The sequence below is a fragment of the Lissotriton vulgaris genome, chromosome 5 (assembly GCF_964263255.1).
Source record: "Lissotriton vulgaris chromosome 5, aLisVul1.2, whole genome shotgun sequence".
Taxonomy (NCBI): Eukaryota; Metazoa; Chordata; class Amphibia; order Caudata; family Salamandridae; genus Lissotriton; species Lissotriton vulgaris.
Window position 1 is genome coordinate 281571706 of NC_141693.1, and position 288358 is coordinate 281860063.

Below are 288358 nucleotides of genomic sequence, written 5' to 3' on the forward strand. Positions count from 1 at the left end.
ACACAGACACCCGTACCATGGGGCAAGGGTGCCTGTGTTGGCGCACTTGCACTGCTATTCTTTGTGCAGCGGCACAGGGGTGGCACATATTCTTGTAAATACAGCTCATCAATGCATTTTTGCAAAGATGCAGCCCTGCGCCATTTCACTGAAAGTATGCCCTCTAGTCCTCTTGTGTACACCACCTGCATGCACCCCCATGGTCATATTTAATAGATGAGAGTAGTTCAGATGGTCCCTACCATTGCAGCTGACCCCCATGTGGTTTGAGCCTGCATGCCAGGACAGCTGCATACTGTGTAGTTTAATCTGGGTCAGTATGGACTTGACTCTTCAAATGTTCCTACGTGTAGGCACTACCCATTGCCCAATATCCCCCCCACCCCTCCGGTGTGTTGTTGGTCCTTTGAGATACAATTCTATGCTAGGGATTTGGAGGTTAGGTTAATGTGCATGGGATCAGGTGAGACGGAGGGGCATCTTTCATGGTGAAGCGCAGCGCAAGAAACCATCTTGCTGCCTCAATCTTTGTGAATAGAAAGTGAAAGGTTGCGCTGTATTACAGCAATACAACACATCCCTGTGTTTTCCTTTACGCTGGTGCACATTCAACGCAGGAAACATTGAACCATGGTGTAATGGTGCCTGCTTTGGCGGACGTCTGTGTTTGTGCACCCGAGCTGGCATAAAGGATAGAAATGCACTGCTCTTTTCTTTTGATGTAGAATAGCACAGCTAGAGGGCTTTCCAAGCTGCCCTACGCCAACATATTGTCAAAATGCCCAAGAGCCTTCCATTGAGGTCATGTCTAACCATAGATGAGCCAGGTGCCCACCCTTTGGCCTGCAGTGCCTCAGAGAGCTACTACATAGCTGCCTGGACTGCACAACATTACATACTTATCCACATTGGCCCTACATGGAATGTACCTTGTTGCTGATGTAGTTTGTCAAAGGCAGCATTGTCCTGTCCCGTAACTCCAACCACTATCTCCTCAGAGATGACTGTGGACACCTGCTCCTACAAGTGATCCTGCTCCTCTTGTGGCGCTGGACTACCACCTCCGATCTGCAATGTTGCCTGAAGTTTGGTTGCCAGTTTGTACTTAGTTTTGAGCTTACAATTGTGCCAGCGCTTCTTACAGTCAGTGTGAGAAGCGGGCTTAGCATATGGTGCCCACTTATGTAAGTGGGCACCCTGCACTAAACCAGACAACCCTTATGGTGATTTGAGTGGTCTTAGACAACCTTAGAAAGCTCTCTAAGTGGGAGCTGTGGAGAGCAGCCTTTAGGCTTAGTCCAGAGAGAGTGTAAAGCAGCATGTTTTACCAGAACATAATCTTATTGGTAAAGATTAAGTGAAAAAGAACCACACAGTGTATTTATAAACATATGTATTTATTATAAGACACTCACTAACACATACAGATATCTCCTAGCTGGAGATACACACAATACTTTTATATAGAAACAGGTAGGTACCACAAATACACAGTGGTCTCCAAGGGGGATACCAAACCATATTCTAAAATAGTGGTATGTGAACCATGACTCGAGTCAAGACTATACAGAGAAGACGTAGAAGTGCCGGGGACCCAAGGAACCACCCGAGTTAAGTAACCAGGAACTCCACGGAGGCATTGTGCAGAGTGGGAACACGATCCCTGGCTCGATAAAAATCAATGGGTAAGTTGCGGTTGCGATTTTAAAGAAGAAGGACCCTTCCCAGTGGACCCTGAAGAAACCCTGTGGAGGACAGATGGTTGGAGAGCCACCCTACTGTGGATACCCTAGGAACCAGTTTATCTACACCAGGGGAGCATGGGAGTGGAGTGGCGTGGGAAACCACTGCCAAACACAATGGAGAACTTCAGGAAGATGCCAATGCTGGAGAAGGTAAAAGTGTCTGGTGGAGTCCAAAGGTGGATTCAGGATGAGAAATACCTGCAAGCAGAGGGGACAGAGTCTATGCCACTCAGGAGTGACCAGGAGTCACGGAAGACGAAAGCCCACCGATGTCGAGTGTTGCAAGAGAGCCAAAGCTGGCAGTGATGGAAAGGTTGGAAACCTGGAACACACACAGGTTTGACAGCTGCTGGCACTGCTGGCATAGGTAGGCAGTGGGTGATGCTGGCATTGTTGCCAGAGTGAGGAGCTGCCACCGATGGCCATATTGAGGACCTGGCACTGGTGGCAGTCGGAGGAGCTGCCGCTGGGGCAGTGCTTGATTCTGGCACTGGAGGAAAGTGCGAAGAGAGGGCACTATTGGGCACAAGTACTGTGGGTACAGCGAGGATCAGTCACAAATGGCTAGTATGAGGAACTGCTAGTTAGTGTGCAAAGCCAGTAATGACACTCGTCGTGCAAAGCTGGCACTAGTGGGCAGTGTAAAGTGCTGGCAGCAGTGGAAGTACGAGGAGAGGGGACAATGTGCAAAGCTGGCACTGGTGGGCATTGTGTGAAGGGGGCAGAGAGTAGGATTGGCTAGTATGAGTAGGCTGTATGTGAAGCTGACACTATTTGGCAGGGTTCAGATGACCCTGGTGGTCAGAGAGAGAAGTTGGCCCTGTTTTGGGGGATTTTTGCGCTCTGATTCTGACCCCCTTCATCACCACTAGAGCAAAAAAAGTATTCACAAGTAGGGCTTTAAATGGGCCGGGGCCCGTCAGGGTCTCAGACCCGGTAGTAATTAACAACTGCCATTAAAATGGGTCCGAATCCGGGCCCTAAAAACATGACCTTAACTTTACAGGTAAAAACACGAATTGATTTTGAACAATGAATGCAAAAACGTTAAAATAATTCATCTCAGCGATTTAGTTCCTGTTTATATTTCAAATGTTTAACCCGCTTAGGAAATGCAAGATTAAACTACTTCCAGGTTGTTGTGTTTCTATTTAACCCCTTCTTTGCTGCTGTCGGCCATTGGCCGACGGCAGCACTACCTCCCCAGTGCTGCCGTCGGCCGATGGCCGACGCGGCCCCGCCCGTTTTGCGGAAGTGCCGCACTGCGGGAAAATCGGGGCCGCGGTAAACGGGTTAATTCAAGCAGCATACTGGTCTTGTATAGTGCATACTTTGAACGGAGCCGCCTCCAGGCCACGATTGAGAGCGGAGACTGACGGTACAGCGAGTAGCTCACACGGCCAGTCAGCGGTCAATGGAGTATTTAGCATTTATGGTCAACCAATCCTTGGCCTCTCTGCAGAACACACAGAGTAATAACCACGTATTCCAGTTGCAAATGTGATTCTGTGCAAACGCGTGTGAAGGAGGAACAAACAGAGTTTTTAAAATAATGAAAAGACAAAAGAAAAAGATTAAAAAGTAAAAGAATGCAGAATTTTACAGGTATTTGGGTATGTTGTGTGTTTTTTTGGGGGGAGGGGTAGAAGTGAAGGAGATTCGAGGAAGTGCAATTTAGATGGGAGTGAAAAGAAGGGATGAAGGGGAAAGCAATAAGGAGTGAACTATGCTGAAAGACGTGAAGGCGAAAAGGGAGTATGAGTGAATATAACAAGGGTGATTGCAGTACTTAAACCACTACCACTACCCCCCCTCCTCCCCCACACACAGGACCCAGGTCTTAGTAATGTTGTATTTTCACATTCTTTTTTTACTTAAATTAAGGCCAACATTCTAAAGCAAGTGACACATACAATGACCCAGTATGCAGGGGAGTATCTTCCCAGAACAACTCCAGGTTTCATAGACTCACTCATTCGAAAAGCAAAAATAATTTTTTTTAATTCAGTCTGTATTTCAGAATTGAAATATTTTCAATACTTTTAAAAATTTTTTTTACAAAAAATCCTTGTTCTTCTTCATTTACCTTACACAGCTAACAACCATTGACAAAGCCAGCATTGCTGGCTGGTTTTAAGAGTATGTCAGTTGTTTTATATATCTGGATGCAATAACAGAAAGATCAGAGGAACGAAAATACCGATCGGGTGGCACACTGCGGAAATCACAAAAATGTAGTTTGTGTTCAAGCCACAACCATGATTACATATGCCACACCCCTGTTTTTTCAATGCCACTTAAAGCACTGCTCAGAAGTGTGTGGTTCGTCTTTCACTGTGCACCGTGTGTGAACAATGCCCCCTGGTGCAAGAGAGACTGCTCCCATGGCAACGCTTGCAAGGTAACACGCTCTTCCTGCACTCACCTAAAGTCTTATTGGCTATGAGAGTTGGATCATTTCTATGGTGCTCACTTCGAGCTGCAACACACGGCGGCGCATTTAAGCTTAGAACAGACCAACCATCCTTCACGGGAAGGAGGACCACGTCGCGCGCAGACTTCCAGGGCACCACAGACTAACTGACTGGGACCCAGTTAGACACAACCATGGCTGTGCAGCAAGGTAGCATTAATGGTATAAGTGGGCCGTGCCATATGCGCACTTAAAGGCCAAGCACATAGTCACGTGGTGCTTGAAATAGAAGGCTGCAGGTACATTTACTCACTACCCACCGTAACAGCCTTCCTACTGAGAAGGGCCGGTAATGTCTAATCAGTGGTAATGCATTGCTGGTGGCATGTGCTGTTACCGAGCAGAGTAAATTAATTCCATGAAGGAGTTCACACACATGCCCGTTTAGAGCACTGAACCTACATTTAACCCGCCTTCCACGGGGCAGCCAGCTGCATTCCAGGGATTTTTAGAGCCCATGGCAAACTCACCTTTTGTAATTTGGAAATTTAGTTCCCCGTAGAAACAAATCCTTTTTTATGTGATTTGTAATAATCTGGCGCCCTCTGCTGGCCCTTTGAGTTGGAGCTGTACCGATTTAAGTGAGCTCAGGGATAGTTATGGACACAGGGGAATGAATGTTTATTCCTAAAGGCAGTTCTTAAAATGGAACTACAGAAGTGCTGGTACTCTCTACCCAGAGAACCGGTTTGCTCATGAGAAGTGCTGGTACTCTCCCTTTCAAATTAAACAAGCATTTGCAATGCAATAGGTCTCGCATTATGAAAGTTTGAGCTATTGGTCTTGTAAATGACAATTTTTTAATTTATGTGTTGCTTTTGAAAATAGCTTCGTCATTTACAATGCCAATAGTTATAACTTTCGCAAATGTGACACCTATAGCATTTGTAATGCAACATGTTTTGTATTTACGTGACTTAGATGTATTGATATTACAAATAACAATGACTTAATTTTTTTAAATAATTAATACTTAAATAAAAGTGATTGTAATTTTTAATAGCAATAGCTTAAACTTTTGTGAAGATTATGTTCAGTGTATTTTATTGTGATGAAAATCCAAGAACAGAAGTGAAATATTAACATCTTTTTGTGACATTTGTAATACAGCTTGAAACATTGAGAGAACATATTTGAACCAGTTGTTGTTGAAAGGTTGCACAGATTGATGCTGTGATGGCGCAGAGTGATGCTGTGATGGCGCGGAGTGATGTTGTGGTGGCGCTGAGGAAGGCTGTGGTGGGGCTGAGTGAGGCTGTGGTGGGGCTGAGTGATGCTGGGATTGCGCTGAGTGATGCTGTGGTGGTGCTGAGTGATGCTGTGGTGGTGCTGAGTGATGCTGTGGTGGTGCTGAGTGATGCTGTGGTGTTGCTGAGTGATAATGTGGTTTTGCTGAGTGATAATGTGGTTTTGCTGAGTGATAATGTGGTTTTGCTGAGTGATAATGTGGTGTTGCTGAGTGATGCTGTGGTGTTGCTGAGTGATGCTGTTGTGGTGCTGAGTGATGCTGTGGTGGTGCTGAGTGATGCTGTGGTGGTGCTGAGGGATGCTGTGGTAGTGCTGAGTGGTGGTGAGTGATAATGTGGTGGTGCTGAGTGGTGCTGTGGTGGTGCTGAGTGGTGCTGTGGTGGTGCTGAGTGATGCTGTAGTGGTGCTGAGTGATGCTGTGGTGGTGCTGAGTGGTGCTGTGGTGGTTCTGTGTGGTGTTGTGGTGGTGCTGAGTGATGCTGTGGTGGTGCTGAGTGATGCTGTGGTGGTGCTGAGTGGTGCTGTGGTGGTGCTGAGTGATGCTGTGGTGGTGCTGAGTGATGCTGTGGTGGTGCTGAGTGATGCTGTGGTTGTGCTGAGTGATGCTGTGGTGGTGAGTGCTGCTGTGGTGGTGCTGAGTGATGCTGTGGTCGTGCTGAGTGATGCTGTGGTGGTGCTTTGGTGGTGCTGTGGTGGTGATGAGTGGTGCTGACTGATAATGCGGTGGTGCTGAGTGGTGCTGTGGTGGTGCTGAGTGGTGCTGTGCTGAGTGATGCTGTGGTGGTGCTGAGTGGTGCTAATGTGGTGGTGCTGAGTGATAATGTGGTGGTGCTGAGTGGTGCTGTGGTGGTGCTAAAGGGTGCTGTGGTGGTGCCGAGTGGTGCTGAGTGATAATGTGGTGGTACTGAGTGATAATGTGGTGGTGCTGTGGTGGTGCTGAGTGATGCTGTGGTGGTGCCGAGTGGTGCTGTGGTGGTGCTGAGTGGTGCTTTGGTGGTGCTGAGTGGTGCTGAGTGGTGCTGTGGTGGTGCTGAGTGGTGCAGAGTGGTGCTGTGGTGGTGCAGAGTGGTGCTGTGGTGGTGCAGAGTGGTGCTGCAGAGTGGTGCTGCAGAGTGGTGCTGTGGTGGTGCTGAATGGTGCTGTGGTGGTGCTGAATGGTGCTGTGGTGGTTCTGTGGTGGTGCTGTGGTGGTGTTGAGTGGTGCTGTGGTGGTGTTGAGTGGTGCTGTGGTGGTGTTGAGTGGTGCTGTGGTGGTGCTGAGTGGTGCTGTGGTGGTGCTAGGAATGTGTATATTTCATTTAGTGACCAGGCAATTGGTGTGAGCCTGTGTCCCAGCTAGTCCATACACTAAGATACTCACAAATAAATACTTGATAACCAGTGGGTTAAATGGGTCGGAACTGTCCAGTACGGAGTACCATCACTTTTTAATTTTTTAGAGGGAGCAGTACCGGCACTTCTAAAGAAAAACGTGTTACTTTTACTTGGACAGTACAAGGCACTTCTTAGAAACAATCGGGTATTTATTTATTTATTTCATGCAGTTTTATATTGTTCTATTTCAGAGAGGTGGGGTTTCTTATTTCCTCTCCCTCGCTCTTGCCTTTGTTTGCCCCCTCGTCCTCCCTTGGTTGACCTCCGTCTTCCAGTGTATTGGTTGTAATTTATTCACGTTAATAAACCTTGCCAATTACTAAGCCTCGCAGCCTTTACGGTCACACACGTTCTCAGCGTCCACTTATATTGCATTCGACGCTGTGTAGATCCACAGACGAATAATGCTTCCCTTCTAGGCACATCTGTTTGCTGAGTGGTCACAGATTGCGAACTGAAAGAGGTCCACTCAACCATTCATTCTTCTAAGGTTGATAACATGCGCACCATCAAGTTGGGTAACAATAGACCTCTTATCAGCGCCAAGCTGTTGCACTGGTAGTGAAGTGTTCTTTGCAGACCTATGTTTATGTAGTAATAATCAAAAAACAAAAAACACACGGCCTCTGTTGGGTCATTGGGTGGGCGCAGTGAACCGCATTATTCCTGCTGGTGGCAGCCACATGACCGGATATAACCTGCCTGTGGCCCGCCCACAAGATGGACACGGAGGAGAGTTTACTCCAATGACTTCCATCCACAAGTAAACAAACAAAAACAGCCGCTCTGGGAAGGCAAACAGCGACGGCCTCTCACTTATGTCTTTAAATTCACAATACAGGAAAGGGAACTCGCACTGGGCACCTCGGCGTGTAATGCCCAGTGGTCCGGCTCGCAGCAGGCTGTGCTTCTGCACCACAAAGGAGCGGATATATGATGTTACCACGCGTACTTTTAGCACGCATACCATTACCACAGATTTTTTACAACGCAGGCCATTTTACAACGGAAACCTTTACAACGCAATACACTACAATGCAGATACTATTACAACGCATACCATTACAACGTAAGTATAGGTAAGTATATATTATTAATATATAATGTAAATAATTATTTTTGTATTATTTAATTTAATTATTTATTATTTAATTATTAAATAATTTTATTAATAAAATTAATTTTAATATCTGTAAATATATATTAAAAATACCCCTGTCCCCCAAAACAAAAAACCCAGCCCTAAAACCTAAAAATACCCCTGTACCCCAAAACCCAAACCCAGCCCTAAAACCTAAAAATACCCCTGTACCCTAAAACCCAAACCCAGCCCTAAAACCTTAAAATACCCCTGCACCCCAAAACTCAAACCCAGCCCTAAAACCTAAAAATACCCCTGTACCCCAAAACCTAAACCCAGCTCTAAAACCTAAAAATACCCCTGTACCTCAAAACCCAAACCCAGCCATAAAACCTTAAAATACCACTGTACCCCAAAACCTAAACCCAGCTCTAAAACCTAAAAATACCCCTGTACCCCAAAACCCAAACCCAGCCATAAAACCTTAAAATACCACTGTACCTCAAAACCCAAACCCAGCCCTAAAGCCTAAAAATACCCCTGTACCCCAAAACCCAAACCCAGCCCTAAAACTTAAAAATACCCCTGTACCTCAAAACCCAAACCCAGCCCTAAAACCTAAAAATACCCCTGTACCCCAAAACCCAAACCCAGCCCTAAAACCTAAAAATACCCCTGTACCCCAAAACCCAAACTCAGCCCTAAAACCTAAAAATACCCCTGTACCCCAAAACCCAAACCCAGCCCTAAAACCTAAAAATACCCCTGTTCCCCCAAACCCAAACCCAGCCCTAAAACCTAAAAATACCCCTGTACCTCAAAACCCAAACCCAGCCCTAAAACCTAAAAATACCCCTGTACCCCAAAACCCAAACCCAGCCCTAAAACCTAAAAATACCCCTGTTCCCCAAAACCCAGACCCAGCCCTAAAACCTAAAAATACCCCTGTACCTCAAAACCCAAACCCAGCCCTAAAACCTAAAAATACCCCTGTACCCCAAAACCCAAACCCAGCCCTAAAACCTAAAAATACCCCTGTACCCCATAACAAAATACCACTAATAAATGTTTAAAAAAAAAGATAAACTTACCTATAATTATACTTACGTTGTAATGGTATGCGTTGTAATAGTATCTGCGTTGTAGTGTATTGCGTTGTAAAGGTTTCCGTTGTAAAATGACCTGCGTTGTAAAAAATCAGTGGTAATGGTATGCGTTGTAAAAAATCCATGGTAACAGTTACATACCCAAAGGAGCCGGCTAATGAGAGGTGCAATGCAGCCTGGAGTGGTGCAGTCATGGAGGTCAGCAAATGCGTTAAGCAAGACCTCTAGAACTGTTGCTGGATGTGGAGGCAGGGCAGGGATCTGCGAAAACCCAGGAGTACAAACAAGCACTGGCAGTCTTGCTTGCCAGTGGAGAGCGAGCGATGCAATTGCCTGAAAACCAAGACGTGCACTCCCATGAAGTGCTAAACAAGTTATTATTTTAACTTATAGTTGAAATAGTACGTCCATTATGTCAACAGTGAAAGGTTACGCCATAGCAAATCATGAGCGAGGGTATGGTTAAGGGGAGGGCAAACACAGAAAGGCGAGGAAGTCTATATAAAAAAAGCTCTTGGCATTGCTGTGGGGAGGGGGGTGGGGGGAGGAGAAATGCGAGACACGGCCTGGCGGCCATGAAGTGTGAAGCAGGGGGTGGGGGGGGGGAGTGGATCCCTTTGAAGTGAAGCTCTCGGAGGCAGGCGGCTGGGGGAGCAAATGGTAAGCGCGTTCACGAGCACATGCACTTGATGTAATCCGCCTGGTGGTTTCAGAGCTTGTTTTGCCCTCAATACTCTTGTCCTATTTTCGCTTGCGCGATTAATAGGACGAGACCTAAAAAGTACAGGTTCTCAGTACTGCACAGTATCTGCCGTTTAAAGCACGGCCTGAAGGCAGACGCGCTACATTTTTAAATCAGTTGACCTGGTGAGTAGGGAGACTGAAATTCGCAGTCTTCACATTATCCACTTTGGTGCTGATGAGGTCTTCAAACACCTCCATACTCCTACCTTGGTACAGAATTACTTATTTCAATTGACACTATTTTTTAGGACTAGCATAGAGACCGCTATAGTTGTTTGCTAACCTAACATTATAAAAATATATCTTACTAAAATACATATTTATATGTACATATAGGAGGGCTTCAAGTCAGCCCTCTCCATTTACTGGTCTTTTCAAGTGTCAGTCACAATCTGCTTAGGCCCACCCTAGCCCACAGCATAGGTCAATGCTACAGCCCAATTCAGCCATAGGCTGTCTTCACGGTGAGTGACAGAATTTTGCTTTTGCATGTGTGGACATTCGACTAAGGTAGTGTGGCCTTAGCAGGGACCCCCATGCCAGGCCTTTTTGGAGGTCCGGGCTGCTGTAACTCCCTTTAACGCTGCCCTAACATGGGTATAGCAGACTTAAAACATATGGGCTGAAAGTCAAAGCACTCATGAACCAAAGAAAGCAGTGTTAAAGACGTACACAGTGGGCTCGGAGGTGAATAGTCTGACCCAAACAAGAACACCTCTCTCCGTGCATGACCTGCATTAAAATGGCCACCTCGGGGTTACAGGGCTGAACTGGATGTGAGAGGACAGTCCTCAAAGAAATCCACAGTGGAGGTGGGGAATGTATAGAAGGTCTGGGTGTGAAATTCCACTCTGCTCGTGATGTTTTTCCCACTCCGAGCTCTGCGTAGTGCCCAGAGTTCTGAAAAACTCCACCCTGCATAGCGGAGCAGAGATTTTTCCTCGTTCGTGCTCACCAACTTTAAATTAGCAAGCACGAGCAGGAAAAATCTTAATCCAGACCACCTCCCGGCGAATTTCTCAATGTGGATGGTCGCAGAAGGTCGCTACCGCTCACGTTGAGAAAACATCCATTCGCGTTGAGGAAGCTGCCCTCTTACGCTGTGCATGGTGCCATTTCCAGCATGGGATAAACACCCGGCGCTAAAAATCAGCGCAAATGACGTGACCTAACGCACTCTGCTATTTGCGGAACTCCACGTAGCACAGCAGAGTTTTTTGGTCACTTCGTGGCGTTCCACATAGCGGAACTCTGGAAACTCCGCTCAGGCCTACTGTAAATGCTTCTTTGAGACTTTTTTTTCTGTTCAATAAGTTTATTAGTTTTTAAGAAGCATATAAATAGTTGAATGCAATAAAAGAGGGATACAATTGATGGAAAGTGAAGAAAAATAATAGCATACATGGTCTAGTCCCGAATAAGGCTTCTTAAATATTGCATAAGGATAATATGAAAGAAAAAAGTATTACGCAAAGGAATTTTAATAACCATCAAAAGCATCACCATAATATAAGACAAGAAAATAGGTAGAAAGAAAAAGGAAACAAGACAGTGAGAGAAAGAAAGAGAAAATAGAAAGGAAGACAAAGGAGAAGGGGAGCGAAGAGTGAAGAGGAAAAAAGAAAGGAAGGAAGGATCTCCTGCAGTGCTCCATATATATAACAATTACAACAATCAACTAGACGATGCAAAGGGATACTGATCGACCAACCCTTTCGAGACCAAATCCATATATGTATCCAAAGCTCTCCAAGCACTACTAGAGATAGTAGGGGAAAGATGAGCCTCATCCACCGAAGTATGCGCACTTCTTAAAAAAGAGACCCATGCCCACCAAGTATGGTATGATATGGAAGAAAAAGACTTCCACTCCATAAGAATCACTTTAACAGCAATAGTCAATAAAAGATCCAGTAATTGTAACTCTAAGGAACCCAAAGGGCAGAGGTATTTAGGAAGCCAATGGGCCCAACATAATCATGGGAAAGGAAAGCTGAAATTGAGTTCGAAAAATGAATATAAAATGTTTATGTATTAGATCCCAAAAGAGCTGCAAAAGTGAACATTCAAAAAACATATGTGGAAAATTCCCAGCAGTCAAACCACAACTCCAACAAAGATCATCGTCCTTCAGAGCCAGAGAGTGTAGGCGCACTGGAGTCCAATGAAGAAGATTGATAGAAAAGAATTTAGATTGGATTAAAGAAAGGGCAATTTTATTACGAAGAGAACGTTTTCCAATCAGCTGCCAGGATTCTGGAGATATATGATCAGTGAGATTCTGATCAAAATGATGTAGCCATTTCTGTTGGGTAATGGTAAACAAGGCAGAGGGAGTGGAAGACAGAAATTTATAAATTTTCGAAGCTACATGTCTAGATCTAAGCCACAACTGGAACAACGCAATAGTAGGAGAATGTGGATCCAGACGCAATTTAGCAAGAGCAACTTTTATTTTTAGAAGGGTGTAAAAATCTAAGTTAGTGAGAGAAAATTGTTGAGCTAAAGAGGAAAAGGGTAACGGATCATTGTTGGAATCATAGAGATGACGGACCAGCGTAATCCCCTTGGAAGCCCAATAAGTAATCAATGTAGGATCAATAGTAATTTTAATTCTAGGATTGCGCCACAATGAAGACCATCTCGATTAATGAATCGGGATAGCAATCTTCTTATTGATTGACCTAATTGAAATAATGGTATCTAGGATGATTGTACGGGAAAATGGAATAGATAAGGTGGATATGGTGAGAAAGGAAGCGGTTGGCAAGGGAAAAGAAAGGTCTTGTTCAATCAAGACCCAGGAAGGCGTGTGGCCCGGGATAGAGTAAAACCATAGAGCCCCTTGTGAAGCTAAGAAAGCCACCTGATAGTTTTCCCAATCGGGAAAATTACAGCCACCCATATCGTAAGGTTTTCTTAAAAATTTATATGCAGTTCTAGCTCTCTTATCATTCCATAAAACCTTAGAAGTGAGGGAATCAATCTCATGAAAAAAGGACGAAGTTAACTTCACAGGGAGCATAGAGGACACAAAGTTAATGATAGGTGTGATCATCATTTTTAAAGTTTGGAGATGGCCCCACCAAGAAATATGCTTAGGGGACCAAGTATCCAAAAAATGACGCACTTTAAGTAGAGTTTGAGCTTCGTTGTAGGCCACCGTATCATAAAGAGTACCACAGAACCTGATCCCCAAATATTTAAGCTGTTTAGATTGCCATTTAAAGCCTGCTGTGCCCATATGTGCTGGGAAACAATAAGCATTCAAGGGAAACATTTCCGTCTTATCTCCGTTGAGGGTACACCCAGAAACACTAGAAAAAAAGAGTGATAATATCTGTAATAGTGGGAACGGCCAGAACAATATCATCCGAAAACATGAGAACATCATCCGCATAAGCAGCTGTCTTTATACAATGTGAGCCAAAAGTAAACCCTTTAACATCTGGATGGAGATCAATTAATCTAAGGAGCGGATCAATAGATAATAAAAACAAAAGCGGGGACAAGGGACAACTTTGTCTAGTGCCCTGACAAAGACTAAAAACTCAGACGTAGCCCCATTGACTCTTATATTATAGCTCTAGGTTGGGCATATAAAGACATAACCATATTGACAAAAGAGTCTCCAAGATTTTGTGCGCGAAGGACAGCATGTAGAAAGGGCCAAGAAACCTTATCAAAAGCCTTCTCTGCGTCAAGGGCCAGAGCAGCTGCTGGAAGGTTAGACCGCTTAGCTGTACCCAGAATATGGCAACAGGTACGGATGTTGTCCCTAGCAAGTCTACTCTTAACAAAGCCCGTCTGAGATGGATTAACCAGATTAGGAATGTAGGATTCTTAGCGCTTAGCTAAAATCTTAGCAAAAATCTTTGCTTCCATGTTAAGAAGAGAAATAGGGCGATAATTTTTGGGATCAGAGTGATCTTTGCCATCTTTCGGGATCACAACAATAGTAGGATCTGTCGCTGAACCAGAGACCGAACCTCCTTGAATAAAAGTGTCAAAAACAGTCTTAAGGCGTGGAACAACAGAAGAAAGAAAGGTTTTATAAAACACAATAGGAAACCCATCAGGGCCGGGAGCTTTACCCGACCGTGTGGCTTTAATAGCCTGAATAATTTCCTCGGACGTAATTGGGCCACCCAATTTCACACCATCCTCCATCGACACAGACTGAATAGGGATTGTCTTTAAGAAGTCTTGGCACTGCTCAAAAGACGATTGATTATTGGGAGTATAGAGTTTACTATAAAATGCACGAAAAACTTCAAGAATCTCCTCGGTCTGAAATTTTTTAACACCAGAGCTATCATTAATAGAAGATATCTGAGAAGACTTAAAATTAGAATCCTGAAATTTCAATGTTGCTGCTAAGATTTTACCAGCACGATTCTTCAGGAGTAAACGCTTGGATTTCTGGGCCTGAACTCCAATGTGAGCTCTCTTGGTAACAATAGTATTGTAGGAATACTTCAAGTTCTTAATGGTTTGTAATAATTGTTTATCTTTAGAACTTCGAAAAAGAAGCTCTTGTTGTTTAATATTATCTGCTAAATCCTTTAGTTCTTTCTTAATAGTAGAATTTCTTTTTACCATGACCTGAATAATTTGATCTCTGAGCGTACATTTAAATGCATCCCACAAAACTATTGGAGAGCTGACTGAGCCTTCATTTTCAGAAAATGTTCAATTTCTTCATGCAGAGCCAAAACTTGGGAATCATCATGTAGAATTTCTGTATTTAATCTCCAAGATTGAGGTTCTTTTTTTAGAGCAAGGTCTAAGAGAGAAAAAGAAACCGCTGCGTGATCTGAGACAAGAATAGGATGAATATATGGAGAAGATGAGGATTGCACGAGAGACGAGTGGACCGAGAGATAATCAATACGAGAAAAGCTAGAATGAGGAGAAGAAAAAAAAGAAAAATCACTACCTTTAGGATTATGAAGACGCCAAATATCCTGAAGATTAACTGAGGAGCACATATTTAACATTTGTTTGTGAGCTCTGGGAGGACGGAATGAAAAAGCAGAGTTCCTATCCAACAAAGGGTCTATTGGTAAATTGAAATCACCACCAACTATTAAATTACCTTTGTGCGATGTGTCCGCAAGTTTTTTAGTAATCGCCCGCCAAAAAGCAGGATCATCACTATTTGGAGCATAAATATTCAAAACATAAAGATCACCAACTCCATCAGACAATCTAGACAACAGCCAACGGCCCTCAGAATCATGTTCAACAGAGACCACCAATAAACCAGAAGAATTGGAAATAAGAGTTATCACCCCATTTTTTTCCCCCAGAGCATCAGAACACACAACATCAAGGACCCACTCTTTCCTCAGCAACAAAGCTTCTTTATAAGATGCTTTCGTTTCCTGTAATAGAACCAGGTCTGAGGGTAGAGATTTACAGTAATCCAACATTTTGGATCTTTTCACCGGATGATTTAACCCTCTGACATTCAGGGAGACAACATTCAGCCCAGGCATAATCCTACAAATACATTAAATCCGAAAAGCATTGATAAAAAAGGGCACAAAACAAAAACCAAGACCATCACCCAAAGACTTACAATAAATCCCACGAAAGGGAAGCACCAACAGGAGATCCAGGGAAAGAGAGAGAAAGAGAAAAAAGAGAGAGTGTAGAGAAAAGAAAGGAAAGATAAAAGCAACAAGAGGAATAGAGAAGCAAGGAAACAAAGACCCACCAGGGGAGGTCTATAAAGGACCAAATTCATACCAGGGGGGACATGGAGGGGCAAGCAAGGGGGCCACCAGGAAGGACAAAGTAATAGATCCAAATAACCCCATATTAGAAGATAATATAGATAAATAAATAAATAAGAAAAGGCAAAAAGGGTGACAAGAGATGTGACAATATAAGCATAAGCTAATCAAACAAGGCTTATATCATAAACAAGAAGTTCTCTAAACATATTAACTGGCTATAAACAAGATAAAATCGCAAGATATAGTATAATAACAACATCATGAATAAATACGGACAAAAAATATCAATAAATACAATTTCATCACAAAGAATAAAATACACAGCAAAATATCTAAATATGTACTATCTAACATACATAATGAATAACAAAATTTAAACAGTCAGAAAAAATACGTACGTATAAAGCAAAAAACCTCAGTCACAACTATCTTAAACATATAATTCATTCACCTAACTAGAGAAATAGGTCAGACTAGTGAACAGTAACTAGAAAAAAGCGTTAATCCATAGCAAATAGGTTAGAGATAATTTAAAATGAAATAAGATAATCATAACGAAATGCAGAAAACAAAACTAAGAACAAGAACACATATAATGAAACATAAATATATCTAGAAGGAAAAATTGCCATCAGAAAAACCATCACAAGAACATAAATTGTACCAAAAAAGTAAACAGAGAGAACAAAAGGACCAACACCTCAGAAGAGAAAAGAAAAAAAGAGACGCTACCACCAGGGACGTTGAGGCTCAGCAACATAAATCTGTAATCCTAAGAAGAAAGAAAAGAAGAAAACACTATAGAAAAAGGAAAAATCTGAGGAAAAGGAACAAATATGAAACCTGAAGCAATTGTTACAATAGTTAACATAAGATGAAACCGCGTACAACCCATTAACTAGAAATCTAGTGAAAAACCTTCTCAATATCTAATGATAGAGAAATCTTTGCATGTAAATCTACAACATAGTATACATCTGGATATAAGGAAGTAAAAACTCCATAGACATAGCAAGCAATCATGAACCTTAAGGACCAGGCGCAGGAGAAGAGTCCATCTGAGATTCAGACGGATTATCCAGAAATAAGGAAAGATCTGAAGGTTCATCAAAAATTCGGGAACGACCCTTAACAGTGATACGGAATTTCGAAGGACCTGCAAAGGAAAAGGGAATGTTCAAGGGAATGTTCATGTCAATGAGACGTTTCCGCAGACTAAGAAAACCTTTCCTTCGAATGACAGTGTCTCTGGCAAAGTCTTGCGATATAGCAATCCGATGCCCTTCCCAATTCACCATCTTGATCTTCCTCATGTGAGCCAAAATTTGTTCTGTATGTTGATGACGCAACGGTTTAAAAATTACCGCCCTAGGATATGAGGAGGACTTGGGTCTAAAAGTTGGTACTCTATGAGCCCGTTCAATTTCAAAATCCTTCTGAAAGGAAATTTGTAAGGTAGATGGAAGCCATTGGTATAGGAAGTCTATCGTCGAGGAGGCTGACTTCTCTGCATCTTCAGGTAGGCCAAAAATACACAGATTGCTTCTACGATTGCGATCTTCCTGCTCCGTGAGATCTCTCCGCAAAGCCACTATTGAGCGTTCCATCTGTTGTAGAGATTTCGAGTACTGTTGCGCAGTGTCCTCCACACCACTAATACGTGACTCCGCATTCGTGACATGAATAGATAGCGCCTTGAAATCATTCCTGATGCTTCTTTGAGACTTGAAGCGCGTAGGAATGACCAACTCTTGCCGGTGCAGGCCGTGGGTGCCCAAACTGCCCTGTGATTCTGAGCAGGAGCTTAGAGGCAGGGGAACTCCACCACTGTCCGGCTGTGGAGTAGCAGCTGTGGTGTGCAGAGAACTCAGCATTTGGTACCAGAGAGCAACAGCCGGCGTCCAGAGCAGGAAACTAGTGAGAGGTTGCAACTGCTGGCCCTCTGTGCCTTTCATGCCTGGGCATTCTGATACTCTACCAAGCACTGCAGCAGAAAGCTCTGCCACAACCAATCGCAGAAGAGAGGCTACTGGACACAGCTGGGAGATAAACAAGGCAAATTGTTTAGCTTGCTGGAGGGAAACAACAAAACAGCGGGACCCCATGGAATGAATAAATGGAAACAGGCTGCCACTGAGGTCAGAGTGGTCTTAATCAAATAAGGGTGAAAATGACTGGAAATTAACTAATCATCACTGAAAGTTTTTAGCAGGGCTACAGCGAATTAATCTAAGCTTGTGCGCTCAGGTTTGGGGCTAGGAGCATAGAAACGTGGAATAACTCCAGTAACTGCAACAAGCGCATAAGTGCTAGTAACTAGCACAAATGAAGACTGACTGGGGAAAAAACTGGGAAACACAAATGCCACCACTCACTGGCACAACCATAGATCACCCCAGTGACCTTCCGTCACCTTCTAAGATCACCCCAGTGACCTTCAGTCACCTTCTAAAAAAATACAAGTAGCGGGAAAACATTACTAGATCAGTTCTTCATGCAACACAATCAAAAGAAAGGCATCTCTATACATTTTGGAGTAACATATTACTAGATCAGTTCTTCATGCAACAATCAATCAAAAGAAAGGCAGCAAACATAAAACATATCTATTTGTCAAGATGGAAAGACGACTTAAGTATAGACCTACCAGAAGAGTGTGGGCACTCATTTGGACAAGGGCAGCAAAATCCTCTTTCTGTACACTGTATAAAGCCTTCCTACACGGTACTCACTATATGGTATTTCATGAGTAAAGCAATGTTTTATAGTGGACTTCTTTGACAGAGTTATTGTGTGGAGAACGATTCTTACATATGTGGTGGGCGTGTATACATGTAAAGTTCTTCTGGAAAGAGGTATTATAACAACATATCAGTCTAGTAACCAATCTGCTTAATCCAGCAATTCTGCTTCTGGAGGATGGAGAAGAAAACAAGAATATGTACTCTCCGCTCCAATCTGAATGCTGCAGACGGATCCACTTTTGGCTGTAGGCATCACTATTGCACACGTTTGGAAGACCCCTACTCCCTCCCCAAATATCAATATGGTGGATGAAGGCCAGTTTATAGGCATCCACCAGTAGGCCAGCTGTAGGAATTTGACACCCCCGGATTCCCCACCTGGACTACTTTAACAATATCTGTGCCTTTGACTAAGTTGCTGATATTGTTAGATACGGTTGGATATGTCAAGTTCTGCGTTACACCGCACAGGTCAACTTAAGTACAGCGGTGAAGGCTTCCTAACATGCTGTCAGCGTTTTCATAAGCAAAAAAGGTGCAATATTGATTAGTTATCTGTCCTTGACAAGGAAGTCTGAAAGGTACTAAAACAGAATGATTGCACTGTGATTGAGGCATACTAGGTCGGTAATACTTTATTTGTTGATTAATAAGAATTATTACAATCAAGAATAAAACACAATGGGCTATGGGCATTATTTTTTACCCAGAGAGCACATATACTACATTGTACTGAAATATATTGTGGTACTTTTTTAAACAATATCATATTTCACACCAGTCATAGGCGATGTCCCTTCCAATTAAAGCTATAAAGGTCACAATGGGACGTCCACACTGCCCCCACTTTAAAAAAAATTCTCATTTCAATATACCTTAGTTAAAATACAATAGGTAAAGTGCACTTGTGCAGTGTCTCGCATTTAACAGTAATAACAAGAGTGCACTTAATTAGACCAAATCTATCTTATATGGCGGCTATAAAAAACAAAAGCACATATAATACTAGTATTATAGAGGTTAATTTTAAGATTCTTTTAAATTTCACACCTAACAGAAAGACCATTTCTCCAAAAAGGCCCAAATTTGAAATGCATACGTTGGTATTTCAAAAATTAAGATGTATTAAATGAAGAGTACCTGTGCAATAATTACAATTAGCAGCAATGGATAAAAGTGCCTGTGCCAAGTCTTTTAGTAACAATAATTAAAGTGCAATTGTGCAGAGTCTTGTATTTAGCAGCGATAATTAAAGTGCAATTGTGCAGAATCTAACAGCTAGAAGACATTTTTGAACTGTTAATTAAAATAAATAATTTCTCCTCTTCAGAACTGACCCACATAATACAGATAGTTAATCTTGTATTAGGATTTAACCAGTTGCTACGAACAATTAAAATATTTTTTTTTACAAAACCTTTTAAAAATCTCGAATTTGTTTTTCAAATTACTATGAATAATTAAAAACTTTTTAGAACTTCAGATTCAGGGTCATACACAAGACTTTAGGAACAAATGTTTTAAACTTTTTTTGGGGGGGGTTACAGATTTTCATTTAAAATTAATGGGATTAACAACATTATCCTGCAAAAACAATCATTAACAGTATAAGCAAGCGATTGGTGTTGGGAGTCGCACTTGGAGATTAACTTTTTTTCTGCAATAAAAGAAGTGAGAAGTGTGGCTCACTGGTTAGAGCAGGCAGACCCTGAAGCAGAGGTCAGACCCAGGACCAGGGTTCAATTCCTGACGCGGCAGGGTCTTGAGCTCAAATGTCCGTGGACTCGATAATTCTCGCTTCGGTGCCTGACCTAATCATGGGTTCACACTCTGCAACTCTGGGCATTAAGCTTGCTTAATCTCCACAACGGCCCCCCCGCGGCGGGATGCCTGGCTTTCACCTTGGGGATGCCCTGTAGGGGCTATATCACAGGGAAAAGCCAGGACGGGTTCCCAAGGCAAGCGCGGAGATACCCCTTCGGGGGTAGATTCTGGCGCTATATAAGAAATATAATAATAATAATAATAATATTACCAGTGAGACAGGTTATAATAGCTTGTCGCCATGTTCTCACCCCTAATTAGTTGAAGATGGATTTCAACCGAACTTTCCTCTCTTCTAACAGCTGAGGGCATGAAGTTACAATATGCATTGAAGATTGTTTATAAAAAACACATAACCTACAGCTGTTTGAGGACCATTTTTTTCCCATGTAGGAATTCCATCCTTTGTGGGATATCTCCCAAACCGTAGCAACATACATTAGTTCCTTAAAAATGGTTTTAAGTGGGTTGTGAGATATGATTGACGTTCTAATTTGGTCAATGAGTTAATAACTGACCAAGAGTGACCTTTTTTTGCTAGCTCATCCTTATCTAGAAGACTCGATAGAAGAGTAGCTGATCGATGTATTGTCTGTTTGTACACCGCTTTGCTCCTGACTTCCTCTTCAAAAGGTGGAGACTTAAAATAGTTTAAACTCTCTAATAGATAAGCTCTCCAACTCCTAGCATGCTCATACCTCATTATCTCCTGCAAAGATTGGTTTGCGAGGGTGCCCTGGTCTGAACGAAAAAAAGAATATAACAATTTTAAAAATGCAGATTGCCTTAACAGAGATTGCCTTTTCAGACCAAATTCCAATCTGACATTGGCATGCCCCATATACCTGGGAACCCCAAAGACAGATTTGAAAACTTTTATTTGTAGGTCATCAAGGATTTTCGCGTCTTTTCCACAAAAAATCATTGAACCGTAAGCCAAAGAAGGAATCCGCTTTGCCTTATAACCTTAAGTAGATGTTCATAGTTTGGACAAGACAACTTATCCCTCAACTTTCTAAAAGCAAAGGGCAAGATTATAGCTTTTGCTTTAAGGTTAATGAAGTGCTGTTTAAAAGACAGATTATCGTCAAATGTTATTCCTAGATACTTGTAATATTTCACAGTTTCAATAAGTAACCCATTAATCTTCCATTCTTTCTTGTCTGTTTTTGTACCACCTATCATCATTATTTTTATCTTATTGGTATTAATTTGTAAACAGTTAGCAGAGATATAGTGGTTAAATGAATTGACTGATCTTTTTAGGCCTATGGCAGTGTGACTTTACAAAATGGTGTTGTCAGCAAATTGCAAGTATTTGGTATCTTGGCCTAAGAAGGTAGGTGAGTGAGTATTAACTTCTTTAAATAAAACGGTAGGTCGGCCATAAAAAGATTAAAAAGATTAAAAAGATTAAAAAGGCATGGAGCCAGGATGCAACGCTGTCTAAGATCACTCTTAGTTTCAAAATCGGCAAGTTGTACAACTGCTGTCTCAGACTTTAATCTGGACCCATGTATTAGTGTATAACAATTTTATACTTTTTTTTTTTTTTAGTCCTCATTCTGCAATAGTTTGTGTAAGGAGTTGTCCGGGACCCCACCTTTCTGTTTCCGGCCCTTCACTACCCCGTGGTTCCGTGACCAGACAGGGGTATCTCCCATTGTTTTATGGTAGGGGTCCCTTTATTTCCATTACCAGTTCCAATAAATGTTTCCGAGGGAGCGGAGCTAGCCATCCTGGCTACTCAAACAGGCATTCTGCCTGCTTATTTATTGCCATTGCATAAAAATTGGACTTTGGACAATCATACAACATACTTTCAATTAGAATATTCTTTGTGGTTACTGACTGGGTCGGTTAAACTGTTACCAAATTTCCGAAAAGTTATATTTTTTACTCTGTTTCCCCCTCGGGTCCATCCCGTATATTTTATCAATTGATGTCAGCCATTCCCCGTGTGTAGGGGGTACGGGGCTTATCCATTTGATACATATTTCCCTTCTTGCCAATAAAATTAACAAAAAGGGTAGATTTTCTTGTTTCGAAGTTAACTTAACTAGGCATTCCTATTGATCCACCCCAAATACAACAAGATCAATACTTACATCTATTGGTCTTTCTAGTAGGGTGTCAAGACTCTGCCAGAATTTTTCAAGCTGGGGGCACTGCCGAAACATGTGCAAGTCGTCTGCTTTCTCCTAACCACATTTGGGGCAGTTCTTCGTTTTTGACCCGCTGAACTCTGATAACCTCTTCGGGGTCCAGTAAGCTCTATGAGTGGTAAACAAATGGTTTTTCCTTAAAGCAGCAGATTTTACAATAGACCAACATTTTTCCATAGATACTCGCGATATTTTTTGTACATCCAGCGTCGGCAGGTCGTTCCCCCAGGTCGCATCTGGAATTGAGAAGTCCTCCTCACCGGCTGATATAAGGGCCCAGTACCATTGTGAGATTTCTTTTTTTAAAGGTGCATTTTCGTGTATTCCCTTCTCCAATGTACTGTTTCCTTTTTTACTTTCTGTTAAAGTTTATGCCCAACTTGAAAGTTGATAAAATTTAAATTTTGATAGGGTGCCATTCGTTATTATTGCTAGTTGGTCCCAGTCGATAATGTTGTTCTCTATTACCAATTGGCCCCATTTAAGTATTCCTGATGCTCTTAACGGGATGGCAAGCCTATCTTTAAGACATTCCGGAGTCCCCAGTGAATCCCATATGGGGGCATATTCACTATAATAAGGTATCTTTAGTGTACATCCAATATGATACCATAGCTTTGCTGCTGAATTAAGGACCTTCAGTTTAACCTTTTTAAAATACTTTGGATGTCCAAATTTGTATAAAAAGTGCCCTTCAACACCAGTCCATTGCTTGTAGGTAGGCGGTGTAGTGCCCATACTCATTCAAAAGAACCTTCATATACGTAAACTGGAAAGCTCTATAATATTCAAGTATATCAGGACTTACTATTCCACCTTGTTCTTTTTTCCTCCTTAGTTTTTTCCATGCTATTCTTGTCCCTTTTGATGACCATATAAAGATGTTTAGTTCCCATTGTAGTTTCTTTATTGATTCCCTTTCAAACTCTAGTGGAATCGAGCTAAAAAGGTAAGTGAATCTGGGTAAAATTGAAAATTGTATTATATTTGATCTTCCCAGGAAAGTCAGTGGGAGGACCCCCCCCATACATTAAGTAGTTTCCTAGTCTCAACTAAAATTTTATTAAAGTTTATCTGGCTATTTTATCTAAGTCTCTAACCAGTTCCAGACCTAGATATCTTATCCTTTCCTTTACAAGTTGGTTATTAAAATGAGTATTCCATTCCATGACTTCAGTTTTTGCCTGATTGATGAAATATCCCGATACTCTCCCAAATTGTTCCAGAGTTTCTTCTATGATGTTAACCGACCCCACAAAGTCATTCTTTAAGATCATTAGGTCATCTGCGTAGAGGGTAACTTTTTTCTCCCACCCTTGATAACGAAAAGGAGATATTTCTGGATTATTTCTGAGGTTTTGCGCTAGAGGTTCGATGTATAGATTAAGAAGTAGGGGAGACCAGGGACAACCCTGCTCCGTACCTCTCTTGATCTTTATGTTATCTGTGAGGTTCCCGTTAAATAATATCTTGGCCCTTGGATCTCTATATAATCTCTTCACCATTCCTTGAAATTTTTCCCCCAGTTCGTATTTTTCCAAATCACTGTTCAAAAACGACCAGTTCACTCTGTCGAATGCTTTGGCTGCATCAAAGGTGATTATGGATAGGGGCAACTTTTCTTGCATGGCTAAGTCTATTGTTCCTAATAATTTGTGGGTCAAGTCCTGAATCTGTCTCCCTTTCACGAAACCCTTCTGATCGGTGTTAATTAGGGCTCCTGCTACTTTCCCCAGCTTCTTTGCCATGATCTGCGTAAATATCTTGTAGTCGCAGTTTAATAGAGATATGGGCCTATACGACTCACATTTACCTGGATTTTTTCCAGGTTGTAATAGGATGTTAATTACTGCATCATTCCACGAATCTGGAAATTCTCCTTTCTTGGAAAAAATATTGTTTACCAAATCCGTGAGGGGGGACCAGGACATCTCTTAGTTTGATGTAAATTTAATTTGGTAGAGCATCCAGGCCTACAGCCTTGCCTTTCTTTAAATCTCTAATGACGTCTTCTGCTTCTTTTTTTGTAATTTTGTCGTTTAGGTCTTCTCTTTCATCTTGTGATAGTATTGGGAGATCTAAGCTATCCAAGTAGCCGTAGAGTTGTTCATTTATTGGCATAATGTCTTGGGTGTATAACTCTTCAAAGAATTTAACAAATTCCTGCATAATCACAGCATCTTCAGAACTTATTTTTGCGGAGTTCCCGGGTTGGATACCTGCTATCTTGTTTCTAGTCTGGTCAGTTTTCGTCTTCCATGCCAGCATCTTGCCGCATCCTTCTCTGTATTCGTAGTGGGACAGTTTGCTGATCTCCCATTTCTCTCTCACTATATTCTCCCGGGTTTCTGCGAGGGCTTCTTTTTTTGTTGACCTACCAGACTCTATCTTTTCCCTTCCTGATATTAAGGTTTATGTTTCTAATATATATATGTATATGCAGGGTTTTTATAGTGCCTTCCAGTTGACTAATGTTATGTTTAATTTTTTTGGATTTGTATGCCGCAATACTGAACAGCTTTCCTCTGATTACTGACTTATAGGCATCCCAAGTTACTTGTATAGAAGTACTCTTTTTATTTGCTTGGAAATAATGTTCTGTTTCTCTTATATTTTGTGGGTTTGCTAAGATTGTGCGATCAACTGTCCATCTTGTTGGAGTAGTAGTACTCTTCATTTGAAGTATTAGTAGGACTGCTGAATGGTCAGATAAATGGGCGGGCAGATGTTCCACTTTCTGTATGCGGTCTAGCAAGCTTCTATCCAACAGAAAATAGTCTATTCTGGAAAGCAGTCCTAGTTTTTTATTCTAAAATGTAAAGCATTGTGCTTTATCTTCTTTCTCCTTCTAGATGTCAACTAAGCCCAGTTCCTTTATGCAGACCCCCAACCACTCCTTCATTTTTAAAAGATTTGCTTCTCTTCTAGGTGGAAAACAATCCAGGATTATGTTAAAATCTCCCCCATAATTATTGGGGAGGCAGCGGTTAATAATTGTTTGTACAGTTTTTGTAGTGGGTCTGGATTGTCTGTTTTTGGCCCATAATACCCAACAATAGTGTACTGTTTGTTGGTTATTCTTACTCTCGTTATCACCCATATCCCTTTCCTGTCCACCTCAACTCACTCTATTCTTGCCTTGAGGGATTTTTTTGAATAGTATGGCTACTCCTTTTATAGAACAGTCCTGATTTGTACAGGTGTAAGAGTCTACCCATCTCAGAGTCTTTATTATTTCTTCCCATTCGTTTTTCAGGAGATGCGTTTCCTGTAGTATTATAATTTCACTGTTTATTGTTTTCAAATTTTCGAATATTCTCCTTCTCCGGCTCTTGGTTCTAAGGCCATTAACATTCCATGAGAGAATGTTAACTACTGCTGGGTCTTTCTTCATTGTTTTTTCCTTTTTACTATGGGGTCTTCCTACTGATTTGCTGTTTCCTTTCTCCATCTTGTTTTACGAGGACTCGTTTTAGTTTATTTCCCTAGTTTGTTCCCCATCCATGTGTTTATATTTTTTTGCTTTTTTCTTTATTGATTCATTCCTCCCTGGAGAAGTCTCCCTTCTTTCTTCACTGGGCAGCATTAATGGCCCTCTTTGAGCTCCATGCTCACCACACGGTTGTTCATTTTAATTTTCTACTGTTGCTCTCGCATTTGATCTCGCATTTGTTCCAGGAAGTGCTCAACGTCTTTTGGCTCCCTAATGTAGTGCATTTTGTTCCTTCACATAATTCTTAGGACGGCCGGGAACTTCATCTGGACTGTTGCACCTAAGGATCTTAATTGCTGCATCTGCTGTACGAGCTCCCATTGTCTATCCTGGGTCGCCTTGGAAATATCTGATCGGATTCTGAAAGACCACTCATCCTTATTATAAGAGCCCTTTTTTAGGGCCTCACTCAGAATCTTTTCCTTGAGGGTGAAGGTTTTAAAGTTTATCAGAATTTTCCTCGGGGTTTTCCTCATCTCATTTTTTCCGAAGGGGTCTCGATGCACCCTTTGTATATCTTCCGCTAAAACAGCTGCCTTTGCCCAGGGGCAGTTCTCTTCTAGTAATAATGCTATGTATTTTTTAATGTCATCACCTTCTGGCCCTTCTGGCACATTCAAAATTCTTAAGTTATTCCTCCTTGCTTGGTTTTCCAAGGATTCTAACTTTTCTTTGAGGCTTCCTTCATTTGACTTCAGAGTCATGATTTCCTTCTGGTGCAACTCCACTTTTTTGCTCAGGACCTCTACTGCTGCCTCCACTGTTGTTACTCTCTCCCCAAGTGCATTCAACTTAGTGTCCAGCGTCTCACAAGCCTCTTGTATCTTAGTTTGATTTTCCTCAGAGATTGCAAATTTAGCCCTCGTTTCTTTTAACATTCTCTCCAGTATTTGATCTGTAGAGTTCTGAGGGAGCTCAGAGGTTTTGGGGTGCTGCTTACTACGTTCCATGCTACCTACGCTTGTATTCAAGGGCTCTTTTGCTAGGTTACCCTCCGTTTCAGGCATCTGTAGTGACTCTTTTACAATTTCTTCCTCCATACTCTCCCTCGTGTTGTCAGGAAGATTGTGGACCAAGTGTTTTTTACTGGGATGTAGGGTTTCGGTAAGCTGTTCTTGGGCTTGCGCTTGAGCTTTAAAAAATGATCTCAAAGATGGGATAGCTTTGACCTTAGATCCTAGGGCCCCCTACTCCTCCTGATCCTTTCCCTTTGTTTGTTTCCCTTAGGGTGTGTGTGGGGGGGGGGTGCAGTTGTCGTAGCCTGTTTCTTCCCCTTCTTTTTAGTGCTTAGGGGGGGGCTATATTATGCTTTGGTGCAACAATCGGGGTGCTCTCAAGAAACTGCCTGCTTCTCAAACAGTAGCTTGTGCCTCTATTTTGCTCCCTACCTGCCGTTGTGCCTAACTCGGGGGAGCAGGAGGTACTTGAAATCCCCCCCCCCCCCACTTCTCTCCTGATATCACAATGCTGTTTTCCCTTTCCCCCTGTGTCTGTGCCGTTCCCTTTGAAAACTCACCCCTGCTAGGTTGATTGACTTACCCCTTTCATGCGCCTCGCTTCGTAGTCTTTGCCAGCAGCTATGTGTGTCTCGAGCGGTCCGATGAGTGACAATTTGCTTTCTCCTAGCAACGTCCTGCTCGTTCTCGCTTGGGGAAGAGGAGGAGGAGGATTGTTTGGTGCCGCGATTAATCTTACCAAGTTGCTCCAATGAATACACGCTGTGCACTGCAAGCGACGGATTTCGCCCCCCTCGCTGCTCCCTCGCAACGCGGTAAGATCGTGCCTTACCTCTGGTTTAAAAATAATTATTCTCGGCGGCCACATAACTCCATGGTTCCATTTAAACACTTTTTCTTTTTAAGGGGTGGATCGGGCACTTCTCAGTCCGTTCAAGTCCGTTTCATTCCGTTTTTTCCGCCTGGCGAGCATGGAGCTCCCGACCGGTCAATCTAGCAGGCCCCCATCATCTCCCGGAAGTCAATCAAGAATTTAATCATGTCATGCAATTGGTTTGGAATCCCCATTCAGATAGTTTAGCCCAAAGTAGATTGATGGGACGGAATCAAAAGCGGCCTTAAAGTCGACAGAACAAATATATAGCTTTTGAGTTCGTAGTCGTTGATTCGCCCCTTCGAATGCCGGTTTGGAAATTTGGAATTAAATCTTCTTTTACGGCCCATTCTTCAAAGTCGATTGAGGTATACTATTTTTCTTACTACTGCACTTTTATATACATTTTAAAAATAATTTTATAACACTATACACATAAGCATTTCAGGACACTTCCTCTGTTTCCAAGTCTCGAGCTGCTTTCTCCATTCCCCTTTACACCTCATGCCTGTGCGCTGATTTTAAGTTTGGATCCTTGTTTAAGTTACTTACACGCACAACTAAATTATTCTACTGTTCTCCACTCTATGTCTCTCCTAACCACAGAAAGCCACTCTACTCTACTTCACACCACAGCAGTTCAATGTGTGCCACTCTACTCCAATTTATGCACCTACGCCACTCTATACCTTTCCACTCTACACCACTCAATTACACTTTACTCTATGCCACCCCACACCATTCTCCTCTACCCCACTTTCCTCTATTGCACTAAAACTTTTAGCCATGAAGAAAAGCAGTCTCACTGCTGTACAACACGGCTAAAAGAGAATTGGCAAAGTCAATAGCTCTTGCATGGAAAAGATCTATTGGCTTTGCCAATGCATGTTTATCCCACAACTGTAATCTATGGAGCTGAAACATTGAAAGCACTTTGGCAGGCAGGATGTGTTCAATGCTACCTTTTATTTTCTCGCAATACTATTTAACATTTTAAACATTGCAATGATGTTCATTTTCCTCCTTTAAAAGCAGAAGTTGCCAACGGTGATGGCGAAGTATCGTTGGCTTGAGAGACACTTGTGCAGTGATTCAGAAAGATTCAGTCCTCTCTGCTTCCCGCAGCCTTGGACCCTTGGATACTATTTTACACCCCTGGGGGAAAGAGGAACCCAGACCATATTTTGAAGACCAATGGGTTATAAAATAATTAAACATTGCCTTTAGTTCATATCATTTCAGTGAGTGTTGGACCACATACAAAAATCTCACAATTGTACAGCTTTATCTGCATCTTTCATGATGGCTTCAAATGAGCTAGAAAAGTCATTTCTAACCACAACAAACTCCTTACTGCCTAGTAGTCCATATTCTGATCAGAATTCAGTAGGGAGTAGGCTACTCAGAAGGTTCTTGACAAAATCTACCACAACATTGAAGTCAGCTTCTGGTTATGCTGGATCTCTCTACAACATTTGACACCAATCATCAGCCTAGGTTGCTAAAATCACCTAAACAGAGAATTGACTTTTAGGATCATGTTCTCTTTCTACCGACTCAACAGTAGCAGATGGTAAAAATTGGCAAAACTTCCTTGGCATTCAACAGGAGTAGAGGAGTTCTACAAGGCATACTGCAGACTCCACATATATTCAACCCCTATTTTGAACCTCTATTGGATATAGTAAACATCTGGTGATGGCATCACCGAAATGCAAATGACAGAGCTTTTTCTTAAAAACGTTTGTGCTTTAAGATCATCCTAACACTGAGGTCCTGCTAGGAAAGAAAAGAAACTGGACAAAGGGCTTCTGCACAAAGTCATGCTTAACATCTTTCCCCTAATCCTCATGCCATTTATGAATCTCTTAAGTTTCACTATTGACAATACTTTATTTTTAGTACGCCTACATTTCTAAAAGCTGAGAATTGCAGTCTATGTGCTGCCTGAACTACAGCAAGGAGGTTCTTTCAGGGGTCTCTTCTCGTTAGTGCTGGGCGAACCTAGGGACAGTATAAGAGAAAAGGTTTAAGCGCACCTCTCTTTTTGCAAAATACTACCTGTGTTTACAAACCCGGGCCTTGAAAAATCGAAAGAACATAAACTCATCTTGCCAGTCATACCGGGCGCGCAACCCAAGACAGATCTCAAGCGTTCCTCGCCAACCTATGTGTCAGTAGCAAATCTCCACTCATTAGGTCTTCCACCACCACCAAGGCAACACCCAGATGACAAAACTTTCCCATTTCAATATCCGAATCATAGGTCCCCTAAAGCTATGTCCACGCTTCAATCACGCACAGGAACAGTTCTCACCTAAACCCATGGAACATTAGACCCCTCTGATCATTCTGTCACAGATTCAACATACAACACTATAACTGAAGATGCTTCAGCTTTAATAACAATTAGGCACCCTGTTTATACCTCAAAAGGCAGCAGTGACACACTGAACCATGGTAACATTGCTACATTTCTAGCTTCACATTGAAAGTTTTGACATCTAAACGCCAGAAACATTATTTCCATACAATTCATTACCTTAAATATACTAGCCCATATGGAAGCAACTGCAGTGACATGGTCATGCCAATCCATGGTTACCACAATCTGTGATCACCAGAAAATCTTAGAAGACTGGGAAATAGTAATACTAATCACTTTTCTATCAAAGGTTTGCTACCCTAAAGGGGGAACACAGTCCCGATTTAAGTTAGGTGCCACAAAACTCTGACAACCCCCCTGGGCCTCAAAGCTTTGACAGAACCTACAGGTCTCAGTCTTTCTTAAAAAACAAAAATTTCCCTCATCAATCAACTGCTATGTCGATTTGTAAAGCGCAAAGCTACCCGAGTGAGTCATAGCATGCACTAGCAAACTATTCCTGAGAGGGACGGCTATTGGGGATACAGCCAAGTCTTAAGCATTTTCCTGAAACAAATTTAATTAATGTCATATCTCAGGTCAGCCGGCATTGAATTCCAGTGTTTCGGGGTCAGATACGAAAAGGATCTACTGCCCCATCTGGTCCTTTGTATCCAAGGCACCTTTAACATTTGCGCCTTGGAGGATCTTAGAGCCCTTGAGGAACTGTAGGGTACAAGGAGATCCATGATCCGTGAGGGTGTCGTGTAGCTCCTATAAAACATATACAGGATCTGTGTGTTTAGACAACATGCACTGTAGGACTGGTGTCAGACTGATTCTGGACACACCTACTGGGTATATTGGCTTCTTATATCAACTAGCTCACAGTGCCACTAGAATCTCCGTTTATCAAGGAGAGAATAGTTCTTGGCAACCATTGAACATGACAACCCTAATCCCTCAGGATCGTGGAAACAATATACTACTTTTTGCTCAGTCACTCGTGCTTATTTAGTCTGTCTCAGAGAGATACACAGAATAAACAGGCTGGGCGTTTTCAATAAGCATTTATTGAACAGTTGTTAATCTGGTGTATACTAGATGCGCTGCAACAACAATTAGACAGTATAAGATATAAATGATTAACATTACTGTAGAGGTAAATGGATGGTATAGTTCTACCATCTTACTATAATCATGAATACATTTGAGTATATAAAACACATGATAAAAAGATGTGTACTCCTACAATACCTCCCTAACTAGATGTACCTAGCCTTTGTATAGGTGTTAAGCCAAAAATCCCTCTAGGATTTTGTCAACCCCATTACCTGAAGTGAGAGACTGTGGGACCCTGTACTGATCTCGAGCTGGACACTCCTTGAGGGATGTTAGACCACTGCGAGCTGGAGTGTCTGCATGCAGGAACCTCAGCGTCTCTGGTCAGTGTGTCTAAACTTTCTGCCCATCCAATGTACACTTGGGAGTTTGGCTTGTTTCCTGGAATCATCACCTCTGTTTTGTCTCCATTTAAATTTCAGCAAACAGTTAGTCATCCATCATGCGACACGATTAATGACTGGGAACTCCTCGTTCAAAGGTTACTGCATCTTCTGGGCAGCTCAACCTCTTCAATAAAAACTCTTAGGTCTACTCCCATGCATCCTTGGTTTACAAAAGAACTTATGACTCTGAAAAGAAATCTCAACAAGAAAGTAAGATCACTCAAATCTTCGGCGGTAAATCAATCCCTGCTGATGGAAATACATTTTCTACACATCTCTTACAAAAAACAAATCTGACTAGCAAAATAAAAGTAGGAGCAATCGCTTCAGATCAAACTTTTCCTTGCACATCATAAAAAAAAACCCAAAATAATTCTGGATCATTATCCACTGCCTGAGCAGTGGGTCGGAAATTGCAAATGTAAATGGGATCAATGTTGCCTCTGAAGATGTGATTACACAAATTAGGTTGTGGCACATCAACAAAATGCCTTAATTCACAGCCTACTAACAGCAGGCAAAATTCGGAGTATTTAAGTCCAGAGGAGGTAAAAGTTAAAATCCGTCAATTTGCACTAACCTTCATGACTACAAGAATGATCAAATTGATCAATAAAAGCAGAGCTGGTGGGGCCCCGGGCCCAAATACTATTCTTGAGTCAGTTTACAAACAGGACGCAGAGTTCTGGTCCAGATCACCAGAAAAACTCTTTAGAACATGTATGTCACTAAATCCATCCCATCATCTTGGCAAGGCTTGGTTTTGCATCTCAACAATAAGATGGGCGTAGAGGCGGCTGCTGACAGCTACCATCTCATTGCCCTTTTGTATGTAGATGCCAAATATTTTGCCTTGTTCCTGTTAGAAGATCTCGATGCGTGGGAAAATTTGAGGAGCTTGGTACTCTTTAATCAAAACGGCTTTAGACCTTTCTCTGGCACTTCTGATAATCTAGTGGCCATCATGTTGCTTGTTGAAAAACAAATACGGAAAAGCGATCTCCTCTATTGCTGTTTTTTTAGATTAAAGCAAAGCCTTTGATCATGTAAACTGCCAGCACCACTCCTACGCTGCATTCAATTGCTGAAACATGGGCCAGAGTAAAATTAGGGAACAATTCAATCTCAAGTAAAATAAAAACTGCCCACGATGCCAGACATGGGTGTGCACTAGCCCGGCTCTTTTTAATTTGTATGTGTGATCTGGTACCTGCATTGGACTCTGTTGTCAGTCATGTGCTAAAATAGACAAATCAATCTAGAATTACACTCCTGTATGCAGATGATAGTCCTTTTATGTGAAACAACAATGGAGCTATAGGGAGGAGCTTCGCGCGCAACCAAGATGGCCGCGTGAGCACAGGGCTCCCGAGACCCTCGTAACCTCCCGCATATATCCTGCAGACTATCCTGACTCTCATATATGTCTCTGTGAAGACGAACCACTGGGGAGGCGAAAACTGCAACCAGAATCCAGATAGGACCCCGGGAGCCAGAGCTGTGATGACTGAAAGATTGCGGCCTGTGCCTCCGTGATGCCCGGCTGTGAAGTTGGCATGGTGCCGAGATGTAGTTGAACAACATCGGCCTGAGGTGGCGGGGACGACCGGTCTGGCCCACTTTCACTTTCGTTTTCGCCTGCTGGAGAGACCAGATACTGTGAGTGTCCCCCTCTCGCTGGAGGCGACGGTCTGGTCTGGTACTCAAGTGTGAATATTTCACGGATGGACCTGCCTTGAAGAGACGTTTGAGCCGTGTTTTTGGGCTGATTCCGCACTTCTGCTCGAGGACCATAGAGATCTCCATCTTTCTACTCTGTTGTCTGTCTCGGGTTGACCAACGTCGATTGCTGCCGGGCATGGCCTACCACTCAGCCTCTTGATTGCGCTTTTATCCCCCCACCCCAGTTTGGAATCATATTTACTGCCTTTCGCAATGGCGGGGAAGCCGGAGGGGGACAAGCAGAGGTCTAAGACCACTCGGCGGGGTGGCTATACCCAAACCAACATCATGGACCGCTGTGCCCTAGCTAAGGTGTCGCCCAGTGGACCGGGTAGGTCGCTGGAGGGAAAGAGAGATCCACTGACCTCAGTGGCGGAGCCTACCCTGCAAGATGTCATGGCGCCATCGATTGGATCAGATCGTCCCTCGGGAAACAAATGGAGAGACTCGCCCACAAACTTGACACTGTGGCGATTGATGTGAATTTGATTTGCACAGACCTAACGAAAAACCAACAAAAAGGTTAAATCGCTGGCTATTAAGACTTCTGGTCTGACGGACGACGTCGTCGAGATACAGACGGAGGTTCGCAATTTGAGGGCCTCCAATGACCTCCTTTCGCGTCGTCTGGAGGATTTTGAAGGAAGGTCTAGGCGGAACAACGTCCGTATCATAGGGGTTCCGGAGAAGGCAGAGGATCCAGCAGCTGATCTTTTTGTGGAGAACCTGATCATGCATCACCTTGCACCCAAGGGACTGAGTAATTTTTTCACTGTGGAATGAGCTCACAGAGTCCCGGGTGGAAAACCCAAGACGGGTGCCCCGCCGCGGCCTATGATTGAACGGATTTTTAACTTCCGTGACAGAGATGCTATCCTGCAGGCTTCGCGGGCAGGCGGTCCCATAAAGTTTGAGAACACTACCATCAGTTTTTATACAGACTTTACCCAAGCTGTTCAGAAATAGAGACTTGGTTTTCTTGGGGTGAAAAGGAGACTATGAGCTGGGCCTCAAGTACGCCATGCTTTTTCCGGCCAAGTTGCACATTGAACATGCAGAGCGGACTTATTTTTTCAACAGACCAGACGTGGTGGCCGACTGGCTTGATACTCTTCTGGCCCATCATCCACAGGACGGGCAGAGCGGTGGTGCAGAGGGCGGATCGATGGACCAGGAATAAGCCTGATCATTGACTCGTTCCTGGGGTATTCTGGAGGTTTCGAACTGTGGTGCATTAACTGTGTAATATGATTCTGTGAGACATTTCGGGGGGTTGCGGGGCTATCGGGGGGTCGTTTTCCTCCTCTGCTTGACTTTCTGTAGATTAGTTTAGATGTGGGGGCGACAGGCACACTGCAAGTTGGGGTGGCTTTCTAGTCTTATGCAATGGTGCAGGGTGGGGGGTTTTGTAACGGGCTGTTGGTGGGGGAGGAGGGGGGTTTTGTTGTTTTTTCAGTTTCGTTTTCCGCAAGGCAATGTATTGCAAGACTTTCTGATTGAAGCTCTGGTTTCTTCTTGGGGTTGGATTTTCTTCCTCGGATGGGGGGTAGGGGGTTGAGGCTTCTGAGCTGGAATGTGAATGGGTTGGGAGATAGGATAAAGCGTGGGGTAGTGCTGCAGCTGTTAAAACGTCATTCCCCAGATGTGGTCCTACTTAAGGAGACTCACTTGATAGGAAACGTATGCTATGCTATGAATAGGAAGGGGTATCGTTTAGTCGCCCATGCAGGGTTCTCCTCAGGTTCCAGAGGGGGGGTATTCTTATTAAGAAGTCTCTCCCGTTGGAAGTTGATGCAACGGTCCTCGATGATAGAGGGCGCTATGTCGTCCTTACTGGTCGTTGGGAGGGTAGGACCCTTTCCCTGGTCTCCGTCTATGTTCCTCCCGGCCTACAGCCCACTACCTTTGCAGATTTGGGGCGGGTTCTCCTCTCTCTTCCCGAGGGATCATTAATACTGGGTGGTGATTTTAATGCGGTTGTATCTGGTATTTTTGATAGACACCCACCTAGGGACCTCAAGGGGGCGCAGAACTGGCTTAATGATCTCATTGATACTTTAGGCCTTGTAGACTGTTGGAGACTGTTGCACCTCTCTCAGCGGCAGAACACATTCCACTCTGGTGCCCATGGTAGCCTTTCGAGGATTGATTACGTCTTGGTACCTGCTGCACAGGCGCCTTCTGTCGCGGAGGTTCAAAATATGGCTCGGGGAATTTCTGATCACTTTCCTTTGTGGCTATGAATTGAATTGTCTTCGGGGATCGAGGGCGGGTGGCCCCGATCAACCCTTGGTATCTCCGCAACCCTAAAACTCGTCACGATTTGATAAAGTCACTTGATCTATTTTTTTCAGAGAAGGAAGGCTCTATTTCGTCCGCAGTGTCGCTTTGGGAGGCCTTCAAAACAGTTCTTAGGGGTCAAGCCCTGTCTTTGATGGCGGACGTTAAGAAACAGAGAGATGAGGCGGTAGTGAAGGTTGAGACTGAAATAGCGGACCTGGAGTCCGACCTAGAACAGGAGGTTACCCACGCGAAAACACATACGTTGCGATTAAAACAGTTGGAATACAGGGCGTTGGTTACGGATGCAGCTAAGGCCATGAGTCGAGAGCAGCAGGGTCGTCTATATGACATGGGAGATAAAGCAGGTAAATTGATAGCCTGGTTGGACAAGAGGGATAGAGCTAGTCGTGTTGTGCTTGAGATTGAGATGGTGAGTGTTGTGCGGGTCTCGGACCCGGTAGAGATTGTTGAGTGCTTTGCTGATCATTTTCGGACGGTGTACTCCCCTGTGTCGGATAGACCAGAGGAAGAATCTCACTTGTTGCTGCGTGACATTACTTTGCCGAGTCTTTCGGACACGGATAGAGAGCAAATGGACACCGCAATAACTGCCAATGAGGTTGCCCTTGCGATCCGCTCCTTGCGGTCTGGTAAGGCCATGGGTCCTAACGGGCTGCCGATAGAGCTAAACAAGTTGCGGCCCGACAAGATAGCTCCCTATTTGAGAGATATGTTTTTGGAGTCTCGTGAATGTGGTTCTCTCCCCCGAGATCAGCGACTTGCGACGATTGTTGTTATACATAAGGAAGGGAAACCGAGGGACAAGTGTGGGTCGTACCGACCTATATCTCTTTTGAACGCCAAACCTAAGATTCTCGCAACGGTGCTGGCCAATCGATTGATTACTGTCATAAGCGAACTGGTCCATCCGGATCAGTCCGGATTTATTCCCCATCGGAACACTGCGTTGAATCTCAAGCGTCTGCACGGAGTTCTCGCGAGGGCTGCGACGCTGCGCGAACCGGCCATTTTGGCGTCCTTGGATGCCACGATGGCTTTTGATACTATTAAGTGGCCTTATTAGTGGGTTGCATTAGCTAAATTTGGTTTTGGTCCTGGTTTTATCGGTTGGGTCCGACTTCTTTACGAAGACCCCCTTGCGCAAATTGTAGTGAACAGTCGAGTCTCGGTTCCGTTTAGTCTCTGGCATGGTACCCATCAGGGGTGCCCCCTGTCACCGCTCCTGTTCGCCCTGGCCCCTGAGCCCCTTGCCGCCTGGATCCGCTGTGAGCCCTTGATAAGGGGTATCCGGTGGTCCTCCGACTATTTAGATCGCATTTCGCTCTATGCAGACGACATTCTGCTATATCCGACCTCGCCCAGGAAGTCGTTGATGGTTTTCTGTGATGTCCTGGCCTCCTTCGGTAGAAACTCTGGTTTAATTATCAATTGGGCAAAATCCTATTTGTACGTTCTTTCTGGTGACGTCCCCCTCTCCCGCGTAACTGCCCCATACAGGTGACGCAGACGGTGTTTAAATATCTGGGTCTCCACAGACCCTGTGGCTCGGTATGAGCTGAATCTTCTCCCACCTTTAACTAGATTGCGGCAGGATGTCGCGGGTTGGCGTAGACTTCCACTCTCGCCGTTGGGACACGCGGCCCTCTTTAAGATGATGTCTCTGCCTCGTTTCCTATATGCCCTCCAAAACACGCTTAACATAGTCCCCGCCAGTTATTTTCGTAAAGTCGAGGGTCTCCGGAGGAAACCGATATGGGATGGTCGTCCTCACATTGCGCTGGCCAAACTAATGCTCCCGTGGTACGATGGGGGTATCGCCCTCCCGGACATCAAGCGATATTACTGGGCGTCTCAGTTGGGGGCCATTAATCACGGTATGTATGGTCCCGAACTGAATCCTGCGTTCGCTATGGATAGATGGCTGCTGCCGGGGGGCAATTATTATAGGGCACTGTACTCTAAATCAGTGGTCAAGTCATTGTTGGGGCCTACTAGGACGGCAGTTCATGTATGGCAAGATGCAACTACTTCTATGGGATGGAAGGACCGCCTCACTTTAGCGACCTCACTTTTCAACTCTGATAGACTTGGTACTCTGTGGAAGACAAAAGGGTTCGATAAGTGGGACCTCATTGGCATTAGCAAGGTGGGAGACCTCTGGGTTACGGGACAAGTGAAATCGTTTGATACTTTAAAGAAGGAGTTTGAATTGGGGAACTCTGAGTATTTCCGCTATGTCCAGATCTGCCATGCATTGATGTCGGTCTTTTCGACGGGGGAGGCGGTCCCCGAGTCGTCCCCGCTTGAAGACAGATTGCTAGATGGTCACGTTCCGGACAGTACAATCTTCCTTGTCTATAAAAAGCTGATCAACGATAGGTCGGATCTCCTGTTGCCCTTGTGTGACCTCTGGGTCCGGGACGGCCTTGAATTGGATGATGAGGACTGGCAGTCGGCGATCACCTCTCCCAAGGAGGTTGCGATTCCAGCGAGACTTCGGCTGGTCCAGCTTAAGATCCTTCATAGGGTGTACATCACGGGCCCCAGTCTGGTTCACATGGGCTTTCCCGAGGAGGGTTTGTGTAAGCGGGGATGTGGTCTGGTGAGGACATTTCTTATTATTTGGGAATGACCTGAGGTGGCGGCTTATTGGAATGGGGTGCATGATGTAATGAAAGAAGTTACGGGTGTTCCTCTCTTACCGGAGGCCAGGCGCTGCTTGCTAAATGTCTGGGAACCCACAGATTACAATGTGGCCCAGACCCACTGGGCGACCCTGGGGGCCATGATCGCTAAAAGTGATATCGCACAACTGTGGGGGTCCCAAAGGCCGCCTACGGTTGAGGTATGGAAGGAAAACCTGGACTGGTGCATGTTTCGGGAAAAAAAACGGTGTATCTGGCACGGGGCCGCCCCTGGAAATGGCATAGAGTCTGGGGGCCGTGGAATAGGTATCGAGGAGACATATGTACACCACCTGCAGTAGATAACATCGCTATCCCACTTTCCCCCTGACTCCACATTCAATGTTTGCAATATTGTCTGCTTACTGGTTAGCCCCTGTACTCCTCCTTCCTTATAATGATTGCTTATTATTTGCTGCACTGTTTATCTGGCCTCATGTGAACAAAGTGCTATGTATATTGTTTTTTGCCTTGCTTGTTATACTTAATAAAAAATAAATATAAAAAACAAAACAATGGAGCTATAAAGATTTATTAATGCACTATATAAACACTGCAGTTTAAATGCAATGACAATAAACCTCAAAAAAACAAATATCGTTATATTTATCAGAAAAAGGAAAAACAAAGCGTCTGGTTTTTGAATAACCACCGTCTGACCAAATGAAACACATACAAATATCTTGGATGCGGACTGGATGACAAAGGAGGCCACCTAAAACATCTCAATTCACTGAAGGCAAAAAGTGCATCTTTGAAATTTGTTTTCCAAACAATGCTTAAAACCACAAAGTGGGTCAACTCTGGAACCCTTGTTGAGCATATGGCACAAAGGCATTTCCAGGGAGATTCGGTGCCTTTTTGAACAAAGCACAGAGCACTATCTTTAGGTCCTTGCTTAAGCTGCCAAACAACACACAACCAGCTCAGATCAGGATGGAATTCAAACTGAATTACCAAGACCTCGTCCAGAAAGCCTGCCTCCTGAAGTATATGCATTCAAACTAGTTGCCAACGCAGGATCCCGAAAGAATTTAAATTGGTTGGAAGTAATGTCCTCAAACAGCCCGCAGGCCCCTAACCCTTAGTCAAATGCCCTCACCAAAGCCCTGGAACTGAAAAGTGCTGTCACTCTGTGGAATCTACATCTCCCTCATCAACACTTTGAAAGCAGTTCTAAATACACAGGTTCATATAGCCTCCTTCATGACAGATTGGCAGAATTTCATGCGAAGAAAGCACGCTCATCTTGTTATTGACAGCTATGCTCAAATAGGGATTCAAAAGTACATCATTGAACCATTTTCTGCCTATTACAAAACAAGGTTTTATTAGCTACGCATAGGATGTTTTTCCTCAACAGATCTTTTCCCACTCGCTTCAACCACCTACCAACAAGTATTGTTTATGTGCCATGGTCCAGGAGACGCTGTCACACATCTTTTGCATCTGTCCTTACTTAGTAAATTAACAAAGGTTTCTTTGACGTCCCCTGATTAGTCAAGGGATACCGTAGATCGAGACAGCCGTTGAATTTCTCCTGAATGGAGCCCATCCGCAAGTAAAAGCTTGCCTCATTAAATATATGAGCAGAGTGGACACAGCATTAAGGAACTCGCCCACACCAAACACACTCCCAGGCACCTAGCCCTCCTCCATGCGGATGTTATTTGCAGAACAAAGGACCAAGCGTGAACACAGTGGTCTGGCTGCTAATGAAAGGTTGTCATCTTTATCCTGACTTCATCTGAAACCAATACCGGATGATTATATTAAATGTGATAACCTTACCTATCCTGCGCAATCAGGAACACATTGACCAGTAACAGTTTACTGTAATACGCTTAATTTCTGTTCCCGGAGTACACCAGGCTTAGCGTGATAGACCGCCCGTCCTGTGCTTGTCTACATCAGCTCCTTCAGCTTGAAGAATCTTTAAAGGGCAAAATATATAAGATGGCCTTGAATACAGCGGCTAGGCTGCTAGTGGAACATTTCCACTTCTAGTCCTAACTTATTCTATTGTAGGTTTGTTTTAACAAGATTGATTTACAATCCTGCTATCAAAAGGAACAAAACAATTCATATCTGTTCACCATAGTACACTTAACTTCTGTCTCTTGAATATGTTTGTTTTAGAGCGGTAGAGTTCTATGGTCCTAGTGCTAGTTTGACATTTAACTGCCCCCTAGCTTTGTTGTGATTGTACATTTTCAGCAAAATAATACAACAAATGGTGAAAGGCATATTTTTTATTATCAGACTTATCACTTTATTCTCTTAGAGCACAGCACTTTATACATTATCACTTTATTCTCTTAGAGCACAGCACTTTATACATTATCACATTAGTTTAAAATCTAGGGCCCACCTGCTCTGGGTTTCCTACTTATGCCCTTTATATTGGTATGTATATTTAGGCGATTTAGTTTTTATTATTAGCTCCGCATCAGATTCAACCCTTTATTCTCTCAGAGTATAGCACTTTAGATAATATTGTACCAGCTTAAAATCTTGGGCCCATTTGCATCGGTCTTTTAGGTCTCGCGTGGAATTGCAGCGCAAAGCGCTGCTCCGTGAGAGATTTTGTAAGAAAGGACTTTTAGAAGAGGGCTTTTAGCCCCGCCCCTCATTTCCATTGGCTGGCATCACCGTTTATGCTAAACGGTGGCCTGCCATTGGAAATTAGGCTTTTCTGTTCACGCCCTTTCTCTACGAGCCGGACTGGCTCACCTGCTATGCTGCGGTCACAAAGCAGTTTCTAATCTTTATGGGGCCAAACACATGGCCCCATAAAGGTAAGAGATCGATGCTTGTTAATCCTCTGACTTGGCCCGGCCACCATCGCAGAGATTCCATGTGCAGTTCCATTGTACTGACGCGAATCCACTATGAATCAACTAGAAATGTATAAAGAGTCACTGTGTGAACAGCCACTTGCTGTTTTTCCCGATTATTGCATCAAGGCTGATCAGTTATATGTTATTGTCTATTATCAGTATATCCTTTTACATTTTTTTGCTCGCACTTTAATGGACTTGATTGTCTAAATAAAGTATTTTCAAATCAAGAAGGAACAAAATGGTCTTAAAGCTTAATTAAAAAAATAAAATATCATGAAAGGATATGACATGAGTGCTTTTACAAGGAGTGGAGGTTGAGCAACATGACAGAGTATGTGTTGAGTAATAGCTATATAATTTGGGGGGAGGTGCATTAGATAAGAAGCATTTGCAATGCAATAGGTCTCGCATTTACAGGAATTTAAGCTATTGGCATTGTAAATGACAATGCCTTTTCTTTATCTTTTAAAAACGAATAAAAAATAAAAGGCATTGTTATTTGCAATGTCAATAGCTCAAACTCGCGTAAATGTGAGACCTATTGCATTGCAAATACTTGTTTTTAATGGTCCCCACCCTCAACGTGCCAGAAAGAGGGGGCGGGGTTGGCAGCATCGCGAGTTCTTGTTACCTGAACAGTTGGGAATAAGTATGTATGTATTAAATATTCAGCTGATTCCACTCTGGAACCTCACCATCTACAAGTGTGGCCCAGATGTCCGCCTTGTTCCAGCTAACACACCGACTGCAGGAGGTACTGGGGGCTGGGAGAAAGTGAACCACACCATGTTGCTGGACATGAACTCTAGGGCAGTCCTGGAGTGACTGCTTTGGCAAATGCTGATTGTTCTCTGATCCATCGCGAGAATCCGACTTCCGCTTAGGGCTCGTAATAGCAAATATCGGGCAATATTGCGTCATGATGTACCAGTGTTGGGGGATCACTGATTGCTCTACAAAGTCTACAACAAAACATGGCGGCAGCAACAAAAATATGTGATGGTGACTCGTGGGCCTGTCAAAGTTAAATATTAAAGACTGTAAAACAAAAAAAGAAAATAGTCTCAAACTCGTAAATAAACCTCCATTATTTGAAACTGTTTTATTACCGTATACAATTCTACTTATGCTACATGTTTTATTAAGAGCTCTTATAAGCAAGGCCTTCTTTTTTGTCATTAAGAAGGCTTTATTGCTTTTATTGACGATACAACGGCCATGACAGACGTCAAATGAAAGCAATCACAAACTAATGGCGAAACAGCTAATATTTGCGGAATCTAGATGAGGAGGCGCATGTCTCCCTAAATAAAGGCGTTATTACTTAATTGCACGGGGTGTTATTGATGGGCCTACGTGTGTTCTGGAAATTACTAGGTCGAAGGTGTGTTATTAATCGGAAGAGCTGCAAGAATTCCTGCCAACTCACACTGAAGCTATTTCTCTGTAGCGCCGGCCAAAATTAAACGGAGAATAGCAAGTTGCTTTTTCTTGCGCACAGCGTATCAGATTTCCATTAATACTCCAGTTTCCCTTCTCAGTCCTTGAAAATGAAGATGTTTCCCATGCTCGCAAAACGTTCGATAAGAAAGTTAATACATTTATTGTTCTTTCTGCATCCCTTACGTTTCCGTTTGTTTGGTGTCAGGGCACAAGTCATAAACTAGTAGATACGCTTGTCACGCTGTGTGGCCACCGAAGGACATCGGGTAGCCCTTAGCTGATGAAAGGCCCATAAACCAGGACACGGCCACACCGAGAGAGGCAGATGGCCCACGGGAGAAAAGAGAAAGCATGCACAAAAGTGAAAGCGCTTGCACTGGGTAAACATAAGAACTGTAACATGAGCCTGGAATGCAGCTGGCACACTGTGCGCCGCAGGTCACTCCGCTCGCTCCCGAGACACATAGGCTACGGGAGTGAACATTTACAGAAAAGGCGGGACATACCCACGCCTTTGGCCATTTGCGTGCTTTCATTATTGAAAGCTTCATGCAAAGGCCAATGGACTGAGTGGGAGGAGTCTGACCCACACGGAGAAGCCTCTTGGAAGTCTGGAGTGATGAAGATACAAACAGCATCTTCATTATAAAATCCATTACTGAAAATTAGCCAAAGATGGTAATAGTCAATAAAATAGTAAAACTCATCCCCCTCAGACACATCTATTAGTCAAATCTCGATCTCCTGGACGTCATAGAAGCTCATAAAAATGATAAAACAGTAAAACACAATCAGTGGGAAGCATCTTAGGAAACAACAAGGCTGGCCTAACTTGGTTAAAATGCAAGGATTTCAACTAAGGAATTCAAAAACGCTTCCTCGGCCAGCTAAAATAGGAGCAAAACATTACCAAATGCAAAGTGTCCTGCAGAGACTTACTGTCGCAGTCGCAGGGCAACCTTGCCTGAGATCGTGCCCACCTCATGAAAATGCCAAAAGATAATGCAGTTGGTTATAACTAAACCTGGCCAATAAAAACTTATCTTGCTGTAAGCGGATCTTGACTAGATACGGCTCAAACCCTTGCATGGTTTTCATATGACTCCGCACTGTTGGTTTCTGTAGCTCCAGATACTCTATCTCCAAACAGGAATGGTTATAGAACAGCTTTTTACACACCCCAGCTCACGCATGGAGAGGGAAGAGGATAGATATCGGACCTACGTATGAAAGCAAAAGCTGCCTTACCATATGCTCTCCGCGGTATTTTATGAGCCCGATCGAGGGCCAAACAGTCCACAAGGACCGACTAATCTGGCTTCAATTCTTCCCTACTCCAAATCTGAATCCAGCACAATAAGGGCTTAGGGATATCAGGCCCGTTACTTGTGCAAGACCAAGCTCTGCATGCACTAAGAAAGCTGGGGTAGGATGTGGAACCTGAACGTTCTGCCGCAAGAATTTATTCTTTGTCGATTGGATCCTACTCAATTTTGCATAACCCGTACTTCACTGCCATATTGAGTTGGGGTATGCATTTAACATGGTAAATTTTTAAGAGGGCCCTTGGCACCTGGGAGCCAAACCTATGTGCAAATGTTGAAACTGTTCCCATGGTTTTCACAAGCTCAGTTCTTTTGGCCTCAACTAATAGCTACCAACAATTTTTAGCATCGAATAAGACACCCAGATAAGGGAACGCCATGACTTTACCCAAAGTGGAGTTAGTCACTTTAAATGTGATGCTGCGTGTGAATTTTGGGCCCACTAGCGTCACATATGAGTTGGAAAAATTGACCGACAAATAAAGGTTCCCCATAAATGACACATACCTGGCCAAGAGTATATCCAAACCATGAGCGGTGTGGGGAAGAAGGAATGCATCATCCGCGTATAATAAAACAGGAAGGGATCTATCTCCAACCTTAGGGCAATCTGCAGAGACTGATAATAAAGAAGACTCAAGCCCATTTACATTCAGGGTAATCAAAAAAGGGGCAAGAACACATCCTTGATGAATGCCATTCCTGGTAGAGAATGGGGGAGTACACGCAGCACCCTCGAAAAAACAAACGAAGCAGAGGTATTTGCATGAAGATTGGCTAAAAGGGCCATAATACTTTTGTCATCCCGCATCTCACTAAGCAGAGCCCAGAGTTTTGCCCGGTTCACCCTGTCGAATGTGGACATCAAGTCCATAAATGCTAAACGTAACGATTCAGACCGGGCAACCGTGTACTTGTTTATGATTAAATGAAGGTTCAGACACAGAACTGAAGTAGACCTCTCCGCACCGAAACCATATTGAACGTCACTCAAAATGTTATTCTCCTCTTCCTACTCCCCCATCCTGATTAAAATCACCCTACCCAGGACCTTGATCGCCACATCGAATAAAGATATTAGGTGGTAGCATTGTGGATTGTCCTTGTAACCCTTCTTAAAAATAGGAACAATCACGCCTGTAGACAAGGAGGGCAGCATCCCCTCAAGGGCAGCGGCATTCAAGACATGGGTCAAAAGTAGAGACCAAACCTCTACATTGGCTTTAAACAAATATGGCTGGATACTATCAGTCCCTGAGACCTAATTGCTCGATAGGCCCAAAATATTCTGTGTAACTTTAGCTAAAGTAAAAACCACTGGGTTACACGCTGTGACCGCTCCATCTGAAGTTATGTCACCCCTGCGGTCCCCCTGGTTGTAGACCCCTTTAAAATAATCGACCCACTGCTGGTCCGAGTTGTGATGGCATATGAGCGGGCCAGAACCATCCGTAAAGCGAGGCCTGTTAACCACTTTCCAAAAAAGTGAACTATCCCCTACATCAGTGGTTCCCAAACTGTGCACCCTGGCTCCCTGGGGAGCTGTCAAGTCTAGCCTGGGGAGTTGCGCACCAATCACTTTAATGCATTTACCTTTGAAGGGGTTGTTGGCTTCAGTTAAACTAATTAGACTTAAACATATGATGTTGATGATTTGTAAGTGACATGCCTAAAGCTGTAAACGTAGTGGTTAATTGATGGCTTCTCAAGAGAGATGACTACCATATTTCACTGGATCCCCACATTCCAACACTCCCAGAGTAGGCAGAAGATGCCGGATTTATTTTGTTAGACTTGTTAATAGTTTCATTTTTTTCCAAATGCATTTTACACCAATGCAACTTATCAGGAAAGTACAGTTGCCCTGTCTATTAAATACACTAAGTATTATTAAATATTTACATTTGTACTTGAATCACAGGTACTTCCAGTACACATTTCTTCCAGTACACACACTTCCAGACAGACCGACCGACTCTCTCCTTGAACACGGGGGAAGTAAAATGCCATATATATGTCACAATGCCAACATTTGAAGCAAGAAAGAGGCACGTTTAAAAAATAAATCTGAGGAATTTATTTTACTTGCATTGATTTGGAGGCAATTTTAGGGAGGAGATGGCAAAATTAAAGCTGTATGTGGTTTAAAAAATTGTGAGTCACCATGCTGAGACAGGAGTGTTGGCACGTATGACATGGGTAAACATGGAAGTGCATGCAAATGTTCTTCAAGCGCAGAAACACTTTGGCAATTGGGCCTACATGCATAGGGGTGCTATCTAGCACTGTAAGTGGGATAAAATCGTTTAAGAAGATACTTTAAAAAAGGCATGGGGAAAGAAATGTAACTAGGAATATTTTATTAGCGACACCGCCTTAGTAATACAAAACACACTGTGTATATGATTATAATACATTCATCAGCTTCATCCCAATTATTTTAAGGGAGAAAAATGCAAGTATTCCTGAGGCTGGGCTTCCACTCCCCCCGCCCCCCCTCCAAAAAAGGAACATTGGGGAGCCACGGGCAATGGCCAATGGGTCAAGGAAGCCGCAGGTCGAAAAAGTTTGGGAATCACTGCCCTATATCGCAAGCTTGGGTAAAAAAGATTAATGGATGTAGAGAAGGCTTCCCATTTAGTTGATTGACCTGGTGTGCAGAAGGGTCCAATCAGATTGTACAGTCTGGTGAAAGAAGATACCAAGTGAGAAAATCATCAGAGTTTAGCATGCGCAAAAGTGGCATGGAATGAGAAAAGGTAAATGGGACGGGGATGGGGCTCTTGCAAAAAAATGCACATGCTTTGGACTTGTTTCTTCTGGATAGGTCAACGGCTTGGTAATCAATCCGCACATGATGTAAACATGTATTCCTGTGTTCTACAACAGGCCAAGCAATTGCATGGAGATGTGGTCTGGTAAAAATATGTTTTGTGATGAAAACGCATTGAAAGGTTATGGGAGTCAAAATGTCTAGTCAAAGCAAAGAATTTCCATAGACATAGGGTACAGATGACAGCTGTCCCTTTACTTACTGGACATGTTCACTTAGGGTTGTTAATGCATCTTTTGCAGACATCAATGCTTAACGTCCGGGTCTCATGGTTTTAAATTGGAGTGACTTAAGAGATAAATTTAGTAAGGGATGCATGGAGGGCACAGATATATCACTTAGTGTGAAGCCCACAGTGGGTTGAGTACCCCATGATTGGTGGCTTCCACCTTCTGGTTGTGCAAGGACACATGCTGTCTACTTGACTAAACCATGCTCTGATACTGTGCATGTTGTGAACCAACCATAAACTTTCTGTGCTTTGTTTTGGATTATTTTAAATGATGAACAATTGTTTAAAGAAGTCACCCATTAAACCCAAGCTCAGAGCACTCTGCCATTCACCCTTTCTACAGTGATGAAGAGAAACATGTGCTAGGTCTATAATGGCAATCATGTGAGGGCGAGGCCATTAAGCACTACAGAAGGAAACTATCTCAAACATATGAACATTTACATTTAAATTATGTCCTTTTGCAATAACAAAAACAAATTGAAACAGGCAGACGTTGTCAAATTTTAATGAATGTTCTATTGGTTTCACATTTTGTATCCAAACAAATGTTAATGAATGCAAAGAGCATTTAATTCTCCGAATACCCATCATTCCAGTGAAAGCGCAATCAAATATTTACAAAACTTCAATGAATGAGGCCGCCTAGAATTTGCAGATTTTTACTCTAAATAAATAAAAAAGTTGAAATCCATGCAGAATTGCAGAATCTTTTTTTCCTGTGTAAAAAATGTGTGTTTTAGATTAAAGAAAGGAAACAAGAGGCAATGACTGAAAAAGATCTGATGAATCCCTATTACATTTCCAGGCTTTTGGTTTTAAAAGCATCAGTGAAATGCTGCTACAACATTTGAATAATGTCTCTTTAAAAAAGAAATGTTGAAAATCAACTTTAAAATAAAAATAAGCCTTCCGGCATAATTCATTGCGGTACCAGCAAACATCTCTTTTTGGTGGAAAATTTTACTGGTACTTAACAGAATAAGTCGATCTCCATCAGAGAAAAATATCACAAGACAACCTTTATTCCACTACACACAGCAGTTTATGAATTGCACTTGACTGGGTTTGAACACTAGGTTGAAATTTCAACCTTATGAAACGATCCATATTTGGACTCATGTTGAATGTTGAACTATAAAGTTAATGTCACCACACCTTTTACCAAAACCAGAGCAAATAATCCAGAACTAATCTGAAACATAATATCAAGCTATGAGGGCCCGAAGTACATTAACTTGATGATGTTTCTCATGCACCATTTGGAGTCTCACTTATACTTTTTCAACCAGAGAATATTTTGAATCTCAGAATGATCTTGAAGTAGTGAACTACCTGGAATTTGAGAGCGCAACTCATTCAGGAGGATGGAGGGATCCAAAGGGGAAAAAGAGGAGCTCCTTGGACTTATGCTATGGGCTGCTCAGCCTTGTGTTTGTAATACAAATGTTTTAACACTGATTACTTCTTTCACAAAAACTACTGCATCAACAAGCAATAATCAATTCGGTTTCTGGAAGCAAAGTTTCAACTGCTCACTCAGTTTAAGATACCCGTTATAAGACGCTTTCCTTGATTAAAAAAAGACAGTCTATGGTGTATTAAAAAACCAATAAAGATTGAGTGCAGTATGAAAGTTGTACCTTAAAGGAAACACACTTGCAAAAATAATATTCCCTTTTACAGTAACTCCAGTTTCTAATTTTTTTAAACAAATCACATTTAATGTATATTAAAACAAAAAACACACCTATTGCACACATCACAATATTAAATGTGCACAGTTAGGCTCTCATTTACTTTTCCTTAAAAAGTTAAATGTATTCAGACAGAGGCAATTCCCACACAAAACGAGTCACTGAAAATGGAATGCAGACCGAAACAATGAGCCAGAAAAAAGGTTAGAGCGCTCCCCTTCGAGTGAAAATGCTTTCGCTCAGTTCCTACAGATTGTTCGTCAGTCCTGTTTTGGATCTTTTAAGGCTTGCAATCTCTCCAGGAGAGGAGGGTGGGAATAATTCCACATGGAATAGAGCCAGTCTGATACAGGAAATCCCAAATTATCTTTGTTCAGTTTTATCAAAGCAGAATACAGGTCTTTGGCTTTTCCTAGATTTTTTGCAAATGCATCGGCTTGGAACTCAAACCGTCGGCTCAAAACTGTCAGACAGAAGGACAGCACCTGCAGATGAAATAAGGAAAAAGAGCTTTTCAGAAACACCTTCATATTAATGGAAGTCAAGTAATACTGGCCGATAAAGGTAATCATTATCACATTAGGTTCAGAAATACTGCTAACTCTTTAGGTGTCTATTGGGATTGAGAGCCCTGGCATTCCTCTGGAGGGTGTGCTCCCCTGCCCTACACCACTTGTCCTTATACAGTCTCCATAATCTTTTGATCTTACCCCACTGAGCCTGAAACTCATGCAAGCTCACCAAGGGCCTCCTTGTTGAAGGTTTCAGACCCAAGAGCGGTGCTCTTGGGTCAGAGAGCACCAAAAATGCATCCCCATTTATACTTTGTGGGACCGGCAATGTGATTAATAGAACAGACAGGCCTTCTTACTGGTCTCCTAAGAGGAAGATGCCTACTGGCCTCCCTGGGTAAAAGGTTCTGCCAGTCTCCTTTTATGTTTGCGTTTCACTTCCGTATGATGTATGGAAGAACATATGCACTTTGTGCATATAAAGACGGAGTCTGGGATCTGTTGATCTGCTTGTCAAAGTATCTAGTGGAATTCATTTAAGCATATCAGTGAATATGGCAACCTGGAATGGTGGACAGCTTTTTGCGAGGCTACCCAAGTCTCTCTTGGCTAGGGGACCACCTCTTCCATACACTCTACTACAGTGTGGTACAGTTCAGGGTGATTATGGGAGAAGGCTATTAGTCCTATTCATGTACAGTTTGCTTCAGTGCCTCTGCAAGAATACTGCCAGACACCTCTTTCTCTAATGTGAATCTACAAAGAGTGTGGCCTGCCTCCAGGCTGAACCCACAGGGGTCTTTGGCCGGCTGTAACCAGAGCAGGAGACGTTCCTATTGTCCACTGCCCTGAGCTACTCATGAACTAGTCATGCAGTATCAACTTGGGAGAGTCCCTAAGAATCTGAACAGTAGAAGAGAGATAGCCAATTGTTCACCTCTAAAAATAAATACTAGTCACCTTGGCCAACACTTTGTTCCAGACTCCCTCAACATAACAGGACACAGCTGTGCAACAGTACAGATGAGGACTCCGCTCCATGGACAGAGCCTGGCTGACTGCTGCCCCTCTTCCGGACTAAGACTATGGGCCAAGAACATGCTGGAATCATCTCTGGATAGCTCTGCAAGCACAAAACCCCTGCCTGCTGTGAGAGGATGCTAGACTGGGACCTAAAAAAATAGGTCTGGCCACTCCAGGACACATGTTCGCCCAAATGCTTTGCAGGAGAAGAAGCTTACAACACATTTCTGCATCACTCGAGCACATGGGAAGAAGTATTGCCCCAGTTATATTTAAGCACTGTCTTGGTCAACTCCCCCCACCCCCACCTAGCACTGCATGGAAATGTATGTGAGCCCCAGGTTGTCTACATGAATCCTAAGGAAACACTTGGGTCATTCTCTAGACCATGGGTACTCACAAACATATTCCAAGGGCCCACAAAGTTTGGTCTGTAATGTGACCGAGGGCCGCATTGATGCCAGCAGGGTGTCAGTCAGGGGAGGGGTGGGAGTTTGGCGGGAAGGTTGGTGTTGGGGAAGCGAAGCATATACATCTAGTGTCTGAATTGCACAGTGAAACCAGACTCTTGGGAATAATCTCTGCTTCTGCACTTAATCAAATTATGTGATACTAGTCAATTGTTGAATTTAATTTTCTCCTGTTTCTCCGTTATCACATATGAGGAACTTGAATGCATGACTTGAGGATGTGTACTATACAAAACCTTCTCCTGTGTTTGAGTCAATAAACTATAATACTGTTCATGTATAATAAAAACCCATCCCATCCAAAGAGAGCACATAACCGACTTACCTCTTAGTTTACTATTAGCATTGTTGAAAGGGTAGGGGAAGAAGGATTAGTTACTTACCTGTAATCCTAGTTCTCTTCCAGGGGTATACTCATCAAAGTCATAAGCACTGAATAGTCCCGCCCTCGTGCGGGACCCCGGAGCAATAGCAAATAATATGCATATATCTACATATATATATATATATATATATATATATATATATATATATATATATATATATATATATATATATATATATATATATATATATATACACAATAATATATATATATATATATACACAAATACGCATAAAATAACTATATATATATATAGAGAGAGAGAGAGATAATATGCATATACATATACATATGCAGCCCAATATAACCATACTAGGCTCAAAAAACTGCCCCCAATTGCCTGTAAAATCTTTACATTTGTTAAATAAAGACATATAAATTACATTATATGAAAATGCAAAGAAGAAAGCACTGCCTTTGTTGTCTTTGAAACACACAACCTTTATTTTCAAAGGTAAAAACAGGCAGGATCATAGAGGCAGCTTTAGCCTAGATAGGCTGCATTGTAACAACAGAAAAATCTGGCGCCGTGCCTTTAAGACCTCTGTGAGCCTCCAGGCTCCCATCATGCACCACAGGTGACAGTTAGGTCAGTTCTTTTGGACGGCGTATAACAGTGTGATAACTGCATGGGTAACATGTAAATTAGCCAGTTCTGGTATTCGCCCGGGGAGGAGGATGGGTGTGCTTATGACTTTGATGAGTATACCCCTGGAAGAGAACTAGGATTACAGGTAAGTAACTAATCCTTCTCTTCCAGGGGATACTCATCAATAGTCATAAGCACTGAATAGAGTAGCAAGCCCATCCTATACCCTGGGGACGAATACCAGACCCTCTAAACAGTACACTACTATATGTATTACCCAAACAAATTCCTCAGGGATGCCTGACCAACTTGGGCATCCGCCTGAGTATCAGAATCAAGGCAGTAATGGCGAGCAAAGGTGTGAACCGACCGCCACGTAGCTGCCTTACAAATTTCATGTACAGGAACATTTTTAGGCATTGCTATAGTAGCAGCCTTTCCTCTAGTGGAGTGCGCTCTCGGTCTACCCGGGAGCTGTTTCCGTGCCAACTGATAACATAACAAAATGCATGACACAATCCATCTAGAAATGGACCTCTTAGAAGCAGGCAAGCCCGTATTCAGAGGACGGTAGTTCACAAACAGATGATCAATCTTTCTAACACTCTTAGTTTTATCAAGGTAAAACTTCAAAACTGTTTTCAAATCCAAAGAGTGCAGAGCTTTTTCAGCCGAAGAGCTCGGATTAGCAAAAAACGTAGGTAGTGTCACTGATTGGTTAATGTGAAAATCCGAGACTACCTTAGGAAGGAATCTTGGATGAGTCCGAAGCACCACTCTATTCGCATGGAAAACGAGATAGGGTTCTGTTGCACAAAAAACCTGAATCTCGCTCACCCTGCGCGCAGAGGTGATGGCTACAAGGAAGGACACCTTCCACGACAGATGTTGAAGGGAGGCTTTTTGTATGGGTTCGAAAGGGGGACCCATCAGTTTAGACAAAACCACATTAAGCTCCCAAGGAGGTGAGGGAGCCCTCACGGGAGGATACACCTTCCTGAGACCCTCTAGAAAATCCTTCACAACTGGCATTTGAAAGAAAGAAACCTGAGTAGGGGACTTTCGATATGCTGTTATTGCTGCCAGATGGACCTTAATAGATGAAAACTGTAAACCTGCTTTGGCCAAAGAAAGTAAGTATGGTAACAGTACCTGTTCCTGACCTCGAATCGGGTCATGACCCTCAGCAGCATACCACATGAAAAACCGCTTCCACTTGAAAGTATATGTCTTTCTTGTAGAAGCTCTCATTGCCTCTCTTAAAATGTGCATACAGTCCTGCGAGAGACCTAGATGACCATACTGGACGAACTCAGGTACCATACTGCTAGCTTCAGGGACGGCAGGTTGGGATGGAACACCCTGCCGTTCTCTCTCGTCAGCAGATCCGGACAGCAAGGAAGCCTCCTGTGCGGCACTTTGGATAGATGCAGGAGATCCGGGTACCACCATTGGCGAGGCCAATCCGGAGCCACCAGAATCATGTCTGTCTTGGACTTGTACAACTTCTTGATCACCAAGGGAATGAGTGGAATCGGTGGAAAAGCGTAGAGTAATGTCTCTGACCAGTCTATCCATAGAGCATTCCCCTTGGATCCTCGTTGTGGGTACCTGGACGCGAAGACGCCGCATTTTGCGTTTTCGGCGTCCGCAAAGAGATCGATTTCTGGTGACCCCCAGGTCTGGAAGACATCTCTTATTACTTCGTCTTTTAAGACCCAGTCGTGTGCTTCTGCGAAGTGTCTGCTTAGGTCGTCTGCTTGGACGTTGAGGAGACCGGGCAGATGGACAGCTGAAATTTTCATACCCCGAGCTAGAAGCCACTTCCAGATTGCTTGCGCTTCCAGAGACAGAGATCTGGATCTCGTTCCGCCCTGCTTGTTCAGATAGTACATCGTTGTTGTATTGTCCGTCTGAACAAGCAGGGATGATGTCTTGAGTACAGGAAAGAAAGCCTTGAGAGCTAGATGGACAGCTCTGAGTTCCAACATGTTGATGTGATACAGCCTTTCTTTCTCTGACCACACTCCTTGAACTTGAAGGGACTCCAGATGGGCGCCCCATCCCTGTAGGGACGCATATGTTACCAGCGATCGTCTGGGCATGTCCTCCTGAAAGGGAACTCCCACTACCAGATGATTCCGCTGCATCCACCATCTAATGGAAATCCGCACCGACAGAGGTAGTGACAGTTTGTCTTCCCAACGGTTTGAAAACTGGGACCACTGATCCTCCAGCGACTGCTGCAGAGGTCTCATGTGTAGCCTGGCGTTTGGAACGAGGAATATGCAAGACGCCATGGATCCTAGCAGAGACGAGATCTGTCTGGCCGTTGGTCGAGGAGTCTTTAACATCGTTTGACACTTGAGGAGAATGGAGGATAGTCTCTCCTCCGAAGGATACGCTTTTGCGTCCTTTGAATCCAGAAGTGCGCCCAGATAGTGTATCCTCTGCGTGGGATTGAGGATAAACTTTTTGAAGTTCACGTGTAGGCCTAGTCTCCGTAGCTGATGTATAGAGAACGTGAGATGTTGCTGAAGTAGAATCGGAGAGGCACTCTTTAGCAGCCAATCGTCTAGATAGGGATAGACGAAAATATGTCTCTTCCTTAGGAAAGCTGCTACGACTGCCATGCACTTTGAAAAGGTGCGAGGAGCTGCCTTTAGCCCGAAGGGCAAGACTGCGAACTGGTAATGATTGGTATGTATGCAGAACCTTAGAAATTTTCGATGCTTTGGGGCAATGGGGATGTGAAAATACGCATCTTGAAGATCTGTGGAGCACATCCAGTCCCTTTGATGCAGAAGTGGAATTATTTGATGTAACGCCAGCATTCTGAACTTTTCTCGCTGAATGAACTGATTGAGGCGCCTGAGATCTAGTATGGGCCTGAACTCCTTGTTTGGACCTTTCTTGTGAACTAGAAAGTATCGGGAATAAATGCCTTGCCGACGCTGTGCCCTCGGGACCTCCTCGATGGCTTTCTTTAGGAGTAACACAGACACCTCCTGCTTCAAAAGATGAAGTTGATGGAATACAGTCTTTTGAGGAAGAATGGAAGGTGGAGGAGATTTGAATCTGATTGCATATCCATTTTGCACAATATTCAGCACCCATTTGTCGTTTGTGATGTTTATCCACTCCTCCAGGTAAAAACGCACACTTCCCCCCACCGGAGTGGTCAACGGGCTCAGGGGAAGCAAACACTCACTGTTTTTGTTGTTGCTGCTTGTTTCCAGGAGCAGACTGTCTGGATATGCTGCCTCTTCCTCTACCAGGACGACGCTGGGAGAACTGGAATCTTCCCTGGTTTTGTTGTGACGACCATTGAGGGGTTTGAACCCTCTGCTGGCCCTGTCTCCGATCATAAGGGCGGTACTTTTTCTTAAAGTTGTCTTTTCTCTTTTCAAGACCAACAGCTCTCACGGTATCAAGCTCCGTCTTCATTCGTGACATCTCGTCGTCAGCATGAGACCCAAAGAGCGATTTACCATTAAACGGCAGATTTAGAATTCGGTGTTGGGCTTCAGGTTTAAGACCCGTAAGCCTTAGCCAAGCTGAGCGCCTTGCACAAAGACCATGAGCATAGCCATGCGTAGACAGATCGGAAGCATCCGCAGCTGCGCTAATCACCTGGTTAGCCACTAGCCCACCTTCATGAAGTATCTCCAGAAAATCATTCTTGTCTTCTTTGGGAAGTTTTTCTGCAAACCGAGAAAAGGAATCCCATAGTGCGCGGTAATAGCGACCCAATAAAGCGGAGGCGCTGGCGACCTTCATGTAGGAAGCAGAAGTAGCACACATTCTCTTCCCTACCGAATCCATAGTTTTGCTGTCTTTGTCCGGAGGTACAGAGGAGGAAGTCGCTCCTGTCTGATTTTTACGTGCCGCTCAGACGATGACCGAATCAGGTTGTGGTTCAGATCTCAGAAATAATGGGTCATGTAAGTAAAATCTTTATTTGGATAAAAAAATATACCCTTAAAAGCATTGCAAATTGAGTCCACAAATCGGTACATTATAATTAAAAAATTTCAAAACATGTTTCACCACAATTGAACAGTAAAAATTGATCAACACCTGTTACTCGCGTTGCACCTTAAAACTTTAAACAATTGTGGGATAGGCAGAGATAACACTTAGTGAAAGAACAGAAGAATTTGATGTACTGACATTCGGCAGCTAAAACTCATCATTTTATTTTTCCCTTTGTCTTAAAACTAGGTGCTAAGATGCAGGTTCGGTTGGGCCTCTGGGCGGGACAAGCTGGGGGATTACTGCTCCTTCCGCCTTTGCTGTAAAAATGCGGTGTGCGTCCCGAATATATGTTGTAAAGGCAATATTTAGAGCTATGTTTTCTGGGCACAGGGAGGTGATAATTGCCTGTCTACAAGTCCGAACGCCCAACCTGTTCCACTCTGCTCTGAGTTTGCGTCTACGTTGTGCCATAAGTGAGGGGCATAAGCAAACCACGTGCTCTAGCGTTTCACTTGTCTTACCGCACCCCCTACATGATTGATCTTCCGAGGTGCGGAGCCAAGTGGGCAGATCTTTTAAAAATCGCCAAACACCCAATCTAATGGCCAGAAAACTCCGCTTTAAGTGCAATGAATAAGTACAGGAGAGGTAGATGGCCGGAGATATGCGCCCGTAGGAGTTCATGACTGACCATGCATGGCTGCGTCTGCGGAGAAGCGCTTTATCCATGAGGAGTGAGCACATTCTGACGCTTTTTTTAATACATGTTTTAAAGGCTGTCGTGCTGGGGTTAAGGGCCCATAGATCGCCAGCAGCTATTTCATGGATGGAGTCTGTAAAAAGGCGGACGTACGAGCCCCCAGGGTTCTTCTGACTGATCTCCAACCAAACTAGAGACTCTAAGGTTCCTATAGCTGCTTTTCTAAGCTTGTGACAAAAATTTAAATAAATGCCGGTGTTAGAGGCCTCGTCATTTAGTAAGCCCAGTTCTAGCCTGATCTGGGCAGCAGAGGCAGATTTGGGCAGATGTAGAACTTTTTTATAAATCTTGGTTACAAGTTGGTTCAGAGTTGTATTTAGCTTACCCCTAAATATTTCGATGCCATACGTTAGGGTGGGTCCGATTTTTGCTCTCAGAATTTCCAGTATGGGTCATTGTCTGAAGCCTTATACTTCTTTGTGATCCGTGAAGGAACCGCTCCCAAAGATGCAGGAGTCAAGAACTTATGCTCAGCAGGCTCCAAAAGACCTGGGACCAGAGGAAGTAAAGGTCTCGATGATAATTTTTGATGCAATGTTTCGAACATAACCGTTGTCTTCGCAGTAGAGACAGGCATCTCGATGTTAAGTTTCGCTGCTCCACGACAAAGAACTTCATTAAAGGTGATTACGTCATCAATCGGTGATATCCTACTTGGAGGAGTTGATGACAGCGTCAGAGAGTAATACCTCTTCGAATCTGTAGACCACAGCTTTCCAAACTTTTCATGTTGGCGACACACCTTTTTGTGAAAAAGATTTCAGGGACACGGTAACGCGAGGAAGCGCAGCGAGCGAGCCCGAAACACCTATGGTGGGTTCAGGCCCCACACCCCACACAACCCACCCCACACACACCCCACACACACCACCCCACCCCACACACACCACCCCACCCCACCCCACACAACCCCCCCCACACACACAACCCCCCCCCACACACACACACACACCCACACCCAGCCCCCCCACACACACACCCCACACAACCCCCCACACACAACCCCACACATACAACCCCCACACACACCCAGCCCCCCCACACCCCACCCACACAACCCACCCACACACCCCACACACACCCCACACAACCCCCCACAACCCCCCCACACACAACCCCACACATACCACCCCCACACACACCTACACCCCCCACACCCCACCCACACAACCCCCCACACAACACCCCCCACAACCCCCCCACACACCCCCCCCCACACGTACAACCCCCCTCCCCCACACACAACCCCCCACACACAACCCCACACACACAATCCCCCCCACACACACAACCCCCCCACACACACACCCCACACAACCCCCCACCACACACAATCCCCCCACACAACCCCCCACACACAACCCCCCCACACACACCCCACACAACCCCCCCACACACAACCCCACACATACCAACCCCACACATACCACCCCCACACACCTACACCCCCCACACCCCACCCACACACATCCCACACAACCCCCCACACAACCCCCCCCACACACACAACCCCCCCCACACACACAACCCCCCCTCCCCCCCACACACACAACCCCCCCACACACACAACCCCCCCTCCCCCCCACACCCAACACCCCCACACACAACCCCCCCCATACCACCCCACACACACACCCCCCACACAACCCCCACACACACCCCACACACACCCCTACACCCCCACACCCCCCACACAACCCACCCCTACAACCCCCCACAACCCCACCCCACACCCCCCACACACCCACCCACAGGCACACACACCCCCACACAGCTGTGAGGCACTTCAACTCTTGACCATCTCAGCTAGGCAACGTAATACATGGAGCCACAACATCACCCAGCTCGAAAAAAGGAGAATACAAAATTCAAGCAGTGTGATCAAAGGGACGGGAATGGCAGCCTCGTTCTCGTCAGGCTCGTGTCCTCCATTTTGTATTTCATAAAGGCCCTGAGACCCAGCGCCAAAGGGAGAAGCTCTCTCTGATCTACAATAAAATCCATCCTTTTGCTTACCCCTCTATACAATGTCCACTCCTCCCCACGAATGTTCATGATCCTGAATATTTCTGTGAGGCCTTTTTATTGGGGTCAAGAGGCAAAGAGGCAGTCAATGGTTACTGGGCCCCTAAACTGCTGCCCTCCAGCTGGACAGCCACGTTAGTCCCGTTGGGCACTTGACTATCGGCGTAGCAGAAGCAAGCACATATCGCCTACTTAAGGAGGTGAAGAGGGCTGAAAACACAGATTACCACAGTGAATAACACTTATTAACTTCATTTACAAGCCAGGGCTTTGACTTCAAAGCCGTTTCTGGTGCAGAGGTACAACCCCAAATAATATTTCTAAGTCCTTAACGCCAAGCACTACATTGTCTTTAACGGTCAAATGAACTCAAAATGAAACGGCACTAGCTTTTTTTCTTTTTAAACAAAACGTACCTGAAATTTGTACATCGCCAAAGGAAATCACTGAACTCACATTTTTTGGTGAGAAAGAAACCCTTACAGTTATCAACACTCTTCCTGAGAACAAAACCCAGGACAAGCAGGATTGTCACACACAGAGGGTAGTTGGGGCTCTTTGTGTCAGGCCTCAAGCTTTTGGAGGCCGCCTGCTCTCCTGTTACAATTGTTTTTTAAATAATAAAATAGAAAGCCTGACTTCTTCCTTCTTATGGGCGTTAACCAGAGAATGCCGCAAGGTGGCACCAAATACTTTGTTTTCACTTTCCGTGCAGTACTTCCTAGCTGCAGCTGCTTCTTGGATCAGTAACCCAATAGGGGCCCCGCAAAAGTGTTCTACCCTGGCTGCACCAAAGGTTCAGACATGCCTGTAGCACTCTTAAGACTTCTGTACAAAGCTCAGATGCACTCTGGTCTCCAAAGTCCGGATTCTTAAAGAAGGAAAAGGATCCAATGGACCACGCAAGTCAATGCCAAACTCGCTTTTAAGATTGGAATACAAACATAGGTGAAACTTCCAGCAAACACACTAATACCCATTTGAGATAATGTAGCCTGCACAGACCAGCCTCATATCGACACCATTAACCCCTTCACTGCTGCTAGCTCACTGGATGCAGACAACGCTTCCGCTAAGCCTTAGCGCACTTGGCCCGGGTTCATGTGGACAAACTGCTGAAGGGTTTCAGCCCCCACTCATCCCCCCCCCCCCCCAACCCCCCCCCCCCCCGTCGTGTGTGGCAGCCCGGGACCGCTCACAGCCGCACCCGAGCACCTCACAGGTCTTTAAAGACCTTGTGCATGTTAATAGGCCCTATTAACATGCACAAGGTCTTTAAAGAGCTGTGAAATCAGATAATAGGGCTTTGTTGTTGTTTCACCCCTTCTAAGAGCCCCTGCAGCTCGACTCTGCCGATTCCCGGCAGAAATCATCTCCTCACACGACACACCTACGGTTGGGGCGCGACACAGTAATGTGTCGCTCCACACAGTTTGGAAAGCTATGCTGTAGACCTTGTCGAAGATCTCACATCACGTCTCTTGGATGAACAGTGATGTGAAGACCTCGGAGAGGGTGAAGTCCGCCTCCTCAGTGATGGAGACTTCCTCGGAGGAGTAAGCTCACGCCTTCTCGGAGAATGGACCACTCGTATAAGAGGTGACCTTGATCTCGAAACAGGTCTTTTCGACACAGGAGACCTGGACTTAGATCTTGGAAGGTTGATTCTTCTTATCTTCCAGTCTCTGAGTTCTCCCAGCCATCGTGGAGAGATATTAGCCCCTGTGGGCGAAGGCGCTCTTGAGGGCTCTAGAGAGATTGCTACAATCTTCAGCCCAGGGGAGGAAGAGGAACTCCCAGAAGACACCACAGACACCTTAGATCGGTCTTTGGACACCGTTCTAGGCCTCTTAGCTGCAGGAGACGTCGACGGCAGTCACCTCGCCGTCCATCTTCCCAACGGCGATCCTCTCGACGGCGTTCTTCTCGACGACTATCTTCTCGGCGGCGACCTCTTCGATGGCGATCTCGTCGGCGGCGACCTCCTTGGCGACGACCTCCTCGGCGTCGACTTCCTCGACGGCGACCTCCTCGGCGTCGAGCGTCTCTTCGGCGTTGACGCCATGCGACTGGACGGCGATGATTTTCTCGGCGTCGTGTGCCTCGACGCCACATGACTGGGGCTCTTAGACGTCGAAACCTCCACTGCCCGGTTCGAAGTCGACGTCATAGCGCCTCTCGACGGCGACCTTGACTGATCCTTCGAGCCTCTCGGCGGTGACCGTCGACGTCGATGAGACAACGTCGAGTCCCATCCTCTCATAGTCGTAGGGGAGCCAGACTTGGATCGCCTACGTTCATGACGCTTCTCACCTCTCATCGACGGCGAACTCTTCTTCGACGGTGACTTCGATGTCGACGGACGCCGTGACGCTGATTTCCGCGATTTTGAACATACAGGAACTTTAGAAGAAGATCTGTCCCTCGAAGTTGAAGGGGAACGATGTTTTCTCTTCTCCCCTCTTTCCTTACGCTCTTTTTCCTGAGAAGAAGGCTTCCTGGAGTGAAAGTCTTCTCTTCCACGGACGGTTTCTCCTCTGTCATGCAGGGCCTGAAGCCTGCTCTTCTCTCGCTCTCTCAAAGTTCTGTTTGACAACTTGCTGCAATGGTAGCAGAGTTCTGGATTGTGTGTAGATGGAAGACAAGCCACACAGACCGAATGTGGGTCTGTCTTGGACATTTTTTTACTACAGACCGGGCACTTAATAAATAAGGCCGGCATTGTGACGGGAAAAAAGGCCAAAAAACCACAAAAAATTGTTGATTTAGTCAGATAATAACTAAAGACGTCGAGTAAAGACGAAAAATTTGAAGAACTACCAGAAGAAAGTGAAAAAATATCACCAACTGGCGAGCTCAATGCTCCAGGATCCTCACAGAAGGAGCCAGAAAAAAGAACTGACCTAACTGTCACCTGTGGTGCATGATGGGAGCCTGGAGGCTCACAGAGGTCTTAAAGGTACAGCGCCAGATTTTTCTGTTACAATGCAGCCTATCTAGGCTAAAGCTGCCTCTATGATCCTGCCTGTTTTTACCTTTGAAAATAAAGGTTGTGTGTTTCAAAGACAACAAAGGCAGTGCTTGCTTCTCTGCATTTTCATATAATATAATTTATATGTCTTTATTTAACAAATGTGAAGATTTTACAGGCAATTGGGGGCAGTTTTTTTAGCCTAGTATGGTTATATTGGGCTGCATATGTATATGTATATGTATATTATCTATATATATATAGTTATTTTATGCGTATTTATGTATATGTAGATATATGCATATTATTTGCTATTGCTCCGGGGTCCCGCACGAGGGCGGGACTATTCAGTGCTTATGACTATTGATGACTATCCCCTGGAAGAGAATGAATGTTTCAAAATTCATGTTTGAAAACTTACTTTAAAAAAAATAAAAATACTACTCAATGCATTGATATGATCTGATGAACTAAGGAGAAACAGTTCTGCATGCAAATACACACACTTTTTGAACAGACTATCATACTTTTTCACTTTTGTTGCATGATGTCTTTAACAATGAAGGTATTTCTAAAGTAAGGTAGTGAAGGACACCCGAGTTACTTCCCTTTTTTTTTAACTTAAATTAAACTTTAAAGAAATGATTGCCTGTTTATCATCTCGTTTATGTTAGTGCAGAGTTGAGTAAAGAGCAGTCCAGTGTTTCTGTTGACCAGGGGACCACATGTAAAGGTCAGGAGGGCTGACTTCGGCCCTTGGGCGGTACTTTGATAATCACTGCTCTAGTCTGAGGAAACCAGAAATGATGTTGGGTGAGGATGCGTTTAGTCAGGATCAGTTGACCGTGTGAAAATTAATGACAGTTCCTGAGCGATTAGCCTCTGAACTCACTTTCTCTTGTTTCCAACTTGTTTGAGCCAACGGAGTACATGCATCTGGAACTGTGGGCACTCCTGTCACTGTGAAAACCCAACTGTGACTGGTTATTTAAAGGTTATAGGGCTTTTTAGGTCAAAGCCTATTAGACAGTGCAGCTGTCTGGTTACTAAAGACTTCTTGGAGACATTCTGAAAGCTGAATTAAGAATGCATTCCGCCTATTGCTTACCATTGACTGTCATCTGTAATTCACATTTGTTTGCTTTCAATTCGCTGGCTTTAGTAAATATTTAGAATATTTTACTCAAGGATGGGTAGAAATCGTTACTGGTTGTCTTTGTAAAGTTGCAAGTGAAAGACTGAGCTTATGCCTTGTTCTTTTGCGTATTATGAACTGTGTCCCGGGACTCCGAATCGCTCATTTGTGAACACCGCCCATTGATGGCCACACCGCTTAACACTAGAGTGAAATCTAGCATGCACTTAATATATTAACATTTGGACTCCAATCCCCAGCTGGGAATGCCCTGGAAAATTCATTTTTTCTTTGTTTATTTATGTTCTGTGCAGTATTTACTTTTTATGTATTACATATTAAATCACTGACTGAATATTTAGTTATTAACACCTTTGACACTCATGACGAGCTCAGCTCGTCATGCAGTGTACTGCTGGTACACTGATGACGGGCTGAGCTCGTCATGAAAGCATTATTTTGGTTCATCCCCAGCACAGCAGGGGAAAATGCCTAGCATCGATGTGGTTAAGGTGTATTGAGTTGTAGTCGAACTATCACCCTTTTCTTGAGTAAGTGTTACACTGCTCTACCTCATTATCCTGCGAGGTAGATACCATGTGCTTCTACCGGACTATCCTGCCAGTCCGGTACGATGTCTACTCCCTCATTGAAATCCAATTTGTAGTTCAATAATATAATGGATCCAGAGCAACAGTGACGCCCGAGTTCCCCTCTGCTGTTTGCTTTATATATTGACCCTTTTACACATAGGCTGGAAAACAACAGGGCTATTTTACCTATTCCATCACATGGGTGGGAAAAAAAGGTGTAGGCCTACGCTGAAGATATCGCCCTTGTGACCACCGACCATCTGACCACTCTTAAGGAAGTAAAAGTGGAAGCAAAGAGGTTTGGGAAAGTCTCTGGTTACGCTCTTAATTGCTATAAAACACAAGTGGTGGTTAATGGCAATATAACTATACACGACGATAGAGTGGTTAGATATGCAACCTACCTGGGAGTTAAAATTTCTCCAGATATAGATAATATAGTTAAGGAAAACGTAGAACCCCTTTTAATGAAGACTAAACAGGATTTGCTTAGAATGAATAATCTTCATCTATCCATTGTTGGTAGGTGTAATGTGGTTAAAATGCAGTTTTTCTTCAAGATTTTATATAGTTTTCGGGCAATTCCATTGGAGTTCTCAGTCCATTGGCTGAAGAGATTGGATGATTTTTTATCTAGGTTTGTTTGGGCTTATGCAAAACCGAGAAGAGCTTTTAAATTTCTTACACTGCCCAGGGACAGAGGGGGATGGGCTTTGCCTGATTTGCGATTGTATTACTGGGCCACCTCTCTATCGCCTAGTTAAGTTCTGATACAAGAACAACCTGCGAAAGGAGTACTGAAGAAGTTCCTTCCTCCATTAATCTCATTATGGGGAAAGATGCTTGGGGATGCTTGTGGCGATATTTAAATGACAGTTACTATAAGAAAGTTAGTTTCAAGACACTATATGGGGTCTTCAAAATATGGAAGATAGCCCGGAGGTTAATGGGAATAGGCAGGCTTCATTTTTATACGCCTTTAGCAAATAAATTAAATCTTCATGAGATCTTTGGGGTTCAACTAATTAAAAAATGAGTGGAGTATGGTCTGGCTAGAGAAGGGTCCTTCTTTTCCTCAGGGTGCTTTGCTTTCTTTGATGATCTTAAGATGAAGTTCGGGCTAGATCGGAGAGATTTCTTTAAATATCTTCAGTTTAGGGACTTTTCATCTAAGAAACAAGGTGGACCAATTGGATTCTCATTTTTTTTTATAGTTGACAAATTAGTAGCGAATAGGGATTTGTCAAAACAGGTAATTTATAATCTTAACTCATTGAGAAAAGATGATTTGGAGCAATGGTCACTGAAATGGAGATGTAAAACTAGTATTTCAGATACGGTGTTCCATCAGTCAGAGAATGGGACAGAATGTTTGAATTGTAAGCAAAATATTATAAGACCTGTTTTTCCTTTTGAGGAAATAGAAATTTTACGTGGCCAGTGTGCCCCCTACATGCACCCTATGTCTGTACATATACTCCATGTATGTCCATGTCATCACGCATTTCCCTTCTCATGCCTGTAATAATAATGCCTCTGCATTTCCGTTCAATGTTAGCATGTCAGTTATCAGGCCCTCCATGAATGAAACGTTAATTCTGCACTAAGGCCTATGTTGCCAATGCATTTTCATGGTACACGTTTTAATGTCGAGATGAAATTGTTTTCGTGGCTCAGCCGAGCCAGGACCCGAATTCAGGCTCCAAGCCTCTTGACACTCTGAAAGCTGCAGTTTAGCTATGTATCCCTGACCTCTCACATACTTCCTGCTCAGCCGAGAGGTGCCCAGCCTGGCCTGCCAAGACAGTATTTTGCCTATAGTTATCTGCTCTGCTCCACAGAAACACATTCCTGTCTAATGAAAAGGGTAAACATATTCCGCCAGCAGAAGATAGGGCCTAGCCTTTCTGTCTCCATTCAAATGATTTACAGAACCCGAATCCATAGAAGGCCCATGGCCCCACGCAATGCAAGAAGAAATATAGGCACACATTAGCATTTAGTGATGAGCAGCCTCTGTAGCCTTTGCTCCAGCGACCTTTAAGTCAGATAATACATCCTCCAAGCTCAAGATATCAGATAATACCAGAGGTGCAGGTCGTCCTGACATCCAAGATTCCTCTACTAGCATGAAAGTCAGCTCCCCCCAGCTTCCCCCCAGTAACACGTCAATTCCACGTCATGACCAGTTTGCGCGCACAAGTAGGGTAAAGGTTCCTGCTGACCATGCAGACCCCCTCCATGTATCCACCCACTTATGACACACCTATGACTCATCAAGTGAACACCCATGTGTACGCCTTCTTACACGCCCTTTCTCACGCCCATGTGCTCTTATCTCTCTCTTTTACTTGCTCCGCCTGGAGCGCTCCGCCTTCTCTATCCAAGTCAATGTATGTTTTAACTATATATAATGTGTTCTGTGAATAAAGATTCAGATGAAGATCCTTCCTGATCCCTAGTGGAGATGGAACCCGATTCTCCTTTAGCTCGAGCTACTGAATAAAGCCCTTCTGAATCGGACACCACGGACTCTGCCTCTCATTATATGCATGATTCTTATTTAATGTATAGAAATTATGACAGGGTAATTAATTATTTACCACATTAATCTGGCGCCCGAATAGGGACCAGTCCCCTTCCCCACGCGCCGGCGATGTAGGTCTAGCCCCCTGACCCCTTCTACAGCCGTGACGGACTTCAAGTGTACACGACAGCGGGACTTCCTGCCTACTCCCTCAGGCCCACGGAGGTGACGGAGACTGCGACCAGGCATCCACACGAGGCGGTGAGGATTGCGGACCATCCCAACCAGAGCCCAAGTCGAGAGAGCAAGGTCCGAGGTATCCCGAGGCCCACCTGTTCCGAGGCGCATGCGCAGCAGAAGCAGCCGCAGCCGCAGCAGTAGCAGTCCAGTATCGAGTGTCCGAGGCCTTCAGTTTTGCTTCCCGGTGAGTACCGTTATTGGGAATGCATAGAGACGGGTTCATTTATTTGAGCCCGGTAAAGACGTATCTGGGTACACAGGTACGGTAGAGACGTGTCCATTTCGGTGGACGCGGTAAAGACGTGTCTCTTTACGAGACCGGTATGGTTGTACTGTTTTGCAGTGCATAAAGTAATAAGTTTTTCAGGATCGTGTCTTTTTCTATGTACTAGTTAGGATGTATCTGTTTTTAATGTTTTAATGTTGTAGTGTGAATGGTTGTTTCCAGTCTATTCTTGTGTATATTGTGTGTTCGTTCAAGTTAGCTCCAACATGCCACTGTTTTCGAAATTACGTCAGATAGGGACCAGGAAAGGGATACTCGAAGAGGCAGTCCCCGTCCCGCCTAGAGACACTCCTGGCCATTTCATGTACCAAAAGCACGGGCTAGATGCCATACTGTTCCTAGACTTATGGGTAGATTACACGAAGGATCTGGACGAGAAATATAGATGGCCTCCTCAGGGACATGGGATGCTGATTGCATTATGAGAGTAGAGGAAGCGCTATGGAAAAAGAAAGCTAGACAGTCCCAGAAAGATGCCATTGAGTTATGGCGTAAAGAAGCGCATAGGAGAACAGAGAAAGAATTCCACAAAGCAGAAAGAAGTAAAGAAGCCGCAGAAAAAGCCAGAGAAAAAGAGCTAAAGGAAGAAGGTGAACGGGTTAAGGCAGAACAAGCAGATAGACAAAGAAATGCCCGTATTAAAGGCATGTATCCCGTCCTCGCTGAAGGACTAACTAAAGTGACCCCGGAAGTACCTAGTAATTTGCCGGTACCACTGATCCCGACCAAAGTACGTAATCATAAACAGACAGCCGCGGAGGTCTTCCTTTCCTCCTATTTAGAGGAGCCCGCTCCAGATTATGCTAATGCAGGGTTTCCTCCTCCTCCTGGCAACAATCCTTTTCTCCCTCTGACCGCATCACAGGACCAGCATGCACAACTGCTTCCGCCACCGACAGTGATAGATGATTTAGGACAAGGGGCAGTGGGAGGGGGGCCCACAACAAACTTACCGCAAACACCGCCACCATCACGAGCATTGCAAGAACTAGCATTACAACGAACGCCGCAAATGACAGCATCACCCCATAAGCATAATGTAACAATTGCACACTGTATATACGATTCAGTACCAGGTGTGGGCCCATTACTCATATTCTCACTACGGTTAAGACGCGTTACAGACTATCTGATCACTTTACCAGGCATGAAAGATAATTTAGACAGAATATACCATTTCATTAGAACGGGGGAGGGACCCGAGAGTATACATGAGGCTATGGCACAACAAAAGGTGGAGGTTCAACGCGCACTTTTACGTTTTTTGATTAATTGTCTGATCAGGGAACTAGACCAGCCAGATAAAGGAGTAACTAAGGGTATGATGGAGTGGAGCGATAATATAGCTGCTTGTAAACATGATACAATGTCAAAGATAGAGTGCATGTACAGGAAAATTTGTAAAGAAATTCTGAACTTACACAGGAATGAGCCAGACGTACACAGGAATGAGTTAGACGCACACGGGAGAGAGTCAGACGAGATAGAGAATTCAGCATCAGATGATGACGAGCACACAACAGAGGAAGTGAGTAAAATAAATTATGTAGGCAGAACACGACCGTTTGATAGGCCCATATGCCTCGACTACCGTAAAAAGGGACCTCCTATAAAAGAAAGATATTCCCTCGAGAATCTATTCCAAGCTACTGAGAACGCACTACAAAGACGAGTAGAGTGCGATAGACCCCACACCATACACGAACAGGAATTAGCCCGGTCAGCAGTTCAATGGGTGTCTAATTCTAACATATATAATGGTGACGTAGTGGCTCAGACCTTTTTGAGCCTTCCCCCGGAAGAACAGCGTTTGGCTGGTATTTACATGGTTCAACATCTGATCACGTTGTACGAGAGTCAACATTCTGATCCCGGTCCCTTGTATAAATTACTGGACGATATACTTCTAGAGAGATGGATAGGCCTAGGTACTGAATTAATTAATGTCATTCTAGACCAACGACATAAGTACGTGACTTTTCTGACTACGCACATGATTCCTGCCCCACACCACGACAGAAAGAGTTTACACATAGACAGACAGAACCCCCTACGAGAGGTACATCCCGTCAAAAATGCAAATAATGAGCTTCAACGAGTATATTTACACACCCTTGACGAAATTAGAAATACTGGAAATGAAAAAGTTGCTGCCCTGCCATGATAAAGACCCGGGGGGGTTCCACCGTGAATTAAAAGACATTCTCCGCATAGGGGATTACACGTACGCTGACATCATTAAATTATTAAAAGTACTGTTACCAGCAGGCATTTATGAAAAGCTTAAAGAAAAAGAATGGGAGGTGGGAGAGAAAAAGATAAATTGGACAGAATTGGAAGATGAGGATAGAACACGGCTCCCTGGTGTTGGTCTTGGGGACAAAGCTAAAGCACTACCTGAACTCTTGATACAGGTCCTGCCAAGATTATTGATTACTAAAAAGGAAGATTGGGATGCTATTTCAGCTTGTAAACAGAAACCAGATGAAGACACCAGTGATTTTTATTCCAGATTCGAAAAATGTTTTACTGTTAATAGTGGCCTTAAGCCAAGTAGTGAATCGTACCCACATCTTTTTGTGAGCAAATTAGTAGAGAATTCCTTACCCCCGATCAAGAATAGAGTACTGAAGGTTGAGAGTACCTGGCAAGCAAACAGCCCTTCCCAAATGTTGCAAATGTTGCAATACCACCAGAACAGAATTAGAGAGGAACAGGAACATGAAAGGAGACGCATGAAAGATACGAAAATGAAAGTGCTAGTCGCACAATCAGTACCAGCTGATGGCCATAAAAAGGGCACGGCACCAGTTAAAGGCAACTGTAATTATTGCAAGCAACCAGGTCACTATGTAAATGAATGTGCTGTCCTGAAACACAATATAGCTACAGGCAAGACAAAAGAAAGACCGCGTCCTCCTAGACAGGATAGCACACCACAGAACACGCAACAGACAGTAGCTGTACCACAACCAATAGCTGCCACACAACATGTCACGCAACAAATGTACCAGTACGCACAGTCAGACTATCCAGAATATCAACAGTACTCATGAAATAGCCTAGAGAGGGAGGTTGGCTTGCCCCTTATTGAGGTTCCTGTAGATCAAGAGGGTCCCTATGTACATAGTCGTGTATTGGGAAAAGACAGAAAATTTCTGATTGACACAGGGGCGAGCAGAACTACCATCAGTCATGACGAGGTTCCAGGGGCACCCCTCTCAGGCTCACAGAACATTTCCCTGGGATTTTCAGGAAAGCCTATTGTTAACGAAGTGTCAAAGCCAGTTTCCTTAGGAGTCGGTCCATTGTCCCGTACTACAGACTTGTTACTTACTAAGTCATGTCCAGAAAATGTGCTTGGTATAAAGACATTAAAAGAACTAGGAGCAGTTATTTGTTGTTCTCCGGAAGGAGTGAGATTGTTTTTACGTGATTTTAAAGGACATTATGTGATGAGAGATTTTGATCCCAGACTCCAGAATGTACCACAACATTTATGGGCGCAAGGTCCGACTGATGTAGGTTACATGCACATTACGCCATACCGTGTCACTCTCAGACAGGGAGTTGTACTGCCACGAATCCGACAATACAAGTTGCCACATGATGCCGTAGTAGCATTATTGAAAATTGTTGACGAACTCATTTCACAAGGAGTGGTTGTAGAAACTGACTCGAATGTATGTAATTCTCCTGTCATCCCTATTCTTAAACGAACTGACCCTAATGCACCACCAGTCTACAGACTAGTGATTGACCTCCGAGAACTGAACAAATGTATAATACCCCAGTACCCAGTGGTCCCAGACATTTCTTCATTACTGACTGCAATTGATTCTGAGGCGACGTTCTTTACTGTAATTGATTTGAAGAACGCCTTCTTCAGTGTCCCAAGACATCCTGAGAGCCAATACCTTTTCGGATTCTGTTTAAATGGACGCAGCTTTAAATTTACGAGAGCTCCTCAAGGTTTCACAGAAAGTCCTAGTATTTACAGCCAAGCTTTAAAAAGACAACTAGACAGTATTCACATGCCTGCCGACACCGCCCTGCTCCAATACGTGGACGATCTTTTGATTACAGCACGAACAGAACGAGACTGCGAACGTGCATCACTGACAGTCTTATACTTTCTGGCAGACAAGGGGCACAAGGTGTCCCCTTCGAAGTTGCAATTCTGTGCACAGCAAGTGGTGTACCTTGGACACTTGCTGTCCAAGAGGGGTAGACAGCTGACACCAGACCGTATTCAGTTAATTGCAAATCTTCCACAGCCCAAGACACAAAAGGAAGTACGGGCCTTCATTGGCCTCACTTCTTACTGCAGACAATGGATTCCCCAGTATGCATTTCTAGCCAAACCACTCATACAGTTAACGACACAGGAGGCAGCGTCTTCGACTGTCCTCCCTTGGACACAAGAACATACACTTGCATTTGAAGAATTGAAAAAAGCTCTATGTCAAGCACCAGTTTTAGCGACTCCTTGTTATAGCAAGCCTTTTACACTTTTTGTCACTGAACGAGATGGAACAGCATTATCTGTCCTTACACAAGATCAAGCAGGAAAACACAAGCCTTGTGCTTATTTTTCTAGTACGTTGGATCCAGTGGCCCAGGCTCTGCCTGCGTGCCTGAAATCAGTTGCAGCAACAGCCCTAGCAATCAGACAGAGTGATTCCATAGTGTTAGGACACCCCCTGACAGTACAGGTTCCACATTCAGTGGAAGTTCTCTTAAACAGGACTCAGACTCAACACCTGACTATAGCAAGACTGACAGGATATGAACTGACATTATTCCAGCCACACATAGAGATCAGACGATGCAACACCCTGAACCCTGCTACACTCTTGCCCTCAAGCACAGCAGACACTGCACCACATGACTGTGTGGAAGTAGTTAATACAGTAACAAAGCCAAGACAAGACTTGACAGACATTGCACTGACAGAACCCGACCTGACACTTTATGTGGATGGTTCATGCATGAGAACAAGCACAGGAGAGTTAGTGGCCGCATATGCAGTGACCACTGATACTGAAGTCATAGAGACACATCGAATTGACACACTGTCAGCCCAAGCAGCAGAGCTCATCGCTCTGACCCAAGCCTGCATACGAGCCAAGAACTTGAAAGTAAACATATACACAGATTCACAGTATGCCTTCGGAGTCGTTCACGACTTCGGAGTCCTGTGGCAGGAGAGAGGTTTTCTGACCTCTCATGGGGCCAAAATTCAGCATGGTCCCCTCATCCAGGCTCTGTTAGACGCAATACACTTGCCTACAGCCATAGCTATCATGAAGTGCAAAGCACATACTAAAGCCACAGACACCATTTCCCAGGGTAATGACCTGGCAGATCGAACAGCTAAACTTACAGCCCAGACTCCAACAGACATTCCCGCAGACATGACAAAGACAGAAGTGCCATCATTGACAAACTGCATGACAGTCAAGGATCCCTCACAAGATGTACTCGACATACAGACACATGCCACTCCAGACGAAATAAAGAAATGGACTGAACAAGGAGGGGTCCAGACTGACCAGGGTTGGATGACAAAAGGCAAAGCCATATGGTTTCTTCCTGACTCCATGGTTCAAGTCATTGTAAATACAGCACATAGTCCAGCACACTTAGGAGAAAAGGCAATGATAGACAGTTTACAGAATATCTGGTTCAACAAGCACCTGCGTGCAGCAGCAAAACAGAAAGTGCGTACCTGCATGATCTGTTGCCAGTTCAATCCAGGCAAAGGCATCCCAGTGGAACAAGGTGGATTCCATCCTCCTGACCACCCTTTTGAAGTCCTCCAGATGGATTATATTCAGATGGACAGATGTCGAGGATACAAGTATGTCCTAGTAGTTGTATGTGCACTATCCAGATGGACAGAAGCGTACCCAGTCCCAGATTACACTGCTGTGACCACTGCCAGGCAGTTGGTCCGAGAATTCTTCCCACGGTACGGCTTGCCCCGTGTCGTGTACTCAGATAACGGTCAGCCATTCTCCTCTGAATTAATGAAACAAGTATCTCTTCTGTTAGGGTACCAGTGGAAGTTCCATTGTGTACGACACCCAGAGGCAGCAGGCCTCGTTGAGAGACACAATCAGACACTCAAGACAAAATTAGCAAAAGTCTGTGCAGAAAAAGGCGTGGATTGGATGGTAGCCTTGCCGGTTGCCCTCTTTTACATGCGTATGGTAGCTCATTCCAGAACAGGATTGTCCCCGTACGAGGTGGTTTTTGGTAGACCGCCGAATATGTGGGGTACGCCTATGCCAAAGAGAATTACCGATGTTGACAGTAATATGCTGACAGATTACCTGGCTTCCTTGATGTCTGCACTCCTTTCTTGTCGTTCACAGGTTGCAGCTGCCTTCCCCGACAACACCCAAGTGAAAGAACATTCGATTGTCCCTGGTGATACAGTATTAGTTCGGAACTTTGATCGTTCAAGTCCTCTCGAGCCCCGCTGGAGTGCACCGAAGCTGGTACTACTAACAACGAGGACCGCCGTCAAGGTCGAGGGAAGAAAGGGCTGGATTCATGCCCACCACGTGAAACGCTTCCATGGACTTGGATTAGTAAACAAAATTAAGGACTGCCCAGATACCAGTGACTTAAAGCCCCCTTTGCTAGAAAAAACTCCGCAACAGGAGTACAAATTAAAGCTACGGTCTAGTAAGTCAGACAGCGTTTAATTGTTTAAGTCCCCCTCGGGTGAAGCGGTTAGACAGGTTCCTGACATGTATAAGATCGTAGACCCGAATAGACAGAGAGATAGACAGAGAGATAAGAAAGAGAAATACTGCAAGACCTTACGCAGCAGATGTATAGTAACTCTGACCATTATGTTTTTTCTAAGTATATTGATTGTATGTATAAGCTTGACGCTACATGTTTTCTTTCCTCCTCTTGGTTCACATATACATTCTTCCTTCAATAACATTGTAGAGCACACATTCAGTGATCTGCCACCTCATGAACTGTCATATCGACTAGCACTGCGCAACAATACTTTTATACGCATGTTGCACCATTCTCATCAAACCAGCAATGTAACAAATTGTTGGGTATGTGGCCGACTCCCACCTTATCAGAAAACGAAGGGAGTTTTGCCCCGCTTTCCTTTCCCGTTCTCGCACAATGGTTCGTGCGGAGCATGGTTTGCTTTAATGTCATCACCAAACAGAAAGTTCACAGATTCCCAGAGTGAAGAGATTTGGGGAGACTTAAATATAGTAATGAATGAGGCATGTTTTCCAGACAAAGATGGTCTTCCCCAGAGAAAAGGAACAGATCTAGAAAATGAAGTGTACGACCAAGGAAATGTTTCCCTTAACTTTATGATTCTGAATGTCCAGTCCGAGAAAAATACAGGTTCACCGTTCATAACAGTCTTACCAGTAAAAGGTGAATTATGCGTTAGAAAGAAAGGCTCAGTGCATTTAGGACACAGTGATTGTAATACTGTAGTCGAGTTCAATGATAAAGAAAAGTCTACTTTCAAAGCTTCCCGTCATTCCTATTTTATTTGCGGTCAGACAGCCTATGTGCGTCTGCCCTTAGATTGGGGTGAGACGTGTTATATTGCATTCCTACTGCCACCTGTTTTTCTAGCCCCATCCCATTATCATCGAGATTCCCGACTAGTACATGTTAGAAATAAAAGGGAGACCAATTCCCCAGTTGTCGATCAGACTGAGACAGCTTTAGAGCAATATACAGATTTCAATAGAGGATTCTTTTTCTTCATAGGTCCCATCCAAAACAGTAAATTAATACGTAGGTTAACAAGAACTCTTGAAGCAGTCGTGAATGAGACTACTTCTGCCCTAGCGAACTTGACAGAGGAGCAGTCCGCGATGAGACTTGTTGTTCTTCAGAATCGCCTTGTTCTTGACGTCATCCTGGCAGATAGGGGCGGGGCTTGTAGAGTGATCGGCTCCAGTTGTTGTGTGTTTATTCCAAATAACGCGCCATCCGTGTATGCAGCCATAACAAGACTCCATAAGATAGCTCACGAGATACATCAAAATCCAGGCACATGGACTTGGTCCGGTTGGCTCTGGAGTGTAATATAAGCATGGGGATGGAAAGTATTGTCGTTCCTAGGACTGATACTGCTAGTTCTATTTAGTTGCTGTCTCTGTCTACAATGTGGCCCAGCGATTTGCGGTTTGTGTGCCACTGCCTGTATTCCCCGTCCACGTGTACAAAAGAATAAAGATGAGCAAATGATGCTGTATGATCAGATATATGGTATCATGAATATAGATGTGTCCTGAAGGGCACAGTAGGGGACAAGGAGGGAATGAGGAAATAGAAATTTTACGTGGCCAGTGTGCCCCCTACATGCACCCTATGTCTGTACATATACTCCATGTATGTCCATGTCATCACGCATTTCCCTTCTCATGCCTGTAATAATAATGCCTCTGCATTTCCGTTCAATGTTAGCATGTCAGTTATCAGGCCCTCCATGAATGAAACGTTAATTCTGCACTAAGGCCTATGTTGCCAATGCATTTTCATGGTACACATTTTAATGTCGAGATGAAATTGTTTTCGTGGCTCAGCCGAGCCAGGACCCGAATTCAGGCTCCAAGCCCCTCGACACTCTGAAAGCTGCAGTTTAGCTATGTATCCCTGACCTCTCACATACTTCCTGCTCAGCCGAGAGGTGCCCAGCCTGGCCTGCCAAGACAGTATTTTGCCTATAGTTATCTGCTCTGCTCCACAGAAACACATTCCTGTCTAATGAAAAGGGTAAACATATTCCGCCAGCAGAAGATAGGGCCTAGCCTTTCTGTTTCCATTCAAATGATTTAAAGAACCCGAATCCATAGAAGGCCCATGGCCCCACGCAATGCACGAAGAAATATAGGCACACATTAGCATTTAGTGATGAGCAGCCTCTGTAGCCTTTGCTCCAGCGACCTTTAAGTCAGATAATACATCCTCCAAGCTCAAGATATCAGATAATACCAGAGGTGCAGGTCGTCCTGACATCCAAGATTTCTCTACTAGCATGAAAGTCAGCTCCCCCTAGCTTCCCCCAGTAACACGTCAATTCCACGTCATGACCAGTTTGCGCGCACAAGTAGGGTAAAGGTTCCTGCTGACCATGCAGACCCCCTCCATGTATCCACCCACTTATGACACACCTATGACTCATCAAGTGAACACCCATGTGTACGCCTTCTTACACGCCCTTTCTCACGCCCATGTGCTCTTATCTCTCTCTTTTACTTGCTCCGCCTGGAGCGCTCCGCCTTCTCTATCCAAGTCAATGTATGTTTTAACTATATATAATGTGTTCTGTGAATAAAGATTCAGATGACGATCCTTCCTGATCCCTAGTGGAGATGGAACCCGATTCTCCTTTAGCTCGAGCTACTGAATAAAGCCCTTCTGAATCGGACACCACGGACTCTGCCTCTCATTATATGCATGATTCTTATTTAATGTATAGAAATTATGACAGGGTAATTAATTATTTACCACACTTTCATTAAACCCCACATATGATTGCTAAATGGGGGAAGGGTATGGGGACATACTGTCCTAGCTGTGCATTGTATAGGACAGATCTTGTCCATATTTTTGCTTCATGTGACACGCTGATGAATTTAAAACAAGATATCACATTTTTTTCTAGTGAAGCATTAGGATTGGAATGCTCCCTTTCTCCAAGCCTGATTCTGTTAGGCATGGCAGATGAGGGGGAGGGAGGGCAGGGCAAGATCTGGTTTTTATTGGTATGGCGGTTATACGGCTGTGCATTGCTTCGGCTTGGCTGGACTCTAATCCTCCGGGATTCCAGCAGTGGCTTGCGTGGCACTTAGCAGTGTATAATCTTGAAAAGGCTGGTTATGCGGGAAGGGGGGTTTGAGCGCGAATGAAAGGCTTGAGAATCTGAGCGCCACTAACAGATTGGGTAGAGGGGAATAGTTAAATAGGGAAAGTCGATAGATTGCTGCTTTGGCACACTGCACTTTATAGAAATTGATATATATGGCTGCTGGATATTTAAAGATTTATATTTATTTGTGAGAAAGGTTTTTTTAATGAAAAATGTTTTTGAGTTTTTAGAATGAATTATATATATGTTGTGTGGATCTCATCAGCTGCTGGGGGGGTACTAGGGTGAGTAAAAATGATAAATCGTAAATCATAAATCATACGTTCTTATATAGAGCCTTTCACCATAAGGTCTCAAGGCGCTTGCTTTGGGAACCCGTCCTGGCCTTTCCTTGCGAGATTACCCCTACTGGGCATCTCCAAGGTGAAGACCAGGCATCCCATCGCGGTGGGGCCGTAGTGGAGATTAAGCAAGCTATTGCCCAGAGTTGCAGAGTGTGAACCCACGATTCGAGTAGGCACCGAGGCGAGAATTATCGAGTCCGTGGACATTTTGAGCTGAAGGCCCTGCCGCGTCGGGGATTGAACCCTGGTCCCGGGTCTGACCTCTGCATCAGGGACTGCCTCCTCTGACCGATGAGCCACACTTCTGCACAATGTTATTGGGAAGATGCTGGTTTTGTTTCTCTCTCATCATAATCTTTGCTTCTAACTGTTTAATTCTTTGGTTGGAGTATTTTTGGATATAAAATAATGTGCAATAAAAATATATTTAAAAAAACAGAGCAACAGTGGTAAATGAGATGCATACACGCAGTCAGAAATGGAGCTCAAGAAAAAAACTGTCCTGGAACTAACCAAATCATTATTCACAGTGCCAAATAGCCATATATGCACAAGTGATGTGCCTAAAACTCAAAAGCATTACTTTCCTGCAACAACATTCTTGTACTCTGAAGATATATTCACATGGTTCACATACTTGTACCATCCACCGGTTGATAAAAACAAAAGAGTGCATCTAATTTAAGGTCAATGTATTTTCACTCTTATGGATAACAATGGCTGTGTTTGTAATGTGAACTCCCCTAAAACCCTCAGATAAGTGTCAATGTGCTTACCATGAAGAATGTTCACATATTGTAAGTTATAGACAGTGTCAATGAAATTATGTGCTTTTGTGACTGCAACATTTTTTGTATAATTATGGATTTTCCCCATAATCCAACATCTGCTGTATAATCTGCAGATTTGATCAAAAACACAACTTTTTTCTAGCTCAAACTGATCAAAAATGACTAAAAACGCAGCAACACGTATTGCCGCGCAGTAAAAGGCCCTTTGAAAAGGTTGAATGGCCCCCTTTCTGTTGCTTATTGGATGTTAAACCGGTAATAAGGAGGTGAAACCTCTACCCAGACATTATTAAATTGTGCAAAAATTACACAAATTATGGAAATAATACTATTTCGAAATGTGCTGTATTATGCTGCAAAATTGGCTTTTTCTTGCCACATAATTTAGTCAATTGTGCCACATAATTCCAATGGCCGTGTTTAGAGGTTGTAACGTGAATTGTGCTCACTAAGCCTTTCACTCTTCTGAGACTGATTAAATGAGCGCCACTTGAGACATTACTCCCATGATATTTATAGTGCTTCAAAGTTGATGTGATGGCCTGTGTCAATAAGAGCCGTTCGCAGATTAAGGCTACAATTCTCATAACGGGAATGAATTACATCATATCAACTAAACCTACGCAAGATTACATTGTATAGCCCTTTTGCTAATTTAGGACATTTCTGAGCGCACACGTGTAATTGTTTTTAAACTAACAATAAACATCAAACTGCAATTGGTCAAAGTAGAAGCTAATAAAAAAAAATATAGGGAAATCATATGAAAAACATAGGAAGACAGGCTGACAAGCCTGCTGTTGTTACTAATCATTTATAAATCATTCTAAACATCAAATAATTAATATTTAATGATATCCATAATTTAAGAGTATGAAAAACAAGTCTCCTAATGAATACACAGTACACTTCCAGGACTACAGTGGCTCATTTATTTTACCTTAGGGAGTCAGTCCATTCAGAATAGTCAGTTCAACCCTTTATTTTGTCCGTCCAGATGACATTTATGAGATCCTCTTCTCCGCTAATCCTGCAGACTATCCTCTCTAAAAACGCCAGCCTTGTCAATTGGTCGACTCATTCATTAACCCACACTCCTTCAGTTTACAAAGCACTGTTTTATGGCACCAACTCTCCTTGTAACTGTCCTTAAATAAGCCCTGGACTCTGCGTCATCTTGCTGCTGCAACATGAACAGATGGAGGGCCGAGCTGACCATCAAGGAGATGGGCAGACCACTGACTGCCAGGAGAGACTGCACAAAGCCCAGTTAACTAGTAATCTGCATAGGGGATGCATTAACAAACCCAGTCACCCAGGAGCCACAAGATCCATGCAGCCGCTGCCGTCAGCTGGCCAGAACCAATACAGCCAACAGAAAACATCAGCAGAGGTCATGGTGCTACAGTCACTCCTAGACACCATCCGAGGAGTCTCTGGACCATCTCAAACCTGCCCAGTACGCATCTGTCTATGACCTAGGGGTTTAACACTTCCTTTTTGAGTGATGGGTTTCTGGGCAAAGGTTTTTTTTTGGCACAATTATGGCTGAAAACGTAGACTGAAAATCAAAAACCAACGGAGCTGTCTAACTTTGCACCAAGAGCCGGGTGTATTATGGCAGCCAAACCATATCCATTGAGACTCATTGTATTTTTCTGTGTGGCAATTCTGAATAACTGAGTGCAACTTATTTACAAATACCAGAGAAATATACCTCGAGCATGGTGCCCCAGACTTAAAATATAATGAACAGACTCCACTATGTGTCCGTAGATTAACACTGAACGCCGCCTCCCGTACTATTTGATTTCAAAGCACCCATCATGGAAAAGCAATCATTGCATTTGGGGTTGTATCCCAACTCCACAAGGTGCTAGACCTTCAGTTTATTTGCATTGCAAATGCCCAGTTTATCTTGCCCGTACACAAAGCCCTATTATTCTCTGATGTTTAGCACTTCTTGGACATTCAGTTTACTGCATGTTATTTTTGCGATCGAGCATCAGAAACTCAAAAAGGATGGCCGTGCCGTCGTTCACTGGAACACATTGCAGGCCCTAATGGAGTGTCCCCACAGCCCCATCCCAACCCAACCAGAGTGCGTGTCCAAGGCTTCCTTCTGTGCACCCTTTCCAGACCACAAATACCCTTGCAGTCTTCCGCGGGCCATTACCCTTACCTAGTGATCTGTGAGCTGTGACTATTGGTCGTCTAATCCTACCCTTGTGACAGCCGAGATGTCACAGGTTCATCACCACTGAAGCTACCTCCCAGACCTTACTGATTGGCACGCTGCCTACCACTCACCCATGGGCACCGGCAGCAATGTGACCCCAAGGTCTTTTCTGTCCTTGGAGCAATCAAGCTGGCTTTTTTGATCCCCCCTGGGGGAGACATTGCAGGGGACATCAAAAGATAGAAACCAGCGAGAGCACAGGGGGGCTAATTGGCAGGGGATGAACCAGATCGCAGGTCCTGAGAATGCCAGTCAGGGCACATGGCGATGGCAAGACATTTCATTCAAACCCTTCTACAAATATAGCCGAAAAACGAGTATCAGCCAATCAGGATCTCTAATCAAAAGAAGGTGGAGTAGTCGTAGAGCGAGAGTAGTAGAGCAGTCTACCCATACCTTGCTGTGGTGTTCTTAGCCTCTCGACCCTTTCAAGGTGAGGCGTCTGATGACCTGTTAGACCAGAGGACTTACCAATTGTACTCCTTTGTTTTCCAAGCCATAGGACTACTGATGTGAAAGACCTTACCCAACTAAAGGAAAGATTTGATTTCTCTGCATTTTGGTAAATAAATCCCATTCCTGATTTGACCTACTGATTGTATCCTGCCCCATACTTCCCACTGTTCCCCGCCAGTAACAGCCATTTACTATGCCATGCTGCACCTCATTTTCTAACCTCTGACATCGCCTAAAGTGACAGCTCGACTCTGCCGCACCTAGAGACTCAAGTACTCAAACTGCAGTGAAATATTATTTGTGGCACTGACCGCAGCCACTCAGAAAAAGATATACAGACTACCTTAGGACCTCATGAAAAGACTATATTAATCAGTTAGAAACATATGTACAAAAACATATGGAAACATTCTAAATAAAAGACTGGGAAACATATGCACGCAAGGGGGGATCAAAAGAGAGAAGCTCAGGCTAAGAGAACCCTAGAGAGTGGCTTTACAAAGCCATGTAGGTAGTACTAGTTGTCGGGGGAGAGGGACCCTTTAAGCAAACCCAGTATTTCTATGGAGAAAGTACCATTTACTTACCCGACTGTGCGGACCCTTGGACGTGAATCCCAACTGATGAGGCTGCTGTTCTTCCCACAAGAGCCCCACCCAGTAAAGTGATCTCTCTGAATACGGGCATGAGGTCTCCTTTCACATGCAGACTTCACATGTATTTATCAAAACAATCCCACAAGTACTTCCTCGTGCAAACATAGGACAAACCTACCTCGTTATAAGGTGAGAAAATGAACTGGAAGATTATCATCAGGCCAATCAAGATAGGTTGCTGGTCATAGAAACCAAAGGCAGCAAACAGCTCCTTCTGGCCAATTAACACCGCAAACAGGAAGAAACAGAGAAACGAGTTCATCTAAAAAATAAAACAGAAAGAAGATAAACGTGTTGCAGGACTTCACACACCTTCCAAATATAAAGTCCTTAGAAAGTCAAGTAAGATGCTTTAGCCTGACTAGAAACCTCTTAAAAGCCTTCACACCAGACCTGCATTAACCTTCGATGCTCACTTCCTGCTCAGCAAAAGGAAATGTTTCTAATAGTAAGCCAACTGATTCATGCCTCAAATAAAAAGACAAATTTAAATTGGGTCGGAGAAGTGACGGTTGTGAATGGGAGGTTTGTTGAGAATATAGGCTACATTACACCCAGTATTGGTGTTAACCAACTCTGAGAATAGTACCAAGCTAAATAAAACACATTTGGCATCAAGGGGTGGCAAAGTCAGGGTGGGCCTCCGGTAAAGCAGAGCCCACTATGATGTACACAAACCAGAATACCAGTGTGGAAGAGCTTGGAGAGCTTTGCATTCAGGAGAAGGCCTTATTGCAGCTCTCTGATAATAAATGGTATTAGATATCTATCTGCCTCGATGGAGATGCACCTGAGAAATGTATTGCCCACCCATAAAATTAGGAAACCAACCAATAAAATTTGGAAACCCATCTTGGGCAGGAAAAATGGCTTCCAGTTAACCGCATCGCTGCGGCGGTTATTTTTGCGCTACGCGGCTTTTTTGCAAAAGCCGCGTTAGATGACGAGCTCAGCTCGTCATCCGCACACGCCCCCTGTGGCTGATGACGAGCTGAGCTCGTCATCAGCATCGAAGGGGTTAAAATAGAATCACTAGACAAAGGAAAAATAGTCCCGCTAATTTTAAATAACTGTTCAGAGTCCGTAATGAGATGCTTGGACCCTGATAACATCCCAGAACAAATCACCCTCTAACCATTTTTGGGATGAGGCCCTTCAGTGTTTAGTGTTTCCCCAGAGTGACATAAAAGGTGATGGAAAGGAAGTAAGCCATTGCCCGACTAATATCCTGTATCAAATGTCATAGGTGGTGCTCATTATCAGTAATCTGTATAGTGAAGGTCGTAAATGCAAGCTCTCGGGACATGAAGGACAAGTATTTGGAAGACCTAGAGAATCTTGCGTAGTATTGATATATTATAAGCTGCTATTTAGCCCTAGAGTGACAACACCTTGTGCTTCCAGCTGTCAAGCTCAGACTTCACCCCTTTAGTAATCTTTGGAGATGTATTTCTTTCATTCTGGTCAGGGTAGAGGCCAGGGTCTAGCCCAGATACCGGACCGTAGAAACACCCATCTGTAGTGGGATGATCTGATGTTGTTTTTTTCTACTGTGGTGTTTGGGGCTTAGTGACATTAACTTAGTACCCTGAGAACTTCTGGTGTGCTTCTAGTTCCCCAGTTATATGGGGAGGGAGTGGAGCAAACTAACTGATGTTTAGTTTTATATTGTGTGTGCCAAATGTAATTACCTTGATTTGCGGGTTAGCTCAAAATTGGGCAAGAGGCTTTAGAGTTAGGGAGATAAAGAGGGGTGATAAAGAACACCCATATGCCTCATACTTCTACTTGTAGACACTTATTGCGAATGTAGCCCATTGGTCTTGATCTTGGCTCTGGGGTTGTGATAACCCGTCAGGCGCCAATTATAGAAGTTGTCCCCCACACCCCTACCCTGTAACCGGTAAGACCTGAAATCCCAGCCAACCCCGTCATACACTTTTTCAGCATCCAGGGTGACCAGAAGAACAGAGTGCTTGGTTCCTGTTAATACCATGTCCAAAAGGTGAAGGGCCTTATTACGTTATCTCCTGTCTGGCATTCATGGATGAAGCCAGACTGATCAAGATGTAGCCAACTCCCCCATAAAAGTCTGCAATCGCAAAGTTGCAACTTTGGTCAACATTTTTTCATCAAGGTTATGGAGAGAGATTGGAAGATATGAGCTGCAATCGTTAGGCTCCTCTGCTGGGTTTAAAGATGTGTGGTATTGGACTCTGGCACGGTGGAGGGTCGCTCGTCCTTATTGAATTATCTCTTGGTACATCTTGTGAAGCAAGGAAAGAGTGCAGGGGAGACAGACAGAGAGCAGATTCATATATATATACATATATATTTGAAGTGAGCAGATTCAGAGAGTCACTGGTTTTGTAGGGTGCTCCATGTGTCCGCAGCTTTCCACCTAAACTTGGGACCTACCCAGAGTTCTTTGCTTTGTTTTTTGCATAATTTATGTGGGTCCCAAACTTGAAGGGGTATTGTTTTGGCTTATACTGGGTGCTCATTGTGTCTGGACAAAGCTACAACTCTCTGAAGAGCTCATAACAAGAGTGAAACGTGTCAGGGGTTGATTCTATTCATTCCAGGTTGGCTAGGATGGTATTTTACGATTCCAAAACTGTAATACTGTGCCTTGAGTGGTAAAAGACTTTGTCATTTTTCATCTCGAAACATGAGTGCCCTAGCTAATCTTATGCCTAAACACTTTGCTGTAAAAATGGCAAGAGATTTTGCCTCTTTATAACTTGGCGTGGATTGCACTATGCTAACCCTATGCCTAAAAACTCTCCACCTATACTTGGGAACTAGGTTGGTTTTATTAATTCCAGGTGTGCTTAGATAGTATTTTACTAATCCAAAAATGTAATACTGTATCTGAAGTGGTAAAAGGCTTTTGACATTTTTCAGCTTGGCATTTATTTTTATTAACTTTACTCCCAAACAGATTTTGTCTCAAGCTTACCTGGCTGATGACTATGTTCTTAACAGTGTGACCCAGCTTCCAGTGGCCCAGTTCATGGCCGAGAACGGCCAGCACCTCCTGGTTATTGCATCCTTGCTTCTTGTGGGAATTCTGCAAGTGAGACAAAAATAAAGGAATTTGAACAAACCCGCTTTAAGAGTTAACATTATTATACCTCTTAGAGGATTTTATGCCCAACCTTTCTTCTTAAGTTACTCAACTGCACTGTCACTATTCATGACGCTTCAAGCATTTGGATAGGTTTCACACACTTTCTCAGTAGCATCACATTTGTATATACCTGGTATGCTGCATTTTTCTTACAATTACTGATTTTATCGACTGATGCACCTTCCTTTGCTCCACTTTCATCTCATAGGTTACTGGCTTTCCAATGTTTTGATTTTTTGACCCGATGAACAAATACCACCTATGACAACAAACGGCTTTGCAACTTGTGTGAAAGGAATGCAAATGTCATTATTCAGGAAATGTATTGAAAATGTGCACCATACTCTTCATATGGTAATAGCGGTTTTCATTAGTAAGTCCTAGGAAGACACCAAGTTTTGACTTCATGGCATATCAACACATGTGCACTATCATAGTACCAAGTCAGGCATTTCAAAGCTCTTCCATCTCTTGTTTACCACGGTGAGAAGGGAGAAGATGAAGCTTATTTTCATACAACTCGTTATAACAGTAACGGAGGGTCTTCGCACTTCTATTCATCATTGGAGTAGCTAACTAAACAATGTAGAGCAACAGTAGATTTTACATTTCAATTGGATTTCGGTATCACCACTCCCCCTCAATATGATGCTGCCTTTTTTTTATAGAATTTCACAATTTGGTGTGCAAAGCCTTACATCGGATGGTTTTATTGTAATGACGGATGTGAAGTAGATCCTTGCAAGAGATGTTTTTTAATTACTTGATACCTTTAGGTTTTATTAAGCAGTCACAGAGATAACCATCTTTTTGATTTAGTCCTAGATTTTAACCATTGTCCTGTTAGTTGACAATTATGCCTTTACCCTTCGCAGATCATGTTCAAATTGGGGTTTTCTGTACCTACAGTTGCAACTAATCAAACTAAATCGCATTGTCCAAAGAAAGTTAAGGAGGATGCTGCAACATTCAGTCAATAACTAACGAAGATTTGCATCATGTGAATGTAACTTTAAGGCATTGTTTTATATTTGCACAGTGGTCCATCCTTCGATTGGTTAAAACCATTTAATTACAGTTTATTTTCAAACTTCCCAGACAATCTGGCCACAGCAGAATCAATGTATTGATGTAGTCCAGAAAATATATTAAACAATGGTTTAATGGTTTACACATGGTTTAATGGTATTAAAACAAAGATCGTCAACCAGGTAGAAGAACCGTTATGTTATCAACTAAATTGAATGCATATTTAAGATGGACCGCCATAATTCTATGCAGTTACTCTGTCAAATAGAAAGAGTTTAAAAAAAAGAATTAACAATGGATTACATGACATTTTAAAAGATTGTAGTGTTTCTCTTGGTGACTTTTTTCATTAAAAGATGTCAAATTACATTTCTTAAATCAAGTCTAAATTATCATACATGGATGATTCTGTGGAACAAATAATTTGTGCCTCATATTTTGAGTATTTTGCAATTGTTTCTTCAACAAAATTTGAATGGATTGTGGCTAATTTAACACCTTCTGGATTGCAGGATACTTTTACAGCCTCGCTAGTTAAAAAAAAACATCACCACAGATTCACTCAGACACTAAGGCAGTCATTCATAGACCCACTCAGACACTGCTGCACCCACTCACAGACCCCCACATACCATGACCATGTCATAAGTGATGTAAAATGTGAGGTCATAAGCAGTGCATTGGGGGGTCTTAAGTTCTAGTTGGCTCACTCAGGTAACTAGAACTGCTGAATTTCACTGCTTTTGTATGAGTGAAATCTGAGCCCAACTATAACGTCCCTGTAACCTTGGGCTTTTTCAGATAGATCTATATATGAATATGTATGTATGTATGTATACATATCCAAAAAGAATCAGCAGCACTCGGGAGGTGCAGTTTTAATAATTTATTTCACATATGTAATCGTCAACAGTCTAGGCGGTACAACTCTCTGTAATTTGCTATTACACGATCCTGATCTAGGAGGCATATTAAAGCCCACTGTCTAAATAACATACAAAAAAAACACTTTCAATTACAGTTCTAATAATACAAATTTACTTTGAAGATATACAGAAGAAGACATGGTTAAATAGCTTAAAATTAGGTTTCAAAGAATTGCGCAAAATGTAAAGCTTGCAAAAAACGAAAAAACATGAAACAATTCAAGGATAAAACTTAAAGATTATTAAGATCCAACAAAGAATAACCTGCGAGACAACTCATCTTGCTCTCTTTTTGCATATGAATATGCAACAGAACTCTGAATTCTTAGAAACAAGCACTGGCGTTCGAGCGCGCTGCACTGCAGACTGCGCTAGTGAAGATATATCAATCTATCTATAGTTATAAGACATTGCCCATCTGAATATTGCCTTCCTTCAGCGAGGCTTTGAAAGAGTGATATTGTGACCTTAATGTTATAAAAAGACTATTTCAATAACACCTAATAATTAGACCCACATTTCAATGTTGACATTTTAATTAAGATCTAGTCAATGGGTTGCAGCTAAACTCAAGATTATAAGAATCTAAAGATTTTTTTATTTTGTAATGAGTTTTTAACTCATAAGAGGTACAGAGTTGGATATCGTAGAACTACTTTTCCAGCTGCTGCATAAAAAATGTCCTGTTGCTTTAATCTTATTGCATTTGCATGTTGCATTTTATACTGTGGATCATGGGCTGTTGCATAATCGGGAAGATCAAGAGGTGAGGGGCAGAACCCTGGATTGGATTCAGCTGGGCAAAGTTCATGTATTAAAATGGAGTGGTTTAGGTTTGCTCCTTGCAGTTTATCCAGCTGGGTCCCCCAGGGCTATTCACACTCGTCCCTGCTGGTAAACTCGTAGAAAATCCCTGTAGAAGTTTCTCTGCAGCCGGCATATTGATGTTTCAGATAATGGACAATATGCAGATTTTGGGGAACTTGCCCGTTCAAATACTGTTTATCTGCCAGAAATATATTGATGTCCATGATTCATTTATGTTTAAATGCTAGTAAGATATTTTGTTGTTTGGCATACATCAACAAACTCTAGGTTTCATTTGACCCACCAAGTTTGGCACACTACCTCATGTGCCACTCTGCCAGGATTCAGAGCTGGACATTATTTGATTTTAAGGTAGTAACTGTGACAAAGGCAGCCCGTTATCCTCCATTCCAGTGGTTCTCAACCTCGGTCTGGGACACCTGGGGATCCGTGAAGCCTCCTCACGGGTCCGTGACTACTTAGAAAATGAACTAATATAAACAATTAATAAAGTGTATCTAAATAAAGAAGCTACATGTAAAATTGAAATTTTTTAAATGTATTGTACATGTGTAGGAATTTGAAATTGTAGGCTAAAAAATAAATGAGTATTCTCAATTGATTCGAGGGAGCAGTGCAGGTGCTTCAAACAGAATATAGTATGGACTATGAGTGTACTCAATTGAATTTACAAAAGCTCCAACCTTTCTATTAAAATTGAAATTGATTTTTGTAATCGGTTTTCAAATGAAATAAAATATGTAACCATTTGTGTATTTGTTTGATCAATGCTTTTTTCAGCATTTTTTGGGTATTGTTTTGCGGTACAAATCAACAACAATGCTTAGGCCAGGGTCCCCAGCTTCCTGCAATGACTCAGTCCCAAGATTCCAATAGTTTTTCAGTGGGGGTCCCCAGGTTCCAGTAATGATTCAGTGGGGGCCCCCAGGTTCCAGTAATGATTCAGTGGGGGTCCCCAGAAGTCAAAAGTTTGAGAACCACTGCCCTATTTAGTCTACCAAGGACTGGACACTTCTTGTATTATTTTGTTGATTCAAGCTGTTGCTTAATCTAGGTTTTGTTAATGCTTTGTGGTTTACCTAAATGTGCCTAAATACTATAAGACCAAGCTGCAAATAATTCAAAAGCAAGCTACCTAAATTATACTCTGGCACAAAGTTTTACCATTTGTCTAAATACAATGCGTCACTCACAGTCTTTGATATGATCTAATAAAATATGTTGTGTAGCGTTTTAGGACCCAAGTGAAATTTACCGATTCATGCCCTTATATAGGTATAATTCACATTACCCTTATATAGGCATATAAATCATAACCATATTTAGACATAGCCCATGCAGTCCAAATACAGGCATGGATACTTCCACTAGTTCCAAAAAGCCACACTCTGCTTCAGCAGTCGGGGACATCCTCTTGTGTGAATATTGATTTGTCCGAGAAATCATGGAGTTTTCAAAGAACTACCATTCCCTCTGACGTTATTATATCCGACTTTACGTCAAACCAGGCACCTTCAAGGTATAAATATGCCTACACTTGCTCTAGTAAACACACGCTGGTTCGGAGCAGCTCGACTATCTACTTGCCCGACGCAGCTTGCTACAGCAAGTGCCGAAGGAAGCCGACCCTCCAGCTGACGCACTGACAGAGATGCTGCCTTTCTCTCGCTGAGAAGAACAAGTTACTTACCTTCGGTAACGCTTTTTCTGGTGGATACAGTATCTGCCTGTGGATTCCTCACCTTGTAAATATCCTCCTGCGTCAGCAACGTTCGAAAAATTCTTTTGTAGCACACCGGCGTGGACGACGTCACAGGAGCACGGCATTGCGCGCGACTCCGATTGATGTCACCGACTCCTTATAAGGCCTACGTCGGCGTGATGACATCAGTTCGGCCCTTTTTTCCGTGCCTTCGAGGCACCCGGGCGCCTATACAGTGTACACAGTACATACTATTCAAGATAACCCACATAGTGTGAAGACAATGTATGAAAAACACTATATATATATATATATATATATATATATATATATATATATATATATATATATATATATATATATATATATACACATATATATATATACACATACACATTTAAACATTGCCATAATCTCAGATATAGAAGAGTGGACAACGGGGAGGCGGTTGGGCATGTGAGGAATCCACAGGCAGATACTGTATCCACCAGAAAAAGCGTTACCGAAGGTAAGTAACTTGTTCTTCTGATGGATACATCTGCCAGTAGATTCATCACCTTGTGAATAGAGTCCCACAGCAGTCCCCACTCCTGGAGGAAGGTGTCCACTCTCTATACCAGAAAATCTTGTAGGACAGAGCGCGCAAAATGGCCATCCCTCCTCACCTCGCTATCCAAGCAGTAATGCTTTGCAAAAGTGTGGAGGGAGGCCCATGTCGCCGCTCTACAAATGTCCTCCACAGGAACACGCCTAGACAAAGCAGATGTTGAGGACTTTGCTCTAGTAGAATGAGCCCTTATACCCTCTGGGGGTTCCTTACCAACCAGGGCGTAGCAGATCTTGATGCAAAGTATGATCCATCTTGAGAGCGTGCGCTTGTGCACAGCTCGTCCTTTCTTGCAGCCAGAAAATCCCACAAAGAGCTGGTCATCCACTCGATAGTCTTTTGTTCTATCAAGGTAAAAGCTCACCGCCCTCTTAGGGTCCAGACGGTGAAGACGCTCCTCCTCCTTGGAAGGGTGAGGGGGAAGGGTAGAAGGTAGGGAGGGTAATGGACTGTCCAAAAAGAAATGGAGGAACCACCTTAGGCAGAAAAGCAGCCCTGGTCCTAAGAACCATTCGTTCAGCATGAAAGGTCAAAAATGGGGGCTTTGAGCTAAGAGCTTGAAGCTCACTTACCCTCCTTGCCGAGGTAATTGCGACAAGAAAAACAACAAAAGTCTTCAAGGACACCTGTGTAAAGGTTCAAAAGGAGAACCCATTAAATATGTAAGAACTAGGTTCAAGTCCCATTGGGGCACAATAAAGGGAGTAGGAGGAAACTTATTTGTTAAACCCTTTAAAAATCTCAGTACAACAGGAGATTTAAACAAAGATGGTTGATCCGGTAAACAGATAAAAGCTGATAAAGCTGATAAATAACCTTTTACCGTAGCTACAGCAAAACCCTGCTGCGCCTATGAAAGAGCAAATTGAAGTATTTCTGACAACCAAGCTCTCAAAGGATCAACAGAATTCTCTCCACACCAGGATACAAATTTAGACCACCTATATGAATAGATGGACTTGGTGGAGTCACGTCTAGCTGATAAAATGACAGTCACCACATCAGGTGGGAGAGAAAAGGAATTCAGGTTGCCCCGTTCAATCTCAAGGCATGAAGGTGTATGGAGGTGGGGGTGTAGAACCTGCCCCTCCATCTGAGAGAGGAGGTCTGCCCTTAGAGGGAGACGGAGCGGAGGGCACGAGGAGAGGTGGAGAAGATCTGTCTACCACACCCTTCTTGGCCAATACGGGCGATCAATATAACTTGGGCCCGGTCTTAACGTATCTTTCTCAGAACCCGAGGAATCAAGGGTATGGGAGGAAACGCGTAGAGGAGTTGCGAGTCCCACCTCAACTGAAATGCGTCCCCCAAGGCTCCCTGCATTGGATACTGGAGGCTGCAGAATGACGGGCAGTGAGCGTTCTCGTGAGTGGCAAACAGGTCCAACTGAGGCGTTCCCCATGTCCGAAAGACATGACAAACTACCTCTGGATGAAGCCTCCACTCGTGGTCTGCTGAGAACTGCCGACTGAGATGGTCTGCATGAACGTTCAGTACTCCTGCCAGATGATTTGCCACTAGACAAATCTGATGTTCCTGAAACCAGGACCAGAGGCGCAGAGCCTCTCTGCAGAGACACTGCGACCCCACTCTTCCCTGTTTGTTGACATACCACATCGCGGTGGTGTTGTCCGTCAGGACTTGAACCGACTGACCGCGAAGGGAAGGGAGGAAAGCCTTGAGTGCCAGACATATTGCCCGCAACTCCAAAAGGTTGATGTGAAGAAACCTTTCCTCTGGAGACCAAAGACCCTTGACCTCCAGATCCCCCAGATGAGCACCCCACCCTAGAGTGGATGCATCTGTTATCACTGTAGCCACCGATGGAGGAGATTGAAAAGGCTTTCCTTAAGACAGATTGCCTTCCACTCCCCACCAAGACAGATCCGCCGCAGCTTCTCTTGAGATCCTTACCGACTCCCTGAGATGCCCTTGGTGCTGATACCACTGCCTGCGGAGGCACCACTGGAGTGCCCTCATGTGCCAGCGTGCATGGTTGACCAACAGAATGCAAGAAGCCATCAGACCGAGCAGACGAAGGACCTTCAGGACTGGAACAACCGCTCTATTGTGAAATAAAATAATCATTTTCTGTATGTCGTGAATCCTTTGAGGTGGAGAGAATGCACGAGACACAGTTGTGTCCAGTACTGCACCTATGAACAGGTTGCGCAGGGAGGGCACCAGGTGAGATTTGGGTACATTTATCGAAAAACCCAACCTGTGCAACAACTGAGTTGTCTCTTGCAGATGATGGAGCACTACCTCCGACGATTGTGCTTTGATCAGCCAAACGTCCATATAAGAGAATACTGGAATCCCTGACCTTCTGAGATGTGCAGCCATCACAGCCATCACCTTGGTGAAGACTCGAGGCACAGTAGTAAGACCAAACGGTAGAACCGAAAACTGGTGGTGCTGCGATCCCACCGTGAAGCGGAGATACTTCCTGTGCGACCTCAGAATGGGTATATGGAAGTAAGCATCCTGCAAGTCGATCAACACCATTCAGTCTTCTTCCATCAGTGCTTGAAGACCCTGTGCAAGGGTGAGCTTTTCCTGCTTCAGATAAAGGTTCAAGATCCTGAGATCCAGGATTGGACGAAGTCTGCCATCCTATTTGGGAATCAAGAAATAGCGGGAGTAGCACCCCTGACCCCTTTCCTTCCCCCGGAACCACCACTATCGCACCCTTTTTGAACAGTGCCTTCACTTCTTCCTGAAGGAGCAACAGGTGGTCCTCCGAGCAAAAACCTTGGCAAGGAGGGTAATTTGGGGGAAACTCCCGAAAGGGAAGAGCATATCCATTCTCTACGAGATTGAGAACCCAAAGATCTGATGTAATTGATTCCCAATCTCGTAGAAAATAAGTAAGCCGACCCCCCACAGGAACCATATGATCCAGAATGGCGGATCTAGGGCTGCTTTGCTGTTGTAGGTGGGGGGTGGGTATTAGAGGAGGAATTGGAGGAGGAGGAGACTTGACGTCCACGAGAACGACCCCTTTGTCTGCCTCTGTAGGACCTGTACAAAGGATTCTGTTGCTGCTGGGTTTGCTTAAAGGAACGAAAAGTAGACCTTCCAAAACCCTTGTACCTTTTGAAGACAGAACCTCTAGTCTGCAAACCCAAAGATCTTGCCGTCGCTCTGCTATCCTTAAACCTTTCCAAAGCAGCATCAGCTTTCTTTCCGAAAAGGTCAGAGCCATCAAAAGGCAAATCCATCAGAGCAGCCTGAACATCCGCAGAAAACTCTGACGTCTTTAGCCAACCAGCTCTTCTAGTGGCGACCGAAGACCCCATGATCCTAGCCACTGAATCTGCTGTGTCCATACCACTTTGTATGACCTGCCGAGCTGCCGCCGCGTGTCAGATATTACTTCATTAAAGTTCTTTCTATCCTCCTCAGGAAGCTTAGGCGATAGCTGTTTCACTGTATCCATCAAAGCATGGACATATCTGCCTAGCAGACAAGTAGCATTAGTAGACTTCAGGGCCATACTGCCTGACGAAAAAAGCTTCTTAGCATTCTGATCCTGCTTCTTAGAGTCTTTATCTCCAGGAACCTGGGGAAAAGCACCTGCAGATGTTTTCGAGCAAGCAGCCTGAACCACCAAACTCTCTGGCAAAGGATGAGTGGACAAGAATTCTGGATCTCCAGGCGTCACTCTAGAACGCCTTGCTACTGTCTTTAACACTGCAGGAGCAGTAAGTGGTCTACTCCATACCTCCAATATGGGATCAGTAAGAGCCTCAGTAAATGGAAGAGTTGGCTTAACGACCGAGGATGGAGAACTTCAGTAAGGATGTTCGATTTGTACTCCACAGATGGTAAAGTCAAATTCAAGAGCCCCTCAGCCTTCTTAATTACCACATGGTAAGGCGCCACATCCTTAGAAGGAGCATCAGATACCGTGGGCAACTCCCATTCTGGTGAAAGTTCCAGTCCACTTGCATCATGCAACTCTTCAAAATAATACTCCTGATTCTGAAGCTCGCCCTCTTCAACCTCAGCCTCTCCAAAATTTCTTTCCTCTAAAAAGCGCTGCGCTCTACCCCTCGACCACTCCATTCGAACCGACGTCGTCGGATCCGGTAACGACTCCGATGGAGCTGGAGTCTAATGAGGAGATGGAGCCGCCTTCGAATGAGAAGCTGGAACCGGCGTCGAACTTCGAATTGGATCAAAAGGTCGCTCCGGAGCCGGTGAAGCCGTGTACGGAGTCGACTACCTCGGTGGTGCCGAGAGATGCCATGGTGGAGTCGGCGTCGGCATAAACGGCAGGAAAGGAGCCGGAGCATATGCCTGAGACACACCCAGATTATAAGCCAATGGAACCATGGGACCAGCAGGTGCACCAGAGGGGAACATTGCTCTCGCATAAACGCCATACATAGCGTTTAGAAAATGCAATGGGTCCTGATCAGGACCAGGAAACTGAGGGTAAGAGCCTACTGGCTGCTCCCGAGGAGGCTGCACCGGATTCGACCCCTCCTATTCCTCTTGTTCTTCGGGACATCGTACCCGAGTCGTCGAACCCGGAGGAACTTCTTCTCCTTCATCATGCACTGAAGACCGATACGGATCCGGAGACTGATTCAATACCGGAGCCGCAGTAGGCTCCCGAGACTGTAAAGGTGTGGCCTCACTTTCAGGAGTACGAACTGGAGAGGGAGAAATCGTGTCCTTATGATGTCTTCGAGAAGATGACTTCTTTTTCGAGTCTGACTCCCTGCCGGAATGGTGTCTCGAACTGTGCTTCTTTCTCTTGTGTTTCTTTTTAGAAGAACCAGAAGCATGACCCGAAGCCGACTTCGACACCGACCTCGATTTCGCACGTCTCGATCTTGATCTCGAAGTCCTCTTGGCGTCCTTACGCGTCATTTTGGCAACTAGAAGTTTCGCCTCTCGTTCCCGAAGAGCCTTTGGGTTCATTTTCGAACAGGATCGACAACCCTTGACGTCGTGACCCGAACCCAGTCACCATAGACATTCTTGATGAGGATCGGTGATGGACATCATCCTCCCACATGAATCACATGACTTAAATCGTGTCTTCTTTGTTGACATCTCGACAGAAGACAGCCAAACCAAGCAGATACAGAACAAAAGTTCACAATAGTAACAAAGTAACTATCCGTAACACAGAAGATCCCAAGAAACTGTTAAAGTCGATGACGCGGAAAAAAGGGAACTGATGTCATCACGCCGACGTAGGCCTTATAAGGAGTCGGTGACGTCAGTCGGAGTCGCGCGCGATGCCGTGCTCCTGTGACGTCGTCCACGCAGGCATGCTACAAAAGAATTTTCCGAACGTTGCTGACGCAGGGGGATATTCACAAGGTGAGGAATCCACTGGCAGTTGTATCCATCAGAATCCAGCTCCAGTGTTTCCAAGCTCCCCTTGCGGGGTGTAGGGAAATCGAGTCCGAGACAGAGATACCAGACCTCCTTCATTCTAAAACCAAGGTACGGAACTGATTAGACCCTAAAAGAAATCTTGGATAGATTCTTGGCAAAGAAACTAAAACCTATGTTACACCATACTTACTTCTTCCCTTGTACTAGACTTAGGTTAGGTACATTGGGGTAGGCGTATTTTAGAAGTGCCAGTTGAGTACTTTTAGTCTTTGTTATTTATGCATGTATGTATTTTATGGCTTAGAAACCATACCATGCTTTTACAGTATTATTTTATAATACACTTCTTACTGTACGCATTATACTTTGCAGCCAGTATTACGATTGTAGCAGTTCCTTTCTTTTGCATGAGAAAGAAGACTGTTCAAAAAATCCTTTTTATTGAAAACGCCTGTCTCTCTATTTTCTCTGCACCTCTGATGAAACGAAGCATGCACGATTGGACTGAGTAAAATATCTATCTATTGTTTCCACGACTCTGAAGATACGTTTATTCTTGGGGAAACAAAGTTGTCATGTTTATGCAGTTGTCGGAAACTAATCCCTTCTTCTTTGTTCGAGAAAGTTTCCAGTGACCTCTGAGCTAGCTGGCACTCTCAATTAAGTTTAATATATATTCGATAGAGACCTAGTCGACCTCAGTCCTACGTCAATTCTATAGGATATATTATTCCAATGCGCAGAGCCTATTGGGAATATAGGAACTACACTACAAATCCAGGAGTTTTTGTCGGACTTGGAAATCAATAAAAAGGAAACTCCAGGTTAACTCATAGAATGGTTTAAATTTCAGACACTTAGGCATACTATAATCCAAGAGGGATTGTAAGGTGATTAGACCCAGAGGGGATATACATTTAGAGGAGAGTGGCTGGGTGCTGAGTGGATTACTCTAGCCAACTCATTGCCTGCTTATCTCAGACATAAAATTAATATACCCATAAATTTTAATCATATCTATTGACTTCTGTTGCATGCTCATTTTTTGTCAGCATTTGTATTGTTTCTAATCTGTATAGTGCCTCTACTTTAGCATACATGTTTTGTCTTGTATGTGGTTCTTTAAAGCTAGACTTTCTCTGGAATTTTATTGATATCAATCAATCAGGATTTATAAAGCATGGCTAACCACACAATAGGGTATCCAGGCGCTTGCAGGCCCCAGGCTCTAATTCGAACAGCCAGGTCTTACGGGTCATTCGGATTTCTGAAAGTGAGGTGATGATACGGAGGAGCTTAAGGAGGCTGTTCTAAGTCTTTGTTACGATGTGGTAGAAGGTGCGTCCTCCATTTCTGCTTCGGTAGATGCAGGGAGTATGGGCAAGTCAAAGGGAGATGGAGAGTAGTCTTCTTGATGGTTGGTGGAATTTCAGGCGGTGGTTAATGTAGGCAGATCCTTGGTTGTGTAGAGCCTTGTGTGTGTGGGTCAGCAGCTTCATTTGGCATCTCTTCTGTACAGGGAGCCAGTGGAGTTTGCGGAGGTGGGTTGTGATGTGGGTTTGTCGGGGAAGGCCAAGGAGTCTGGCTGAGGTGTTCTGTATGGTCTGAAATCTCTGTAGAAGGTGTGCAGCGATTCCTGTGTAGAAGGCATTGCTGTAATCCAGTCGACTCGTGATGAGGTCTTGTGTCACAGTGCATCTAGTATGTAGGGGTAGACACTTGAAGATCTTATGTAGCATGTGCAGAGTGAGGAAGCAGGCGGCGGAGACGCCGTTTATCTGTGATTTCATGGTGAGCTTGTTGTCGATGACGATTCTGAGGTTTCTAAATTGGGCCGAGGGAGTGGGTGCGGGTCCTTGGTCTGACTGCCACCAGGAGCTGTTCCATGTGTTGCTGCTGTTGCCAAAGACCAGTACTTCCGTTTTGCCCCCGTTCAGCAGTTGTTCTTCATCCAGTCTGCGACATTTGTCATGCATATGTGGAATTTGGTTCTGGTAGTGTTGTCTGTGAGTGAGAGGATCTTGTCTGCATAGGAAATTATGCGGAGACCGTGGGATCGGACGATGTTGGCCAGCGGGGTCATATATGCATTGAAGAGCATGGGGCTAAGTATAAGCCCTGGGGGACACCACAGGTGATCTATTTGGGTTACAGAGGTGAACGGTGGGAGGTGGATCCTCTTGGTTCTTCCAGGGAGGAAGGAGGTGATTAATCTGTGCGCATACCCTTGGATACCGATGTGGTGGAGTCTTTGGATCAGTGGGTGGTGGGATACGGTGTTGAAGGCTGCTGGGAGGTAGAGGAGGATCAAAGCTGTTGTTTCTCCTTGGTTGCGGAGGGTTCTGATGCATTCAGTGGCTGCAATCAGGGCAATTTCGCTGCTGTGATTGCTGCGGAAGTCTGATTGGGAGGCGTTGAGTACCTGGTTCTGCTCCAGGTGTGTCATGAGTTGATTATCTTTTCCAATACCCTCGCTGGGAGTGGGATCAGGGATACTGGCCAATAGTTTTTGAGTTTGCTGCGGCCAGCGGAGGGTTTTGGGAGTATAGGTCTGACTTCGGCATCTTTCCAGGCGTCGGGAAATGTTGCGGTGCTGATAGAGGTATTGAGGAGGGTGGTGAGTTCCTGGCCGAACCTTTGGTTTCCGCGGTTAAAGATGTGGTGTGAGCACAGGTCTTGTTGGGAGCTCCCGAGTGGATGCATTTCATGGTGGAGGTGATGTCCTGGGTGGAGAGATGTTCCAGGTGGTCGGTGAGTGGTTCAAGTTGGCTATGGTGGAGGCATATCGGTCAAAAAAGTCTGTAGGTTAGGTTGGGGTTCGAAGTTTCTGTATATGGTTGCAATCTTGTCATGGAAGAAGTGGGTGAGGTTGTCACACAGCTCTTATGAGGGTGTAACGTTTTAGCTGGCTCCCTGTTTGAGGTTGGTGGCGGTAGCAGGGTTGGAGGTGTTGAGGGCGTTCGTCCAGCTGGTCTCTAAGAAATTTGTTCCACCTCCAGTGGGTGGCATTTTTCATTTTGGGGGAGGGGTGTGGGGGCTGGAGTTACTGAAGTGGACGATGGAGTGATCAGTCTATGCGAGTTATATGACATGGCTGTGTTTGACACGGTTGCTGGAGATGAAAATTGGGTCCAGTGTGTATCCTACGGTGTGTGTAGGGTCGTAACGATCTAGGTTAATCAGAGGTTTCTCATACATCCCAGAGGTGTGAGGTGCTTTTGTCATTGGGGTCGTCGACGAGGACATTTAGGTCGCCGAGCAAGATGTAGTCCTTGGTATCTAAGGCTAGGGGTGCAGTGAAGTCTGCGATGGTGTTGCAGGATTGGGGGTCGGTATGCGAGGGTGCCTCTGATGGTTGTCTTGTCTGTGTGGAGCTTGAAGTTGAGATGTTCCATGGGGGTGGTGGTATTGTCTTTGGTGGTGGTGGTATATTGTTACGGTACTCAAAAGGAAGGGGGAGAAAGAGGGAAAGATGACAAGGCTCACCCTCCAAAAGTTATGTAGACCTGCAAATCCCTGAATCTAGGGATCAAGAAGCTAGCCCTTGGATGACTGGTATTCACAACACTCGCTGGAGTTGGAATAGTTAAATGTCAGAAAGAAAAAGTTTTCTTTCTGGAGTCCCCTCACTCACCAGGGTTTCCCCAAGGTGACATGCTTCATCATTTGGGCCATCCCAGTCCTCTACGGACTGAGGCGTGCTACGACTTGCGGAATTACGTAGGAGCACTGAAGTGATGGACTATGTGTAGTGCAGTCAGGGTAGTGAAGTGGAGTGGGTTTACAAGTGAGTTAAAACTACCTATCTAGTGGGCGACAATGATTTATTATTGCTCTTAGAAGGTATGATTAAAAGTGGGGTAGAACACTAGGGGTCCTAATTACAATGAGTTAAGTCTACCTAGTAATTGAAGTCAACATGTTTCGAGAGTTTCCCAAGCTCTTCGTCAGGACTACACAGGGACCAGTCCTGTGTTCGCCACTCCTAGTTGTGCTCAAGTGAGGTAAATTCTTAATAATTAAATGCTGCAACAGCAAAGCATGCTTTTGTACATACGTATATTGATAGTTACTTAGTATCTGTAGGGTAGAAAACACACACAATATGGTTAAGGGGTTCCAAGGGCCCTTTCGCATTTACATTGTAATTTCTGTAATCTTAATCTCTGCACACGAAAGACACAGAATGTGAGGTTTTTAAAAACATTCCCTGTGCCTTAGTCCATAATAAAGGAAGCAGATTGGCGTGTTTTAGGAAAAAGTGTCTTTGGTAAGAACCGTGAAACTGGCACTCTGACACAACACACACACAATGCAAAAAACAGACAATTATATACATTAATGGGGACCTAGCTTTGCTCCATGGTCGCGGAGAGTTGTTGGTATCTCTTGAATCTAGTTGCGAGGGAGAAAATGCGGGGAAAAATATTGCTGTGTTAGTGGCTATTTAGGTAGAAACTCAAATCAGATTTTTGCCAGTTCTGCCTGCAGTCTCTCTGCACCTGTGGGAGTGAAAAAGGGCACTTACTTGCTCATAAGATACGCTGGCTTAGTCACCTACACTGCAACCTCCGGACCGCATAGTGGTGAGTGCGGGTCCGGTTCCTGCTTTTAAGCTATCATTTCCGCATTGTCATTGCGGAAGGCATTGTCTGCTTGGGGGAATCAAAAATGGCCGTCAGCCTATGGCAATGGCGGCGGCCATATTGGGAGTATGTCACACACTGTTCTGTGCGATAAGTATGCAAATACTGCTCGGTTTTTCATAACATTAATTTATGGGAGGTGTCGTGAACGAAACCCTCCTAAAAAGTTAATTTAGAAAATTAAATGGAAAATCCGAAAAAACTTTAGATTAATATATACATGGTGTAGTAAATCCATATCTGCCTCTATATTATATAAAAAGAGGAAATACATTCTATATGTGGCCCCTCTCATTGTAAATGCACTCCCCTTAAATTAGATAGCACAACCATATTCATGGCCTTAGTTAGCATCGTGGAATCATTTAAAAACTAAAAGACATTAAAAGACACACACTCACAGGGCCTTCCGTATTATTGCTGGATAGCCAGTTTGTAAACATGTGGCCCATCCTGCTAAAACTGAAGGTTTTTCTGACCAAAGATGAGTGTCGAGGGTAATTTGTGAGGAACAGCAAGACAGTGTAATTTGTGAGACAGTGTATCATGGTTGTTTTTATGAGAGTTGTCCCCATGGTATGTCATCATTTAAGCCATGGGTGGTTGCCAGTGGGGGCACTTATTCTTGGGGAACCCACACTTATTTTTCCACATCATTTATGTATCTATTACACAGATCAGAAAGACGGCGGAAGTCGGCAAAATCGTCACAAAAGGAAAATGCAGGAACCTGAAGGAGTGAGATAAAGGGGAGGGAGTGCCTGGTAGTGGATTAAAAGAGGTATAAGGTAGCTTTAATATGGCTGAGATACCCGCCACCCCCTCTCAACACAATCTCCAAAGGAGGGAAACCGGAAACAGTTCTTGAAGTTTTTGGAAGAGGGAGGGAGTGACCCTCCCGGCCGTATTTATTAAAACAAAATTAAAACATTAAACAGTTTCATATTAATGTACAATTTCATTACCACATTGCGATGTTTGGCTAACCTTAACAGATTCTCTAATACAGAGGTTCTCCTAGCCGAACTAACATCCTACAAACATTCATTTACTTGAAATTATGAAATTGTACATCCTAACGTTTAAGGGCCAACGGCAAGGTCGTAACCGGTGTCAAGATCCCTAACCAGAAATACCCCCCCCACTGGTGAGGGGCGACAGCACTGAGGCGTACCTCAAGTGCAACTACCAATTTCCCTTTGACTTGACGGGGGCACCAATAAAACTCGACGCCACTTAAAGGTCGTTCGAGGACTCGTGTGAGGTATCTAGAAGGTAGCGTAGACCCCCCCCCAAACCCCGCACAACTTACCACATCTGCCGTCGCAGACGTCACTGGCCCCGGGAAATTCCCCAGGAGGGGGCTGTAACCCCTCCTACACAGGAAGGGGCCTTGACCGCCTTTCCTTTTCTTTCGGCGACCCATCCTTAGAAGGGACCGCCTCCCCATTGAGGGGCCTATGGCCACCTCTCCCGAGCGCTCCCATCCGTGTTGGGTGACGCCCACTCATAGGGATCTTCCAATTAGTGCTCACCGATCATGACCTTACCGCCCGACCAAAATAAATACGACAATGCTAACTAATCCTCAAACTAAAATTACATTGGCATTACGACCATATTAAAAGAAAATAAATGAATTCCTTTAATCACAAGACATAAATGAAATAGACCATTCTTTATTACACACTCAGAATCAACACGATAATACCACAACCTGTAAACGACATTAGAATTATTCATTAACTTTTATTCAAAACAACTGGCTGTCATCAGGGGCTGGTGGGTGGGTCAAAATTGGCTCTTCGTTCCGTCTCGAGCTCACGTGCAGCGAGGAGGTGCAGCTTCAGAGCACAGGAACAAGAGGATGCCTTCTGGTCTTGCGTCCCCTTTTATCCGTCTTCAGGGCGGGCGTAAACCCGCCCCTGCCTGCCCCGAGGGCGTGGCCAGCCGCGTCAGTGTCTAGGCCAGCCCACTCTAGGGCGGGAAAAAGCGCGCCCCGGCTACGCCGCTTCGGGCATACCAGCCGAGACACGCTTCCCGCCCAAGATGGCTTCCCGGGGGGATCGAGGTACTCTGCCATACGTGCGGGGGGACCGAGTGGTCGCCCCTTTCCATATGGCTGAGATACCCGCCACCCCCTCTCAACACAATCCCCAAAGGAGGGAAACCGGAAACAGTTCTTGAAGTTTTTGGAAGAGGGAGGGAGTGACCCTCCCGGCCGTATTTATTAAAACAAAATTAAAACATTAAACAGTTTCATATTAATGTACAATTTCATTACCACATTGCGATGTTTGGCTAACCTTAACAGATTCTCTAATACAGAGGTTCTCCTAGCCGAACTAACATCCTACAAACATTCATTTACTTGAAATTATGAAATTGTACATCCTAACGTTTAAGGGCCAACGGCAAGGTCGTAACCGGTGTCAAGATCCCTAACCAGAAATACCCCCCCCCACTGGTGAGGGGCGACAGCACTGAGGCGTACCTCAAGTGCAACTACCAATTTCCCTTTGACTTGACGGGGGCACCAATAAAACTCGACGCCACTTAAAGGTCGTTCGAGGACTCGTGTGAGGTATCAAGAAGGTAGCGTAGACCCCCCCCAAACCCCGCACAACTTACCACATCTGCCGTCACAGACGTCACTGGCCCCGGGAAATTCCCCAGGAGGGGGCTGTAACCCCTCCTACACAGGAAGGGGCCTTGACCGCCTTTCCTTTTCTTTCGGCGACCCATCCTTAGAAGGGACCGCCTCCCCATTGAGGGGCCTATGGCCACCTCTCCCGAGCGCTCCCATCCGTGTTGGGTGACGCCCACTCATAGGGATCTTCCAATTAGTGCTCACCGATCATGACCTTACCGCCACAGGCCGGATAGTTGACCGGCTATCCGGACCCCCCACAAAGCTCCTACCTAAAGGTCATGTTCTAACGTTTTTAACCATGCTAAGAAGTCTCCTATGAGTAACTCATTCCCCACCCGAGACAAATGCACACCATCCCCCAAATACATACTGTCATCATTAATACAGCCATGCGAAATAGAATGCAATGTCCTGGAACGGAACAACCTACTCACTTTGTTATTAATCTTTCTCACAGAGTGATTCAAAGCAGGAACAGAAATAGCCCCTCGCCACACCTTTCGTGGGATCATATGGGACCATGCAATTGTGCACCCCGGAACTCTCCTCGCCAACCAACTTACAGTGGAAAGCATTGCCTCCAGGAGAAGTCGTCTACCGGTGGTGACCAAATCATTGCCCCCTAGATGTACTATGACTATAGTCGGCGGTGACCTCGTCCGCCCTAACAAACCCTCGAAAAATGCTTGAAACTGGTCAATACAGAGACCGCCTCTTCCGTAGAAGGACACACTGTACCCGTATTCCCCAGCTACGTGAATCATGTCACCTGCTTTGAATACGTCCGCGGCACGCCTCACGTATGAGTGGCCCACGACCCACACCTACTTTTTCACAGCCGGTGATGTCTGACCGCTGGCCCGGTGTTGGGTCGACTGCATAGTCCGCCCCGCCTCGTAGGCTTGCGCAACTGAAAACCAAACAAAGAGAAGAAGCGTGAGTACATCATTACAGCTTCACAACATGTGCAACCGCACATACCTCTTATAACACTTAGAGGACCAACGCCCCACTCGTTTCACTTGTTCAACATTAAGACCCCTAGCTGCAGCTTCCGTAGCAGCCCCTATCCGAAAGGAATGGGTCCCAAAGTCGCCCGGGTTCAAGCCCGCAGCGGCAATTGACATCGCAAGCACCCGCTGAAACTGAAATTTCGTCAGTGGGGTGGCGTCCGCGTGTCTCAACAAGGTCCCCCCCCATGATGCCACCCTTCGTGCTAGGTAGTCTTCTAAACACTTTACCGGACACATGGAGGACCCGGGAATCCTGCGTATGATTACGCAGTCACCCATCCCGTCTTGATCGGTCTTGGACCTGACAAAGGAGACAGTCATTATCTCTCCTCTGATCTGAACGTGTTCCTGGCACAAACCCCCTGTCACATCCCGTTTGTTCCTTGCCACCAGTTCGCTTACCCGCATCGCTCCATGAAATGCCAGCGTAAAAGCGGCTCGGAACAACACCATCTCAAACTGAGATGAACATGTGGCAGGGAGTGTGGCCAACAACTGGGCCAACCTATCCAAACCTATCGGGCGCCTCTCATCTACTCTGCGACCCTCAAGGCGTTGCCACCCACGCAGCGCTTTCTGCACAACGAAAGACGCTGTCGGGTCCTGGATACCATGAGCCCTGGCAACAAAGGAAATGGCAGCACGATGCCTCTGGGCCGTAGCCACCGATTTCCCAGCCCTACGTAAGGACATCAGAAAATTCACTACCCATTCCTCGTGGCCCCAAAGCCCCTCTCTATCAGTCCCCAAAAAGGCTAAATAGGACCGAAACGCCCCTTCATATGCCTTCCTTGTCCTTGGTGCTAGGCTCTCTCCCACGAGGTGACGAAGTTCGGGGCACCGAGAGACCAGAGAGCTTCGGGAAAGGGTGCCGGCTCTGGGTCCGCTGTGGGAAGGAAACCCGAGAAAGCCTGCATACGAAAACGAGACAGTGCATCAGCCGCCTGATTCATCACCCCCGGGACATGTTTTGCTCTGAATAGCACATTCAGTTGCATACACAGTAAAACAATTTCTTTGAGCAATCGTAAAATCAGTTTACATCGTGCTGCCTGGCTATTGATGCACTCGACCACGGTCATATTGTCAGACCAAAATACCACAGAGTGATCTTTGAACCCTTCGGGCCAGGTTCTCAGGGCCACCAAAATGGGGAAAAGTTCCAGGAAAGCAATATTACTTGTCAGTCCATTGTCATGCCACCATGCCGGCCATCTTTGTGCCGACCATTTTGTGCCGAAGATGGCACCAAAACCTATGCTACCTGCCGAATCTGTCCATAGCCCCAGCTCTTCAGAGGACACGGCCGGTTTGTTCCAGACAACTCGACCATTAAAATCCGCCAGAAATGCTAACCAAATGCGCATGTCCTGGCGGACCTCAGCCGATAGTCTCGTGTGATGATGACCCTCCTTTAGGCCAACCATAGCTTGGGCAATAGAACGGGAAAAGGGGCGGGCCATCGGTATAACCCTCAGGGCAAAATTCAACTGTCCCACCAACTGCTGTAATTGATGCAGCGTAACCTTAGATCCATTTATACACCTTTGCAGGGCTGCCCTGAACTTCCCCACTTTGTCAGCTGGTAAACGAAAACAACCCTCACTGGAGTCTAACTCGATCCCCAGAAACTCGAGGCAAGTCGCAGGACCCACCGTCTTACCTGGTGCCAATGGCACATGTTGGACAGGCCACATGAAGGGCCGCTCTCCCCCGGCTCAACCAGGCCCGAGCCCGGTCACGCAAGCACCACACACCACCATTGCACGTCCTCCGTCCCCTCAGGGACCCCTGCCCCCGAGCACGTTAACCTCGTGGATCCGATCCACTGCCGGCCCACGCGCCCAGCCCGGGCCGCCATCTTGGACACTTCACCACGAGGCCGCCTGGCCCCCGATCGACCTCAACCCGGGGCCTAGCCCGGCCTCAGACATTCCGGCACCACCCTCCACCCAGGAGGTGAGCGGGCTACTTGGCAAGTCAATGGGAGAAAGAGGTGCCGATGGCTCTCCCCCGCCAAGTGCCGCTCGCCCATCGCCTCCCCGGGCGCTGGCTCCACCCCCCTGCTGGGTGTCTGGACTCCCTCATCCCGGACCTCCCGACCTCCAAGTGCGAGGGTCCGGACATCAAAGCACACCAGCCCTATAACTGGGGCAGCTCCAGAGCAGGAAGGCAGTTGTATCTTGGAGTCGAGAGACGTAAAGAGGAACTCATCCTGGACGGACTACTGGCGCTGCCATAGCTCTGTCCTGTGCACCATCGTCCTGCCTGTTGGCGCTGCCACAGCCGTCGTAACCTTCATCCTTCATCGTCGTCGGGATCTGCTGGCGTGGCCGCGGACCGTTGTAACCGTCATCTTTCACCGGGACCTGCAGGCTCCGCCGCGGACCGTCGTCCTCCCTTCATCCATCTCGGGACCTGCTTGGCTCCTCCACGGCCCGATCATCTAGAACGCCGAGCTCGAGGATTGAGAGCTATTTTGTACTCATTGGTAACTAAGACTGTCCCGCTACCCCTTTCCTCAACCAAAGACTAGAATCGAGGGGACCCCTGAGTCCAGACCTCCTTGTATCATACCAACGTAACCTAAGAATTGCATATAAAGTCTCGTTAACCTTCAATCTTGTGTGGTGTCCGTCTGTGGGGGGGGAAGTTACTTGTCTGTACAGTCGTTGGAGACGGCTCTCCCTGGAGACCTCTCCCCGTAATCTCGGCCGACCCTCCCGGTCCGTCTAACATTGGTGGCCAGCGGCGCGATCCGAATCACCGCATAACGTACAGAGAGTAGCTCACCCCACAACGAACCACAATGACAACTAAAGAGAGCGGATCAACTGAGAAGTTCCAAATGGAAAAACTAGAGGAGTACAGCCATCGTGAACTAAAGCAGTTCTGCATCGAACTAGGTATCGCTACCACCGGACTAAGCACCAAGGACGATTTTAAGCATGCCCTAGAATCTTGGGCAGAGACCGGGGATGCCGAAGCCCCTGAGCAAAGCACCGCGAAAAAAACCAACACGGCCCCTGAAGGGCAAAGAACCGGTCTCTCGCAAGACGAGATCCAAGAAAGAGAAAAAACCCGACTACACGAGCTAGAAATGGCCCGACTCAAGATGGACGTAGAACTCAAGTTGGCCGAACAAAAAATAAACTTAGAGCACCTACGTCTCCGAGAAGAAAGAGAGGAGAAACAGAGACAAAGGGAGCTCGAGGAAAAGAAACTAGCGTACGAGCACGAACGGAACCTAGCCGAGATCAACCTGCGCAAGCAGAATAAAGAGTTAGGGGTGCCCGAGAGACCACACACCCCAGGGACCACGGAGAAAAAAGTACACATCCCCAAGGATGTTGTCCGAGAATATTTTCGAGAGGACGACATCCAGCAATGGTTTAAGGCCTATGAAATCGCTATGACTGCGCACCGGATCGATAGAAACGATTGGGGAGCCGGCCTATGGGGCAGATTCCTCAATGAGGGCCGCGATACCCTGTTACAGCTCCCAGACCACCAGATGACCTCCTACGACCATATGAAAGCGGCCCTCCTCACCCGCTATGGCCTCACGCCCGAGATGTACCGTCAGAGGTTCCGAGACTGCACACGCATCCCGGGTACAACTTGGGTGGACTATGTAACGTACTTTAGCCGAGCTTTCGAAGGCTGGATCAGAGGAAACAACGTCACGACCTACGACGGCTCTCCCTGGAGACCTCTCCCCGTAATCTCGGCCGACCCTCCCGGTCCGTCTAACAGCACACCAAACTGTTTCATTAACACACAAAATTCGGCCAAGGCCTGGCCACACTCGATATCCCCGGCTGCCCCAAGGAACAGAAAATCATCAAGGTAATGCATTACATGTTGGAAACCCGTCCTCTTTGTGAAGACCCATTGTAGAAAACTACTGAATTTCTCGAAATAGGCACAAGATATAGAGCACCCCATCGGCATACACCTATCCATGTAATAATGGCCCTGAAACATGAAACCTAGGAGACGCTGGTCGTCTGGGTGTACCGGGAGCAATCGGAACGCTGACTCGATATCTGACTTCGCCATCAGCGCCCCGGGCCCCAGGCGATTCAAAATGGCTACGGCCTCATCGAAGGATGCGTACCGCACCGAACACACTTCTGGGTCTATTGCATCGTTCACAGAAAGACCACGTGGAGCTGATAAATTATGAATCAGTCGGAACTCACCCGGGTCCTTCTTGGGGACCACCCCTAAAGGAGAACAAACAAAATTCTGGACCGGGGGTACACTAAACGGGCCGGCAACCCGACCTCGACTAACCTCTTTCCGGATCTTATCCTGTACCACGGTCGTATGCTGCAGGACCGAAAGTTGATTTTTACACTTCTCCACACCCTGAAAGACCCCTACTGGGATGCGGAAACCATATGAGAACCCGTTCCGCAGCACCCCAGCAGAAGTACGATCCGGGTATTCACTGAGCCAGGGAATCATCGCCAAGGTATCAATCGGGGTAGGTAAAGGCGCCCCTCGGACTATGTTAGACCTGTTTGGCGCCTCCTCTACCGCCGTTATCACCCGTTTTGGCTCTGCACGTGGACTCAGGATGGGACGACCCGCACCCACTACATTTGTGTTTAAATTTACACGATCCCTGGGGCCTAGTACATTTACCCCTGTTGAAATTCCAGCAGAACCCCCTTTTCCCTGTATTGCTAGCAGGTCTCGAGTAATCGTCGGTACCCGTACCCGATCGAAAGGGCGTCCCCGCATATTGGCGGGAGGATTCGCCAACATTACTCCCTACCAATGGCATTTTCAACATACCTGTCTCCTTCATTTTATCCCATGTCAAAGAATCGTAACAATCCCAGGTTAAGCTTTTATTATGCTCTTTAGCCTTTCTAAAAAGATTATCGTAGCAGAACCAATGGTTACCCTGGTGTGACGTCGAGTACCCCATAATTCGTGACTGATAGGTCGGCAACTCGGAAAGCAACTCGGGCCTACGTTCTCCCAAGATCGACGTAAAAATCCCCCATGCATTGCCCCAATTGCCAATATTCTCATTCACTTTAAAGGCGGCCATTTTTGCGCGCCAAACACTCGGATGCATGAGGTCTTTCTGGCCCTTAACATGCTCCACTTCATAATGATCAACAAGCAACGAGAAGATGTTCACATATTCCCCTGCCCAAATCTTCTCTTTAATTGCCAAAGGCACATGTTGACCCAACCTTTCTCTACGAGAGGGTGCTGACTCATCCCTCGCAATCGGCAATGGCCGCTTACCTGCACCGGACGCTGCCTCTGCGGTCGTAATCGTCCCTTGTGGCTTGTCACCTACTGCAGCCGGCGCGGACACCTTGGCTGCATCCCGTTTCTCGCGCAATTGCTTCATCAGCGCCTGCGCGTCGACAGCCGTGGCGCCCTCGCTACTTTCGCCCAACCACGCTGTAAGTTGTGCTGCCAGCTCGGGCGGCATATCTTCATTGGACACCGGGGTGACCACCACGGGAATCGGATTCCCCTCCACGGGTACTGGGGCTGGCGCTTCGAGCGGGGTACGGGGAACCGGGACGTCTCCCCCAGCCGGTCCCCTCCTTGGCCTCTTGGCTCTCCCTCCTGGGGCTGCTCCAGCCGAAGGACGTTCCGGCCCCCCTTCCCCATCTCTCTCCGCCACCCGCTTCTTCAGCTCGGTCATCTCCTTCATGAGGACCCGAAGCATCTGTTCGGTCGTCATTCTCTTTCCGCCTTTCTTGGGCATTTCTCCGACAGAGTATCTGTAAGACAAAAGAAAGATTAAAACGCTCAAAATTGGCTCTTCGTTCCGTCTCGAGCTCACGTGCAGCGAGGAGGTGCAGCTTCAGAGCACAGGAACAAGAGGATGCCTTCTGGTCTTGCGTCCCCTTTTATCCGTCTTCAGGGCGGGCGTAAACCCGCCCCTGCCTGCCCCGAGGGCGTGGCCAGCCGCGTCAGTGTCTAGGCCAGCCCACTCTAGGGCGGGAAAAAGCGCGCCCCGGCTACGCCGCTTCGGGCATACCAGCCGAGACACGCTTCCCGCCCAAGATGGCTTCCCGGGGGGATCGAGGTACTCTGCCATACGTGCGGGGGGACCGAGTGGTCGCCCCTTTCCAAACTACCAGCCTTGGTATTCCTCGCGCCCATGTTTCATTGCAGTGGCCCGCTTCTGAGCAGAGTTTCAGGCCCTGACACTCTCTCTCACAAATGAAGCACTGGCTTACGCACTCCTATATTGCTGGTTCTTATGCTTCTTAGAGGGTGCTGGTAACTCAGAGGTGTTATGTTTGCAAGTGCATGCCTTGCGTAGCGTGTTATCGTGAGTACTGTGAGACTGTTGCATCAGTAACTTGTGAGTAGTTTGAACTTTTGCAGTACCATCCTTAGATCTTTCTAATGTGTACTCTAACAGCGCCAGCAATATACCTGTATTTCAAACTCTTGAGTACATCCCTTGCTTAGCTTTTCCCCATGAATGGCTCATTACCAATTACACTACCATACAATATGCTTGCAAAAGCCCTGGTTTTCTCGCACCTTTGCTCATTTCATACAAATGCTCAACTTTCCTCTTTGCATATTTTGGTAATTTATGCAAAAAATACCACAAGTTAGTGACAAAGAACTTCGTAACTTATCACAGTTCTACTCAGAAGTAACCGCACAAATGTAATACCGTAACTCTGCAGTAGTAAACGCCTTTCCAGCTATTTCCAAGTTTTACCTTTACCTAGAGTAAATCAAGTCTTCAAGTGAGGTGGGTCCTGGCATGTCTCGGGCGCAGCAATAATAAACAAGCATTTGCAATGCAATAGGTCTTGCATTTGCGAGAGATTAGGCTATTGGCATTGTAAATGACAATGCCTTTTATTTAGGTTTTAAAAAAACACTAGATAAAAGGTATTACCATTTACAAAGCCAATAGCTCAAACTCTCACAACTGCGAGACCTATTGCATTGCAAATGCTTGTTCCTTTTTGGTCTCTCCTAGCACACAGTGCAAGCTGTCTGGTTGTGAAAGATCTAGTGTGAGCTTACCGAAAACTGTGGGCTTACATCCCGCCAACTGCTTCAATCTGATTATCTTTATTGTGCCTTTCTTTCAGCACTCAATGACACTGTTCGTGTTTTCTTGATCTCTCCCTTGCGTAGCACTTTTCCTCCCACAAACACCTGAAGCAGCTGTGTCCCCTCTGTGTTGCTCACTCCATTGCATGCTGTCCTCTCTGTGTGCTTCTCTCCCTCTGCGTGCTTCTACTGTGCTGTTTTCTCCCTCATGTACTGCTTTGTCCCCATTTGGCATTCTGTCCCCCCCTACACAGCGTTTTTAGGGCTCGGCCTACGTCACCACGAAGTGGGGCGGAGTTCCGAGCTCCTATTGTTAAAGTAAAAAAAAAGTTTCTTTAGGGCTCGGGCCAGAAACATTCCTTAGTGCGGGAGCATTTTTTATGGCATCTGCATAGTGATTCGTCTTCGCTGTGCTGTCTTTTTAGTAGCCTTGACGCGATAGGCTATATGTAATTTCCGTCCGCCATTTTTGGCATTTTCTGTGCGGTTTTGCGCACGGCAGTCCATTAATTTTAATTAGGAGCGGTCAGGGTGCCCTTGTAATGCAATCCAGATGGTGGGAGCGCGTTCACCATTCTGCATTGCATGTATAGGGCGCACGTTCGTCTGTGGCGTGTTTGGGGCTGAAAAAGAGGCAGTATTTAAATACAGATTACCGAATGAGTTACACAATGATTGTGCTCGGCTGTAACTGCACGGAATCACTTTGTATTAGCATGAGTAGTCTGCACGCGGTATCCAGAGAGGGGGATGTTTTCACTTAGGCGTGTCACAGACTTGACATGAGCATATTGACAGGAATCAGATGCCCTATTGATGGTCTATATTTTTAACCCGTCCTTTCCTTATTTAGTGTGCCTCACGTTACACGGTGGCTTGGTAGCATGATGTTGTCTAAATGCACTCCGATTTCACTGCAATATGTGGGGTGCACAGTTCATTTAAATATGTTGATTCTCGCACCTTTCTTGTAATTGGGCGGAGAATTTGTTTGTAGCCATGAGGAAGTCCGTGGAGAATATGATGACGAAACATGTTGGCTACTTGTGTGAAAGTGCAGAGTGCAGTGTGGTGGTGCAGAGTGGTAGTGCAGAGTGCAGATTGAAAGTGCAGAGTGCAGATTGGTAGTGCAGAGTGGTAGTGCAGAGTGCAGAGTGGTAGTGCAGAGTGCAGAGTGGTAGTGCAGAGTGGTAGTGCAGAGTGCAGAGTGGTAGTGCAGAGTGGTAGTGCAGAGTGCAGATTGAGAGTGCAGATTGAGAGTGCAGAGTGCAGAGTGGTAGTGCAGATTGAGAGTGCAAGTGCAGAGTGGTAGTGCAGTGTGCAGAGTGGTAGTGCAGAGTGGTAGTGCTGAGTGCAGAGTGGTAGTGCAGAGTGCAGATTGGTAGTGCAGAGTGCAGATTGAGAGTGCAGAGTGGTAGTGCAGAGTGGTAGTGCAGAGTGGTAGTGCAGAGTGCAGAGTGGTAGTGCAGAGTGCAGATTGAGAGTGCAGAGTGGTAGTGCAGAGTGGTAGTGCAGAGTGGTAGTGCAGAGTGCAGAGTGGTAGTGCAGAGTGCAGAGTGGTAGTGCAGAGTGCAGAGTGATAGTGCAGAGTGCAGAGTGGTAGTGCAGAGTGCAGAGTGGTAGTGCAGAGTGGTAGTGCAGAGTGTGAGTGGTAGTGCGAGTGGTAGTGCAGAGTGCGAGTGGGAGTGCAGAGTGGTAGTGCAGATTGGTAGAGCAGAGTGGTAGTGCAGAGTGGTAGTGCAGATTGGTAGTGCAGAGTGCAGAGTGGTAGTGCAGAGTGCAGATTGAGAGTGCAGATTGAGAGTGCAGAGTGGTAGTGCAGATTGAGAGTGCAGAGTACAGAGTGGTAGTGCAGAGTGGTAGTGCAGAGTGCAGAGTGGTAGTGCAGAGTGGTAGTGCAGATTGAGTGCGAGTGGTAGTGCAGAGTGCAGATTGGTAGTGCAGAGTGCAGATTGAGAGTGCAGAGTGGTAGTGCAGAGTGGTAGTGCAGAGTGCAGAGTGGTAGTGCAGAGTGCAGAGTGGTAGTGCAGAGTGCAGAGTGGTAGTGCAGAGTGGTAGTGCAGAGTGAGAGTGCAGAGTGGTAGTGCAGAGTGCGAGTGGTAGTGCAGAGTGCGAGTGGTAGTGCAGAGTGCGAGTGGTAGTGCAGAGTGCAGAGTGCGAGTGGTAGTGCAGAGTGCGAGTGGTAGTGCAGAGTGCGAGTGGTAGTGCAGAGTGCGAGTGGTAGTGCAGAGTGCGAGTGGTAGTGCAGAGTGCGAGTGCTAGTGCAGAGTGCTAGTGCTAGTGCAGAGTGCTAGTGCTGAGTGGTAGTGCAGAGTGCAGAGTGGTAGTGCAGAGTGCGAGTGGTAGTGCAGAGTGCGAGTGGTAGTGCAGAGTGCGAGTGAGAGTGCAGAGTGCGAGTGGTAGTGCAGAGTGCGAGTGGTAGTGCAGAGTGCGAGTGGTAGTGCAGAGTGCAAGTGGTAGTGCAGAGTGCGAGTGGTAGTGCAGAGTGCGAGTGGTAGTGCAGAGTGCGAGTGGTAGTGCAGAGTGCGAGTGGCAGTGCAGAGTGCGAGTGGCAGTGCAGAGTGCGAGTGGTAGTGCAGAGTGCGAGTGGTAGTGCGAGTGGTAGTGCAGAGTGCTAGTGCCGAGTGGTAGTGCAGAGTGGTAGTGCAGAGTGGTAGTGCAGAGTGGTAGCGCAGAGTGGTAGCGCAGAGTGGTAGCGCAGAGTGGTAGTGCAGAGTGGTAGTGCAGAGTGGTAGTGCAGAGTGGTAGCGCAGAGTGGTAGTGTGGAGTGCAGATTGAGAGTGCAGAGTGGTAGTGCAGAGTGAGAGTGCAGAGTGAGAGTGCAGAGTGAGAGTGCAGAGTGAGAGTGCAGAGTGAGAGTGCAGAGTGAGAGTGCAGAGTGAGAGTGCAGAGTGAGAGTGCAGAGTGAGAGTGCAGAGTGAGAGTGCAGGTGCAGATTGAGAGTGCGAGTGGTAGTGCAGAGTGGTAGTGCAGAGTGCAGCTTGGTAGTGCAGAGTGCAGCTTGGTAGTGCAGAGTGCAGATTGGTAGTGCAGAGTGCAGATTGGTAGTGCAGAGTGCAGATTGGTAGTGCAGAGTGAGAGTGGTAGTGCAGAGTGCGAGTGGTAGTGCAGAGCGCAGAGTGCGAGTGGTAGTGCAGAGTGCGAGTGGTAGTGCAGAGTGCGAGTGGTAGTGCAGAGTGGTAGTGAAGAGTGCAGAGTGGTAGTGCAGAGTGCAGATTGAGAGTGGTAGTGCAGAGTGCAGATTGAGAGTGGTAGTGCAGAGTGCAGATTGAGAGTGGTAGTGCAGAGTGCAGATTGGTAGTGCAGAGTGCAGAGTGGTAGTGCAGAGTGCAGAGTGGTAGTGCAGAGTGCAGAGTGGTAGTGCAGAGTGCAGAGTGGTAGTGCAGAGTGCAGAGTGGTAGTGCAGAGTGGTAGTGCAGAGTGAGAGTGCAGAGTGCGAGTGGTAGTGCAGATTGGTAGCGCAGAGTGGTAGTGCAGAGTGCAGATTGAGAGTGCAGATTGGTAGTGCAGAGTGGTAGTGCAGAGTGGTAGTGCAGAGTGGTAGCGCAGAGTGGTAGTGTGGAGTGCAGATTGAGAGTGCAGAGTGGTAGTGCAGAGTGGTAGTGCAGAGTGAGAGTGCAGAGTGAGAGTGCAGAGTGAGAGTGCAGAGTGAGAGTGCAGAGTGAGAGTGCAGAGTGAGAGTGCAGAGTGAGAGTGCAGAGTGAGAGTGCAGAGTGAGAGTGCAGAGTGAGAGTGCAGAGTGCAGAGTGCAGATTGAGAGTGCGAGTGGTAGTGCAGAGTGCAGCTTGGTAGTGCAGAGTGCAGCTTGGTAGTGCAGAGTGCAGATTGGTAGTGCAGAGTGCAGATTGGTAGTGCAGAGTGCAGATTGGTAGTGCAGAGTGAGAGTGCAGAGTGCGAGTGGTAGTGCAGAGTGCAGAGTGCGAGTGGTAGTGCAGAGTGCGAGTGGTAGTGCAGAGTGCGAGTGGTAGTGCAGAGTGGTAGTGAAGAGTGCAGAGTGGTAGTGCAGAGTGCAGATTGAGAGTGGTAGTGCAGAGTGCAGATTGGTAGTGCAGAGTGCAGAGTGGTAGTGCAGAGTGCAGATTGGTAGTGCAGAGTGCAGAGTGGTAGTGCAGAGTGCAGAGTGGTAGTGCAGAGTGCAGAGTGGTAGTGCAGAGTGCAGAGTGGTAGTGCAGAGTGGTAGTGCAGAGTGAGAGTGCAGAGTGCGAGTGGTAGTGCAGATTGGTAGCGCAGAGTGGTAGTGCAGAGTGCAGATTGAGAGTGCAGATTGGTAGTGCAGAGTGGTAGTGCAGAGTGGTAGTGCAGAGTGAGAGTGCAGAGTGAGAGTGCAGAGTGAGAGTGCAGAGTGAGAGTGCAGAGTGAGAGTGCAGAGTGAGAGTGCAGAGTGAGAGTGCAGAGTGAGAGTGCAGAGTGCAGAGTGAGAGTGCAGAGTGCAGATTGAGAGTGCAGAGTGCAGATTGAGAGTGCAGAGTGCAGATTGAGAGTGCGAGTGGTAGTGCAGAGTGTAGATTGGTAGTGCAGAGTGCAGCTTGGTAGTGCAGAGTGCAGCTTGGTAGTGCAGAGTGCAGATTGGTAGTGCAGAGTGCAGATTGGTAGTGCAGATTGGTAGTGCAGAGTGCAGATTGGTAGTGCAGAGTGAGAGTGCAGAGTGCAGATTGGTAGTGCAGAGTGCAGAGTGGTAGTGCAGAGTGCAGAGTGGTAGTGCAGAGTGCAGAGTGGTAGTGCAGAGTGGTAGTGCAGAGTGGTAGTGCAGAGTGGTAGTGCAGAGTGGTAGTGAAGAATGCAGAGTGGTAGTGCAGAGTGGTAGTGCAGAGTGGTAGTGCAGAGTGGTAGCGCAGAGTGGTAGTGCAGAGTGCAGATTGGTAGTGCAGAGTGCAGATTGGTAGTGCAGAGTGCAGAGTGGTAGTGCAGAGTGGTAGTGCAGAGTGGTAGTGCAGAGTGGTAGTGCAGAGTGGTAGTGCAGAGTGCAGTTTGAGAGTGCAGAGTGGTAGTGCAGAGTGGTAGTGCAGAGTGCAGATTGAGAGTGCCGAGTGCAGATTGAGAGTGCCGAGTGCAGATTGAGAGTGCCGAGTGCAGATTGGTAGTGCAGATTGGTAGTGCAGAGAGGTAGTGCAGAGTGCAGAGTGGTAGTGCAGAGTGGTAATGCAGAGTGGTAGTGCAGAGTGCAGAGTGGTAGTGCAGAGTGCAGAGTGGTAGTGCAGAGTGCAGAGTGGTAGTGCAGAGTGCAGAGTGGTAGTGCAGAGTGGTAGTGCAGAGTGGTAGTGCAGAGTGGTAGTGCAGAGTGGTAGTGCAGAGTGGTAGTGCAGAGTGGTAGTGCAGAGTGGTAGTGCAGAGTGGTAGTGCAGAGTGGTAGTGCAGAGTGGTAGTGCAGAGTTCAGGGGGGTGGAATTCATATCGCCCGACGCCCGAGACATGTTGGTTTCTGTCAAGGGCAAGAAGATTTAATGTGGATTTTGCCCGATGGACAACTAGATATTAACTAACCATAAGCAGGATAAAGCTGTTGCACTCTGGTGTACACAGACAGTCACAAAAGCATAATGAAATTCAATCAGCATGGGAAAAGTATCAAGACCTGTAATGGACTAGAAGCCCAAGATTTTAGCCGGGTATTTGCCAAGGAAATACTTTAAAACCACTCAGCAAGAAACTGCATTCTTGCTGCGAGGGTGTGTTTAGGGCCAGGCACTGTTTTGCTATTGGCCGCGAGGCGCCACACACTGTTCGTGAGGCAGTGAAGGAGGGAGAAGACAATGCAGTTTCGTATAATTCATCTTCAGAAGCAGCTGGTAAGAGGCTGGGAGGGGTTCTCGCCACACCAAATCTCGTTGCTCTCAGCTGACATGTTTATGACAGAGTTTCCTGCCTGCCTCCCCTTAAAGCTTGCGCCTCGTGGTTCTGACGTCTGTGCCCCCTTTCAGCTATTAGTTCCCCCAGGGCCTCTGATGCCTGCTCTCGTTGGTGTTTTCTTGCACTCGGGTTCCAATATCCGCCCCAGGCCTGATGGAGATGTTTCTCTCTTTCCCTCCCCATCAGGCTTCCTATGAACATGGCTCGTGTCGAACAAGTTACTTACCTTCGGTAACGATATATCTGTAAGAAACATTAGTTAGTGTTAGATTCCTTACCTTAGAATATCCCCAGGCGTCAGTCTGGATCCGGAAACTTTTGCGTAGCAGTACCCCTGCGCGTCGGTAGGCGTCGTCTGCAGGCGTCCCCTGCGGCTCCGCGTCCGTCGTTGGCGTCGTGCGCCGTGATGACGTCGCTGGAGTATATAGACGCCGCCTCCGCGCGCTGACGTCAGTTCTTTGCACACAGCATTTCCGCGCCAGGAGACGCAGAGCCATGAGAGAACCAACACTGGTGCCATGTAAAACTAGGGCCCTGAAAGGGATGACCTTAACCCTAGGTATCAGTTCGCAGAACGGGGAGGATGGGTGGGTTCGGTAAGGAATCTAACACTAACTAATGTTTCTTACAGATATATCGTTACCGAAGGTAAGTAACTTGTTCATCTGAAAGAAACACGTTAGTGTTAGATTCCTTACCTTAGAATAGATACCCCAGCAATACCAACCCCGGTGGTGGGTCTGCGAACCAATACAATACTACACCAGAAAGTCCTGGAGGACAGAACGGCCAAAGAAGCCATCCCTCCAGGCTTGACTGTCCAGGCAGTAGTGCCTCGCAAATGTGTGCAGCAAGGCCCACGTAGCCGCTTGGCAAATGTCCTGCAAGGGGACTCCCCGGCCCAGGGCAGTAGTAGCCGCCGTGGCCCGAGTGGAATGGGCCCTCAGCCCAACAGGAGGCTCCTTCCGAGCCAAAGAGTAGCACGCTTTGATGCAGAGGACGACCCATCGAGAGATGGTTCGTTTACAAACCGCCCGTCCCTTCTTCGCACCCACGTAGCCAACAAACAGTTGGTCATCCACCCGGAACTGGCGTGTGCGATCCATGTAGAATGAAAGCGCACGTTTTGGGTCCAGACGGTGGAGCCGCTCTTCATCCTTTGAAGGATGCGGAGGCGGGAAGAAGGAAGGGAGGGTGATGGACTGCCCGATGTGAAAGGCCGAAACAACCTTGGGCAGGAAAGAAGGTCTAGTCCTCAGAACCACCTTATCAGGATGAATGGACAGGAAAGGAGGTTGGACAGAAAGAGCCTGGAGCTCACTCACTCTCCTGGCAGAGGTGATGGCAACCAGGAAAGCCGTCTTTAAAGTCAGGAGACGGAGAGGACAAGAATGAAGGGGCTCAAAGGGAGCACACATCAGGAAGGTCAGAACCAGGTTCAAATCCCACTGAGGCATCACAAACGGAACAGGTGGAAACATGTGAGTGATGCCTTTTAAGAACCGAGTTACAATCGGGGATTTGAACAAAGAAGGCTGATCAGGAAGCCTCAAAAAGGCTGAAAGGGCAGAAAGGTAGCCCTTGATAGTGCCCAGAGCAGAGCCCTGCTGGGCAAGAGAAAGAAGAAACAGAAGAACCTCCGAAAGAGGGGCAGAGAGAGGATCCACAGCCTTTGCTGTGCACCATGCCACAAATCTGTTCCACCGACAGGCGTATACCGACTTAGTGGAGGGACGCCTGGCTGCCAGAACAACATCACAGACTTCAGGAGGCAAGTCAAATGGCCTCAACTGCCGCCGCTCAATCTCCAAGCATGGAGGTGGAGACTGGACAGGTTCGGGTGGAGGACCGTCCCCTGCTGCTGCGACAGAAGGTCCTCCTGAAGGGGCAGGCGGATCGGGGGACCGACTGACATGCTGAGCAGCTCGGGATACCAGTATCTTCGAGCCCAGTCCGGAGCCACAAGGATAACTTGGGCCCGGTCGCGCCTGATCTTCTTCAGCACTCTGGGCAGAAGTGGTATAGGCGGAAAGGCGTATAACAGACCGCAACTCCACTCGCACCGAAAGGCGTCGCCGTGCGAGTGCCGTCTTGGAAACCCCAACGCGCAGAACTGATGACATTGCGCGTTCTCTTCTGTGGCGAATAGATCTAACCAAGGCTCTCCCCATTGCAGAAAGATGCCTTGCGCCACGTCCGAGTTCAGACGCCATTCGTGATCCATCGAGCACCGACGGCTGAGTTCGTCCGCCCTGGCGTTCAGAGAACCTGCCAGGTGTTGAACCGTCAGAGTCACGCCCTGACGTTCCAGCCATTGCCAGAGGCGCAGAGCCTCCTGGCAAAGGGTCCACGACCCCACTCCGCCCTGTTTGTTGCAGTACCACATGGCGGTGGTGTTGTCGGTGAACACCTGCACTACACTCCCGTTGACAAAGGGGAGGAATGCCTTCAGTGCCAGACGAATCGCCCGCAGCTCCAACAGGTTGATATGGAGCCGGGACTCCGCCGGAGACCAGATGCCTCTGATCTATGCCTCTCCCAAGTGGCCACCCCAGCCCTGGAGGGACGCGTCCGTCACGACAACGTGCTCCGGTTGGGGAAGGGAGAGGGACTTGCCCCTGACCCAGTCGCGGTCCGTAAGCCACCACTGCAGTTGTCTCGCAGTGCCCTCCGAGATCAAGACGTGGTCGGACAAGTTGCCCTGATGCTGGGCCCACTGAAACTTCAGGTCCCACTGCAGAGCCCGCATCCGCCACCGGGCGTGATGCACCAGAAGGATGCAGGAAGCCATCAGTCCCAGCAGCCGCAGCGTCAACCTGACCGAAACTCGGGATAGCGGCTGAAAGATGGGAATCAAAGCCTGAATATCCTGAACCCGCCGTGCCGGAGGATAAACCCGAAACTGCGCCGAGTCCAGAACCGCTCCGATGAAAAGGAGCTTTTGAGAGGGACACAGGTGTGATTTCGGCACATTGATGGAGAACCCCAGGTCGTGCAAGAGGTCTGCCGTCATCTGAAGGTGGTGGACGACTGTCTGGGGCGAGCCCGCCTTCAACAACCAGTCGTCTAGGTAGGGGAAGACTGAAACCCCTAACCTGCGCAGATGGGCTGCGACCACCGCCATCACCTTTGTGAACACCCGTGGGGCGCTGGTAAGGCCGAAGGGGAGCACGATAAACTGAAAGTGCTCCAGGCCTACCGTGAACCGCAGGTAACGCCGGTGGGCCGGCAGGACGGGGATGTGAAAATAGGCGTCCTGCAAGTCCAACGCTACCATCCAGTCTTGCGGGTCTAGAGCAGCCAAGACCTGAGCTAACGTCAACATCTTGAACTTCTCCTTCCGGAGGAAGCCGTTGACGTTCCTTAGATCCAAGATAGGACGTAGGCCCCCCTTGTCCTTCTTGGGCACCAGAAAGTAGTGGGAATAACAACCACGCCCTACTTCTGGCCCAGGAACGCGCTCGATGGCCCCCTTGGCCAAGAGGGCCGTAACTTCCTCCTGCAGAAGTGTCAAGTGGTCCCCCGACACACGGTGGTTCTGCGGTGGCATGGCTGGAGGAGAGGTCTCGAAGGGGAGGGAGTAGCCCCTTCGGACAATTTGCAGCACCCACCTGTCCGAAGTGATCGTGCGCCAGTGAGCGTGGTGATGGCGAACCCTGCCACCCACTGGCGTCACATGGGGCCGAAAGCACGGACTAGGAGGATTTTGGGGTAGATGCTGCGGGGGAGGGTGTGGTCTGACCCCGCCGTTGTCCCCGACCGCCACCACGGCGGTTTCCACGGCCGCCACCGCGTTGAAAGGATTGTTGCGGCGCGTGGCTGGCAGCATGTGTGGGGTCGCCCCTTCCTTGGCCACGAAAGGGGCGAAACGAACCCGGTTGCTGACGCTGGGTCGAGAGACCCAAGGACTTGGCCGTGACCCTGGAGTCCTTGAAGCGTTCCAGCGCGTGGTCCGCCTTGTCACCGAACAGGTGACAGCCATCAAACGGCATGTCCATCAATGTACTCTGGACATCTGCCGAAAAATTGGCGGATCTCAGCCAGGCGTGGCGACGAATCGCCACCGTCGTTGACATAGCTCTGCCTAGCGAGTCGGTCGTATCAAGACCACACCGTATTGAATATTTCGCTGCATCTCGGCCCTCAGCCACAGCCTGACCGAGTTTTGCCCGCACCTCCATGGGGCATTCTGGCAGCAGTTCCGCGACCGTATCCCACACAGAGTGGGTGTAGCGGCCCAAGAGGCAGGCGGTGTTGCAAGACCGCAGGCCCAAACTAATGGACGAGAAGACCTTCTTGCCAAATTGGTCATACCTCTTGGATTCCCGGTCGGGTGGGGCCGACGGGAATGCGGACTGGGAGGTCGAGGCCTGGATCACCAGACTCTCAGGAGTGGGGTGGGTAGACAGGAACTTGGGGTCGTCCGGACAAGGACGGTGGCGCCTGGCCACGTTCCGATCGACAGGCGCACCTGAAGCGGGCCTGGACCACGTGCCCAACAGAACGTCCGACAAGGCTTCATTAAACGGCAGCAGTGGCTCCTGTGGGCATGACTGCGGTTTGAAGACCTCGGTGAGGATGTTAGGCCTCACGGCCGCGACGGGGAGCTCAAGGTGTAAGGCCTTGGCAGCCCTCATCAGCACCACAGAATATGCAGCTCCCTCCACCGATGCCACGGAAGGAGGAGAGATCAAACCAGGGTTAGGAGAGTCGTCCAGACCACTGGCATCCCCCAAGTCACCTGTCCAGTCCGGGTCATACTGGCACTCGCGTGACAGAGGGTCCTCGGACCCCTCCCAACCTTCACCGAACTCTTCATCTTCTCCGTATTCGGAGTCAACGATGTAGACCGGCTCCTCGGGGTTCATGGGCCCCATCGGCGCCGGGACCGGCGTCGAGCGACGCCCGTCCGGCCCCGCGTCCGGCGTCGGTGAAGGTAAGGGGACGGCGGCGCCGGAGCCCCAGTGCCGTCCGAAGCCGGCACCGAGGAACCGGCGTCGCGCGGAGGCGGAGCCGCGGGCAACCCCGATGGAATCGGCGCCGGGTTGGATGGGCGTCCATCCGGCGTCGACCCCGAAGGCCCTAGCGGCGCCGGGATCGGCGCCGCCGGCGGCGCCGGAATCGGAGCATCCGACGGCGTCGAGGTAGGGTCAGCAGAACCGCTAGGGCCCCCGGACGGGTTCACTGGGCCCGTAGGCGCCGTGGAACCCGCCGGAGGAGACAGGGCCCTCATGGCCATGAGGAACGCCTCTATCTCCTCAGGCGTCGCACCGTGCCCAGGGACCTGAGGGTATGGGGCAGGCCGCGCCGGCGACTCTCGCGGAGCCGCGGGGTTGGGGTCACCCGAACCCCCGGCCGCATCGCGCGAGCGTCGGGGGGAGTCGGGGGTACGATGACGACGCCCCGACATCTTGTGTTTCTTACCTGACGAGGATGACGAGTGGTGTCGACTTCCGGAACGCTCGGCGCGACCCCGCGACCGCTCCCTCGAACGCTCTCTCGACCTCCGGCCGGACCGGGACCGCTCCCGGTCCCGACGTGGGGCCGACACCCGGAGCTCCAGTAGCTTGCGGGACCGCTCCCGTCTAGCTTTGCTGGTGAGGGCCCGGCAGTCGACGCAGGAGTCCACGTCGTGGTCGGGGCCCAGACACCGGAGACAGAGGCGGTGATGGTCTGTGACCGACATCGTGCGCTCACAGTCATCACAGTGCTTGAACCCAGGCATCCTAATAGGCACAAGTGATAACAACTCGAAAAAACTTGGTCAAAGACCGGAGTACTGCTCTTCAGATCTGCGTCCACTGGCGCGGAAAAAAGAAGAACTGACGTCAGCGCGCGGAGGCGGCGTCTATATACTCCAGCGACGTCATCACGGCGCACGACGCCAACGACGGACGCGGAGCCGCAGGGGACGCCTGCAGACGACGCCTACCGACGCGCAGGGGTACTGCTACGCAAAAGTTTCCGGATCCAGACTGACGCCTGGGGATATTCTAAGGTAAGGAATCTAACACTAACGTGTTTCTTTCAGATACATAACGCACTTGCGCTCATTCTTTCCCCTCAAACCCATCTCTCACATATTTGCTCCTGCCAGGCTTCTAATGTCCAATATTCAGACTAAGGGAAACATGCAGTGTGTCAGATCGATTTATGTATTTACACTTATGTGCTTAGGGGCCTAGGTTTGTGTGCAAGGGTATATGGATATAGTCACTGCAGCACAGTCACTCACAATCTGTCTTTTGAAAGCTATTTATTTTCTCTACAAGTGCCAAAATAAGTGAATGCCACTACCTGCACTAAAACTCTTAAACCAGCAGGCCATCAGCCGTCAACCAGCTGTCAAGCGGGCCCACATCTCCAATATAGGCTACATTTCTCCATTCTTCCCTGAACAGAGAGCGTGTGAAACCAGCTGAGAAGCGGGCCCACATCTCCAATATAGGCTACATTTCTCCATTCTTCCCTGAACAGAGAGCGTATGGAACCTGTCTGTTTTTCCCCTGTGTTGATTCCAGAAGGCAAGTCCACCTTCCTAATAGCACTTAATGCAACTGCTTGATATCATGCACTGACCAGGCAACAGGATAAACCATTTGGGTAGTGTTTTGCTGCATGGTAGGCCTGCTGAATGTGTTTGCTGCAGTGTGCCTGTGTGTATTTGTTTACAGCGTTCGCATATCTGTAGTTACGTGCTATCAGCAGATTGTGTAGGGTAGAATTGTGCACATTTGGAAGGTGTCTGTTTGTCATTGCAAAGTTGAGTGTATGTGTGATACACGTGTCTCTGCATTGGGTTGTGTGTATCAAAGTGGGAAGGTGTGTGCATGTGTGTACCTCAAAGTCTGTCTCTGTGTCGGAGTATGTGTCTGCAGGGACTTTCTCTGCATACTCTGTGTCTGTGCAGGGGGGTTTGTGTTTTTCAATAATGTGTGCTCTGTTCCAGGGTGTGTGTATCAGTGCCAGGATGTGTGGGTGTCACTCCCAGAGTGTGTCTGTCTCTACAGGGAGGGTTTGTGTGTCTGCCAGGGAAACTTTGTCTCTAGTTGGGTACTGTGTCTTAAGGGGGGTGTGTGTGTCTCTCAAGAAGTGTGCATCTGCCGTGTCATGTGTGCAGGGTCTCATGTGTGTCTGCAGGGTTTCATGTGTGTCTTCACTATTGTGTATGTCTCGGAAGGGCTCATGCATCTGTGCAGTGGCAGTGTGTGTTTAGTGGCCTTCTGTGTCTGAGCAGTGGGTTTGTGTGTGCAGTCCGAGGGATACTGAGTCACAGTGCTACTACTGGGTTAAGGCAGGACTACAATTGGCCTTTGACTGTATTGCAGAGATGACTTTCCAATGTTCCTTAGGGCTAGTGAATAAAATTCACCCATAATCAAGCTGTTCACATTTTGGCCCGATATATTACTCTGAAGCAAATTGGCTTCAATGTACCCAAATATTTTGCTGTGAGAAAAGGGGACAATCTCATGAATTGGAAATAATTTGCTTCAAAATCATATTGCAGAGATCATAGTTTATAAAAAGCATTAAGTGCTGTGAGCTATCTTCAGGCTCTTCAATCACTGACCAACCGAGACAACACAATTTAAAATTAAATTCCAATTTTTTTTTCTTTTTTTTGCTTTGACTGGTTCTCACCTACATCATTTATTTCTCTCCATTTTTTCTACTAATTCAAACTGTTACTGAAAAATCCTATATTAATAGAATTTAATAGCTACTCCATAAGTGAGCTCCCTCAGTCGTATTAGTGACTACGAGAGGGATTATTTTTTCTCTTATAGAATCTCCATGTGCTTTTCTCACAGCTGTAAGTGTTTTGGTTAAGCCATCATTCAGAGCACCTTCAACTAGCGATGGGGAAAAAATGTTTCATCTCCGGGAGAGTGAATTCACCTAAGTAGTCAAGGTGTGAGAGGGCTTCAACTTTGCCCATAAGCTCCTCAGTTGTGAGGGAGCTTTTTGCAGCTCCCCTTACAGTATAGAGTGAATGAGAGGTTATTAATCCTCCCCTATTAGCCCTCTTTTCTCTAGGTGGCTTTAAAGGAGAACCTTCCATTTCTCTTAAAGTTATCCCAGCATAATGGAGGCATGTGTGGAAATTTTCCAGTCCCTCCTCAGTGAACTCCCCTATATGCCAAGAATGGCTGAGAGAGATAATCGTATAATTACTGGTTCAGCCTCCTCATCTTCCTCATGCACTTTCAAAGGGTCACATTAAGTCAAAGTAATTACGCAGGTTTATTTCTGTATCAACCTGTCCTTTTTGTGAAATCACTGATGACACTTTAGTGATGAGAGAGGTGGACAATGGCTTTGTATCTTGGGTTCTAGAGGGCATGTGCTTAAGTACCTCTCCCCAGCATGGAGGTCCTGCATGTCATGCTTTCTTGCTTTTAATGCATCACTGCATTTCCTTGTTCTACTTCTGTGGATGTCGCAGGCCCAATCAGAAAACAGCTGTGAGATCTGTTCATCTGACCGAGGAAGTTATAATCCTCTCTCTGTGCCTTGTTACAACTAACACCCCTACATACACCAATTTTCGAAAACAGACCCCCCTCATATCAGCAGTGCATATTAGACACAACTGCTAGCACCATCCTGTGCATAGCATGGTAACAGGCCATTCAGTTGTTTCAGTATTTTCTCTTCAACAGCACATCCAGAGTGAGCTACGCGAGCACATCAACTTGTAGTACACGTTTGACAACTCTTGGCCCAATCATGCCCACAACGCAGCCTTATAATGTACCACCTTAATGGTACATTCATTCAATCTATGCTGCATCAATATCCACTTCCCAATATACATATAAACCATCCTGAAAACAATAACTTAAAAACTTACCACACCCAAATACAGATAGTATATTAAAGCTATATAATAGGCAAATGTTTTCATGTTCGCCCTTGTGATTGATGTTATCGATAGGTGGGACAAGTTGATTTTTTTGAGGACAAGTAGATTTGAGTTGCATTTCGTCCATAGGACAAGCAGTTTATTTTATAAATTCCACACCCCTGAGAGTTGTAGTGCAGAGTGCAGAGTGGTAGTGCAGAGTGCAGAGTGGTAGTGCAGAGTGGTAGTGCAGAGTGCAGAGTGGTAGTGCAGAGTGCAGAGTGGTAGTGCAGATTGAGAGTGCAGAGTGGTAGTGCAGAGTGCAGAGTGGTAGTGCAGAGTGCAGAGTGGTAGTGCAGAGTGGTAGTGCAGAGTGCAGATTGAGAGTGCAGAGTGTAGATTGGTAGTGCAGAGTGCAGATTGGTAGTGCAGAGTGCAGATTGGTAGTGCAGAGTGCAGATTGGTAGTGCAGAGTGCAGAGAGGTAGTGCAGAGTGGTAGTGCAGAGTGGTAGTGCAGAGTGCAGAGTGGTAGTGCAGAGTGCAGAGTGGTAGTGCAGAGTGGTAGTGCAGAGTGGTAGTGCAGAGTGGTAGTGCAGAGTGCAGATTGAGGGTGCGAGTGGTAGTGCAGAGTGCAGATTGGTAGTGCAGAGTGGTAGTGCAGAGTGCAGATTGAGAGTGCTAAGTGCAGAGTGCAGATTGAGAGTGCAGAGTGCAGAGTGGTAGTGCAGAGTGCAGAGTGGTAGTGCAGAGTGCAGAGTGGTAGTGCAGAGTGGTAGTGCAGAGTGGTAGTGCAGAGTGGTAGTGCAGAGTGCAGAGTGCAGAGTGGTAGTGCAGAGTGCAGAGTGGTAGTGCAGAGTGCAGAGTGGTAGTGCAGAGTGGTAGTGCAGAGTGCAGAGTGGTAGTGCAGAGTGCAGAGTGGTAGTGCAGAGTGCAGAGTGGTAGTGCAGAGTGCAGAGTGGTAGTGCAGAGTGCAGATTGAGAGTGCAGAGTTCAGAGTGGTAGTGCAGAGTGGTAGTGCAGAGTGCAGAGTGGTAGTGCAGAGTGGTAGTGCAAAGAGCAGTTTGAGAGTGCAGATTGGTAGTGCAGCGTGCAGATTGGTAGTGCAGAGTGCAGATTGGTAGTGCAGAGTGCAGATTGGTAGTGCAGAGTGCAGATTGGTAGTGCAGAGTGCAGAGTGGTAGTGCAGAGTGGTAGTGCAGAGTGCAGAGTGGTAGTGCAGAGTGCAGAGTGGTAGTGCAGAGTGCAGAGTGGTAGTGCAGAGTGCAGAGTGGTAGTGCAGATTGAGAGTGCGAGTGGTAGTGCAGAGTGCAGATTGAGAGTGCGAGTGGTAGTGCAGAGTGCAGAGTGGGAGTGCAGAGTGCAGAGTGGTAGTGCAGAGTGCAGAGTGGTAGTGCAGAGTGAGAGTGCAGAGTGGTAGTGCAGAGTGGTAGTGCAGAGTGCAGAGTGGTAGTGCAGATTGAGAGTGCAGAGTGCAGAGTTCAGAGTGGTAGTGCAGAGTGGTAGTGCAGAGTGGTAGTGCAGAGTGGTAGTAGAGAGTGGTAGTGCAGAGTGGTAGTGCAGAGAGCAGTTTGAGAGTGCAGATTGGTAGTGCAGAGTGCAGATTGGTAGTGCAGAGTGCAGATTGGTAGTGCAGATTGGTAGTGCAGAGTGCAGATTGGTAGTGCAGAGTGGTAGTGCAGAGTGCAGAGTGGTAGTGCAGAGTGCAGAGTGGTAGTGCAGAGTGCAGAGTGGTAGTGCAGAGTGGTAGTGCAGAGTGCAGAGTGCAGATTGAGAGTGTGAGTGGTAGTGCAGAGTGCAGATTGAGAGTGCGAGTGGTAGTGCAGAGTGCAGATTGAGAGTGCAGAGTGGTAGTGCAGAGTGCAGAGTGGTAGTGCAGAGTGGTAGTGCAGAGTGGTAGTGCAGAGTGCAGAGTGGTAGTGCAGAGTGGTAGTGCAGAGTGGTAGTGCAGAGTGCAGAGTGGTAGTGCAGAGTGGTAGTGCAGAGTGCAGAGTGGTAGTGCAGAGTGGTAGTGCAGAGTGCAGAGTGGTAGTGCAGAGTGGTAGCGCAGAGTGGTAGTGCAGAGTGCAGAGTGGTAGCGCAGAGTGCAGAGTGGTAGCGCAGAGTGCACAGTGCAGAGTGCAGATTGAGAGTGCGAGTGGTAGTGCAGAGTGCAGATTGAGAGTGCAGAGTGCAGAGTAGTAGTGCAGAGTGCAGAGTGGTAGTGCAGAGTGCAGAGTGGTAGTGCAGAGTGCAGAGTGGTAGTGCAGAGTGCAGAGTGGTAGTGCAGAGTGGTAGTGCAGAGTGGTAGTGAAGAATGCAGAGTGGTAGTGCAGAGTGGTAGTGCAGAGTGGTAGTGCAGAGTGGTAGTGCAGAGTGGTAGTGCAGAGTGGTAGTGCAGAGTGGTAGCGCAGAGTGGTAGTGCAGAGTGCAGATTGGTAGTGCAGAGTGCAGATTGGTAGTGCAGAGTGCAGAGTGGTAGTGCAGAGTGGTAGTGCAGAGTGCAGAGTGGTAGTGCAGAGTGGTAGTGCAGAGTGCAGTTTGAGAGTGCAGAGTGCAGAGTGGTAGTGCAGAGTGGTAGTGCAGAGTGCAGATTGAGAGTGCCGAGTGCAGATTGAGAGTGCCGAGTGCAGATTGAGAGTGCCGAGTGCAGATTGAGAGTGCCGAGTGCAGATTGAGAGTGCCGAGTGCAGATTGAGAGTGCAGAGAGGTAGTGCAGAGTGCAGAGTGGTAGTGCAGAGTGGTAATGCAGAGTGGTAGTGCAGAGTGCAGAGTGGTAGTGCAGAGTGCAGAGTGGTAGTGCAGAGTGCAGAGTGGTAGTGCAGAGTGCAGTTTGAGAGTGCAGAGTGCAGATTGGTAGTGCAGAGTGCAGATTGGTAGTGCAGAGTGCAGAGTGGTAGTGCAGATTGAGAGGCAGAGTGCAGAGTGCAGATTGAGAGTGCAGAGTGCAGAGTGGTAGTGCAGAGTGCAGATTGAGAGTGCGAGTGGTAGTGCAGAGTGCAGATTGAGAGTGCGAGTGGTAGTGCAGAGTGCAGATTGAGAGTGTGAGTAGTAGTGCAGAGTGCAGATTGAGAGTGCAGAGTGCAGATTGAGAGTGCAGATTGGTTGTGCAGAGTGCAGATTGGTAGTGCAGAGTGGAAGTGCAGAGTGGTAGTGCAGAGTGCAGAGTGGTAGTGCAGAGTGGTAGTGCAGAGTGCAGAGTGGTAGTGCAGAGTGGTAGTGCAGAGTGGTAGTGCAGAGTGGTAGTGCAGAGTGCAGAGTGGTAGTGCAGAGTGGTAGTGCAGAGTGCAGAGTGGTAGTGCAGAGTGCAGAGTGGTAGTGCAGAGTGCAGATTGGTAGTGCAGAGTGGTAGTGCAGAGTGGTAGTGCAGAGCGCAGAGTGGTAGTGCAGAGCGCAGAGTGGTAGTACATAGCGCAGAGTGGTAGTGCAGAGCGCTGAGTGGTAGTGCAGAGTGGTAGTGCAGAGTGGTAGTGCAGAGTGGTAGTGCAGAGTGGTAGTGCAGAGTGGTAGTGCAGAGTGGTAGTGCAGAGTGGTAGTGCAGAGTGGTAGTGCAGAGTGGTAGTGCAGAGTGCAGATTGGTAGTGCAGAGTGGTAGTGCAGAGTGCGGAGTGGTAGTGCAGAGTGGTAGTGCAGAGTGGTAGTGCAGAGTGGTAGTGCAGAGTGGTAGTGCAGAGTGGTAGTGCAGAGTGGTAGTGCAGAGTGGTAGTGCAGAGTGGTAGTGCAGAGTGGTAGTGCAGAGTGGTAGTGCAGAGTGGTAGTGCAGAGTGCAGAGTGGTAGTGCAGAGTGCAGAGTGGTAGTGCAGAGTGCATAGTGGTAGTGCAGAGTGGTAGGGAAGAATGCAGAGTGGTAGTGCAGAGTGGTAGTGCAGAGTGCAGAGTGGTAGTGCAGAGTGGTAGCGCAGAGTGGTAGTGCAGAGTGCAGATTGGTAGTGCAGAGTGCAGATTGGTAGTGCAGAGTGCAGATTGGGAGTGCAGAGTGCAGAGTGGTAGTGCAGAGTGCAGATAGGTAGTGCAGAGTGCAGAGTGGTAGTGCAGAGTGGTAGTGCAGAGTGCAGAGTGGTAGTGCAGAGTGCAGAGTGGTAGTGCAGAGTGCAGAGTGGTAGTGCAGAGTGGTAGTGCAGAGTGCAGAGTGGTAGTGCAGAGCGCAGAGTGGTAGTGCAGAGCGCAGAGTGGTAGTGCAGAGTGCAGAGTGGTAGTGCAGAGTGCAGAGTGGTAGTGCAGAGTGCAGAGTGGTAGTGCAGAGTGCAGAGTGGTAGTGCAGAGCGCAGAGTGGTTGTGCAGAGTGCAGATTGAGAGTGGTAGTGCAGAGTGCAGATTGAGAGTGGTAGTGCAGAGTGCAGATTGAGAGTGGTAGTGCAGAGTGCAGATTGAGAGTGGTAGTGCAGAGTGCAGATTGAGAGTGGTAGTGCAGAGTGCAGATTGGTAGTGCAGAGTGCAGATAGGTAGTGCAGAGTGCAGAGTGGTAGTGCAGAGTGCAGAGTGGTAGTGCAGAGTGGTAGTGCAGAGTGCAGAGTGGTAGTGCAGAGTGCAGAGTGGTAGTGCAGAGTGGTAGTGCAGAGTGCAGAGTGGTAGTGCAGAGTGCAGAGTGGTAGTGCAGAGTGCATAGTGGTAGTGCAGAGTGGTAGTGCAGAGTGCAGATAGGTAGTGCAGAGTGGTAGTGCAGAGTGCAGAGTGGTAGTGCAGAGTGCAGAGTGGTAGTGCAGAGTGGTAGTGCAGAGTGCAGATTGGTAGTGCAGAGTGCAGATTGGTAGTGCAGAGTGCAGATTGAGAGTGCAGAGTGGTAGTGCAGAGTGCAGAGTGGTAGTGCAGAGTGCAGATTGAGAGTGGTAGTGCAGAGTGCAGATTGGTAGTGCAGAGTGCAGAGTGGTAGTGCAGAGTGCAGAGTGGTAGTGCAGAGTGGTAGTGCAGAGTGCAGAGTGGTAGTGCAGAGTGCAGAGTGGTAGTGCAGAGTGCAGAGTGGTAGTGCAGAGTGCAGAGTGGTAGTGCAGAGTGGTAGTGCAGAGTGCAGAGTGGTAGTGCAGAGTGCAGATTGGTAGTGCAGAGTGCAGATTGAGAGTGCAGATTGAGAGTGCAGATTGAGAGTGCAGATTGAGAGTGCAGAGTGCAGATTGGTAGTGCAGAGTGCAGATTGGTAGTGCAGAGTGCAGATTGGTAGTGCAGAGTGCAGAGTGGTAGTGCAGAGTGCAGAGTGGTAGTGCAGAGTGGTAGTGCAGAGTGCAGAGTGCAGAGTGGTAGTACAGAGTGGTAGTGCAGAGTGGTAGTGCAGAGTGGTAGTGCAGAGTGCAGAGTGGTAGTGCAGAGTGCAGATTGGTAGTGCAGAGTGCAGATTGGTAGTGCAGAGTGCAGATAGGTAGTGCAGAGTGCAGAGTGGTAGTGCAGAGTGCAGAGTGGTAGTGCAGAGTGGTAGTGCAGAGTGCAGAGTGGTAGTGCAGAGTGGTAGTGCAGAGTGCAGAGTGGTAGTGCAGATTGAGAGGCAGAGTGCAGAGTGCAGAGTGCAGATTGAGAGTGCAGATTGAGAGTGCAGAGTGGTAGTGCAGAGTGGTAGTGCAGAGTGGTAGTGCAGAGTGGTAGTGCAGAGTGGTAGTGCAGAGTGGTAGTGCAGAGTGCAGATTGAGAGTGCGAGTGGTAGTGCAGAGTGCAGATTGAGAGTGCGAGTGGTAGTGCAGAGTGCAGATTGAGAGTGCGAGTAGTAGTGCAGAGTGCAGATTGAGAGTGCAGAGTGCAGATTGAGAGTGCAGATTGGTTGTGCAGAGTGCAGATTGGTTGTGCAGAGTGCAGATTGAGAGTGCAGAGTGCAGATTGAGAGTGCAGATTGGTTGTGCAGAGTGCAGATTGGTAGTGCAGAGTGTAAGTGCAGAGTGGTAGTGCAGAGTGGTAGTGCAGAGTGCAGAGTGGTAGTGCAGAGTGGTAGTGCAGAGTGCAGAGTGGTAGTGCAGAGTGCAGAGTGGTAGTGCAGAGTGGTAGTGCAGAGTGGTAGTGCAGAGTGGTAGTGCAGAGTGGTAGTGCAGAGCGCAGAGTGGTAGTGCAGAGTGCAGAGTGGTAGTGCAGAGCGCAGAGTGGTAGTACATAGCGCAGAGTGGTAGTGCAGAGCGCAGAGTGGTAGTGCAGAGTGGTAGTGCAGAGTGCAGAGTGGTAGTGCAGAGTGGTAGTGCAGAGTGGTAGTGCAGAGTGCAGATTGGTAGTGCAGAGTGGTAGTGCAGAGTGCAGAGTAGTAGTGCAGAGTGCAGAGTGGTAGTGCAGAGTGCAGAGTGGTAGTGCAGAGTGCAGAGTGGTAGTGCAGAGTGCAGAGTGGTAGTGCAGAGTGCATAGTGGTAGTGCAGAGTGCAGAGTGGTAGGGAAGAATGCAGAGTGGTAGTGCAGAGTGGTAGTGCAGAGTGCAGAGTGGTAGTGCAGAGTGGTAGCGCAGAGTGGTAGTGCAGAGTGCAGATTGGTAGTGCAGAGTGCAGATTGGTAGTGCAGAGTGCAGATTGGTAGTGCAGAGTGCAGAGTGGTAGTGCAGAGTGCAGATTGAGAGTGGTAGTGCATAGTGCAGATTGAGAGTGGTAGTGCAGAGTGCAGATTGGTAGTGCAGAGTGGTAGTGCAGAGTGCAGAGTGGTAGTGCAGAGTGGTAGTGCAGAGTGCAGAGTGGTAGTGCAGAGTGCAGAGTGGTAGTGCAGAGTGCAGAGTGGTAGTGCAGAGTGGTAGTGCAGAGTGCAGAGTGGTAGTGCAGAGTGCAGAGTGGTAGTGCAGAGCGCAGAGTGGTAGTGCAGAGCGCAGAGTGGTAGTGCAGAGTGCAGATTGAGAGTGGTAGTGCAGAGTGCAGATTGAGAGTGGTAGTGCAGAGTGCAGATTGGTAGTGCAGAGTGCAGATAGGTAGTGCAGAGTGCAGAGTGGTAGTGCAGAGTGCAGAGTGGTAGTGCAGAGTGGTAGTGCAGAGTGCAGAGTGGTAGTGCAGAGTGGTAGTGCAGAGTGCAGAGTGGTAGTGCAGAGTGGTAGTGCAGAGTGCAGAGTGGTAGTGCAGAGTGCAGAGTGGTAGTGCAGAGTGGTAGTGCAGAGTGCAGAGTGGTAGTGCAGAGTGCAGAGTGGTAGTGCAGAGTGCAGAGTGGTAGTGCAGAGTGGTAGTGCAAAGCGCAGAGTGGTAGTGCAGAGCGCAGATTGAGAGTGGTAGTGCAGAGTGCAGATTGAGAGTGGTAGTGCAGAGTGCAGATTGGTAGTGCAGAGTGCAGAGTGGTAGTGCAGAGTGCAGAGTGGTAGTGCAGAGTGCAGAGTGGCAGTGCAGAGTGCAGAGTGGTAGTGCAGAGTGCAGAGTGGTAGTGCAGAGTGGTAGTGCAGAGTGCAGAGTGCAGAGTGGTAGTGCAGAGTGGTAGTGCATAGTGCAGAGTGGTAGTGCAGAGCGCAGAGTGGTAGTGCAGAGTGCAGAGTGGTAGTGCAGAGCGCAGAGTGGTAGTGCAGAGCGCAGAGTGGTAGTGCAGAGCGCAGAGTGGTAGTGCAGAGCGCAGAGTGGTAGTGCAGAGCGCAGAGTGGTAGTGCAGAGCGCAGAGTGGTAGTGCAGAGCGCAGAGTGCAAAGTGCAGATTGAGAGTGCGAGTGGTAGTGCAGAGTGCATATTGAGAGTGCAGAGTGCAGATTGGTAGTGCAGAGTGCAGATTGAGAGTGCAGAGTGCAGATTGAGAGTGCAGATTGGTTGTGCAGAGTGCAGATTGGTAGTGCAGAGTGGAAGTGCAGAGTGCAGATTGGTAGTGCAGAGTGGTAGTGCAGAGTGCAGATTGAGAGTGCAGAGTGCAGATTGGTAGTGCAGAGTGCAGATTGAGAGTGCAGATTGAGAGTGCAGAGTGCAGATTGGTAGTGCAGAGTGCAGATTGGTAGTGCAGAGTGCAGATTGGTAGTGCAGAGTGCAGAGTGGTAGTGCAGAGTGCAGAGTGGTAGTGCAGAGTGGTAGTGCAGAGTGCAGAGTGGTAGTGCAGAGTGCAGATTGAGAGTGGTAGTGCAGAGTGCAGATTGGTAGTGCAGAGTGCAGATTGGTAGTGCAGAGTGCAGATTGGTAGTGCAGAGTGGTAGTGCAGAGTGCAGAGTGGTAGTGCAGAGTGGTAGTGCAGAGTGGTAGTGCAGAGTGCAGAGTGGTAGTGCAGAGTGGTAGTGCAGAGTGCAGAGTGGTAGTGCAGAGTGGTAGTGCAGAGTGCAGAGTGGTAGTGCAGAGTGGTAGTGCAAAGCGCAGAGTGGTAGTGCAGAGCGCAGATTGAGAGTGGTAGTGCAGAGTGCAGATTGAGAGTGGTAGTGCAGAGTGCAGATTGGTAGTGCAGAGTGCAGATAGGTAGTGCAGAGTGCAGAGTGGTAGTGCAGAGTGGTAGTGCAGAGTGCAGAGTGGTAGTGCAGAGTGCAGAGTGGTAGTGCAGAGTGGTAGTGCAGAGTGCAGAGTGGTTGTGCAGAGTGCAGAGTGGTAGTGCAGAGTGCAGAGTGGTAGTGCAGAGTGCAGAGTGGTAGTGCAGAGCGCAGAGTGGTAGTGCAGAGCGCAGAGTGGTAGTGCAGAGCGCAGAGTGGTAGTGCAGAGCGCAGAGTGGTAGTGCAGAGCGCAGAGTGGTAGTGCAGAGCGCAGAGTGGTAGTGCAGAGCGCAGAGTGGTAGTGCAGAGCGCAGAGTGGTAGTGCAGAGCGCAGAGTGGTAGTGCAGAGTGCAGAGTGGTAGTGCAGAGCGCAGAGTGCAAAGTGCAGATTGAGAGTGCAAGTGGTAGTGCAGAGTGCATATTGAGAGTGCAGAGTGCAGATTGGTAGTGCAGAGTGCAGATTGAGAGTGCAGAGTGCAGATTGGTAGTGCAGATTGGTTGTGCAGAGTGCAGATTGGTAGTGCAGAGTGGAAGTGCAGAGTGCAGATTGGTAGTGCAGAGTGGTAGTGCAGAGTGCAGATTGAGAGTGCAGAGTGCAGATTGGTAGTGCAGAGTGCAGATTGAGAGTGCAGATTGAGAGTGCAGAGTGCAGATTGGTAGTGCAGAGTGCAGATTGGTAGTGCAGAGTGCAGATTGGTAGTGCAGAGTGCAGATTGGTAGTGCAGAGTGGTAGTGCAGAGTGCAGAGTGGTAGTGCAGAGTGGTAGTGCAGAGTGCAGAGTGGTAGTGCAGAGTGCAGATTGAGAGTGGTAGTGCAGAGTGCAGATTGGTAGTGCAGAGTGCAGATTGGTAGTGCAGAGTGCAGATTGGTAGTGCAGAGTGCAGAGTGGTAGTGCAGAGTGCAGAGTGGTAGTGCAGAGTGGTAGTGCAGAGTGCAGAGTGGTAGTGCAGAGTGCAGATTGAGAGTGGTAGTGCAGAGTGCAGATTGGTAGTGCAGAGTGCAGATTGGTAGTGCAGAGTGCAGATTGGTAGTGCAGAGTGCAGAGTGGTAGTGCAGAGTGCAGAGTGGTAGTGCAGAGTGGTAGTGCAGAGTGCAGAGTGGTAGTGCAGAGTGGTAGTGCAGAGTGCAGAGTGGTAGTGCAGAGTGGTAGTGCAGAGTGCAGATTGAGGGTGCGAGTGGTAGTGCAGAGTGCAGATTGGTAGTGCAGAGTGGTAGTGCAGAGTGGTAGTGCAGATTGAGAGTGCTAAGTGCAGAGTGCAGATTGGTAGTGCAGAGTGCAGATTGGTAGTGCAGAGTGGTAGTGCAGAGTGCAGAGTGGTAGTGCAGAGTGCAGAGTGGTAGTGCAGAGCGCAGAGTGGTAGTGCAGAGTGGTAGTGCAGAGTGGTAGTGCAGAGTGCAGAGTGGTAGTGCAGAGTGCAGAGTGGTAGTGCAGAGTGCAGATTGGTAGTGCAGAGTGGTAGCGCAGAGTGGTAGTGCAGTGCGCAGAGTGGTAGTGCAGAGCGCAGAGTGGTAGTGCAGAGCGCAGAGTGGTAGTGCGTAGTGCAGAGTGCAAAGTGCAGATTGAGAGTGCGAGTGGTAGTGCAGAGTGCAGATTGAGAGTGCAGAGTGCAGATTGGTAGTGCAGAGTGCAGATTGAGAGTGCAGAGTGCAGATTGGTAGTGCAGATTGGTAGTGCAGAGTGCAGATTGGTAGTGCAGAGTTCAGATTGGTAGTGCAGAGTTCAGATTGGTAGTGCAGAGTGCAGATTGGTAGTGCAGAGTGCAGAGTGGTAGTGCAGAGTGGTAGTGCAGAGTGGTAGTGCAGAGTGCAGAGTGGTAGTGCAGAGTGGTAGTGCAGAGTGCAGAGTGGTAGTGCAGAGTGCAGATTGAGAGTGCAGAGTGCACATTGAGAGTGCAGAGTGGTAGTGCAGAGTGCAGAGTGGTAGTGCAGAGTGCCTAAAACACATTGCCATTTACAATGCCATTATCTCTGACTTAAAACAAACCCGAGCCCTAATGCATTCCTAATGCTTGTTTTAAAATGTAATCACCCTACTATCGTTCATTCGCCCCCACCAGCTCCTTCACTGCTGCAGGGTATTTTTTTATGTGCACTTTTTGGGGGGAGGACCTGACAGCTGTCATTTACTTTTGCAAAACTAGCATTTCTTTTTTTAATTTAACAATCTAAGTGGAGTCCGCCAGTAAAATAATTTACCAAGGACTCTCAAGAGTGTGATATAACCCATAAAAATGTAGAATGTGACAGCAAGTAAAGACTTTCAACCCCCACTAGTCTGTCCATTTGATGCTGGTTTGTGACACAAGAGCCCTACACAGTCTCGAGCTTTGCCTTTTCTGCACTTTCATTTCCATTCTCTTTATGACAGCCTCTTATTTAAACATTTTAATTTAAAGGCTGCTATTCCCAACTGATCTGCTCATGTCCCACCTGTTAATAATCCTTAGTTCCTACCTGATCTTCAGCTATACCTTTGCTGTTGTGTCTTCTACTCAGTCCTTCAATAAGGCCATTATACATGTTCACTGCCCTTTATGTGGAATTTCTTTTTCCAGTGTTACACACATGCCTTCACATTGCACCATCAAATTCTAGAGGTACATGAGTAGTAACAAAAAAAAAAAAAACTGCCTCCCATATACTATCAAAAACTCTGTACACACAAATGTGACCTCCATCGATCAGAAATCCTTTCTAACTACTCAGATCTGCCTGGTAATTTGAAATGGCTTCTGAGATTTAGTGCCTCGGCCGTGCTCAGATTTGGCACCCATCACTTAGTAATACCTAGGCATGCTTAGGCCTCATCAGTTAGCTGTCTTTAAGGAATGTCAACATTTGCTATCTGTCACTTTGTAACGGACAGAAAGTCTCAAATGAACAAGAACTGACAAGGGCCAAACAAATACATACATTAACTGTCAGGCCGAGCCGCTCCCTACCAAGCTCTGCTGACTTTTGTGCTTAAAGTTCTCACGTATTTTATACTTCAATCACGGGATGGGACGACACTGATTTTGTGTGTTGTGTGGGGCTGTATGTGTTGAGTGTGTGTGCCTCTATGGGTTGGTATGGGAGCAAGGGTTCTAGTATCTGTTGAACATATGTTCAAGAGTGACTGTAAGCCTAGTATTATTTATGCAGAGTTGGCAGTAGGTCTGGGTGCAGGCGTAAATGTTTGTATAGTGGCTTGTGATGTGTGTCATCGTTTTATCTATGTGCACATGAATGTTTGTGTGTGTGCTGATATTTGTGTGCCTGGACCTCTGTGCATGTTTTAATCCGTGCTTGCTGGGGCGATTGCGGTCAGTGTATATATGTGCATGTACTACACAACAGCCAATCCTACAATTTTTGTCATTGGTGTCAAGTTGAGTCTCTTCAGTGGCCACCGTATTTCAACTTGCAATGAAGACAATGCAACTCGGCCTTCTATGAGCACTTTAAAGAGATCCACTGTTAACTGCAGCGTCCTTAACATTGTTGTATCTTGTGGCACTTAAACCTACATTACTTTCCCACAGGGACAAGTACACAGGGGGTGCCCATGATAAAGGTACATAGCTAAGGATGACTGTCATTAGTCCCAGTGGCCCTGCACTGAAATCAATAAACATCTGCGGTCCGATAACCCGATACCATGATCACTTTACATCTTTCTTTATGGGCTACTGAATTGTTATCATAGTTCACCTTTGAGGAAGATCAACATCAGTGGCAGCTGCCACCAAGAAGCACGGGTGAGAGAGGGGGATATAGAAAAATACATTTAAAAAGGTTACTTAGCTTGCTGCAGGACCGCTGCCTTGCGTCGTCATCTTCTGTTCCTGCTTGAAGCAGGAAGCACACCCAGGCCCCCCTAAGCCAATCACAATGCTGCAATGCAGCGTTGTGATTGGTTTGAGTGCAGTGGTTTGGTGCTCAGACAGGCAGTGGGAGCCTGTGCCTGTTCTCCACCAAGGCTGTGTGTGGGCTACATGCAAAGTGCGCATGACTGTTTGGTTGGCCCAAGATTGCTGGCCAAATCGTCATGAGCACTTTAGTGCCCACCACTCCTCACCCTGCAGGCTGTGACGACAGCCAAGCCCCTCCCCCAGTCAACCTGCCTGACAACGGAAAAATAAAATGACAACGTAATGTTGTTATCATTTAATTTTTTCTTTATCCACTGCTCAAAATGAAGTGGGGCGTCGCTCCTTCTCCACCTTAGCGGAGGAGCCACCGCTGACAACAATGATGCATTAAGATATTTGCGGCTCACATACACTGTAAATAGAGCATTCCTATGCACAGGAACAATGCACCCCATAAGTCTGGCCCTCCACTTCCTCTGCTAATAGACAAACCCAACACACCAAAGTATGACCTTCTGTTTGATGGGATCAAATGCTAAAAAGCTTCAAAATCATCCTTACTCACACACTGTTTTAAACCTACCTCCTTGACACCTATTGTTCAACTAACGGGATATTCAGTGCTACTACCACTTGCCGGTGGCCAGTACATTAATAACCAGCTGGCTCAGTTTCAGACTAGGCTGCTACACGCCAATGGTAAAGCTGTTGGTGTTATGTTTGGCTTTCAAAATCAAACCAGTTACTTCTGCATCTCATCGCCACATAAAATAATGTCAAGTGCATTATCGTGGCAGAATCCTAATTGTTTGAGTTAATAACAATAATGCAAGGAGGCATCTAGTTTAATGCGCCATACCCGCGTCTCACTCAAAAACAGATATTACTGTGTAACCTTGGACTTAGGGGACAGATAAGCTAGAAGAATGCCAATAAGAGAGTAACCTATACAAACAACAAGAGGTCTATGCCGGGTGCATGTGGAATAGTGGTCGTTGTGCACAGTGAAATGCACTTTATGCTCAGGATGAACACAGAGGTGGTAAAGAAGTGCCACATTTTTATTGTCTCCACATCATCTTAAAACATGTTATTCCTGCTTGTGGTGACAGTGAAATTATCAAACCAGTACAATAATTCTTTTGCTAAAGCAGCTCTTGCCTGAATAACTTATCCCTTTTGTTTAACAAATAAACATTTTTATCCACAGCTCCAAGCTACATTAAACAAGATTATATGTTTACTATACTGATATAGATACAGCACAAAAAAGTAAGTAAAAACACTAAGCGAGATTACTCAAGTGGCAGAGTTACATGCTTTATCCTACTTTAGTTCATTGGAGGATGGACACAAGATGCTTGCAAATGAAAAGGCGAGCCCGCCAAGGATACATAAATTCCTATTTTCACCAGCTCTCACAATGCCTCCAACTGATATGGAAACCCAAAACAATTTTTATGGATTGGCAACTGAGAGAATGGGATGCAACACGCAGTACTCGAGCTAGAACTTTGATTCTTCATGAAATAGGCCAGTGCCATCGAGGAGAAAGCATTAGGATAAACCGATTTAAAATGATCAGAAAACCAACAAAAGCTTACTTTTACTTTGGGTTTAATTTCTTCATTATCTGAACCATCTCCAGTTGCTAATGTTTGTGTGTCAGCGTTGGCCTCTTCTCCCTCTTCCTTGTTTAGCGGAGAATAGTCTTCCAAGAGGGTATCAAACAAAACAATTCTTTTGTTTTTGAAAAATCCATAGAAGTATGCATTGCTGTGGGAGGAACGCTTCGACCCTAAATGAAAATACAAAAACAGGCTCAAGTTATGCTTGAATATTATTCCATGACCATCAATTGCAGTCCATTTTGGAACAAACACTGACCTGGAAAGAATCCATCTTCAGGAAGTGCATAATTCTGACATATTCACTAAGGAACAGTGACATTCTTTCATAATGAAGGCTTTTGTATTATCTACATTGCCTGTGATACTGTTGTACGAACACCCAAAACTGTTTGTGGCCACAGCGAGAGTCGGCTTGGTAGCCCACAAGAGCAGAATGCCTTCTATAAAGAATGAATCCACAACAAGGAGTTGGCTGCATTCTCGACTACTGTGCTATAAAAAAATACACTTGCAGTGGCCACAAGCAACATAAGTAGCACAATAGGCAATGCATAACAAATTGAGGGCATCAAGGTTGGCACAAAGTAGCATACTCTTTCAATTCTAGTTTGTTACCTGGAATCCACAGCAACTTGTCACCAATCAAAAGTCAGAGCGAACTGCCTGTAGGTGTCCACATCAATGCTAACTCCATCAAACTGAAATTAAATGAGTCCTAGTAGAACATGAAAGGAGGTAGACCTCTTAAGCCTTAACTAAGCTTGAGCTTGGATGACAGACATACCGCACACATAAAAGTAGGGACAATTTTCAAGCCTCTCCTCAGAGCCTATACACCAACAAATCAGTATGAACAAAGTCTACATTGTCATAATAATTCAGCATCCAATGCACTAAGGATTAAATACTCTAAAGTACCAAGCATTGGCAGAGCCAATATCTCTCAACTACGATACAACAGATACCGGCTTTGTCTATGTTTAAATCCAAACCAAACGGTGCATAACTTTGCTCCAGAGTCTATGTTAAGCCATAGACTGCTGTGCAGTATGGCATGAAGATCCTAATGTGATACTATTTTGGAATATCAGGGTACGAAATGTCTTTGGTCTCACCAAAACCACCAATGGTCTGCAACCTACCAGTCAAGTAGGGAGGCTAGCTCGAGACAAGCAATGCAGTAAAGTATGAAAAATGTACAAAGTGAAGGGGTAAAGTGTGAAAAATAAAGAAAAAGAAAGAGTCACCGACACCATTTCCCTGCTCCACAGATAAGCGGAGCTAAGCTGATGGAGGGGACACTTTATGGGAGAGGATGAGTAAGCTAGAAGACCAACCAGAGTGGCCTTACCACTGACCAAGGCTTGATAGAAGGGCATCTTGAACAGTGGTATGAAAATCAGAGGGTGGAAATAACCGCATTATCTGTAGAAGTGATAAAAGGCGGAAGGTGCAGGTAGAGAGGAGTCTGCAACATAAAGTTCACTGAAGAACACGTTTGCAAGGCTACCTAACTTTATACACAACATTTTTCAAGGCCTGGCTTTCTTAATCTACTGGCCTATTATTCCATGCTGGTTCGGTCAATAGAAGCTGCATATATAATGTCATATAACATTATTTCTGTAATTCTCATAGAGACCAAATGTTTTGCTTGAATTGTTGTTTAACATTCTTCTTTTAATAGAAAAGTATTACGTAACTGATCTTTTGGCACATGGCATTTTCACATCCCTATCCATATTATGGTGTGGCTTAAGTGAAAGCTTGTTCAAAGGCTATCTAATTATTGCACGCTTCCAAAGCGAAAACATCCAAACTACCATGCCACATGAACCAATAACTTAAATGCATCCAGTGACATATCTAAAAATTAGGCAGGTTTGAAAAAACAGCCCCTCTAGTTACAACGGAGTAAAAGTTACAATGCATAATAATTTGTAGTTCTATAAATGAATAAAATCACTTTTCAATTTAAAGTTTTTACCTTCTACAACATATACTTTAGTCAAAGGAAAGTCAATGCTTCTTGCCATGGTTTCAATGTCTTCCTTGAGCTCTCCCTCTGGCAGCGGGATGAATTTATCAAACAAGGGTGCAATATAATCAGCGTAGATTGTTACAAGAACCTGTAAACACAAGTATTAAGATGTTAGTGTCATTTTATCACAATTACGATAGGATCAAAGAAACAAACTGTAAAGCAAACGCTCCAAAACATTTTTGATAAGTATGTGGTTGAGTACAGGGCTCGCTTTCTAATTACAGAGATTAAGGCTTGTTAGGTCGAGCCTAGCGCAGCGCGCATGCACTGCTCTTGGAGCTGACCTCTTGGAATCACTCGGGACTTGTTCGGAAACTTGTGCATGTACTGCACTGTTTCCAATGAGCACTCGTGTATGTACGGCCTCCACCTTGCGGGAGCGAGCAGCGGGCCATCTGTTTCCAATTATCACGCCTGCGCTGGTTTACTTTTGCCTGTCTCGCGGTTGCGTTAATTGGAAACAGATGGTGGTCGCGTTCACTTTTGAGGCTGCGCGGTTCATTCTATTAACTTTGATGCCTATTCCCCCCTCCCACCCGCTCCTCAGCAAACTGCTTGTTCCTCCTTCTAATCCAACTACATCTGCAGTCCCCTTCTCCACAAACATAACTTGCTCGGGCTCTTCATAATTTTAGCTGACTGGTCAAAAACGTGTCTCAAAAGCAGCATGGGCGCGTTGTAGGATTTACACACTCAAACGAGGTTTGTTCCTTTGTAATGTTATCTCTATATTTGGATCAGAATCGTTCCAAACTCAGCATTCCTGAGCAAGGGATACGGCTGCTTGCACACACGGCAACTTAAAAGACTGACTTCGGCAATTAACTTTGCTGTAAATCTGGGGTAAAAACTGCACAGAAGTCAAAACGTACACGCAACATTCAAGATATTAAGTAAATGATGCCTTCGACTCGAGTACCGATGGAGGAACCCCTGCAAATGACAATACAAATGAATATCTGATGTCGGATCGATACAATCACTGCCAGCTAGGCCCTTTCTTTCGGAACTTGAATGCGAAAAAAAGTGTACCTAAAACACCACTCTGTAATGCAGGGAACTTTTAAATAACTAATATCCGTTAATGTCCATTTTAAGTGCTTAATGAACACTCTTGGGCTCGCGCTCACCCTCTCAGCTGATGAGATACACGGACACCTTTTCCTCTTCACAAAGCAGGAGGGAGAATCTGTCGGAAAGTGAAGATATCCAATCCATCTATTTGAAGAAGAGCATCCATACTGTACTAATACGCCCTTCCCCAAGCAAAATAATGTGAATTTTCAAATGCCTGGTCAAGCCAATACACTGGTATGTACAACATCCAGGTACCTGTCGCATCTCCCAAACAGTTCCCGCTCAACTGCCAACATTTCCAGGTGCTCGTTTATTAAAATTCGAAGTCAATTAAAATGTTTTTTTAATAAAAATGGGAGTATGATACAAGTGGACAAAGCTCCATAATTGAGTTTTATATCTTTTATTATTTTTGCGCAAATCACGCAGTGATTATGACGAAGAAACGCAAATAGGATTAGCTTTTTTACTATTTCTACCCTACCGCCGTTGCGCTAAAATATTTCCCTTTGTACTTAAAATGGGTTAATGTGCGGTTAAATACCAGATCTTGTAAACACAGTTTCGCTGCACATTATCCTCTTCCTAGCTATTTATGGAAGCTTGAATGTCTTGTGTGTTAGCCAGACACCACACTGGCGGTTTATACTGGAAACTTTAAATGTGTATGTGCCATTCGCTTTTGATGTGACTCTGACATTTTTAACACTGATAGTGACATAAAAAAAAAAAGTGATGATCAGTGGTTCACGAGTTAGCGTCCTGGCCCGACGATTCAGCTGATGTGACTCTGTGGCAGAGACATTTTTAACACTGATAGTAAAAAAAAGTGATGATCAGTGGTTCATGAGTTAGCGATTCAGTCTTTCTTCAGCAGAAGTACATATATTTAATTAAGATTAATTTCTGGGTTCCAAAGGGGAAAAAAATATAGGCATTCCCGCGAGGCAGCACCTCGAAGTAAAGCATCAGTTATTCCTCATTCCACAAGCTCTTCAAAAGAACAAAAACAAGCATTGGCATAGCCAATAGGTCTTGCTTTTGGGACCTTATAAGTATATAGTTATGCAGCACAATATCCTTGGTGGACAACATCAACTGTTGCATTGCTAAACACTTAGAAGGTCCCAAAGGCGAGAACTGTTGGCTATGCCAATGCTTGTTCGCCATGCCACTATGTGTCTCAATACAAAATAACATGCACCTTAATGTTCCAGTTTTTGGGGATAACTGACTTCTCGAAGAGGGGATGTCAGGTTTGAAAGGAGGATATAGAGATGCCTTCCATGCCTTATAAACATCTACAAAAATCACATTAACATGAAGTCAGCCTAGAGATGTATTACTCGATGTTAAGTTATGTGTATTTGTATAGCACACAACTCACCCGAAAGGGTATCCTGGCACATATTTATCATTACCAACATGCATTAAGTGGGAGCAAGCCAAATAGCCTAGAACTTATGACTACGTTCAGGATATTTTAGAGCCCTTATATGGCCCTGAGCCAGTTCTTAGGACCAGTGTTTTAAGTGGGGCCAGACCCGGCAGCAATTAAAACCGGACCTTGGAATGGGTCCCTAACATCCTCTTTATTCACATCCCTAGCTTTACGGGAAGAAACACCAATCGATTCGTGAACAAAGTCTCTATAAACAGTTACGGTAATGTGAACATTACACATTTTACATTCCTTAAGAGTGTTTGCCTTTTCCAGTATTTTTTTTTGATACAGCATTTGGGGCCAGATGTATGAACAGAGTAATTTGCGACTTGCAATTTGCACTCGATTGCGCGTCCAATTTACAATGTAAAACAGTGTCAGAGACACTGATTGTGATTCCCAATGAGGTCGCAAAATGTGAGCCTCATGAATATTAATGAGGCACTCGCAATTTGCAACCCCATTGGGTATGGCTGGCCCTCCAAGTGATGTGGCCTGCTGGGCTCAGCAGACCTCCATGTCTGGGACTGCTTTTCAATAAGCAGTTTTTTTTAAATACATGCCGTTTTCCTTAAAGGAAAACGGGATGCATTAAAAAAAAACAAAAAAAACATTTTTGTTTCATTTTTAGGTCTCGCCTGTCGATGCGCATGCGCATCGAGCAAGCGAGACTATGGTGGCTTATCCACTCTTTGTCCAACTTGCAAGGAATCGTGGCGATTCCTTGCAGTGCCCGTGACTTTTAAGCTCAATGCGCATGCGCATTGAGCTTAAAAGCGCGTGCACATGCCCCCAGCCGCCTGCCTCACCTACTCTCCCGCCCCCTCACTTCTTGATTGCACGGCCGCTAGGCCGTGCCTCCCCTACTCTCCTCCTCCTACTCTCCTCCCCTCGCCGTCTGTTCCCGCACTCCTCCCACACCCCCGCTCCGCCCCCTCCCCTGGTTGCCATGTCGCGTCGCATTTCTCCTCCCCCCTCCCCCCAGCCGCCTGCCTTGCCTACTCTCCCGCCCCCTCACTTCTTAATTGCACGGCCGCTAGGCCGTGCCTCCCCTACTCTCCTCCTCCTACTCTCCTCCCCCTATCTGGCCTTCCCTCCGTCTGTTCCCTCTCCCTGCTCCGCCCCCTCCCCTGCCCTACCCCCCAGCAATTTGGCCTTCCACTGCGGCGTCAGGAATGGCAGGCGTGGTTTCGTCTTCCTGTGCCACTCGTGCTGCTATACCGGCCCATCGTCTGTCTCCCTCCTCGCCCCGTCGCTGTATCGCTCGTTACCCACGCTGCGTGGGGAGAAGGGGCAGGAGTTGCTTTTCGGAAACTCCCAGATCTCGCTACTTTTCTGTGGTCTTCGTTTCCGCTTGGGTTGGGAACGTACCTTGCTGGCATACACCTCTTGGGGCACGGATTTCTTTCACCCATACTCTGGGAACGGCCTGCCAGTAGTACTGCTCACCCCCTTCAGCAGGCATTTTCCTCCACGGCACACGCAGAGGTGCTGGCGCCGCTCCCGTCAGCCGCGGGCGGCATGCTTTGACTTTCTGCTCTGACCCCCACTGCAGCAAATTCTTTCAGTTCACTGCTGCGCGGGGTGAGGGTGTGCAGTAGGTGTCGCAGGGCACTGTGCGACGTAGCTTAAGGACACTATTCACTTGTTTTGCGGGTAGGCTCTGCTTCATTTTTCAGAGCCCGGCAACTCTCCTCACGCTGCGGGCTCATTCACTCCACCGCTGCAGCAGCTTTGGTCACACGCTGCGCACCGGGGGCAGGGGTCGCTACAGGCAGGCCGCGGGTGGGCTCCGCTGGTCCTGCTTCATTAAGGGGACAACCTCTGGCGCGCTCGCAGTGTTGGGGCAACGTATCTAGTTTATAGCGGGTGGGCTCCGCTTTGCACGAAGTCTCGGCGGCGCTAGCTGGCGGCCACCATTATACTGTTCTGACCTTTGCGGGTGGGTTCCGCTTTCGTTGCTGGTCACGGGCTCACCTTGGACCTTTTAGAGACTGTTTTCTTCCTGCCCTATTCTGGGCAAGTGGTGGCTTATTTTCGAGACCCAGAAACGAGGAGTCTTCATTCCAGGAACACTTCGTTCGTTGACGTCCTATAGCCAAGCCAGGTTTTCAGGTTTTGATGTTATCAGTGATTCATTTACTAGGGCCAGCTTGCTCGTTCCAAGGCGAGATCTTTTCATTGTGTGGCTTTCAGGTGTTCTGCGAGTTTCCCTACTCTTCCTCAAACGTTGCCTGCTTATTCTTCCTCGTAGTGCCTGCTTTGAGATTGTTTTGCATTTATACTTTTTAAAAGGGCGCGAAAAAATAGGGTGTTGTCCAGTGACTTTCATTGGAGTCTGGGGATAAGTAAACTAAGAGCACGTAATATCTCTGAACAATGTTCTGTCCACACATAGTGAGCTTTCCTCCCAAACAGGGATTTCTAGGAAATGTGCTTATTGACCATAAGTTAACTCCACTTTGAGGTATTTGTAGTGAAGCTTTCAATGCTAGAAATGTGAGTGTATTTTTGTAAGCACTGAAGCCCTAGCATTAAAGATGATTCAGGTCAGCGTGTGTATTGTATGAAAAGTGTATCGTACAATCTTTTTCTACATTATATTTCTGCTTTGTCCCCCAAAATTTAGAACGCCTACCCCTATGATGCCTCTACATACAAACCCAAAAGTGGTTTAGGAAACAATTAACGGCTACCTTAATTTGTAGGCAGTTGTGTTCCTTATAACTGAGCATGCCAGTGGACCAGATTTCTAATAATAGCACACTTTTTAGCAGCTTGCTAAACTGCTGGTGTCGCGCATAGTGCTTATGGCCTGTATGCCTACTCCTTCTTCATTTCCCTATGCGTGTTCATGTCTGATCTCTTTACCACACCAAGTATATGGATTTGGACATCAGAATCTTCTGCTTCTACTAATGTAGACCAAAGACCTCTTCGATCTTTCAGTCTTTCCATTTTTTTCTCCCGTCTCTTCTTTCTTCAGCTGGGTTATCTCATGCTACAGTGCTCTGCTTTTAAACAGTGTGCTTCGTGTCACAGGTTTTTTCAGCAGCTGAACAGCATGACATCTGAGAGCCAGGTGATGAGTACATGGTATCATTGAGCGCCCTATCTACCAGTGAGGTAACCAGGCACCCTTCCCAGAGACACATCTATGAGATCATCATCACACTCACCCTCACTCACCCTCAACCCCTCACCCTCACTCACCCTCACCCTCATCCTCACTCACCCTCAACGCCTCACCCTCAACCCCATCACCCTCACCCTCACTCACCCTCAACCCCTCACCCTCACTCTCACTCACCCTCACTCAGCCTCAACTACTCTCACTCACCCTCAACCCTTCACCCTAACTCACCCTCACCCTCACTCACCCTCAACACCTCACTCACCCTCACCCTCAACCCCTCACCCTCACTCACCCTCACCCTCACCCTCACTCACCCTCAACCCCTCACCCTCACTCACCCTCAACCCCTCACCCTCAACCCCTCACCCTCACTCACCCTCAACCCCTCACCCTCACACAGTGCAATAGGTCTCAGACCATTTCAGTTAGAGCTTTAAGAAATGTTTATGGCTTTTTTTATTTGTAATTCTTTAGCATTGGCTACAGGAAACAAAAATGATAAACATTTACAAAAAAAAACCATAAACAATTCTAAAAGCACTAACTCTAATGGTGCGAGACCTATTGCATTTCCAATGCTTGTTTATTGGCAGGTAGTGGTCCCTGGGACCACTGCCTGCCCCTAAAAAAATATTTTCCCCTGCTTTTGCAAAAGAGAAGTGGTCCCCTGGGGACCCCTTCCCATTTGCGACTGCATTACCACCCTCTTGAAGAGGGTGGTAAATTGCTAGTGTTTTGCCACCGCAATTGCGGTTGTAAAACATTCGTACATGGCTTGTGAGTCACTATTAGGAAGGGAACACCCCTTCCTAATAGGGAGTCGCAAAACACTATCTTGCAAATCGTAAATTATTTGCGACTAGCGAAATAGTGTTAGTACATGGCCCAGAGGAATCTTACATGCGCAAAGGGGTCGCAAACCCGTGTGCGCAGTTAATTTTCCGTCGTACATCTGGCCCATAGTCACATCTAGGTGTCAGAGCGACTTCAGGTTGTGGATAGGTGTTTATGATTGGCCAAAACTGAGACCTCTGAAGTTGAGATGACGGCAGTACAAGTTTTTAAAAGGGACTGTCAGGGGGTATAAAGGAGTCCAGAGCATATGTTTATCCAATCTTTGGCCTCTCTACAGAGCACAAAGTGCAATAATGAAGTGAAGCAATTGTAATTCGGTGTCTATGTGAAAGTACATGAAGGAGGTACACCGGTGTCGATATTTTGACAACGCTACAGTAAAAGAAAATGCACTGTTTACAGGTGAGTGGCGGTATGCGTGAGGGAAGAACTTAAGGAGCTACAAAGCAGTAAATGCATGAGGCATTGAAAGGAAGCACTGAAAATGAAAGAGATGAGGTGTTCGATATCTAAATGAACGATTTCAGAAATACATGGTGGAAAAAAAGGCTGTGTTTAATATGGTGAGAGACTGCAGAGGAAAGTGGTGCGAAAAGAAGAAGGTTGACTGACAGAGACACTCTGAAGACCATGAACCCTTCTACAGACCTTAGCAATGCTTAATGCAGTCTCACAATTCCAGAATTTAGACATTTTCAATTGTAATTCTGTGTGATATGTCTGGACACAATAACTGAAAACTGACAGTAAGGCACCAAAATACCGGGCGGTAGCATGCAATGGGAAGCGGAATATTTAGTTTAAATGTTTTAAGCCACAGCTTTTTATCATAGGCCACGCCTCTTGGAAAGGATTCCTAGGTACACTTTTTAATCCACACCCCTTTTTGGCATCATTAACACTTGTTTTCAAGTCACTTAAAGCCGTGGTTTGAGTGTGAACAACTACAGCTATATTGATAAAAGTGCTGGACTCCACAGCGATGAAGAGACTCATTCCCAAAAAGCTAATTTGTTACCCTTAATATTAAACTACTGAAACCGTAAATACTGGTTCCTGTTGCGTTTTTATACAATAAAAGTGTCAAAGTAATACTGAAACAACCAGAAATTATTGAAGTTTTTTTTCAAGGTGACTATTCGGATCCCACTATGGCCTGTGAAGGTGGCATAAAGAGGAGAGGGTAGAAAAGCAAGCAGGCTCATACATTTCGTCTTGGATTTTATTACTGCATGTTTTAGAACACCATATTTGTATCTTGCTGGCTTTAAGCTCGACACCCATGATGTAAATATTTTTGAGCCAACAGCAGATACCCAATATCAAGCTGGATAGGCAGAACACTAGGTCTGTTCGAAGGATGTGTTTTCATCATTTACAGTTGGCTTGACTCGCTTCTCCTTCAAGATCATAGCAATGATCTTTGTTGTACCCATTTTGCAAGTGGAAGGGATTTAAACACTGCCTATTTTGGTGTGGTGGACCGATGGATTTCTAGAACACCAAAGGCAGAAGCACTTCCAGCTGAAGACATATGATGAGTAGAGGCTTCACCGCCCTTAGTGACTCCGTACAGTCAGAGGCAAGCAACCAGGCTCAAAAGTAAAAGGCTGTGGTAGAGGATCTTGCCTTGGAGACTGGAGGGAAGACCTCTCTTTCATGTCAGTCTCGTGCAAGGGGTTTCTGAATTTTGGAGGAGATCCACCATTGCTAAGACCATTCTTTTGTTCAGGACAGGTGATCTTCACTTGAGAAGGACTGCTGTTATCACAACTGTCTGGAAAAAAATTAAAGAGAGTTCCCAAACCTCATGATCAAAACAAAGTTACCTTTTTGTACTTTATTTGTAGCGAAAAATTTATTTGAGTTGATTTCATTTGCACATAAGTCTGTTTGTGGTCTACCCTCTTCATAAATATTATGCAGAGCTTGGATATTCAGACCTCACTTGTGGCTTTCCTCAAAAGTTCGATCTCAATATCTTCTGCCATGGAAAGTGAACTATTGCAATTAAGAGTCTTTGAGGAAGAGTATGATCCACCTAGTTTGTGCTTGCACCCACTGGGCCAGCAAAGTTCTCCACTGTGGCTCCAGCTCATGTTCAGATTATATATTGTTGCAGTGTTAATAATCGGACAGGTATGGAACTGGCCAGGACTGATGAATAAAAGGACTTCAGGGCTAAATGTACTGTCCTGATCTTCGAGAGGCTGATACAATAGGTGTTTTTTTTTTAGATGCGCCACTGAAGCCCAGATTCACATCAATGATGTTCAATGCAAACTGCTTGACAAAAGGAATTCTATTTGTCAAACAATTTGAAAGACACAACATTGTAAACTATTATCATGCTCCTGGTGATAGTTTCAACTTGTCGCTCCAACCTTCAGAGATTGCCCAGAAATTATTGTGGAAGTTTCCTGCTATGCTGTTTGGGTAAAGGATGCCTTTCTCAGCCAGTTGTTCAAATAAAGACAAATGCACATTTACTACCATCACCATGCATTTGTAAAAGGCTTTGCTGTACCTCTTGCAAATCCATTATGAAAGGCATGTTGGTGGTTAGACTATAGTGGATTCCTCGGTCTCTTCAGACTGCATGAACTCTGTGATGTACATCTTGTATATGTCTCTTACAAGGTTCCTCCTGTGCTGAAGAAACGTTTTGGAGGTGGCATACCTGCACTCAGTAAATATCAGTGCAGTATACCTTGCAGGATTGGATCTTTTTGGAGTCAGAAGCTTTCCCCTGCTTTTATCCTTTTTGGACTAGAATAAGTTAGATACATTTATTACATGGATTCTGAAGAGGTGGTTTGTTTTGAGACCAAACCTGCTCTGGAGAATGACAGTTGCTATCTTCCAAGAGACCTTGTTGTAGAATATATTCAACGGACGTGTTGATAGCGAGCATATTGCAAGCAATCGTCTGTTTGACACTGATTTGATCAGGACTGAAAATGGAAGTTACAGAGAAAAACATGATTATGCTAATAAATTATATTTTGTATGTTTATTTTGTTAACATTGTGTAGTTCGCGCAACATATTTATGAATAAACTCGTGTAGACTGTATAGAACCTAGGGGAGTCCATGAGTTTTTAATCATTTCTGTTTCAGATACAAGTTCATGATCAGGTCCTAGTTCAGAATGCCATTTAGTGAGTGTATTAAAGTGTTTAGAGGGGAAGATTCACCCGTGAAATTTTTGGCTCATTGAATGACACACTATAAAACCCGAGAAACAGCCAGTCATTTTATTTTTTCAAATGTACCTTCTGTCACTCTTTTCCAACTTTTAATATCTACAAGCTACAACTACCCATCAGATGCCATGTTTTCAAATGGAAGACATACATTACTATGTATGGATGCATTGGAACGAGTGCGCCCTCCAAACATCTCTGTAAACATCAATGTAACCCAAACTTTACCTGCTTGCTCAATTTGTGAGATGCTGGTCACCAATTGCCAACTAAATGTACAGCTCAAAAGCAAACTTGGCTTGTTAAATAGAATTAAGCAGACTATAATACATTTTCATAATTAATTGCAAATTCCAATTAAAATATGCTTACACTGGCAAAGTAAAGACCACTGTGCCACTAAAAGTATCCCATGAGGAGAATGAAAAGCATAAAGGCAAATGTGAAACCAAAACACATACTCACCAAAGAGACAACCAAGGTGAAAAGCCAGGCATAAATGAAAAAGTAGTCGCCACCTATTTTGATGATATACAGCAGAAGTGATGTCACAGGCAGCAAGATGCATTGTGTCACAAGGAATTTCTTAATCGCATCTTTAAAGAAAAACGCCAGTGTCTGGTAAAATATAAAATGTTAATGGCTTTGTTACGAAAATCCAAAAGCACTGATTTGCAAGATGTTTCAGTCATAAGAGTGTATTTTGCTCATGAGAAAAAACACAGATACAAACATAAAAATACAACAGAAATCTATATAAACGTCTTTACTACCATGGCATAGTGGACCCCCCATTGTAGTGTGTTGCACTTATTTACCTCTACAATTGACATGTCATTGGATGGAGGACGCAAGCAAAGATTCATGTTGCATTCTCCAGGAAATACTGCGACTTAAAGTTGACTAATAGCTTAACAGTGACTTTGCCTTAAAAGAACAAATTAATTACCTTCGGTAATGCGTATTTTAGTGGATACTCTACTGAACTGGAAATTCCTCAGCTTTAGAATATCCCCAAGTGGCAGACTGGATCCTGAGGTTTCCACTGCTGTGCTCCCACGCACTGCTAGGTGGTGCAGTGTGGCTCCCTGTTGACTTTGTTCCAAGACATGGACCATAGCCACATACAACTTTCTTGACACCTTTTGCGTCATCGGACACAGAACACAAAATAATGGTAACTACCAGAGTGCAGAGCTCTAATTTGGGACATTTGTAGGTGTGGTAAAAAGACATCACTTCACAGAACGGTCAGGTGGGAGGACAGTGAGGAATCTGTGTATCAACCAGAAAGAGCGTTATCAAAGGTTAAGTAACTTGTTTTTCTGATGGATACATCTAACCGCAGATTCCTTATCCGTAGAACAGATGACAAAAAAGTATCTCCCAAAGGTGAGGATCTGTGGAGTGGATTCAGACCAAAGTATGCTGCATGAAGGACTGGGCGAAATGCCTTCCCTTCAGACTAGGCTGTCAAGCCAGTAGTGCTTTGGGAATGTGCGCACTGACGCCCACACCGCGGCCAAGCACTCTGCATGCTAACGCTGGCAGCCTTGACGGTGGTGGCATGAGTTATGAGTCGTTCGGGACGTTGGTTGTTAGCCAATGCATACCAGATATTAATGCATAGGAATATCCACTTGACAAAGTACTTTGCTGTACCGCCTTACCTTTCTTTGCCTCAGAGAACCCCACAAAACACGGATCATCCACCTAATGCCTTTAAGGCTAAAATATTTTTGGGGTTCAAATTAATGGAGACTCTCCTCATCTTTCAAGGGGTGAGGTCCGACAAAGAATGCTAGGAGGATGATGGATTGCCCAACGTGAAAAGGAGTCACAATGTTAGTCAGAATGCTGCCCTGATCCTCAATACTAGTTTGTCCACAAGAATGGTGGTGTAGAGCAGTTGCACCAAAAGAGCCTGGAGCTCACTCACACAACAAACTGAAGTGACTGCGACAAGAAAGACAGTCTTCAGTCAAAAGACGTAGCGAGCAGCTGTGCATCAGCTTGAAGGGAGTAAACCTGAGAAAGTTCAGGACAAAATAAAAATCCCACTTTGGCATCACAAAAGGTTTGGAAGGAAATATGCATGTCAAACCTATAATAAAATGCATCACAATAGGTGATTAAAACATGAATGCTTGGACCAGTGAAGGCAAAAAGCAGGAAGGGGCCGACAACCCTGGATGTGGTGCACTAGGAGTCCATGCTGAACCTAAGCTGAAACAAACAATAAAACAGTCTGACTCGCAATGGGCCCATGTTGCTGCTCCACACTAGGTCACAAATTTTCCCTACCACACAGCGTAAATTGACTTTGTAGATAGCGCCCGGCAATGAGGATGACATCCACAATCAATGGAAGTAGATCAAATGCAGTCAACTGCACAAACTCATCTCCATGAATCGAGGTGTAGATGGCACAGGTTCAGGAGCAGAACCCTGCCTTGATGCAGAATATTCTCCTGAAGCAGTAGCCGGAGGACAGACGCCCAAACCCAGAAGTCCCGGGTACCACACTCTTCTCTGTCCAACATGGAGCTCCTACGATGATTTGGGCCCGGTTTTTCCTGAACTTCTTAAGAACTCGGGGCAGGAGAGGCAGAAAGGTGTACAGTCCCCTACTCCACTAAAGCCTGAATGTGTCTTCTAGAGAAAGTGTTTTTGGAGAACCGCAACACACAGACGTTTTGAAACTCTGCTTCCTTGTTGTTTGCAAACAAATCCTAATAGGACACCTCCTGACGTTGGAAGATGCCATGCACATCCTCAGAATGCAATCGGCATTCGTGATCTGTCAGGCGTTGCCAACTAAGCTCTTTTACCCTGAAGTTTAAATACCCCACAAGGTGGTTCACAACCAGGGAGATGCCCTAATGCTCCAGCCAGCTACAGAGGTGCAGTTCCCCCTCGCACGGAACCCATCACTCGACTCTGCCCTACTTGTTGTAATATCACAAGGCAGTGGTGCTGTCCAAGAGAACTTGCAGCAGGCTTTCCTTGAACGGATGGATGAAGGGGCCACAGCATCAACAGATGTATGTAGAGCAGGGCTTTGACCAGAAGAGTCCTCTGATCTCTGCCTCTCCCATACGGCTCCCCAGCCCAGCATCGGTCACCATCGTCAGCTCTGGGTGGAGAAAGGAGAGGGGCCTGCCACTGGTCAGGTTGCAGTCAAGCAGCCACCACAACAAATCTTAAGCTGGCTCCTCTGAAACTTGGATGACATCTGACACTTGAGATTCCACTCCAAAGCCGCCCACATATGCCACCAAAGTTAACAAGAAGGACGCATAAGGCTAGCAGGCCATGAAAAATCAGAGCTGCTTTCACTGAGATCCAGGACTGAGGTCGAAATATTGGGATCATAGCCCAAAATGTCCTGGCCTTGTTGCAGCAGAGGAAAGTCTCTGAACTGCACTGTGTCTAGAACAGGACGGGCACATGAAAGTATGCGTCCTGCATGTCCAAGTCAACCATCCAGTCGCTGGATCCAGGGCTGACAGAACTTGGGCCAGAGTTAGCTTTTTTAATTTGTCCTTCTGTAGGAAGGCATTCAAAGGGGGAAAACATCTAAAATAGAATGAAGGTTTCCCTCCTTCTTTGGCACGAGGAAATAGCAGGAGTAACAACCAGTCCATATTTCTGAATCTGGTATCCTCTCTATGGCTCCTTTGAAAATTTTAGCCTGCATGTCTTGCAATAACATGGGCAGGTGCTACTCAGAAGGCAGATAGGATGTAGGCAGATTATGCGTCAGGTTAACAACAAATAGAACAATCTGGAGGATCCCCTGTCAGAAATGACAGTTTGTATCCATTGAAGAAAATCTTGATTCTGCCTCACACAGGGTAGACATAAGCTGCTAAAAGTAAACTAAACTGCTGGTTAGCTGATGTTGCTAGGATAGAGGGCTGGGAAGGCCTGTCCCTGGTGACCTGTATGTTGTGGGGGCAGGTGGTTCTGGCGTTGCGTGTACATCAAATCTCTGGAGTAGTTTTAGAAGGGCAGAAACTGAAGAGGGAACTGTGTGACAGGTGTCAAAATGGCCCACGGGTAAGGTCATGGAATGGCTTTCTTTGAAGCACTTTACAGAGGAATAAGCTTTCTTGCCAAAAAGACAGGACCCATCAAAAGGCATTTCCATAAACTATGCCTGCACATCACCAGAGAAGCCAGTGGATCTCATCTATGAATGGCAACAAAGCTAGAGCCGACTTCTTGCCCCAAACAATCTGTAGTATCCAGGCCTGTATGAATCACGTATTAGACTGCATCCAGACCATCATAAATAGTTTGAGCCAGGGAGGCCCTAAACTTGTTTAAGACTGCCAGTAAGATCTCACTCCAAGTGGATGTCAGCATGCACATATCATCCCACTGGCAATTTGTGTTGACAGACCTTAAAGCTAAGCTGGTCAAGGAAAATGTGTGTTTCCTAAATGCTTTGACTCCCAGGTTGGGGCTGAAGGGAGGATGGGAGGGGGGAACATTAGGGGGGGGCGGTTGTGGGAAATCAATTGGGATTTACCTTGTTGGTGGAAGAATCTCCGGAGTAGGGTGCTGAGGCAAAAACATTTATAGTCACCTGTTGCTGGTCTGTGGTGTCTATCAGCCTCTTCACCATTAGTGCTTTATTGAATGGCAGTTAAAGCTCAGAAGACACCTGAGCAAGCAATACACCTTCAGTAGATACACTTGTTTTGACCACCAAAGTCTTTTAGATCCAGAACCCCAGCAGCAAATCTAATCACCACTACAAAGACATCTCTTTCTTCAGCTAGTGGCCATGGTATGGGGCAACCAATCCAGTGTCAGGGGACCTACCAACCACACTGGGGCCTTCTAAGTCCAAAAACAAACTGCCCTCATCTTAATATGCAGGAGAATCATCCTCATCATCTTGGCTGTCATTTTCTAGTGATGGCAAACTCTGAACAGAGTGAGAACAGAAAGGTTGGTAGAGCTAATAACTGCGGCTCCATGGCAGAGACTGTGTTCTACCCTGTGCTCTGTCTGAATCTGACTGAACCCGGGTGTGCCAGAATGAAGTCAGAACATGACACAGGTGTGGGCCGAGATGAGTTCCGCTCAGACCCAGACATCACTAAAGGGTCTCCCTCTTGTGCTGGTGGCATTAGGACCGCAGAAGAAACCAGTGCACGCAGTGGAGCAAAAGTGGAAGTTGGCACAAGATTACTCGCAGAACTGAGACTGTTCGAGAGGTACAGATGGTGCAAAGGACAGATCTGCTGGTGGTAACTTGACTGGGAGCCCCAGCTGAACCTTGAGACACAAAGGTGTGAGGTTCAAAAGTGGACCAAAAATGGGGAAGGCCTCGATCTGCTACGGTGTCAACGATGACCCAGCGAACTCAGGTACATCAGGACCAATTGTGGAATTTACTCCTCAATCAGTATCTGGGAGCAAGACAGAGTGGCAACTTTATGATTCACATCTTCCTTGGTGATAGAGAGCAGCGGGATGAGGACAAGTCCCACTTGGCCTTCTTGTTTTTCTTCTTCAATTTAGACTTCGCCTGCTCAGATAACTTTAACCACAAAGAGGACCTAATGTGGGAACAGCCTCAGGTGACAAATAGATCTGTGCCCTCCATTACAAGCAGGACTTAGCTGTTATTGAGATTCTGAAAAAAAACATTTAACTTCACTTCAGTGTCTCAGATCATCTTTGGTTCATGAGGGTGCATTCTTCACACTACTTGGAGTTGTGTTCTGAGCCTAAACACAAAAGACCCACTTAGTGCAGGCCTGTCACTGAGATAGGTTCCCAACAATCATGGCAAGGTTTGAATCCTGCAGTTTTAGGTCAGGACATTGTTTGGAGAAAAAAAATCATTAGCAATCTGACAAAAAGAGCAAGTGGAGCTCCAGATCAGTGTTCAGAGGCACAGTAAGAAAGGACAGATGTCAGCGCACACGGGTGGCTCATATGTGGCTCCGGTCTGTCACTTCCAGGGTGGTATGAAGTCAAGGTGAGCCGCATTGCTCTGAAAGCTTCCGATCTAGTCTGATGCATTGGATATTCAAAAGGTTAGGAATCTGTGGTTAGAACTATCCAACATAAGTTAAGTTATGAAATTCAAAGTTAAGGCGCTAACTTAATTTGCTGACACTGCACAGCATTGGGAAAAATTGATTATGTAGGAGTATTGTGATGCGTTTCTTGATACTTTCAGGTCTGAATGGGAGTAGAATATCGGTGTCTGGTTGTTTAATGGTGGGTGTGTACGATAACACATTTATGCATGAGGTCATACGATGTTGTGCGAGTTGCTATATAGTGCTGGATGTATTGGTATATTTTGATGGGTGGGTGAAAGTATGAATGCAAATGTGTTGGCATATTATGGTGGGGTGGTGTACTATGATTTTGACTGTGTGGTTGTAAATGGTGGGCATGTTGATGCATGAAGGAAATAATGATGCTGTATATTATGCACTTGAAGACTGTGTATGAGAGGGTTTTTTCAAATGTTAAGAATGTATGCTGTGGGAGGAAGTTAAAATGTAGTTTAGCATAGCAGGTTTTTTTTTTGGAAGACCTTTATTGTACATTATTCATATACACAGCGGTGTGCCTACAACCCACTGTTAGGGCCGGCCGCAATCAGTGTACCATACGAGACATATGAGCCTGATATCACACGTCAGTAGCACAAGTGCATGAACCAGAAAAGTACAGCTCACGAAGGCACCACAGTTGATCTAAATGCAATGTTCATAGCACACCCGTAAATTGTGGCCGTATCGCCCCCATGTGATCTCGGTCTAATTTTCAAGTTTTGCAGAGATAAAGGTAAGCAACAACAAACCTCAACAACCCCCCCCCCCCCCCCCCCACCCCACCCTTCTGATCCTGGTCCCAGTGAACAGTCCGAGTCCGGTAGGCATAGTGTGAAAGAGGCAGCCGATTCAGCAGATGTCTAGAAGATCAGCACCAGGGTAGGCAACCTGTACTCATACTCCACAGCCGGTCATAAGCCACAGTGGGGCTCTGCTAGGCAGACATGCCACGCCAATCCCTTATAGCCCACGTTAAATCCCCTACTAGGTCCACAGTGCAGACACTCCACACAAGTCAGTCATGACTCCCGCTCTCAGGTACCACTCGGGCAGATCCACCCTCTCCTTCTGACAAAGCATCAGTCGCACTCCTTTCGCTGTCAGTGTCAGCTATGGATAGCATATAGAGCGTAAACGGAGCCCACACGTCCCCCGGGCGAGATGCCGCTGGCAGTCCCTCATAGTAACAATTCAGTTGGTCCCTGCAGTACGCCATATCATTCAGCCATAGCTGCACATCAGGCGCTCTCCTCCCGCCCCATCCCATAGCAACCCGTCTTTCAGCTAATTGAAGCACCAGTACCACCAACCGTCGCGACGGCGCTGCCACACCAGAAGCAATTCCCAAAAGACATAGGCGCACATCCAGCTTTACTTCAGTCGACGTCATGACAGTCAGCCTTTCAGTCACCTCCTTCCAGAAGTCCAGCATAGCAGGTTTGTAGACAAGGTGAACGTAAGTGTTTATGGCAACCACTACCATTAACACTGTCATTACCACCACCACCATTATTATTACAACCACCGCCTTCACAGCTGTCATTAACATCTGCTAATACCTCCACCTGCATCACCCCCACCAGTACCAGTACATCTTATGGACACATGGTATGACAGATCACATGACAGTTTGTAATCGCTTTACATAACAGATTGCATGGCAAACTACGCACAAACTAACTAGGTGATAAACAGAATGACAAACGTTAACTTAATTTGCATGCCAATGTCTCTAATGTTGTAAGTATTCCAAGTGCTACCTGTCCACAAACTGCTTCAGAATCTCATTTTGGGTAGAACGCCCAACGTAAATACAAATATAATACACAGTAAAAGTTCCTATTGGCACAAAGCATCCCATATAACTAAAAACAACCTTAAATTCCATATAAGGAAGTGTATAATAGAAGGGCATGACATTAACAATGCAAAATGCAGGACAGGGCATCACAATAGCATGACATACTGTAATCATTATACATGACTAAATAACCAAAAATTAGCACCCATGATGTAGCATGATCGTCCACAAATGCTTCAGCGCATCATCAGGGGTAGCAAATGCATAAACACTCAAACAATACCAAACCACTACCATTACCAATCCCACCATCACCATAGTATTACCATTCCCTTTACTGACACCGTTGCCATTATTGCAACCATCATTACTAACACAACCAGCTCCACTACCACCTTCATTATAAACATGACACCGACACCACAACCACACCCACCATCATGACGACATACCATTGTATATCGATTTACATCATAAAAGACAGCATATAAAGCATATCATCATTAAAATACCACCATAAAATACATAAATCCAATACATTCTAAGAACCTGTTAAAAAAGTATTAAATATAGGTACAAAAGACATACGACTGTTATAATTCATGTATAGACTAAAATGAAGAGTACATGGGGAGTAGTAAAAATACACAACCTTCAGATTAACATAGTAACACAGTGTAGACACAATGAGTTAAGACCTCAGATGCCGAAGCCGAAGAGACCAAGCCCAGCTGATAAATTTAGATACCCCTATAACAATACACTCCGCGGTATCAGATCTCAAAATTCTACAAGCAGTTAGTCCCCATAGAACGGCACACCGGTGCCAGCCAGACTCGTCTAGGCAGTGAATACAAGGGACAGCAAAAGAGGTGGCGATCTACAGTTCCCACCATATCTGTACCAACGGGACATTTGTCAGTAGTAGGCGGGGTCCAAGAGCTCGTTAGCCCTCGGAGCGGGAGCGGGCCCACCCTTACCTGATGGTATAATTTACGATCTAATGGCTTTGTAATAATGTCCCAATAATCCTCATAGACCGGAAGGTCCTTAATGTCCAGAAACAATGCTGTCTTAGTCCCACCCAAAGCAGATGAATATCTCTTTTCTTGGACCCTGCTCCAATACAGTTCCTTGAAGAGTTTCTTGGACGGGAATATAACGGAGGCAGGGTCATCCCAAAGGGACCCCAGCCCCATATCAAACAATGAAACCTTGATTTCACTCAGCCAAGAAATCCTAGATGAACCGGGTAGATTTTTTACTTCTGCAAGAGCCCTAGCAAACATGGACAGTTCCGGTGTCGACCACATACGTCGCCAAAACGCCAGTGGTCTAAACCGTACCATATCCGCAACAGGGTTGCAGCCTAGATAATATAAGAAGGGGATACGAGGTGAAGATTGCGGTAACCCAATTGCAGATCTTAGGAATTTGTTCTGTGCAACTCTAAGTTGGATCATATCACTAAAACCCCATAGTTCTGCTCCATACATAATGGCCGGTAAAATCTTGGATATGGGGCCGAAAGCCTGCCTGTAGTGGAGTTAATATCTCAGAGTCTGCCATCCAGCCCTGGATACGTCCCAGAAGTAATCGGGCCGCAATCTTTTGTATTGCATCGATAAGGCTGATTGGCCGATAATTGGCCGGGGCAGAGCGATCGCCCTTCTTATAGATAGGCAAAATCTCTGCCCCTAGTCAAGAATCGGGAACCGTTGCTCCACTTGCAAGGGCATTTGCCAGCATGGTCAAATAAGGAACCCAGACATCTTGTTCATGTTTAATAAGGTCAGCTGGAATACAGTCGGGCCCTGGAGCCTTGCTATTTGGGATGTTAATTAAAACAGCTTTCACTTCACTAGGAGTAAAAATCAGTGGTTCAGCCTGCAAAGACGGCGGAATTGCAACAATTGGCCTAAACTTAATTCTAAATTGATTTTCAAAATAAGAAACCCACTGCTGTGGTTCCACGAAGGATGAAGAAACATTATCCATGGAATGGTTACCCTATTTCAGAAGATGCCAAAACTGTGTCATATTGCGCCCGTTGCAAGCCTGGAGAAGCCCCCTCCAGCGATCCTCATCCCAGCTTCTCTTGGCAGACAGTTGGGCAATTTTGTATGAAGCCCTACATTTTTATGATGGTCTGGGATGGAGTAACATCGAAAATGTTTTGAGGCCTACCCCAGACTGGAAGCCGGGGTCTCGATTGCTGATCTACCTGGGTCCAAAGTGAACAACAACGGACTGCTGAGGGTGGTTGGGTCCGGTCCTTGGAACTTTTGAAAATTTCTCTGGACTACTTTGCAACCATCTGCTGCCTGGTGCTGTACCCGAGGTGAGGCGACGGGTGGTGCGCGGTACTGCGTCGCGGGGGGCCCCGGCCCTGAGGCCCGGCACTAGCACCGCTGGCGCCCCGGGGTAGGGGTCCCGCCGCGCGTTGCTGCGTGCTGCCGGCCAGTCCCTTGCGGCTTGTTTCTGCTTCGGCTTATCCTGCCCCGGAGAAGGGGCCTCTCCGTGGGGATCGGTATGCCTGCGGCCGAATGGAACCTGGCGGAACAGACTCAATGTGGTCCTTCCTTGCGGATGGTTATGGCGGAACTTGCGGCGCTTCGCGCGATGGTGAGGGCCCAGGCCAATCATTGGCTGTCGGCAGCAGATGGGATCATAGGGCCGGGAGCGGGCCCGGACTTGATTTTTGGGCCCCAGCAGCCGACTTGGCCCCTGTTGGAAGCCCCACTGGCGCGTTTGGACCCGGTGCTGGAAGCTGTGCCTGCCCCCGAAGTAATGGAACTCATCGTGTGTGCTGAGATTGGTGACTCTCTTACGTTCTCGGAAACACCGGTCCTACAGTTATCGGAGCATTTCACTGCTTCACCCATCCTGGTCACTGTTGGCCCACACTTTGATCTGTATCGGAGCGAGTCGCACCCCCTCCCCAATCGGTCTCCCAACATGGCGGATGGAACGATTTTTGCTTTTATTTTGTTTCTATGGCCTTTTTTCTCTTCTCTTATCTCTCTTTGTCTTTTTCTTTTTCTGGGTCAGTGCAGTGGGTTTCCTTTGGTATCAATTACTGCTTTTTCATCTGTGCCTCAATTCTCGTGGTGTTCTCTGGGTCTTAGGGCAGGTGACTGCAGGCGCGATTTGACCGTAATGTCCCTTCACATCCTGGCCCCTGTTTCAGCGCCATTGATTCGATTGATTACTATTTACTGTTGCCACGTTTACTATTCTGCCTGCCATTTTTTGCTGCTGGGAAATTGTTTGGCACCTGATCCTTCCATCTTATACTATAAAATGAAAACCTTTTATATCCGGTTTTCCTAATTGGGCTGTTCAGTGACCGAGAGTATGCTAGCATGGAGATTCAGCTCCCCGAGGCGCTGCATGTGATTAAAATTGCTCTCTGTTTATCTATCTGCTTAGCGGCCGGCCCCGGGGGTTGTAGGCCCATACATGTATTTGGTTGAAATGTCAATAAAGGTTTTCAAAAAAAAAAAAAAAAAAAGCCCTACATTTGCGGATGGCAGCTGGTAGTCTGTATATCAACATCATACATTCTTACAACCAACCTAATATATTAACACATATAATATGATGACCAGGTAAAGAACAGGTGCTCAACAAGATTAAGGCGATAAGTAAATATTCCCTGTACAGAAGTTATGCTACAAAGCAAAGAAAAGGAAGGTCACCTCTCTTCCTTACAACCCCAGAGTAAATCCTCTGGTTAAAGCATTCAAAAAGATTCTTTGCTGAGCAATCAATAATCAATATACCACAGTCTGTCACCAGTCCAAAATTATTAAAGCAATGGTCCACAGTATTTTGAATTTGTGAAATGTCCAACTTTGTATCCAAAGTAGTGTATCCGCCTTAGTGACAACACCAAGGTATGTTGTTATAGTATCATTTCCATTTATTTCAATTCTTCAATCAAAGAAAGCAGCCAACACGTGTTTCGTCTGGCATTCAAATCATGCCTTTCGACTTCTTCAGGGCTGCAGGCCAAAAGGACAATGATATTTACAATTCAAAGTATGACACACTATATATATTTTTTAAAGTGATACAGAAAGGGATACAGCCACGTGTAGGGTCAAATTCAAAGAAATCCATGTGATTTGTATTAGGCAAATGAAGAAGTCACCTAATTATGAGAGTGCGTACCCTGGTGTAAAAGAAACACAAGAAAAGGCCCACAAGTTCCAAACTTGTCAGAAGTTTTAGATCAAGGAATTTTAATTACCAAAGTAAGAATTCTGCAACTCAGATTTCCACTAGTACAGCCGTAAGTTACACCCTAAAACGACAGAGGACAATCCTCAGCTCCACCATTAATAAGAACGGCCAACTTCTAAAACATGTTGAAAGTGATCGCATACTTACTCTAGCAATCATAAAGTCCAATAGAAAAGAGTTCCTCAATTTTGGTAGTCCACATTCATAAATCAATCGTAAACAACCTTCATAGGCTACCTGCAACATCAAATAAAAGTTCTCACTAATGCACCCCGGTTACATTAAATTAAATCCATAGCAAACCATTGTTATGTCACTCACCTCTATTTAGAGGGATTCTCTCCAAAATATAAACAGAACCATCTAATTCACAAAATGTGCGTTTATCGTATTGTCCTCAATCTCGTGGCACAAGATACACCATATGTATTAATATTCTGTTGTAAAAGAGAAAATATAAAAAAATCTTGTTTGTCAAACTACAACCGCTATTATTACACCTTCGTTCTCATACACAGGCCACTGTCCAAACACTCACCTTTATTTCGACTGATTGTCTCCAAAGCGTAATCACAACCTTCTTATTTATATATAAAGTCACAAAAAACATGCTGTTTTTATCCTCAATCTCAGCAACACGGGTACGCGGCGAGTGGGTCTTCTGTTATGTAGAAGAAGAGAACATAAAGTTCTTAAGTATCCAACTACGACGATTACTGTTTCCAAAAAATCGTATTAAAAACCGGGCTGCTTACCACCAGTGAACGGCGAGTACGCCAATCCAGGATCACATTCAGCAGCGAGCGTTCTACACCGGCGCCATTTTATAGAACTTGTGTAAATAATATAGAATCGGTCGCCATCTTGTAATGGTAAAATTCTCTACATCTGTATCTGCATCTGCATGTGAAATTACTTTTATCCAAACATCCAATCATCAAATATATATATATGTCAAAATTGAATTTACAATTACTAGAATCTGACAATACTGGGAGTATTAGATAAAAACAAAAGCGTAAATATATACAACCTCGAGTAGCCTCGTATGTACTCAAAACCGCTAGTTATCTGTTCTCGTATTGGCGTGATAGTCTAATATACGGAACCCAATATATTGTATTAGTACTGGCAGTATACAAAGCCTAATTAGCAAAATTGTAATATCTCAGTAGTCCAAATATATCATACCAGTATAAGGAGTATTCGAACCCCTTATTAAAAGAGTGAAATCTCGGTACTCCAATCTATAGTGCCACCGCTGCCGTTTGTAATCATGATGTAAGATGTACCATATAAAAAGTTAACCACAAGTAATTGCTTGTCTCACAATATCACAAGAACTTCGGATTTTCCACTAACGCTCCTGAGTGACAACCCCAAGCATACCTGGAAATCTCAATGTAGCGAATGAATGTATATTTAAATTGTCAGGGGGAGAAGGAAAGTAAATGACACATCGGGGTGCAGATGTAAGGCAAAATAAATAGGTAGATCGTACAGCAATATTAATATACATGTAGTTCATCACTCCACAATAAAAACTGTACATGATGTTATTACACATTAGCTCCATTAATTCATTAGTGTTACTAATCTCTCTTTTCCAGAAACAGAGGACAGGACAAAGTATCCACTAATGTTAACAGTTGTACGTAGTGAACATTCTTCAAAGACATATTCTTTCACTTTGTTGTAACACTGGATTCGAACATATTGTTAAGATTTTAGTCTCCTAAAAAGAATTGTAATTCGGAATCCAAATTTAATCCTTCCACCACAGCTCGCAAAATCCTAATCCATCTAGCTTCTTTCCGTCTCAATTTTAGAGTTCTGTTCCCACCTCTTCTATCAACACTCACATGTTCTAGTCCATGATATGTAAATGTATGTTTATTGGGGTCATTCAGATTTTGGATAGCAAGGGAGGCAATGGGGTAACGTGTATCCCCATTCTTAAGAGCACGAAAGTGTTCCATCATTCGGTCTTTCAATCGTCTCATTGTACTTCCAACGTAGATTTTTCCACACGTACATGCTATTATATAAATAACAAATGTGGTCTCACAGTTAATAAATGTTTGGATTTTAAAAGTACCAGTATTATTATATTCAAAAGACACAATCTTCTTAGTGGCCCATCTACAATAACTACATAGGCCACAGTGATGGAAACCTGTAGGTTTAGGACGCAACCACTGTCCTGGTTGTATAGGTTTAGTAATTTTAGGATAGCTCGGACTCACCATGTTAGCAATTGTCGCACCCTTGCGAAAGGTTAAATTTGGCCTTTTGGATAAATATGGTGCTATATCGCCATCGGTCTTCAGTAAATGCCAATATTTGTTAAAGATGGCATACAATTTGTGACTCCCTGCTCCAAAATTGGTAATCATCCTCACCTTCTGAAGATGCTGAGCCAAGATGGCCGCCTGATAGGAGCTCCGGTCCGGAGCTCCTAGTGCTGGGGATCCCTTTCATGGAATTATCCCTGATAGCACGCACCACCGTCGGCGAGAAAAACAAGCAACCGGACCGTAACAAGTAACTAGATTGATCTAAAGTAACTGGTTTAAGAGTAACTGGAATATCGCCGTAAAACACGGACCTGCAGCAGTGACGACTGGGACCCCTGCAGCCTCGACGAAACGCAGGACGGCTGGAATTGAGCCGAGTTGAGTATCTGACTCGCCTGAAGTGCACCGCCTGTACCCGACCCGACTGAAGTTCACCTTCGCCTGTACCCGACCCGCCTGAAGATATCCACGCTTGCACCGGTACTGAAACCGGAACGATGATGAGGACGCCTAGGAGGCTCCGGACAGACGACTGCATCCCAGTGCCCCCTTGAGTGTGGAGGTGCCCTGCTTGCCTGCAATCACCGCCGGCAAGTGATCAGTGTCACTGAAGCCGCCGGGGCAGGTAACAAGCGGACGGGAGTGGGTGTTTACAGACCCGGAGAGGGTGGTTCAACGAGATCGGTGCACTCGGCACCCAGAACGGCTGTGTTTGTGTGCGTTGTGCAGCGTTTTCCGACGGGTTGCTGTGGAGACTGTGGAGCAACGAAAAGGGAGCAATGGGCAATTAAACGGCTCCGGGGTGCCCTGTCTGCGGCAGCGTTTTGACGAGAGGCTTCCCCCCCCCCCCCCCACCCCCCTCTCCCCTCCCAATGGATCAACGAGCGCGGGTTAACGGGCATCAAAGCTGCTCCGGTGTGCCCTGTCTGCAGCAGCGCTCCGGCGGGATGCTTCCTCCCCCCTCCCCCCTCCCAGTGGATCAACAAGATCTGGTTAATTGGGCAGCTGGAGCGGCCCCGGTTCACCCTGTTCTGTGTGTTCTGGGCAGAGTTCAGGCGGGAGGCTTCCCCCCCTCTCCCCCCGCCCAGTGGATCGGCGAGAACGGGGCAACTGGCATTGGGAGAAGCTCCGGTGTACCCTGCCTGTTTGTGTGTGCTGGGCAAACATTACTCAACTTTGGAGGTGCCTGATCTGGGCAGCAGCGTCAGTAAAGACTCGGAAGGTAACTGCACAATAGCTACCACTCTAAATAATCATGCCGATTTTTCACTCTGCATACTGCACGCAAAACTACTTGAGCAGCGGCAGGGACGACTCGGAAGGTAACTGCACGCAAATCTTTCACCTTAAATTACTCATGTCGGTTTCTCTCTTGCTGCCCGGAACTATGTACGGAAAAATGCTACTTTAAACAAACATGCCGGCTTTTACCCTATGCCCGGAATTTCAAACTGATATCTGTGTGCTTTGTATTTTCCGCGGGCTTTGCGATGGTTACACTCTCCGTTGGCTAATATGGCTGGGGCCATAAACTGGAGCCATAAATCGCCTCCCTGCCCACAAAATGACCATGAGGCTACATACCAACGAGGGCAGTATACAAAGCCTAATTAGCAAAATTGTAATATCTCAGTAGTCCAAATATATCATACCAGTATAAGGAGTATTCGAACCCCTTATTAAAAGAGTGAAATCTCGGTACTCCAATCTATAGTGCCACCGCTGCCGTTTGTAATCATGATGTAAGATGTACCATATAAAAAGTTAACCACAAGTAATTGCTTGTCTCACAATATCACAAGAACTTCGGATTTTCCACTAACGCTCCTGAGTGACAACCCCAAGCATACCTGGAAATCTCAATGTAGCGAATGAATGTATATTTAAATTGTCAGGGGGAGAAGGAAAGTAAATGACACATCGGGGTGCAGATGTAAGGCAAAATAAATAGGTAGATCGTACAGCAATATTAATATACATGTAGTTCATCACTCCACAATAAAAACTGTACATGATGTTATTACACATTAGCTCCATTAATTCTACTCTCTCCTCACCATCTAGCAGTATAGAAGCGGAACTCTATCCTCCCCTTTAAGCAACACGGAAGATGGACTAACTCGACCTACCCAGAGTAGAAAGGGAAACTAAACTCAACAATCACTACAATTTGGCTGCCATTTTAGACTGGTCTCTCTCTCTCTTTGTCGGCCATCATGAGCTAGTCTTTTTCACGATTTGACCACACTCTAAGAACTGGCCTCTCTAGACTATTTTTCAACTAGCGAATGTCTGCCTTTTATTGCAGTATTATACCTCTACTTGATTTTAATGCACCGATCATTAGCTCATCTATTTCTGGCTGCTCTTTAGTCACATTTCGACTCATTTAGCTCTTTGTTTGCACCTGTACTTGGTTCCAGCTTATCATTAGCATTATACCTCTACTTGTATACTGTACAATTGTTATAGGTTGCACCCATTTCACCTTCTATTGATGTATTGCACCGATCACTACCTCATATTTTATATATTTACATACTTATCTTTTCCTCTTCATTTCACTTTCTATTGTTGTATTGCACCGATTACTACCTCATATTTTATCTTATATAATTACATATATACCTTTTGTCTTTATTGTAGGCTGCACCCATTTCACTTTTATCCCTGGAATGCACCATTTGCTACTTCCTTTATTTTGATGTTGACCGCTCACTAGTGTCACCTCCATGTAACTTACTGTGTGCTTCTATTTGTGTATCGCACCGATTACCACCTCATATTTCCATATAGCTATATATATATCTTTTATTTGACCCCGTTTGCTTATCTGTATTAATTGTATTATTGATGTACATGACTGTACTGTTTACTCTTTTGAACTACCTGTTTGACTATGTTCCCTCATTTACCCCTTCTGTGTAAAGCGCTCTGATATCTGCAAAGATCTCGTCCGCGCTATATAAAACTTTAAAAATAAAATAAATAAAATAAACTCACTATTGTTTCTAGGTTTCAGTGTATCTTCTCTCTTAAGCTTTAATGCTCTATCATAAGCTTTCTGAATAACTTTATCCTTATAACCTCTGTTTCTGAATCTACTAGTCATGTCTCTAAGATTCTTCTTGAAGTCACCATCATCCGAACAGTTCCTCCTGGCTCTCAACATCTCATCAAAAGGAATCACTTCTATTTGGCTTTTGGGGTGGCAACTATCTGCACGTAAGAGTGCATTACAGCTAGTTTCCTTTCGTGTATTTGAGAGTTGAATGTCCGAGGGCCCCGTGCCTATATACTTTGCCAAAAATACACAAAAATTGACAGAAACCACCAGGTAGGCCCATCATATCTGGAATTGGTGGGCCGACTGAAAGACTCTCACAATTTGTAGATCTGTATTTGAGACCTTTTGTTCAGAATCTTCCCTCACACATTGAAGATACTAAGCACGTCCTTAATATCATGAATGATGTTAACTGGAAATCTGATATGATTTTAGCAACCTTTGATGTTGTTTCTTTATATTCTAACATAGATCACGCATTGGGCATACAGGCTCTTGAGTACTTTTTTAATCGAAGACTAGCGGAATACCTAGATCACACAATGATGATTTTAGAAATGACCAAAATGGTACTTGAAAATAACTTTTTCCTTTATGAGGAAACTTGGTATAGACAGAAACTCCGAACTGCTATGGGTTCCAGATTTGCACCGTCCTTCGCGAACCTTTTCATGGGTCGCTTAGAGGCAGAGTGGATCTTGGGCCCTAAGGGCCAGAACTGGATTAACCATATTTATTTCTGGGGAAGATTTATTGATGATTGTTTACTGATTTGGAGGGGTACCCCAGATGAATTGAACTCATTCTTTTCTTACCTTAACTCTAATGACCTAAACATGACATTTACTACACACTTTGACCATGAACATATCACCTTTTTGGACATTGAATTATTCGTGAAAGATGACAAATTGTGTAGAAAAATGTTCCGAAAGGAAACTAGCTGTAATGCACTCTTACGTGCAGATAGTTGCCACCCCAAAAGCCAAATAGAAGCGATTCCTTTTGGTGAGATGTTGAGAGCCAGGAGGAACTGTTCGGATGATGGTGACTTCAAGAAGAATCATGACTAGTAGATTCAGAAACAGAGGTTATAAGGATGAAGTTATTCAGAAAGCTTATGATAGAGCATTAAAGCTTAAGAGAGAAGATACACTGAAACCTAGAAACAATAGTGAGTTGACTCAGAATCTTCAGAAGGTGAGGATGATTACCAATTTTGGAGCAGGGAGTCACAAATTGTATGCCATCTTAAACAAATATTGGCATTTACTGAAGACAGATGGCGATATAGCACCATATTTATCCGAAAGGCCAAATTTAACCTTTCGCAAGGGTACGACAATTGCTAACATGGTGAGTCCGAGCTATCCTAAAATTACTAAACCTATACAACCAGGACAGTGGTTGCGTCCTAAACCTACAGGTTTCCATCACTGTGGCCTATGTAGTTGTTGTAGATGGGCCACTAAGAAGATTGTGTCTTTTGAATATAATAATACTGGTACTTTTAAAATCCAAACATTTATTAACTGCGAGACCACATTTGTTATTTATATAATGGCATGTACGTGTGGAAAAATCTACGTTGGAAGTACAATGAGACGATTGAAAGACTGAATGATGGAACACTTTCGTGCTCTTAAGAATGGAGATACACGTTACCCCATTGCCTCCCATGCGATCCAAAATCGGAATGACCCCAATAAACATACATTTACATATCATGGAATAGAACATGTGAGTGTTGATAGAAGAGGTGGGAACAGAACTCTAAAACTGAGACGGAAAGAAGCTAGATGGATTATGATTTTGCGAGCTGTGGAGGAAGGATTAAATTTGTATTCCGAATTACAATTCTTTTTAGGAGACTAAAATCTTAACAATATGTTAGAATCCAGTGTTACAGCAAAGTGAAAGAATACGTCTTTGAAGAATGTTCACTATGTACACCTGTTAACATTAGTGGATACTTTGTCCTGTCCTCTGTTTCTGGAAAAGAGAGATTAGTAACACTAATGAATTAATGGAGCTAATTTGTAATAACATGTACAGTTTTTATTGTGGAGTGATGAACTACATGTATATTAATATTGCTGTACGATTTACCTATTTATTTTGCCTTACATCTGCACCCCCGATGTGTCATTTACTTTCCTTCTCCCCCTGACAATTTAAATATACATTCATTCGCTACATTGAGATTTCCAGGTATGCTTGGGGTTGTCACTCAGGAGCGTTAGTGGACAATCCGAAGTTCTTGTGATATTGTGAGACAAGCAATTACTTGTGGTTAACTTTTTATATGGTACATCTTACATCATGATTACAAACGGCAGCGGTGGCACTATAGATTGGAGTACCGAGATTTCACTCTTTTAATAAGGGGTTCCAATACTCCTTATATTGGTATGATATATTTGGACTACTGAGATATTACAATTTTGCTAATTAGGATTTGTATACTGCCAGTCCTAATACAATATATTGGGTTCCGTATATTAGACTATCACGCCGATACGAGAACAGATAACTAGCGGTTTTGAGTACATACGAGGGTACTCGAGGTTGTATATATTTACGCTTTTGTTTTTATCTAATACTCCCAGTATTGTCAGATTCTAGTAATTGTAAATTCAATTTTGACATATATATTTGATGACTGGATGTTTGGATTAAAGTAATTTCACATGCAGATACAGATATGGAGAATTTTACCATTACAAGATGGCGACCGATTCTATATTATTTACACAAGTTCTATAAAATGGCGCCGGTGTAGAACGCTCGCTGCTGAATGTGATCCTGGATTGGCGTACTCGCCGTTCACTGGTGGTAAGCAGCCCGGTTTTTAATACGATTTTTTGGAAACAGTAATCGTCGTAGTTGGATACTTAAGAACTTTATGTTCTCTTCTTCTACATAACAGAAGACCCACTCGCCGCGTACCCGTGTTGCTGAGATTGAGGATAAAAACAGCATTTTTTTGTGACTTTATATATAATTAAGAAGGTTGTGATTACGCTTTGGAGACAATCAGTCGAAATAAAGGTGAGTGTTTGGACAGTTGCCTATGTATGAGAACGAAGGTGTAATAATAGCGGTTGTAGTTTGACAAACAAGATTTTTTTATATTTTCTCTTTTACAACAGAATATTAATACATATGGTGTATCTTGTGCCACGAGATTGAGGACAATACGATAAACGCATTTTGTGAATTAGATGGTTCTGTTTATATTTTGGAGAGAATCCCTCTAAATAGAGTTGAGTGACATGACAATGGTTCGCTATGGATTTAATTTAATGTAACCGGGGTGCATTAGTGAGAACTTTCAATTTGATGTTGCAGGTAGCCTATGAAGGTTGTTTACGATTGATTTATGAATGTGGACTACCAAAATTGAGGAACTCTTTTCTATTGAACTTTATGATTGCTAGAGTAAGTATGCGATCACTTTCAACATGTTTTAGAAGGTGGTCGTTCTTATTAATGGCGGAGCTGAGGATTGTCCTCTGTCGTTTTAGGGTGTAACTTACGGCTGTACTAGTGGAAATCTGAGTTTCAGAATTCTTACTTTGGTCATTAAAATTCCTTGATCTAAAACTTCTGACAAGTTTGGTACTTGTGGGCCTTTTCTTGTGTTTCTTTTATACCAGGGTACGCACTCTCATAATTAGGTGACTTCTCAATTTGCCTAATACAAATCACATGGATTTCTTTGAATTTGACCCTACACGTGGCTGTATCCCTTTCTGTATCACTTTAAAAAATATATATAGTGTGTCATACTTTGAATTGTAAATATCATTGTCCTCTTGGCTTGCAGCCCTGAAGAAGTCGAAAGGCAGGATTTGAATGCCAGACGAAACACGTGTTGGCTGCTTTCTTTGATTGAAGAATTGAAATAAATGGAAATGATACTATAACGACATACCTTGGTGTTGTCAATAAGGCGGATACACTACTTTGGATACAAAGTTGGACATTTCACAAATTCAAAATACTGTGGACCATTGCTATAATAATTTTGGACTGGTGACAGACTGTGGTATATTGATTATTGATTGCTCAGCAAAGAATCTTTTTGAATAATATATTAACACAACCAACGTCATATGCCAACACATCCACACAACCAACACCATATGTCAACAGTTAGTCATCATATCACCATGCAACCAACATCATGAGCCGACACATCTATCATGTTTAGACACAACCAACACAGCATTCATATGTCCCAAAAACTAAAAATCATGTGTCACACACTGACTGCTGTACACCAACACCACGCATCATCACCTATCAACAGACATCACACACCAAATTAGCTGCCCTGCAAAAACAATTAATACACCCATCCTCACCCTTGAGCAATGGAGTGGACCACAAATTACACAAATCATTGGGCAAGGTGAGTGTAGTAATAATGCTCTGCCTAGTAATAGCTCTTCACAAAGGCCTAGGTGTACGCCAACACACCTACCATCATAGATCTATGGGACTCATTCAAATAACCACACACTCACCATCAAATGCCAAAATATCCACCATCATACTACAACACCTCTACTATTATTATATGTTCAGACACCAAATATCATATGTCAATACAGAAAACATTTTAATAGTATCCAACTTCACTTTATAACACAACTAGCCTCATGCACCAATACATCCAACACCATATGCCAAACACCCACAATCATACAGCCATACAGTGCATATCATACACCACCACAATAAGCTGCACAACCACCATTAGCTAGCATACCTACCATGTTGTGCGAATATACACACCATCGTACGTCCACACCACCAGCATAGTTTGTGAACACACAAAAAGCAAATAAATATTTAAAAAGTAGATTTCTAAAAGTAAAACTGAATGAAATTTAAGGTACAAGTCAGCAGTGAAAATCCACATAAATATATTGCTGCACCAAATAATATTGATAGATAATGTCTGGACAGTTTTCTCAGGGAAGCCTGCACAGGGCTCCATTTCGATTTAGCTATTCTAACTTTTCTATTTGTTTCATCAACACAATGATATTCCAATTTATACCAATGTACGCATTATTTTACTCCTCCAACTACTTACTGCATTTATATAAAGTACACTGCCCCTGAAGGTCTCAATTTCCAACCTAGTTGGGAGGGCAAAAGATGGATGCTACAGACAACCTTTTGGTGGAGTTGAAGCACTTCAATGCACGTTTTGCTTTGAGTTTTGAGATTTATGGTGTTGGCTAGTCAGCATGCAATTGCATGGTTGCCCAGTTCGTTGCCCAAATGGATTCTTAAGTGCATTACAGACGAATGAGCACTGATTTAATTGTCTTCAATGATAAGAGGTACATTTTGTTCAGAATTTTGTACAGCTAATCCTTCTTGGCAGCAGTCCTTCTCATTACTGACAGGATGTTGCTAAGCTCTTCCCTCTTTCGCTTGGCACGCATGCGAGTGCCAAGCCTTTTCTTGATCAATTTTAGAGCACTCTTGACCTTGGATACTTTGAGCAACTTCATGGCACGCCTCTCATAGGGAGCGTAGTCACACACTTCACGAATCACATCTCTGAAAAATTTGGGGCGTTTTGGGCACTGCTTGGGTTTGGACACATTCTTGGTAATTTGGTGGCCTTTGTTAAAGACAACTGCCATAGGATAGCAGATCGCTTTAGCTGCACTCTGTTATGGCGGACACACTGAAAAGCAATGATAAGAGGTAGTTCCACCAGACGCATCGAAATTCTGCAGTGTTTTAGTGAAATGTGATCGTATCCTTGAATTTTAATTTTCCATTTACTGTACACAAAGTTTCATTCTACGTTTAATAAATACAAACCATGAAGCAGACTTATCTGATGTTTTTTGAGTTGGGAGAAAGTACAAGCTCTCCTCACATTCACAGTCCATGGAACCAAGAGCCCCAAATGAGGAGCATTGTAATTATGGTACAGCCTAGTGACGAAACCCTCATAAGACTCCGCCTCTCCCTCCCTTACCCTACCAACTGCATAATCAATTGTTTCCGTGTGAAGGTGTCACGGGCCAGAAGTCTTGTACACTGTTGCTGCTCTCTGGGCAGACGAGGGGTAAAAGATCCCTTGCCTGAGGTCAGTCTCTCTTCTTCGCTGCTCTCTTCTTCTGCCACAAGAGGTAATGCATGATATCACTGCTCAGAAGAAGTCGGTTTCACCTCCATCCAGCTACTATTATTTAGGCAGATAGTGAGCGGTCTTCTTTAGCCTAGCTACAAATAGGATGATATATTACACTTCGCCTGCTTAGTTTTTAGGTCTTGCCTACTGGACCGCACATTGCATGGTCTAGATCGTGTACACTCCCCTGCTCTCCGTATTGCTCTCGGTAATCTATGTGCTTCTCCACAACCCCTTCCATGTGGCATTCAACCTTGTGTACTTCTTCCCGGTTGCATTCTCGCCTGTGTGTTTCCCCTCCGCCTGCTCCACGTTGCTTCCTTTCCGAGTTGTTTTTTCCTCCCCAGCGCACCCCGCCTCTCATCTGTTGCGTGTCCTCCTCCTCACCCCTGTACTCCCCACTCCTGCCTGCTCATCTGTGTGCTTCTATTCTGCCCGCTCCATGTTGCTCATCTACTCGTTGCCTGTTCTCCCCTCATGCATGCCCTCTGTGTTGCTTTCACCACCCACATGTTCGCATATTTTAACAAATATTTTACTTAGCGATCCAACTCTGATCGGTAACTAAACAGAAAAAAAACACCTTGGCTATTTTGTTGTTACACGCATGCATGGTGCACTCCTCTATAAAATGACATGGTCGGCTGCGTCAAAGGTTCTTTTTATTCTTTAGTCAAAACCATTGACAAAGCCAAAGGCGAGATCTATTGGCTTACCAATGCTTGTTGTAATATGAGAAAGAGGCAGCAGAATGTCTTGGAGGAGCAGTAGTACCCAATTATCCCTTGCTAGTTTTGAACTATGTCATTTAAGGGTATTGAAGAAAAATTACTTTAATAATTTTCACAGGTGGGGGGGGAGGTAGGTGTTGGCTTCATCAGATGCATGCATGGTGCTTTCATCCATGACAGTAACAGCGATGCTCATGCTCCACGGTTTGGTGGTAGGGTTAAACTGGTCTGGACTAGTGCAACTGTGCAACTTGCAGATATGTCCTGAATTGTCAAGCAAATCTGTGCTTATGGACTAAACATACAAATAAGCACAACAACTGTCTAATGCAGTTGTTGGCTTCAACACTACTAGGCAGTTTTAACTGTGATTTTCTGTTTCAATGAAATATCATTGCTAACCTTGAATTGCCCGGTTTCGGTACACAATTGTTCATTTTATATCTAGGAAATGCAAGCCAAAGCAGGTTCTCAAGTTAGGTCATTCCTAATGGCAACTGTAGCCAACTGCATCTTAAACAGAGAATGTAAGCAGACTCAATAAGAGAATGGTTTCCATATAGTGCATGCAGTAAGCCGAATCCCTTTAATGCATTTTGTCATGTTTGAATATGAAAGGTGGAGAAAGAGGCTCCACAGACAATGGAGTCCTCCATGGCAATAAGAGTTATTCATACCTCTGTCCATATGCTCAAAAGAACTTGAACTGTCCATCTAAAATAGGTCCATGTGACCTAAGCACTTTCCATTTTCTGTCCATATCCTAAACACATTTGACTATCAGCTCATGTGTATGCAGCACCATGCAGTGTATACATGTGTTCCATGCACCTACACACTATTTATTAAAGGCGACTGCAGGTCTAAAACCACCCATACTCCCTCCAAATGATGCCCAAAGCTTCTCACATAATGCCTACTTGCCCAAATACCATCACAAACTGCCTATTTGACTAAAAAGCTTTGCATGCTCTGTCCCCCACTACAAACTTGATGCACTCAGGCACACTTTTGCTAGTGCCTTATACCTCAAACCTATCACAAGATCCTTACACTTAGTCCCTTTGTCACCAGCTCCTCTCACTTAGTCCCCCACCACAAGCTCCTTACACTGTCTCACTGCCACAAGCTCCTCCAGTCACTCAACCAATACCTCCTTACTCACAGTGCCCCTGATACTGACTCCTATCACTCTGTCCGCATCACAGTCTCCTAACAAGCTGTGCTTGCACAACAGGCACGTCCTAATTGGTTGACCCAATATAAGCTTTTACGCATTCTGTCCACCCATCATCCGGTCTCCTTACTCTGTCCACCTGTCACACGATTCCTAGCACTCTGTCCAGTGGCCTTTGCCTCATCCATGTGTCCAACTGCCCTAGCCTACCCAGACAGCTGCCTTAAGCTACTCAACCCTTTGTCCACTCGTCCAAAGATATTTAACCCGCTGTCCAGCTACCCCACATGACAAACCTCTGTCCAGTTGCCCAAAGCTACTTAGCCCTCTGTCAAACAGCCCAAAGCCATTTGCAGAGCTGCACAAAGCTCCTCAGCTCACTCCCCAGCTGCTCCAAATTCCTCAGCTTGCAACTAGCTGCCCCAATCTCCTCAAGTGGTCTCTTAATGTACTGCAAGCTTCTCAGAAAGTCAGTCCAAATGCTTTAAACACATCGTTGTAGGTTTCCGAGACGCACGCTCTTCACATCTTTCATGTAAACTAAATCTACTTGGGTGGGTAAAAAAGAAAATGTTGACAATCCTGGAGAGTAGTGGAAGTTCTCATACTTTAGCAATGATGCCGGAGTATTCAATATTAAGAGGTGGTTTTGCCAGGCATTTCGAAAAAGCGGCATTACATTCGTGAAAAGTTAATTCTAACCTTAAATTTTAATTCCCTGATTATTGTACACAATTTTCAGTTCTTCACTTAATAATACAAACCAAAGTATATCCATGGAGGAGAGACGTTTCTCCATGAATAGGAGCATCTCTAAAGTGATCCTATCTTCCTCTTTCTCCAGGTGACTGTAGTGCAGTTACACCTAAACTTACAAGCTCAAAAGAGATTGGAATACATCCTCTATACCCCATTAGTTCGGAATGAATGATGGTACTCATTCTACATGAGTTGCCATGGATGGATTATCAGAAGCCATTGTATGCTGATCTGAAAGGAGAGACTAGAGCGAGTTTATCTCTCTTCCAGCCACTAAAGCTTCCACATGTCCATATCTTTCAGAAGTGTAGGAATAAGGACAGTCTTAGAAGAGGAGGGGCCAGTGTGTGTGTGCCCTATGAGTGTTAACAACAAACTAGTGACCATGACAATTCTTGAGTTGCGTCTGAGCCCTTGTAGGAACTGCTGGTATGAAAGGTGTTCAACTATCTGCTTAAAAGATCCCTTTTGCCCAGCCGAGCTGCTCCTCTACTCACTTGCACATCCTTAGGTTCCCAAAAGAATCCCTCAGTAGGTATTCAATTGCGGTGTGCATTTTCTTCTTCCAAACCAGGTGTCTTTACATATATTTCCCAGAAACCCAATGCATCAATGTATTATTATGCATGCACTGAATCAAAAACTGGCACATTTAGAGCATAAGAGACAAATTGGAACAGGATAAGTGCATACCTGCTGGTTAAAGCCATGCCTCTCTTCTATGACAAACGTATTATAAAGACTCCAGGGCAGGCTCGTCACCGCACTGAACAATGTAGCCAGGAGAAGAAACATCAAAGACTGAATGATCTAAAAAAAAAAAAAAAAAAAAAAAGAAGAATTATTGATTTTATGTAGATGGCTTCAACACTGGCAATTTCTACGCACCATCACTCTTTCCTATATCAGCAAGCAGCTTATGAACTAAAAATCATCCTAATCACGAAAAACACAGGCCATAAGGGAATCACAAAAATATAAGATCTCTAGAACAGTTCTCCTGATCATTTTAGAAGTCATAGGTGTAGGACTGTTTCAGCAGCCCGGCATCTTGTGAAGAGAGGGACAAATTGAGGTAATTTGTGCATGGTTGTTTTATTAGGGTCATGGATTAAAGGCTACGTGCAGACATCCTTTCAAGTGGACAAAGTGTAAAGCGGGGCACATAGATAAACCACCACATAAGCACTTAAGCAGGCCATGAAGCAAGCTGCACCAGAGAGGGGCAAGAAGCCAAGGTTGCTCAACCTAACCAAATCATGCTGGTGAGGTTGTGGCATCAGAATTGTGTGAGGTCGGGTCACGTGCAAGCAAGTGCATTATCGATGGATAAAATATTACAAGCATTTGCAATGCAATAGGTCTTGTGTCGGCAGTAAACAACAAGCAGTGTTGTGAGGGTGCAGTACCATATGCTGTAACTAGGCGTCTCTTGGAACCTCTTTTGGCCACATATGGTACTGCTCCCTGCAACATGGCCAAGGAAAGGATATGGCGTATTGGTGAGAGCTGCAGAGTGGGGGATCCGGGTTAGAGTCTGGTGTCAGCCTGATTGTTTAATATCCCCTTGAGCGCATGGATGGGTATGCTATATAAATAAAAGATAAAAATGTACAATAACATAGGAATTCAATGCTCGGGGTGAACAGCAGTGGCCTCAGAGGGGTGGTGGGGCCTGGAGCAATGTTGGGGGGGGGGAGGGGAGATACGGGCAAGCAGTGACATGAGCAAAACAGCAGTGGCATCAGAGGGGTGCTTGGGTATGGACGTCAAGCAAATGAAGCGACGGGACAGCAAGCAAATGAAGCTACAGTAGTTTCATTGCATAAGTGTTGGAAAGTGGGTTATTAGTAGGGGTAAAAGTACATCTAACACTGGTAATAAGGCCACTAACATAACATAGGGCTCAGTACAGGTCTTAAAAAATTATTCCCATGCTCGACCCTTGGTAGCTTGGATCCGAGCAGGCAGGCTTAACTTCAAAGACAGGCATGTAAAGCATTTAAAAACACCAATTGAGTAAATAATTAATACTCAGCTCACAATAAAAATCCATCACCAATTTATAATAATAGGAAATATTTGTATCTTTAAAATTAAAACAAAACTAAAAGAATCCAATGTAGGGAATCGGAGAGATTAATTTTGAAAGATGTAGTACTATATAGCACATAGAAACCTACAATGCCTATTGGGACATCTGGTCGCACTAGACCGGGTCAAAGTTGAGGCCAACCGCATTTAGCCCTCGCTGTAGGGCTTGGTCAACGTTTTTACCTTCGGACATAGTAACTTTTCTGGAGCTTTTCTTCCCGGGGTCCCTCGCTTTCATCCAGTCCGGAATCGGCTCAGCTTGGCTTGCGACTTATGGAAGTCTGACCATCAGAACTTTTCAACAGGATGAACCAGGGATACAGGCCGGCTCGCGGTTGAAGATGGGTGGCTTGGATCCTGGTCCAGGTCACCTTTTCTACGTTCGGACCTAGAAACTTTTGCTGAGCTTTATCTTGCGGGGTACCTCGATGCGCTTCACCAGGCCGGATTCAGTGAGGGTTTGCCGCCTTGGGGTTCAGCTTACTCCTGGTCAAACTCTGGAAGTCGGAACTCCGCAGCTTTTCAGCGGGATGAACCTAGACGATAGGCTGGCTCAAGGTTGAGGGTCGTTGGCTTGGCTGGCTATGTCGAGTCAGCCCACTTAAGGAGCTTTTTTCCAAAGTTGCTCCAAACTTCTGGAACTTCTTTCTGAAATTCTCCAAAGGGTACCAATGTGTCCAAAACTGACTCCAAGGGTCTGACAGCTCAAAGATGGTCCTTGAAGGTTTGGGACTTCAGTTCCCACAATCCACTTGGATAAAACCTTACAAATCCACTTATAGGACTCCAGGCTGAGGATTTGTGGTGGGGAAGTTCCAGGTGAACTATGTTAACATGTAGCTTGCAGGAAGTCCACTCTTAAGTCCTTTTGAAGCAAGGTAGATCCACAGGGCTGTAGTTCAGCTTGTGCAGCATGCGCAATCTTCAGAGTTCAGGCCTGGTTGGCAATCAAACTCCTCAGCATAGACCCTTCTTCTCTCAAGTTTCAAGCAGCGGATCGGAGAGGCTTATTTCAAGTTCTCTGGGTCAAGCAGGAGGGCACTCCTGTCGAATGAGGTACAGGGCAACACCCCGGGGTATGACCACACTCTCCAAAGTGTAGCACTATTTTCACCCAGAGAGCACCATTTCTACAAAATTCATAATGGCTGATTTTCCAGCAGGGAGAGAAGAGCTGGCTAAACACCTCCCAAGGCTGGTTAATCTTCATAGTTTCTCCCCCTTGCATCTGCTCATTCCTTCCTTAACTCTACCATCTGGCTGGGTTCAAAGAGGAGAGGTATAAATTCAAAGTGACTTCTTCTGCCTGTCTCCCCCTTCCATTGACAAATATGGTTTACAACCCCTACCCCTGCTCTGGCCTTCCTTTGTAGCAGAACTCTGCCCTCCACGAAGAGCTGTCTAACGCCAGGGGCTATTTATCACCTCATCAAAGGAGCCTGGCAAATCCACTTAACTCTGACCAATCAGGACAGACAACTGGGAGGCTGAATTTTGGCTTACAGACCAGAAAATCTTATAATTTTTTGTCTGTACACTTTAGGAGAAATTCAACAATAACACATTGTTGGATTCATCAATACCAATCTAGGATGTCTTTGAATTGCATTTTTATGATTCTTCTAGAGGGAATTATTAGTTAATTCATTCTTGCCATGTTTACCAATGTGGCAGGGGATTTACAATGGGAAAAATGACTTGGGCCATTTTTCCAAAACCAGGGCTTATAAAACATATTTTATAAGGGCCCTGTCTATATCTACAGGACCCCACACATATGGGACACCTAGGGGAAATTTTAGGGGTTCTGAATATGTAAACATATTGCAGATCCTCACTCCACAGTGCTCTTAATATAAATGTCGACTTTAGGAAGCACTTTACAACAATGTGGGGACAATTTCACTAATCTCAGGGTATATAAAACTCATTTTATAAGGGTCTTCCTTCTCTTCCTTCTAAATACCAGACACCCACCCCTGGGATACCTAGGGGGGACCCTGGGGGTACCTAATATGCCCACACATTGTAGTCTATCAATTGTTACGTGGCCTAAACAACAAAGGTGAGTGTGGGGACAATTGACATTTTAAAAGCAGCCCTGCAAAACGGCTGCTTTTAAACTGACCTCAGGCTTCAGCAGTGCACACATGCATGTGCAGAATGGGATGCTGGCATCTAAACTACCATGCCCGAATACATATTAGGGACTTAAAGGTAGTTTTAATACCTCTGCCCTATTGTGTACTAGGGCCTTACAGGGGAGGTCATGCCAATCATAGGGGTACCCAAACCCATTGTGTACCCTAGTGTATGTAGGTGATTTCACTGTATTCCAAGTGTCTCTTTCAGCCTAACATTGGTCCTGGTTAGGCAGAGCCCAGGTTCAGTCAGAATCTGGTACCAGTCAGCCAAAAGGGTTGGGGGTGCCCAGGGCACAGGATTACTTTGCAACAAGAAAACAGAAAACTTAATGAGCAAAGATGCAGCCCACCAAAAAAATAAAAAAATAAAATTAAAAAAAAGGAGTTCGCTCAAAGTATAAATACCTGAACAGTAAGAACACATGTAAGAGGGCCAAAAGGAAGAACTACTAAGTGTATTCACCAATGAAAAGTCAGCATTTCGAAAGGACAGCAACAGGAACCAATGAAAAATATTTCAGTTTTTTTAAACCCATATCGTAAATAGAGAATGTCTCGAAGAGACAGGGCAAGTGATACCTAGGTGAGACATAAAAATATTTCTTTAATGTCATCAGTGGGAGGATGCATATTGTCAAATCCGAAACAAGAATAGGACAGCAAGACATAGAAACAGGAACATGGAACTAAGTCAGACAAGAAAGCCATCTAATGATGAGCAAAGGGCGGAGCCAAAGCTACATTTTTGGAGCTTTAAATTAACTCTAGGGATTGTGGTGGTGCTGTTCCTGCAGACTTGTTTAACAGTAAATATATTGACAATACTTTGCATCACTTTGAGTATTACAGTTACATATTAGGCCATTAATAAAACTGAGCTAGAAGTATCTGTATGGAAGACCTAAAAATAAGCAGATTCCAATGAAATTCACACTTTTACAAGTGGTTGAAAAAAGAAAGGTGCACTTGCAGACACTGTTACATGTATTGTTAGTATAAATAAGAGGCCGATTGAAATGAAAAAGCAAACACGTTTTCAATAAGTCACACACTATCATAGTGGTTAACGGTAAATAAATAAAAAAATTGCTTTCATGGCTACTGCTGGATGTATTCTTATGAAGGTACATAGATACATAGGCACATAGGTTAGGTATGTTACTTATGTTGTATTCACTTGGAATAAAAAAAAGTGTTCTTGCTTGTGCCATAGTACAATAATCTGGTTTCAAGTTAGTGGGGTGATATAAGATGGTACCACAAAATAATATAAATAGGCCGATCGTAAGTTACCTAGATAGAAAGGTAAATGGTTATATTGGCAGGCACATATTACTGACTGACAGGCAGGTTGACATACAAGCAGGCTGACTTACAGACAAAACAGGCAGACAAATTAGACAAGACAGATATGCAAGCAGGCTGACCGACAGAAAGAGGTAGGCAGACAGACACGCAGACTAACAGACAAAAAAGTTGGACTGACATGCAGGTAGGCTGACTGACTGACAAGACAGACCAGCATGAAGGCTAACAGACAGACAGAATAAAGAATTTAAAAAAACAGACTGACTTGCAGGCAGGCCAGCTGGCAGTCACACAGACAGACACACTGCCTGGCAGGCAGGCAGACTGAATGACTGGCAAACAGGAAGGCTGATTGGCTGCTTGGCAAACAGAGAGGCTGATTGGCTGCCTGGCAAACAGAGAGGCTGATTGGCTGCCTGGTAAACAGGGAGGCTGATTGGCTGTCTGTCAAACAGGGAGGCTGATTGGCTGCCTGGCAAACAGGCATTCTAACCGGCTTCCTGGCAGACAGGCAGACTGACAGTCTGGCGGACGGGTAGGCTGAATGGCAGATAAGCAGTCTAACTGATTGGAATGTAGGCATTGTACATCACTGGCAGATAGGCAGGCAGAGTCACTGATAGAAAGGCAGGCTGACTAACTGGAAAATAGGGAGACCGACTTAACAGCAGATGTGCAGTCTGACTGGCTTGACTTGGAGATCAGCATGAAGACTGACAGAAAGACAGACAGGTAGAGAGATAGATACACAGACAGGTAGACAGACAAGTAGACTGATAGATGTGAGGCAGACTGAGACAGACGGTCAAGCTATACATTCAAATAGGCACAGAAACATCTGCTCTACTGGCACTGCTGGATTTACTGTCAGTAATTGTTGGAAGAGCAACATCAGAGGCCTACTGGTATGAATAAGCAAACAAGCAGTTCTGCTAAAACCAAGTAATACAAAAGATGTAGGCCGCCTACTATACAGTACATAGTGTATTATTAAAAAATGCTGTAGCAACACTCTTTAAAAGTGGACTAACATCACATTAACACGGTTCAGCCAGAATAATGCATGGCAATAAGCCACCAATGGCACAATCACTTCTGAAGACAGGGTCTTCAGTCACAGTACTGTGTGTACACTTCAAATGTAAACATCTGATTTTTGGTAATACATAAGAAGGGTTTGCTTGGAGCCAGTGCTGTATGTATTTTAGTAATAATTTAAAGTGGAAACTCACAGCCCAGCACGTATTTAACCCGTTGGCTGAGTCGAACGTTCAGCTCCAGTGCTGAACGTTCGAAAAACGGGTGGGGTACCGTCGGCTAACGGACGTGCGCAGCACTACCAAGGTAGTGCACTCGACGATCGTTGGCCGACGGCAGCAGCCAACGGGTTAAAAGTGGGTAAGGGTCAAAAAATAGAAACAAATGTGCCTCTGCAACCACTGCTGAACGTATTGTTAGTAACTGCCGAAAAAACAACTTCAGAGACCAAGTAAAATAAATAAGGACTTTAACAATGGCGACTTATAATAAATAAATAAATGTACTTTTGCAGCTTCTGCTGGATTTGTCAGTAAATGTTACAAAACAACTTCAGAGGCTGAAGAAACACGGGAGACAACCCTGAATATCTGTTTCCAAGAAAAGGCTAAATTACAGATCAATTCTTTACTATGTCGCCTTGGATAAATAAACAAGCAATGCCAATGCCAGTAGGTCTGGCCTATAAATGATGGTGAATTTTGTATCAATGATTGGATGAGGAAAAGACTAAAATCATCATACATGCGCTCTAGCACTCATCTTTGCGCTCATGCATCTATTCGTCAAATCACTGACCCATTCTTGCATTCACTCTTTGACAGAACAGCAACAGAACATGCACAAACTCAACAACAGATGAAAGATAAATAAAAAGAATACAAGCAGAAAAAGACTACACGTAGAAAAAAGAAACCTGCTGCTGTCTAAACATGATGGATTTATTGTAGTACTAGCAGCCTGTCCTGACGTTGTCCGGGGCGGAAGGAGGCTGGGGGCAACACCGCTGCAGGAGACGCGCAGCAGAGCGGCCAGCAGCGGGAGCAGCAGAGCCATCCGAGGCCGGGCCCCTACGTGCGAGGAGCGGGTGAGTGCAGCATGGCGGGGCTCTGGAAAACCGGATATCGGTCCGCCACATGCCCCCAGCGTTTGCAGCGGGAGCAGCTGAGCCGTGGAAGGAGCGTCCTGAGAGCCGTGAGGGGCGGAGGAGGGAGCGCGGCTGAGAGCCTGGGGGAGCGAGGAGGGCCGAGGACAGGCAGCAGACGACGCAGCTTTTGTTTGACTTACTGACGTTGCTGGTGCTGCTCTGGGCTTCCGAGGCCGGGCCCCTACTGTGGAGAGCGGGTGAGTGCAGCATGGTGGGGCTCTTTCTCACGTTGCTGGGGCTGGTGCTGCTCTGGGATTCCGAGGCCAGGGACCCTGTGGGCGGAGAGCGGGTGAGTGCACCATGGCGGGGCTCTGGGAAACGGGATCTTGGACCACCACACGCCCCCCTCCACCCTGTGTTTGTCACGCCCCCACCAAGCGTTAGTCAGGCCCCCACACCACCCCGCCGTTTGTCACACCCCCACCGCGTTTGTCACGCCCACAACGCACAACGCAGACACTCACTAGGGACTTCTTTGCTGGCACGGGTCTTTTCCTTTTTAATGTATATGGTGCCCCGTGTGCATAGCCTATGTCCATCTCCTGGAACTCCCCTTTACAACGGTGTATTGGGTGTCGTGATGATTGGTGGTGTACTTCTGGAGTTTACCCGCCTCAAAGGGTAAGCCGTTGTATGGCAGCCACAGCAGCATGGCTGCGAGCCAATGCGTTACAATTCAACGGATCGAAAACGGAGGTACTTCACTGCTCTTTGGACCGAACTCCCCGTACACTACCGGCCGATTTCTGGCCTATGTCCATTCCGGGATCGGTGGAGGCGTCAGAGTCAGCTCGCAACCTGGGAGTTCTATTCGAACCCAACTTGCAGCTTGATGCCTCCGTAAATAAAACGGCAGCAACATGCATGGGTCTGCTCCGTGCCTTATGGAAAATCTTGCCACTTCTTCCACAGGGCTCCAGAGCTGAGGTAGTGCGTAGTTCCATTCTCAGTAGGATTGACTACTGTAACGCACTACTTTTGGCTGCCCCGAAGACTCTGATCCTAAAGCTCCAAAGGATACAGAATATGGCCTCTAAATTGGCCTTGTCTCGACCACGGTCCGCCTCTTCATCGGTAGCCTTAGCCGATCTACATTGGCTTCCAGTCCAGCAGAGAATTGCGTTTAAGGCTCTCTGCCTTGTCTATAGGGCCCTGCATGGACTGGGACCAATACCTCTTCAGACCCTCTTCCTCTGGTATCAGGCAGCCAGACCTTTAAGATCATCCTCGGCGTTCTTGGTAAAAGTCCCTAAAATTAACAGAACGAGAATGGGTGGTCGCGCTTTCAGTTTTGCGGCTGCCACGATGTGGAACACCCTCCCCCTGGCATTAAGGAGCTGCCCTGATCTGCTTACCTTTAAAAAGAGCCTCAAAACCTATCTGTTTCCCAGAGTAATGTAGCTGTTTTAATAGATGCATGGTTCGGTCTCAGCGCCAGGATACCCTTGGGGGTGACAGTTGCGCTTAATAAGCAATAAATACAATACAATACAATACAAAGGTTCCCAGGTCTCTCTTTATAATAGTAGTATAGATATAGATTCTCATTTTGTATTTTAATGTCCTATGTTATCTTGTTCCTAGCTGCTCAACCAGAGTGAGTGTTCTGTGTGGAATGTTGGTGTGTGGGCCATGAGTGGAATGCTTGAATGACTGGGTATGAGTAGTGACAGTTGGTGGAAGGGCTGAGCAGCTAACAGGCTGCTCCTGGTGAGGCTGCTGTACAGGATCTGAGCTACATGTTTATCATCTTGAACCAACCTACTTTAACTACATCTACCAGTGTGGACTACATTATTACATTTATTTTACCGACGAGTTGGAGACTTGCTCACGCTCCACAATGAAAGAAGCTCAAGATGACATCTACAAATTGTCAACAGGTTGGGGAGAAACAACAGACAACACAAGGAAATTCCCAGGACAAGTCCAGGTCACATGAGCCCACACAGAAACAAAAGAAGCGACAAAGGAAACTTGAACAGCATGCCTTGCAGCCTCATCAGTGTCCATTACATCGGACAGCCCCAGCCCAAGCATGCTGTACCCTGTTTCATCTGGACATATCTACAACTGTGCCTTTAAAGGAATGCTCAACAGAGACTGTTAGTTTGACAACTACATGAAGCCCTGGTGTGTTTTGATGTTAAAATGATACACATTTGGAAGGTCAGTTATTCTATATTTGAATCTGTGTTCCTGCGCCTTCCGGGAGGGTAAGCCTCTTCATTTTTTATATTCTACCTGTAAAGTCATTTTATATGGACATTTTATACATTGTGATGGACGATACACACATTGAAACACACATTGACATTTGATCGCTACTACTTGGTGTGTTTTCTTTAACAGTGGCAAATGGAATCGGGCTACATAGCAGCGCTCCATTTCAAGCGATTTGAAAGTTCAAGCACGAGCAACGCCTTCCGGTGGGATTTCTTTAAGACGCATGGTGTGGGACATTGAAGTTTTACAAGCAGTTGTCTGGGGTTGTATATCGCTTTTATTTCACTGCTTTACCACGCGATTTTTGTTGTGTTCACCATATCAGTTGAACCGCTGTGCGACATTTGAATCATATCACAAGCTTTACACAGCGCGCGCACACTCAGCGCATGCAATCTTACCTGTGCTCGTCATCATTCCTACAATGCCTACAATGGACCTTCTGTGACGCCTGTTCCTCTCTCATGCTTTTTGTTGCTTTGGGACGTTTTGGTGCTCAAGCGCACTGAGAGCCACCCTGCATCCACGTCGTCAGCTTGCGGCCACCTTTTGATTGGCGGTGGGTCATTGCAACATGTTGGTGCTCTGCCTTCTTTCTTTTGCCAACCACGTTAACCGAGTTTGTTCGGATTTGGCGAGGGCGGCGCAAGAGTGTGTCAGTCGGAGAACATTGTGGCTGACCGCTGCTCCTCCTGGAGTGATTTTCTGCTGTTTCGTTTTGGAGCACAAGAGGGAATTTGACAATACTTTCACCCACGGAGCAGTTTTGGATCTTCTGTGTCATGCAGGTCGGACGCTCTGCAGCAAAGACACGTGTTGAAGCTTGCGATGCACAGGAGGTACATGTTTATACGGTGCCTCAATATTGGTACACATGCATGTTTATTACATCTCACCGTTGATTTTTTTTTTTTACAGAACACACTGTTCTATTCTACTCTGTATGTAAGCGCCAATAATATAGGTAATTTACCAATTTTAAGGAGCAGTGAACAAGTTATGGATGCTAGAGAATCAAAAAACAGTGGACATGTACATGATTGTATTTCTCTATTTTTTGGTAGAATGTCAGCATGGGATTTGTGTCATTCAAGATGTGGACATTTTAGTCATTCTTTTTTTACCTAGTGCAAGTTGCATGGGTTTTTGCCTTTTATTTGTTTTTCTAGGAGAAAACAAGTCTTACAGGATGTTGGCATGTTTGATGTGTTTTAGCTTGCCTTTTACAATTTATGTATCCCTTACTTTGGAATGGGAATTAGTCCCATAGCGTCACTTTTACAATTTCTCTATCCCTTACTTTGGGATGTGAATGGGTGTTTAGTTAGTTCCATGTCCACACGTTTAGTCTCCATACCTTTAAGAGAAGGTTGGGTCAAGGGGTTTGTTTCCCTTTCACGCAGGAATGGGTTTTAGTCCCATTTTCCTCATTGTGAGCCATTTACCCTTACATAAGGGTTGGCTTTAGGGTTTGATTCCCTTTCATGCTTGAAATGGGTATTGGTCCCATGTCCATACATTACGTCACTGTACCCTTACATGAGGGTTATCTTACAGGGTTTGCTTGTAGCAAGGGGTTCACCTTGTGTGCATAAGCCACCACGTGCCACACATTCAATTTGGTTGCAGGGGTTCTACACCTTGTGTGCATAAGCCACCATGTGCCACACGTTTGTTTTGTTAGTAAGTGTTTTTCACTACATTTCTTTGAGTTTTCGTCCCTTGGATCCCTTACTTTGGGGAAGGGAATTGGCTTTTGTCCCTTTTTCCACATTACTTTTCTCCTCACATGGGGAGTATACATGTTGTCCCTTGTTTTAAGGGGGGGCTGGAATTTGGGGTTCAGTCCCTCTTTTCCACACAACTGGTCTCCTCTCATGGGGAGCATGCTCATTGAATTTCATTTTCTTTCTTTTAATAGAGGAGGGGGTGTGGGTAATCTATCTGCCCTCCTTGTGTAGTCACTATCCCTCGCCTGATGTGGTTTTGCCATCATCCCTGCATTACAGACTATTGTCTTATCTTGTACTGTGATGTTTATAGTTTATCTTAGTTGGGTTTCATTATTCTTCTGTTCTATAGGAAAGAGATAGTGTAGTATTCTCATGTTGTATTTTAATGTCCTATGTTATCTGGTTCCTAGCTGCTCAGCCAGAGTGAGTGTTCTGTGTGGAACGTTGGTGTGTGGGCCATGAGTTGAATGCTTGAGTGACTGGGTATGAGCGGTGATAGTTGGTAGAAGGGCTGAGCAGCTAGCAGGCTGATCCTGGTGAGGCTGCTGTACAGGGTCTAAGCTACTTGTTTATAATCTTGAATAAACCTACTTTAACTACATCTACCAGTGTGGACTACTTACTACACTTAAGCTTCCAATTACAAAATTAAACATAGCTTAAGAAATCGGTCTTGCCGTGGTACTGTTTCACCTGGCTATGGTACATTGTTTCAAAGTTCCACTATGGCTGCCACATTTAGAGCCAACATGTTGGTCATCCAGGAATGGCAAAACGATGATACACTATGGACAACATAATTTTATGGTCTTCTGCTTTAGAGACCATTAGGTCAGGTGAGAGCTGTGCAGCAAAGCCACACCTCAAAATCCATACAGATGTGTAGCCCTGCGAATCAGGCAGCTGGATAAACAAAATAAATCACAGTTGCATGGAGGGGGAAGCACTTTTTTCATGTAAGCACACATTTGCCTAATCAAAACATGTACTCATGTCCACCAAAACGTGGGAGGAGCCAAATTCCAAAGCTGTACTCCTCAAAACTTTATTTCAGGTTCATCACATAACGTCTAGCAACAGCCGCACTGCCAAGCCAGGCCGAAATATATTCATCCACAGTCACTGATTAATGTGTGATTAGTAATTGTTGGAAGAGGTCTTTCGGAGGCCAGCTGGGACAAAAAATAAGCAAACATGTTTGAACAAGATAGACATTTAACTCGTTCTGTGCTCAGGACGGCTCCCGGCCGTCATGAGTCACGGTAGTCATGTGCTCATGACGGCCGGGAGCCGTCCGAACGTTGCAGCTCCGCCCACAAATGATTAATTCCCCGCCTGTGCGGGCAAATTAATCAGTGGGCGGAGTTCGGACGGCTCCCGGTCGTCATGAGCACATGACTACTGTGACTCATGACTGCTGGGAGCCGTCATGAGCACCGCACCCCCCCTCGCACCGCGGTAAAATTAACACCACAGAGAAGGGGTTAATAGTGGCTATAGGTTAAAAAAATAAGCCACTGCTATAAGAATTGTCATTGTTGGAAAAGCAATCTTTGAGGCTGGATGGAACGAAAAGGCAAATATGCTTTTACAACAACAAAAGACAAGTTTATTAGTGGCTTTGGGATAAAAAAAAAAAAAAAAAAAAAAATAAATAAAAAGAGTGTTCATAGCCTCTTCTGGATTTATTATTTGTAATTGCATGACAGAGAGAGAACGTAGCAACATGTGTGAGACAGCAACAAGGAGGGCGAAGGAGGAGACCAGCACTTGAGGGGAGAAGCAAATGTGGAGTGCTTAACCAAAAAGCGAATAGAGGAAGGCCACGAGTCAGAAATAAGAGGATGGTAAAGAGGCTATACTACAGGAGAATGACAAACAAAAGATGGATCAAGAAGGACAACAAAAGCCATCTAATAAGAAGGAAATTAAAGTGAAAATAAAACCAATCAATGGTAAGTAATGAGTGGGCCTTAAGGCCATTGTAAGTTCTTGGAAAGACCACAAAATGTCTCTTGCAACTAGACAGCTGGTGCCATCTGACAGGAAAGACCTAAAAAGTAACGCATTCTCACTTCCAAGTTACACTGCAATCCACTGCATGCGCACAAACATACATTGCCTCTTCTTCCACAGCCACTTTATCTGACTGATTGCCTTCTAGCACTTCCTCCCTACTTGCTTGCTAGACACCTAAGACCAACTACCCGGAGCACAATATTAAACCATCTGTGGGGAACAAGCCTTTAGGACATCTCCATCCACAAGGATCCTTCCTCTATTTTATCCTCTGCTTCTCAATCTACTCTTTATCCCAGTCCTCTGACGTCTAGTTGATGTGGCATAAAAGCTCTGAAGAAGCCCATCATAAAATACAGAATATATTCTTCGACTACATTTGAAGCTCTGCACACGCATAACTAACCAAGACTCAGAGCAGGAATATTATGTACAAGTTCACTTATAAAATATTGAAATGCTAAAGCAAAGTTGTTAGAAATTGGATTTCTGTTTGGCTAGGGCTAGCGCCTAAGCCAGGCAGAAACCACCACTCTTGTCAGGGCAAGGGAGTTACACACCGAACATAACCCCTGCTGCTCACCCCCTTGGTAGCTTGGCAGAGCAGTCAGGCTTATCCCAGAGGCAATTTCTAAAGTGTTTGCGCAACACACTCACACAACAGTGACACACTAGGCACACCACAAAAGAAACTCCACACAAGGTTATATAAAAAAAATAGCTTTTGTATTACTCATAAAAAACATAAGAACGCAATCACATATATACACTGTGCCAACAGGCACTAGGTATGACTTTACTGGGGAATATATACATTACAGGGCCAATCGGGCCACTGTCATCACCATTAGGACACACAAGTAGTGAAAATCACAACCAGTAACAGCTGGTAACATTGCATGTAGCATAAACACATTACGCATCACATCTAGATTACCAGTGCACCACAGTAACACTTATGAGGTGTACACATCACCATAGCACTTTGTGCACATCAAGCCCCTCTTAGGCATAAACAAAATAAGGGGGCGTAGCAGAGCACCTTACTCACAGCCATCAGCAGTATTACACCATACTCCCCTATTAGGAACACATTACTACCACAACATAAACATTACACTTGGGGATAACCAATACCCATTGGCAATTTGGCACATTGGCACAACACATTAGGCATAACCTAAATGACGACACTGAGCATTGCACATTTGCTCATACACAAAATTAGCCACAGTGCACCCAAGGAAACAATTGCAGTAATGTACACATAAGATCTCAGGCTCCAGTATTCACATCAGCCCAGGAAATATGTCCTCATCAGATACCACAGGTGCCCCCACGTTGCAGTGTTCCAAAGATCGGTGTCTCCCCTCAGACGGGGCCTCCAACCTGGCCCCTTCTGGCTGCTGATGCAGCAAAAACAATGTGCGTAATGCGCGGGGGTGCAACTCACCCAGCCCTTCTGGAGCCACTGCACCTCCCCAGCCCCTGTCACTCCAGAGCCGGACATGAAATACACAACATGAAGGCACAAAGACACATAGCACACAGAAATGCCCACTTCTAAAAGTTGACAGGTAAAGGTTCTGCAGAACGAAGGACTGCTGCCGGTTCCAGCTACTCATTCGTTTAATTCAGAATTTCTTTGTGAACATTAATAATTTGATCACTTGAAAGTGAGGCGTGCTAATTGAAGAAACCCCCAACTATGGTCTTCTTTGGGAGACCAACAGAAATTTGACTTCCTGCATTACTGATGGTCTAAGGAGCAGCGTGCCCCCTCTCTTGAAAAATGTCCGAAGTGCAGTTTCTAAGAACGATCCAATATAAGGGTCTTTTGTTACATTATCTCATAGTCCTGAAGATGGTCTGAATGAGTCACACCGCGAAGACCGAAACGTCGACTATCTCCCTAATCCTTGTTCTTAAGAGATATTTTAAGTGGATTGGTAGATTGATTTTTGCAACACAGCACTTAATATACATATATTCTCTGGATTGGTTGTTATTTGACATTTGAAATATAGGTCCACAATGAAGTGCCTTGTATAAATGTCTATATGAGATTGATTTTTCATCACGTATGTACCCTTTTTAAAATGAAAATATATCCTTTTGTATATACGATATCCCCGTGTTTCTTAATCATTATTGCATATTACTATTCTTAGAAGCATGATTGACCAACAGCTTCTTCATGAAATTAAGATGTAAAATCAGTGACAGATGAATTCCCTACTGATCTACAGTTAGAAATAATTAGTGAAGTGAAATCCCTTGTCGGCACACGTTACCTGTCAACATTAGTTCTTTCCCAAGCCACAAGGGTACATTGGGTTTCCCACCTCATTGTGTCACTTCTAAAAGTAGCATTTCTAAAATAGTTATAATAAATCTGCGTACACCATTACGCAGCATTTATTACCACTATTCCAAACATATCAAACTTGAACACTCTACTCCTCTCAGGTCAGGAATTACCACTGAAACACATATCAGGGAATCCCCAATGCATTCCTAGGAGAGGTCAGCCTCACAGTAGTGAGAAACCAAAATGGCTGTTTGCCACTACCAGGATATGCCACACAGTTAAGGCACATGTCCTACCTTTTACCTACAGCGCACCCTGCCCAAGGGGCTAGCTAGGGCCTACATTAGGGGTGACTGATGTGTAGTGAAAGGGGAGTCAGAGACGTGGCAACCACTTTATGTGCCACGTCACAGCTGCAGTAAACTGTGCGCGCAGACCCTGCAATGGCAGAGGCCTGAGACCGGTTTCAAAGGCTACTTTGGTGGGTGGCGCAAGCAGCGCTGCAAGCACACCAGTAGCATTTAATTTACTGGCCCTGGGTATATGAGATACCATTTTACAAGGGACTAATAGGTAAATTAAAGACGCCAAACTGGTGTAGACCAATCTTACCACGTTGACCATAGAAAGCACATGCACTTTACTTGACAGCAGTGATAAAGAGCCCAGAGTCCTAAAACCACCAACACTAGGTCAGAATAAATACCAGGAGGAAGGCAAAAAAGTTCAGCGATGACCCTGAAAAAAGGGCCAAGTCCAAAAAAAGTTAAATAGTAAAATGACACAATTTACAAAAAAGAATGTACATTTAAACCCACCTCATATTCAGCTCCAAACCCAGCTTGTTGGATGAAATGCTCTGATGAATTCCAAAGAAATGGAATTCCACCAAGAAGGAGAATCAGCTAAAATGAGAGAAACATTAAATTAAAAACTGGTACAATGTTAGACAGGTAGAAGCATCCAAATCCTGCTAGAACATGGCTCAACCAACAATACATTTCTTTAAGCAATTTTATATAGCTCTACTCACAATAGCCACACAGTACCTACCATAATATCAGGAAAAAAATAACCTAGAAAACCTAAAAGACTGAGTCCAACAGGCACCACTTTGTTGAGTAAACCTATTTTGTAACTACTAGTAAATAGTACACGTATTGGCCGGAACTCAGGTTAGTTATTTGTCTTGGTCTAAATCTGGGTACCATTTCTTGTCGCTTCCTTAGAGGGCTTACACCTCTTTCGGGTTAGGATAGGACTTTACACAGGAAAATAAGCACATTATAAAATGATGTTTTATTGGAAAACAGTAACATTCCTCTAGTTTTAGCTTCACATGTTAGAATTTCTAACAAGGCCAATTAGATTTTCAAAGAACGGGCACCCAGCCAAACATTGGCAGCGTCCAATCTCATTTAGAGTTGGGAGGTCCACAAGGTTTTCACAGGCTTCCATCAGTGGAGGAAAATAAGCACATTATAAAATGATGTTTTATTGGAAAACAGTAACGTTCCTCTAGTTTTAGCTTCACATGTTAGAATTTCTAACAAGGCCAATTAGATTTTCAAAGAACGGGCACCCAGCCAAACATTGGCAGCGTCCAATCTCATTTAGAGGTGGGAGACCCACAAGGTTTTCAAAGGCTTCCATCAGTGGAATCTCTCAACAGGACGGCATTTTCGCCACTAGGGTATAATGATGGTCACCGTAACCATAGCGATGAATGGGTGTCCCATACCAGGAATCAAACAATGAGCCTTTTCCACAGGGATAAAACTCCCAGCATGTCTGTTTCATAGTTTTTTTTGCTTTTCAATATTACTTTGACGTCTGCTCAGTACACTCATATGAATTCTATGCAATGGCTGCACAAGCAGTAGGATAGGGTGATAGTGTGGTAGGGATCTCACAATAGGGTGGGTGGTTCGCCTCCACAGGGTTAGAGTTTGTAGTCTCTGCAGACCAGGCAGCATACACACAAGGCTCTTTTGAGATTAGTCTTGACTTGTGCCATGAGTTGAATGGAATCCAAACGTTCATGAAAACAGGTAAAAAGTATAAACCGCAGGGTTTGTGCGGGTAATGGAAGATTGGGCACTGGGCAGAATTCGAAGGAACTCTTGATGTAATTTTAAATAAGGGTTTAACCCAAGCTTTCTTATGTTTTAACACCATATGGCGTCCCAATTTGGCATCTACAGATGAAAACTTAATTTCAAGTTGCTGCAATTGGCCCAAGTCCACTGTATCCAGACTGTGAGGGCTGTAGTGTGTAAAGGTTGGATTGGCCAGAGAAGTGTCTGGAATGGAAAATTATTAAAAATAGGGAGATGCCCTATACTCACTGCAGCTCTTTGGCTGACGAGATATCATGGAAAATGGGTGAGAACAGGAAAAATTACTTAACAAAATTTATTAAGGTGAACTAAACAGAACAAATATGTTTGGAAAGCCAAATAAATTAATTATGGCAGAAATCATTAAAAGACAAACAAATATTAGAACCACCAATCGTTTTTTTTTTTTTAAGATGTGGTCGGGAGAGGCCAAGATTCCCCTTAATTGTGTTTTTTGTTCAAAAATGTATGTGTGTACCACATATTTGTGATGTTTGTAAATTTCTTTTGTATTTTATTTTTGATACTCTTGAATGAACCATATGTAAACTCTAAAACACGCAAGTGAAAATAAACACTGCCTAGGACTGCCATAATTAATTTAGTTGGCTTTCCAAACATACTTGTTCTGTTTGGTTCACCTCAATACATTTTGCTAAGTAATTATTCATGCGCTCACCCATCTTCCGAGGAATGGAAAATGTGCAGCTGTCCAAAAGGAAGGACAAAAGACAGACACAAGTTGAAAAAGCATTTGCAATGCAATAGGTCTCGTATTAGGAAAGTTAGAGCTATTGGTATTGTAAATGACACATTTTTTATTTAGGTTTTGTTTTTGAAAATTGCGAAATTAATAGCTTTGTCATTTACAATGCCAATAGTTATAACTCTCGCAAATGTGACACCTATAGCATTTGTAATGCAATATGTGTTGTATTTACGTGACTTACATGTATTGATATTACAAATAACAATGTTTTTTAAATAATTAATACTTAAATAAAAGTTATTGTAATTTATAATGGCAATAGCTTAAACTTTTGTAAATAACATTTGTGAAGATTATGTTCAGTGTATTTTATTGTGACGAAAATCCAAGAACATATGTCAAATATTAACATCTTTTTGTTACATTTGTAATAAAGCTTGAAACATGGAGATAACTTATTTGAACCAGTTGTTGTTGAATGGTTGCACAGATTGATGCTGTGGTGGAGCTCAGTGATGTTGTGGTGCCACTGAGTGATGCTGTGGTGGTGCTGAGTGATGCTGTATGCTATTCTATGTTTTGTTTTGTTATGCTATGCTATGCTGTTTTGTTATGCTATGCTATGTTTTGCTCTGCTTTGTTATGCTATGCTTTGTTGTGTTTTACTATGCTATGCTTTGTTTTGCTATGCTATGTTTTGTTGTGTTGGTATGCTACGTTGTGTTTTGCTATGTTATTATGTTTTGTTATGTTTTGTTCAGCCATGCTATGTTTTGTTAAGCTATACTGTTTTGTTGTGTTTTGTTATGCTATGTTTTGTTATGCTATGCTGTTTTGCTATCCTATGCTTTGTTTTGTTATGCTATGCTATGTTTAGTTTTGCTATACTATGCTTTGTTTTGTTATGCTATGTTTTGTTATGCTATGCTATGTTTTGTTGTGTTTTGCTAGGCTATGCTTTGTTATGCTATGCTATGTTTTGTTATGCTATGCTATGTTTTGCTCTGCTATGCTTTGTTATGCTATGTTTTTTATGCTATGCTATGGTTTGTTGTGTTTTATTATGCTATGCTTTGTTTTATTATGCTATGTTTTGTTATGCTATGCTATATTTTGCTGTGTTTGGTATGCTATGCTGTGTTTTGCTATGCTATGTGTTTTGTTATGTTTTGTTAAGCCAAGCTATGTTTTGTTGTGTTTTGTTATGCTATGTGTTGTTGTATTTTGTTATGCTATGTTTTGTTATGTTATGCTATGTTTTGTTATGCTATGTTTTGTTATGCTATGCTATGCTTTGCTGTGTTTTGTTATGCTTTGTTGTGTTTTGTTATGCTATGCTACGTTTTGTTATGTATGCTATGGTTTGTTTTGCTATGTTTTGTTATGCTATGCTTTGTTATGCTATGCTTTGTTATGCTTTGTTGTGTTTTGCTATGTTTTGCTATGCTATGCTTTGTTATACTATTCTATGTTTTATTTTGCTACGCTTTGTTTTGTTATGCTATGTTTTGTTATGCTATGGTATGTTTTGTTATGCTATGCTGGTGAGGGTGAGTGAGGGTGGGTGGGTGGGTGAGTGAGTGAGTGAGGGTGGGTGAGGGTGGGTGTGAGGGTGAGGGTGAGTGTGTTAGAGCAAGGGTGAGGGTGAGAGGGTTGTGAGGTTGTGTATCCTATGCTTTTTTTGTTATGCCATGCTATGTTTTGTTATGCTATGCTGATGAGGGTGAGTGAGGGTGAGTGAGGGTGTGTGAGGGGGTGTGAGGGTGAGGGCGAGGGTGTGATGGTGTGTGAGGGTGAGAGGGTTAGGAGGGTGAGGGGGTGTGAGGGTGACCTAAAAACGAAGGAGGAGGAATTACAGATTGCATGTTCCTTAATAACACCTAATAAAAACAGGTTTTTAAACCAGAAAAATATATGCAAACCCCAGCAAAATGAAATGAACAGGTAGATGTGAATAAAGATGATAATAAATGTGCAATGCACACGAATAAGATGTGCGCATCAGCGTAAAACTAAACAGGAAAAGCCAGCAACGAGTAATGGTTGTGAGGGACGTTGCTATATAAACGGCAATCACAACCAATGGCCCGACGTTATGAAATGTGACATGGCACGTAGTGGATTCGCTGGAGGCAGCGTGAAAAGTCATAGTGCGAGAGCTGTGAAATGGCCTCCTGTCGTGACACACACGAGAACCGCAAATGTTATAACACAGTAACAGAGCGATCCCAATGAAGAAAAGGCAGAACTTCCGTCCGACTACGGGAAACTCCACCTAGAGGTAAGGATGATTTTATCAAACATTACTTGTGGTTAAGGATGTTTGGTCGCGGACACCAGCACATCTGCACAAAAAGGGTCCTAAGGCAGCAAATAAAAACAAGTTTTTAAACCAGAAAAATGTATGCAAACCCCAGCAAAATGAAATGAACAGGTAGATGTGAATAAAGATGAGAATAAATGTGCAATGCACACTAATATTAAGAAAGCCGAGCTAATTGGACGAAATTTAAATACATTAGTGCTATGAAAAAAAATAATAAAGCTGTGCGCTTCGGCGAGATGGAGAAAGTTTGTATGAAGCACTCTTTACATTGTGAAAAGCGCAATAAACATCGTTGCCACGTGGGATGATAAAGCCATGTGCATCGGCGAAATAATACAAAACTGCACAATACGACAAGGAACAGTGTAAAAAAGCATTAGCAAAGCAACCAATCAAGCGGAAAACGAAAGCCGTGGAAAACTATATGTGCCGGCCGGCCAGCAGTGAGTAATTAGGGGAGAGAGAGGGGAGGTGCTGGGGAACAGATGGCCGTGAAGCAGGGGGCGGGGCAGCGGAACCCTTTGAAGTCATGGCCTGCGGCCGTGAATAAGTGACGGCGGGGGCGGGGCAGCGGAAGCCTTTGATGTGGCAAATGCTGCTGGCAGGGGGAAGCCTGTGGGGAAATGCAAGCTCGTGCACGAAGGAGCTTGTGGTCACGTGATTTCACGTGAACTTTTGAAAATCCGCATCGTAAAAAGTCAGCTTTTGGGTTGACAACAATAGGTTCGAGTAAACTCGACCTAATAATCGGCAGAGAAGGCAAGGTGGTGGGAAAGTGGACAAAAACACATCGCAATTTTAAAACAACAAAACAGTGGAAAATGAGGACAGCAGAATATATAGATGGGGCCAATAAAGCAAATGTTTCCAGGGTGGGGAAAGAGCTATCAAAGGGTTTTAAATCGGGTGATCGGTAAGGTGGAGAAAAGGGGCTGACATGGCAAAGAGGTAGACTGAACAGAAAGGAGTTAGAGAAGGGTAGAAATTACAACAGGAAAGTGAGCCTGGAGGTGTTCCACTATAGGTGAAGAAAATGGAGCGGGGGGTTAAAATGGAAAAGGCTCTAACAGTGAAAACAGAACATCAGACGTATAGATCCAGGTAGGACCCTAACCCTTCATTTTGTTAATGCCCAACAGGATCCTAACCTCTCTTTTTGTTAATGTCCAAAATCACCCTAATCCTTCCTTTTGTTAATGCCCAATGGCATCCTAATTCTTCCTCCTTTTGTTGATGCTCTATGATACCCTATCCCTTCCTTAGGCCTCTCTAGAATTTTTCTTTGCTCATAATAGCTAACATTATGTTGGCAGCAATATATGCAGAGCAGGAAGATCTGTAAAGGAGCTGAGGCCTTAGCTTGTGCAGACACTTTTTGACATTTCTAAGGTCAACGTTCCGAAGGAAATACTTTTTCCCACCCCTCCCACTCTTCCTGAAGGAAACTTCGTCCTGTTTTTTTGCATGATAAGCAACACAATATTATTTTCTTTCTAGAAGTGTTTCTTCAGTCTTAACATCCTATTGATTTTATACAATTCTGTACTTTTATCATTCGCATACACCGTAAAGAAATAATTTAAAACTGTACTTTTAAAAAGCCACTCATCTATGTATACCATTTAAGGATTTCAAACAAATGCAGAAAATGCATATTTTCATTTAACAATTGCTGGATTATCCTGCTCATGTATACCTATGATGAACAGGTTTGCCTCTTCCAAACCTACAGTATCAGACAGTAAACGAAGCATGAAAATACATCTAAGACAAGCTTTTCACCCATTTTAGACTTTCAATTTTAACTTGCGCCTAATTTACTTTGAATTTGCGGACTGCTGGGAGAGTCAAGACATCACGTCTGTGTTCTACTCTTTTGAAAATAGTACTGGAGCATGTGACAGGGCACCATTACTGCCAATTTCCAGCATGCAGGAGCGTGTCTTCCCTCCCAATAGGAACCTGCACATAATTCCCTTCGACTTTGTTGACTGTTGGGGGAAGTCTTTTTAATTGGGGGAACGTTTTTAAATTTGTGTGCTTCTGTAACAAGTTCCCTTTTCTGCTTGTTGTAGATCACTTGCGTAACATCATTAAGTGGCGACAATTCTGAAGGCATCAGGTCAGCATTCTATTCTTGAGACATTACTGAGCATGTTCAAGGGCGTGATTACTGACCATTTAAAGGAGGCACAAGTGTATCCACGCGCTCCTGGCGCACTAAAAACAAGCCTGTCTGCGCCTTCCAGTGCCCTCTTAGCAACCTGCGCGAGCTATGCTGCTGGTTTCTCTCCAGATTCAGCATGCTACCTATTCTAGTGGGCAACTCAAAATGCATACCCCTCACACGCCATCAGCTTCTAATAGGGATAGCGTGAATAAGCATGTTGATCCTACTCCTGAATTACCGCTTGTTATACACACTAGAAACAATCCCAATATTTTCCATGCTACAACCTTTTAAACCTTTGGTCACTCCCCAACATCAGAGAAAGGTGGATGCCTTTATTTTTATCTTTGGATTTTGATATTTTCTTCTTCAAGGAGACAGGGTTATACAACACATTTAACCTAGTCTTACTATTAGCGGCCCCCGGGGTTTAATACTATCAGACTGAATAGAAATACTGATGGAGGGGTCTTGGTGGTGTTTAAGGAGTCCTATTTGGTAGGTTCTCAGACTCTACATATATGTATTTCTGTAGAATTAGTTGGTTTTAAATTGCAATTATTCCCCTCGTGCTCTTTCACAGGGATTTTACTTTATCAACCCCTAACTCTTGCTTCTCACTAGAACATCTCAGTTCACAAACTTCTATCGCCTTTTGCCTTTTCAACCGCTAACCTATTACTGTTGGGTGATTTTAAGATGTGGACATATTGGTTGTCACAAGTGGCATCTGAAGAATTACTTGAGACAGTTTTTTACTCAAAAAGAGTAAGCATTGAGCGTACACAATGTATGCCAAGGCCATGGGCTAATCAACAAGTAAGTTTGTTAATTGGGATCTTGGAAATCTTACAAATATATCCTACAACGGCGATACAATCATGTGTCTGGCACGAAGCCATTAAGCTTCATTCTCTACAGTCTTTGATGCCTCTGAATCATATTTTAATCTTGACAGTTCAGAGGCTGCAATCTTAAATGAGACACTTGCATACCTAAAGCTCTTGATGTTCTGACTCCACTCAAGAAAAAAATATCAAGTCATGTTGAACCATCTACACCGTGATTCTCAGACTTCCTTCTTCTGCTAAAGAAAGAATGAAATAAACTAAAACGATCTTATCATAGGGACTATATTATGGAAAATAAACTCATTTATCCAACGGCCCTTCCTCGTTATGCAAAAAAAAATTGTAATAAAAAAAAAAAGATTACAGTGAGCAAATCTACTTCATTCACACACCTGATTCAAGCAGCTGCCAACTTGACAAATGATTTATTTTTATTACACTCTTTTACCCAGCCCAGCTGTCTAGCTTGTAACATCCTTAAGTGGTTTGTAATAACTCTGCATCATTTGTGATGAGAAAATTTAAAAAATCCGTTTTCATTTTATCACATTATTAAACCTGGACATCACAAATTTTGAGTTCAATGAATTCTCAATATGTTTTAAGCAAACACTACACTGTTTTGATCTCCTCTCCCCTGTTCTTCTGAAATAACTTTTGCTTTCAACCAAACCTTGTGATTCTTGCGAAGCATGTAATGTGCATGTGGAAACGGATTCCTGTATAATGATATTTAGAACTCTTTGTAATATCTTATTGAATTCTGTGGTAGTTCCCCCAACCTAGAAATACACAACCATGTTACCGATTTTCAAAAAGAAATCTCTTCTGACAGTTCCCATAAAGATTCTGGAAAAGCATGTAAGTAACATTCTATCCTCTTTCTCAAAATTGCATTCAATCTTGGATCCATCTCAGACTGACTTCAGACCATAGCACTGAATCAGCAGTGTTGTACTGGTCAATGAGATTGGTGGGTTCTGCACTAAAAGTGGCTGCGCAGCCATAACCCTTCTGGACATGTCTGCCGCTTTTGATACGGTTTCCCATTAAGTACATATAGCTAGACCAGGAGATTGGTGTCAGATGCAAGGATGTATAATGGTTGTACTCTTATCTTCAGGACCAAATACAAGAGCATTAAATTGCCTCTACTCTTCTATTTTATTAAATACTAGCAGCCCGTCCCGACGTTGTCCGGGTATGAGTTGCTGCCGGCCAGTAGTATATTGTTTTGTAGGATTTTGTATTGATAGCATTTCTTATCTGTGACAGGCCTGTGAAACGCTCCGATTCACAGTGCACTGCTGATGCACTTAAGAGTGCGCGTTCAGTAGTGTGTGAACTCGAGTTTCCCAACTTTATTTTTCATTGCAATATTATATAGCGCGAACTAGACAACATGGCATGAGCACAATTTACATTACAGAAGAACACATTCATTTGTGGTAGGCACAGGGAGACAATTTGCCTGGAATCACAGGATGTTGAGCTGATGCCGAGACTCGAACGTAGCTCCCCAGCTCTAAAGTTCGCAATTCTAGAACTTGTGGTGGGAGGTGTGTCTAAAAGTGTATGTCAGTGCTGGCCATCAATGAGAGATCTGTGCATTTTTCAAATCGGTGGTGAAAAAATATGAGTATGTTGCTGGAGATCCGCCGTGCCACCAATGTACTTGCGGGGGGTGGGGGGAGAGAAACACCTATTATTCCGCAACTTTCTTCCCGCATGCCATCACTCCGCATACTTTCATTACAAAAGTACCATGACTCCGCAATGCCATTATAACGCATGGCATTACATTTTATATGCTTTTACCACGCATACATTTACAACGAAATTCGTTGTAAATGCATGAATGGTTAATGTTTGGTTAAGGCAAGTATGGGTATAGGGGTATATGTTTTGGGGTACTGAGGTATATGTTTTGGGGTGTTCGGGTATTTTAAGGGTTCAGATATAGTTTTGGGTTATGGGGTACAGGGGTAGTTTTAGGGTTTAGGGATAGGTATGGATTTTGGGGTACATGGGTATTTTTAGGGTTCAGGGCTAGGTTTGGGTTTTGGGGTATAGTGGTATTTTTAGGGTTCAGGGGTAGGTTTTGGGGTACAGGGGTATTTAAAGGGTTCAGGTTTGGGTTTTGGGGTACAGGGGTATTTTTAGGGTTCAGGGCTAGGTTTGGGTTTTGGGGTAGAGGGGTATTTTAGGGTTCAGGGGTAAGTTTTGGGGTACAGGGTTATTTTTATGGTTCAGGGCTAGGCTTGGGTTTTGGGGTACAGGGGTATTGTTAGGGTTCAGGGGTAGGTTTGGGTTTTGGGGTACAGGGGTATTTTAAGGGTTCAGGGCTTGGTTTGGGTTTTAGGGTACAGGGGTATTTATAGGGTTCAGGGCTAGGTTTGGGTTTTGGGGTACAGGTGTACTTTTAGGGTTTAGGGATAGGTTTGGGTTTTGGGGTACAGGGTATATTTATAGGGTTAAGATGGGTTAGTGTTTAAGGGTGTTGGGGTATATTAAGGAGTAAGTGTGGGTTATGATTATGGGGTGCAGGAGTATTTAAAGGGAGCAGGGTGGACACCCGGAGCTGGAATGTACAGAACCTGGGAAGAAAAAACAATGAAATATTGGGCACAACGCTCGCTTTTTTTTCCGTAATCCTGCGCCCCGCACACGCTCACGCCCCCAGCACACGCCCACAGCACACGATATGAGACATGGCATGAAGGGCGGATCGTACCACACGCCCCCAGCGTTTGTCACGCCCCCAGCACAACGCAGACACGCCCACAAGGGACTACTTTGCTGGCACATTTCTTTTACCTTTTAAATGTATATGGTGGGCGTCTGCATAGCCTATGTCCTTCTGCTGCAACTGCCCTTTCCAACGCTGTATTGGGTGTTGTGATTGGTGCTGTGGTTCCTGAGATTACCCGCCTCAAAGGTTTGGGCTTTCTCTTTATTATATTAGTATAGATATAGATGTATGTCCCTCCCCTGGCACACCTACTTGATCTTTTTTCTTCATGATGTACGCTGATGATGCCCAGCTTATACTACTTTAGGAGACCCCCAGGGAACATAATCAAACTGCATTTAAGCAAAGTCTGTCAATGTTTCCAGTTGTATGCACTACAGTGCTTCTCTATAGCTATACAATCAAGTGTGACAGCTGGTGACCCTCAGATCTTGGGCATCCATCCACAAATGTCGTTTAAAAAAATTGAGCTTTTACCTTGATAATACTGTTTACATATGTTTTCACCTCAAAGGCCTGAAAAAAAAGTTACCCTTTACTTGCCATTGGAGGGTGGCAAATTGATTTCTTATGCTATAGAACGGACTACTGCAACAGCCTTCACCTTAGGGTTCCCAATTATTTGATAGCTAATCTGAAACTGCTTCAAAATATGGGTTTACATTTGAAGTTTGGTTGTGGTAGGAAAACACATATTACCCCCTTTAGGCATGCTCTTGCACTGTTGAAGTGGCACTACTAATGGGACACCGAATTAGTCAATCTCAAAGCTGAAGGCTTTTCAGACCTGAGAAAGCAGTTAGTGTTGACGAAAAGATATTTATATCTATAAATTAAAAATGTTCAGTAAATTGGAAGTCAAGGCCAAGACCCAGTTAACCTTGTATACCCTTGCTGTACATCGATGTAAAGGATGCCACAAGAAGGAAAACTGAGACAAATATCCTGAGGCAGATGGCAAGGACTAAGGTTATGCCCCCCACCGTACCTCCCCTAGTTTCTTCCATACCCGCAAAGTCCATCAAAAAAAGGAAATGCCAGCAATATGCAGCATACTTTCTACTCAGAATTCCTCTACTCCCTGCATGAATTTTCCAATACAGAGACGACCCACACCCGAAGATCCACCAGAAGTATAAAACCTATATACAACAGACTCAAATACCAAGACGGTTCAGTCAGACAAAGACTCTGGAGGGTTAGAGACAACAGAGAGGGGGGATGCCAACGTAAAAGGGCAAAAAAATAACAAAAAACAAGATCCTAAAGTGTAAAATTACTATGTACAAGACACGAAAACCAGGCTCCCGCTGGTATGGCTTTCATGAAATACCATGCTTAGCTACTGCTAAAGTGATGGTACTTGAACTTGTGAATCAATTAATGAAAGTTATGAAATCTTAAAAGAGGTAATTAAAATTACCTATAGAACATTAAGTATAGAATGAGATACTAAGCTGAGATAGGATGAAAGGGATTATGTGGATAGGCGGGTATATACATCTAATAAAACAAATTGTGATGACTTGGTCCAGCCCAAGATTAATCCTCATAATAAGACATTAATGGTGGTTTCCAAAATTAATGACAGTTCTGAGATATCCATCACTAGCAGCAGCAAAGAAGAATCAGGATGTGAAAATGAGGGACAAAGTACATCTGTGACCACCTGATCTCCCTCTTTTTTTTTTTAAAGGAGGTTAAAAAAATTATATTGGACCCAGAGAATGATGTACCAAAATGAAGTAGATGATGGCTTAGATTTTCTGTAATATGTACACTAGGAGAATTACACTTTTGTTGCAATGTAAAGCTAAAAGAAGACTTTGATTAAGCACAGACGAAATCCTGATAGGCTATAGGTCACAGTGGAAGAAACATTTGTTGTCTCCGGTTCCAGATAATTAAAAAACAAACTGTCATCATGTCAACAGAGAATGCATACTCGTATTTACTTAAAGAATATAATTGTGAAAAACTACAGACTTGATGGATGATGTACTAAGAGAAAGAAGTAATAAAATAAATGAACACTCATTCTACACGTTAGGAATCCAACTAGTTTTATGTTCTATATTTGGTCATTTGCGAACTGATTAACCACCAATTCACAACAGATGGCCCTAACAAGCAGTATCCTTCAAGAATACTGTTGGTAGTACTGATTCCATTAAGTATTGACAGGAAGTGTGCAGTCATAATTTACTTCAGTTTGTCATTGGTTGTATAAGAAAAACATAACATTATCCCCAGGAACAAATATTTTCGAGACATAGATAGAGGTTCAAGTCATCCAGTTAGGCGAAAAACTGCTCCACAATATTTTTATGACATAAATAAAGGTGTAAGACTAAGAACTGGTGTTCTGGATCTTTACAGAGCAGTAAAAAATTACTGCATCAAAGTACTGTTAGAAAACAAGAAGTGTTGGATGCCCCTGTGATGCATCTTGGGATTGTAGATGCTCGACTGCCTTAAAGTGCATTAAAATGTTTCCCTTGCATGAGATGGTAGTTCTGGGAAGTGTGTCTTAATATTTTTTATCTTTTACAAGAGAGGGAAAATAAAGACAAATTTGAGCAGAAGTGGAGTTTCACATATCATAATCCATTCTGATGTTCTACGTAATTTTTTGCATTGCATTTTTGAAGATGAAAAACAGAAAGAAAGTATTATTTCACCATTGGTCTAATATGTTTATTTTTGTTGTTGATTAAAAGCATCTACTACCCTGGGGAAAGAAACGGACACACTAATTCCTCATCCCTCCCTGTTGATTAATTGCTAATATGTTTATGGTCAACATAATTTTCTCTCTCCGAGGGACGATTTTTCCAGGATCCCGACAATGGAAGGCCCTTTCCTTGCAGCGGTAGTAGACTCCAGGATTTTAAAGCTACAAACAGGCTTGCGTTCCAGGGAATCCAACAGGGAAAATGTAAAGACTAAACGTACATGAAATCATTTTAAGTAGGAATCATGTACCTAATCAGTAGATTTCCTTCGCACACACCAAGTTAGATAACCTGAGGGGGAGGAACAAACAGCAACATTAACACCATGAAGCTCTTGGATGCTGCATGTTTGTTAGGTAGAGCATGCCTAACTTTACTAACGTTTGCGTCATAGTTTAAGACATGCTCAGAGTGTAAGGTACACAGAGAAATTAAATGCCATTGAAAGCATTTAATCCACATATGAAGTGCATTTATTGTCTTTCAGAAGATGCAGAGAATGTGTCAATATCGGGATATTGGATTTATATCCCAAAATGTAAATGAAGCAAAGGTGACAAGACAATAATACAGTTAGATAAACTCCAGTACTTACTGTGCCCTCTATCTCTGAATAGAGTCCTGACCAAAAACTGAAAGCACTTTTATCCAACTGATAAAGTCTGGATTTTTCAAAGGTTTCCGAATCCACAATCTTCCCCAGTTCAGATGGTACATGTGTAGTTGTCTGGTAGATCCTTCTCTGAAATAGCAATAAAAAACACAATTAAATGTTGAAAGGAAAGGCTTATTATTATATTGAAGGCTAATTATCCAACTCATTCTCTAGTGGGCCTTATTATCTAGCTGTTCAGCATTTTTACAAATTGATAGAAAAAAGATCCCAATGCTATAGAGATACATACTTTTTTCAAGATTGAAAACTGAATGTATTCAGAAGATCCTGCTGCAAATAATATTCAACAACAATTGTGTTCAGTTTATCTTCTGTTGGTAGGAATATTGAGGATCGCTGCTGATTCCAGAACATTTCCTCACACAAAAGTGTGAAAAATGCATGATTTTAGCCATAGTTCTTCGTTTGGAAGACATTCTGGATATAAAAATGTAGTGGGATCCACGCAAGTTATACACCACCCCGGATTCCCCTAGGTATCAGAAATGCCAAGTGTTTCATAGGGTTCCCTTTTTGCGGCTCACCCACAACCCAAATAGTGAGGTAATTCACCATGGCAAGTGAGAGTAAATTGGTATTTACTGCCTCTCTGCCGTCCTATAAGTCAAAACTACACCCAAAAGAATCAAAATTTCTTCTTTCTTGCCATGTGGATGGAGATGCTGTAGGTCACACGGGGGCTAAACTCTGGTTAGGCATTCAAAGTGAGGATGTGGCCTGATGTCAGATCAGGCCAGGCATGTTGGTTGTATAAGAAAAACATAACATTTTCCCCAGGAACAAATATTTTCGAGACATAGATAGAGGTTCAAGTCATCCAGTTAGGCGAAAAACTGCTCCACAATATTTTTTCGACATAAATAAAGCTGTAAGACTAAGAACTGGTGTTCTGGATCTTTACAGAGCAGTAACAAATTACTGTGATGCATCTTGGGATTGTAGATGCTCGACTGCATCGACCGGGTAGTTGGGGAGACTGGGTGGGGTTGGAGCGAACGGCTGGGTTTATGGTTGGGGGGGCTATGGTCTGATGTAGCCAGGCCCACATCTCCATTGTAAAAAAAAAAGAAAAAGAAAAAAAAATGATCTGTGGATGTATAGTTGGCTTTCTGTCCAATGGGAGGGCAGATTATCCACACTTCTTATCTGCCTCCCATGGGGCCAGAAAGACTTTTGCAGCATTAGGAGTGAAGGGCAATGCCTGATGACCCACTCCATATTTATTTCTTTAAATAAACATAATCCCTGGTGTCTAGTGCGCTGTCGCCCACCGCATTCCATGGAGGGGGAGGAGATGTGGGGTGGAGCTCAGTGGTAAACTTTTAGGGATTTCAATAATAGGATCCTGCTGGATTTTTCTTTAACCGGTTTAATCATTTAGATGTTTAGAAGCTTCCTTTATGCAATCCTCTATGTGTAGAATAACTATGTTGCCCGCTTTACCTGCTTCCTTTATAATCAAATTTGTATACATCATAGACCACACACACAGTTATCCAGCACATTCCGTCCTCTCTGTGGACCTAGACAAATGACTAAGTCAACTAATATGAGCCCCGCTTTCTGATACTGTACTAATACGGAACAACAATTGGTGTTTCTGAAGAATTTCAGTATAAACGTAAGGTCTTCACCCATTTATGCCCTTTTCTTCTTCATAGTCATACACTAGCCTAAAGCCATATTTCTCCAATAGTAACTGCTGTTTAGCACAAACAGACCTTTCAAACATACTTCCACTTCCCTTCAACACAATACTTTCCATGAAAATAAAAGGAGGATTTCTTGTATCATTGGACTTACAGCACATTCTCGAAGCAGACTGTAGGTGATGCACCATGTATGGAACACCATCTCATTTGCTCACATTAGGACCTCAAGAGACACATTCACACACTTTTTCATAAATTGACATTCGATACTAACCTCCTCCCACTCCCAACCCTTCCCATTACTCAACTTAACTAACACTACTTACAGTGTTTTGGAAACAATACCAGTTTTTATTGTCTTTCAGTTTAACCTATTTCCACAGGACCAGTCAGGTACTGGTTCCCTTTGTAATATCTCCTATTCATTTTCTTCCGCCACAATATAACCTGATGTCCGCAATGACTCCTGGTACACTATGTACCTCTTCTTTTATATAAATAGGAGTTTCCCACACAGAGACATCCTATACACACTTAACACTTCTTCACCTATGTGTGGTGTGCCTACATTTGCTGTGTCACAGTAGACATGTGTGTTCACTATGACTTTTGAGTGGTTTTTACACATTCTATTCTTGACTTTGTGCTCTTATATTCATGCCTTTGTAAGGGCTCTACCGCTAAGTCTAGGGAGGGGGAAACATCAGCTCTTTGCGTTATAGATTTATTGAATCTCATCAAATATTGTAACATAAAATATAAAGGGTGTATGGCTAATCACATAAATAACCTATATGACATAGAACTAGGAAGTAATTACAAATAAACATTTTAAAAAACAGTTAATTTTACTGTTTATGTAATTCATCTCAATGTTTTAAGGATCTTAGTACTGTACAATAATTGATCGAATTAAGGTAATGCCATATATGAATACTGTAACAACAAATCAAGTTACTAATCAAGATTATGGTCATTATCCATGATAGAAATGACTTTCATTAAATGATAGTTGGCTAGATAGGCCTTCTTACATTACTGAAGTTGTAGGGGTAAAATGGGATATTTTCTAACTATGGCCCTGTCTGCTTTCACTTTTGATCAATGTTAGGGGACATAACTCTGCCCTTGATCACCGATCAACACAGGAGAGACAGCGCTGGAAAGGGGACAATGTCTCTTTCCAGAGCTGTATCGCTCTAGTGGATCCCTGCTTGGGGATCTCACTGAGCACATGATCCATGAAGAGCGATATATTCCACTAGGCACCAGAGACGTTTTCTTGCAGTGAGAGCGGCCTATTTGGGTATGAATCTGTGCCCCACCACCTCCAACCCTGGGCAAATCAGTATTTTGTGGGGAGCTCACAAAAGGTGTTTACCCCAATCTGCCCTGGAAGAAGAAGGCAAAGCAGAATGCCCACTAGAACGTCGGTAAATATTGTTTAATTATACTTGGCGGGAGGAGGTGTGGCCCCCTGCCGAAGATAGGCCTGTGCTCCTCCCCAACCCTAGGGACTGGAGTGTTTTTGCCCCCAACTGCCTCCCCCGGTGAGCAGAAAGTCCACTAGACCACCAGGGAATATTTTTGAATTACTGTTCGGGTGCAGCGACCCACCTACGTAATGGGCCTGTGCTCCCCCCCTCCCCCCCCCCACCCCCCCCAACCCCCTCAAAGCCCCCATGACCTCCCAAGCCACAAGTCTTTCTGCTTCCTCTGGGAGTATATATGGGATGTTTGCTCACGTTCATCTGCCCACAGTGGAGCAGAAAGTCTGCCCCATGAAAGAACTGGCCCAACAGTCTTTCTGCCAACCCCAAGGGTAGATGTGTGGAGAGACGTTACTCCCAGTACATACCATGCATTTTTTGTGGGGGGAAAAAGAAAGAAAATATGGGGTGATTGGCAGACTCTTCTGCAGTTTGGCCTATTCCACACCCCTAAAGCCCCAACAGTATTTCTGCCCACCTTGGACATAGAGCATCCCCATCCACAGGGCAAGCAAGAGGAAACACATATTTGTTAGTGCAGAGTTTTGACATATGGCCCAGAAGAGTGGGGGTAAACCCAAGTTTATTCTTGCTGGTCATGCTGAGTTGATGCACTAATCGGGCCTGGCCACCACTCAGGGAAACAGACTTAACTCAGAGATTTCTGAGAACTAAACACCAAGGGGAGTCCAGAGTGGTGTGCTACAAGGTCACAGTCTGTGACAGAAAGCATTGTGAACATGCAAGTTATTGCCTTGTGTATGCGTATGTGTATAGGCATTTATATAGCGCACTACTTACCCGGAGGGTCCCAAGGCGATTCGACCGCTGCGAAACCCTTCCTGGCTTCCCTGAGAGATGGTCCCTTAATGGGTATCTCCAGGGTGAGACCAGGCATCCCCGGCGGTCTGGTGGGGCCGTTAGTGAAGATGAGGCAAGCTAATGCCCAGAGTTGCCGAGTGTGATCGCTGATCAGAGTGGGCACCGAGGCGAGAGAATTATCGAGTCCGCTGACCCTGGTCTAGAAACCTGCCGCGCCGGGAATCGAACCCTGGTCCCGGGCCGTCCTCTGCTCTCGGGTCTGCCGCCTCTAACCAGTGAGCCACACTACTTCACTTAAACTTGCATTACTCCCTATGTAAGATAGACTGCTACAAAATACGCAAAAAGGTTTAAGATGAAAAAGAGGGCTTCCAAAATATAGATTTTAGTAATATCCAGATTGTACATAGTGCAATTATTTTTTAAATAACTGTCTTAAAAACACACACTTCACAGCTTAGCTGGTAGCTCTCTTGTAATACCTCTCAAAAATAATAAATCTGCAGCGTCATGTTAATATTGAGAAAGTCGATGTCAATATGAACAACAATACATTCATGTAGAAAAACGAAATTGCATCTTTCTTGACAAATGTGCCCTATATGAACTTCAGGTCAACCAGACTCAGAAATACATAGGCAGGCGCTGAGACCCCGGCCTGATCACTGATTGACAGGCCACAGAAACAAGAAATCCCAGATCAAGCCCACACACAGGCGCAGCGACACTACAATGGTCCAGGGAGATTGGCACCAATAAAGCATACAAGCACACGTGGTTGGAAGGGTGCGTGCGCTCCTAAATCACCATCAAGTCAGATGCCACAAAAAGTTAGGAATACATAGCCAATCAGGAAACAGCACACACAGTGATTACATGCTCCCCATGCCGGACATCTGTACATATTATCAACTGGCAGCACTGTGTCCATGCAAGGTCGAGGCCCACCTAGATTTCCTATCAGAATCATTAATTTAGGATTCCACAGACAGAGGTTCACATTCCTTACCAAAAAAAGCTCAACAGAACTGTTTATGACATTCAATGAATTGCATAAATCCTACTCCAGAATGATTAGAAAGCGAGACAGTCCTCAAATCCTATACCAGGGACTGTGCCCCAGGCTGCATTGTTTAATTAACCCCTTCACTGCGGCGGCTATTCCGCCGCAGTGCTAAGGGGCGGAAGAGCAGCGGGCGCATGCTGGTGACGGAACCGCTCCGTCACCAGCGTGGGTTGCGCTGTGCTTATGACGGAGCGGTTCCGTCATGGCCCCGCCAGCTCAATAGAACGCTCAGCGCAGGCACGGAATTGGCGCAGCGCATGAGCGGCGGGCGGGCCTGACGGAACCGCTCCGTCATCAGCACAGCGCCACCGCAGCTGATGACGGAGCGGTTCCGTCATGAGCACACAAGGGGTTAAAGGAACACTTCCTGTTTTGCCAAGTGCCTGTGTCGTTTTTTTTCATGTTCAAGCAACAATCACAAAGCTTCAAGAGATTCCATGAATTAAAGCCAATACTGGCTTCTAAGCATCCGTTACATTTTCAGATTGAACAGTTGTGCACATTTACATTTCTTTCAGGCAAGCAGTCATCCTGGTAATAAGGCTACTTTCTTTTTTATCTGTCTGCCCCTCCCTCGGTTCCACAGCACTGAAGACTCCCTGCCTTTTATTTAAGTTGAAAGTAGAAGTGGTTTTCTGAAATTTAAAAAGTAGGGGCATGTCGTGCCCCAAAAATCACCACCACTTTGACCACCGATTGGGGAACTCCTGAGGAGCCTGCACTGAAGTACATTTTTGTTTCCAGTATAACTCGTCCTTCTGTTAAGACAAGTCCCCAGCTAATAGGTTGCTAAGAAGGTGGGGTGCTATTAGTAGATGGAATTTCACTGTTGTTTGGGTCATTGACTACATTTACAATACAGAGTCACTCAAAGTGTCACACGTGAAACGGGAAACATCACAAATAAGCACATTACAAACAGAAATGTCACAAATAAGCAGACTGGAACCTTGGCAGCTTTGTGCGTGAGAGACAAAAATATCCCATCAGACCCTGTCTGTAATAGGGAACAAGAACACCTTCTATTTGCCTAACCTATAGATACAAACATCTGCCCCCCCAAAGCAAACTTTAAATGGAAACTATGAAAGATACTACCATCCACCATGGGAGAAAATTTGACACCAACCTGTGCGACACAAGCACTTCGTATCAGTTCATTCCCTCCCCCTCCACTATGCCTCCATTGAATCCAATACTCGTATTGTGTAAACGCTATCCTATCACTCAGCTCTCTCACCTGGCGATGACTGAGATAGGCCTCCCATAGATAGACAGTCCAAGAGAAGAGCAGCACGGACAGGAAAATCTGCCGCTCTGCTGGGAGCTCCCAAAACATCGAGAGGAACATGGCCACCGAAAAGGGGATGGGGAAGGGGAAATGCTGACCGGGAGTAAGGAAAAGATACCGACAATGATGCAGTAGACAGCTAAACCAAACCACCGGCAGCAGTAGACATAGAGAAAGGGCAGCTAGCCGCAAACTCCAGACGGAAGAGGAGAGCCTGCCTGACAGAGCTAGACACAGACAACGGACTAAGAATCATTACGTTTCAATAACACACTAGAGCGCTAACCGTTAAATTAAAATAAATTAAAACGTACCAGCTTTGGGCGCCGCGCTGCTGATTACTGCTGTCTTCGATCGTTTACTTTTCCCAGAAAGAAAGTTTGAAGTATGTTTACGCTAACTGCTGCTAATTATAGAAGCGTTTTATAATGGCGAATTTATTAGTGCCGGCGATTTTATCATTGAATCGGCTGATTGATGGATTGGAGCTATCAGCCCTGTTAAGTTTCCTAGGTTCACGTATTTTGCCCCAGTCAACGTTTTTTCTTTGAACTGAGGGACTTGTATACGTGTTCATTTCATTAGAAAACTAGACTACAAGTCAGTCCCAGAATTCAAAGGAAAAAACAGGACTGGGCATCACACGTGAACCTTGGAAACTTGGAAACGGCGGTTATGTATGAGGGTTTAAAGATGATACAGTCCTGTACAGCCTGGCACTCTTGGGGGAGCAGGCCTGATGTCCCTGGTGCGCCAGTTCGATCACTTGTGCCCACAAACTTTGCAGTGCCACAATTTGTTGTCCTTGAAGCAATAGATCCTCCTTGCTCATACTGAGTGCATCTCTCATTCTCCACGGGTGACTCACCACAGTGCCGTCCAAGAAGTTTTGCCACTGGAGTTTAAGGAGTGTGTCTTTCACCTTGGAGATACTCTCATCATCTGCGGTGGCTTCCTGGATCTCCTCTAGAGACAGCGCCCTAAGGCAGGCCTTTTAGATTATCATCTTTACAAATTATTTGGCTCCTTAATTTTCTCCTGCTGTGCTGTCATCTGTTGCTATACTGGGTGCATGGACAGGTAGTCTACGGGGTTATTGATCTCTGGTTGGTATACAACCTCAAAGGAATATGGTTGGTAAGCACATGGCCCATTTCTGGCAGTGTCAGCAAAGAGAGGGGCCAATGGCTTGTGGTCAGGTACCACTTGGAACTTCTGCCCACAGAGATGCAAGTGAAAGTGCCTGAGGGCCCATCAAATCGCCAGAGCATAATGCTCAATCTGGGCATACTGCGTCTCAGTGAAGACCCTACTGGTGTAGGCAATGGGGACCCACAAGCTCCTGTTTCTCCTGCAGTAGGGTGGCACCAAGGCCCACAGGGCTCGCATCCACCACCAACTCGGTTCTGCGTTTGGGGTCAAAGTTTGCCATCTTGGCGTTTTTAAGAAGCTGTTCCTTCGCCATTCTGAATGCCTTGTCAGTCTTGTTGTCCCATGCTCATCGGCAGTCACGCTTGGTCAGAGCTCGGAGGGGTTCCGATAGGGTAGCCAGGTTGGGGATGAACCCCCCACAATAGTTGGACATCCCCAGGAAGCTTCCCACCTCCAATGTATTTCGTGGGACAGCTGCTGTATGTATGGCATTTACCTTCTTCGGGTCGACTTGCAATCCTTCTCTCGAGGATCAGTATCAAAAGAACTCCACAGTGCTAGTACAGAATGAGCACTTCTGTCTACGGAGGGTCAACCCACAGTCTGTCAGTCTTCTAAAGGTGCCCTCAACCTCCCGTAATGATACTCCAGGGTGTCAGAATAGATCAAGCTGTCGTTTCTCACGTTCTGCATGCCAACCAATCCTGACATGGCTTTTGTGAAGAAATCTTGGAAGACCTCCGCAGAGGATGAGATTCCGAAGTTGAGGCATTTGAATCTGCTGTGGCCCACTTGGGTAGAAAATGTAGTGATATATTTGCTTGCCTCATTGATTTTGAGCTGATGGTACCCTGCGGTTAGATCGAGCTAAGAGAAACACAGAGCCCCATTGAGGTCTGCCATTATATCATCAATGGTAGCAGTGATGTGTTGTTAACGGTGTATTGCTTTATTCGGTAGCCGCATGTCTGCACACAGTCTTATGACTCCCGGCTGTTTGGGTTTCAGAGCTATCACAAGGGGGGATAGCCATGGGGTGGGTCCAGTCACTTTTTTGATAAGTCCAAACTGCTCCAGTTCTTTTTCTCCCAGTGGGCACAAATGGAATGGCACCCTTCTGTATCTGAGGCCTACAGGCTTGAATTTTTGTCAATGTGGAGCTTTATTTTCAGCCCTTTGAGGTATCCTAGGCCTTGGAACAGTTGCTGGAACTCCTCAATGATGTTCATTACATGTGAGTCGTGTACTTACCGTGAAAGAAAACCAAGCCCAAGTCCTCTGCTGTATGGCATTCAAGGAGGGTGGCTGCATCTCCTTTGGTCACATGAAACCTAGCTTGCGTTTTCTGTCCTTTCCCTCCTCACTTCAATTATACATCTCAGGGATAGTGGTAATGTCCCCTCATAATTGTAGATTGTAGCTTTGGTGGGTGCAGATTTTGCTCGCTGCTTGAGCTTGCTGAACTGTGTTGAGTCCACCACATTCACTGACGCACCTGTGTCGATGAAGACAGTGATTTGGATTCCACTAACCTGCATCTTACACAACAGTGAGGGTCTTCTCCTGTGGTTTTCCCTCCCAGTGAAGGACACTGTGAAGATGTCATCGTCCTCATCAGGGCAACCCAAGGACTCTGGCCGCAATGCTGAGTGCCCTTCCTTCTCATTGTCAGGGGATAGCTGGTGGAGGATAGGACGCCCTGGCCCCCGGTATCCTGTGCTCATGCCCGGCCCGCCAGTGCGACATACCTTCGTGAAGTGGTTCATGCAGTGACACTTTGAGCAGGACTTCCCCTGCGCTGGTCACACATTGGTTATGTGGTGCCTCAGTCCACAGTACCCCTAACTTTTTTATTATATTTGGTAGTGGTGGAGCCACGTAGCCAGAAGGGGTGTGATTGGATGCATGGACCTTTTAATCTTTGACTTTGACCACCCGGGCAGTGGTCGGTTGGACTGCACCACTTGCTTGCACCATTTCCATGTCCTCAGCACTGCTGTCTGCCAGTTCATTGGGAGCATGCCAAAATTAGGATATTGTCAAGAAAAGTGCCTGGCTGATGGAGAATGAGCTTCCTTAGTGTGGAAGGTCAGCAACCCTGTATCAATTAGGCTCTGATTTCATCTGGCTGGTCGATGCCAGTGCAGGTGCTCGCTAGATTGTGCAAGCGCACATAAAAGATATCCACGGACTTGTCTTCTGACTGGCAGGCTGGTGCAATTTGAAACTCTCATAATCAGGGTTGAGTTGAGGATCAAAATAGTGGTTAAGGGCAGCCACGGCAGCATCAAAGTCATTGTCTCCACCGGTGTTGGGAAGGTGCTTGAATAGGTTGTGTTACTCTGCGCCGCCCACGTGGAGCATCATGGACCTCTTTACCGCTCCATCAGTCTCACCTTTGTCACGAAAATATTGGTTGAGGCGCCATATCCATTGGACCTTGGTGGAGCAGCTTTAGCAGGGTCGATCTGGCTAGCCAGCGGCAATGCAGTGACAGAAGCAAGCAAGCATTTTTGGGGTGCATGCATGCTGGATCATGTTGCTGGGCTAACATATTCACGCTTTGCCATGCCCAGCTTTTATTTCTTACTTCAAACCTGTGCAACAATAGTTTTCACCTCTTTATTCCTTTTTTATTATTTTATTTTCCTTTACTTCGTTTTATGTGTACACCAGGGCAACACCGCACCACTATCTTACTGCACTGTCCAAGGTGCATTCTGATTCTCAACACCCCGACAAAAGGCCTGACGGCAGGTGGGGTGTGGAATCACCAGTGCTTTAAATGGGCTGGTACTCACAGGTACCAGCACTTCTTGTTTTTACCAAGCTGAGTACCAGCACTTTCCCAGGGCCAAGGAGAGTACCGGTACTCGGATTGATCAGATGGGCACCAGGCCGATGCCTGAAGGCCAGCTGTGGCCCATTTATTTTACAGCATGTTTGCCATTTTGGCGCCTGCTGGAGGCCTGCCGCAGGGGTAAGTGGGCCTCTGCTCCCGAAGCTCTTATTATCCTCAACCGCCCCCCTGCCGGGCCTCCATGCTGGCTCTTCTTGTTAGTAGATTGGACATCGTCTGCCAGGGCACAGGGATGTGTGCAGCCTGAATGGGTGGGAGGGACGAGAGAGCCTGCATAAGTGATCGTGCCATTAAATGCTTGGTCTCCCACTGAGGCCTGACTACCTTGCTCCTGCTATTCGACCCCCACCCCTGTCCACCTGCTGGGACATTGACAGGGATGAGGTGGTGGAGATGGCCTATGCAGCCTTGCTGGAGCCCAGGTGAGGTGGGAGGAGGTGTATTGAACTGCCTATCAGAGGCCAGTAGTTCTTCCCCTGACCGCTGCCCTACTGGACTCTGCACATGCTTTCGACTCTGCAGTGCTCACTGCCTGACACTGCAAGCACTCTGACCGTGTGACCTTCTGTCGCGAGAAGAGGAAGGAGATTTGGGTGAAAGAAGGTAAAGAGTGAGGGGGCAGAGATAGAAGGAGCAGAGGAGAGTTTAAAGGGGGAAAAATAGAGACAGAAGGGGTAAGTGCAGACAAAGATGGGGAAGAGATCGAGACGGCTATGGAAAGAGTAACAGAGGCTCGGAGATGGCAGATTAGAAATAGAAAGAGTGATAGTAGAGGATTATAGATACCTTAGGGGTAAAGAGAGTGAGGCAGCGAGAGAAATGGATACAAATGGGAGAGAAGTGAGTGGGGGAGGGATCGAGAGATTAGAGATGTGAAGATTGATAGGGAGTATTTGTCTGCTCGTTTGTGTGCGTTTGCCTGGTTGTGTGTATGTTTGTGTGTAAGAGAGAAACTAAATCAGAGAGGAAGAGAATCAGGACACCCAGGAGATATTTGAAAAGAAATGCGTCTAATACTTCTTATTAATGATGCTATGCCAGTCTCTCTTGTCCGGGTGCACATTGATTCTTAGCCCGAAAGTGCTAATAGTACTGTTGATGACTTGGCTGCATTCAGGGTTCAGAAGCTCTTTACATTGCTTCCAGAAATACTTCACACCACCCTTTATTAGCATATGTACCTGTTAATCTGCACATACGGAAAGTTTGAGACAACTGTCAAGGGCAATGCATGGTCAAAATGAATACTTAATAGATGAGTTTCTATCATCATGTCTCGCCCCGCCTCTAACCCCGCTCACTAGCCACGCCACCAATTCAATTTAATGAGTACCTGCACTTATCTTTTTTCTTTTAAAGCCCTGGGATTCACCAGTCCGTGCCTCCCAACCACGTTCAGGCTTTAATGCACCACCCTCCAGAAATACAGTCAATCTCAGCATCACTTGAGGCCTGCAGGAGGGGCACGGCTCACCCTGACACTAAACACATGATGCTCATGCGCTCGCAGTTACCAGCACCTGAACAAGCCATATGCTCCACCGGCTGACTTCCGAAGCAGGGTGTGGTGCCTCATCTCACCACCAGGTGGTGCTGTGACACTGCAGGAGGGCCGCTCCATCCTTCACGCCTCCACAGGTATCGTCATCTCTGCAGGCACCTAGGAGCAGGAGCAACACAGGATAACACAGTGCTGCCTCAGCCACGCTGTGATCTAGAGAGATCATTGCAGATAAGAATGGTGTTGAAAAAGGGGTGACATTTTACATGGTTAGTGAGTGTCAACAGTAATGTTTTGATGACATTAAAGAGTCTCTCTGTTCTGTTGAAATTTTGGTTCCCTTTGTCATGAAACTCAAAACCATTTTGGCAGTTGAGGCCAGTGCAACGGCAGTAGGTGCTGTGTTATCACAAGTTCATGGGAAATCTGAAAAGACTGTAGCATGTGCTTGCCGCTCTTTAATGTAAACGGAACTGAAGCATTCCTTCATAGAGCAAGAGGCATTAGCTGCAGCTCGAGCGCAGAATATTTCATAATGAACATCTGGGGGTTGCATATGCTTCGTATTGACCAGGGGCCATTAATCAAAGTTTTGTTTGTTTGGAGTGTAGAAATGGTCAGCACGGCTGGCCAGGCTAGTGGCTCATCTTCAAGGGTACTGTTTCAAATAAAAATAAATTGTGGGGAGCCACAATGTTCAGCCATCTGTCTGCTTCACCTTCCTGTGAGATGGGTAATTATAGGTGGGAAAGCAGTAAGGACCAAAGAGAAACAGAGTGCTGTGATGAGTGGCGGGAGTGTAAAGGAGTAGTATCATGGTGCAGTAATAAGGTAAGAATGGATAAATTAAATGATTAGTAATGTGACATTGAATGAAGTGCTTCTTCTGATACGTGAAGGGCGTAGGAGAGAAAGTACTCTATTGTTGCCTCCTAAACCTTATCTCAAAGTAGTGCATGAGCTGTTGCCATTTGGTGATCAGCTAGTCAAGAGTAGTGGCAGGTTTGTGCCTCCTGCGGGGTTGTGCAGGAAAATGATTGAACTAGCACAGAATGGCTATTTAGGTCAAACTTTGACAAAAAAGAGATATGGGGTATCTAAGTATTGACGGTGATGGCATGCTGTGGGTTGAATATTGTACACAGTTCAGAGACGGTGAGAGGAGGCAAGAGAAGGACTTCCGCCAAATGTAGGAGATGTATGTGCTTCTGATGAGGCATGGCATAGTGTGTGTATGAAGAATTACTTAACCTTGTGTTAAATAAATCATGCATGCACAGCACTATACAATCCACAGGCTAATGGGATAGCTGAAAGAGTAATAGGAAGATTAAAGGTGTGATTCAGCCAGCACAACAGGGTTAATGTTGAAAGAGTAATTGCAGAAATGGTAAACATGGACATATTGAACTACAACAAACAATGTGGCTGGCAAGGAGCCTTTTCCTGTTATGAGGGATCACAAGTCCTCTATCAAATTGGTACCAGACTGGATGAAGAATTTGGTTACAGGGAGCATGAAACTTTTTTGGATGAAATACATGTTCAGAGTGATTTTGGTAGTAGGTTGGAAAGTTCTGTTTGAGAATACTCATACTGGGAAGGATTTGGCTGTTGGTGATTAGGTCAAAGTAAAGTCTGGACATGTGGGTAGTGGTTGGAAGACATTTTGTGGCCCATACAAGATCAGGTAGTGCCAGCTTTTATGTTGTGTCAATAAATGGTGAAAAGTGGATTTGGAGACGGGTTGCTCTCTACCAAAAAGGGAGTGAGAGTGGTTGACTAGTTGGATGATGATGGCTCTAGTAGTTTTTTGATGATGGATGATGGTGAACTGAGTCGGGTCAGGGGGTAGGTACAAATAGCAGTCACGTTGTTATTGGGATGTTGTTAGTGGCAATGAGATTAGTGGGGGTGGCTAGGATGTGGATGTCGGACAGGCTGGACAACAGGTTAGGGAGGTTGTGGTGGCCCAAATGAACACAGATGTCACAGAGCTCTAGCGCAGCATTTCCCCAACTGTGGGTCGCAGTCAATTGGAAGATCGCCAGCGGATATTTTGTGGGCTGTGAAAGAGCAATAAAGGTGCCTTTACATTTTGTATTTGCTTCAAACATAGAGTCAAATGTCAGGCTATTTCTTCTGACAAATTGCTGCTTATTCTTTTAACATGGGGATTGGTTTTACTTTTCTTTCCCTGACTGCAAAGTACGAGGTGTTTTTAGAATAAATCAGCAGCTAGGAAAGCAAAAATGAAGCACTTCTTTTGTAATTCTGAAGTGCAATAGAAACAGACCATTGTAAGTATTCCCAATCAAGACTCCAGATGAACCATCCAGTATTTTTGCTTCTGTTTTTTTTACACCACAAAGCTAATTCAGTAGAGAATGTGCTCACTGTATTTGACCATGCACAATCATCCCACTTGTGTTTGACGTTTACACATAAATAGAGAAATATGGATTTGGCCTAGTGGCCTGAGCTGACAACTTTGCAGACTTATCTCATACTCTGCTGCAGAACGTATTTTTTAAATTTTCTAAAATTACTGGTATCAACACCAAGATTTTTCAGAAGCCTTATGACTTTATGGAACAGTTGCCAGTACTCCACTCTGAAAGGTGCTGTAGCTTCAGTGCAGTTCACCATCATCCACTTTTATAGGCAGATCAATAGTTGGGCCACAAGCTAATAAAGACATATTGAAGAGCGTGGGCAAAGTTGTAACATCTACAATTAGGTTAGAGAAGATTGCAAAAAAATGTAAAGAGTATGATATTTTGATAATACACATAATTTTGAAAACATTTCTACTTTTACAATAAAAAATTGCCTGTCTCAAGTCTGTTAAAGCCAATTTGGTTCTCAAACGTTTGTCGTTCTAACCATTAGGTCATGTTCTAAAATGTTTGGTAAGGACTGCCCTCCCGTATTTACAGGAATATGTGATGGTTTGAAAGCCAATGTCATTTTCCTGTATAGTTTTTGCTAACATGTATTCCTTTCCAGGATTCTTATTTGTTGTTAAAGTCATTCATAGTCTTGTTGAATGTTTATGTAAACGTATATGCAGGAGATGAGATCTGATATGCTTTTAAGTCATAGAATTATATTCTGCTAATAATTCTAAATGTGATGTGGCTTGAGCCTGAAAATTTCAACGCTGGAGAGTTGGTGAAGAAAGACCATGGTTGGGTTGTGTATGCTAATCAACTCTTAATTTAACCTTACGGAGCTATTACCTCGAATACTGCAGGTACCACCTGTCGTGTATTACATGGTGTGGCTGTGCAACCTCACCGTGGAATACCCTCACAAAAGCAACTTGGGTCCAGTCAGGCTCCCTTGCTAAATCTTTAAGTCAACCCTGGGTAGCTGTGGCTTTGAGCAGTCACCGTTAAACAAAGGAACAAGGGTACATCATTTAGAAGTACCAAAACAACAAGATGAAAAAGTCACACAACACAAAAGAAATCGAGCACCAATTTTAAAAAATAGAACTTCTTTTTATGAAATTTTAGACACCAAAACAAGCTAAATCCACCAGAGGGTTCCATATATATACAGTTTTTAAGAAAAACGTAAATCTCAGCTTTTCACTCAAAAATCTGAACAAGCACTGGTATGCATAAGTCTAAGTTTAAAAACTTTGAAAATCTTTTCAAGAGTTGAGTTTAGCTACTCCGGCCCACTTTGGGTGACTAAATCTGATGGGGTGAAGGTCATGGGGAGCCAAAGGGGAATAGTAGGACAGCTAAATCGGCACAGAAGCAGTCTCAAGCTTAATTCCAGGCGCTATGGGCGAACCGCCATAGACTTTAATGGAGTGGTCCTGATGCAAGGGATATATGATGCTGAAGATACTGTTAGATGCTGAGGATACTGTGCGGTCGACTCTGGTCTTCCTAGGACTACTCTTTGGTCCATGGTCCAGGTGGGGTGACCTGGGCCAAAGGGATTCATGTCCCTCAAAGTCCTCTTTGGTCTGTCCAGTTTTCAGTGGACTACAGGTCCCCAGACACAGCAAAACCAGCTGTTCCATTTGGTGAAGGCTAGTGTCCATCTTGGGTGACCAAATTACATTCCGACAACCCTCCCAGGTCCTGTAGACTCAGGTGGAACTTTTGAGCTTCAGTCGCAGTCAGCAGTGGTAAACCGATTGTTGCTACTGGCTGAGCAAAAATGGCTAATTCAGCTTTTGCGACCCTGGTCCTGTAGCAGGAAGTCAGCCAACTGACTCTTTGAATTCAAATTTTCTGTCAGGAGCTCAGGAGTGACTTTTCCACGAGCCAGACACCACAGGCACAGCCCTCGCTTTCCTAGTCCAAGGATCAGCAGGTGCCGTCCAGCAGTTGGTGTAGTGTAGTCTCTCTTGTCAGGTCCAGGGAACAGCAGCAGGGCAGTCATTCTTCCTTTCTCTCTTCAGCCCAGATCTGATCTGAGGTCTGGGTGCCAAGGGTGCCAAGGGTGTAATATTTATGCCCAGAAAATGCATAGGTTCTTCACTTTAGGCTAGGGAACAGGTACTGGTCCAAGTGCGTCTGGGCAAAGACTGTCAAAACTCTGAATCTGACATTTGTTTGCAGTTTACGTGCCAGCGAAATGCCCTGCATGCCCTGCCCAGCAGTCTGGAGAAGCACAGCCTGGAAAGAACATCTCAGATACTGCAAGGAGTGCGCACTGCTTGGCTCCAGCACACCTCAAAGAGTAGCTCTCGGAGTGGTGTGATAAGTGAGCCATGCCACCTCCATGTAAGGCGGCAGCGGAGCCCCGGCACTGTTGGAAGGATCCCCTCTGGTGTGTTTGGGCAGTGGCGGTACTGATGGGGCGGCACTACGCCTCCTGGAGCTTGCCCATCCCTGATGGCATTCCATCAATCATGGCGACAGATAATCCAGCCACCAATTGACTGCCCTTTTGGCTCTTCAAAAATGTGAATGACATTTCCAGCTAACCATTATGCCACAGAAAGCATTACGGAGGACACCACTGTGCCAAGTATTCCCACATACCATCATTATATGCATAATTAGATTTGCCCCATCATTCATTATTAGTATATGTTTGAATATGCGCATCCCTCACTAATCCTTAATTCGAGCTCAGAGTTGCATCATCACTCAGTAATCCTAAATGCATACCCAGATTTGCACAACCGCCCAGCAGTAATCAGTACATGCTGATGTTTTCACAGTCATTTAGAAATGTCGACTGAATGGCCACCTTTGTAGCATCACTCGAATTCTATTTTATGCATGGATTTAAATCATCACTTAGGAAGCTTGTGCATGATCAGTTTTGCGGCTTTGCTGAGAAATATTGACTGAATGAACGCTTTTCAGAGAACTGAGAGCTTTACTCACTGCCATAAACATTCAGCAAAAGCCTGGGCTTGAGCCGCATTATTCTACCAGTGCAAGTTTCTAAGGGGCCATTTAAGTGTCACTCCTAACCCCCTAACAACTCTGCACCCAGAGTTACTGGTATCCTGGGTATTGATAGCTTGGGAGAGAGATAGAGGGTGGGATTTATATATTTTGCTTTATTTCTTAATCAGCCCACAGTTAAATCTTAAAAACATACAAATGAAAACATTTACACATCACCTTGACCGCTTTTCTTGTCTCTGTTTCTAATTGGCAGCCATCTGTACATTACTGTTGCCCGTTACTCTGCCTGCGCCATGTTAGTCTTGGTAAATGAATGCTTTTAAATGGAATGTACCCTTTCATTGTTCTCTTACCAATGTGTTTTCATTATCATGATTATGAATTATGGAACGTTATTTTGTCTGTTCGTCGTCCTTCAAGGGTTCTGTTGACATATACTATTCCTACAACGAAGTGAGTGTGTTTAAATCGAATCATTTATGTTGGTGAAATATATGCAATGTACATTTCACAACTGAAACAGTAATACCTGATGCAGTGTGAAACTGCATGTTACTTCAAAAGGAGTACTAAAGTGGTGCAGAGGTATGTAGTGAGCTGAATTGAGATAGAGTTGGGTGAGCCATTGAAAGTTGAAGCCTGGATCTGGCTCCACTTGAACTCCCATTGGAACCTTGAGCCCATAATGAGGGGAGCCTTCGTGTGCCTTCTGCCTGCCACCCTCGCTCTACCTTTAGGGACAAAGATGTGAAAACAGAACCTTAACATTTGAGATAAAAAGGAGAGACAAACAAATACCCATTCAGTGAATGATTTGTATAAAGTGGAACCAGAACACTTGTATTCATTGCGGCTTTCCCCATAACTAAATTGTGTGATCTTAGGCAGAAATGTCTTTTTACCTGCTTTTTCTTCATTATTGCATATGAAAGCACCTTCAAAAACGTGAGAACTGTCTTGCCTCTTAGTTCATTAATATTACTATTGCCAGGGTGGGGGCAGGGGCAGAAATTGTTGCAAATTCAAGTTAAAAACTATCAGTTTTGAGAAGTACCATTGAGTCAATGGTATAGCTGTGCAACACAACCTTTTAAAGCTCCTCTGCCAAGCGGCGAGAAGCAAAAGCAAAGAACATTGACCACCACAAATACTGAAGAATTGTTCATGTATGTTTCTGGTGAACAAGTTGGGTCTCAGCCATTGTTGACAAGTGCTGAAATCATGCCAAAATGAGTTGCCCAATTGAAGCTTGCACAAAATAAGAACATAATTGGGGTGGTTACAAGACAAGAAGCGAGCCTTGCACAAACAATACCAAGTTGGACAGGGTTTAATATCAGTACTAGGGACCTAGTTAGTGTATCACAGGATTGCATTGGCTACTTGCCCAGCATTAATGCCCCTGCAACTGATTTGATAAATGTCTCGGAAATTTTGAAATAATAAGAGCTGATAAGGTAATCACTGCATTTGGCAAAAAATTTTGTGTTCATGGCTCAAGCTCTCTATGCAAATGCAACTCAGATCGTGTGAAAGCATAAAGCAACGCACGACAGAATCATTCTTCTAATGATAACCTTTCTCACCATTTGCAATGTCATGTTCATTCTTGGAAAATGCTTCCAAGATGCTGGCCTTCACGACCTTTGCTTTGAAGCAGTCATGATAGAAGAAGGATCAATATCATCAGTACTAGAAGGTTGCATGTAGCAATCGTGCAGTTCGAGTACACAAGTGAGTGTATGGAGCTATGCTGAGACTGTTTTAGTTGGAATTTATCATCTGGGTGGAGACAAATTACGAAGAGAACATTCGGGTAGTCTACTCCTTCAGAGAGGATGTTAATGACTTTGCAAAATACATATGCCAATATGTATCAGACGACCTCTTGCAGAAGCTGCCTTTGCCGAAGTAAAACAGCTTTGGCATGTATTCTTAGAACATCTTCATCATGACAATGGAGATTTCTCTGCATTTTGGATGTCGTATGTGAATATTGTTGAAAATGACTTGCTGGCTCTGCTGCGTGCTGCTCGAGAACAAAATTGGCATTACATCTTACCGCCATATGCTCTATGATCCCATAGTGTTTTGCGTATGACGGGATGAACTACACTAGATATCTCCCTGTATACTATGCCAAAATTACATTACTTGCAGTGAAACATCTAGAGGTACATCACAACTATATCAGCGGATGCTTTTCAGTTCAACTGTCAGAAGTTAATCCGTTTGGACGAATTCCGGTCGATCAAGTGATAGAGGTAACAGTTAACAAAGACACACAAACAAACTCAGGGTGGTACGACAAGGTTCAACCTCAAGGCGGGTGCTGTGAAAAGATATTATTTGACGGCTGAACACAAAAGCACCTTTTTGGGGTCAGATAATGTAAATGGTTCGTAACAGATCAGATCTTATTCACGCAGACCTACATAAGTCACAAATTGAAAAAGACGAATATACTGTTACGAGAGCTGTTAGTCTGGTTCAAAGCTGGATAAACCATTTGTTGGGCCACATGATCTCATTAGTCTCTCCGCGGCGAAAAAAGCATCTCAAGGCATAGTATCCTACATAATGAAGGTGCATGAAATAGGTAAACAGTGCTATACAGATTTCAGACCTGAGTAACTTGAAAATAATCCACCTATTAAAAAATGTCATGACCCAATGAAAATTAACAAACTACAAACCTTCACTAACATGTCCAAGAAAAAGGCAGTGAACAGCAATGGCAGGACAATCATCATGAAAGCAGGCAAATAACTATTTGGTCAAATCATTGTGACAGTACAGAATCAAAACTTTCAAATGGCGGATGTACTCTCTCATCCCATAGGACCTTTACCATGGCCTTTACCAACTCTAGAAGGTCTGCTGCGAAAGACCAACAAAGCTGTTTTAGCAATATACAGAAAAAAATATTAACCCTGCTGAGGAAATTCCTGGAAATTCAGCCATGCTGATTGATGGTGTGGTTCTTGTTCAGAGAGTAAAAGGAGAGGAATCAAACTTTGGCGAGGTGGCTATGTCTGTCTTGTCCATGGCTTTGTGAGAAGGAAATTGGAGTCAAAGAATCAATGTTGTATTTGATGCATACAATGAGATGTCTCGTAAGAACAGCGAAAGGACAATCAGAAGGGAACATCTCGGGCACCAGTTGCAGAGCATCTCACCTTCCTAGATTGACAGACAGTGGAAGAAATTCCTAAACCATGTAAGGAATAAAAGAACTCTCATTGAGTTTCTTGTTAACGAATGGAGGAAACCAGAGTGTTTTGTAAAACTTGAGAATAAAACTCTATTTGCAAACTGTGAAGATAAAGGCTTCAAAATCACGTCTTAAAGGAGCCATGAAGTGCCCAATCTCAACAGTGCACATGAAGAGGCAGATGGTCGTTTGTTGCTGCATGCTGCACACACTGCTAAGGAGGGTTACGAGGCAGTAATGGTAAGCTTAGATGACACCGATATGTTTGGGATTCCATGACTGAATCAAGGCTAAATTGTTTCTGAAATGTGATACTAAACTATGCAACCGATTTTTTGACATTGGGAAAATAGCTTCAACTCTTGGTGAAAATGTTTGTCGAGCTAAGATAGATCTTCATATATTTACTCAATGTGACACAGTTAGAGCATTTGCGGGAAAAGTAAAGTAAGTGCATTCAAAATCCTGTCTGCCAACAGACATACACAAAAAACATTCTTGCAGCTCAGAGACAAATTGGATCTTTCTAAAGAACTAATGGACAAATTGGAACAATTCTCGTGCTTGCTGTATGTACCAAAACCTGCAGTTCATCACATGAATGACTTGAAATATCACCTATTCTGCGCAAAGAAGGGTGAGATAGACAGTCATCAACTTCCACCTTGCAGGAACTGTCTGAAGAAACATGCCGAACGTGCAAATTATCAAGCTGCCATAAGCAAGAGATGTCTTCTGAATGATCCACAGACACATAGTCCGATTGGAAGCAGGTGGAAGTTGGAAAACCACGAGGGAGCAGCACAGCTGGTAGTGGACTGGATGGAGTGGCAGCCAGCACCTCAGGCTGTATTAGATCTACTAGCTTGCAACTGCATTAGGAACAACAAACTGCCATCAATTGTGTGTGCTGTCTAAATGACCTCAAGTGCACTGACATGTGCAGACTTCCCGCTTGTGAAAATTAAACAGACGTAGAGAATGATGATACCTATGCAGAAGAAGATGATGACGACGAATGTGAATGATAAAATTGTGTTAATGTTCACTCATGATGTACATTGCCTATGTAAGATGTAACAACTAATATTATTTGCCTTTGTAAGTGAAAATTATGCATATAATCTACATGAAAATACGACTTTAGGAGGAGCTTCGCGGGCAACCAAGATGGCCGCGTGAGCTCGGAGCTCCGAAGACCTCCCGACCCTCCGCAAAGATCCTGCCACCTATCCTGTCCCACGGTAGTGGGTTTCTATTGCTGAGCCGGGGCTGATGCGGCGCCCGCTTTCAGAACCAAAATCCGACATTCCTGGACTTAGTTAGCTCGTTGATACTTTGGTGGCCCCGCCTGCGTCACTGGCGGACGTCGAGGGGTGCGAGTGGTGACCCTCCGCGGAACGTTCTGTCTTAGCTTCCTTGACCCGGCTGGTGCAACTGGATTCTACGCTCTAAGCTGTAACCTCCTTTGGTGGCCTTTGGGACCTTCTCGTGCCGATTGTGGGCGCGCTTCACACCTTCTTCACCCCTCTGGACTACTTTGCCCTGGTGTGCCAACATGGCGGGCAAGGGGGACTCGGACAAAGGCAAGCCTCCGAGAGTCAGTAGGAAGCCGAATCAGTCCCAATCCACCATTCCGGAACGATTTTCCCACTCTAAGGGATCGCCGGGACTGGCGGGCCGAACTAAGGACCCGATAAGGGACGAGTCCCCCGACGATTCTGAATTCACGCTTCGGGACGTGATGGGTGCGATTGCGGGGGTGAAGACTGAGATGCACACTCTTCACGAAGCGCTGTCCGGCAAGGTGGACACCCTAAAGATTGAACTGAATCTTATCAGGACTGATCTTGGCAAGACTAATGATCGGGTGAAGTCGCTGGACCTTAAAACGTCGAGCCTAGTCAATGATATGTCTGACATGCAGACCGAGGTTCGCGACTTGAAGACGGCTAACGGACTGCTGGCACGCCGGCTGGATGAGTTCGAGGGCCGTGCGCGACGACAGAACGTTCGCATCACTGGAGTGCCCGAAAAAGCCGAGGAGGACTCAGCTGAACTCTTTGTTGAGGAACTTGTGGTTAAGAATCTAGCACCGGGAGGTTTGAGCAAGTTTTTTTCGGTGGAGAGGGCCCACAGAATACCGGGCGGCCCACCGAAGTCGGGCGCTTCCCCTCGCCCCATCATTGCGAGACTGTTCAATTATAGGGACCGTGACGCCATTCTACAGGCATCGAGGACCGCTGGCCCGCTGCGCTTCCAGAACTCGGATGTAAACTCCTTTCCCGACTTTACTCAAGCAGTTCAGAAACGTCGCCAGAGCTTTGCTGGGGTAAAGAGGAGACTCAGAGAGTTGGGGATGCGCTACTCGATGCTCTATCCTGCTAAACTTCGTATTGAACACGGTCATCGAACTTTGTTTTTCGACTTTCCGGATGCGGCAGGGGACTGGCTTGATACCCTACCCCAGCAACGGACCGACCCGGCTGATCAGACGGAGGAGGCTACTGGAGGATCAGGTTCCCAGGAATGACCAAATAGACTCCTGACTTTTACTGGGGGGGGCTGCTGCGAATGGCACCGACTTTAGAAACTGTTGCTTTTACTTTGGATATCTCTGTTAGTCATATGGAGGGTGACGGGGGGGATAGGATGCCTCCTTTCTCCTCTGAGGGACTTCTTGTAGATTAGTTTAAGGGGCGACAGGCACACTGCTAGTTGGGGTGGCTATTAGTCTAATGCAGGGGTGCAGGGTGGGGGGTAGTTGGGGTGTGCTTTTTCTGTTCTCCTTATTGTTTCTTCCTTTGTTTTGGCTGAGGTCTCATTGTTCTGCTGTATTTGCTTTGCGGGCACCATTACGGGTGGGGCTGATGGGGTGGAGCGTCCTAGACGATGGGGGGTAAATCTCTGAATCTGTTGAGTTGGAACGTGAACGGGTTGGGGGATCGAATAAAACGGGGTGTTGTATTGCAAATGCTTAAACGCTGTTCGCCTGATGTTGTTCTCCTGCAGGAAACCCATCTTGTAGGAAATACGTGTAAAGCATTGAACAGGAGATGGTTTAAGATGGTGGCCCATTCGGGGTTCTCTACGGGATCCAGGGGGGTGGGTATCATGATGCGCATGTCCCTTCCACTGGAGGTGGAGTCTACCCTTGTTGACGAGAGGGGCCGATATGTGGCGGTGGTGGGTAAATGGGAGGGACGCACCCTAGTTTTGGTTTCGGTCTACGTCCCCCCGGGACTACAGGCGACTACTTTTCGGGACCTGGGTAGCGCCATTTTGAATCTCCCTGATGGCTTGTTGATCCTGGGGGGGGACTTTAACTCGGTGGTATCGGGGGACTTAGATCGCTTCCCATCTAGAGACCTACGTACTTCACAGTCCTGGCTCCCGGACTTTCTTGGCTCTATGGGGCTGATTGACTGCTGGCGCCTACTGCACCCCGCCCAGCGACAGTATACTTTCCATTTAGGTGCCCACGGTAGCCTTTCTCGTATTGATTATGTCCTAACCCCCGCGGCCCAGGCACAGTCGGTTTCCACCGCCCGCCTGATGGCCAGGGGCATCTCGGATCACTCCCCGGTTTGGGTCTCCTTTGATTTTCACATCAGCGCGACATCGAGGGTGGCCCCTATCAACCCCTGGTATTTTCGTAATCCGAAGACCCGGGACCTCCTGGCTAAATCTATAGAGAGGTACTTCGCCGAGAACTCCGGCTCGGTTGATTCGGCTGTCTCCCTTTGGGAGGCCTTTAAAACCGTACTCCGCGGCGAGGCCTTCTCTTTGATTGCGGAAGTGCGTAGGCGGCGGGACGAGGACATGGTGCGGTTGGAGTCTGAAATCTTTGATTTGACTTCTCAGCTGGCCTTGGGGCCGACTCCGGACCTGCTCCATGCCCTTTCCCTGAAACAAACGGAACTTAGGGCCACTGCCACCGACGCGGCAAAGGCGGTGAGCAGGGAGCAGCAAGGCAGGATATACGACTCCGGGGACAAGGCCGGCAAACTTCTGGCGTGGCTTGATAGGAAAGAACTTGCCTCCCGGGTGGTCCCAGAGATACTGGGCGAAGACGGCCTGGTCGTGACAGACCCGGCCGCCATTGTTGGGTCGTTTGCGGAATACTTTGAGGCGGTTTATACGTCGGTGGCCTCCCTACCGGAATCTGCTTCGACTTCCTTTTTGGAGGACATCGAGCTTCCCTGTCTATCAGATGTCGAGCGGGAGGATATGGACCGGGATATAGCGGTCGATGAGGTGGCGCAGGCGATCCGGTCGTTGAGCTCCGGCAAAGCGCCGGGGCCCAACGGCATTCCTGTGGAACTGTACAAGCTTAAGGCCGATACGGTGGCCGCGCCCTTACTGGATATGTTCCTTGAAGCCCGCGAGGCCGGTGAGCTCCCGCTTGACCAACGACTTGCCACCATAGTGGTCATACACAAGGAGGGGAAGCCACGTGACCTATGCCGCTCCTATAGGCCCATCTCCCTGCTGAACGCTGAGCCCAAAATTCTGGCTAAGCTACTAGCTAACCGTCTGGTGGGGGTGATCTCGGATCTGGTTCATCCGGATCAGTCTAGATTCATACCGCACCGCAACACGGCCCTCAATCTTCGCAGGCTCCACGCAGTCATGGCACGGGCGCACCTGCTTACTGAACCGGCGGTACTTGCTTCGCTTGATGCCACCATGGCTTTCGACTCCCTGGAGTGGAATTACCTGTGGGCCGTGCTCGCCAAGCTTGGGCTCGGGCCCGCCTACATCGGCTGGGTCCGGCTCCTTTATTCTGCCCCGTTAGCTAATGTTACTGTTAATGGCCGAGTGTCTGCCTCTTTTGCGTTACGCAGAGGCACCAGACAGGGATGTCCGTTGTCTCCTCTCCTATTTGCGTTGGCGCTTGAACCGTTGGCGGCGTGGATCCGGGTTCATCCTGATATCGCAGGGATTACGTGGTCTCCGGGATTTGAGGACCGAGTGTCGCTGTATGCCGACGATATCCTCTTGTATCTCACCTCCCCTTGCCGGTCCCTTATAGTGGTGTTTGCCCTGCTGGGCACCTTCGGTGGCTACTCGGGCCTGGTTATTAACTGGTCCAAGTCCTCTCTCTACACGTTGTGTGGTGATACTCCGCGCCTTCCCCGCGGCTGTACAATACAGGTTGCCCAACAGGGCTTTAAGTATCTGGGTATCTATGTATCAAAGGATCCCCGGGCACGGTACACACACAACTTGCTTCCTCCTTTGGTGAGGCTGCGTCGAGATGTGGAGGGTTGGAAGAAGTTACCTATTTCTTTACTGGGCAGGGCGGCATTGTTTAAAATGATGTCTTTGCCACGGTTCCTCTACGCGTTGCAGAATACTCAGGATTCGGTGCCCGCTAAATATTTTGGGGAGATTGAGAACTTGCAGCGCACGTTATTGTGGGATGGCAGGCCACGGATATCCCTGACGAAATTGACCATACCGTGGTACGATGGTGGCATTGCCTTACCCGATATGCGTCGCTACTACTGGGCGTCCCAACTGGCAGCTATCAATCACGGCCTCTACGGCCCAGCAGTCGGCCCTGGCTATGCCATGGACCGCTGGCTTATGAATGATGGGAACTATTATAGGGCGTTGTATTCGAGGTCTCTGGATCGGAAGTTGACGGGACCCACCAAGACGGCGGTACGGTTGTGGAGGGCGGTAACTAAGACTCTGGGCTGGCGGGCAGGCTTACCATGGCCACCCCGCTGTATGACTCCGACCTGCTGGGGAAACTGTGGCACACCAAGGGGTTTGACAGGTGGGACGTCATTGGGATATCGAAGGTGGGGGATGTAATGGCCGGTGGGGTGGTCAAATCCTTTGAGGCACTACAGGCCGAGTTTCAATTGGGTGAGACGGAGTATTTCCGATATGCACAGCTTCGCCACGCTCTCTCGTCCTGTATAACCGGGGGGGAGGCAGTACCTGAATCGTCTCCACTGGAGGATAGAGTGTTGGATGGACACATGCCAGACAGTGCCATCTCCCTGACTTATAAGAAGCTTATTAACGTGCGGATTGACTTGCTGGTGAAATTGAAAGAGCTTTGGATGAACAATGGGATTGAGGTGGATGATGAGGAGTGGCAGTCAGCGGTCTCTTCCCCTAGGGAGGTGGCCATCTCGGCAAGGCTTCGACTCGTTCAACTGAAGATTCTCCACAGGGTTTATGTCACGGGCCCTAGGCTTATACACATGGGGCTTTCGCAGGACGGCATGTGCCGGAGAGGATGTGGAATGCTTGCGACTTTCATGCACATTATTTGGGAATGTCCTGAGGTGGTCCGATTCTGGAACCGAGTGCATGAGGTGATGAGAGATGTGACTGGTGTGACCTTACCTGCGGAGGCCCGGCGCTGTCTTCTCAACATTTGGGGCCCGAATGACTACAATGTTGCCCAGACCCGCTGGGTCACCCTGGGCAACATGATAGCTAAAAGAGACATCGCTCAGAGGTGGGGTGCGCCCGCGCCCCCCACGATCGGACTGTGGGAATCCAACATGGACTGGTGCATGCTCCGCGAGAAAACTGTGTATGTGGCCAGGGGCAAACCTAGAATGTGGAGGTCTGTGTGGGGAGCGTGGAACTCATATCGAGGTGACATCTGCGTGCCCCCTAAGGCTGTGACGCCCGAAGCCCGCCTGTCTCCGTAGCACCCCCTTCCCGTGGTTCCATGCTTGTTATCCTGCTATATCACTCCCCATCTGCAATGCTGTCACTATTTGGATTGATTGTGCAATAGGGTGTGTAACCCCTGATCGCTCCTAGTGATGCAAGCCCAAAATACGTCGCCTGTCCTCAGCCTAGCTTCTTTTCCTTTTTCCCTTGTTTCCTCTCTTTCCCACCTCTTTTCCTTTTTCTTCTTTTGTTCGATATTTGGTTTATTTATTGTTCTAATATACCTTATTTGAAAATTAAACCTGAATGTTCCTGTGGAAGGTCTTGTGCACGATTTTGAGTACTGTTACAATGCTGCCTGGCCTCCGGGATGTATGGCTGAATAGCGGTGTACTTTTTCTACAAATAAAGGTTTTCCCAAAAAAAAAAAAAAAAAAAAGAATATACGACTTTACATTGCGGTGTTTACACCGCGATAACTTTACAACGCAGGCATTACAACACAAGTCGTTACAACGACTTGCTCTGGAGGGCGCTGGACTTAGGAATATTATGATTTACTATTACAACTTCAGTCTACGTACTGTAGGGAAGGTGTTGGAATAGTAAATCATACTAGAGCGCCCTCCAGCACATTCAGCAAAGAAAAATTGGATAATTATTTTCTTTGATAGACAACAGAAAAATTTAGATATTAACAAAGAAAACCAAGCATTATACATTTTATACAAAATCATATCACAATGTATCTTAGTCTTGAAACAATGACCCCCAGATTTTATAAAATTTTCCAACTGAGCAAGTACTTCTACCTTTGGTTAAAGCATATTCCATATCATATGTTTCTTTCACTAGTCCCCACCAATCTAAGATTGAAGGTGAGTCACATGAAATCCAAACTCGAGCTATAGTGAGTCTAGCACAGACTATTAGAATAGTAATTAAATCTGATTGGTTAGATCTTATATTCTGTCCACTCATCATTACATCAATAACTGATAACTTTATTACGCTCCCTAATTTCTGGGACATTATTTGACCCACCTTTTGCCAGAATACTGATAGCTTTAAGCATGATTAAAACATATGTTTTAAATCTGCTGCTGCTAGATCGCACTTAGGGCATTTTGTTCGATCGCTAGCTTCGTTGTTGGATGCCCATTTAGATATTCATTCAGGAGTGTAATATAGTAAGCATACCGTTTTATACTGTTGGAGCTGCAGATCAGACGAATGTACAGACCTACTAATGCTATCTAGCGCCTGTGCAATGGTATTAGCTGAGACAGATATACCCATACTTTGGCTCCACCGGTCTGAAAGTCTAGCGCAGTCATTTACTTTATAGGTGTTATAGTTTTTGTACCCTTTACTAATCAAGGATGTACTATTAGTCCCATAAAACAATCCCATATATCAGAGTCCAACACATTAGACAGTTTCAAAGTACATATGAAATAATCTCGAATTTGAAAATACTGAAGTTGCATATTTCCTGGTATATTATATAACACCCTCAAGTTTTCAAATGTAATGAAGCCATTATGCCCGTACAGGTCTCCTAGAGTTTTAACCCCACTATTGGCCCATCGTCTTGCAGCCCCCCATGAAATATCTTTGGAAATGCAGGATTATTCCATAAAGGGAGTTTAGTATGATAAAACGATGTATTACACTTGACCATAATTGCCCGTTAGATAGTCACAATATCACGAGCAGTCTTGAATTTGACTCACCTGTAGTAATTCGGGTCATATTTTCTATATAGAAACATGTTATACTCTTCTCCTAACATAAATTTATAAAAAAAGAAAGTGTTGTCCATAGGATTCATTAAACTACGGAGTCAATTAAAAAAAGCTGACCAAAAGTAAAGTTTGAAGTCAGGGAAATCAAGCCCCCCTTGGTTAAATGGAAGTTTTATGAGATCAGTAGCTCATCTCACTTTCTTGTACCCCCATATGAAGCTACTACAAACTCCATCCAATCGTTTAAAAAAAAGATTATTCAATCGTAGAGGGATGGACCTGAAAAAATATAAAAAGTTTGGGAGGGTTTTCATTTTTATTATATTTATCCGTCCGATAATACCCATTGGTACTTTATGCCAATTCTTAAGTGATTTAACAGTCTCTTTCAATAAGATCTCATAATTTAATGTAACGATATTCTGTGTTATAGCTGAAATTGTGACTCCCAAACAAGTAGCAACATTACAAAGTACCTGTAATGGAGTTGCAGGTTTATAATTTATTACGATTTGAGTTTTATTCGTATTTAATTTATAGCCGAGATTGTACCAAATTTATCAGCCTCATCGTCTATCCCTTTCAACCCTTCAACTGCATCGATCGAATATACAGCGATATCATCTGCATATGCTGTGACCTTGAGACTATACGTGCCCTTTATGAACGGACTTATTCAGGATTGATTTTGCAGAGCAATAATATGAAGTTTTATTGTTATTTTTTAAGCACTATCTTGTTATTACTATAATTAATAATCATAATTATTTTAAATGATATTGAATTTAACCAATCTGATGGAATTAGATTCATTTTTCCACATATTATGATGAATGTGTATGCTATTTGTCAAAAATATGAAAACCATTATTTTTCGGCTACGGCTGCTAATTTAATAATATCAGACAAAAGGCAAAGAGTGATGTTGGACCTGGCCTCGTGGCGTGGTTCCCCCCCACTACTCAGCTCCCCGTTAGCCCAGCTCCGTACTTAGAAACCGCTAGCTACCCTGCCCATGTCCGACCAAACGCCCACGGCCCGCATCGGCCTGTCCCTGGCCACCTTCCCAGCCTGCGCGCCCCAACCCCACCAGGCCCCAAAGGCCCACCGGCAGCCATTTTACCTTCCCAAGATCTCTGACTCCGTGGGCCTAGCATGACCCCAGCCCCAGCGAAGCTTAGGCTCCAGACGTGCCAGCCCCCGTTGGGAGGGTGAGGGCTACCCTAGTAAGAAGAGACAAGGAGTTTCCATGGCACCTCCGGCCTCCCCTGAGAGACTGGTTTCTGTCACACCTCTGGTCTTCCCCTGGGGGCCAGTTTCGATTGCACCTCTGGCCTCCCCGAGTGCTGGCTCCAGACCTGCTGGGGGTCTGGGAATTCCCGGATGCATCCTCAAAGGGATCAAAGGACCAACCGCCGGACCTCGCCCACGGGCCGCCCCCGAAACCCCGGACCTCCGCCTGCGAGGGTCCGGACATCAAAGGGCCACTAGACTATATCAAGGCCCGCCCCTGAACTAGCGGGCAGTTGTATCTTGGACAAGGAAGCCCTGCTGGTCTGATCGCGGCTGAACTGAACTTGGTAACTCTTCGAGCCCTGCTGACGCTGTTGCGGCTCATTCTCGGAAACTGGGACATCGGAGCCCTGCTGTCCTCGTTGCGGCTCAAGCTTGAAACCCTGAAGACCTGCATTGAACATTCTGAGCCCTGCTGACGTGGTCGGAGCTCCTCACGAACTACCCTCCGGATCGAGCCCTGCTGACTTCGTCGCGGCTCGAGGAGCACTCTAGTCCGACTGGACTATCGACGATACCAACACGAGTTGAGTCATCCTCAAGTGAGTAGGATCACCAGTGCGACTACCACCTTCCGTAACCCCCCGGCTCGAGGATTGAGAGCTGTGCGCAGGGTACGCTATGTACTGGCCTATGAGACTGAGACTGTCCCGCTACCCCCTCCCTGAAGCCTTGAGACTTTTGCGATCCCTCGATCGTTGTATATAAGAGTCACAATTCTTTTCCTTGATCATAAAGAAGGTGATATCGAAAACCCACGGTGTGGTGTCTGTTCATAAGTGTGGTGTGGTCCTCGTGTGTACGATTCAATACTTGAGGTCTCCCCCGGTAGGGATCTCTCGTTAAGGCTCGGTATTATTGGCGGGAGAGGCGGGTCACGGAGGAGTCGGGTAGACATAACCTGGCCTCTGGGATCGCCCTTCCAACAAGTGATGACTCGCTATCACATATTTTCCATCTCTAGGCCTCCATACCTTGCATAAACAAAAAAGCCCATGTTAGAACTCATCCCCGAGTGGTACCAATGGCCTAAATGTAGGGTCCAGGCTCGTGGCCTAACTACCAAGACAATACCCTTAGGCTTGCAATTAAGCTTTAAAATTATGGAAAAGCATATTTGATGCTTGCTCCTACTGTCCTAATTGACTTATTAAGTATTCGATCAACTACTCGTACCGACCAACCTTTTACACCAGAGGAAGCCCCAGGCCTGGGCGCTGCATGGGGTGAAACATGTGTCGGTTGTCTGTTGTTTGCATCACTGTTCTGAACGAACTACATTCAACAGAATCAAAAGCACCAAAACTTGTGATCAACTTGCATCTTTCTAACACTACCAAATTAGAAGATTTTGTTTCCAGCTCTGTCCTTCATCCTAGTCAAGTCTTTGTTTCAGTGGTTTAAGGGTTTTCCCATTTTAGACATCTGGATCCCAAAAAATCATACCCACTACCCTAGGGTGACTACCCTAGGGTGGAAACCACCGGGAACAAATACCCCTTCCTTCTTCCATCTATAGTTGTTCTATGAATGACAATTTGATTTTTCACACTCCCTATGACTTCAGTGATGTAACATTCATGCCAGTTGCCCCACTCTGAAAATTGTTCCAGCACCACTGCAGCTTGCACGAGTGCTTAGAAAGGTCTCAACAGAGCTTCAATAACAAAGTTATCACATTCTCAATTGTGAAGCCATGTGGTCTTCTGTAAAAAGTGGGCCAGCAAAGGCAGCCAATGGAGTTTCATCAGGGTGAAGGTGCTGTGATCATTTTCTTCGGGCCCTGGATGAGGCATGCTGTGGCGTGTAGGATGCACCAATTGGGTGCCATTGTGGCGACGGGGAGCCCATGGAGTATGATGTTACCACCATCCAGATGTAATAGTACGAGGGTTTGAATACCAATTCTGAAGTCGCTTTCTGGAAAAAAATCGTTTGACTTTATTTAGAAAAGAAAGCTGGTATCAAGCTCTCTTTGTTTTTTGACAATCTATTCCTTGAGGGTGAGGTTATTGTCCAGGGTTAATTGAAATTACCCGACATTCAGCGAAAGTTGGGGGTTTGATGCCATCAAGGTTCATGTCATTAAGCCAGGTTCATACTGTGTCTTGTTTGTTGTTCTTGGGAAATAACAGGAAACCTGTCATGGTTGGGCTGAGCATAAGGCTTAAGCTGGACATCCAGATCTGGATGATGTGCAAGCAGTGTTTAAGGAATGGGATGTCGGAAGCAGATGAGACTTTCAAGTAGAGTTGTGTATCATCGGGATATTGGTGAATTTGGATGCTGTTAACTGTGAGTAGAGCATCAAGCTGCTCCATGTAAAGTTTCAAGATGATTGGAGACAGTATGGAACCCTGGGTGACTCCAAAGATGATAGGGAATGTTTGTAACCTTGAGGTCATGAAAGTAGAGGAGAACACAGAAGAATATTGCTAGTGAATCACATTTTAGACTTCGAGGTGCATAAGAGGGTGGGATGGGGGACTGTGTTGAAGGCAGCGGAGAAGTCCAGCAATATCAGGAGGCAGGAACATCTTTATCTGCGGTCAACAGGGCATTATCTACGATGTGTAAGGTGGATGTACTTTGTTACAACGAATGCTTTTACCACGCATGCCTTTACAAAGCAGGTTTTTCAGCGCAAGACATTACAACGACTTGCGTTGGGGGTGCTGGATAGTGAATAGTTTAATTTACTATTCCAACTCCAGTACCCGTGGATAGTAGGGAAGGTGTTGGATAGTAAATTAAACTATTACCTATCCTAGAGCGCCCCCCAGAGCAAGTCGTTGTAATGACTTGTGTTGAAAAACCTGCGTTGTAAAGGTACTGCGTGGTAAAAGTTGCGTTGTAAAGGGGGGAACGTCGTTTACAACGCAGTGTTTACACCGCACAACCTTTTCCCCGCAGCTGTTACAACGCAAGTCGTTACTACGACTTGCGCTGGATGGCGCTGTGGGATAAGGAATGTTTTAATTTTATAGTCCAACACCTTCCCTACTGTTACGGGGACTGGTGTTGGAATATAAAATTAAAAAATTCCGAAATCCGCGCCCTCCAACGCAAGTCGTTGTAACGACTTGCGTTGTAAAACCTGCGATGTCAAGTACCGCGATCTAAAAGATCGCGTTGTACTGACAGACATCCTTGTAAAGGATGTTTCCTGTGTAAGGTAGTGGTCTCCACACTGCAGCATGGTCTAAAGCCAGACTGGTAGTCATGGAGGAGAGGGTTAGGTCTGATGTGCTCTTGGAGTTAAACATGGATTGTTTTTTCAATGATCTTGCAAAAGAATGGTGTATGAGTTATGGTCCGGTAGTTGAAGAGGTCATCCAGGTCTAATGTACGTTTGCTTAGTAGGAGTGTGAGTATTTGGCCTTTCCTGAAAGCTGGGAAGATGCCCTCAGTGAAGGTGACATTGACACTGTTGAGCAGGGGTAAGATGTCATCCCCAGAGAAAGCTTTAATGCAGGACAATAGTGAGACATCATCTTAATAAGAAGGGAATTGAGTATGTCAGTGAGTCTGGGAGAGATAGGCTTTTGAAGGCTGACCATTGAGAGATTCTACAGACAGCCACACAATAAGGGGGGGTGGGTGGTAGCAGAATGGGCCATCCAAAGCAAGATGCAGGAGGAAAGCTGTGCCAGCCCTACTTGCACTTCAAAGACACTGCCTCAGATCACACCAAAACACTTCACACTAGTCTATTGTGCCTGCAGACACACTGTGACCAGGGCAGGGAGGTAGGTATATTCCAGCCAGTTCTGTGTGTGTGGGGGGCTCCAGACGTTTCTTCCACTTGAAAGTGGGCAACAGGTATAAAAATAGGGCTTTAATCTCACAAGGTGGGACAGGGGCTTGGGAGGTCCAGCATACAGGCCCTGTGGAATTAAGGAAAACAAGAGAGTAAGCTGTTCCTAATAGGGAACGGAAGATGGAAGCGGAAGGGGGAGGACAAGAAGGAAACCTGAATGGCAGGTCGGGAAAGGTATGTTAGTTACGAACAGCTGCTGGGGATAGCTCCAATAAGGAGCAAGGGCCCTCACACACCCTGAAGAGTGTCATGCTTCATCATAGGGCTACTCCTCGTTGGGCTGGCGCTGCAATGCCCAAAAGGCCCCGCAGGGGGGCTCTTTGCCGGAGGTCTTCTCTGTTTGCCTTCGTGAAGCTAAAAGATGTTGCGAAGAAAACTTATGTGTTGTGAGTAGAAGTGGGAGGGTGTGCGTGTGGATAAATATAGCAACAGGATTCCCCAATGGTAGTTTATTTGAAGGGGACCTGTGCGATAAGTAAAAACACTGACTGGAAAGTTGTGAACCAGATAGCAAAAAATTAAACCTGCTTCATTTTAAAATGAATGAGTGAGTGAGTTGTGCAGGGGGTCGACATGTTTCATACTCTATAAAGTCTGTACTCTCTTGTTTACCATAAAAATAGGACTCCCAGACCCATTCTTCACTTCCCTTCTGGACCTGCGGAAGGACTCCCAGAGGACTGACCTGCTGCATGTGGCCTGCTGTGCACTTCAGGGGACTACTGTGCTGACTAGGAGGACTGCTGAGTTGCCTGAAGCCAGCCCTGTGTCCTCAGAGGACTGCAATGCTGCTTGAGACCTGCTTTCCTGCTTGAACCCAAGACTTCCAGAGTGACTCCAAGGGGTAGTTGGCCAGCCTCCTGATCAGAGCCTCAGAGACAGAAAAGGCTCCAACCATCTTGACCTCGCACCTTAGCCCAGCCTGAGTGAGTTCTGACCCTTCAAATGGTGCCCCTCCAGTCCTGGACCTTTGGAAGTGGTCCTAGAGATGCACCGATAGCCTAAATCCAAAACTGGAGCATACAACTATTTCTACCAAAAAGTGCTCTGAGAACTGAGAGGAGACCTGCTCGCCCATCTGCCCAAAGTGCATCACCGGATGGCCTGACTTTGTGGCAACTCTAGCTATGATCTTCTCCTCAGCAGCAAATCTTGTTCAACGGTTGCTCGCAGAAGGGGTATCTGGCCTCGGGGAGTCCTGGTTGGCTATAGCCTGCAGCTTCCTCCCTCTGGAGATTTTCGACTTCCATAAAAGAGAGTAAGTCTGAACATAGAAATCTTCATTGAAACTTCGTCCAGTGGCTCCCTGACAATGACGCCTCCTCATCTGACACTGCCGGCTGCTTTGCCCCGATAAACTTTACCTTCTCAAATATTTGTCTTCAAAATTACTACTAAGTCCGAAAGTAAACTGGGGCCAATCCCAATACATTTTGTGTATTTGATCTACTCTCCATGGCGGTAGGCCTTAAATTTCGACTTTGCGCGGGTCTTGCGCGACTAAATATTTGTGGTTGCCACTTTGATCTTACAGACAGTATTTTGTACTTGAAACTTTAAAAATTCATAAAGCTGGTTCTAGTGATTGGATTATTGTTGTTTAGGTGTCAAATAAGAATGCATTTCAATATTTGAATACAGAGTCTTTAGGTGTCCAATAATTTATTAAAATCTATGCACATTTTCTAAATTCAAGTGGGATTTTTTCTTTGTGTTTTCATTCTATTACTGTTTAAGTGCCGCATAAATACTTTACACATTTAAGTTAAGCCAGACTGCTTTAGTGACTTTTCTGTGGTTCGCTATGACAAGGATTGTGGCTGTTGCTTGAGGAGGGTTTCATCCCAGACCCCCTCAACCAACATCCCAATTTCTCACAACCTATATATCGTGGTAAAAATTAAGCTACAATTCCCAAAATGCAGAGTGCTGTAGGTTAATAGCCAGGCCTGGCAGAAGTTATCACGCTTGACATACAGCCACTTGCCAGACATACTAATGGTCTGCTCTGAAAGAAGGCCTCAGAAGCACAGGAAGAAGGGATTGGAGAATGAAGGAATATAACGTTTTATATACCTACAAAAAGAGAGCAGTGGAGTCCCACCCCCCTCCCCCCAAGAAACAGTTACATCAGCCTGAATTGAGGAAGAGCTAAAGGCACCCAAAGGGAAGGGATGCTCCAGAAGCCTGAAGTGCAATGCGTTATGACGCTAAAGTAAAGAAATGCTGCATATTCCTAAATTAAGTTAATGATACTGGCATACAGTGAGAGGGCGTGCTGGAAGGATTGCTACTGGAGCATTTGAGGAGAACGAGAGGGAGAGAGAGATCGCTCGCGAGAGATAGAGAGTTCGATAGAGAGAGAGAGAGCTGCTAGAACCTGAATGGAGGGGTCTGAATGGATAGAACGCTCCAGAAGCCTGGAGGTATAGACGGTTACAGGAGCCTGATCAAATAAAGCAGGGTCGGCTTTAGGGCAGTGCAGCCAGTGCAGCCGCACTAGGCGCTGATCTGTGGAGGGGGCGCTGTGACCTCATGGGGGTGCTGTATTTAGCAATAACTTTTGATTGGAGAGACGAGGGGCACTTTTGAAGGTGGTAGTGAGAGAATCTGAGGGTGCAGCCCTGGGGCATCAAAATTGATTTCCGCACCGGGCGCCACCAGCGCTAAAGCTGGCCCTGGAAGAAAGCACGGTCTAATCCTTAATGGAGTGCAAATTACATGGTTCTAAATAAAGGGAGAGATGCTTCAGCCTGCTGAGGGCAAGCCTTGCAGGAGCCGAAAGAAAATGAGGTAATGTTACGGAAGCAGTAATGTAGAATAATCAAGATCCTGAAAGCAGGGTGGTAGATGAAGGAGTGCTGCAGAAGGAGGGGAAACTGGTGTTGTATGGGGCTAGAAAACAACTACAGAAGTTTAAAAGGGAAAATAATCAACGCAGGAAGCTTGAAGGTGGGAGTGACGGCAGTGCGGATGCTGGCAAGGGCATGGAGAAAATGCGGGTAGAGGGCTCTCACAGCCAAAAATGGCAAAAGCATGCCCCATTACAGCTGGGGCAGCTGTACTATTTTACTCTTGATGCAATCTCTGCTTCTGTTGTGCTTAATTTGAGCCAATGGTTTCTGGTGCTTGGCAGTCTGCCACATGGTGGCACTCTCTACCTAATTTAAAAATGAGCACAACGACAATTATTAATACAATACGCATTAAAAACGGACTAATACCTGCCGGTGTTGGGCATGTGGAATAGCCCGATTTGTCACACTTGTAGGAGATTGATGGTTAGTAGCAGGGGGCGGCTCCATCATTAGGGCGGAGGAGCGTCGCCCCACTGCTTTCTCACAGTGCGAGAAGCAGAAACATAAAATGGTAAAACTACCATTTTATGTTTCTGCTTCTCGTACTGTGAGAAAGTGCCTGGTTGGGAGCGGGGCGGGTGGGTGTGTCGGGGAGGTATGGATTGCCCAATGCTGTGGGCCCTAACTGCTTGGTGGGCCATCTGGGGCCGACCAAAGCAGTCATGGGCACTCAACCTTTTCTCTATGTATGCTGCATGTAGCCTACATAGAGAAAATGGCCTCCCTACAGGCGCCCAGCTGGGCGCTGTCCGCACCAATCACAATGTTGCCATTGCAGCGTTGTGATGGGCTTAGGGGAGGGGAGGGAGGCTGCCTGCTTCCTGTTCCTGCCGGAGGCAGGAGAGCAGGAAAGCAGCAGTTCAAAGGCTTCACTGGTTCAAGGAAGACTGAGACACTTTAGGTGTGAAATTAGGATTCCCCCAGCAGAAATAATGGGGTTTGCCAATGCGCTTTTTTGTTTGTGGTCATTTGTCTCTAAATGTGTGATATGTGTATGCGTGTCTGTTTGTGTGCCCCATCACTTTGTTTTTGTTTGCACATGCCTGCGTTTTTACCTTGAACGACGTGCATTTGTGTGAATTACCTTACATAATACTCCACTGGTGGAATGACTGCAGTGCATAAGCAGGGGTGAGCATTCTGTTGTGTGGAGTGAGGCCACTTTTCTGCAGTTTCTCAGGACTAGTTTGATTTTTTTTATGTATGGTCATAAAGCGTCCTACCATTTCTGTACGGCATCAACCGCCACTGGTTAGTAGTTGTGTTAGGGCTGTCATTGGTAGGGCAATTCCTGGTGCAAGCTGCTGTGGCTCCTGAGAGGGCCCTGCCACTTTTGTTTTTTAACAAATTAAGCACTGTTCTGTTTGGGGGACAGGTGTTCTTCTTAAACTTCACAGACCCGATACACTAGGGCAATATGTCTACTAAAGCAAAATAATTAGTTTGCGATTAAGTGGCACACCTAATAGAAGGAAATGTCACACATTAGCATGCCACAAGCTTGGAACATGTCATACATAAGCAGACGTGTCAGCTATGAAAGTCAAGAAATAAGCAGCAGCGGCTGCTACCTGTTAGCAGCAGTGGGGTGGGGGAAGGGGCGGGGTGGGACAAATAGGTTAAAAAAAATCACTTACCTCCCGGCCAGCTGGCTGGCTGGCCGCCACCTCTCCTTCTCCCTCTTCCTGGCTTCCTGGGGGAGGGAGACAGGGGGCAGGAAGCACCAGGGCTCCCAAGCTCCCTGCAGTGCTCAGTCAGGGGCTGGAGGGGTGGGCATGTTCTCCACGCAGGCTGAAATGCAGCCTGCATGGAGCCTGCACGGAGAACACAGTTTGTGCGCATGACTGTTTTGGGCGGCTCAAGAGGGCGGGCCAAGCACCCATGCTCACATAGGGAGTGCAAACCACTCCTCCCCCTGCTCTGATAGCCGCCCGCCCCACAATTACGCTGCAACGGGGAAAACTAAAATGATAATAACCTCGGGTTATTATCCTTTTACCTTTCCTTTCTTTACACTGAAAGAAGCAGTGGGGCAACGCCACCGTAAATAAGAAGCAAGCACACGAGGCTGACAAGATACCAAGCAGTGGTCCAAAGCCCGCTGTAAGTATCGGTGTTGTCCACAAACGGTCTTTTACAACTAACAGCTAAAACGTTTGTTCTTGTACCTGAGTGTCTAGCATATATTGCAGTATTATACCTCAAATTATACTTTGTTTTCTCTTGTAACCTGCACACTTGCCACTTTTTACTCTTGTGCATTTTTTACTACCTCATGTATTTTTGTTTGCTCACAATTGTCACTGTACCGTATGTAACTTAACGTTTGCTTTTGTAATCTGTTCTCGTGTACTGTTTTCATCCTGTATCATTTCTGTTCCTATTGTGAAGCGCTCTGACACCTTCGGGTAAAGTCAGCGCTATATAAAATTTCATAAATAAATAAATAATAAATAAATAAAACATTAATTGTCAGGTTATTATTATCATAAAGCTCGACTTTCAAATAAACGATCAACTGTGCATACTACTTCTGACCACAGGAGGGAGCGCAATGACAAGCAATAAAGATTCTCTAAGCAGCGCAGGCACATCAAGTTAACATCCCATGCAGGATTTGGACGTCAGCAACCCATCCAGTACAACTGACCAATAATGAATGTTATATATTTGTTATATAGTTGTAGGGTTTGTAATTGTTATTATAAAAAACGAAATGAAATTGTAATAATAGTGACTGTATAGCAAACACCACACATTAACCCACACTTTGGGGATGCAACATCATGCCATCATTTCGAATTTTAAAATAACAAAGAGAAATCCAGTGAGAAAAAATCGGGGGCGTTTTTTCCCTCTGAACATTGGAACAAAGACAGTTTTAGGGGGGGACGAAAGCTAAAACGAAGCCGACTCGAGTTTCCGAAATAGATTTTATTTTTATAAGATTGTGTATATATAAATGGCGGTAAAACACTAACAGGCACATGCATCAAGCGATTTGGGAATCGCAAACGGTGCGAATCGCAAAATTCGGCCGTTTGCGATTCCCAAATCACTATTTGGGATGCATCAACTTAAAAGTGAATAAATCGCTATTTTAGCGATTTTTTTCAAGTGCGATTACTTTTAAGGAATCGCAAATTTGCGATTCCTCAAAAGCAATGCATGAACCTAAAAAAAATTGCGAATTCGCAATTAGAGAGAAAAAATTACCATGAGGTTGGACCTCATGGTAATTTAGCGAAATGTTAGAAAAATGCTATTTTTTGCATTTTTTTAACTTTCATGTTGTGCACACACATGCCCTTAGGGCATGTGTGTACACAACATATGTGCATTGTTTGATTTCAGGGGTGCAACAGGGTGTCCTTTGGACACCCCTGCACCCTTGAAATCGCAATCTCAATTTGCGATTAGCTAATTGCGATTCGCAAATTGAGATTGTCTTCCCATTCATTCCTATGGGCCTCTAGGCCCATAGGAATGAATGAGAAGGGATTCCTTAATTGCGATTCGCAAAATGCTAATCGCAATTAAGGAATTCTAAGAAATCGCAATTTATTTAGCGATTTCTTGATGCATAGGCATTTGCAATTCCTTAATTGCGATTCCTTAAAAATCGCAATTAAGGAATCGCAAATGCCGAGTTTGATGCATGTACCTGTAAGAGGGAGATTTACTACGATTTTCAGCCGTGTTTGTGTCTCAAAAGGGACGCAAAATGGCGCAAAATCTTTTTTTTCCTGATTTACTTTCCAGCACTCAACTTGTTTAGCAGTGGAACTAACGTAAAAAGTTACGCAAAGTAGCGCATAGTGCATCATTGCACTACTCAGCGCCAAGGGGGCGTACCACCAACCACCCAAGGTTTCTGACACTGGACCCAATTTACTAAATAAAGTAGACAGGGTTTAGCATCAGAAAACTGCGCCCTTTCAAAGTAGACACAAGGAAGGAGAAATGATTTCATTTCTTTTTCCTTTTCCGACTTTGCATGTGTGCTGCACTGTACAGCAGGCATAGGAGGAGGCAAAAGGTTTGAAGTGGGTCTCAGCATAGTATGTTGTACTGGAAGGGTACCCTTCTAGTACAAACCTATCCTAGACTCAAGGAGACACCCTTGCACCCTGGCGCAAAGGTGTCTCCGTGGAGCACGCAATGGATTTCAGCACGGGTGCTAGGTAAGGGGGAGGAGCGTGCCTTATTTTATTAAATTTAGAGCTCTCCTCCTCTCTCCTTTTCACGCAGTGCAGCATTATCGGCTGCTGCACTGCGGTTTGTGAAAAAGTAATAATCTCCCCATGTATTTGCTTAACAAAAGTTGTATTTATTACAAGTGTTGAGTGTGGAAGAAGGTATGACTGCAGTTGGTGATTATGTAGTCCAGCCCTCCGTCCTCTCAACAATAGTACAACTTAATATACTATTGTCAGCGAATCAGCATGTATGGTTCATGACCTGCAGGTGTGTGTGTAGAAGAACAGAGTTATTTATCCAGGCCCAGAGTACAAGGGTTTACATTTCACTGTATTAGGCCCAAGGAGAGTTTTACCTCATTTGTTTCCATTTGTAGGGTGATTAAGATAGAATATGAACGTTATGGGGGCGTAGTGGTGGTGGAAGAAGGAGGAGGGAGTTTTTTTATTCTGCGGGTTAAAACGTACTTAAAAAGAGATATATTGAGACAAAGTGAAAATAAATTCCAACCTTTATCAAAGAAATCATCATTGCTGTTCTTGTAACTGAGAACACCTGTAAGTATATACAGCCATTGAGACACCAGGAATAAAAACCCATAACTTTCAGAGTAAAAATCTTCTTACACCTTAACCACTAGGCCACAGAGACTCTTTATTAGGGTGAAACAAAACTTAGTTAAGACATTGAAATAAAAAAAAACAAGCCCATCTAGTGCAGTAGGTTACTATGATTATAGTGGTTGGATTAAAGCTGAATTAGATTATAGTGTGGAATGGAAGTACAGAGAGAGGGAGTGAGGGGTGGTGAGAGAGAGAAGATTTTTATTCTCTGAGGTAAGACATACTTAAAAAGGGATAGATGCAAACAAGGTGAAAAGAAAAAAAATAGTTTCCAGCCTTTATCATTGAAACACCAGGAATTAAAAACGTCATGTTCAGAGTATGTCTAAGACATTAACCACTAGGCCACTGTGACTCTTTATTGGTATGAATGAAAACATATATATGACACTCTTATCAAAAACCCATGCCTATGTGGTATGTGTACATCTACAGTAAAAGTTTTTACAGTGTGGAAGGAAGGACTAAAAGAGGGCGAGAGGGACAGATAGAGAGACAAGATTGTTAGTCTCTGCTGTAAGACATACTTAAAAAGAGATATATTCAAACAAGGAGAAAAGAACAATAAATTCCAACCTTTTTCAATGAAATTTCCCTTCTTTTAACTGAGCTCTCAGAACAATTGAAACTCCAGTAATTGGACACTAAACCTTCAGAGTAAAAGTCCAAGACCATTACCACTATGCCACAGTAACTATTCACATACCATTTGAATCAAAAACCCACTCCTATGTAGCAAAGTAGGTTAGTGTACACCTACAGTAACCTTGTTTACAGTATGGCATGGAAGGATAGAGAGAGAGAGAGAGAGAGAGAGAGAGAGAATGAGAGAAAGAGAAGATTTTTGTTCTCTGGCGTTGAACACACATAAAAAGAGGTATATACAAACGAGGTGAAAAGAAAAAATATATTCAACATCTGTCTATGCTTTTAACTGAGCACGGAAAGCCATCAAAACGTCAGAAATTGAACTATCAATTTCATAGGAACACTCTAAGACCTAAACCACTAGGCCACAGAGTCTATGCTGGTCTGATTCAAAATGCATATATGACATTCAAATCAAAATTGATGTCCCTATGGCACTAAGCTTGCTGCAGTTACCCCCATGTGACCAATAGATATCCTTGTGGCATATAGCATGGTGCAGTTACACTATATGACCAATAGATGCCCCTTAAGCTAATATAATGATGCACTTATACTATGACCAATAGATGTCTCTGCAGACAACAGCATGCTGCAGTTAGACAATGTGACTAATAGATGTCCCTGTGCCACATAGTATACTGAAGTTACAACATGTGACCAACAGATGTCCCTGTAGCCAATCGATTGGTGCAGTTACAGTGTGTGGTCATTAGATGTCCCTGTGGCACATAGCATGGTTCAGTTTCACCATGCGACCAATGGATGTCCTTGAGGCACAAAGCAAGGTGCAGTTACACCATATGGTCAATAGATGTCATTGTGGCACATAGCATTTTTGCGATTACACACCATGTGACCAACAGATGTCCCTGTGGCACACAGCTTGTTGTAGTTGTAAAATATGGCCAATAGATGTCCCTTTAGCACTTAGCATGGTGACGTTATACCACTTACCACTAGATTAAAGCATGATGCAGTTATGCCAGACCAATTAATGTCCCTGTGGCACAACACATCATGCAACCAATAGATGTGCGTGTGGCACATAGCATTGTGCAGTTACACCATGTGACCAATGGATGTCCCTGTAGCCAATAGCATGGCCAAGTACACCATGTGACCAATAAATGTCCCTGTGGCATATACCATTGTGCAGTTACATCATTTGACCAATAGACATTCCTGTGGCACATAACATGGTGCAGTTTCACCATATGACCAAGAGATGTCCTTGGGGCACATAGCATGGCGCAGTTACACCATGTGACCAACAGACTTACCTCTAGCCAATAGCATGTTGCCGCTACACCATGTGACCAATAGATGTCACTGTAGCCAATAGCATGGTGCTCTTACACCACATGGCCAATGGATGTCCCTGGTCACATAGCATGCTGCAGTTACACCATGTGACCAATAAATGTACATCTAGCTCATCACATGGTGCAGTTACACAATGTGCTCAACAGATGTCCCTGTGGCACATAGCATGCTGCAGTTACACCATGTGACCAATAAATGTACATCTAGCTCATAGCATGGTGCAGTTACACAATTTGACCGACAAATGTCTCTGTAGAAAATAGCAATGGTGCCGTTGGCAAACAACCTCTACAACGAGGACAACACGGTCATTACAACAGACCGCGTTGTTACAACGCAGTGCCGTTACAACGCAAGTTGTTACAACAACTTGCTCTAGATGGTGCTCTAGACTAAGGAATAGTATGATTTACTATTCCAACACCTTCCCTACTGTTGCACATAATGGAGTTGGAATAGTAAATTATACTATTCCAAAGTCCAGCGAGCCATCTAGTCCAAGTCGTTGTAACGACTTGCGTTGTAATGGTACTGCGATGTAACAACGCGTTGTAACAACCGCGTTGTAAAGGCACATGATGTAATGACTCACGTTGTAAAGAGTTATATTCGTGCAGTTACATCATATGCTCATTAGATGCCCTTGTGTCACATAGCATGATGCAGTTACACCCATATGACTAATAGATATGCCTTAGGCACATAGCATGGCACAGTTTGAACATGTGACCAATAGATGTTCCTGTGGCCACATAGCATAGTGTACTTACACCATTTGACCATTACGTGCCTATTTAGCCAATAGCATGCAGCAGCTACACCATGGGACCAATAGATGTCCCTGTAGCCAATAGCATGTTGCAGTTACATCATGTGACAAATGGATGTCCCTGTGGCTTTTAGCTTGGTGCAGTAAGTTACACCATATGACCCATACATGTCCCTGTAGACAATAATATGGTTTAGTTACACCTTGGGACCAATACATGTTCCTGTGGAAAATAGCATGGTGCCTTTACACAATGTGACCAATATATGTCCCTGTTGCACATAACATGGTGCAGTTACACCATATGACCAGCAGATTGTCCCTGTAGCCAATAGTGTGGTTCAGTAACACCACGTGACCAAAAGAAGTCCCTTTAGCCAATAGCATGGTGCAGTTACACTATGTGACTAATAGATGTCCCTGTGTCAGATAGCATAGTTCAGTTATACCACATGACCAATAGATGCCCCTGCAGATTATAGCATGATGCAGATACACCATCTGACCAATTGATGTCCCTGTGGCACAAAGCCCGCTGCATTTACACCATGAAACTGATAAATGTCCTTGTGGTATATAGCATTGTGAAATTACTCCATGTGACCAATAGATGTCCCTGTGGCATATAGTATGGCGTCTTTTCGCCACTGACCTAGAGATGCCCATGTGGCACACAGCCTGGTGCAGTTACACCATGTGATCAATAGATGTCCCTGTGGCACTTAACATGGCGCAGTTACACCATGTGATCAATAGATGTTCCTCTAACCAATACCATACTGTAGTTACTCCATGTGACCAATAGAAGTACCTTCAGCCAGTAGCATTGTGCTTGTATGTCAAATAAGCAAAAGATGTCCCTGTAGCCAATACCATGGTCCAGTTACACCAAGTGACCAATAGAAGTCCCTTTGCACATAGCATGCTGCAGTTGCACCATGTGAACAGTTGATGTGCTGGTAGCACAGACCATAGTGCAGTTTCACAATCTGACCAACAGATGTTTCTGTAGAAGGTAGCAGTGGTGCAGTTACATCATATGCTCATTAGATGCCGCACTGCCACATAGCATGGTGCAGTTTCACCATGTGGCCAATGGATGTCCCTATGGCACAGAGCAAGATGCATTTACACCACCAGTGCAACTACACTATGGTATGTGGCAATAAGACATCAATTGGTCACATGTTGGATCTGCACCATACTATGTCCCACAATGTCACCTATTGGTCAAATGGTGAAATTGCACCATGCAGTTACACCATATGACCAGTAGATGTCCCTGTGGCACATATAATGGTTCATTTACAACATGTGACCAATAGATGTCTTGTTGCCACATAGCATAGTGTAGTTATGCAATATGCAAATGGCTGTCCCTGTGGGAAATAACATGGTGCAGTTACACCATGTGAGCAATAGATGTACCTGTGGCACATAGTATGCTGCAGTTACACCATGTGATCAAGAGATGGGCCTGTGGCAAATAGAAGGGTGAAGTTACACCATATGGCCAATAGATGTCCCTGTAGCATATAGCATGGTTCTGTACACCATGTGAGCAATACATGTCCCTTTAGCCAATAGCATGGTGGATTTACACCATCTGACCAATAGATGTCCTTGTGGCACATAGAATGGTGCAGTTACACCATGTGACCAATAGTTGTTCCTGTGGCACACAGCTTGGTGTAGTTGCACCATGTGACCAATAGATGTCCCTGTAGCACATAGTATGGTGCAGTCATACCATATCACTGACAGATGTAACTGTAAAATGTAGTATGATGCAGTTACACCAACTGACCAGTTGATGTTCGTGGCACAAATTGTGCTGCAGTTACACCATGTGACCAAAAGTTGTGCTTTTGGCACATAGCATTGTGCAGTCACATCATTTGACCAATAGATGTCATTTTAGACAATAGCATGGTGTAGTTACACCATGTGACCAATAGAAGCACCTGTGGCACAAAGCATGGTGCAGTTACACCATGTGACCAATATATGTCACTGTGGCACATAGCATAGTACAGTGGCATTTCTACAATAGTAATGACAAATCTACCAACACTAATAAGCAGAATTTATCACCACTTTTCCATAAATACCAAACATTGCAATGCTACTCCTTTCAGATCAGAAATTACCACTTACAAACATCTAAGGGAATTCCCAATGCTATCCTACGAGAGGAGCAGCACTTCCAGTAGTTAAAAACGAAATAGGGTGTTTGTCACTACTAGGACATGTCACATAATAAAGGCATATGTCCTACCTTTTACCTACATTGCACCATGCCCATATGGCTACCTAGGGCCTACCTTAGGGGTGACCTATATGTAGTAATAAAAAGGAAGTTTTAGGCTTGGCATGTAACTTTAAATGCCAAGTCAATGTGGCAATAAACTGTGCATGCAGGTCCTGCAATGGCTGGTCTGAGACAGATTTGAAAGGTTACTCCAGTGGATGGCGCAAGCAGCACTGCAGGCCCACCAGTAGCATTTACATTACAGGCCCTGGGTATATGGGATACCACTGTACTAGGGACTTGCAGGTCATTTAAATATACTTATTGGAGTAGTTGCTTGTTACAGCTGGACCAGAAGCCCACTACCATTAGGAGGCTGATATATTTCAAATTTGTATGTGCCTGATAATCAAGGTAAAGGACATATTTACCATTTATTCCCTCAGTCGAAGGTCTTTGGTAGACTGTATTGCCAAAGATCGGAAAAGAACTACATATAGTTCACAGACAGATTCTGACTGTGCTTGCATTATCTTGTGAAAGTTACTGTGGTGTGAAAAATTTTGGGGTACTCACAGAAAGTGGAACAAGAAAAAAAGAGAAAAGAGTGGGTACCTCCCCTGCCATTTCTGCTGTCAGACAGTCATCCAACATTGAGCCATACAAGTCTGATTTACAGGACACTGTTGCATGATGGAACCCGACATGCATTTACCACGCATACCTTTACAATGCTGTCAATACAACGAATACGTTGGTACCATGCATTGCTTTGCCACTCAAGTTGTTACAACAACTTGACTTAGGGAAGCGCTGGACTTCCATTTACTATTCAATCTCCAATCAGTATGGAAAGTGTTGGATTTAAAATGCAAACTAGTCCAACAACACGTTCCCTAAATCAAGTTGCTGTAAAGACTTGCGTGGTAAAGGAATGCATGGTAAAGACGCTTTTGTTGTATTGAACACATTGTAAAGGCACTGTGTGGTTCCGGCTGCTTGGTAAAGGCTGTTTCCCACAGGGTACACACTAGTATTACACCCTCATGCTGAAGTGGATATTAGTCCCCTCTACATAGTGCTTAATTCGTTCTGATGTTTGCTGGTGGTTGTCACCCAGACTTATTTTATTTAATCAGACTTTGACCAAGAATAAGAGAGACAAAGAAGCAAGGAGAGAAAGAAGGAGAAAGGGAAATAAAGTAAGGTGGTGAAAAACTGAGAAAGCAGATATGATAAAGATTCCGCATGAGTGAGATAAGAGTTGGGAAGTGTAGGGAGGTGGAAGAAAGAAACATAAGGTGGAATCAAAACAAGGTAGAGCTGGCTGGCATCCACAAACCAGATATTGAGTAAGTGCTGGCAGTGGACTGTAAGAAAAACTTTGCACTGAAGCACTTATTCTTTTTTTTTGGGTGCACATGAAGCACCTCCTTTACAGTGACCGCAGGACTTTACATGGGTTACTGGTAGACCTCTGGCTCTAGCCTGTGTGCTTCTCCCACACACTCCTCTATGATGCACTCACCCTCCTGTGCTTCTCTCCTGTGTTGCTATTTCGGTCTTCTGCTTCTCCCACCCAGCTCCACCTTGATTCTCACCCGTTTACTTTTCCTCCTCCTCACATGCAACATTGCTGTCTCCTCGTTTGTTTGCTTTCCTCGCTGCACTGTCTGGATCGTTTTCCCCACCCCTCTGTATTGCTTCGACCCCCAGCATGTAGGGCGGTGGCAGACCCTGTGCTAAATCCCTACTTTTGCACTCATCTTGTTTGCCATCCCTGCCACTTTAATCTCATAGAAGCTAAGGATATCTGCATCTGCTTTGCCAGGGAGCAAATGACCAGCACAGCTTTTAAATGAACTCTGCTGGGGAACAAATGCTGCAGCTCTGCTTCTATGGGAGTGCATGTGGTACAATTATGGCCATAGGTGCCACAGTGGAGCAGGTCAGACCCTTTACTTTCTTTCACTGAAGTGCATGACTACTCCCTCTGACAGTAACAGCAGCTGTGCTCCTGTCCTCCCAGAGGCAGTGCAGAGTGAGTGCCACAGAGGAGCAAAGCGGTTGCTCCTTATTTCTACTCCACACGTTTTAGATTTGACCCCAAGCATATCAGAACAGTCCCCTACCTGTGATATAAATGAGTAACTACATTAATTTTGTTGGAAATATTTAGAATTGGCAATTAGAGATGGTACTTCGGTGACCATCAATCTGTGCGCACTGGAGAGAGGCCAATGAGTGAAAGAGCATATAATCTGAACACAATTATGGCCCATAGACTCACACTGCCTTCACCCTCTGATCTAGAGTTCTTAGTCGTGCCCCATTATGATAGCTCTCTCACAATCAAAACTCACCAGGACACCTAAAAGCAATTCAGATCACATGTACTATAAAAGCATCGAAAAACCCAGTAGCTCATCCTCATCGAGCCGAGACCACCACTAGGCTTTGCCAATACTTTGTAAAGTCAATTCCACTTACAATCCAAAATTTCACTAAAGGAAAGATGGTTTAAAAATGTTAACAAGTTAAAACTTTTTACTTAACGTCAATACGCAATGTTTATACAGTAACATATTACTCAAACCACTGACAAAGCCAATGGGTCTCTCACTCACTGGCTTTGCCAATGCTTGTTTGATAGTGTCAGCATGTGTCCCGCAGTCTTCTAGTGTCTCACTCTGCCGTTCTCTGTGTCTCACTGAGTCCACACCTTTCCATGTGTCTAAATCTTACTGTTTCTCTACCTTCCTGTGGGTGTGTAAAGCTTCCTCGTCTAGCCACACCTCTGTGTCTCGCTTGAAATGCCATGTGTCTCAATGACCCTCAGGGGGAGATTTTTTAAAAGTCTCACAACGAGGGCTGCGCTGCGTTGCGCGACAGGGAGGGAGATGTAAAGAGCCATATCTCCCCTTTCCCTTGCGCCTGCGCTGATTTCAGCTGCTGTGCGGCATGCACACACCTTAGTGCCGCAACGTTAGGGTGTGTGCATGAGTGTAGCATAGGTTTTGTACAGGAAGGCTACCCTTTCTGAACAAATACTATGCTAGGCACGATGCAAAGCTTTTCCCACTTTGCATACCTGCTACACAGTTCAGCATGCATGGAAAGTGGAAAAAGCACAGAGAAATTAGTGCATTTCTCCAGTTAGCGCCTCCATTGAAGAGACGTTAACATTTAGTTCAAAACCATGTTTACAAATCTTTGTAAATATGGTTTTGCGGCAAAAGGCATTGGTGGATGCATGGGAACGCCCATGTACCACCCATGTAACGCCCCCCTCGGCGCAAAGTAATTCAAAGCAGTGCTTTGCGCTCCTTTGCGCTACTTACAGGGTGCCTTCCAGCGCAAAACAAGTCCTCCCCAGCGTCCTTATCTCCTCAATGTCCATCTCACCACAAGGTCTTTCAACATCCATGCCGCCCCAGTGTTTTCCTTTGCCTGTGTCTTGTCTCTCAAGTACCGTTTCCATAACTAGGACTGAATATGCCTATCTTTGTGTTGTCGGTGCACTGTTAATTTGTAAAAGAATAAGTGTCTGGGCTCAAAGTGTTGCTCAGAAGCTTGCAGCGGGCGTTATCGGATGCTGGAGGTGTCGAATACCAATTCTGGGTAGTCCCGTTTCCACCTCACAACCCTGCCTCTCTATATCACTCTTTCAGGATCTTTTTCATCCCATTGTCACTGTTTGTCGCCCTTTTCCCCCTACTTTCCCTCTTTTGTGTTTTTCTCTCTCTTGCTCTGGGCCAAAGTTTGATGATGGAAAATAAGAGCAGGACCCCAAGAATAGTGTCAGTGGGCCCCACATGAAACCACCAGGCGCTAATTAGCAATGACCTTGTCAGTATTTCATCAGTTGTCTTCCAGAGTTTCCCCCTATCTCCCCAGTGCCTCCATTATCTCCCCGGTGAATTTGCCTCGTTTCCTAGCTGTCTTCCACTGTTCATATGTCCCAGGGTTTTTTCTATTTCCGCAGCTCTCTTCTTGTGTTATTCTCGTGGCTTCCCAGAATAAATGCTTTCCTTCTAAGATATCTCAGTCCGTTGATGTCCCTGCTGAAGAGAGCTGTGCGTTACCTGCAAGACACATGCGAGAATATGGACAGGCCCACTCAGCCTTTCATCTTTCTGTGCTCTGTAAAAACGTGCACAATTCAATAAAGCGATCAGATATAATTCAGATTGCAGCGTTCAGTGGATAATAGTCACGGTGGGTTAGATCAGTTGGATGTATCGTGCATATTACTGGATCATATACAGCCTGACATTTTAAAAGAGGTCAGATTCACCAAATGGAAATAGGATGAGACCGGTAAAGACTGTAGTCTCACAAAGGGCAGCGGCAGATTCGGGCTGTTGGTCTCCCTCCCACCCCTCCTGCCTTCCAGTGGTACCTCCTGGCTGCTGTGTGGTGCCCCATCCCCCATTGGCCAGTCAGCTCCTGCATCCCTCGCCTCGGTTCCTCTGATGTCCACAGAGGATGCTTCAGGCGCAGTCCTGGGGAGTCTGCTCCCAGGAGGGGGTGAGAGGGAGGGCCCGTTCCAGCGCAAATCACTAGTTACTTGAAATCACTTTGGTTCCAGGGGAGAAAACGGCAATTACCTGCAGCAGGAGCAGTTCTTTTATTGAGGGGTGGGCGTTTTAACCTTTTTTTAATTCGGTGATTTTAAAAATGTTTATGACCTGCCTGGAGCAAGTGCTGGGGATCCCTCACTTTCTTCTCTATTACAACTCTCTCTTTCCAAGTGACGGTCCCTGAGAAACCATCGCACTGGAGCTGGGAATACATGGATATTTATTACATGGGTCGTTAAATACAGCGTAATTTCCAAAGGAGAGGTTGGAATAACGGCCATAGGGTGACTCAGCTGTGTTTATACTAGGGCAATTGCAGTCGTAATGTCTCTAACATCAAGCACACACGACTGTATGGTAAAAAAAAAAAAAAAAATAGCAAGGTGCTCTAAGTGATGACAAACAATGGCAGTTTGCAGAAAAACACACAATCTGCTGCAAATCACAAAATAAAGTGTTAGTTTAGAGAGACGTCAAACTACAATGCATATGGAGTTCATAGGCCATAGCAAAAGATTGTGAGACTATCCAAACAAAAAAACAAGTTGGAGTTTCAACCTAATAGAGTAAATATGCAAATCTTCATCCGGACAAAAGGGGCGAGAACGATGTCATTTTATTTTTGCCACGCCCAGATAATACGAAAACGCAATTTCAGAAATGTATTTTAATTTAAACAACAGTATTGAGCACATTTAAGGAGACAGTAGCTATGTCACAAGCATTCACTTAGCATTTTAGTTTAATTTAGTTTAGGTTGTCTCTTAGCGCTAGGTTAGCAAGGTGTAAGATAGTGTGACCAGGGAAGCCTTATTCAGTAAAGCCCTAAGTTTCTTTCTGAAAAGCCAATTGGAAGAGACAGTTTCCAACCCAAGTGGGAAAACATTCCATATTCGAGGGACTAGTAGAAAATAAGCTTTTCCTCCAAACAAAGTTTTGCAAAAATGAGCAAAGTGCACAAACGGAAGAGTATCTGGTGATGTCTGCAACAGCCTTTTATGAACTAGGCATATTATTTTGACATGGATTCTACAATGGATGGGAATGCAAGGGAGCTTGGCAAGATTAGACTTGGCACTGGTAACATGAGGAGTTGATATGACAAATCTTGCAGCTTGGTGTGAGCTCGGCTGGAGTCTCAATAACCAGGATTTATGTATGCCAAGATATAAACCATTGCACTAATCTAATCTCGAGACAAAGATGGCTGCTGTGGTTCATCTTCTGCCATCAACAGAAAGTAGGTGCAGGATGGATTCTGACTTATTCATGTGGAAAGCACAAGAGGAGACAACCGCAGAAACCTGACTGTCCCTTATTAATTTGGAGTCTACTCTGAGTCCCAAGCTCTTGACATTGTTCTTTGGTTGGGGTTGACGGCCATCTGGATTTGGTCATGCCCATGATAGAGTAGTTCAATGGGAAGGCCACCCCTACCACTAACACTTCAGGCTTCTCAAGATTCATTTTCAGCCAATGGTAATACATTAATTTCTCCATATTGCACATAGAAGGGCATATTCTCAAGGACTTATCGCCTAGTTCTCAGCACTTTAGCGCAGCAAAAGTGGCAAAAGAATTATCGCCAATATTGTTAGGACTCTGATAAGATTTGTCATGGGCACCTCGTTGGTGAGTTCATGAAGCCCTATAAAACACACTACATAGAAGAGGGTCCAAGGGCTAGTTTAACGACTCCAAACGGGATACACGCCCCTCACAATAACCTAATTCACACAAAAGTATCCAGGAGTCAAACACACACTCTAATCACAAATGACCATCGACATGACAAAAAGAGGGATTGTGAACTAAATTAAATTAAACCGTGACAACACGTGAAACCATGTAGACAAATTCACGTGCGACACATACCCAAGGTGAGAATTTTCCCATCAGTTGTCGATCTGGTCCACCACTTTTACATCATTTGGGTTCTCCTTACCCAGGAGTTAGTGTGCACACAGTCACACAAGTTGGAAAAGAGGACTATGAGAGTAAGAAGACCCCGCGTTTTTATCTAATAAGTGGTGTCAGTGTGGTATGACAACTGAAAAAAGCAGTGCAAGTGAATAGTAAGTGAAGTGAATAAAATTAGGTGAGACTGAGTAGAAGTAGAAGCTTTAATGTTTTCTCTCAGCTCCCTGAACATAAAAACAATAGTGAGATAGCAGATTTAACAAAATAACTGCTCAGCGAGTGGTCAACATGTTTCTGCATACGAGGAAAAGTGCCTATGCATTCATCAGGACCTAGGTGTTGCTACTGCTGTCAAATATAGTGAAAAAGATAAAAAGGAATCATATCACCTGTTTGTCCGGTACAGATACTCCGCCACAATCTAAAAGTAGTCATGTCAACGAGAAAAGAAAGTGAAAAGAAACAGACATTTTTGAAAAAATACACTCATCAGTAGTGTTATTTCTGTGATCATGTCATTTCTCCATATTGCACATATTACATTTACTCCGTCGTTGGGAAAGCACTATGGTATTCTGAGAATGCAACACTATCAGAGCCCAAGCGCGTCTCGATAGTGAGTTATTTCAACATCGAGGAGGGGCCGTGTGAGTAGCAAGCACGCAAACCGATATTATATTATTTTTCGGCAATTAGTAACTCCTTCGATATAAGGCCTTATATCGAAGGAGTTACTAATTGCCGAAAAATAATATAATATTCTCAGAATACCATAGTACTTTCCCAACGACGGAGTAAATGTAAATGTAGAGATCGAGCATAACAACTGTCTTGGGCAAAAGTGCAGTGGGTTCTTGATTATTGAGGCGATCTAGATGTGAAACTAGACACTGCATACTACTCATAGTGTCTTTTGAATTTGGTTTTCAATGTGGATTTTACTTCCCTATGGGATAAAAGGTGAAATGCTTTTCTAACTATGTATCTTTTTATAACAGAGCGGTGCTCCTCAATTACCTGAGCTGCAGCCAGGTGAGGTGAGGCGCTATCCCCACACAAATTGGGTGAGTGATACATGTTCAAATATATGTAATGACATGATCACAGAAATAACACTACTGATGAGTGTATTTTTTCAAAAATGTCTGTTTCTTTTCACTTTCTTTTCTCGTTGACATGACTACTTTTAGATTGTGGCGGAGTATCTGTACCTGACAAACAGGTGATATGATTCCTTTTTATCTTTTTCACTATATTTGACAGCAGTAGCAACACCTAGGTCCTGATGAATGCATAGGCACTTTTCCTCGTATGCAGAAACATGTTGACCACTCGCTGAGCAGTTATTTTGTTAAATCTGCTATCTCACTATTGTTTTTATGTTCAGGGAGCTGAGAGAAAACATTAAAGCTTCTACTTCTACTCAGTCTCACCTAATTTTATTCACTTCACTTACTATTCACTTGCACTGCTTTTTTCAGTTGTCATACCACACTGACACCACTTATTAGATAAAAACGCGGGATCTTCTTACTCTCATAGTCCTCTTTTCCAACTTGTGTGACTGTGTGCACACTAACTCCTGGGTAAGGAGAACCCAAATGATGTAAAAGTGGTGGAACAGATCGACAACTGATGGGAAAATTCTCACCTTGGGTATGTTTCGCACGTGAATTTGTCTACATGGTTTCACGTGTTGTCACGGTTTAATTTAATTTAGTTCACAATCCCTCTTTTTGTCATGTCGATGGTCGTTTGTGATTAGAGTGTGTGTTTGACTCCGGGATACTTTTTGTGTGAATTGAGTTCATGAAGCCCTCACCCACCAACCTGGTTGGTGGCATGCTTCATCATCGGGCCCACCCAGTGACACCTAATGTGTCCCGGGTGTGCTGCGACGCCTGATTACAGCGGAGCTGGTATTTTACTGAGAGTGCAGTGTGAGGTGTAAAGTGAAGTGTGAGTTAAAACGGCTTGGCGAGGGTCCCAGTACCCGAGGGTAATATACATTTTAATAACTGGGCCCCCGTCAGCGGTTAAAATAAGGCTTGGGGATGTTTAAGGGAGGCGAGTTACTACCTCCTACATCCATCAGTTGGTTGACATGTTTCAGCCAGTGCCTTAAACTAAATCTGGCTTTCCTCAGGACCTTTTTAAAATAGAGTGTAGTGCAGGTTAAAAAGGAGTGTAATCCAAGCTATGTGTTACACTCACTAAGGTGTTTCTCTAAGTGTGAGAGGGGATTCCCTTCTCATATATGCCTGTACCGACAACATTGAAGACATAGACAAAACATGTAAGAAGAGGAGAGTCAAATAGGCGTCTTCGCCACAAAGTCATATACCTAGAATGCCGAATCTACAGTGCTCAGTGGGTAGACTACAGTCGGCAAAAGTGTAATGGCACTGGTGGTACCATTATTGTGATTATCGCAAATAATTGGGGGTGGTGTCGCTAAAACATGGGTATCACACGTATGCATGAGATACAAAGTCTGATGGGGCCTAAGTAAACATTCTTACGCTTAGATTTTGCAGCCAATGCTTCCAGGAGTGAAGCGGAAAGGGGTTGACCCTGTAGGGAAATAATGTTGGCCACTGGGAGTTAGAGACCTGTAAGGACGGAAAAACGCTTACCCAGAGATTGTTGCTTGGAGGTTGTCATACTCACAGCTTTTCTGGTCAGAGCCTGCCTTGTACCTGTTGCACCGTCCTCGTACTCCGGTAGAAAGAGCTGGAGTTTCTTGTTCGTTTTTATATGCTTGCTAATTGGATTAACTATCGGCACCTGTAGCTGGGAGTAAGAGTAGAAAGACTACCCTGGGCGTGTTCCTAGCTTTCTGCTCATGGGCGGTGGAAAGACACTAGTCTCTAGCACATGAGCGGTGCTGCTTGTGTCTATTGCGCATGAGCGGGGGTGAGACACTAGTTGGTGGAAAGACACTAGTCTCTAGCACATGCGCGGTGCTGCTTGTGTCTATTGCGCATGAGCGGGGGTGAGACACTAGTTATTAGTGCATGTGCGTCTGCGGGTCTAACACAGTAGAGTATGTGTCGTGTTGAAGTATGCAATCTGCCACTATCAATAGTGCGGTCATGGAACTTCAAGGAGGTGCATGTAGCTTGGGCATAGTGTAATGAATCATCACAGGTTGCTGTAGGAGCGGGAGACTATGGCTGGGTATGGCAACTAGTCACAACCCGATATGGGTTGGGCATGATTAGGGGTGGTAGCCTCAGTTGAGTTGGAGTTCATAGGTCAACTGGGTTGAATGGGTACTAGTAAAGACCTCTGTATAGAGGTTTACGTCAGCATGTGACTGAGTTCCAAGGGATCGCATCGTTCAGGCCATTGATGTGTGAGGAAAGGCGATAGATCCAACGCTGTTCTTTGCTCATCAGTCTTCTTTCATTGTCTAATGCCTGCCCAGGGACTTGTTCGATGACTCTCATTGTGAGGTCATTGGGGGTATGGCCATGGGCGATGAAGAGGTTGGTTAATTTACTGATGTTTTTCTTACACCTAATGGTGCTTCTGTGCTCAGTGACCCTAGTGCGTATTTTGCGGGTGGTCATGCCGATATAGCTGAGACCACAGGAGCAGGTGAGAAGGTAAATCACATTACGTGAATTACAGTTGGTGTGGCTGCGTTGTGTCCACACCTTGTTAGGTTCTAGGGTTAGAGTTTTGGTGTGGGTGGTTAAATGACACACAATGCAATAATTGCAGGGGTAGTGTCCAGTTACTTTTGATAGGCCCCATGCATTCAGAATGGTGTTTGGTTCTTGTGTGTTATGAGTTTTAGGACGGGGGTTAACTAGTTGCTCCTTCATGTTATTGCTTCTCTAGTAAGCAAAACGCGGTATGTCCCACTGCCTCTGGCCAGAATTTAAGATCTTCCAGTTCTTCTTAATGAGTTTGGCTACCTCATTGGAGGCTGTGTTGTACGTAGTGACGCAGGTGATAGGTTGTTCCTGCTCCTCTTTAGCTGTGGTTTCAAGGAGGGCCTCTCTATTCTGGTTCCTGGCCCTCTTCCTGGTTTTGGAGATGATGGCTGGTGTGTAGCCCCGGGCCTCCAGTTTCTTGGATAGTTCAGCGGACTGTTGTTTATAGTCTGCTATATCACTGCAATTCCTGCGTAAATGTAAGAATTGTCCGAAGGGAAGGTTCTCCCTTAGCAGGCGTGGGTGGAACCTTGTGAAGTGGAGTAAAGAGTTTCTGGCCGTGGGTTTATAATAGGTTGTCGTGGTGAGTCTGCCATCTTTGACTGTTATATTTAGGTCCAGGAAAGCAAGTTGGTTTGCACTGATAGTACTGGTGAACTTCAAGTATGGGTCCCTGCCGTTGAGCCAGATGAGGAATTGATCCAGGGTTGTTTCTGGACCCTCCCATATCACAAGGATGTCGTCAATATAACGGCGCCATGCGAGGATGTGGTTGGCATAGGGGTTTGTGCTGTCAGCAATGTGCATGCGTTTGAATTGGTGGACGTAAAGACCTGCTATGCTAGGAGCAAAAACGCTGCCCATGGATGTTCCATTGGTCTGGAGGTAGAGGGTTCCCTCATATTCAAAGTAATTTTCCTTTAGTGCCAGTGTGGCGCATTGGAGGATGAATTTTATGGGGGTGTGGTAGGGCCATGGCGACTCCCTGAGGATGTCCCTGAGTACTTTTATTGTGGCTTCTTGAGGGAGGCTTGTATAGAGGCTCTCAATATCCAGCCCTACAAGAAGTTGGGTCTTAGTGTTAAACTCCATGTTGTTGATCACTTGTAGTAAGTGTGTGGTGTCCTTTATATAGCTGGGAAATATGTTCAGCTGGTTTGAATTCAAGTTACACGTCGAACTGGCTGAGTTCTTCCGTAAGCTCAAACTCGAGGCCTTTTTTGAGAAATCGACAATGGACAACCAACCTACCAATGAGAACCCAAATGTCACAGGCCTAAGGACTAAATCCACCTTCAACCCGCCACCATCCACAGTGCCCCCTGAGATCAGCACTTTTGAGTTGGCAGTATACAACAACATTGAAAATATTAGTCCAACTAATCATTTCAACAATCAATCCAAAGATGAAAGAGACATCATCCAACGTCTCAAGACCAATCCTTCAATCATAATTAAACCAGCTGACAAAGGGGGAGGTATTGTCCTTCTAGACAAAAAAGATTACGACACGGAGTGCCGCAGACTGTTAAGCGACACCAGAAATTACAAAAGATTGGAACAAGATCCCACTGACACTCTTCAGAACACTATCCAGTCACTAATAAAGAATGCCTGCGATGCTGAGCATATTTCCAAGCAAGAAGCAGAGTACCTCTGCCCCCAGAAAGTCAAAATACCATACTTCTACACTGTACCCAAGGTACACAAGGGCAAAATCCCCCCACCAGGCAGACCCATAGTGTCTGGTATCAATTCGCTCTTAGAGCCCCTATCACGCTACTGCGACTTTTTTCTCAATCCGCTAGTGCAACAAACGCCCAGCTATATCACGGACACCAAACACTTACTACAAGTGATCAACAACATGGAGTTTAACACTGAGACCCAACTTCTTGTAGGGCTGGATATTGAGAGCCTCTATACCAGCCTACCCCAAGAAGCCACAATAAAGGTACTCAGGGACATTCTCAGGAAGTCGCCATGGCCCTACCACACCCCCAGAGAATTCATCCTCCAATGCACCACACTGGCACTAAAGGAAAATTACTTTGAATATGAGGGAACCCTCTACCTCCAGACCAATGGAACATCCATGGGCAGCGTTTTTGCCCCAAGCGTAGCAGGTCTTTACGTCAACCAATTCGAACGCACGCACATTGCTGACAGCACAAACCCCTATGCCAACCACATCCTCGCATGGCGCCGGTATATTGACGACATCCTTGTGATATGGGAGGGTCCACAAACAACCCTGGATCAATTCCTCATCTGGCTCAATGGCAGGGACCCATACTTGAAGTTCACCAGCACTATCAGTGCAAACCAACTTGCTTTCCTGGACCTAAATATAACAGTCAAAGATGGCAGACTCACCACGACAACCTATTATAAACCCACAGTCAGAAACTCTTTACTCCACTTCACAAGCTTCCACCCACGCCCGCTAAGGGAGAACCTTCCCTTCGGACAATTCTTACGTTTACGCAGGAAATGCAGTGATATTGCAGACTATAAAAAACAGTCCGCTGAATTATCCAAGAAACTGGAGGCCCGGGGCTACCCACCAGCCATCATATCCAAAACCAGGAAGAGGGCCAGGAACCGGAATAGAGAGGCCCTCCTTGAAACCACAGCTAAATAGGAGCAGGAACAACCTATCACCTGCGTCACTAGGTACAACACAGCCTCCAATGAGGTAGCCAAACTCGTTAAGAAAAACTGGAAGATCATGAATTCTGGCCAGAGGCAGTGGGACATACCGCGTTTTGCTTACAAGAGAAGCAATAACTTGAAGGAGCAACTAGTTAACACCCGTCCTAAAACGCATAACACACAAGAACCGAACACCATTCTGAATGCATGGGGCCTACCAAAAGTAACTGGATACTACCCCTGCAATGATTGCAGTGTGTGTCATTTAACCACCCACACCAAAACTCTAACCCTAGAACCTAACAAGGTGTGGACACAACGCAGCCACACCAACTGTAATTCAGGTAATGTGATTTACCTCCTTACCTGCTCCTGTGGTCTCCGCTATATCGGCATGACCACCCGCAAAATACGCACTAGAGTCACTGAGCACAGAAGCACCATTAGGTGTAAGAAAAACATCAGTAAATTAACCAACCACTTCATCACCCATGGCCATACCCCCAATGACCTCACATGGACAGTCATCGAACAAATTAAGCATGGGCGAATTTTGCTAATTCGCAATTTGCGAATTTGCGAATTTGTGATCCGCAAAATCTGCGAATTTGCAGATTCGTGGATTTTGCGGATTGTGTGGGTAAAGGCCGGGCGGGAAAATGGTGCACATCGCTAGTGTGAGGGGCAGGGCCAAACGGGCGACGGTTATATGCGAGTTCACATGCCTCTTGTGTGCATAAAAGGACAGGCACGGATCAGAGAAGCTCGTGGTCACAGGAACTGCACAGGGATTGAGCTCGTGAAAGTCAATAATGCAAAGGCCTCCATCAAGCATCAAAGCTAATTTTCGACGATAGATATGGGGAGAACGCACACCTACCCAGCCTCGACAAAACACACATTTTGGGGGGGCTGATTAACTTTGGCATCACACCAAAGAGCGCCGGGGTCCCTCGAGTGAGCTGTCCATCAAGTGGGTAAAGGGCGCGAAGACGGTGCACACCACTAGTGTGTGGGGAGGGGCCAAACGGACGGGGCTTATATGCGAGTTCAAATGCCTCTTGTGTGCATAAAAGGACAGGCACGGATCAGAGAAGCTCGTGGTCACAGGAACTGCACAGGGATTGAGCTCGTGAAAGTCAATAATGCAAAGGCCTCCATCAAGCATCAAAGCTAATTTTCGACGATAGATATGGGGAGAACGCACACCTACCCAGCCTCGACAAAACACACATTTTGGGGGGGGGGGGCTGATTAACTTTGGCATCACACCAAAGAGCGCCGGGGTCCCTCGAGTGAGCTGTCCATCAAGTGGGTAAAGGGAGCGAAGACGGTGCACACCACTAGTGTGTGGGGAGGGGCCAAACGGACGGGGCTTATATGCGAGTTCACATGCCTCTTGTGTGCATAAAAGGACAGGCACGGATCAGAGAGGCTCGTGGTCACAGGAACTGCACAGGGATTGAGCTCGTGAAAGTCCATAATGCAAAGGCCTCCATCAAGCATCAAAGTTAATTTTCGACGATAGATATGGGGAGAACGCACACCTGCCCAGCCTCGACAAAACTCACATTTTTGGGGGGCTGATTAACTTTGCCATCACACCGAAGAGCGCAGGGGTCCCTTGAGTGAGCTGCCTGCCAGTGCCCATCATCCTGTAACTATTTTAGGATGGCGCCGGCAAGTTGCCAGTGCCATCCTAAAATAGTTACTAAATTAGCTTTATCAGGAAGCACTAATAGATCAAATAAAGCAGGTGCTCGAGTAACTATTTTGGGATGGCGCTGGCAGCTTGCCGGTGCCATCCTAAAATAGTTACAAGTTCAACAGGCTTGAACTTTTGCCCCCCAAATCCGCCGCTCGCGGATTTCGCGGATTCTCGGTAAATTTGCAGGAGTTCGCGGATTGCGGATTTACAGAAAATCCGCGAAATCCGCGAGCGGAACGGATTTTGCGCTCACCCTTAGAACAAATCCCTGACCAGGGAAGAAGACTGATGAGCAAAGAACAGCGTTGGATTTATCGCCTTTCCTCAGACATCAATGGCCTGAACGATGCGATCCCTTGGAACTCAGTCACATGCTGACGTAAACCTCTATACAGAGGTATTTACTAGTACCCATTTAACCCAGTTGACCTACGAACTCCATCCCAACTGAGGCTACCACCCCTAATCATGCCCAACCCATATCGGGGTGTGACTAGTTGCCATACCCAGCCATAGTCTCCCGCTCCTACAGCAACCTGTGATGATTCATTACACTATGCCCGAGCTACATGCACCTCCTTGAAGTTCCATGACCGCACTATTGATAGTGGCAGATTGCATACTTCAACACGACACATACTCTACTGTGTTAGACCCGCAGACGCACATGCACTAATAACTAGTGTCTCACCCCCGCTCATGCGCAATAGACACAAGCAGCACCGCGCATGTGCTAGAGACTAGTGTCTTTCCACCAACTAGTGTCTCACCCCCGCTCATGCGCAATAGACACAAGCAGCTCCACTCATGTGCTAGAGACTAGTGTCTTTCCACCGCCCATGAGCAGACAGCTAGGAACACGCCCGGGGTAGTCTTTCTACTCTTACTCCCAGCTACAGGTGCCGATAGTTAATCCAATTAGCAAGCATATAAAAATGAACAAGAAACTCCAGCTCTTTCTACCGGTGTACGAGGACGGTGCAATAGGTACAAGGCAGGCTCTGACCAGAAAAGCTGTGAGTATGACAACCTCCAAGCAACAATCTCTGGGTAAGCGCTTTTCCCTCCTTACAGGTCTCTAACTCCCAGTGGCCAACATTGTTTCCCTACAGGGTCAACCCCCTACTGCTTCACTCCTGGAAGCATTGGCTGCAAAATCTAAGCGTAAGAGTGTTTACTTACGCCCCATCACACTTTGTATCTCATGCATATGTGTGATACCCGTGTTTTAGCGACACCACCCCTAATTATTTGCGATAATCACAAAAATGGTACCACCAGTGCCATTGCACTTTTGCCGACTGTAGTCTACCCACTGAGCACTGTAGATTCGGCATTCTATGTATATGACTATGTGGCGAAGACTCTCCTCTTCTTACATGTTTTGTCTACGTCTTCAATGTTGTCGGTACAGGCATATATATCAGAAGGGAATCCCCTCTCACACTTAGAGAAATACCATAGTGAGTGTAACACATAGCCTGGATTACACTCCCTTTTAACCTGCACTACACTCTATTTTAAAAAGGTCCTGAGGAACGCCAGATTTAGTTTAAGGCACTGGCTGAAACATGTCGACCAACTGATGGATGTAGGAGGTAGTAACTCGCCTCCCTTAAACATCCCCAAGCCTTATTTTAACCGCTAACGGGGGCCCAGTTATTTAAATTTAATTTACCCTCTGGTACTGGGACCCTCGCCAAGCCGTTTTAACTCACACTTCAATTTACACCTCACACTGCACTCTCAGTAAAATACCAGCTCCGCTGTAATCAGGCGTCGCAGCACACCCGGGACACATTAGGTGTCACTGGGTGGGCCCGATGATGAAGCATGCCACCAACCAGGTTGGTGGGTGAGGGCTAGTGGAGTGGTGTGACTCACTGGTTAGAGGCGCAGACCCGGAAGCAGAGGACGGCCCGGGACCAGGGTTCAATTCCCGATGCGGCAGGGTCGTGTACCAGGGTCAGTGGACTTGATAATTCTCGCCTCTGTGCCTACTCTAACCAGGGATCACACTCGGCAACTCTGGGCATTAGCTTGCCTCATCTCCACAACGGCCCCCCACATATGCCGGGGATGCCTGGTTTCACCTTGGAGATACCCAGTAGGGACCATCTCACAGGGAAAGCCAGGACGGGTTCCCCAGCAATCTACAGCGCAGAGATACCCCATGTGGGGTGATTCAGGCGCTTTACAAGACATCATTTCATTACATTACATTACATTCATGAACTCATCAACGAGGTGCCCATGACAAATCTAATCAGAGTCCTAACAATATTGGTCATATAAACACATATAAACTACGGGGGCTCAGACTAGCTTTCTAGTCCTCTCTCTCTCTTGATACGCGCAAAAGAATTATCGCCCCATTCGCAAGCTGGTGCAAACTGCCGATATCGCCAGTTTTCCAGTGATAACTTACGCAAAAAACATCGCCACGGATGAGAGCGGCAGCTAATGCTAATGATATGCAGAGTAGGTATTTCTGTAAAAAACACCACTACGCGATAATCTCAACTACCAGTCAGATCTAACATGCGATCCAAAAACATGCGATAAGACGCATAAACAAGAGGGATTTTACACCGGCCTTTTACTGGTGTTAAGCAGGACGACAACCTGCAGTATGAAAGGGAGCCCAGCCCAGAGCCACATCTGAAGACCAACAGTTGCCATGGAGCCAATGATCATGCAACTTGGAGACCAAAGAGGGCCACAACGCCCACCGCCACCACCCCCAGGGCTCCCTCATCCCCAGGACCTCCACCCCCCTCGGACTACCATTGAGGCAGCACAGAACAAGACAGCGGACCTTCCGAAAATGCACTAGCCTCAGAGACTAAACGCCTGAGTATATCATTGCCCACTACAGGCTCAAAAGGACAACCATCCTCCGAATTCTGACCTACATTGCCCAGAGGCTGAGGGTACAAACACAGTGGACAACCAACATCCCTCCGCAGACAAAGCTGCTGGCTGTGCTGCACCTGTTGGTCTCTGGTACCTTCCAACCAACACCTACCAAAGTCGGAGGAGTCTCACAGCCAACCCTATCAAACTTCCTCACACATCTCTTGGATGCATGTCCACAAAAGCAACGGCGGGCCCCTGTATCCGCACCACACGCTTGTCCCACTTCGTAGTGTTCCTGCGCAATCAACGCCAACCCCCGCCGTTGCCTGGCGCCTCTGTTCTCCAAATCCAAGATTGTGGTTTCCGAAATGGGTGTGCACCAGGTCATGAAGTTCAGTAGTCAACAGTAGTGGAGAAACAGTACTTTATTACAAAACATAAATTAACAACACAAAAACATCAGCCAACGCATTCCATTCCCAATGGGGAACTTCATCAGGGCAACTTGTGGATCCAATTAACTGCATATCGTCTGGGAAATCCCCAATACAATGCCATATTCCGAAAGTCCATATTCAGAAACCTGTTGGACAAATGGTGACAATGGTCAAGCGTCCATATGGTCACAAACGTAATCTGGTACAGTGTATTGCACTGGGACAAACCGGAATACTTACAGGTATGAACAATGAGTTTGAGTTTGAGTTTGAGTTAAAAATATTTATATAGCGCACTTTCACCAGCGGTTTCATGGCGCTGCAACAGACAGATCCCCAGAGTAGGAGTAACAAAACATAATAGGAAAGAGACAAAAACAACAAGTGATCTAATTAAAAGATTTAGCAAATAAATGGGCTTTAAGTTTTTTCCGGAATTGAGGGTAAAGAGTTAGAGATCTAAGCTCCAAAGGCAGGGAATTCCACAGGACTGGGGCAAGGGTCGCAAACTTTGACCTGCCCATTTCTTCCTCCGGAAACGGCAGACTGACAACAGGGATTGCGTGGATGAGTGTAGTTCCCTAGTTGGAACATACGGAACGATCTCAGATGTTATAAAGGCCGGAGCCGCGCCCAGTCGTGCTTGAAAGATGATAGAAGCAAGCTTAAACTGGACGCGTTCCCGGACAGGGAGCCAGTGTAAGGATTTGAGAAGGGGAGTTACGTGGTGTGATTTTGGAAGATTGAACACCAACCGTGCCGCTTGGTTCTGGATCAGCTGCAAACGCCTTAAACTATATGCAGGTATACCTGCATATAGGGCGTTGCCATAATCCAGGCGGGAAATAACCATCGCCAAGATGATCAATTTCAAGGCATCAAAGGAAAAAAAGCGAGATACCTTGCGGATGGTGCGTAGTGACAGGAAAGAAGAGGACACCACAGAACTAACCTGGGAGTGAAGAGTGAGCTGAGAATTAAGTTTGATACCTAAGGTTTTAACTGAGGTAAAAGGGACCTGGGGAGAACCTAGGGAAGGGGGCCAAAAAAGTGAAGACCAGGGACTGGAGCAACCACCCGTCAACACCAGCTCGGTCTTGTCCGGGTTAAGTTTCAAGTGGTTGTAGTTCATCCAGCCCTGGATAAAAATCATAATAGACTGGAAGTTTGAGATGGAAGCAGAGGAAGAAGACAGATTGAAAACAAGTTGGAGGTCATCCACATAATTGTATACGCTGACCTCCATTTGCTGCAATGAAAAAATAAGGGGGGCAATATAGAGGTTAAACAAAAGAGGTGAAAGGGAGGAACCTTGGGGAACCCCGCACTGAACTTTCCGGAAGTCCGCAGAAAAATCACCCAGGTGAACAGCCTGGGTGCGGTCCCTCAGGAAGGAGGATAACCATACCAGAGCGGTACCCCCGATCCCCGCCGCCCTGACACGGGAAAGTAAGATGGTATGGTCAACCGTGTCAAAGGCGGCTGAGAGATCGAGGAGAACCAAAGCCTGGGCCTGGTTGGTATCCATTCCCTCCCTGAGGTTGTCAAGGACCGAGAGTACTACGGACTCCGTAGAGTGTGCGGGGCGGAAGCCGGCCTGGCGGGGAGCCAGAACCTCATACTCCTCCACAAAAGTGCTCAAAGACCTAGTAACATGGCGTTCGAGCACCTTAGCCAAAAATGGTAGGAGGGAGATAGGGCGGTAATTGGCGGGGACCGAAGGGTCTGCGCCAGGCTTCTTTAAGATAGGAACAATAACAGCTGTTTTCAGTGGATTGGCTACAACCCCCTGGGAAAGGGAACTGTTAAGGAAGTGAAGAGGGGGATCTGGAAAAGTTGTATAAATGTGGCGAAGGATGTGCGCGGGGCAAGTGTCCAATGGGGAGCCGGATTTAACAAGGGGAATTATCGAGGTCAAGGATTCCTTAGTCAGGGGGGGAAAGGCATCGAGTTGTCCATTAGATGGAGGACACTGAGGGTCCACAAAAGTCGGGGGTGAGGGAATGTTGGCTTTAATAATAGCAATCTTCTCGATCTTAACAGTAGGGTTGATGGGAAGGGTAAACGAAATCAAGTGATGGTCGGACCAGGTGCAAGGTAAGATGGACAGAGAGTCTACCGGACAGTTCAAGGACCAAATCTGATCTAAGATATGTCCTTTGACGTGAGTAGGAGAATGAACGTGTGATACAAAATTGAGGGATTGAAGTGTATCTGAGAACTCTCTTGAGGACGGACATTCCGCTGGATCTGAAGGCCAAAAGTTAAAGTCTCCCAGTGATAAGATGGAAGAGTTATTGACCGTAAGTGTGGCCAATACCTCCTGAAAATCAGAAAGAAAAAGTAAGGGTGACTGTGGGGGACGGTAAGTGAGAACACAAGTAAGAGGGGGAGTGGTAGAAGTAGTGAGAATGGCAAGGTACTCTGTTGTGGCAATTTCTGGCAAAGATAGAAGTTGGAAGGGGAGGTCAGCCCGGGTAATGACCGCGACGCCACCCCCAGTCCTACCATCGGAACGATCTGCTCGTAGAGCATAGTATGGGGCAGGGAGAGTGGCCAATAAGGTAGGGAGAGAATCCTCACTAAACCAAGTCTCTGTTAGGAAGAGGAGATCAGGTGCATGATGGTCCAGCAGCACCGACAGTTCGTGTGAGTGGGCCACTGCTGACCGGGTGTTAAGATAATAGGCTAGACAATCCTGCACAAAAAGACCGTAACAGAAGTTTGTGTGGTCGTAACCTTCGTAGGAAAGTAAAGGAAGGTTAAGACCACACGAACTACTTTTATGGTCTCATTAGGCAGGATTTATAATACTTGTAAACATCACAGTTTGTATCAGCTTGATACCCCTGCACCTTCACTTCCCCCACATTGTGCAGGAACAAGGGAATTACTCCATAGCAGGCTTCTGGAACATGTTGGGGGCAATTGACTTCACACATGTACTACTTGTGCCCCCTGCTGACACTGTACACAATCACTGCAACAGAAACCACACGCATTCCAACAATGTGCAGGCAAAACTGACCCACCAGGGCTTATTCACCAATGTCGTTACAAACTTCCCAGGCAGTGTGCATGATTCCTACATCTTCCGCAAGCACCCCAGCCCTGATCCCAAGACCGGTCCTCCGCCCAGCGATGACTGCCCGACCCTGCGTACCCAGGCCTCAATGCTCACCTGGCGCCACCGGCGTATCTCCAAGAGGGCCCACCATGTGCAGGTGCAACCTCCTCAGCCGTTGCTGGATTCCTTGGCCACAGGCCACCAGCGCACCCTCTGGGATGTACGTTGTTACAACGCATGCTTTTACCACGCATGCCTTTACAACGCAGGTTTTTCAATGCAAGTAGTTCCAACAACTTGCATTGGGGGGTGCTGGATAGTGAATAGTTTAATTTACTATTCCAACTCCACTCCCCGTGGATAGTAGGGAAGGTGTTGGATAGTAAATTAAACAATTGCCTATCCTAGAGCGCCCCCCAGCGCATGTCGTTGTAATGACTTGCGTTGAAAAACCTGTGTTGTAAAGGTACTGCGTGGTAAAAGTTCCGTCGTAAAGGATGTTCCCCACCCTCTGCATTGCGCCGTGTAGTCATATCTGTGCAGCCTGCTGCCTTCGGCGCACACTGTGGTCCAGCTGGGCTCACAATTCAAATTGAACCTTTAGTGGCAGGACGGCGTATCGAGGCCTACGCATCATCACAGGCTGCACACCGCTCAGCTCTGGTGCCACTAACTCAGTGCACCTCAAGTCATCGCCACGTGGTGGGAGGCCCATGCCGGTCAAAGTGCCTCGGCTGCCACCAACTCTGTGCAAGCCACCGTCTCATGGCGGGAGGCCATCACCTGCCAAAGTGCCTCGGCTGCCACCAACTTTGTGCACTGCAAGTCATGGGCCCTTTATGATTGAGTATCGTGGTGCGTACGCCATCATGTCACCTCCAGCATTGTGGAATGTGATGTGGTAGGGCCCTAGGCCCTCATGCATAAATAATAACCACACGGACACACCCAGCTAGACAGCGGAAAGGGCCTAGAGTACGTGCGCCCTTTCATGTTTTATTGGTAGGGTCACATGTCCTGTGACGCCTGTGCTGGATGGGTGTGGGTGTAAACCAACCCTCAGGGAGTGGCTGTGGCATGCTGACAACTAGACATGTGATCAGCAGATCACTACAGGGAAGACCTGGGACATGTAGCATTGTCCCCCCATGTAAGCGTAAACCGCGTGGGCTGGCCTGGCATATGCCAGTCCAGCTTAGGGTTGTGAACAATGACCCCGGGGCTCTGGGCGTGGTTCCATTCTGGGCTGGACAAGGAAGTAACTAATACATGTGTCTCTGTTGTAGTGTCAGCACAACTCAGACTGCAATCAGTAAAGTTGCACCCTGTGAATCAAGTCCCACAACATGAGCAACATGGACGTAAGGGGGAATCACTGACCCTACATTCATCCATACTTGAATGATCATAGACATGACACATCTGTGTGAATTTGAATGTTTAATGCATATTCAGTGGAGTGTTGTGCTGGAGCAGTACAGGGCCATGCAAACCCCACTTTACATTGTTGCCCCGTGGAGGGCCAGCCAAAGTCCTTTAGGGAATGACAAGTTCATCGAAAGAGGAAGAGTTCAGTCCGCAGTCTGATTGCTGTGTCATTGGTAATCAAACAGAATATGGCAGTCCATATCGAGGTCTAAGGTGACTGTCTCAGAGTGTATTGGGGACAGTGGAAGGTGATGATGCAGAGGGCAGAACCAAGCAGGAACAGGCCATATGGCAGAGATGAATGCTACTGCGTCCTTCTTACCACTAAGGCAGAATCTTCGGCATCTTCGTCCTCTGATGTATCATGTGCCTCACATGTGGGTGGTGTTGTTTTGTCTCCGTCACTGTGTGGCAGTGACACATCAGGGGCCGGAGGTGGAAGTCTGCCACACTGTGTGGCACTGACACTTCAGGGCGCAGAGATGTGGATGGAGTGGTAGCAGCAGCATTCATCTGTGCCAGGCCTTGTGACAGCAATGCCATGATGAGGGTCTGCAGTTGGACTTTTAATCTAGAATAGTGGTTCTCATCCCTTTGACTTCTGAGGGCCCCTGCTTAATCATTACAGAAACCCAGAGGAACCCACTGAGTCATTATTGGACTCCAGGGACCTCCACTGAGTCCTTTCTGGTAGCCGGGCACTCCAGCCTAATCATTGTTGATGATTTAAACAGCAAAACAACACACACAATCTACAGAAAGAAGCATTCATTAAACAAATACACAAATGATAATTTTTTGTGTTTAATTCACAAACAAATATAGAAAAATCAAAATGTACGATTTAATAGGAAGGTTGGAGCCTTTCTAAATTGAATTGAGGCCGCTCATCGTCCATACTATATTCTCTTCGATGCACTTTCACTGCTTCCCTGAATACCAGGGTTATTTCAACCTTATCAACCACAGGAACATCCTTCAACTATTCAGCCAAATTTCAGAAACTGAGAACCTGACCATGGGTGATATAATTTTGGTTGAATTCTTGGCCCCAACATCTGGATGACCAAAAGAAACCACCAAGGTGACCTGGTCATTATAGTCAGCTGCTAACCAGGTATTAGGTGTCTCTGCGACCCTCAAAAACTGGGGGTATCAGTGTCATCTGACGTAGAACCGGCTTACCCCCGTGTCCTAATAACTCACAAGACAGATCAAGTATCCATCCATCCACACAAATACTTAATTTTGATTTAGAGGAGCGCACAGTGGAGATCACCAACCCCACTCAGTCCTTATGCTCCTCCACCATACGTGAGCACCACCAGAGCACCTTCGCAGGTCAATGACTGAAGCTGGATTCCAGGAGCCCTGAGTCAATCAAAACATCAAGCATGAATAAGCACCAGGCCATACGCACTGTCTGACCAGGCTGGCAAGCTTTGAATCTGTTCATGTAACATCGATGGCCTGTCAGACAAACTTGCAGACAACGAGACGTTGAAATACCTGCTCTCTTGTTAAATAATCATGTTTCAAGAGACATGGGTTGAAAAAGTACCCACGATACCAGGTTATATCAGCTATACAAGGCCTGCCACAAAAATAGCCACTACGGCCGCCTATGCAGTAGCCTTGCTCTCTACATCGAGACGGCTCCAAAAGGTAATCACACCATGAAACCGACAGTTTGGAGCGGCCTGCAAACAGTCCTAACCGCTTTTAAACAGGACTCACAGTTGTACATTTAACTTTCACGAACATCTACATACCCCAGCAACAAAACCAAAATAGCTATCCAAAGAACATCTTATAAACGAAATACCAGGCCTGCAAGATGGACCACATCCTCCCAAAATAATCCTCTCTGGGGACATCAACATGAACCTATTAGGGTCAATGCAAAATGAGGAACTATTGTCGGTCTAGTACCCTCTGGTGAGTTCCAGAACAATCTCAAAATTTCATCTTCAAGCACCACAAAAAGGGAAGTGAGCTCATCAAAGAATGGAGTTCCTCAACCTAGATCCAAACTACAGCTATTTCCAAGATGAATGCCTACTATCCTTCACTTTCCACAAGTACAAGACGCTCCTTAATACACTTCACAGTGCTCTCTGCTCCATTTATATAGGCTTGGGAGGAGCTTCACTCCACGGAATTTCACTGAGTTACCGAAGAACTCTTCCAAATTCTGCGGAGTTCCGCGAGCATGCAAAGTATGGCTCTACCACAGTCCACCCCTAGAGTTTGTCCTAAGTGAGGCTGGTGTGTTGCTTTTGCTCACTCCAAATGCAGAAATAGCATACCAGAGAGAATTTATTTACATAGCAGTAAACAGAATGCATAGATTTTCCAGATCACAGGATACTACTTCCGACACCGTGGAATGGTTAGTATGTGCCTCACTGAATCCCGATACTAAAAAGTTGCTCTGTGATTACCTGCGAACGGCGTTCTATAGCTGCTGATTGTCTCCCAATCCCACATGTTGTGGATTATGAACAAGCATTGTGAAGCTACTAAATCCTACCTACTGGAAACAGCACACAAAGGTCATCCATTCCAAAGTGTTCCCCTCTCAATTCTCCCCATTGAGGAGTTCCACAGCAGTGAGTGCGACGAGAGAATCATGTGCATACAGCTCCGCCCACTTTCCGCCCATCTTTTTAAGTGACTCCTATCCCTGTCCTTTGTATATGGTGCCTTTTCATTGGTCAATGGGCTTAGTAGTCCCTCCTTGGTACTGCCTTGTCACTTCTTGTAACCTCCCATGAGGACATCCCCTATTACGTGTTGTTACACTGTAGGTCTTAATTAAAGCCTCAAGGGACGATTTTCTTAAAAGGCTCCAGGCAGGGCACACACTTGGTTCTAAGCTAGGCTGGCAGTGCTTACTTCACTCACAAGAATATCTCACATTTAAATGAAACCGTCTGTTAATTTCCCTTCATCAGCTCCACACAGAGTAGAACCTAATCCGGAATTAATATAATAATTCTTTTGTCACATTTCGAAGCTAGTAATTTTATATATGGACATAGCTAGTTGAATGTACTCGTGGTACTGTCTTGCATGCAATGCATTATGGGTAGGGTGGATTTACCATATCGCCTGCAGGGTGTAGTACCATATGTGGCCAAAAGAGTTGGCCACATACGGTACTGCACACTGCAACATGTCTAGATAAAAAAATTAAATTGACGTTCATAATGCCAGTAACTCTAACTCCAACAAATGCATGACCAATTGCATTTCCAAAGCAATAGGTCTCAAATTTGTTAAAGTTGGAGCTGTTGGTGTTGAAAATAACAATGTTTTTCGCTTTTGCATTTTTATACCATTGGCAATAGTGCGAAGCAAATATAATAATTCCACTGCAAATAAAAACATAACTAAACATTCTGCCCATTTTTAGGTCTCGCCTGAGCCAATGCGCTTGCGCATTGCTCCGGCAACTTATAGTAAGCAGAAAAGAAAAGTCTACCAAAACGGCTGCGGATCGCATACAGTTCATGTGATCTATGCGCGTGCACACCATCGCCAGCCACATAACACACCACCATTTGTCTGTGCCTCGGCATCAGACTTGAAAGGCTGCTGTTCCCCCACCCCCCGGCTTGCACATCGTGCACCACCATTTGTCTGTGCCTCGGCATCAGACTTCAAAGGCTGCTGCTCCTCCGTCCCCCCGCCACAGCAATGCTGAGAGCTTGTTGCTGTTCTGTTTCTCACCTCGACTCTTCTGTCTTCCTTCTTTCTGTATTCACCTCACTCTGTCTACCGCGCTCTCTCCCGCCTTCTTCTCCTGCCATCATCTCTCTCTCTCCATCCCTCTCTCTCTCTTCCGTCTTCATTTGCTTTTCTCTCTCGATTTCTTTCACTCTACCTATATTTATTTATTTCTCTTTTGCCAGCTCTCTCTTCCGTCTTCATCTCTGTGTCTTTTTCCCCGCTTTCATGACCGTAATTAGTTTTATTTCAGTAAAATGCTCTCACGGAGCCTTGATAAACAATGTCACATCAGACTGATGAAAACTGGCTCTTCCCTGCCGGGCTTTCCATTGCGTCCCCCCCCTCAGTCTTGGTGTGTGATAAACAATGTCACATCAGACTGACCCGCCACAGCAATGCTGAGAGCTTGTTGCTGTTCTGTTTCTCACCTTGACTCTTCTGTCTTCCTTCTTTCCGTATTCACCTCACTCTGTCTACAGCGCTCTCTCCCGCCTTCTTCTCCTGCCATGATCTCTCTCCTGCTCTCTCTCCATCCCTCTCTCTCTTCCGTCTTCATTTGCTTTTCTCTCTCGATTTCTTTCACTCTACCTATATTTATTTATTTCTCTTTTGCCAGCTCTCTCTTTTGTCTTCATCTCCGTGTCTTTTTCCCCGCTTCCATGACCGTAATAAGTTTTATTTCAGTAAAATGCTCTCACGGAGCCTTGATAAACAATGTCACATCAGACTGATGAAAACTGGCTCTTCCCTGCCAGGCTTTCCATCGCGTCCCCCCCCCCTCCCCCTCAGCCTCGGCGTGTGATAAACAATGTCACATCAGACTGAGAAAAAAAAACGGGCTCTTCCCTGCAGGCTTTCCGTCGTGCCCCCCCCCCCTCCCCCCTTCAGCCTCGGTGTCATTGGTGGTGGTGTCCAGACAATACTTACTGGGGCAGTAAGACGGCTGATCCACTCACATCTCTCTGCTTTTAAAGTGCCTCGTCTTAAACTGGCTGACAAGATAGCTCAGTGGCTGCGCGCCCCATCCGGATACGTACTTCTAACCTGCAGGTGAACTTTACATCGAAGCATGGCTGACTCTGCAGGTCATGCTTCCAACGTCGACACAATGTACTGTTTTATGAACCCAACCCTTTCAAAATAGACATTAAAATAAATACATACTGAAAGAACGCATTTGTTAAATACATATTTCCATTTTAAAGGGAAAAAAAAACTAACCCCAAACAAGCTTTCACAAGCACTTTAAGAATGCAAAACTCTCATGACTGCGCCACAGCCTTGTTATTAAAGCAATTTTTTTAAACTAATCTTACCCTTCAAGCATTATTCTAAAATCTTTGTGTGCCAATTTCTTTAAAAAAATATAGTTTATAGAAAATGCTTTAATTTAATAAAATACGATTTTGATTTCTTAACATAGCCAAATAGAAGACTGTGAAACATGAAACAAGCATTGGCATAGCCAATAGGTCTCATCTTTGGGACCTTATAAGGGGCAGATTTACAAGCCCCTTGTGCCTCTTTTGCACCGCCGTTGCATCACTTTTGTGACGCAGCGGCGCCAAAGATGCACCATGGTGCGGGCTATTTACAACGTGACGCATCTGGGAGATGCATCACCTTGTATAGCCCTGCGCCTTAAGGAGGCGTTCTGGTGCAGGGGGGGGCGTTCCGGCCCAGGAACGCCTCCTAAAAGTGGCTGAGTGAAATCTTGTAGATTTCACTCAGTCACTTTTAGGCCAATGCTTGAAGCAGGCGTAAGGCTTGACGCAGCATTAGTAGAATGGGCCCCCCAGAGCATTGCTGAAGCTGTGTCGCTCATGCGACGCAACTCCAGCAATGCAATACCTTTACGGCACAGATGCATGACTCATCTGTGCTGTTTTTGTCCCATGGTGCGCCGCATTGTAAATGCGGCGCATCATGGGTGGCGGTGGCATGGCGCACAATTACTGGTGCATCCCTGCTAATTTGCAGGGATGCGCCAGTAATTGTAAATATGCCCCTTAGTGTTTAGTTATCCAGCACAATATACTTGTTTTAGTTTGCAAAGCTCATTACTTAATAGAGTGTTCCTCTATAAACGCTTTCAAAGAGAGTGGCGAGCGCATTTGACTGCATGTCTATGGCACGATGACACAACATTCATTTGACACAACATTCATTTGGCTTTCAGTGGGGATAGCGGTTCTTTCTTGCACGACTGTGTGTTTGCGAGGATGGGGGCCTCTGGCTGCAGCCTTCCGCTGCTGGCTTTCCCTCGCTTGTTTTTTTAGTTTGCAAAGTTCATTACTTAATAGAGTGTCTCTCTATAAACGCTTTCAAAGAGAGTGGCGAGCGCATTTGACTGCACGTCTATGGCACGATTAGACAACATTCATTTGGCACAACATTCATTTGGCTTTTAGTGGGGATAGCGGTTCTTTCTTCCACGACTGTGTGTTTGCGAGGATGGTGGCCTCTGGCTGCAGCCTTCCGCCCCTCCCTTTGCCCAACAAGGATGGCCGTGGAGGGGAGCAATTGACAAGGTCTCATTCCCCTCCCAAGAATCAACGCTTGCGACCCTTGGCGCCAGATGGAAGCCACGTCTATTGCAATATTGACACAACTGGCCATTAATTAAAGAGTCTGGCCAAACCACAGGACGATACGAGAGGTACATTTCCCACTTCACCTTCTCGTTTTTAAACACTAATATACACTGGTAACCGAAAGACACTTTCAATATGTTTCTTCGGATGGATTTTTATTTATCCATCATATTCCTGGAGGATTCTAAGCTCATGAGCTACTAAGGCAACAAACAATCCTTCGGCGCTGCTGGCATCCGTATTGAAAGACTTTATGGGGTGGCTGGTTCTGCTTTCACCCACCGCTCTCTCTCCCCCCTCCATTTCAATCAATCACGGGTGCCAGCTACACACCCACTCACAAACACACGCACTCACAAACACACGCACTCGCAAACACACGCACTCACAAAGACACGCACTCACAAAGACACGCACTCACAAAGACATGCACTCACAAACACACGCACTCACAAACATATGCACTCACAAACAAGGTAGCACTTTGATGTCCCACTTGTTTGACAGCTTCTTTGGAAGAGACTGATGATTATGCATGGCAAAGATGTGGTGTCATGGCAGAGCTACATATACAAACAATATCCGGGCAACCTCCTCATATGCAGTAAATCAGCAAAGCTTCTCCCATTTAACATCGGAGCACTACATTCTCACAGAAAGAGCTGGTCTTGTGGTCTTTCTGAAACTCTAAAGGTGGTTGTAAACCTGCAGGCTTTGCTTGTGCTCACGTGCACACATTTCCACATTTATTGCAGAGCTTATACGATAAAGGCTGCAGGTTGGGTGCTCCTTTCAGCAAGGCTTTAAGTGGGATGAACTGGGGGGGTCTCTAAAAGTGGCGTGGTCCATGTAATTAAGGGCGTGGCTTAAAAAAATCTGGCCTTACACATATCTATTGCCCTCACTCTATCTATCGCTCTCACGCTATCTATCTATATATCGCCCTCACTCTGTCTATCTATCTGTCTATCTATCTATCTATCTATCTATCTATCTATCTATCTATCTATCTATCTATCTATCTATCTATCTATCTATCTATCTATCTATCGCCCTCACTCTATCGCCCTCACTCTATCACCCTCACTGTTCTTTTCTCCCACGCTCATCTGCTGTTCTCTTCCACCCGCCTCCTTTTTATCCCTGTTCTCTTCTCCTGTGCTGATCTGCTGCTCTCTTCCACCCGCCTCCTTCTTTAACTCCCTGTTCTCTTCTCCTGTGATAATCTGCTGCTCTCTTCCACCCGCCGCCTCCTTTAACTCCCTGCTCTGTTCTCCCGTGCTGATCTGCTGCTCTCTTCCACCGGCCTCCTTCTCTAACTCCCTGTTCTATTCTCTTCTCCTGTGCTGATCTGCTGCTCTCTTCCACCCCACCTCCTTCTTTAACTCCCTGTTCTCCTCTGCTGTGCTGATCTGCTCCTCTACTCCACCCACCTCCTTCTCTAACTCCCTGTTCTCTTTTCTTGTGCTGATCTGCTGCTCTCTTCCACCGCCTCCTTTTTATCCCTGTTCTCTTCTCCTGTGCTGATCTGCTGCTCTCCTCCACCCGCCTCCTTCTTTAACTCCCTGTTTTCTTCTCCTGTGTTAATCTGCTGTTCTCTTCCACCGCCTCTTTCTCTAACTCCCTATTCTCTTCTCGTGTGCTGATCTGCTGTTCTCTTCCACCCGCCTCCTTTTTAACTCCCTGTTCTCTTCTCCTGTGCTGATATGCTGCTCTCTTCCACCCCACCTCCTTCTTTAACTCCCTATTCTCTTCTTGTGTGCTGATCTGCTGTTCTCTTCCACCCCGCCTCCTTTTTAACTCCCTGTTCTCTTCTCCTGTGCTGATATGCTGCTCTCTTCCACCCCACCTCCTTCTTTAACTCCCTGTTTTCTTCTGATGTGCTAATCTGCTGCTCTCTTCCACCCACCTCCTTCCCTAACTCCTTCTCTAACTCTTTTTTCCCTCTGCTGATCTGCTGCTCTCTTCCACCCTGTCTCCTTCTTTAACTCCCTGTTCTCTTCTGCTGATCTCCTGCTCTCTGCCACCTCGCCTCCTTCTCTAACTACCTGTTCTCTTCTCCTGTGCTGATCTGCTGCTCTCTTCCACCTCACCTCCTTCTTTTACTCCCTGTTCTCTTCTCCTGTGCTGATATGCTGCTCTCTTCCACCCCACCTCCTTCTTTAACTCCCTGTTTTCTTCTCCTGTGTTAATCTGCTGTTCTCTTCCACCGCCTCTTTCTCTAACTCCCTATTCTCTTCTCGTGTGCTGATCTGCTGTTCTCTTCCACCCGCCTCCTTTTTAACTCCCTGTTCTCTTCTCCTGTGCTGATCTGCTGCTCTCTTCCACCCGCCTCCTTCTTTAACTCCCTGTTTTCTTCTCCTGTGTTAATCTGCTGTTCTCTTCCACCGCCTCTTTCTCTAACTCCCTATTCTCTTCTCGTGTGCTGATCTGCTGTTCTCTTCCACCCGCCTCCTTTTTAACTCCCTGTTCTCTTCTCCTGTGCTGATATGCTGCTCTCTTCCACCCCACCTCCTTCTTTAACTCCCTATTCTCTTCTTGTGTGCTGATCTGCTGTTCTCTTCCACCCGCCTCCTTTTTAACTCCCTGTTCTCTTCTCCTGTGCTGATATGCTGCTCTCTTCCACCCCACCTCCTTCTTTAACTCCCTGTTTTCTTCTGATGTGCTAATCTGCTGCTCTCTTCCACCCACCTCCTTCCCTAACTCCTTCTCTAACTCTTTTTTCCCTCTGCTGATCTGCTGCTCTCTTCCACCCTGCCTCCTTCTTTAACTCCCTGTTCTCTTCTGCTGATCTCCTGCTCTCTGCCACCTCGCCTCCTTCTCTAACTACCTGTTCTCTTCTCCTGTGCTGATCTGCTGCTCTCTTCCACCTCACCTCCTTCTTTTACTCCCTGTTCTCTTCTCCTGTGCTGATATGCTGCTCTCTTCCACCCCACCTCCTTCTTTAACTCCCTGTTTTCTTCTCCTGTGCTGATCTGCTGCTCTCTTCCACAGACTCCTTCTTTAACTCCATGTTCTCTTCTGCTGTGCTGTTATACTGCTCTCTTCCACCCACCTCCTTCTCTAACTCCCTGTTCTCTTCTCTTATCCAGAGCTGATCTGCTGCTCTCTTCCACCCGCGTCTTCTCTACCTCCCTGTTACCTTCTCCCATGCTGTTCTGCTGCTCTCTTCCACCCCGTCTCCTTCTTAAAATCCCTGTTCTCTTCTCCTGTGCTAATCTGCTGCTCTCTTCCACCCCGCCTCCTTCTCTAAGTCCCTGTTTTCTTCTCCCATGCTGAACTGTTGTTCTCTTCCACCCACCTCTTTCTCTAACTCCTGTTCTCTTCTCCTGTGCGAATCTGCTGCTCTCTTCCACCTGCCTCCTTCTTTAACTCCCTGTTCTCTTCTGCTGTGCTGATCTGCTGCTCTCTTCCACATACATCCTCTAGCCGCACACTAACATACAACCACGCACACACACACATACAACCACACACACACACAACCACACAACCACACACAACCACACCACACACACAATCCTACACACAACCACACACACAACACACACACAACCACACACACAACCACACCACCCCCACACACACACACGCAACCACACACATAACCACACATACAACCACAACCACACACACAACCACAAACACAACACACACACAACTACACACAACCACTCACACCCCCACAGAACCACAACCCCACACACAACCACACACACAACCCCACACACAACCACACACAACCACAAACACACAACCACACACCCAACCACACACACAACCACACCCAACCACACACACAACCACAACCACACACACAGCCACACATACAACCATACACAACCACACACACAACCACACAACCACAAAACCAACCACACACAACCTTACACAACCACACACACAACTACACACAACCACACACACAACCACACACAACCACACACACATGCAACCACACACAACCACACACACACACAACCACACACACACACACAACCACACACACAACCGCACACATCTATCTATCACCCTCACTCTATCTATCGCCCTCACTCTATCTTTCTATCTATCACCCTCACTCTATATATCTATCGCCCTCACTCTAGCTATCTGTCACCCTCACTCTATCTATCTATCGCCCTCACTCTATCTATCTATCTATCTATCTATCGACCTCACTCTATCTATCGCCCACACTCTATCTATCTATCAGCCTCACTCTGTCTATCTATCTATCGCCCTCACTATATCTATCTATCGCCCTCTAGCTATCTATCTATCTATCTATCTATCTATCTATCTATCTATCTATCTATCTATCTATCTATCTATCTATCTATCTATCTATCTATCTATCTATCTATCTATCTATCTATCTATCTATCTATCTATCTATCTATCTATCTCCCTCTATCTATCTATCGCCTTCATCTATCTATCTATCGCCCTCACTCACTCTATCTATCTATCTATCTATCTATCTATCTATCTATCTATCTATCTATCTATCTATCTATCTATCTATCTATCTATCTATCTATCTATCTATCTATCCATCCATCTGTCTATCTATCTATCACCCTCAATCTATCTATTTATCGCCCTCTAGCTATCTATCTATCTATCGCTCTCTATCTATCTATATATCTATCTATCTATCTATCTATCTATCTATCTATCTATCTATCTATCTATCGCCCTCACTCTATCTATCTATCGCCCTCACTCTATCTATCGCCCTCACTCTATCTATCTGTCTATCTATCGCCTTCACTCTATCTGTCTATCTATCGCACTCACTCTATCTATCGCCATCACTCTATCTATCGATCGCCCTCGCTCTGTCTATCTATCTATCGCCCTCACTCTATTTATCTATCTATCTATCGCCCTAACTCTATCACCCTCCCTCTATCTATCTATCTATCGCCCTCACTCTATGTGTCTATCACACCACCACAGCATCACTCAGGGGTACCACAGCATCACTCGGGGGCACAACAACATCACTATGCGCTACCACAGTATCACTGAACGCCACTGCATCACTCGTGGGCACCACAACATCACTATGTGCTACCACAGCATCACTGAACGCCACAGCATCAGTCGTTGCCACCACAACATCATTCAGCGCCACCACAGCATCAATCTGTGCAACCATTCAACAACAACTGGTTCAAATATGTTCTCTCAATGTTTCAAGCTTGATTACAAATGTCACAAAAAGATATTAATATTTCACTTCTGTTCCTGGATTTTCGTCACAACAAAATACACTGAACATAATCTTCACAAAAGTTATTTACAAAAGTTTAAGCTATTGCCATTATAAATTACAATAACTTTTATTTAAGTAATAATTATTTAAAAAAATGAAAAGCCATTGTTATTTGTAATATCAATATATCTAAGTCACGTAAATACAAAACATGTTGCATTACAAATGTTATAGGTGTCACATTTGCAAAAGTTAAAAGTATTGGAATTGTAAATGACAAAGCTATTAATTTCGCTATTTTCAAAACCAACACATAAATAAAAAAATTGTCATTTACAATACCAATAGCTCAAACTTTCCTAATGCAAGACCTATTGCATTGCAAATGCTTGTTTTAATTGGCTCCTGTCCCTGTCCTTTGTAAATGGTGGCTTTTCATTGGTCAATAGGCTTAGTAGTTCCTCTTTAGCATCGTCTTGTCTCTTCTTATAACCTCTCATGAGGACACTTCCTGGTACATGTGTTGTTACTCCCTAAATTTTAATTACAGCCTCATAGCACTGCATTCTTAAAGGATTTACAGACAGAAACGTTGTCCTCTGTAAGGCTGGCAGTGGGTACTTAACTCACCAGCACATCTCACATTTATATGAGACCTTCTATTAATTTCCCTTCAGCAGCTCCACACAGAGTAGAACCTAATCCAGAATTAATATAATAATTCTTTCGTCACATTTCAAAGCTACTAAATTTATATATGGACATAGCTAGTTGAATGTACTTGTGGTACTGTCTTGCATGCAATGCATTATGGATAGGGTGGATTTATCATATCTTCTGCAGGGTGCAGTACCAATAATTGGCAAAAGAGGTCCCGTAAGGACCCCTTTTGGCCACATATGGTACTAAACAGTGTGCAGTACCATATGTGGCCAAAAGGGGTCCTAGGGGACCTCTTTTGCCAACTATTGGTACTGCACCAACTTGGATAGGTAAAAAACCATTGGCATGTATAATGCCAATAACTCCAACTTTGCAGGTTGCAGTACTATATGTGGCAAAAGATGGCCCATGGGACCTCTTTTGGCCACATATGGTACTGCACCGCGTGGTGCCTACTGCTTCGTGCACGCAAAGGCAGAGGGGTACCATAGGTACCCCCCATGTGCACCTCCGACCCCCCCTTCACCCCTCGGGCCCGCAACGGGCCCCTGAAGACAACACCGTATGCCTTTGCACGGCGAAAATGCCACCGTGGAAAGGCATATGACCGCAGCTATCCTAATATGGCTGGCGGTGTCTGATAGACACCGCCAGCTATGTTAGAGCTTTTTCGCCGCGGTCGGAAGGCGACCGCGGCGGAAAAGCGGCGGACGGAAAATAGATCCCCCAGCCATCCTAATCTGGCGGGGGGTCTTTTTCCAGTCCGCAGCGGATAACCCGCATCCTCCGGGCCTGGAGGATGCGGATTATCCGCAATGATAATCGGCCCCTTAGTTTCCAACTTCTCCACAATGCAGAGGGAAGAAGGTGCCCACCTATCGCAAGAGCTATACCTTGCACTTTCCCAGGACAGCTACAAATGAACATA

General features: G+C 45.3%; 1 protein-coding gene and 1 pseudogene across 1 annotated transcript; both read right to left on the minus strand.

Moving 5' to 3' along the window:
• Window positions 1-47322: 47322 nt before the first annotated feature.
• ZMPSTE24 (zinc metallopeptidase STE24) lies at window positions 47323-212818 on the minus strand. Its single transcript, XM_086921435.1, has 10 exons — window positions 212541-212818; window positions 206190-206336; window positions 192750-192836; window positions 176605-176721; window positions 150036-150188; window positions 139796-139937; window positions 137782-137975; window positions 83350-83460; window positions 80506-80649; window positions 47323-49012 (listed from the first exon to the last, which is right to left on the minus strand). The coding sequence occupies exons 1-10, from the start codon at window positions 212649-212651 to the stop codon at window positions 48788-48790; spliced, it is 1431 nt and encodes a 476-aa protein (XP_086777561.1). The 5' UTR covers window positions 212652-212818; the 3' UTR covers window positions 47323-48787.
• Window positions 172463-172753, minus strand: LOC147710699 (large ribosomal subunit protein eL36 pseudogene; annotated as a pseudogene).
• Window positions 212819-288358: the final 75540 nt, after the last annotated feature.

Bases quoted from the DNA above. Each gene is read 5' to 3' on its own strand.
- ZMPSTE24 (XM_086921435.1), bottom strand. From the start codon at position 212,651: ATGTTCCTCTCGATGTTTTGGGAGCTCCCAGCAGAGCGGCAGATTTTC. The intron at 206,337-212,540 runs GTGAGAGAGCTG...TTGCTATTTCAG, and splicing joins CCTATCTCAGTCATCGCCAG to AGAAGGATCTACCAGACAAC. The intron at 83,461-137,781 runs GTAAGCTTTTGT...TCTCACTTGCAG, and splicing joins AAATTAAACCCAAAGTAAAA to AATTCCCACAAGAAGCAAGG.